Source organism: Enhydra lutris, unplaced genomic scaffold (genome assembly GCF_002288905.1).
Source record: "Enhydra lutris kenyoni isolate GAN:26980312 unplaced genomic scaffold, ASM228890v2 scaffoldscaffold58, whole genome shotgun sequence".
NCBI lineage: Eukaryota > Metazoa > Chordata > Mammalia > Carnivora > Mustelidae > Enhydra > Enhydra lutris.
Window position 1 is genome coordinate 3,786,114 of NW_019154142.1, and position 288,358 is coordinate 4,074,471.

The following is a 288,358-nucleotide window of genomic DNA, read 5'->3' on the forward strand; positions in this document are numbered from 1 at the left end:
TCTAACCCACTTCTTTCCCCATGTTAGCTCATTTCCCTTCTAACTTTTTCTCAGAAATGAAGGCCCTTGTCAGGTCTCTTGAATGGCTCAGTTGGTTAAGTGTCTGCCTTTGCCTCAGGTCATGACCCCTGGGTCCTGGGGGAACCCGGCTTCTCCCTCTCCCAATGTCACCCCCTGCTCATGCTCTCTCTTTTACTCTCTCTCTCTGTGTCAAAAAATCTTTTAAAAAAAAGAAGAAGAAGAAGAATGAAGGCCCTTATTAAACTGATCCATCCAATCATAGATATTGGCTGGACTGCCATTACTAAGAGGCAGAGTCATTCTGTATTAACAGGCTCTCCATCACACCATCTCTTATGGCCCTTGTAAGGACCTGACCAATTGTATTTGCTCTCTGATATCTTTTGTCCATGCATCTATTAAGAGGGTGTATGTAAAGTCTTCTGGCTGGGTGCTACATATACTACACTACTAGATTTTATCATTAAACCTTCACAGTAAGCCATGGGGTATATACTATTATTATTTTCCTTTTATATATGGGAAAATTGAGTCTTGCAGAAAGTCAGTAGCATGCACAAGGTAAGCAGAGGGCCAGCATGTAAAAGAATGTGCTCTGCCTCCAGCCCTTGCTCTTGACTTCTGAATTATACAGCATTTCATCTCAGCCCTGACTGTCAGACATTCCATAATAGCACTGATTATCCTGCCAAGGGTCTGATGCCCAGCACTCTCAAAGTGAAGAGTCCTTCTCTAGGCCACAGAGAGCTGTTTTCTGAGCAGAAGCAGGAAGATAGCCACTATCACCCACTCGGTTTCATACCTCGCCATGGATGCCAAAGCAGTCATACTCGGGTATTTATTTTTGTTGTTATTGTTGTTGTTGTTTTTAATTTCCTCATGAAAATCATCTTCAGTTCTGCAATAACCATTCCTCCTAAGGTCAAGATACACACCTGTGAAGCGAAGGAAGGGACCCACGTCTGAGAAAGGCTCCATGCCCTTCCCTTGCCTTTGTCTCCATCAAGGCCCCCTTGCAAATCCACCTTCATGGAAGCAAGGAGCATGCAGGGGTGGTGGTAGCTAAAAAAAGAGATCTCTTCCAGATCGACTCCTGGAGACCTCACCTGCTAATGTACCAGTTTCTTCTCGGACCTTCCACTGGCCCTCAATTACAAAGAGTTAGATGCATTGTAGTCCAGTTTCATGACATACTTTCATACTTGATAAGTGCATGTCCTAATTTTATTTACTGAATTAGCTATTTAATTGAATATTTGAAATAATTTAATGAGCTCCTATGAAACTACCCCCTCAAAAAAGTTAGATCTTTGGAAATATCTGCATATATCCCTATGGTTCCTCCTCATCCCCTTAGCCATCTCCCTTAAAGTAGCATCATCTGGAATCCAGTGTTGATCATTCCTTTGCTTTCCTTTTTAAGCAGTTTTATTATGTCTATATACATTTTTAAATTTACATTTTAATTTTACTTGTTATTAACTTTAGAAAAAGAGTATCATACTATAGATAATCTTTCAGGACTTAATGTTTTTAACTTAACATCATATTGTTAAGATCAACCCATTCATTTATATCATAGTCTTCATTTGTATAAATAGACCACAGTTCATCCTCCCAGTCTCCCATTGGCAGGCACCTGGACTGCTTTCTGTTTTCCTTGTGGTTAACAGCACCACTAAGAACATTCTGAAGTGCATGGCCTTTGGTACATGTGTGGGGGATTTCTCCTGTGAAGGCTTGTAAGAGAAGATTCATTGGGAAAAAAAAATTCTGTAGCTATGTATGGTGATGGATGCTAATTGGACTTATTGTGGTGATCATTTCACAATATATATAAATATCAAATCATTATGCTTTACACCTGAAACTAATATAGGGTTATGTCAATTACATCTCAATTAAACTTGCTGCTGACACACATACACAGAAAAGAAAAAAATAAATATTTATTTTCCATAATTCCACATATTTTGATCTTGCTAGATTCTGGAAATATCCTTTAATGTGAAAAAAATAAACAATGTGATAAAAGCAGTGAATATAGGTTCTGGGACATAATTTCAGAGCTATACACAGGCTAAAATAGAGTAGATATAAGCAAAGTCAGTTTCAGGACCTAAAGGAAAGTGTAATGTATTTGTTCATCTGAATCAATCAGCATATTACAAAGGCTGAGTTTATCAGTTTATTTGAATAATCTTGGAGCATTGTGGTGCTATCCTTTGGTGATGCATAGAAATAATAACTTTTAGTGGAAATTAATAGATACCACTTAAAAGACAATGCTTTCATAAACCCAAGCAGGATGAGCTGTGAAACAGAGTAAGATGTCTGATGATCACTTAAAAGAACGTTGAGCCAGGATGCCTGGGAGGCTCAGTCAGTTAAGGACTGATTCTTGGTTTCATTCAGCTCAGTTCATGATCTTAGTGCCTGAGATCGAGCCCCACTTAGGGCTCCACGCTCAGTGTGGGTCTGTCTGGGACTGTCTCCCTTACTTCTGCTCCTCCTTCCTGCTCACATGAGTTCTCTCTCTCTCTCTCTTTCTCTAAAATAAGCAAATACATAAAATCTTTTTTTAAAAAAAGATTTTATTTATTTGTCGAAGAGAGAGAGAGAGTGCTTGCACAAGCAGGGGGAGTGGCAGGCAGAGGGAGAAGCAGACTCCCTGCTGAGCAAGGACCATGATGCCAGACTCTATCCCAGGACCCCGAGATCATGACCTGAGCCAAACAAAGGCAGATGCTCAAACAACTGAGCCACCCAGGCATCTCACAAATAAATAAAATATTTAAAAAAAAAAAAAAAGAAGAATTTTGAGCCAAGGTAATACTAAGTATGGAATTGTTTTTACCCATTTTTTTAAAAATGCCTGTGCTTCTGTGATTACTGTCACACTGATTATGGAACTTGCCAGCAGTAAACCACACAAATGTTTAGTTTCAGGAATCAGGGACAATGTCAGGCAAGAAGCCCACCACCCATTCTGTATGGATCTCACCAAACGTGGCCTTCTCATACTGCTCACTTCTGAATGAATTCAGTGAAATGACACATCAAAATATGTTCAGTAGAAAATGACATTTTTTCCATACATGCATTTAGCAAAATATATTCCTTTACTTCCAAAGAGACCTCAAGAGGTTTCTTCTGGAAAGAAGTGTTGGGGCATGTGGGTGGCTCAGTCAGTTAAAAGTCTGCCTTCGGCTCAGATCATAATCCTGGAGTTCATGGATCAAGCCCCTCCTTGGCATGAGGCTCCCCGCTCTGTGGGGAGTCTGCTTCTGCCTCCCCTCCCCACCCCCTGCTCCTACTCTTTAGCTCACTTTCTCTCTCTCTACCAAATAAATAAATAAAATCTTCAGAAAAGAAACAGGGAAGTGTTCTTCGGTCTCATAAGCGGAGAATTGCAGAGGAGCTAGAATTCACAATGTAAGATTTTGAGGAATATTTTTTTTTAACCTTTGTTTAATTCTGTACATTTTGGTTTGTGAAATCCTGCTTTAGTAGATTCTACTGATTTGACGATGGATGGGAAATGAGATTCAAGAAAAAAAAGTATGCCATTATTTGAGCCTCAGTGACTGGTAGAATGGCAATTCTTAAAAGAAAGAAAACACGCAGAAAGTTGTGGGTTAGGAGAGACGATGCATTCCATTCTGAGTACTGAGTTTGATATCAAGATCCCTTTTGGGGTATCACTCTCCGTCAGTTGGAAATTCAGGACTAGAGCTTACCAGAATGGTCCTTACCACAGATGAAGATTTCACAGGCATATAAAGAAGCAACAATTAAAGCCAGGGCAGTAGATTAGGTTGGGAAGGAAATGATGAGGAAAGAAGAAAAATGTGAAAAAGAGAACATGTCCCTGTATTTAAGGAGTCGTCAGAAAGCTGAGATGAGAACCAGAGATGCACGTTCCTCTTGAAGCCAAAAGAGGAAAGAGTCTCAACAAGGAAGCAAATTTCCAAAGAGCGTGATAGAGTCTCTGGTTGCTATTGCTAGAAGATAAATTGATACATTCTTTTTAGAGAGCAATGTGACAATGTATCAGAATTTTAAAATCTATATACCATTGGCAGCAATTTCATAGTACAATTCTGTCCACAGAAAAGCTAATGCAAGTGTACAAGGATATTCTTTATAATATTAGTTGTAATCGCAAAACATTGGAGAAGTTAAATGTTTTCTGATGAAGGAATGTTTAAATAAATCAAGTTAGACCTCTTCTACAAACAATACAGCTATTAGAAATAACGAACAAAATATTTATAAGCTGAAATGAAATGAAGCTCAAAACATCTTTCCAATGAACTGTTCAGTTTTACTGGGCCAAGAACCGTGTCTCTTTTCCCACCCTTGTATACCTATGTCCTAGAACAGAGCTTGACCCATAGTAGGTGCTCAGTATCTCAATAAATACTTGTTGAATGGAATGTTAAGTTTTGTTTGTTTGTTTAAGTAGGCTCCATGCCCAGCATGGGCCCTGAACTCACCAGATCAAGACTTGAGCTGAGATCAAGGGTCAGATGCTTGACTGACTAAGGCCCTCAAACCGCCTCGAATGTTAAGTTTTTAAAACATATTGCAAAATAACATGTACATTGATTATGAAAAGATTCACATTTATTTTATATATACATTTATATTTACATTTGTATATGCATAGAAAAAAATTCTGAAAGAATATTCAGCAAATTAAAGTAGTTATCTTTGGATGGGAAGAAGAGGAAGAGACGTAAGTACACTTTTATTTTAAATAACTCTATCTTTTTAAATGTTTACTTCATGAATTTGTTTTATAATTTCCATATGTCAATAAAAGATACAAAATCACTAGAGAAAAATGAAGAAGAGTGCAGTAGGGTGGGTTAGTCTTGGTAAGGGTCAAACCCCATCTTCCTGAAAGACAGTAGTGGATGATGGTGAAGTTACAGAAAGGGGGGAAAACTAGGGAACCCAGCCATGCATCTCAGTAAAGTAGAAGTCAGTGTCATCCATGAGAGGGAAGTTAGTGGTGACAGACTGGCATCTGAGGGAGGTTGAGAAGTTTCAAACATGAACTCAGTGTTATCACTGGGGAAACCTTGGAGACCATTCAATATAACCACCCACTTTACACTTTCCACAAAGCCTTGCCAAAGAACCACATGGTTTGGTGCTAGTTCAATACAACGGCTTCTAAAAATATACAAAAAGCCTTCAAAGCATATGAATAAATGGGTTGTGAGGCATTTGTGAGGACCTTGATAGGGTGAAGAGAAGCCTTCACTGTACTGTGGCATTGTGTGTCAATGATAGGCAGCCTGTGAGCTGAGCAGAGATGAGAAGGGGGTGGAGTATGAGAGTGTGGGAGGTAGAGATGAATCCCAGGAGACTCATCGATGATTGAGGGACAGGCCTTTAGAACTGATTGATTCAAATGAGCAATAGTCTACTGGATTGCTCCACTTTCATCCAAGGAATCTTAGCTATGCTGGTGTCCAATTAGGTAAATTGGGTAAAGGTGTTGCCCCAATTGTAAAGGCAGCACCCACTGACTTAATAAAACATGAAGTCTTATCACTGATTCAAAATGTCTGGCAATTCCCAGAATTCTTGGGGTGAATCCTGACCTACCACTTTGAGCAGGTTTAGCTAGCAGCTCAGGCTTTCGTTAAGGCATTGGCTGGTTAAGGCTAAGCATCCTGTCAGTTATTTCTGGAATAGAGGCTCAGCCATTTAGCCAGCCTGCTGGACACTGGACACAAGCTAGTTGCTTGCTATACTACCATGATGTCCAACCATGATACGATAAAGGAATTGCCAGATTGGAGGGTAGACCACAGCATATGGAACTGTCTACCATTCCAAGGAGGGGTCAGGGGCAACCATGTAAGTTATTAAGAGGGGTGGGTATGAAGAGAAAGAGAGGCACAATGTTCTTCTGATCTCTCTATGATTGCTTTGTGTTTTAACTAAAAGTTCCTGGATTTTTGCTTTTTGTTTATTTCTAAATTTATTTCTTTTTATGATTTATCTTTATATCTATGTCATGCATAGACCAGAAGGATTGAGTTTGCCTGTGTCCTACCTTGGCCATATGTACTACTGAAAGTTATGTAATGGTCTCAAATTCCCTGCTGTTTTATTGGGCTAAATAAGAACATTTTCCGTGAAAGACTGAGTTCTATTTAGTCTAAGTAGTAGATTGCGTAAAATCTGTGAGTAAATAAGGAATCTACACACTAAATTACGTCATACCAATTCCCCATGTTCTTCATCATCCAACACACAAGCAGATGCTCCTTGTTCTTTTATACAGTTCAGTCAAGCCTGTGTCTACACTTGACCTCGGGCTTATGAATTTCATAAACATTTTGTTCACAGCTTACCCTTTCACTTTTTACTAATTGTGATCATACATTTAACATATTCATGCAGGGCAAGGATGAAATGATTCACAGCTAAGAAAAAACATGGACTAAAGGAAAGGAATGGAATTCTACTTCATTATAACTCAATAAATGTTTTTTGAATGGCCCCGCAGGTGACCTAATGGCTGAGAGCATCCACCCTATTCTTCCAGTATAGTCACAATTTCCTGTTGCAGTATCCTGTGTAGTTTGCCTGGTCTTTTTCCAACTCTAGCACTACTGATTTGATAGCCTATTGTTCTAGGAAGTACATACCATAGGGCCAGTGAAGGGCTGTATAACAGAGGGGTGACTTGAGGACAGAAGGCATATTTCTAAATTCTTTTCCTTTTGTGGTCTCCAGCAGCATTATTTCTTTTCTGATCTGTAGTTCTGAGTCTGGCAGAGTTTAAAATAATAACTCATATTTCTCTCCCCTTTGTTGCATTTGATTTGTTACATTAACTGTCCACAGGCTTTCCTGAGGCACCTAAAATATGGCTTCAGGCACAAATCACCAGACCCTGTGTTTAATTATTTCAGCAGAGAAGGCCACAGGGTAGTCCTATCAGTGTTACTTTCTAAGCCATTGATCTGCAACTGGCCATGACCAGAACAATGTCTGGGGATAGGTGCCTTCCTAGAACATAAGAACCTTGAGGCTGAGTGGGACCTCAGGTGCATCTTGTCTCACTTTTCAATTTACAGAGGAAAGGAGTGAAGGCAAGGGAGCTTAGAAGACTAGCTTGAGGTTGAGACTAGTGAGGTGCAGCCCTGGAATGGAAATACCAGGTCTCCAGCCCACAGTATAGAGCCCTTTCTCTTCCCTGTGCTTTCTCCTAGGCCCTCCAGGGAGCTGCTGGTCATCACTCATCATAAAACCAAGTTAAAAACCACTGTGGACTGTTCCCAAAGGCCATCTAGTTGAAATAAGCACAGAAATGTTATGGGCCCATCTCCAGTAGCTAGCTGGAAGAAATAGCTTTTTCAAGGTCTTTAGTACATAATCATATTCACCCAGAAGAAGAATACAAGCATGACCTATGGCAAACCCAATCCTTAAGTTTTGCTCAGGTAAACCACTTAATAAAGAAAGAGAGAGAATAAGCTTTAACTTTAATTCAGTCATTTAATGATTAAATGTATCTCCTCCTAAATATGGGCTCTTTCTCTCCTCTTACCTCATAATCAATTATTTTGTCCTTGGTATTTTCATTTTTAAATAAATGTTAATTTAAAAATGATAACAAGGGAATTGTTTTTCAAAATATAAGGGACAGCAATCTTGAACACTTCTCTTTTTGTATGCTTGCTGCTCAGCTATGACTTATTTTGAGCTGTCCAAGTCACAAATGTCAAAGACTGATGACTTTGGGAGTCAGAGGGGATGGGAAGAAATCATGCCAGGCTGAGAAGCTTGAAGATCAGCCTTGGAGTCATGGTCTGCTCTCACTGATGTTTCCATCTCTCCCAGCTTCAAGTTGGATGATGGTGTTTACCCCACGGAATTGTTGGGGGAATTGCTTTGGACAGCGTAGGTGACAGCATTCTGAATGCTCTAAAAGATGGAAAACGAAAACCAATGTAAAAATGCCATAATTCTGAAAACATTTAGTAATTATAGAGTCTGAATTTGAATGCCTGAGAATACCAGACAGGAAATTGGCCCCTAAATTATGGTCTAGTTCCCTAGAAAAGCCTGTTCATTTCTAGTTACTTATTCCTAGAGAATAAGTTTGAGTCCACAAATGAAAATTCAAATAGAGAACTGAATCAATTAAGGACATGATTCATACTGAAATCACTTTAGACTAAAAGGATGAAGTAATTAAGGATGGCATAGTTGGGGCCATGAATTATCTAGATGGGACTAAGGATTAAGATGGGATATGTAATGAAGGGCTAGATGCTGTGTTAGTTGATAATGAGACCAGAACCATGTATTAGCCTAAGTAGCAGCCTCTATGAGAAAGGTTAGTAAATATTAAATACTATGTTGATAATAAGGCATCTGCAATCAAGTTATTGTTTCCAGATATTAAAACTACTGAAAGAAAAGTGAAAAATACTTATTGAATTATGTTATAGATAACAAAGAATTCTATTAACTTTATAATTATCAGCCTTTTTTTCTAGTTTTCTCTAGAACACATTAGTCATATAACAAAAGTAATAATATTAGTGTTATTAGTAATAATAATAGCAGCTAAAGTGTATTGAGTGGTCACTATGTTTCAAGCATTATTCCGGGAAATTTATGTGCATTATCTTACTTTACCTTCACAAAAAGCCTATGAGACAAATACACTTCCCACTTTATAGATGTGGCTGCTGAGACTTTGAGAATGAAATCACTTCCCAAGTTCACACAGTTAGTAAGTAGGAAAATTGAGGGATACAAACAGACAATCTAAGTCTGTAGATTGGCTTTTTAAAAACTACATCTAATTTCTCTTTTAATGAAGACCTACAGATTGACAAAGTTATGGAAAAACAATGTATTTCATATATAAATTTTGCTTTTATGATGACTTCCTCCAGAAGACTAACATGGCTGCTTTGCAAACCAGCATCTTCTATTTCTCCTGATACACTCATCACAGTCTCTTTCAAACATCACATGTTTCTCAAATTCCTACTGTTCTTGTATCAGAATCCCTTTGGTTGTCAGTAAAGGAAAAACTAACTCAAATTGGCAATAAAAGGTATATCTTGGCCCATGAAAATGAAAGTTCGGAGGTAAATTTGATTTCAGGGCAAAATAACATCTTTCAGGACCCATTTTATCCCACTTTTACTCTGTCTTCTGTGGGGTAATTTTCTCTTAAAAACGGCTTCCCTTGGGATTGCTAATGACTCCAGGGGAAACAAAGTCTCTCTTTTATATACAAAAGAGAAAAGCTGCCCACCTCTAGAAGCTCTCTCCAAAAAAACCTGAGAAACCCCTTTCCAGACGACCCCAGCAAACCTCTCCTTCCATCTGATTGACCTGTTGGTCATATGACCATCTCTGACCCTATAATTATCTTCCACTATAGGATGGGATTCCAGTGATTCATCTAGATCTGAAACAAATGCCCCACACCAGAAAATGAGACACAGGTCCTGCGAGTAGGAGGTATGAATTTTCCATGGAAAGTAAGAGTTGTTACTGAAGCTCTTTTAATGTCTGCTAGAGTTCCCATCATCATCTCTAGAGTCCCAATAATGTCAGGGTAAGAACTAGTCTAGAAATCCCAATAGAGAAATTTGGCTGTATTTAAAGGCAATAACCTATGTTTATGGATTATTTTATTAGTAAGAAACTACATGGACTATGATCACAAATATCATAATTGTCTGTTTTTACATATGTATGTATTATTTATTATACACAGACACACACACACACACACACACACATATATATATATATATATTTCTCTTTAATCATTAAAAAGGAAAAAAGTCCTTGGGAATTGATTTAATAAGACATATTATCTTTTCCTAATGTTTATTTTTTCTGATAATCTCTACACCCAATGTGGGGCTTGAACTCATGACCTGGAGATCAAAAATCCCATACTCTTCCCACTGAACCAGCCAGGCACACTAGAAATATTATCTTTTCATTAAATAAAGAAAATAAGTTAAGCACTTAGCTTCAGATAAATGTAATTAAAATCAGCATGGGCCTTTTGAGAAAATAAATGAGGGAGGACAAATGAAGAAGAAGAAAAAGAAAAGAAAGCAAGACTAAGAGAGAAAGAAAGGGGAAAACCACTAATGGGTTATTTGGAAGTAATCAAAATAGTCAAAGTAGACCCAGGGCAGGTAATTAATAAACTTTACTAGTAGATGTGGTATGTGATGGATAGAAGCTATCTCATAGGAATTACTATCAGGCAACACCTTCCACTGACAGAAGAGTCAACATATTGTGGCCTGGTAAACTCGTGATGGTGTGTGCTGACTTGGAAACAATGTAAAACACCGCATTCTTTCCCTCCAATAGGAGGGGCTGACTCCATTCAAGCTAAAATTCATCTCAGCTTTAAGGATATATTGGTTTTACAAGTTGAGATGTGTGGATTGCCCCAGGAATGAGGAGTTGTGTTTAGGGGACACAGTGACAGATCATAAGATCTATTCTGTTTGTCCCCTGAGGCCTAAATTGTTATTGCAACAACCTCCCATTGGTCCTCTGGGCTCCTGTCTCTCCAATCCAGAGCACCTTCCTCCTCGTTATCTGATTAACCCTTCTTAACTCCCCTGTGATCATCTCTCTCTCTTCTAGTAGTAAACCAGTGATCAGATCCATATCTATCTTTTCCATATTATCTCTCATTATCCACCCAAACAAACTTTGCACAATGCTCAGGTAATCTGCCCTTGCTCTTACTTGAATATGCATGTGATTTCCCATTCTATTCCTGTGTCTCTGCTGTTCCATTTGCCTGAAATTCCCTTCTCCATGCCCTACCCCCACCCATCTTCCAATACCTAATTCCTGTGCCTGTTTGGAGATCCAGCTCCAATCTATAGTGCTTTCTCTTCTCATTGAGCTCAAAGTATCCCTCCCTGCTTTAACCCCCAAGAGCAATGGATTTGTGCCCATCTGGAACACCTACTGACTTGAATTATAGTACCTGAATGCTATAAATCTCCCTTATTAGAGTATAAGATAAAGTTATTACACAGCATTATCCACAGTGCCTTTCACTAAGTAGATCCCTGTGAAAAGGCAGTGTGTGTTTTATGTGTTATGTGTTATGAATATGTAATGTTTTCAAAACAAGTATTTAAGTAAAGAAATAGAGTGTAAGAATGAGATCTAAGGAGCATCTCAAAAAAATCTTCCCACACTAAGCTTTTCATCATTTCCATTCCTCTAACTGTCTCTTCCTTTCCATCTAGTAGTGACAAATCAATCATTCAAGTCTGCTCAGGCCAAAAAGATGAAGTCCTTTCTTATTCTCATTCCCCATATCCAGAAAATCTTACTGGTTCTACATTCAAAATAGATCCAGAATTTGATGACCTCTCAGCTCTAATGTTAACGTTGTGGACCAAGCCCCTATCGTCTCTCACCTGAATTGTTGCCATAGCTTCTAAGTGGTCTCCCTGGCTCCTCTCTCATCTCTTTCCCTCTACCCCTGTTTCCACATGAAAGACAAAATAAGTCCAGTCATGTTACTTCCATGCACAGAACCCTCTAATATTTCCCATCTCCCTCAGGGCCAAAGTTTTTATAATTATCTTGATGTTCCCACATAATCCATCCCCCACAGCCCCTTACCTTTGAGACTATTTCCAACTACTCTGCCTCCATCATTTTATTCTTGCCTCTTCTTCAACAAGGCAAGCAAGTTTTCCATCCTCCACAACCTTTTTCCCCACAGCACTTTCCATTTGACACACTGTATTCCATGAATACATATTCCTCTTGCTTGACTGTTTATTCTCTCTCTCTCTCCTACGCTTGCCTCAATTAGAATGTAAACTTCATGAAGGCAGAAATTTTTGTCTGATTTCTACTCTGCCCTCTCCTCAGGGCTGAGAAAAGTGCCAATTACCAAGTAGACATTGCAAAATATTTGTTGAGTGAATGGATGATGAATAAAATCTTAGAATGCTAAATATTCAGGAGCTATAGACTGACCACCTAACAGATATGGTGGACAATGACTTGAGACTCTTTCTCCTAAAGGTCTGAATCTGTACATTTGAACTTTTAGAGCCAGATCAATTTCTCACTTGTTAGAGAAGCAATAACTGTACTTTAATTCCAAACTGTAAAGCACAGTGCAAATTTGAGACATTTATTATGGTTATGCTCAGTTCTGACATTTTTTTCCAAAACCAGTTGATTTCCCAAGGTGAACACATCCAGCATGCATTTTCTAGAAGATAACGCAAGGAATACAGAGCTAGATTGCAGAGAGCTTTTGAGTTAGACTCTTAAAGACCCATTTTTGCCACTGCTTATACAAAGTAGGTTAGAACACATTTTAACTCCCCGCCCTGCTTATATACCCACCATGGTGACAGCAATCCTTCTCTTAAGGAAACTTCTCTTCCTTTTGTGGTGCTTGGGTTGGAATGGGTGCAAGGATATAAGAATCCAGTGTCTTGGGTCTCTTCTATTGAATGTTGCCCAATTCTCCTTAATTGTATCATTCTATTATCCAGTCCAGGAGCTCCTATTTTATATTGATCTTATCACTGATATAATGGATGTTGACACCCCTGTTCTCAGTTGATTACTTTACCACCAAACAATGATCACTTCCCCTTAGCCTGATAAAGTAATTATCCTGGTGGACCTAAGCAATGGCCACAGTCAAGGTGGTCGATAATCCTTGTTAGGACCATTCTCTCTCCATCTGCTGGTTTCCCCTGTTTCTCCATCAGGCTACACCACTAGGATCAGGATGTTCTCATCGCTATTATCATTCCCCAGTGCAATCCAGGCCCTCCTCTTCACTGTAGGATCCCTGTCCTAAGGGCTTACAGAGCCAGTGTGAGAAGAAAGGGTTTCCCAGCCTCCTATTGGTCTCCTAGTGAGGCTCTCTAGTCAAGGTCCCATCTGTCCCTGAGAATCCTCCCCACATGCAAATCTGAACACCATGAGTTTCTCACAGTAACATACTGAGGTTACAGTGACCTCAGTGGAGGAAAAGCTTAAAAATACTATGCACATTGTGATTCTTTTTTGTTTTTGTTCTTTTTTTTCCCTAAGATTTATTTATTTATTGCAGAGAGAGAGAGAGAGACAGTGCATGAATGAGGGGAGGGGTAAAGGGAGAGGGAGAGAGAGAATCTCAAGCAGATTCCCTGCTGAGCATGGAGCCCAGTGCAAGGCTAGATTTCACCACCCTAAGATCATGACCTGAGCCAAAATCAAGAGTCAGAGGCTCAACTGACTGAGACACCCAGATGCCCCATTTTGATTTGGTTTTGTATGAAAAAGTAGGATATATAAAATGGATATATAAAATATATTTCATGCACGTACAAAATATATATCAAATAGAATGCATAAAATATTTAAAAACATGGTACAGATGCAAAAAAAAAAAATTGATATGGATGCAATAGAAGTCTGAAGGTATTTACTCCCAAACATTTCCAGTGTTTTAAATCTTTACCCTAGAAAGTTATGATTCCTGGTGACCACTATTTCCTCTTTTTTTGCTATCTGTAATTTTCAATTTGACTACAATTACAACTGCTACATTTTAAATTTTTCAAATGCGACCATGATTATGTCATTCTTGGGCTTCAATTTCTTCACTTAAAATTTAAAAGGTGATGACAGTTTTGTGCTGAGGTTGATCAGAGAAGTAAGGGCGAGCTATCACCTGCCCTGAGGTCTCTGACAGTCAAGTAGCAAGAAGAAAAGGCGGAGAATGGTGTCTCTTTTCTGCTGACACCCCCTCCTCTCAGGCTACGCTTCTCCTCTGTGGATGACTCTGGTGGGAGTCCAGCCATGTGAGGAGGAGCAAAAGCAAGAGAGCCAGGCGAGCATGGGGACTTCTAAATGTTGTTCTTCCCGCCATGGATCATTGTACCTATACATAACAATATTGTTATTGTACATTTCAAAACCAGTGAAGAGGGTCTACCTCCTGTTAAGTTCTCACCACAATGGAATGTAAACATTTTGTTAGCTTAAAAGAAGTTGTTCTTCCTCCCATGGGTTTCCTCAGGTTTTTGTTCAGGACCTCCATGGGACTGTGACAAGCTCTTCAGTGTTCAGATTGGCAGGAGAGAAGACCCCCGTGTAGCCTGGGGCTTGGACAGAGGAAAAGCTGAGATACCAGAGCAGGCTGGGAAGCTTTCTTCTCCCTCAGGCTGTCCCAGGCCCTGAAGGCAAAGACTATGTGCCCTGAACAGGCATGCAAGGAGCCTTCAGAATCCCATGACTCTCTCACCCATCCTGTGGCTGCAAGTCTTTGATGTGATTCCTCCTCTGCAAATGGCAGATTTCCTTCCTCTCATCACGGAGGACTCAGCAAGGTTGCCCCCTTCTTCCAGCCAGTAGAGTCCCCAGAAAGGCCTTGCTTTGTTTAGTTTATTAGCAGCTCATCTGGACTTTGCCTTTGAATTCCTGTTAACCGCTTTGCATTCCTTATAGGGTTAACTTACAGTGCACCTCAGTGGACTCTTAATTCCTTCAGAGTTAGAATATTTTTTTTTTTATCATCCTTCCTTCAGCATGTAACCTGCCATTCTGAAGTGTTCAACAAATGCAGAGTAAATAAGTGAATACAAGAGTTCATGAGTAACTAAATAAAGGATGGATGGATGGACGGATGGATGGATGGATGGATAGATGGATGGATGGAAAGAATGTAGAAAGCACATGCTAAAAGCCAAATGAGGCTGTGATAAGTGTCATAGCCCAGAGAGGAAGCATAGCTAGCACAGGCTGTCCACATCCTGAACAAAAGTCTGACAAAACAAATGGGAGGAGGAATGGCTTTTAGAAGTCCCCACAGTCTCCTAGCTTTCTTGTTCTCGCTCCTCCTCATATGGCTGGACTCCCACCAGAGTCATCCACAGAGGAGAAGCACAGCCTGAGAGGAGAGGGGTATCAGCAGAAAAGAGACACCACTCTCCACCTTTCCTTCCTGCCACTTGACTGTCAGAGACCTCATGGCAGGTGATAGCTCGCCCTTGCTTCTCTGACCAACCTCATCACAAAATTGTCACTAGTACACAGTCCCACAACAATCCTGTCTAATTATGTCCAAGATTAGTGCCTAAAAATCCGAAATAGCATCTGACGTGACTTTCTATTTACAGAAGGGCACATGGGATGCATTAACAACACCCTTGCTGGATCCTCGGATGCTGTGGACAGGCCCAACAAGTGCTGAAAGGAGGGGGCAGCCCTGATACTCATCTGCTGATAAGTGCACCCACTGGGGGACTCAGAAGGGAATTCCAGAACATTCTTTTGATAAATCCTCCAAGCCACCAGATCTGCTGCTGCCAGCACTAAAAATAGTTGGGTGTAGTTGAGAAAGCATTGGTCTGGAAGTGGGAAGGTGTGGGGCCCTCATCCTGTTCATGTACTGGCTTTATGTCCTTGCCATTTAACCTGTTCGCCTCCCAAAGTGCTCTCTTCTGAGCATCAGGGATTACGGAGCAGCACTCCTTTGATCACGGGACAGGTGGGGTTCCCAAGGGAGATAATGAACCTGAAAGTATTTGGCCAATGGCAACTCCAGTCTCAGGAGACAAGAGCAAGGAAGGGTCATGATAAGAAAGCCACCACACTGAGGACACTCGGTCTGTTGTCAATCTGTCATTGTAGCAGGAGTAAAATCCTCCCACACTCCGGATTTTGATGGTCTGTAGGTGGCCCTTCAGTGAGGAGATGATTCCCTCTGTTCTACTCCCTCCTAACTTTCTGTGCAACAGTCAGCCATGCTCTCGTCTTGCCTGCCCTGCCCTATCACTCCCTCATCCATGACCGCCGCATACACGTTTAATATGGGGAAGGCCTACATAGCAGCCAGAAATGTGAATGGCTATTCTCAGCAAATGTGAGGTTACCCAAGCCGCAGGATAAATAAACATGGTTATTTTTCCTCTTTAAAAATAGTTATTCTGTTCTTTTTTAAGACTTTGAAATACAGTATAGTTAAATAGTCTATATTGAGCACTGACTATACGCCAGGCTGTATTAATACTTTACCAACATTATTTCACTTACTATTCATAATAATTCAGTGAAAGACGTATCATTGACCCCTTTTGCTTTACAGATGAGGAAACTAACATCCAGAGAGACTATGTGTGTGCCAAGCTCCCAGAGCTGTAAACAGAGCCGTGATTTAAATCTTATTTTTTTCGTACAAAATCCATACTCTGGTGTATTATGCTTTTAGCCTCAAAAATAACAGTATCCACAAAAAGAAGTTGAGGAGGAAAAATTGGAAGTACATATTTAATCAGTAATCAAAAGTTCATGGGTCTTGGACAAATACACTCTCACCCCTACTATTCAGGCCTTTCCCAGAACCTGAACATGGCGTTGTGTGTAAAGAGAAGAGCCCCAAGTCAAATACAAAGTGTGTGACTGATTGACAGTTAGTGAAGAACAGGACATAATCCTTCAGAAAACAAATGTGAACAATTTTTGTGTACTGAAGAGGTCTTTCTCTGAAGTCAGAATGTGATATTACTGCTATTATTATTATTTTATTATTACTTAAAGTTTTTTCAAGAGAGAATGGGAGAAGATAATTGAACATCATTTTTTCCTCTTAGACCCTAGCCATCTTGCCTCCCAACATCGCTCCCTTCAAGGACCAACCAAACATATTTTTAGGTACTTTCCCTTAATTTAGTGCGTAATCCAGTGTATGTTGCTGATGATCATAGTTTAGCTTACTGGTTTATCCCAATACTATCTGTATATCTTAAAATGAAAACGTTACAAATACTTGAGAATATATGAGAACTTTGTGTTTCTACCAGGTTAGGCACTTTTGTCTCATATCATTTTATTGTTCAAAATCAATGACTTTGGGGCATCTGGGTGGCTCAGTAGGTTAAGCGTCTGCCTTTGGCTCAGGTCATGATCCCAAGGTCCCACATCAGGCTCCCTGTTCAGCGGCAGGGAGGGGAGGGTCAACTTCTCACTCTTCCTCTGCCCCTCTTCCCAGTTTGTGTTCTCTCTCTCTCAAATAAAGAAAAATATCTTTGAAAAGAATCGGTGATCTTAGCATCAAATAGTAGCACTTTCACCACTTTCCCATTACCAAATGTATGTAATGATACCTATCTTGTGGGATTATAGCAATGATGACATTAAATGAGATAATTTATGCAAACGTTTTGGCAGATAGAAAGTACTTAAAAATGGGAATATCTCTCCTACTCTGAATTTGTGTCCTTTATTTTGTGAGTTTAGTGTGGTGTAGATATAAAAGACAGTTTTGTTATCTGTGATGTCCCCATACAAACCTTAGCTTAGCTTTCTACCAGTTGTGTAAGGTTGGGCAAATGTCTTAGTCTCTCAGAACCTCCTCCTCCTTTTTTTTTTTTTTTTTTTGGTTAAAAGGAAATAATTGTCCTCTTTTCCAGGAATGCTGTGAGTCTGCAAAATAACATATATAAAGTATCTGACATATATTTGGTACAAAACAAATGAGTGAGTTTTTTTCTTAGATAAAGTAACTTCTGTCCTATAAAACAGAGCTAATGATTAGGTTTTATGAAGATGCTTTATTGCATGATTATGGATAATTTCAAACATCTAGAGACTTGGGTATCATTTTATGGTTGCTTCATCTAATCCTTTGTAAGCCATGTTTGGGTCTTCTGGGAAGGTTTTAAGCTCCATTACGAAGCCAAAGTAAGCCAAGGTACCTATCAGCCGCAGCGACCACTGACCCAGCCACAGGGGCACCCCCAGCACAACTGTAGCCAACTTGGCCCAAAGTCTAAGAAAGGTTGCATGACTCACACAGATGTAGTAAGCATGAGATTACAGGCCTAGAGGAAGAGGCCGGGGCTGTGGGCAGTATATTTGACAGGCTCATACACTGCAAGCCTTGTTCCGGAGCCCTCACAAAGCACCTCTTTAGGATGAAAACAAGATGTTCTTTGTAAATAAAAGTTCATGCATTTGCGTAATGAAGTCATTTTCCAGCGCTGCAGTAAAAGATACTCTTCTCCCAAGCCCCCTGGGTGAGGACTGTCAGGAGGAAGACGGTGGCCAGCCAGTCTCAATGAAGACAGCTCAAAGAGTGAAGCATTCCATCTTTAGAAAATGAAAATCCTTGCTCAAGAAAGTGGGTGCCCTCCCCCTCTGCCATCCCAGTGAGATGGCCTCCTTCTGGCTCCAGCCCCTGGAATCCCTTTCCCACTCACTTCCTTGTAAACTAGGGGGCCACGTAAGAGATCTAGATAAATACAGATAAGACATGGGGCACCGTGACTAAAGAAATAAGAGATGTGAGGAAGCAATCACAAAAGCTGAATATTCCCGGGGTCCCTTGGAGAGGCTCCAAACTGGGAGAGGAGGGGGAGGGCAGGCCAGGGAAAGGCCCAGAGCTCGGTGTGTGAAATGCCAGTTGGAGTGGGAGGGCCTAGAAGTGGAAGGTGAAAAGGGAGTGGTGCGAATGGATGTGAGGAGGAAGGCAGGACAGCGCAGCCCTCAGTCCCCACCCGCCCGGGACAGGAGGTGGCCGGCGGGGCTCGCCCCAACCCCGTCTGCCTTTTGATGCTCAGCCTTAAGCTTCGTCCATCTATACGCCCTTCAGCCGGGGCCTCTGGGGAGAGAGAAAGCGAGAGAGAAAGCGAGAGAGGCAAACGGAGGGGGAAGAAGGAAAAGAGGAGGGAGAAGTGGGGAAGAGGGACTCCGGCTGCGCGCTCCCTCTCCGTTCTTGACAAAGTTGCTCCCCGGGCCTCCTTGACTTCCCGCATCTGGACACGGCGGAGGCCGGGAAGGAAGGGCAAGCGAGGCACCGCCGCCCCACGGTGCGGGGGGGACCGACGAGGACGAGCCGCCGCCGAGTCCCAGGCAGGTCCTGCTGGATGTCAGCGGAGAGATGGCTGTGAGCTCAGCCCGGTGCTCAGTCCTGCCTCTGTGGCTCCTCTGGGGCGCTGCCTGCGCCGCCGCCGCGGCCGGGAACGACCACGCTTTTCCTTTTGACATTGAAGGGAGCTCAGCGGTCGGCAGACAAGACCCGCCCGAGGCCAGCGAGCCCCGCGTGGCTCCCGGAAGCCTGCCGCCTGCTGCCAAGGTACAGTGTCCCTGCCCTTGTCACCCTGCCGCGGCACCTGCGCGCCGCGGTGTGCGGGCGCCACTCTCCCGTCCCTGTCTCTCCCCCACTCTTTCCCTCCCCCATCCGCCTTAAGAGCTTCACCTGCACCAGGTCGGTTGCGAAACTTGAAGAGTTTTACTTGGTTCAGTTGGATTTGGACGTCATGCATTGCGAGTTGAGGCCTTGGAACATGTCACTGTTGAAACTAGCAGAAGTGCATGTGTCCTGTGTCCTCGGAGTGGGGCTGCTTAGACTCTCACCTGAGGCGGCAGTGGCACTTCTGTGACTTTCTGCCACTCGCATGTGCCAGGAGAGTCATTTTTGTCAAGCCACAGCTCCTAATGCATGTGCTCTGTCCCTGGCTTCCTGCTCCTCTGTGATGTTGGGACAATAGAAACAATACTGCGGACCAATCCTTTTGGCATAAATCAAACAGGAGGTTCTCTGCCACGGGGGAGAGTGAGCGAGTGGCTGAGGGTGTTGGGATACTACAAAATCTGTTGGGAAGCTGCAGAGCTGATACTTGAAATAGACGGGAGCCATTATATTCCAGAAGCGAGAAGTTGTGATGAAAATCAAGCCCCATGCCAAAAGTTAAAATGATCAGGATATAATACCGATGATATGGTTATGCAAAGAGCTGCTGTTTGAATACCTTGTAATAGCTTTTATGTTGAAAGCACAACCAAAATATAGAAATTGGGTAAAGGAGAATGAATCCAGACTAAGTGATTTAAGAGTCCCCTGAGCCAAAATGGACAAGAGCGTGTCCAGTGCGTGGGAGATGCTAAGTAGGAGGAAAATGAAGTCACCTAAGTTCATGGGAAAGGAAGGAGCAGTGGACCTAACATCACACACACACACACACACGCACGCACGCACGCACACACACACTATAGCTATGGTTCTAGCAGCTATAGAACCAAAGCAGTCATGTTGATTGACATCATTTCTAACAAGAACTGAAGTCTAGATTATTGCTATTAATCCTACTAATGGTTAGTTGAACGGTAGTTCTTAATTATTATTACCAAAAGAAGGTGCATGAAGATGGTCCTCCTCCAGGAGTAAGCCACACCCATACCCCCCAAAAAAGAGGGAGGGGAGGTAGGGCCAGAGCTTACCAACCTCCCACTGCAGTGCTAAAAGTAACCTCTATGTGAAAGAGGGGGACAGGCTTCTGCTCAGCTTTGTACTCCCAGGAGTGGGGAGAAGCCAGACCAGGAGAGTCACCATTCGGACGGCAGTGCTTCTCCACAGGCTGGGGATTAACCCTCCCAGGGAAGCATTATTTCCACCTGTTGCTTTGAGCATGGAGAGTCTCAGAATGAAATGCCCGAGAGTAGGGTTGCCCTTTTATTAAGATAAAATACAAGACATCTAATTAAATTTGAATTTCAGATAGCAACAAATAGATTTTTTGTATATGTCTCAAATATTGTGCAGGATATATTTACAGTAAAAAAATTACTATTTATCTGAAATTCAAACTTACCTAGGCATTCTGCATTTTTACCTGCTAATTTTAAAGAGATGGACACATATAACTTTTTGCAACACTCAAACCACAAAAAGTAAGAAAATAATTATTTGATTTTCAAGGAAACTTAAATTATTGTGGAGACCCTGAGTGATTTCTTATGTACTTATATGCTCAGTGAAATAATAGGAAGGCCGCACAGCAGAGTGTTTTGGGTGGCAGGCTTTGCACTCTGATGGTCCCAAGTTCAAGTTCCAAATTACCTGCTCCTTAGCTGAGGCAAAGTACAGATGCCAAAATAACAGAGAAAGAAGCTGAGGCTTAGAGAAAGTATTCATGCCTACTTCACACTTCCTAAGGTTACTGTAGAAATTAGCTAAAATATATACAGAAAGAATGCTTAATACAGTACTTGGTATAGCATAAATGCTTTATACGTTCTGAGTGTTACTATTAGTATAAACTACGCAGATGATTAAAAGAAACCCTTATTTGGGAATATTTCTCAGAACATTATTTTTATGGCACTATTTTACTTAATATTACTTTGTCTCTGCTTGTCTATATCTTTCCAACCAGAAAGAATGTCCTATAGTGGGTTAAATTTGTAATACTGTCAGAGTCTAATAGGTCCAGAATGCCAGTTGAGGCTTTTGGTTTAGGAAAACAGAAAGAAGCCATTAGTCATTCCAGAAGGGTCAAAGTATATGAAGTATAAAGGGTGGGATTGGAGTAATTATGTTCCCACTGCATAGTTTCACATAATACCTCCAGTTAGCCTGCAGTCCCATGGCGATGCCAGTGCCCCAGCATTTAGATTTCCCATGCTCTTTATAGCCAATAAGGAGACCATAAACCACATACATTCTGGAATGTAATAACTTAGTAGAGCCAGTTTACTGAATTGGTTCAGGAGACTGTATTTACATCTATAGACAGGGAGAGAATGGGACCATGGACACATATGACACAATATTCGTGGGAGGTTCGAGATGTGGATGGAGGGACATTCTAAAAATACATTTATGTTATTTGACTTGGATTTATATGAATGGTTATTCTTCAATTTCCCTTCAAAGTGAAGGAAGAAAAATACTAAGGCAAGCATGGGGCAGTGGGAGGTGCTTGGCTGATGGCCCTCCAAAGGCTCTCCCAAGCTCCTCAACAGCAAGGTTTGTACCCTCCCCACCCCTGGTTACTCAGCTCTGAACACGGACCCCGGTTTCCTGCACTGCGGTGCCCACTGTGAGTTAGGGAATCAAAGACTTCAAATGCACACTGAATAAAAGAATGAGGAACACTGGCCGACCAAGAAAGAAGGTCCCTCCTTTCCTTCTCAAGCCCAAACATCCCCCAGGATGCAAAGAGTTTGAAGAGAGTAGCACCCACCAGTAACTTTGTGCTAATGGGTAGGATTTTCCCACCTTCTGATTTTTTATAAACAATTTCCTGAGTCCATTATTGCTGAGTTTATGGCAAAAACAATGATTCTCAGTAGGTGGGGGGTGGGCAAAGGGGAAACTGGGTACTTTCAAAAAAGCATATTCACTATTCTAATATTTTACATTTAAGAAAAGAAAATTTTGATTTTATCATACCCACTCTAGCAAGTAAAACTAGGCAAAAGTCCTCTTAACCAATAGGGATATGCAAAAGAACTGGAGGGGGTACAGGGATGGAGACAGAACAGTCCCCAAGGAGAGGGTGTCAGAAAGTCCTTGGCAGGAAGGACAGTCTTGTCTGTCAAAAAGAAGCAGGCATTATATAAGGTCAAGAACACGAGGTTAGAGGTTGCCACTGCGTGGCTGGGAAGAAGTCCCACACAGAGACTCAGCAGAGTTGGGGTGGGGGGGCTCCGCTGGTGGGGCAGAGGGGGGGTGAGGGGGTCAAGTGTTGTTACTGCCTTTGGGAGATAATTGAGAAATTAAGGCAAATAAATGACAATATTGAGCGAACTTCTCTCAGAGAGGAAAACGGGAATTTACCTCCTGGTAACCTGACTGGGATTTGTTGTTGTTAGCTGCGCTAGGAGAAAATCAATGCCTCATGCACCGCATGTGCAAAGGTACCCTGCCCTGGACACACTTACTTGCTGGCTTTTAAAAAGCACTATGAACTAGACTCATTCTGAGTAACTTGTCTTCTAGACTTTTATTGCTGGTACATTTTCCTGTGCTCCAATATAATGAGTGCCTTGCCACGAAAGGATTGCTGTATGTTTATTAAAAGGCAGCTTAGATCTCTTTGACTATCTTCATTCCTTTTCCTTATCTTGGGCTCTTACATTGAAAAATGGCCCCATTGGGCACCTGGGTGGCTCAGTGGGTTAAGCCTCTGCCTTTGGCTCAGGTCATGATCTCAGGGTCCTGGGATCGAGCCCCACATCGGGCTCTCTGCTCGGTAGGAAGCCTGCTTCCCCCTCCCTCTCTGCCTGCCTCTCTGCCTACTTGTGATCTCTCTCTCTGTCAAATAAATAAATAAAATCTAAAAAAAAAAAAAAAGAAAGTAAGGAAGGAAGAAAGAAAGAAAAGTAAAGAAAAATGGCCCCATTGAATCACATTAAGTCACTGGCCTGGGTCATCATTCTATACTGGGGTTCAACGGTGCATTTAGGCAACGTGAATCCCCACATGCAGCCATTAATCCCTTCACTCAGTATCATCCAACAAACAGGTTTGGAGCCCTACCCCGTACAGAGCAAAAAGTAGGCACTGGGAAGGGCAGAAAGAAGGCAGAGTCATCTCCCTACCATCAGGGAGGAAGCAATCATAGAAAGAAAAATATGTACACAGCCACTCTATAAAGCAGAAGGAGTTAATAATCTGTAAGATTGGCTAGAAATGGAAGGCCATGGGGGTAATGGGGAAAAAGATTACTCTTGAGTCAGATCAGTAGGACATAGTCGCCTACTCACCAAATACCAAAGAAGGTTCCTGGGAAACATTATTTTAGAAGGACTAAATATAGTAGTGGCAGTAGTAATAATAATAGCATGGCTTGTGGCACACGCTCATTGAGTATTTCCCAAGTGCCATACACCAGTCTAAGCTTTCTCCATGAGTTATGTTGTTTTAAAACCTGCTAACAACTCAACGGGACTTGTATAGTTACTGTTTTATTTTGCAAACATGGAAACTGAGGCACAGAGCATTTGCCCAGGTACGCTACCTGGTAAGTGCCGCAGCTAGTAAGGAGTTTATAAAAGTAATTCATCTGTACAAGAGTATCTAGGAAAAAAGTGGTTAGGTAACTAGAACTATCTGTAGGCATAATTTCAGTAAACATTTTGGGAATTTCTTAAAATAAAGATATATAAAATGCCATTCAAAGACTATTTGTGCAATGCTTGCTAGATGAGTAGTGTATGTTGCATAAAATTTTAGGATTACCAAAGAACTGAGATAACTTCCTTTTCTGGAGCAGTCTGATAGCTACTTTTTAAACTACTCATATAGGAAAGACAAAAAAATGTTCCTGATTTCTACAATGTCCCATAAAACTACATGTATTATCTTTTGTAATACTCATTAGTGAAATTTATACCCATTTTATAGATGACCAAATTAAGATTTGGAGATGGTTTAGTACCTTGTCCAAGGTTTCTAAATCCCATTCTCTTTTTCCAGCATATCCCTGAGTCTCCCTTCTAGATTTTTTTTTAACTCTAGAGTTTTCTTGTATTCCATTTTCCTTTTATAAGTATATTCTAGTGTGTTTCCTCTACATGATGCTCGTTTACGTTAGAAGCTCCTGATTTAGATTAATAGGGAGAGAATTCAGAACAGCACCACCTACAGGAATATATATGGCCTATCTTACAGAATTTTTATTAAAAAGCTGGAAAATAAATTCCATTTGCTGTAGTTCCAGAGTTCTTGGATTTAACCATAAGTTTTGCTTGTTTGTTTGTTTGTTTTATTGTGGTAAAATATCTATAACATAAACTTTTCATTTTAACCATTTTTAAGCAGCGTTAGGTACTTTCACACTGTTATGCAATCATTACCACCATACATCTCCAAAACTTTTTCATCTTCCTAAACTGAAACTCAATACCCATTAAACAATAACTCCCCATACCCTCTTCCCCAGACCCTGGCAACCATCATGGCACTTTCTGTTTCTATGAATATTACAATAATAGATACTTTGTGTAGGTGGAACCTACAATATTTGTTCTTTTGTGCCTGGCTTATTTCACTTACCATCATGTCTTTAAGGTTCATCCGTGTTGTAGTGTGTGTCCTAAATTTCATCACTTTTTAAGGCTGAAGAATACTCTACCTTATGTACAGATCATACTTTGCTCACCCATTTATCTGTTGAGGGACATTTGGGTTGCTTCTAGCTTTCAGCTTCTGTGAATAGTGTCGCTCTATCCATTGGCGTACACATACTTGTTTTGGGTTTCTGCTTTCCGTTTTTTGGGGCATATACCCAGAAGTGGAAACACTGATCGTATGGTTCAGGAAAAAAACTAAAACTTGGATTCTTATAGAGGCCAGGAAAAACATTATTGGGCAGTGAAAGGAACACACCCTGGGATTGACTAAGGCCAAAGGAACAGGAGAAGGGTTGTCTCATCCAGAAAGACAGCCACCTCTATGTTGCCAGGTCTTCTGTTATTTTGTTTGTTTTTGTTTTTTGTTTTTTTTTTCCCCAAGAGAAAACAGAATCTGGATTCTTAGGTAAAACTGCTGACTCAATTTTTTTTTAAATACCTTGTGGGGGGGTGCCTGGGTGGCTCAGTGGATTAAGCCTCTGCCTCCAGCTCAGGTCATGATCTCAGGGTCTTGGGATCGAGCCCCGTGTCGGCTCTCCGCTCGGCGGGGAGCCTGCTTCCCCCTTTCTCTCTGCCTGCTGCTCTGCCTGGTCGTGATCTCTCTCTCTCTCTGCATCAAATAAATAAAATCTTTAAAAATAAATAAATAAATAAATACCTTGTGGGATGTACATCTGATGGCCCCATTCAGCCCAAGGGCTGTTTATTTGCAGTCTCTGCTTAACAACATTTGAAATTCACCTTTCATCAAAGGTACAATGTGGGCGTCTAGCCAGACAGATGTGCTATGAATTCAACTCCACTACCTCTAGCTGTTTGACTGAACAAATTAGTCCATCCTTCAGAGGCTCAGCTTGTTTGATTGTCGAATGAACAGAAATGTATTTGCCTTGCAAGTCTGTTAAAGTAAAATGTGTGAGCTGTCTCCCAAAGTCTGCCTTTGTTCCCTGTCTCTTCGGCACCTCTGTCCTCACTTCTTTTCTTCCACTATTTTTACCTATCTGCAAGTTAAGATTTGTTTTATCAGTTTGTTTTTATCTAAATTTGTGCTTCTTTATCTAAATTTGATTACTTCTAGCTTTTCCTTACAAACGTGCTGATTATCCAACACTGGAGAAGAAGGAGACTGTAGTTTAACTTTTATAATTTTTGTATCCCTAATGATTCTGTAAACATACCCTTTCATATGGTGACTAACATAGCATAATAAAAAAAAAATTTTTTAAGAAAAAAAAATTAAATAAATAATTTAAATAAAATTAACATAGCCTTTCATCAGTGATAGGATGATCTGAGCAGTAAAGAGAAATGAATGAGTTTTTCTAAAGCCCCCTCAAAGCTAAACAAAAACCCCATCATTGCTATGACAAGGTCTTTTTTTTTTTCTTTCACCATTAAATTCTCAAATCTGATTTGTCATAGGTTTTTGAAATATGTAATGCTAAAAACACTTCTCTCCTTTTGGGTTTTTCCTTTCTCCAAGTAACCATATAAATACAATGATGACCAGACATAATTTTGAGGCATTTGATTGATTAGAAACCATTAAAATCAGACTACCAGTACATTATTGAGTTCCAAAAGTTGGCATTTCCAAACAATGACTTATTTGTTTTCTGGAACCAGTAAATCTGCTGGTTCATTGAGATGTAGTGACCACAGAGAAGTGTATTTAAATATCTACTCCAGCATTTGCTGAAGAGAAGCATTCTTTTTTCAACTGTTTTCTTTTTTGCTCCTAATGTGGTAAAGTTAAATTCTGGGAAATGGTTTACTAAGGGGAAGCTTAGCCACAGATGTTTGTAATTCCAACTTAAGTTTCCCATCAAAGTCTTAATGAAATTCAGCTGCCAGCAGCTCAGCTCTGAATCTGAGTCTTTTTATCATGAGAAATTTGGGGAAAATAGCATTCCAAGGTTGAATGGTAGTGGGAAAACGTCCATATTCAAGCCCAAATCCCCTGCATAAAGAAAAAAAAAAATACGTAAGGAAACAAATTCTGTTTTCCAAAAAGAGGAGAGAGGAGTGGTCAGACATAATTTGAGTAATATGCAATTTGACCCTCTCTTCACTTCCAGGACTTTCTTAGTTTGTGTGTTGTGTTTTGGAAGAAGCTAAAGATTCAGTGTTTACCTAAGTGGAGTGGAGTACCTACATTAATGGCTCCATGAGAACTGATGCGCTGGAGAGATCTCATACCACCAACAGCTGCATGAGCACAGATCTCTCGCAGACCAGACCAGTAATTCACGTCGTATACTCCAGCTAAAAGGACCCTTGTGTGCAGTGTAGGCTTTGTGCATGTGTGTTTATTTTGAAATCATGCCCTCCATTAGTTGAAGTGGTATGATTACTTTAAAGGAAATTAGGGAGTCTAGAGATCAGAAATGTCTTCAGTAAAACTGGCCTCAGAGGTGACTGGGTACATGCAGTCATGTTGTCTGTTTACACAGTGAATTGCAACGTGTCCTTCTGCACTACACACAGCTCTGTAAAGCCAAAGGAATGTGTACTAGAGACTCCGGCAGAAGGCAAGAGAAACGCCTGATGAGCCTCAGACCGTGGGACACTAGGGCTATGAAACCCTCTAGAATGACAGCAAGAGCCAGAACACACATTGGGGATCCGTGGCTTAAGACTGTGGCTGGACTCTCTTCCACAGTAGTTATTCCGCGATGCCTTTCAAGCTTCAAGGCCACACAGGGTATGTTTCCCCCTTAAGGAACAGTGATACGATTTGACAAGCTAAGAGTGCCCTAAATGTAACCTCTCTTCCTGCTGAAATGCCATGAGTCCTGGGAGCGGCAGAGTGATTCTGTCATCTGTGATTCTGTCAATTCCCGGGCACAGGTGAGGTGCCAAACGCGTGTTATTTGGAGACTGAACAGAGTCTGAATGCCTGGAGATGAGCCAGTGTTTGCGGTGCATGAATAATTGCCTCATTCTGTATTGTTCCCTTGGAACTGTTGTCTGTCATGATCAATGCCAGGAGACACCGTGCAATTCCAGCTATAAGAGTCAAGCCCGAAAGCCCCTACTGCAGCCCAGAATTCAGCATAAAGGAGGCCTGTGTGAATGCAGAGCCAGTGGTGTTTATTATTGGATGGATAACTCTCTTCTACCTTGCGGTGCAAACCGTAAATATCAAAGAGATCATAGAACGTTAGAGCTACAAAGAGAGTTTAGAGATTCGGCCTTCTCATTTTGGAGATAAGGAAACGGAGTCTTGGGTGAGAGGCAGTTGAGGATAAAATGCTCATTCATTAGCAGCAGTGGCAGGAGCTCTGTCTCTGACTTCCAGCCTTATACTCTTTGAAATTGTTTCAATAGACTTGATATATATATGTATATCATATATATCTATATATATCTTAAAGATATGCATATCTTTAAGAGAAAAATTGTTTGCTTCTAATATACTATTATTCACTTTACTCTTTATGGTTTCTATTTATAAGAGAAATGGTCTGTAGGAGAGTCTCATGGAATTCAGTGTAGTGGGATAAGTCCTGGAATGTAAGTCTGGAACCAACTATTCTGCTTCTTGGCTGTGCCACCAACAACCAGATCACCTCACCTTTACCAGTTAGAGGAACCTGGACAAGTCCCTTCACCTCCTGGGTCCTCAATGTCTACAGTTAAAAAAAAGTAAATCAAAATAAGCAAACAAAAACAAGGTCATTTCTAACAACAAAATTCTAGAATTATCTCATAAATAGATCAGAACTTATGCTAGTTGAGAGGAAGCTGGCTTAAGCAAAGAATCACTCAGAGTCACAATGGCTGTCCTAGTTAGAACCCCAAGTCTGAGGAGCCTAGAGCCTGAGGGAAACACAGGGTCCTGATCTGGGGGTGGGGGTAGGGAGGCTTTGGTGGGTCTTTCTCCTGCTTCCTAACAACTCCATGTGTGGGTCTAAGAGTGGCCGCAGGACAGAGCACCAGCCCAGCCGCAGTCAGTCATGAGACTTTCCAAGGTGACATACCGAGGTCCGATGAATGCCAGTGGTCCCCCACACCTAGGTTCCTGCGTGTTGCCACCTGCCCCATCCAGACCCTTCAGGATGACCCTAAACTGAAACTCTACACAGAGACACAGGAAGGATGACATTGGAAGAAACAAGGGACATGGAGAAGGGTGGGGGAGGCCTATGTCCTCGCATCTCGTAACAGTTAAGGGACACGTGACTAAGTCCAGAGAGGAGAATGTATTTTCACTCAGTGCCAAAGGAAAGGAAAGTTGACGATGGACTCTTGATTCGTTGTAAACATCAGCTGAAATCACTGGGTCACTGGTGCATAGCACAGCTGTCGACCCAGTCTTCACCATCAGGTCAAGAGGAAGCCTGACTTGATAACCTGCTCTAGGCCGGGCAGAACGTGACCTTTGGAAGCAAATATTTTCAGGGACCTTTCTGAAAGTCAGAATCACCAGGGTGTGAGGGACCGTGGTGGGTAAACGCCCTCGTGGTGGCTGGCTTCGGGGAACAGGGGTCTTGGGGGGTGGGGGAACAGGCATCCAGATCACTGTAACCCAAAGTGCGGCCCGAGGAAGGCGGCATCAGGCCATGGAGCCTGGCCTTGGGGCTGCTGACTCTCAGTTGCACCCCAGAATCCTAACCGCATTTTCACCAGACCCCCAGGTTGTTCCTGCGCACATGAAGGTAGGAGATGTGGAGCCTCTCAAAGGCAGCTGGGCTTGAATTTTAATGGACTTAGAGGAAATTGAGAATCCAGAAAAGGGAAGGTTTTTTCATGTAACTACGGGGAGGCCTAAAATAGAAACCCAGATCAGGGCTGCGTGAGGCTAGGAAGAGGGCTCACAGCCCACACAGGTAGCCCCTGCCCTGAAACGCTGCCCTATAGAATAAAAAACAAGTTCAAAGCCAAGGGCTGTTTCTGGGAATGCGGAGAAGCTGAAACCGTGGCCCACACACCATTAGGTGCTCAGGAAAGGGTTTTATGAACTGATAGGGAAGGTTGCCTACTTCCCGACACCCTTAGCCTAGAAACGGGACCCTGGAGACTCTTTATCCTTGAGGGAAAGGGAGGGGAGGCAGGGGAAGAATTTACTTGTTGTGTCATCTGTTTCAAAATAGGGTGTTGCTCAGACTCTTCAGGAAATAGTGGAATTGTAATGTTCCCCTTGCTGATAAAGGAAGCTTTCTAATTCAGGATAATGTGTCTTCAGGGAGTGAGAAGTGTGGTCTTTGTCGTAGGCTAGAAAGATGCTGTTCAGAGACACGGTAGAGCTAGTTCCACTAAATGAAAATTGTCAAGACTAATGCTCCAGCAGATCCTTTCCTACAGGGACTAAGATCTGCAGGGAAGGGCTCTTGAGAAGGGCTCTGTGTCTCTCCTGTATCAGACGGGGCATCTGCCTCCTCCTAGAAGAATCCTGATCTCCTCAATGCAGCTTCAGCCCCGAGGGGGGATGTTTTATAAAAGCCATGAGCCCCTTCATGACAGCTAGCTGGCTGATTTCAAAGATTCTTTTAGCTTAACTCTTAAGCATTTGATTAGCACTTACTGTGTCCTAGGCATTGTTTGAGGCATTTTATGTGTATTATTAATTCATTTATTCCTCATAACGTAAGGAAGAAGACACTACCATTAGTACCATTTGACACACAGGGAAACTGAGTCACCTAGAAGTTGATTAACTTGTTCCAGATCACAGCTTAGAATCTGACTCCAACTTCACCATCTTTATCCTATACCGACCTTCTGACATCAGTGTTTCTAAATCTCAGAGTACCGACAGCAACTCAATTAAGAAGGGTCCCAGCATCATCCAGGAATGCCAGAGAGGTCTTAGTAGTTGTCAGGTCTATAAAGAATACGTAAATTACTGGTATGTGTATATTTTGGATTTTTTTTTTTTTTTTTTTTTTTTTAGTTAGAAAGTAAACTGACATCATCACTTCAGTAACAATGACAGGTTCTTCTTTGGACATAATAGAAATAAAAATTGACATAATTTCTGAATATGTACGTTTTCATGTTTCACCAGCTATGCGAAGCATTGATCATTTCAGTGGGATCCTGAGTTTACCTTGCGGATCTACAACAGAAAAGAACTTGGTAGAAGGATAAGGCAAGAAACCGAAATGTGGTAAAAGCAGGACCTGGGAGGAAATGACTAGAAGAACTAGGTCAGTCATAGAAAACCAAGTGAAGGTTTAGAAACAGTTTACCTTTTAAAATTTTTCATTATAAATGGCAATATTAAAAAGGAGTTTAGCAACAGAAAGGATTCAAATCAGACCTAAAAGAAACATGGGCTATTAACTCCTTTCCTAGAAAACAACATGTCTGAAAAAAGGGAGTTATTCATTCAGCACGAAAGGTTTAAGAACCAAGTGCTGAGAACACTATCAAGCCACGGACGGGTCCATCTGGAACAGACCCTGGTGGTCTCTGCCTTCCTGGACTAGGAGAAGAGCTGTATTAGTAGTCACGGGAAATGCGTTGTTACCCTGGGAGAACGGAAGGTACAACATTAGTGTCCCCCCAGATTTTCATACTCAAGAATGTCTACTCTTTCTCCTATTCCTCTGGCCTCATGTTTTGAAATAGGTTGCCTGTTGTATTCGTTTTCTAGAGCTGCCATAACAAAATACCATGGACTGGAAGGCTTACATAATAGAAACTTATTTTCTCACAGCTCTGGAGGCCAGAAGTCCAAGATCAAGCGGCCATCAGGGTTAGTTTATGGTAAATCCTCTCTTCCTAGTTCACAAGTGGCCACCTTCTCTCTGGCGCCTCGCCTGCCCTTTATTCTGTGGATGTGCAGAGAGGGAGAGAGCTCTCTAGGGTGTCTTCCTCTTGCATAAAGGCACCAGTCTGTCAGGCCTTACCCTTAAGACCTTAGATAACCTTTATTACCTTCCAATGGGCCCTATCTCTACACAGAGTCACATTGGGCATTAGAGCATCAACATAGGACTTCGCAGGAGACATAATTGAGTCCACAACACCTACCAAGTGAAGTGTGCTAAGCAATAACTAATTGTTAATGGGACAAATTACTTAATAACTTCAAAAGAGAGCTTCTGATAAAAGAAGATAATCAGTATTACATTCAGCCAAAAGCATAAACACACACAAAAATTTCCCATTTCGTATTAGTTGTACATGTCTTATGAGTGTGTCATAATTAATGTTAAGTAGATATTTTGAAATAAGGAAATAGTATGTCAGGCTCTATATTGCCATCTTGCATGCCTTAGGTGTCCAAGGACTTTTGATTGATCAGCCTCAATATCTTGGCTCTCTTATTTTTAGAAAAGTTCCTGCTACTTCAGTGAGTACCATGTATGTCACCAAGACAAATAAAACACAGTCGAGGAGATGAAACAAGTACACCAGTAGTATAATACAGCAAAATTGATATGTTACAAAAACTCTTCAAGGGTATAAAAGAAAGAATCATTCCTGGTGGGAAGCTCACAGGTGACATCATGGGAGAGCTGGCCTTTGAGTTAAATCTTTTTTTTTTTTTTTTTTAAAGATTTTATTTATTTGTCAGAGAGAGAGAGTACACACAAGCAGGCAGAGAGGCAGGCAGAGAGAGAGGAGGAAGCAGGCTCCCCGCCGAGCAAGGAGCCCGATGCGGGACTCGATCCCAGGACCCCAGGATCATGACCTGAGCCGAAGGCAGTGGCTTAACCCACTGAGCCACCCAGGCGTCCCCTTTGAGTTAAATCTTAAAACTGAGGGAAATTCAAGGGGAGGGCACAGGATGAGTAAAGACAAAAGACGTGGGTTTCTTCTAGAAAAGACATAGAGTCTCAGCTGGTAGGACTACACAACAGGGAGCCATTGAAGATTGAAGAGTAGAAAAGAAAATCCATGAGAGTTGTGCTTCCAGATCAACATTAATCTGGAAATAGGCTATTGGATACATTGGACAGGATACATTCTGACTCCGAGAGTCTGGAGTCAGAATCGCCTTTGTTGTGCATTGGTAATGATCCAGGAGAGAGCGAGAAGGGCCTGGATTTGAATGGCGGCTGTAGTCCGAAAAGGACAGAATAGATGCTGCGGTCATTGCAGAGATTCTATGATGATGAATGTTTGCTGTATGTTTGGAGAGCAAGAGTGAGAGGGAAGTCAGAGGTGCTGCTCATGTTTGTAGAGATGCATTACATCAGGGGAAGAAAATCTCTGTGAAGACGTTTTAACATAAGACCTACTACAACAGTGACTTTCAAGCTGAGACTTTACCAAAATGCCCTGGGTATAATTTGGGGGGAGGGAAGTTGGGGCTTTGATTCCTTCGGCCGGAGCATCTTCTTTTTTTTTTTTTTTAAATCTGTTTTATAGGTGAATTCCACACGATATTTCACAGGGAACAAAAAAGGAGACTGCTACTCTAACATGTTTGAGAATCACTTGGCTGAGGGCTCCCACGCTGATATTCCAAAGCATGACAGTTCTCCAAAATGTTATCCCAAATCTTGTTCCCATCCATGTCTCCTATGCCGCTGCCCAATGGTGCACACACCTGCCTCGGGGCCGGCCAGCCTGCTGCTTGTGCAGAACCCCTGACCTGCTGGCTCCTCCAGAAGCAGCCTGCTGAACGATCAGGAGCTCGAAATCTCCAAACAATTGATACTCCTCTGAGGGTTATTTTTATGCTTCCTGTTCCTTGTCTGAATATATTTTTGGCCCCTTCTTAGGAAATAAGGAAATTCCTCTGTTGTCTCGGTTATTACCTGGGGCTGCTGAGGAAAACAAACAAAGGAGTTTTGGAAAGAGGATACGGTGGTAGTGAGGAGACCAGCGAACTGGTATCTTTTGATCCTCACAGGAATGGTCAGATGTTTGCTCGGCTGCTTTTTTTTTTTTAATCCAATTATTCCATTGCCATAAACATCATCTTTTTCCAAACTACAGTTTCTAACCTACACTCTGAGCTTAAAAAAAGATGGTTCTTACTTAGTCTTATTATTCCCTCCCTCCACACACTATTGGACCCATCTGTGCTCCTTTGTCTCCAAAGGTCAAAATGCCTCCACATGAATGTTATGTTTATGAAAAGGGAGAAAAACAAATGTTAAAAACGTACTTTATCTACACTTTATCACTTGATTAAAAATAGTGATACCTTAAGAATTTCACAGTGTCATGAAGGCAAACTTCAGCCTGTTTTGTTTAGGACGTATATGCAGAACATGGAGGGAGAATTGATCTTCCAATGAGTTAGGAAAGCTCTCTGTATCTCTCATCCCATAACTTCAAGAGTTCGGCTTTTAAAAAGCTATTGATAGGGGCGCCTGGGTGGTTCAGTCGGTTAGGCCACTGCCTTCGGCTCAGGTCATGATCCTAGGGTCCTGGGATCGAGCCCCACATCAGGTTCCTTGCTGAGCAGGGAGACTGCTTCTTCCCTTCCTGCCATTCCCCTGCTTGTGTTTGCTCTCTCGCTCTCTCGCTCTCTCGTCCTCTCTCTCTCTGTCAAATAAATAAATAAGCTTAAAAAATAAATAAAAATAAAAACTTATTGATATTAGGGGCATCTGGCTGGCTCAGTCAGAGGAATGTGAGACTCTTGATCTTGGGGTCATGAGTTCAAGCCTCACATTGGGTGTAGAGATTACAAAGAAAAATAAATAAGCTTAAAAAAAAGGCTATTGATAGAGGACAGATGTTATTCACAACTGCCATGTATTGGATTTCCAATGACTACTAAGTCAAATAAAAAATAATGTTAACACTGACAAAGCTTCCATGGTTTACTAGGCTTATCCCTACATATTTCCACCTTTATTCCTTGCAGCCATGTTACAAACCAGGCAGGCCAGGCATTACTGATCTAATTTACAGAAACATGGAGATGTCAAATGATTTTTCCAAAGCGTCATAGCAATGAACCTTACTGAGGCCAAAGAAAATTTTATACAATTATAGACTGTGGAGATGGAAGAGCCTAGGAATCATTAAACCGCTAATGTCATTGAAAGAGAAGGAAACCAGAGCCAAAACTTGAGTCACTTCCTCAAGGTCCCACACCAGGTTTCTAGACCTGGGGCCAGAACTAAGTTTTCTGACCCTTGGAACAGTCCTCTTGTCCTGCACCAAAGCATGGATGCCATCACCAGAACCAAGACGAGGGATGAGGAACACCTGGTGACCCGTGAGTCGGGACATGAAAGTTGCTGGATCAGACAAAAGCATATCCGTGTTTACTTTCTTATTATGTCTTATGCCACCACATATGCCTTAGTCCTGAGTAATTTAAGTACTATAATATTAGAAGTTCTCTTGGGCTTTTGATCATGGTACTTATCCCAATTTTGAATTTAATTTATAACCATATCATTCATACCTTTTCTTTCATTTCAGAGATTTTTGCCTCATTGGGCTTTTGGCCCCTTAAATTATCACCTGTGCTTAGAAAGAAGTCTTTCAAGTGCAAGATTTCAGAATTTCTGGCTAGCGTTTTCTGATGGTCATAAAAAATAAACAGCACATCCTGGATCTTAAAAGGAAGAAAGAAAGAAAGAAAAAAAAGATCTATTTCAAAAATGAACAATGACCCTTTTGTTTCAAAACAATTGAAGAGCTAATTTTTAAAATTCCCCGACCACATCGTGTCTGCCATTCCCCCTGCAACAAGATCATCATTCAGGTTTCCACATGACTTTAAGAAATTCCCCTGTCATGAAATAAAACAATAGTAACATGAGAAATTAACAAGGAAAATGAAATGTGGGAGAGCACCGAAGTGCTCTCCTCTGGCAGTCACACCCCCAGAACCTGCCCAGTCCGCTTTGGAACAGTTGAGAGTTTCAGCCTCCCCACTTCATTAATACCCGTTTTTCAAATAAAGTCTGCCAATGTCCAGCAGAACTGCAGTTGGTGAAATCCAGGGACTGTCCTATGTGTGGTATCTGCTCTGATGTGCCCTGACTCTAATAACGAGTGTTTCAGGGGTTGGAGCAGCACCTGTGGTCAGCAAAATAGGAGTGTGTACGGGAGGCAGGACAGTTCGTAACTGCTGCCCACTCTGTGGTCCGTTTTCCAAATGGCGGGTGCTGTCATCCCACGTCTTCTCCCCTGGTCTTTGATGTGAGGAGGAGCCTCAGTATGGTGAGAGTGATACTGTATTTAAGGTGATACAAATATTTTTGTAGGGTTAGAGTAATAATCTTTATGGGGGAAGTATAATGCTCTTTGTAGGGTGTTAAAAATCTCTTGGTTTTATTGAAGGGGTGGATTCTTCTTACTCTCAAAGAGTATTTGTGATGATTTTGTCAGGTGAAGCATATTTTTCCTGTGACCTGTGACCTGTGTCAAATGTTCAGTGAAAATAACCATTTAGGGGTTTGGGGTTGTTTTTTGTTTGTTTGTTTTTTTCCTGTAGAACATCTTTTCGTCTGCTCTTCCATTTTAATTATTCTGAAAGCTAACAAGTCTGGGACTCTTTTTTTAGTTTTAGGACATTATATCTTCATCTCAGATAATCTAAACTGTGTTTTGATTTTCCTTTGATTACAATCTCTCTCCTTTTTTTTAATCTGCTAACATAAGCTCATATTTGACTAGAAGATTTGCTTTCTCCTCAAGTTCATGAGTCAGCATAGATTTCCTTCAAGCATAGTTCAAATCATCTAAGAAATTCACAGACTTCAAAAAGGAAAAAAAAAAACTGAAATAGTAGTTGAGGCCTTAAATGAGGATAGTTTTCTGCTCTATTTCAACTGCTCAGAGACCAGGCTATTAACAACAGAGTATTGAAAAAGAAGTTCACCAGGTTCTTGCTTTAATTTTTGATAGGTTCTAAGTAAATTAAATCAACCTTATAGCTACTCAGAGGGCCAGAAAATCAGGTGTGCAAAGCCACCAAGCCTCAGGTCATTTGGTCAGGCCACCCTCTAGGTTCCTGTTCTTTCTTTCCTCATTGTGGGTATAGGTGGTTTCTAGGGATTGAAGGGTGTGTCTAAGCCATATGCTCCCATGTCAAGAGCACAATTTCTGTGGAGAGACAATGAAGCCCAGAGATCTGAGAATTCACTTTACCTCTGTCTTGCCATGCAAGCCCCAAATCTACCACCATTTTTCTGCTCATCTCACTATGGGGAAATTTCCCTAGATAACAGAATGAAAAAGGATAAAATAAAAAGACTCTTTTTAGAGTTGAATGGCATTCTCCCTATGCATAAATTATAACTAGGAAATTATTGTCAATTCCAAACTTCCTAAGTTTAAAACCACATGAGAGTTAGTCTTGGAGTTCTGGTGAGCACTAAGAATTATTGAGGCTTTTAGTCATACTTAACACTTACTTCAGAGTTTAGGGGATGGCTCCAATATTATCTACAATGTTTGGAGAGAGAAGTGTCTCTGTGGGAGTATAGTGTAAGCAAGAAGGTTGCTGAAGATGTCACTTGAGTTTAATCGTGATATGAAACTAATCTTTCCAAAGAAGGTCCCAGAAAGTAGAAAAATAGAAGGTCTATCTGGTGCCTTCTCTGAGGTAGATTACCGGGAATGAAAGCTGTCTGCTTTGAGCAATAAAGGAAGGCACAAAAGGTTGAGCCTCTGCATCTTATGGGGAATGACTAAAAAATGCCGAATGCTTTTCCAGGATTTCAGCTTTAGCTTTTCTCCTCCTTCAAAACAAAACAAAACCCACTTCTACGTAATAGTCACCACCTCTGAAGAACGACTCTTGATGTACATTCACCCACTCCCATGTTAAAAGTAATCACTCCTTCACGCTCTCAGCATCTCTCTGTACCTCTCCTCTTATATTATGATTCTTAGTACGTTCTTCCCTACCTTATGGTAAGATACATATGCCCCCATTAAGCCCGTGGAAGCCAGCAGTGTCTGTGATTCATTTTCTGATTCCCCAAATTGCCCAGCCAAGTGCCTTCAGTATGAAGGGCTTAAAAAAAAAAAAAAAAAAAAAAAGTTTATGCATGCATCACTTAACTCTTAAAAGCATGCTCTGTGCCACACCCTAAACTGGGCCCCAGGTGAAGAGTGGTACATGAAACAAGACAGAATGAATAAATGACCATACCAAATGCTGAAAGCCAAAACAGTGCTGAGATTTTCGTTTGTGGCATGTGGCATGTGTACGTTCTGACATAATTCAGTCTATAATCCTGACGGCCAAATCGACATTCAACTTGACATCAATAGTGAACCATGACGTCCCCAGGCTCTTCATTCCAGGAGCTCTGCGCTGCGGGTGAGAATGCCTTTTAAGCTAAAAGCTTTGTCTTTCCCACTGTATATGGAAAAATTGACTATGTGGTTTCATAGAGAAGGTCTAGCGAAGAAATGTTTATATTGGAACAAGCCCCATCTCTAAATCTGGGCTTGTTGCTCAATGGTATTTTGTTTCCTTGGATCAGGGAAGGGGTCTGGAAACATCTGTAACTAAAGTATTGTTTTAAAATCAGCACAATTTTTCCCCCTCAAATGATAGATAACAGAATTACTTTAAATCAAACATGCTCAGCCTCCCCCCTCTATTTCCTTTCATAAGTGTGTATTATTTTGTTGTCATGAGCGTGGCTGCACACAGAATAGATTGGTAGCATTTGAGGCATTGTCTGCTCCTTTGCAGTCATTTTCTTTTCATGTTACTTCATATACTTTACCTTCACTTTTATAACTACGCTCAAACAGAGTAGCTATCAGGATTATCGTTGTTATTTGGGGCCAAATTTTAAATGCTACAAAAAATATCAGTTTGTAAAGTGATTCTGAAACTATCCTCAAAACTTTTACTGAAAAAAAACCATGCAGATTATTTGTGCCAATTATAAATATAAACGAATGAAGTTAAGTTTTAAATTGGGCAGTATTTTACCAAATTACAAAATAAAATGTTTAGGGCTGGGAAGTTGGGAACAAATCCCCAAATAACAAGAAACAATCCCAAATAACATGAAAAGAGTGGAAATTTTGTGCCAATTTTGAATATCATTCATGTTCTAGAAAGAATTAAAGTGGTTTATGGAAAGTTCATGATCTTAAAATTAAAGTTTTGTTAGTATAGATTTACCATTTGTTGGAAAATTTTTTGTTTTGTTTTGTTTTGTTTCCTTTTAAATTAACTCCCCACATTATGGAACTAAATGTTCAGTATGTTCTAAATATTCCTTTCCCATGCTTTCTATAAGTACTTGGTGTTTGATATATTTGTTTATTTATGAACTGTTTGAAAATGGCCCTGTCATCAGAGTCCCTGAACAGAATTTGATCTGGCCCTGAAGATTCATTCTTCTGAGATTTTTAGGTGCTTGACATGTTTGTTTCACAAATTCTACCTCTCAAGTTTTACAAATTTACAAATAAGAACACTTGGAGGGAGAGTTCCATTGTCCTTTGTCTCATAAAATTTGTTTTATAAAATATATCAGTGACAATGTGTAGTTTTTTTGAGCCTGTCCCAAGCCCTCTGTGGGATTTAGCCTCCTTCAGTGCTGAAGGACAAAGGTGTTGGTTTCGTGGCTCCATCAAAATTACAGAGATGGTATTTTATTAGAATAATTTATGGGTCATAGTCTTCCTGTTGGTTGGGGCAACATGTCAAGCTGCCATACATTCTTCCTAATCAGACATCTGCTTCTGATTCATAAGGGGAAACACCTGCACACATTGCTGATGTATATTACACAAAGGGGCATCCTTTCCCAAGGCCCATTGTCAGATACCTCAAATGGAACAAGGGAGTGTCAAGGACACAGCTGTATGTCATACAGTCCGCTTCTAACAAGGGTTGTCATCTACACTATTTGCTTCACAGTCCATTTCTTTCTGCACTACATAGAAACTGTTAAAAATTGAAACACCAGCTACAAATTACTATATTTAAATTAATAATAATTACCATATGCCAAATCAGGTCATTACAAAGGGCTGACGGGCAATGTTTCCTATCCCGATTGAGCGCCACCAGCAAAGCAAACCTGAAAAAGGCTTAAAAGCGTCCTCTCCCATCACCTACTCCCACTTCTCCATCCCACCCCACACCTACCCCTTCACCCACCCTACCTGGGGAGTGGTATTCAGACATTTTGGTGATGTCACCAGTCACCTGCAAAACAAGAAGCTGGTACTAGTGGGATAATTTCAGTGAGATTCTTGACAAATTGGATAACCATGAGCAGAGTCTATTTTTATCCCAAGATCGACCTGTGAAAGGCAGAGGAGAACAGTGTGGGCCTGTCAGTAGCCCCAGAAGAGATGCAAGCTTCCACGATACCCCTGCAATTCTCAACATCATTTTCTTCATCATCATCAAGAAGTGTGGTTTAGTGGAAGGAGCACTGAAGGTTGCATTGACACACTCTAGGCACACAACTTCTGATAAGTCCCTTACTTCTCTAGGTCTCAGTTCTCCCTCATTTAAAAGGAGGGGCGAAACAAGGGAATCAGTAAGATCCTCACCAGCCCTTAAGTCCTGTGATTCTGTACACCAGCCTACGTCCAGTGCATCTATGTCAAGCACCTGCTGTGCAAGGGGCTAAGAATACAGTGACAAATCAGACGAATCCAGTTTCTGTTCTTGGAGGGTTCAGTCTTCTGGGGAGGAAAGACAGTGAACCGGTAACTTCAGGTGTCATTGCTGAGCTGCATGCCGTAGAGAAAGAGTGACGGCCCCCAGCGGGGCCCCCAGTTAAAACAGACCATTGTGATACAGACATATCTAAAAGGAAAGGAGGAAACTACTTGCTGTTGAACCCCTTGCATGCCCCTCCACTGGACTTTAAATGCACAATAGTAGTTACTCCTCACAGCTACTCTAGGAGATAATACTGTGCCTTTTTCAGGAAGGGAAACTGAGACCTCACATTAAATAGCCTGGGTGGTAGAACCAGAACTGGAATCCAGATGTTCTCATGCTTTCCGCTCCTCCAAGTTGTCTCCGAAGGCCGTGGCTATAGGGAATTACGGCTGCTGTAAGGAAGAGATGGTAGCGTATCACATCACTGCACATGGGAGACCGATCAGCAAGGTCTAGAAGCGGGGGGTATCCTACCTGCAAGCATCTTTGGAGGAGAAATTGATGCACTCACTCAACAAATACTTCCTGAGTGGCTGCCAGAGGCAGAGTTAACAAATGGATACAGGTGTGTACTTCTAAAAATGCCAAAGAGTAGATTTTCTTCATGTTCTGACAACTGGGGGGTGCAAAATCTAAAGAAAAATTACCTAAAAGTACATATTTGTATGTAGACAGAGAAAGAGAATTTCTAAGCTGTTAAAAGAATAAGAAAGAAAAGAGAACACATTTGAGAGAACGTCCCCCTGCCTATGGGATGCTCTTCATTTCCTCATTGAATGATTGATTCACTGCAATTGTATTGAGAAACCTATCAAAATCGACTACTTGAAAAATATCCTACTTTTGAATATAAATTCTTATCTATTTGGATTTCCTGGAAATGTGCTCCATCAACTGAACTGGGGGGGGGAATATCACTTTTTCCAGATTGTTATAAATTACAATAGAAGGGGTCCGAATATGTGAAGTGCCATCTATCTTTAGATAGTGTACTTTCAATCCCCAGATGGATAGAATTCAATTTGTTAGCTCTTTCCAGTCTGTTACTAGCTATTCCAAAAATATATCTTGTAAAAGGCCTTTGTATCCATGCTTTTTCCTGACATAGCCCCTAGTGGGACTACTTAAAAATCTGTTGTCACTGCCACATTAGTGTTTAGAATAATTATAACTAAAAAGAACTTTCCCCTTCAACAAAGAATAGTTCTCTCCTAAGAGCTGATTAAATTTTTATGAAATGGAAAGTTGAGCTCAGGATGTTGGAGGAGATAATCGGTGTTGTCATAGTTTTGCCTGTTTTCAGAGGTGATGGCTAAGGAAGGCTGAGGAACAGGGCTATCTAGGAAGGAGACACACGGCTCCCCACCAACAAAGACAGTGAGGAGGGGGCCATGAGCCAGGTGTGATTAAAAAGCAACTGGATATAAATAATCCTAAATTTATGGCCTAATTTTAGCTCAGTCCACACAGCCACAGTAATTTCTGGTATCACATTTAATAATTTTCTATCAAAAGCTGAGTTTCCTTCTGTTTCAGGGTTTTAAACCACCACAATTGGTCAGTTAACATTTTTTTTAATGAGCCTTCAAAGATTCGGTAAAAACAACTTGGATATTTGAAAGAGGCCTTGGCCTAGAACGGGCAGAAAAAGAAAGTCAACCAGATGTCACTTCACACATCTGTTGGACCGTTAAATGGTCCCCAGATAAAGAGCAGGTCAATTCTTTCCTACTGCTGCTTGAGTACCTCCTCCTGCCATACTCCTGGGGGTGATGGTGGGCTGACTACTCTGCACCTGCTCTTCTCCACTCGCCCCAGATCCTAGCCTGGCCCCTGCCTGCCTGCCTCATGCAGTGGCTGAGGCTCGCAGAGCCTTCTAGACTGCAGTACTCGTGTTCCCTTGCTGAACCAGAACACAGGAGAAGGGACAGGTGAGGTAGTTTTGCCCTGTTCCCTCTCTGCCTTAGGCACTGCTTCCCAGGCAGAAGATGTGGGCCCCACAAGACAAGACGTTGGTTTTCATGGTGGCCACAGCTCTGGCCTCCACCTAGGTTAGTGTAACAACTATTTTTGACTCCTTGGCCCTAGAGGGGGTAGATTTGAGTTCCCATTGCTTCTCCATTCCTTGTGCCTTAACTTCCCCACACTTCATTTGAACCCCTAAAGTGAATTCTGTTTCCTGTTGGGCCCCTGACTGACTGACTATATCAATGGATAGGCTCTCTTTTGAAATTTATGGCTTTTTCTACTTCCTTTCTGGTGCGGGAACACTTTCCAAAAGCATCGGTTGCAATTAGCTGTTTTAATTCACAAACTATTTGACTTTCATGCAAGGGAATGATGAAGAAGAGATTATACCAAAAAAATTTAGCAAACTCTGAGAACGTGATCTTAGATTTCACAATTCCAGTTCATTTGGTTTGAGTCATTGCTCAATCTTTCCCTAGTCCCCTTTTCAATTCCAAGCCAGCTGGAGAGGCCAACCACAACCTCAGCTTATGGGTCACTCTGCCATGTTCTGCCAATCTAAATTCAGAGGTGTGGGACACCCACATATTTGCTGTCTTGGTCTCTGAGAAAATGGTTCTCTGAATTTGGACCCCAGTTCCCCCTTTTAGAACAGAAAACTAGCCTATAAATTCTCTTACTTGAATTTTAAAATTTTGTTTCTCAGTATTGGAAAATGGAAGTATTGTGCACTATTCTGAGAATTTACCTCTGCCTTAAATTAGTCCATCCCAACCAAAATAAATAAGCCCTCAAAAAGTACTCCAGATTGCACAGGTAGCAGCATAGGACATGTAACTTTACTGCTGAAATAAATTAGTTAGTGGAAATCAAATTAAGTAGCCTTTTAAACATTTTAGAAAAATCTAAAGGCTGAAACATGCTTTAACTAAGACAGACATATAGACATGGGAAGGGCTTTCCCATGAGATGATGTAGCTGCTAGCTGTAAGATGAAAAACAAAGGAAGAACAAATTAGGAAAGGAATGTTCTTATGCTTATTTTTTTTAACTCTGTATAATGACCACAGTACATAGTGAATAACAAGGAAGTTAGGGAAATTATACACAAGCATCTGAATCTATTGTCAAGACATTAGTCACTTCCCACAGATGATGTTTTAGAGACCTCACCAGGTCTAGACATGGAAATCCAATATCCAGTCAACCTAAGTGAGATCTTTTGTTTTTCTTTCTTTTTTTTTCTTCCTTTTATTCTTTCATGAGCATTTGTGTGCCCTCCATAGAATTTAAGAAATTAAAAAAAAAAAATATATATATATATATATATATATATATATCTTTCCTCAATCCCATTCCCCTCTTTTGCCCTTAAACAACCCGATTTCTTAGATTCCCATTGATATCTTATACTTTTCTTTATATGTGAGTGTCCCTATATAACATACAGTATAATATTATTTTGTATGTTTCTAAATGCAATATTAATGTAGTGTTTCTGTTCTGCAGCTGGCTCTTTTCCCTCAATATTATATTTACAAGATTCATTCATGATTGAAGATCTTTACTTGTGAGATTTGTCCAAATGCTCTCCAAACTTTCTACACCATTTACCCTCATTTAGTTCATTCTAAAATGAACTAAATTCTAAAATGAATTTTAGAATAAAATTCTAAAAGTTTTGGATCTACTTTTTTCAAGTAACATATTTTCAAAATCTACCTGCTATTTGCTAATGATGATGATAGGTGATAAAGATCCAAAGATGAACATGCCACTATTCCTCTTCTCAAAGATCTCACAGTGATTTCAGAGAGGCAGGAGTGCAAATTAAAAACTATAATAGCGTGTTCCGTGTGCTCTAGTGAGATATGTGTTGAGTGGCATGGGAACACAGAGGAAAAATGACTGAGTCTAAGACTAAGGAAAGGATTCATAAGTGATGGAAAGGAGAAAGACCCCAAGCCTCTTGTGCAAAGTCAAGGTGGTCAAAAGAATGGTATATTTGGGAGAAGAAGGAAATCCATAGTTTAAATAGAGCAGAGGGAGCAGAGTTTAAGTTCACCCTAAAGGACAGGTTGGGGTTGGATTATGAAAAAGGAACATTGTACATCATGCTAAATAATTTTATGTACTCATGTAAGCAATGAATGAAGAGTCACTGGGAATCTTAAAGCAGACAAGTAGTATAAGTTTTCTTAAAATTTCTTAAAATTTCTTAAATTTCTTAAAATTAATTCTGGTAATAAAGAATGAACTGGAAAGGAGAAAGTCTGGTGACCAAGAGAGTGGGGTGGAGATAATTGTAATAATTATCCTGATCCTGAACTAAATAGTGGTAGTGGGAACAAGGGGAAGACCCATCTCGATAAACATCTCAGAGGTAGAATATAAACTCTATGAGGTATATTGTACAAAGGGTGGCTGGACATGGGAACAGTCTAGCCCAGGTGGAGGCAATGAGAGGCACTTTGTGTAGAGAGGATTTTAAAACAATAATAAAACTTGCTGAACTACAGTCTGCTTTTTATTATCCTCATGTGCCAGCATTTCCAAACAATGTCAATGAGAAAATTCTCCTCCCTTAAAAAAATCTTTTGTTGTCTAAGTTCTACACAGTTGCTATGGTTACTGTTGAGTTTAAATAATATAACAAATATGTCAGCTTCAAATTAGCACATTCCAGTTACTTAACCTTTAATAAACATTGCATTCTACACAGAAATGAATTCGGAGAACTTCCAGTCCTACAGTCCCCCTAGTACAGATGGAGGTATTAATTTAGAGAGTAAATTTATAACAGTTCAGAATTGTGCAAGGCCCTTTCTGAGGCTAATGCCCCATCTGAGCTCTGGGGCACTCCATCTGTCTCTATTTAAGCCACAGATTTGAGATAAACAATGATAGCATAGTGGTTGTGAAAAGGAAGAGACAGAATTTGGGTACTTAAACCATTTTCTGATCTTTGCAGAGTTCATTCTTTTGGAAGCATCTCCAAAAATTATATTACTGCCAAATGTATTGATAAAATTGAAAAGTCTCACTCCATTACTTTTTTCCTTTTATGTTCTATCATCTCTATCTGAGATATGATATAAGAAGAAAAAGAGATAAGGAGAGTATATAATAAGGTTACTGTGGGACACAGTCAACTCCATGTGCCTACCGAACTGGAGATGGGCCTCTCCCACAGGCACTTGGAAACAAGAGCATGGCATAAAAGAGGGAGATCAGGGATGTGTAGAGGGACTTGGGAGCCACGAGAATATAGACAGAGGATGAAACTGTGGGTGAGGTTGACATCACAGAGTGCGTCGATAGAAAGAGCTAGAAGGAGGTGATCCTAGAGAACATCAGTAGTGTGGAGGCAGCAGAGGAAGAGGAAGAGCCCTCCCTTCCTGCCACTTACTCCACCCTACCCCCAACCCCCAAAATACTGAGAAAGATAAGCAAGAGAAAAACCTGAAGACAGGTTGTCCTGGAAACCAAGAGAAGAGAGAATTTCAAGGAGGGAATTTGAACCATGTTAAGTACTAGAATGAGAACAAGTAAGTCTGGAAAAGCAAAAGCCACAAAGACATCACCTGACAGCTTTATCAGTTCTTCCCTGGGTCCTCTGACAGCTTTCCAGTGGCACAGTGGAGACAGAAGCCAGGCGACGGATAGAGGCATGGGTTGGCATGAAGAAAGCATAGCCAGAGTGATTGAATTCTCTCTCACTCATGAAGTTTGGCTGAGCAAAAGAAGAGGAGAATGGAAGGGAGGTAGAGCTGAGAGAAGGTATTCTTAGAATCTGAGCCCCAGGGAAGAAGTCACAGCTCATCCAACACAGGACCCAAGACCTAATTATAATCTGGCTTTCCTCACCCCTGTGGGTGCAAATTGCTGGATGGTGTGTGAGAGAAGGAAGCCAGGTGATGGTAGGGTCCAATGTATGGGTTCCAGAGCACAGAGAGAGGGCTAATCTCTTCTAATATGAGGAATGCTATCTCATCTGAGATGAGCAGAGGAAGTCAGAATGAGTTAAAATTAAGATGCAAGGGCACATGGGTGGCTCAATTGGTTAAGGGTCTGCCTATAGCTCAAGTCATGACCTCAGGGTCCTGAGATTGAGCTCTGCGTCAAGCTCCCTGCTTGGCAGAGAGTCTGCTTCTCCCTCTGCCCCTCCCCCCATGCTCGCGCTCTCTCTCTCTCAAATAAATAAATAAAATCATAAAAAAAAGATTAAGATGAATTTTGAGGAGAAGAAAAACAGACAGTATGAGATTTTCCACTGAATGACCTCTATTTTCTCATTGAAAGAGGAGGCAAGATTATCTCCTGAGAATAAATGGGTACAGTTGAGGTTTGGGATGTATTTCTCCTTTCCTACTAATTCACAATAGCATTTCTTCAGTGAAGCATAAACCCGTGAGGAAGAGTGTAAGGAAAGAAAAACAGGACTGCCATCTTGAGCAATCCAGGGTAAGGGTAGCACTGAAGGACTGGGAGGATTGCATGACAGAAGCGCACATTTATTAGCAAAGGAAACTGATGGGACATCCCAACCAGTCAACCTGCCCAAGGAAGCACCACTGCCTTCCCTATAGGGGAAAGGAAGCCACTATAAGTTTATAGACAATTAAGCCTCCCCATTCCTTGTGAAAAGAAAAGGCAATTTAGTCAGACGATTGCAAGACTGTGGGGCCATTAAAGTGGTGACGACCAAATTGGAATGTCTATAAAAAGCACTTAATTCCATGCCTGGTGTCTGTCCGTCAATAGCTGTTATTATTCATTAAAACCCAGTGGAAGATGACAGAAATGCCTGCCATCTCGCAACACTGATTCCTGCCAAGTGGTGAAGGAGTCATGTAAAAATCCCCCAAATGCCTGTAACTCTGAAGTCATTTCTCTCTGCTTGTTCATCTAGCCCTTCTACACCGTATCTCTTCCTTTCTTGGAAATGTGTCCAAGGCATTTGCCGCAGTAAATTAAATAAAACTGAGTCAGCTTCGAGATATATTAAAGAAAAAAAAAAGAAAAAAAGAAAGAAAAAGGAAATCTGGCCAAGGCTGTGTTGTGTAACTGTAGCTTGGAGGGCGGGGAATGAAAAGAACAAGTTACATGAGATGATGTGACGAGGAACCAGGGCAGAAAGCCAGGTGTTAGCAGATTTTTTTCAAGAAAATGAAAGGAAAAAAGGCAGCGCTAATGCCCGACTATGTTATAGAAGTGCAATCACTACTACAAATGAGCAACTTACAAAGTATTTAAAGGAACTTTTCAAGGAGACAAAGAAATTTTCATCAGTATTAATGAACATAATCATCCCCAAATCCTACATTTCAAAAAGAAAATCTTTATGGCCGTAGGGCTCTAAACTTTCTCGTTTGATCCTTTCAGTTACTAAAGAGAGCCAAGGGTGGTAAGTACATCATCACAGCCCGAGTCTGCTGGTACCTCCATTCCAAGTAACATTTGATTGAGTACGGGCTTTCAAGAGTTATTTGAAATCTTTGGGTGGAGCACAGATTTCCCTGCCCAAGAGAAGACTCCAAAGGCTCATAAAAAGTGTTGAGGAATAGCCATATTAACGTGACATCATTGCTGTGATACATACCTCTCCACCTTACAGAATTAAAGAACCTGGCTTAACTCTGATCAGTGCAGCTCTGTGCTTCTCAGAATTCCTCAGAACCTAAATCCTTGTCTCTATGTCACTGGGGATTACATTGAGAGCTGGAGTGTTTGGCATGCAGGCCAAGCCATGGCAGACTCAGGTCCTAAGCCATAAGCACAAACGAAGCTCCAAGAGCCAACGAGGAGAGACAAGCTCCACAGTCTGTGTTTAGCGACGCCCTAGCTTGATGGTGCTAGTTATAAGAAGAAATACCTTTCAACCGGATAAACCTCTGAAGAATGTTGAAACCACTTTCCTAATCGAGCTATGGTGAAATCACTGTCAAAATCTAAAACTTAACTTCACCTATTGAAATGTAGAGAATGTCAATGACGCAAACAAGAGGTTAAAGAGACCCAAGGGAGGATATGGGGGTAATTCTGTCCACATTCAAGTAAAATCAATCAAGAAGTCAACTTCTTGCTAACTGTCACACATTACCGACTGCCTTTAACTTATTTGAGCACTCTGACACAGCTTTGTATACGAACAGACAGGATGTGTTAAGCCCTCCCTGAAAAAGTAGAGTCAAATGTTACCAACAGCTTAATTCAGGACTGCTTTCCATCCGAGATAGTCTGTCTTTTATTTCTACAGACACAGAAAAATGGCCTGTGAGATGCCTACCCATGGCATAAACTCATACATTCTCAGAAGTCATTCCTTCCCACAAAGGCTAACTTGATATTTCTGAATACATTAAATTAAACCATTGATTCCTCCAAATAAAAGGCCTCTGAATACTGATTCTTAGGTCTGCCCAAGTTTTAAGCAGATGGAAGTCAGGATTGCACAAGACCCACAGACTCAGAGTAGAGGCACAAAGTTTTAGTTTTTACGTGAGGATAATATTCAATCTTAAGGTGACTTTTATTATTCGATTTTTAAAAAGTGGAATTCTCTAAAACCTAAACTACAGCTAAAATCATTGTTGCCTGGAAACAAGGAGAAAAGTGGATTCATTATATACATACAAAAACCTAAGCAAAAGGAGAATTGGATGTGCGTAGTTAAATTTGAAGAATACTAATTTCGGATGTAGCAATGACTCTGGACACAAGCAAATGAATTCAGAGAGATTTGGGTTTGGGTTTTGTTTTTTGTTTTTGTTTTTGTTTTTGTTTTTGTTTTTGTTTAATGCTTTCCACATCGGTCCTCAGTAAATTAAAGCAAAAGCTGATGAATCAAAATTCTAGAAGTCTAATTTAGAAAGCAAGATGACTGAATATTTGTAAAATGTTGGCAAATCCTTGGTTGAAGACACAAAGAAAATTTCTACAGTGATTGCCCCTCCCTCACCCTGTGCAGTGTTTTGTTTTCTGTGGTTACAGCTACTTGAAGTCAACCTCCATTCAGAAGCAAATGCTAAGGTCAATAGTAGCCTAACACTGGGTCCCAATGTCTATGTCATTAACCTCATTGCATCTCATCAAGCAGGCATCTTTCCATCTCACTTCATCCAAAAGAAAACAGGTGAATACAGTACAATATTTTGAGAGAGAGAGAGATATCACATTCACAGAACTTTTATTACAGTATGTTGGTATAATTGTTCTATTTTATTATTAGTTATTGTGGTTAATCTCTTGCTGTGCTTAGTTTATAAATTAAACTATCATGGGTATGTATGTATGGGAAAAACATAGTATGTATAGGGTTAGTACTATCTGCAATTTCAGGCATCCACTGGGGGTCTTGGAATGTACCATCCACAGATAAGGCGGGAGAACTATTGTATTATAGGTCAGATATTATTAGAATAGGCACAGAGCTATAGAATATGCTGTTTGTGATGGAATTTTATTATGATTGATTCACGGTCATTTGTTGGAGCTGAAGATTAAGGTCTGAGTCTCTCCAAGAGAGACCTCAAGATGGGTCTCACATGACAACTTCAGACTCCTTGTAAATTTGGTCCATCTTTGCCGTTGCTTCTTTCAGTGGGTAGTTGGGGAGCTCAGACTCCTAGAGAATGCTATTTGAGCATTTAAATTGTTTAGTCTATCAGGCTTTTCAACAGAAATTCTGAAGGTTCTAGAGATATAATATCTATGCAAAAGTAGTGACTTTGGGCCAATTTATGAGCTCCTCTGTGACAATATTTGGAAAACCCAGGGAGATTTTTGTGAACATTTTTAACCTAAAATGGTATTACTTAGCTTGAGTTTACTACACTCAAGAGATGCAGACTGGACTAGACCTCAAAAAATCATGACTTCAGAATCTTAAGAAAATTCAAAAAATGTTCTGTATGATGACAATATTATTAGTTTCAGTTACTGTTCTCAAGGGACTTCTTCATATGAAGACAAAACTATCAATCGGCTGGATAAATGTTATCCTCTTTGTTAAGAAACAGTCTCAGTATGTTATATTATCTTAGGAAATAATTAATATTGTGATTATATGATGGGCCTCTGGAAATAATGCCTTCTGCAATGATATCAACATATACTGTCACTCCCAGGTCCTTTAAATGTAAGTGGCACATGGGTATACCATACCAATATCTTCCTAAAGTTCCATCTAATTCTGATTTCTATGAATGTAAAATTAATCAAGCACAGACACATTGATTTTTACTCAAAGCCACATATCACACTGATGACAACAAAGTAAGCAAATGACAATCTATTCTATTCTTTGAAGGCAGAACTAAATGTTATTGATTCATCCAGTCAGTGTTCAAGCAAGAGACAAGCTGTAATAATATAGTAGCTGATGACAGAGAGCTGTAAAAAGTCTACAAATGATTTAGTGGAAAGTAATTAGTCAAAATGACAATCGGGCTGAAATAAATTGTTTAAAGAATAGATAGTCCCAGTCAATGTTTTTCATATATTAATAACTTTATATATTTTAAGCATGTATCCGTATCTTAATAATATTTTTTTCTGGAGTTTAAAGGAAAGATTTTACATTTTTATCCATTTCAGCCTGCTTTGGACTATTTGTAGTAGCAAAAATTTAGAAATAAACTAAATGTCCAAAAAAAGTTGTTGGGTTAATATATATTAACCATACACCAGATGGTTAAGAGCTCAAACCCAGGAGTCAAACAAAGGATCTAAATCCATCCATCCTTCCTTCCCTCCTTCCTTCCTTCCCTTTCTCTTTTTTGTTTTTATGAGAAGTAGCATGTTGTAGTGGAGAAAGAACAAAATTTAGGTTTGTCTGAACTCCTTATACAGCTGTGTATACATTTTTCATCTTCTCTGACCAGCACTTTGTTCATTTCCAAAATGCAGATACTCATACCTAATGCACAGAATTGTTACAAAGAGCAGATACCATAATGTGGATGAAGCACTTACAATGCTTGGTACATAGGCCCTCAATAAATAATAACTGTGTTATCATTATCTTCATTATTATCATCATTATCCTTGTTATTACCATTAATGTAAAGCCTAGGAACCATCCCAGACAGTACAAGCCCTCTGAATATTCTCAGTTTAGCCACATGTGTTTCTACAGTTGTATGCTATAGGTCAGGTCTTCTCATACGGGCCAGAGTGTTCAGTGTGGCATCTAACAATTGTTTGTAACACTTCTCTTGCTCACGCACACATCTATAAACAAACTCCATCTTCGTTTAAGAACTTATGAAGGATATTCCGAAAGAAATCAGGCAGACATTCATTTTCTCTGTGGGAAGACCACTCAGCTTTCAAAGTCTCTAAATAACATAGGTCTTGGAATCAGTAACAAAACTAAAATTAACTCTGCTTTCATTCTTAAAATTATCTGCCTTTTAATATTATAACAAAGGTCAGTTTTGCCAGTTCCTATAGAATTTCAAGAAGATATTTAGTACAAACCGAACTTTCTGGAGCCTTGACCAAACATTTCTACATAAAAGGAACAACATTAGATAGCTTTTCCTTGAGGATGTTCAAACTTTTCTCAAACCACTTAATTATTTGCCATTCTGAGAAATTCTCTAAGGTTCTACAACACAAAGGATCCAAGATATTCAGTGCATGTACTAGTGGCATGGGAAGCTCCCATGCCCAGGGCTTTCATTAGCCTAAATGGTGCTTTTATACAAATTTAAAAATGGCACCTCCTCTCTAGATAGATGAATTAGAAAATATAATCCTTCCCGTGTACAAAGCCCAGCAGAAAAGAAGTTGGTTGGGTTTCCACCCTACTGCACTCTCTCCACAGGGGGCTCCGTGTGACCCTATCCCTGCCTCCCTTTTTCTTCCCATCTCTTACAGTTTACGAGACTGGAGCCAAGTCCATTTCACACAAGGTCAGACTTAGCCTGGGGAATGTGTAAGTAGATAATGACAGACGCTCTGGGTGAAGTCCGCTCCTAAACTAGGCATAACAAAGATTTCATTGAGCACAGTCCGGTCTAGGCAATAGCTGCCTAGACTGTGTTGAAAAAGATTGGAGACCAAATCCAGCCCCAGTAGGGAGCAGTGAGTGTATTAGCAGCATAAACCATTGGTTTCCAACAGCACATATGCTTCAGATTTGCTATCCTGGTCCAAACTGTTTAAATCACAAGCATTCGTGGAGCAATTAACATGAATAATGCACCGTGAGATGCTTTAGAGCAGTCCTTAATCACACATTGGAATCTTCGGGGGACTTTAAAAATAAATAAATAAGGGCGCCTGGGTGGCTCAGTGGATTAAAGCGTCTGCCTTTGGCTTGGGGCATGATCCCAGGGTCATGGGATCGAGCCCCGCATCTGGCTCTCTGCTCGGCGGCAAGCCTGCTTCCCCACTCTCACTCTGCCTGCCTCTCTGCCTACTTGTGATCTCTCTCTGTCAAATAAATAAATTAAATCTTTAAAAATAAATAAATAAATAAATAACAAAAACAGGTCCTTCTAATTTTTCTGTAAATCGGAAGCTTTTCTAAAATACAAATTTACCAAAAAAAAAATTTTTGTTATTATTATTTGGGATTGTTTTCTGTGCTGTGCAATTTTATTTTTGTTCTTTGAGTATGAATCTCTTGATTTAGCTAAGTCCTCAAGGACTTAAGGATTACCTACTGTCATATTCAAAATGATGCATTTATTCAGGGCAAATCTTAATATTCTTTGTCTTCTTTAGATAAAAGAGGAGCAAAAATGCCAAAAAGACTTGAACTAATATCAGTTTAGAGTGCTTTTACTGGAACGTGATACCTTCGGCCAGAGGAGGGTTCTTACCATAGTTGATGATTCAAGTAGATCTTCACATGTTCTGTTTCCAGGCATCACTACCAGACTCCCAGCTGACACCAGCATGCTTTTCCCCTCCTAACACACCTCCAGTCTCTGTCCCATTCATTGGGACCCATAGAAACAGAGACCAGAATGGTGGTCACAGGGGCTGGGGAGCAGGGAAAATGGGAAGATGTTGATCATAGGGTACAAACTTCCAGTTCCGAGATTAACACATTCTGAACATCTAATGTATAGACCAATGGTCATAGTTAATAATATTGTGTTATATACTTGAAAGTTGCTGAGAGAGAGTACATCTTAAATGTCTTCACCACAAAAAAAGAAATGGTAATTATGTGACATGACAGAAGTGTTAGCTAAAGCTATTATGCTGGTAATCATTTTGCAATATATACACACATCAAATCAACACATTGTACACTGTAAACTTATGCAATGTTAAATGTCAATTATTATTTCAATAAAGCCAGGGGGGAAGGATTAATTAATTTAAGTAAATAATTTTTTTAAATACAGTATTTATTTTATAAAAAATACAGATTTTTTTACTTCTTTGTCAGAACTCCTGAATGAGAGACTCCCCACATGTCCATGCATTGGTCTGTTAGAGAGCTCAGAAACTGCTGTTTTGGAAGCTACTGAGATAACTAATACTAGGCCCCTCACTATTCTTATCCATTCCTCTGATAATTAAAACCCTCTTCATGTCAAACTGCAGGATGTAACACATTCATGGGTCATCAATCATATGTCTTATAACAAGGATGTATTTTTGTTTAAAGATTTTATTTATTTATTTGACAGACAGAGATCACAAGTAGGCAGAAAAGCAGGCAGAGAGAGAGGAGGAAGTAGGCTCCCCGCTGAGCAGAGAGCCCAATGCGGGGCTGGATCCCAGGACCCTGGGATCATGACCTGAGCCGAAGGCAGAGGCTTTAACCCACTGAGCCACCCAGGCGCCCCACAAGGATGTATTTTTAAATAAAGTAAAGAAGCTTAAGGTACATGGCACATAGGTTAACTAGTGTTTTGCGAATCTTTTTCTGATACATATATATATCTTTATATATTTACATACATATATGTATGTCTGTGTACTGCATCGCAGTTAAAACATGTATTTTTTTAAGATATTATTTTTAAGTAATCTCTACACCCAATGTGGGGCTCGAATTTACAACCCCGAGATCAAGAGTAGTAGGGTCAACTAACTGAGCCAGCCAGGTGTGCCGCAAACATGTATTTTTTATATTTTGAAACAAAATTCAAAAATACTTGAACTTAGATGGTCTAAATTAAATGCTTCCTGCTGTAGTTCTAGCACTTTCCCTCTCTATTGTTCCCTAGTGGAAATTGAGGAAAAGTTTTCCTATCAACCACAAACTGTCCATTATAAATTATAAATCAGTCCCCTCTCACCCTTACTTTCTTTCTCTCACTTAGAAAGACGAAATTTCTTCGCCTTGTCTTTATGGACAAATGTCATTATTCTTTGTTAAACTTCCTCCCAATTGAATATATCAGATTTTAGTTTTCAGGTCCAAAATGGTGGTGTTTTGTTTTGTTTTGTTTTTTTGTGGTGGTGTTTTTATACTGTGAATAGTGTCCAGTGGTTCTTTCTTATAGAGAAAAAAGCAAGAGGAAATGGGTTTGCATAGCAGTCAAAGGGACTTTCAGCCAGATATAATGAAAAATTTCCTGGTGGCTAAGAGAGTACAAAGTACAATGAGTCAATGAAAGGGGGGGCGGGAGGTGATGTGAAATCTCCAACTCTGTAAGTTTGTGGAAACAGCCCAGATTCTTATCTGTCTGGAATTCTTTAGAAGTGAATCTGTCTGATGGGGGGAGTGGACTTCCAGGTCTATAATGCCCTTGCTGCCTTGTATCACTAAGACATTCTGAAGAAAAATAAAATACATGTTCACAACTCCCATCATGTAAATTAGGAACAATGTCACAAAGTTTCTCAAGTAGGGCATGAGTGACATTGGCAAGGGCGAGGGGCAATTCATCGTTGTGTAGGTTGACTGGTGTATTGAAAGATGGTTTAACATCGCCACAGCCCACTTAGCACCTCTGTGTCTAATGATTTCATCACTAGAATCGGGAAAATAATGTGTTCTTCACAGAACTATAAGAAAAAATGAAATATATGAATGACACCCACATAAGACCTGACAAGTATAAGAACTCATTAACTTCTCAACCCCTCTGTTTAAAATGTTAGGATCTGAAGAGAAAAAAAATTTAAGCATGAAAGACACGTCTCTGAGTTGTTATGCTATAGCCAGTAATTTCTGAAACCGTAAGTCTTTATTTTTAGGGAGCATGAGGCAATTCCTCACCCTCACCAGTTGTCCTGGTTTGGTTTGGTTTCGTTAAGAAAACATCAGAAAATTTCTTTCTTCTTTACTGTTACCCAAAATCTTCTTATTCTTCTTTACAATATTAGGACAGTGTTAAAGATATTCATATTCCCCTGAAAAGTTAAAAAAATATAAAAAGGGGGAGAATATAACAAAAAAAATTAGATATACACCACTGAATCGCAATATAAATAGTTCATTCTAGTACATTCTGTAAAGAATTATTTAGATAGTTTAGTAAACATCTCCTCTTATTCTTCTCAAAAAATATTAACCAAAAGAGGTCTTTTCAATAAAGAATATATTTTTGTTCTGTCTGTTTCAGAAATGTGGTGATGGATTCTTTCTCACCCAGTCAGGAGAGTGTCTGCCCTGTGGCTGCAACGGTAACTCTGACGAGTGCTTGGATGGTTCTGGATTCTGTATGGTAGGTCGGGGCATCTGTCACTGTTCATGTACTTCCTTGGGCTTCTGCGTCTTCAGAGGGGATCAAATATTCTTCCTGCACGTTTGCACTCTCTAGGAAAGAGCTAATCAGTTTCCCTTTTTACCCTGTACCTTTTCCTGTAAGACACCTTCTAGAAACTGCTGGTGATTTTACCTGGCCCTCCAGGCATAGGTATGACACAGCATGTGCTCCTGGAGGGAACTGACCTAGCATCCCCGGCAGCTGGTGTCTACCATAGGGCCAAGGATGAAGGGATTGAAAAGGGTACACAGAAGAAGAGATCATCCATCCAAATTCCTCTGTAATAGTATAGTTTGCCATATGTTTGGCTTCATTCCACATAAACCAGAAGAATAAAACTGTTGTTACATTGCCTATTTTACAACTTCAGATAGGTCTATAGATCAAAATTTGTTTAGGAAAAAAAAGGTTTGAACCAAATAGCTAATAAAAATGAAAATTTTGGCCTCGTGGTCTTTGTAAGTCTGTGTTTCAGCCCCTCCTAAAGACCCTTTTTTTTCCCCTCCCTTAACTGGAATGAATTATTCTTCTGTTCAAGTATTATAGAGACTTGTGGAGGATACTGGGGAGCTTTCTAGCAAAAAGGGCTTTGCCACAACTTTTCTGCATTCACTGAGTGGACTGACAGCTTTGTGAAAATGGCTATTGAAATATTTACCAGAAATGGCTTTAGTAGAAGTCCTAGGAGGCATTTTTAAAGACTTATGCCCTATGATCATGTTTTCCTTCAGGAGCTGTACCACACGGCGGGAAAATTAGATTCTTCAAGATCCTCTGAGGCAGAAGAGGCTTTCCAAAAACTGCAAGAGTATTTTTGCATAAACTACAAGAATTCTTAATTAAGTACACCCTATTTACCTCAAAATTAGTATAATTATCTCCATTAAGCCTATCATTTTGATTATAAGTGGTCTCTGAGGTGTGCACACGGAGGTGCTCTTTTACCCATTGTAAATGCATTATATTAAGATGCAAATTAGAACATTTCATCGACTTTGAACCCAGCAGTTGCCACTTTTCTAGAGACAGAGAGAATGTAGTGGCAAACACTGGACAAGGCCATCTCTTTGTAGTGTTTGTTTAGTCCTGGTGTTTCTGTCCTCCCCCTCCCCCATCTTCTTAAATAACCCTTACATCCAGGATGTCCTCTGTAGTCAGTCGTGTAGGCACACGCAGCTGCCAAAGCCTGCCCCTTTCTAATGCTTCCCTCTCCGGTTTCCTGTTATTTTAATCCCCGTGACATTTGAAAAGAAAATCCCATGGATGCACTTGAACTAATAATGTACATCTCCGATAATTTGACCAATTAAAGCCTCTTTGTTATCTGGGGTTTTTTTGTTTTGTTTTGTTTTTTTAGCTAGAAGACAATAGGGACTGGCAGGCCCATCAGCTGCCATCAGGATGCCAGTAAGATGGAAGACTGAAATAGAAGGGTGAAAGTCCCTCCTGGGGCACATGCGGTGATGAGCACTGGGTGTTACACACAACTAATCAATTTTTGAACACTGCATCAAAAACTAATGATGTACTATGCGTTGGTTAATTGAACCTAATAAAAAAATTAAATTAAATTAAATTTTTAAAAAGTCCTTCCTGCCAGTGCCTGTGAGAAAGCCACTCTTCTTAAGGTGACTTTGTCAGAATCGGAATTGTCGTGGTTTTCTCTCTGACTTAGATGGGAATTCTGAGGGAGAAGGTCCTCCCATGATTCCTTCACAGCTCCTGGGCATACAAAGTTCTAATAAAAGTTTGGGAATGGACTGGGGTGTAAACTCTTATGCCCACTCAAGGAAACTGGCCATCTTCCTCCAGTTACTTTGTTCCAAGACAGTATTTTAAATGTTCCAAGACAGAATATTTTAAAAAAGAAAGAACAGCCGTCCTACTCATCCTAATAGTGAGCCCTCCACCCCAACTCTACTTAGATGGAAATAGCTTTTTTTCCTGATTGAAGTAATATATGCTCAATGTAAAAAACAAACAAAACAACAATACAGCTATGTACTGTACATGAAATTCAGAGTGAAAATCACCCACAATCTTATCCTTTAGAGCTAAATATGAATATACATATATTCTTAGAAATTTAATTTAGAAAGACAAAAAAAGGGTGTAACTTTGTTGAATTAAATGTAAGTAGCGAACAGAGGCTTGCCAGCATAGAGTACTTTGTCACTTAGGTGGTAAATATATTGCCAATGGTGACCTACTGGAATCAAACTCAGGTTTTCCCATTTCCTTTGGCCTCCCCGCTCTGGCCTCCTGGTGGAGCGGGGCCGTTATCAGCTCCTGCCCTGCAGCTCCTCCATCCAGCTCATCTGGTTCTCAGGGCACCAGAGAAGAAGCAATTTCTTCTTCTTCAAGCCCTTCCTTGCATCCTTCCTTGTGGGCCTGAGTTTTCATCAGTTCTCATCTTTTGCTTGCCTAACTCATTTCTCCCGTCTTCCATACACAGCCAAATATAAAAGGCCTTCTTTTTTATTTCATTTTAGTTTTGTTTTTATTTTTAAGGCTTATAATGCTTCCTTCCGCCTTGCCTTCACCCTGGTGTTTCTAATTCTTCCTCCATTCCAATGTCCAATTTCTAAAACTGACCTTGTGTTTTACTGACTGATTTTAAGGAACTAAGCCATTTGGCAATAAAATATAGTGTAGACAAAGTTAGGCTACCATTTTAGACATAGCAAAGAAGCTTAGAGATGTCTTCACAAGAAGGATGCTAACTCTTCAAATGCAGAAAAGTGGCTAACTGAAAAGTGCCTTCATGAATGAAATCCTTTTTGTTTCCAAAAAGCTACCTTGCATCTTATCAGAACTAGAATGTACTGGGAAGGATTCTCATCTGAGTCAGCCAGACAGGGCCCCAAAGATCAGGTGTCCCCAGTGGATGGACATGGCAGACTCTCTAGGAAAGCTCCAGAAGGAGGTATGAGAAAGGAATTAGGGGAAGAAACAGGTAGAAGCAGACAAATGGCTGGTGGTAGAAATGCCTGGTCCCTAATAACCCATACTTTACCCCAAGTCTATAGGCTACGTACAGAGAATTAAGAATAGGACATGACTGGGGCACCTGGGTGGCTCAGTGGGGTAAGCCTCTGCCTTCGGCTCAGGTCATGATCTCAGGGTCCTGGGATGGAGCCCCGCATTGGGCTCTCTGCCCAGTGGGGAGCCTGCTTCCCTCTCTCCCTCTGCCTGCTGCTCTGCTTACTTGTGATCTCTCTCTCTCTCTCTCTCTCTTTCTGTCAAATAAATAAATAAAATCTTTGGGGGGGAAAAAAAAAAAAAGAAGAAGAAGAAGAAGTGGACATGACCAAGGCCAGTTCCCATCTAAAGAAAAGCCAGGAGCCCACTGACCAGAACTAGAGTGGAGAAAATCTGACTTGAAGTTTACCACAGAAACAAGGCTTCTCGGGTTCCTTTTGATTAAGGATTGGTTGGTCTATTGATCTCATCTAACCATTTAACAAAGAAGCTTTTTTTTTTTTTTTTTTTGAGCTCCACCTATGTGCCAGACATTATCCTAGGATCTGGGTTAAGTGGTTTTTCCACTGTATTGGGTTGAAGAGCTATAGGAACAGAAACACCTACTTGAAAGTGCTTCTGGACATGACCAACATAGTAAAGGTCAAGGTATGAGGAAAATGGGAGCCTGAGAAGCACATGTAGATATCCCTATCTGCTCAGTGAAAATCAAATGAAAAATTAAAAAGATTTCAGCGTCTGTCCCCGCATTGCAGGAATTTTTTTTTCTAAATCTGAATGAGAATATTCAGATTTAAAACTATTAAAAGAACAGCAAAAATATCATTGAAATCTAAAGAGATGCCCATCAAGCTGTTATCTGGCTGGTGGAAACATGGATGGATTTTTATTTTCTTTTTACTTCACAGTGAGCCTCCCTAAATTCTGTACAACTGCCTGTAGTAATTTTGTAGTTAAAAAGATATTGATATTCAAATGGACTTCTACCCCACCCTAAACGTAATAGAGAAAGGGAAGTAATCCAGTATATTGAAAGCTAATGAATTTTTTATTACTTCAAAGCCTAATTAAAACTTCATTCAGGAAAGCAAAGATATTACATCTCTAAATTCTGCAGACATTAACATTTTTCTCATGCTTTTCCAGCTCTCCTTTATTATGTGTATAGGACAGAAATCAACCAATACAAGTTCCTGTAAGACTAAATATGTTGATTAATAAACCAGCACATTCATTAGACACCCCAGAGCAAGAAAAAAATGAGTTGTAGACACTTCTTTTTCCTGTTTTACTTGCAACTATACAGTTGGTATCTAGATCAAATGCATAATTCTTACATCAAAATTCTGACAATTTTCCAATATGGTGCAACTTGGAAAACCCCAAAATTTTGCAAATAGGGATGGATTTGGTTCCATGCTAACTGAAGTTTTGAAATAAAGTCAGAAAATTGTATGTCCAAACATTTTAGAGTCCTCTGTTGCTTTGTGCCCAGTCACGTGAGAATATAATAGGAACTGAATGCAAGTAAGTTCCCTATATGTAGGTCATGTTTCTTCTTCCAACCCTGAATATGTTCTTCTTCTTATGTTCTTCATCTCAGTTAATTAATCATTCTGCCAAACCCTCATACTAAGATGACCCAGATGCTTCATGAACTTCCTTTTCGTCTTCCCCAACATTCAACCGCAGAGAGAGCCTCTTCTCTTCTCTTGATTCCCATCCACAGCATCTCTCCCAGACCACAGCTATGACTTCCCAATGACTCATCATGCCCTGATCCAGACTTTCCTTCCCCTACTCTGTCTTCCTTACCAGCAATGGAGACATCTTTCAACCTAATCAGATATTCTCCTTTCTAAAATCTTTGAAGGCTTTCTACTCCAGCCCCACTGAGTTGCTCACTGCCACCAAAACTAATTCTGTATGGGCAGAGTCTGTGTCTGAATTTGTGCTCCCTTGCTCTCTACCTGGGATTTCTTGCTTCTCCTTCAAGGCCTCATTCAAATGTCATCAGCTCCATTAGGTCTTCTCCAACTTTCTTAGGAAAAGCCAGAACCTCTTCTTCCTCTTTGCCCCATCATAGGTATATCCTTTATACATACCTCAGTCACAGCACCTAGCACACAATTGTTTGTTGGCCTCTCTTCTTCTTTCATAAGGCTGTGAGTTACTCAAAGGCAGGAACCAGGTCTTTTTCATTAAATGACACATAAATGAATGTGGTCTTCTTCATCTGAATAAGTCACAGCTCATTGTCTGTCATGATATCAGCTGAATCCAAGCTTATTAAATGAATGAATGAATGAATTAGTAAAATAACAAACTGATATATGCAAAAACCTTTAATTTTACAATTTATGAGACACTTGGGTCACTCTTCATTGCAGTGAAATGTACTGTGATTTTTTTTTTTATTTGACAGAGAGAGATCACAAGTAGGCAGAGAGGCAGGCAGAGAAAGAGAGAGAGAAGCAGGCTCCCCGCTGAGCAGAGAGCCCGATGTGGGGCTCGATCCCAGGACCCTGGGATCATGACCCAAGCCGAAGGCAGAGGCTTTAACCCACTGAGCCACCCAGGTGCCCCTGTACTGTGTTTTTATGCTAGATACTCAGGCTCAGGCCAAATGCTGAGCAATTAACAAATAACGTTACTTAGTCTAGGTGTTTCTAGACCCCTACTTCTCAAAGTACAGTCTAGACCAGCAGCCCTGGTGATACTTGGGAGCTTGTTAGAATGGCAGATATCCAGGCCCCACCCCAGACATCCTGGATCTGAATCTGCAACTTCACAACATCTCCAGGGCATTGGTGTGCACAGTAAAGTTTAAGAAGCACTGATCTAGACAGAGCAGAAGTTCTCAAACTTTTGGTCTCCTGAGCCCTTTGCACTCATCAGAGTTATTCAAGTTGCCAAAGAGTTTTGTTTGTGGGGGTTATCCATGTTTACTGCATTTGAAATAAAACTGTAAATAGATCTTTTAAAAAGCTGGTGGGGGTGGGCACCTGGATAGTACAGTTAGTGGAGCAACCTAATCTTGGTTTCAGCTCAGGTTATGATCTCAGGGTCATGAGACTGAGCCCCCACATCGGGCTCTGTGTTCAGCACAGAGTCTGCTTGAGTACCTTTCTTCCTCTCCCTGTGCCTCTCCCCACTCCACAACCCCCCTCACTCTCACACTCTCTAAAATAAATAAATCTTTAAAAAAAAATTTAGGGGCATCCAGTGGCTCAGTTGTTAAGTGTCTGCCTTCAGCTCAGGTCCTGATCCAGGATCAAGTCTCACAAGAGGCTGGGAAGCCTGCTTCTCCCTCTCCCATTCCTCCTGCTTGTGCTCCCTCTCTTCCTGTCTCTCTCTGTGTCAAATAAATAAATAAAATAGAAATCTTAAAAAAAAAATAAAAAGAAATAAAAAAGAAAAAAAGAATTTAAAACTGAAAATTATTCTAGTATTTTCTTCTTAATTTATTTGAAAATATCAATAAACCCATTGCATATTAGCATAAGTAATATGCTTTTATAAAATATAAACATATTTTACAAATTAAAAATATAGTTCATGCTTGGCTTAAGAGAAGGGAGCTGGATCTCATATCTGTGGTGGTATCTCCATGTCATGGAGCCCCAGAAGCCCCAGCTTCTACCTTACACACTTGAGAAAATGAGAGTCCAAAAGATAAATAAAATCTTAGTATTATTAGGAGAATGGTTTTGACCTCCCTAGACATAGTGTGAGAACCATAGATCTAGGTAGACTCTAGTCTTGCATAATCATGTGACAAACCACATGAAGGCCAATGTGATCCTCTTAGGCTTTCTTGCTATATTAAACTGATTCTGTGGCCAAGTTATTGAGATGGCATTTCTCATGTGGAGAAGCTCTGCCCTTTTGATCTGAAGTCCATACTGTTAGCAAAATAGTATGGCACCTTCTAATGTAGTCATTTTATGACTCTTTTGGGAAAGGAGCCTTTTGTCTAACACACTGGAGAAGTGGTATAATATGAGCATTAACAGCCTGGCTGCTGGAGCCAGATTGCCTGAGTCTGAATCTCACTTTTACCTCCTTCCATCTGTGTGACAATTTATTGGGCAATGTGTTTAACCTCTCTGTGTTTCCATCTCTTCACATGTAAAATGGCGTTAAAAAATAGTCACCTACTTTAGAATTATAAAAATTAAACTAGCTAACCCATGTCAAATGTTTGGAGGCTTTATTCTGTTTTGTTAGTCTATTTTGAACTTCACCATAGAACACAAAGACAAAAATCAAGAGCACAGATTTCACCTTACTACTGCTCCATCTTGCCTTTCCTCAGGTTCTTCCACAGAGAGTTGTTTGAAAACAGTTGTGTCTGTTGAAGCTCTTGTGCATAGATGTTACTGAGGGAATGGATCAAACAGGAGGCTGACTTTGATAATGTTCTAATTCTAATGGCATAATTTTTCACTGAAAACCCTATTCAACTGTTATATACTCTGTTGAACACAGAGATGAAAATACCACAGTGCTAATGGCATTGGCTTGTGCGATCCAGTTCAGTCCTGTTGGAGAAAACTATCAGACTAGCATCACTGCCTCTTTAGAGTACTGGGCAGAAATTAATCCATGAACTTGTCACTGCCGAGTTGACTCTATTCTACTGAGTACCTGCTCCATTTGAGTTGGTGGCAGTACATATGAGAGGCGCAATGTGGCAGAAGGGCTGCTGAGGTTGGGAGCAGATAGTACCATATAGGTAGTAGAATGGGGGAAAGATCAGGGAAGGGGCATCAGAAGGAATTTCTGGAGGTTTCAAGGTCTAGTACAGATCTTAAAAGATGACCAGGCATTCTAAGCAGAAAAATCAGCTTGTTGATGAATTATCCCCTCTGCATGAAAACTCTAAACTTCTCAGGCTGCTCATGAACACACGGAAGCTCAGGATGAAGTCGGCCACCATTGTCCACCCTTTCTAGTATTGACTGGCCAGCAAGGCCCCTTTGCGTTGACCAGTTCTGACCACACAATCAATTCCATGAGCCTCACATCCTCTTTACTTGGAGTAGTATTTGGTTCCCAGATATATTGTGTATAGCATTTCTTTTGTGGTTTTGTCAAATTTTCCTATCTTTTGCCTCACAGAACTGCCAGCGGAACACGACAGGAGAGCACTGTGAGAAATGTCTAGATGGTTATATTGGAGATTCCATCAGAGGACCACCCCGGTTTTGCCAGCCATGCCCCTGTCCCCTACCCCATGTGGCTAAGTAAGTTCTGAGAGAAGATGTTCTCTTCTGCTGCTTATCCCCTTAATTATGTACTTTTTAGTTTTGTTCTCTCCAGAGTTCTCAGGTTTTCCCACCTTAGTGGAAAGACTGAGTACCTCATATTGAGATGAGACTAGAAAAGATACAGAAAAGTTCTTTAGCCTAAACGCACTTTCAGGGAAACTTGTAGTATGGGTGATGACTCTGTTCCCCAAATATTGGGTAGCATCATAAGGCCAAATGAGTCTCCTAGATTTAATAAGCAAGGTTAATTTCTTGGCTATCCCTCGACCTAGGGAGATCACAACTGGTAATGCAAACGAACTCACAATCCAGTACTTCCAGTAGTTGTGTTTCCTCTTACTTTCACAGAGAAGAGGATTCCTACATGTGGTGGCAAACTGTTCAATCAGAATTAGAACACAGATAAAAAGAATGCAAGCTTTAGGCCAATCAGCTCATAAAAGATTTTGCAGAAAACAAATGTTCGCTTCTGGCTATGTTTTGACCTGAGTGAGAAGTTAAAGAGAATAGGCGTACATCTAAATGGAAATAGTGGAATTCTTTTCAGGTCCATAACATGTATAAATCCAACAGTCAAGTCATGACTGGCTGCTTTATTATCTTAAAAATGACAGAACACAGAATTAAATTGGTATAGTGCTGGTTGGTTTTCCAAATATCAACCATTTCTCTGATTCTCTGAAGCCAAGTGAGTGTCCTACAATCAGTTCATTTCTGACATTAACTAACTACCCAGAGTTAGTTAGCCCATACATTAAGTCCCACTTCAGAAACCAGCCACAAATGGGATCCCTAGGCCACTCACATATCTGCTCAGCTAACTACAAATTCAGGGGTTGCCTTAAGTTCAATAGTTCTCTACAATGACTCACAGAACTCAGGAAAGTGCTGTACTTACAACAGTTTTATTCTAAAGGATATAATTCAAGTCAAATCGAAGAAGATATATAGGGCAGGGTGTAGAGGGGGAGATGGGAGGGAGTAGAATTTCTATGCATTTCAGGGTTGTTCACCAACCCCAAAGCTCCAGAAAACCTTCTTTGTTGTTTAAGAACTTTATGTATGTTTCATTACCTAGTCGTGATTGATTAAACCATTGGTGATTGGAACTCAATCTCCATCCCCTCTCCCCTCCCCTGAGGTTGGTGTTGAAGGGGATGGGGTTCAAAGTTCCAACCCTGGAACCAAGTAGTTTTCACCTCTGACAACCAGCCCCTAACCTGAAAATACTTAGGGGCCCATCAAGAGTCACCTCATTAACACAAGCTCAAGTAGGCCTGAGAGGGGCTCATTCTGAATCACAAAAGACAGTCTTATCACTCAGGGAATTCCAGGAGCTTTAGGAGCTCTGTGCCAGGAACCAGGACAAAAATCAAATATGTATTTTTTCTTATACCACACGTAGAAAGAATAATGAACCTAGGTTCATATCTGTGGTTTGGCACAAAATAGCTGTGTGATCTCAAGCAAGATAACTTTCTTTCCATATCTCACTTTCCATGGGATTTGGGGTCAAGGAGACTAGATTCAGATCTTGGCTCCATTCATTGATTCATTTATCTGCTCTGGGTCTCGGGTTTTTTGTTTTGTTTTGTTTTGTTTTTTTCTGAGTTGGTGTAAGGATCTGCCTCATAGAGTTGGGCTAGGACAATATGTGTGGAGCATTTGAGTTGGTTCCTTAGAGACAGAAAGCTGTATGCTAGTTACTGACTTTGTTAAACACATACTTTGTATTTTTTCTAACACTAGTATTTTGCTTGCTCTGTGTCAGTCAATGTTCTAAGTGTTTGGGTGTAATATTTAGTTGATAGCTATTATAAAGATTAAGTTAACTAATGCTTATAAAATAACTTTTTAAAGGCCTGAAGATCACCCCCTACCCCCCCCACACACTTTCTTAAAAAGAGAACAAAGATGACAATAAATTCTCCCCCTATTTTTTTTCTTAGTTGAACACCAACTCAACTAATATTTCACCTAAAAGCTTGTGATTGTTCAAATCCTCTGATGAGTCTGTCAGTGAAGAAGTCAAATATTTTATAGCCCTCATTTTTCTTTAGAAACCACTAAACTGCTTCAGTTCTTGCTTTGTGATTTTTCATGTCCTATGGTATCAACAATATGTGCAAAATGGATGGTATTGAGAGGGAGAATAGAAACCTCAAACATTAAATGATCTGTTATATTCATCCAAGTGTATCCTGATTTATGAGCTCCCTTTGTCTCATCTAGATATATTCTTTAATCGTTCATTAATATTCTGCTCTCAAACATTAGTCTTAACCATATCTGATGAGATGTTCAGCATTCTGCTTTCTTGCTATGCTATTGTTATTTTGTTAAATATACCTACCTCCAACTTTCCAGTAACAGGTTCTCCATATAATTTCCCATACAAATGAAGATGCTATGTAGCATCATTTGCTCAAAATAGGTTTATAAGCTCTGAGCTACAGTTTCTTTGGAAACTAAAGATGAATTGTGAAGGCAATCCTCTAAATTGTATTGTCTGACTTCTGCACTTTTTGCCCCATGCATGTCAATGTGGGAAACAAAGGCAAAGGAAAAAATTAAATTTCCTTACTACTTACAGCCCATTGACAAGTCCTTGAAACCAGAGTAACCTTCCTCTGGGGGCTCAGCTGCCTGATGTTGACACTTTTCTAAAGGCAAATGAAAGTCAATCTTAGCTTAACATTATCCTGACCTACCCCCCCACACCTCCCCCACCAGGATCCTGTGAGTCTACCTTAAACATATAGAAGTTCCTTTTGAAACGTCCTTTATCTCTACCCTCAAGATACATGTTGGCAATCATCCTCTAAGCATATGGCCCACTGATAAACATCTGAAGGGTCTCATGACTGAGGGTTTACTAAACAATAATAAATGACCTTTTCCTAACAATAGCTACCCCCTCAGCTTGTTTTCAAAATTCCTTGGAGGTTTGTGCTGTCCCTAACCCCCTCCCAGCTTGAAAGTATATAATCAGTCAACCATCACAACCCCAGTGGACCTCCTTTCTGCCCACCAGTCTGTCCCTGTGCTTTAACAAAGAAACCAATTTGCACCGAAGACGTCTCAAGAATTCTTCCTTGACCGTTTGCTCCAAACCCCAATATTTCCACAACAATATGACAGGACTTTCTTACCTAAATTATGACCTTAATGTCTTAAGATAAGAAACTTTTGGAATCTAATTCCTGTAGGACTGAGAAGTTTTGTCTACATGCAATCAACAAATATTTATCAAGCACTTATTATGTGACAGTCATATAGTACTAGTCGCCAGTCACAGTAGTAAACAAAACTATCAAAATGCCCTGACTTCATTGAAGTAGGTCAAAATAAAGCAGCATTTTGAAGTTCCTAAAACAAAGTACTGTTTTACCTTTTCAGCTAGGTTATGTGGTATTTCAGTTGATCAAGAACGTCTTCTAAAGGCTCTTTCAAAAAAATAAATAAGGGAGAAATTGCCAGTTGGGTGATGAGCTTCCTGTCTTGGAGGAGGAAACAGTTTCTATTGGATCACCATTCCTACTCATGCTCTTTGGGTGTGTGAGCAGATCTGGGTTCAAAGGGCAGTTGAAGGTCTCCGGGAATGTACTCTGCAGTTAGGCACATATTCACAGATATGGAAACTGAGGCTTCTAACAGCGTCCATTTAAAGTTGAAAAGTCTGCTGCAAATGGACAGAAAAGCAAAAATACCCCCACGTGTAAGTAAAAAAACATTATGTGGGAGTGTGGAGGAATTGGGAGAGACCTTCTTTCTTTGAGGTGGCAACAGTCCTACTTGGGTAAAGAAACCGGCTACAAATAGGGAGGGTGGGATGGGGGGATGTGGGCAGATGTAATCTGTGGTCACTGAACAGGACAAATTTGCCTGAATCCTATAAGGTTCTAGCCTTTGATATGGTCTTATTATTGACTTAGTTGACTATTTTCAAATATCTTATCAAAAATCAAATACCCATTGCCCCTTTCGGCTTTTTAGAAATTCATATTGTTACTTCCTACAAAAATTAAAGTGCCAGGACTTTTATTTGAGCTCAGAAAGTCACCTAATATGAAATCCGCATCACACTTTGAGATATCCTTCAGTAGAGTCTCCAGACCAGGATTTGGATTTCCAGTTCCGATAGCCACATCAGAAAGCAACAAAATTGTGCTTGAGGGAGGTAAGCAAGCAAACAGTGTTAAATCTATTTTTCCTTAGGTTCCATAAAGGTTTCCAAGAACAAAAGGCTCCCGTCCACTTGGAGAGGGCACCATGGTTGTTAATGTGGGCTGAGAAAGTCTCAGTGTTTTCATTTCCTTAGCCAAAAACAGACTTTACCTTAAGCAAAATATAAACAATTAATGCTGGTTAAATTAAAAAAAAAAAAAAAGGAATCTCAATGGTTGGCACTGCCTTTGAGTCTCACTCCACTGAGACCAATAGTCACACAGCTATTCCCAGGGACCATTTGCACAGAGTTCATTTATTTATTTTGGAGTTGGCCAGACATCCTCCCCGTCTACTAGAAGCTGCAGTAATCATTCCAATTAAGGAAAATGTCATCTGTTTGAAGCAGCAGGACATTAGCTAAAGGCAGATGACTCCAGACACAGGCAGATGCTTCAGTCCTTCAAGCTGTGGGCAGGCTGCTGGGAGAAACATCTTCAAAGAAACATGCATGAGGGTTTGTCCACATTCTGGATTCTTAACTGTTTTTTGAAGTAAGCTAAAAAAAATAAGAACAAGCAAAATAGAGAATAAAGGCCAAAGAAGTATAATTTTGCTGAAATGTTTTTAGCCAAACACAGAAAGAATAAATTGTGGACATTGCCTTTCAGGGCAAAGTATATATTATCTTCTGACTGATTGTATAAATCTCTTTAAACAAAGCAAACACATCCATTTGCTTCCTTCCAAAGACCATTAGGGTAAAATTGCTAATACAAGCAGGAATGTGAAAGCAGCAGGTCACACGCCATTGATGGTACAATACCTAAGCCAATTAATTTGTAAGTCTTTAAAATTTTTCACACCCCCCTGATACGGTTGGATTTATGTGTCAATGTAGAATTTTCCAAACATGTGAAGAGTTATATTCCGTTTCCCCTTCCTTAATAGTTGAACAATATTTTTATTGCTTTTCTGTCCTTTGTCCAAATTTTTATTATCTAAAAAAAAAAAAACCCAACCAAAACAAACAAACAAACAAAAAAAAACCCACACAGTAATCAAGAGAAGGGTTTCTATGGATGAGAATCCCTTTCCTGTGGGTCCTATTTATTGCTTGTGTACTTGTTTTGTGACTTTGGTTAAAAGAGCCAGTCCTTGTACCCCCTATTCCCAACCTTTGGGATATACAACAAAGAAATTAGGGTTCAGTGGGGATTATAGTGTACAGTTTAGAAGTGGTCCGTGACCTTGAAGAGTGGAAGAGATCTAGTGCAAAAAAAAAAAAAAAAAAAAAAAGGGGGAGAAACTTTCCAATGTATATACAGAAAATGGTGAGAATACAGAAATTCTCATTTCATCAAAAATCACAGGTAACAAAAAAAAATCACAGGTAACATATAAAAGAACTTGATTATTTTATTTCTGGCTTCGGAGAATGTGATTTAGACTTGCGTTAAATATTCCAGAAATTCCCACTGCTTCAAGTAAAAATAATTAAGTGCCTCTATGGCAAAATAAGTAAGTGGACCTGGAAAATTGTCTCACCAGTGGATGAACTTTTGGGCATTTTCTATCTGAGCCTGCTAGTCTAAACTTTCCTGAAAGAAGAAGATTTGATTTAAGTAAAGCAAATGATGAGACTCATTCGAACTTGACTGGGACCAAGGTAAAGATGATGGAATCAAAAGTTAAGACAATCTTTTCAGTGATGTATGGAATTGACTTCTAATATTCTCTTATAATTCTAGTTTTGCAGAATCCTGCTATAGAAAAAATGGAGCCGTTCGGTGTATTTGTAAAGAAAACTATGCTGGACCTAACTGTGAAAGGTAGGCTAATAAAATTCACTATTTTCTGTGTGGGAAGAAACTTTCTGTTTCTTGCACTCATCGGCTCTGTTATACTCCCATTCAGTGGGTCTTAAGAGGACAGCAGAACATTTTGGAGAAGTTTTCTTAAATCCCATGCCCCAGAAAGAGCTGTAAAAATATGCTCCCATGGGTCCAGGTCAGGCTAAATGGTCAGGTGAAGAGGAAAATGAATATGTATATTTTGAAAAGATTCTCTAGATGGTTTTGGTAACACTACTATCTCTCTCTCCATCCCTGAGAACCAGTAGCATAACTGATAGAGAGGCTTCCTTAGTAGAAAAAAGAGGTGGGGGAGGGAAGGAATCCTCTACCGGTCAGTAAAGCAATACACTGACAAAGGCACAAACCCATTATTAATCCATTCTTTATACCATCTCCTCCCCTGAAAAGTAAATAATTTCACGGGAGTTTGGATTTTCTGAATCCCTGTCAGTATTTAACACCTTTTTTTTTTTTTTTAAAGTTTTTTAAAGTTGCTTTGGGCTTTGCTCAAGTAAGAAAGACTTTGGCAACTAAAGATGTGAGCTTTCCACTGCATGATTTCCTGGTGAGACATTTCCCATCCTCCCCACCTGTCAGTCACTCAATTTTCTCAAATCAAATGGCTTTTGCTAAAAGAGTCTCACAGAAGAGTCTTCTTATTTTTAACATCAGCCTCTCTATGTGGTTGGGTAGCAAGATGATGTGGGTGCTGTAATGATAGGGGGAAAGGACTTCCCAAGCTTCTGGTCCAGCATCTGCCCATGCCCACCTCCCAACAACATACTCCCACTGCCCCAGATGTGCCGCACAAAGGCCTGGGACTCCAAATGTCAACCTTAAATGATAGGCTATCTCACTTCCTCAGAAAACACCCTCTACCTCTCAGAGAGTAGCTCCTGAACCCTTTTTAAAAAGCCACGGTGTCTGTGATGTGGAGAAAATCTCTGTACTCGGAGGGCATAGCTATTATGATGACTAAATATACAAATCATAAGTAATTCCTTCACTGAAGATTTTTTTAAGGGGTTTTTCTCTCTTTTTTGCTATGAGGGAAGAGGGAAAGTAAAAGCCCATGGCACGTATGAATTTCATCCTTTGAGACAGACAAACAGATTTTGTTAATTAATGTTTGTGACACACTCATTCCGTATTTCCTTACTTCAGAACTCAGGAATATGAGATCCCTGACTTGCTCACTTTCTGGCTCTGTGTGAGTCAGGGAGGTCTGTTCGTCAGCCAGGGATGGAGGGTTTTCTCCTCAGTGTCTGAGGTTGAAGTCCGTTTAGTGTGACAGAGATTCAGCAGTTCATCACTTAATGGGTGTTCAACGGCCCCGGGGATGGCCTGTTGGCCACAAGCAAGGCCTCCCAGAAGAGAAGTCATCTCTGTCCCTCAGGGTTCAGGCCTGCAGAGTTGCACAGAGATGCAGACCTGGGTCCTGTCAGTGAGAGCAGGGGGCCCGGCACAGGACAGCTTGCCTCCCTCACATGTGGGATTGTAGATGATCAGCCTCCCGGTGCACCTTGGAGGCCCCTGGCCCTGCCGTTGCCCTGTAAGGTTTGGTCAGATCTGGTGGGCGGGTAAGGTCAAGGGAGGAGTACTAGTTGTCAAATATGGAGGAAGTGTCTTTTCAGCCTGGCCGAGTTTGTATCTCAGCTCCAATCCTTGCGAATCCTCCTGAGTGAGTTATGTGAGCTCTACGTGCCAATTTCCACATCTCCAGCATGGAGAAAATGAGAATGCTCACCTCCTAGCGCTGTCATGAGGTGATACGGTGGGGGTTTTAGTATGGCACATGGCACTTCAGAAATGCTCGATAAAAATTGCCTGGTGGCAGTAGGAGTCCCTGGTGGCCATTGTCCAAGTTCCCAACCCCTGGCATAACTGTGCCTGGGAGAGGTTGGCTCATTTCCCTGAAACGCAGTTTCTTCAGCCAGAAATGATAGCTTTGAACTAGATAGTGCCCCTTGTTGCTTGTCTCCCGTGTCCTCCCTGCTTTGCATTCCTCATCTCAGCCTTGCCACCGCCCTGAGAGGAGGTGGTTTTTGTCATATTGCAGATAAGGAAACAGGCAAAGGGAGGAGATGGGGCTGGTCCACAGTCACAGCACTGCTGAGTGGGGGACCAGGATTCTCACGGTTTGGCTTAAAAATCTGGATTTTTTCCCAAGTGTTCCAAAGGACTTCTATTTTAAATTTTGACAACCAATGAAGTAGATGAGTCTCTGATATTCAGAAGTGCAGTGACCCTGTTCCTAGATTCCCCTTGACTAGAGGCTGCATCAAGAAATGTGCGGGAAATGAGCACCCTTCAAAGGCCTGCCATCAACATTGAGGGGGGATCGCTCTGAGCAACTCCCTCCACTTTGTCTCCTCTCTCCTGTCCACCCTTCCTCACACCGTACTGTCTTTGAGAGAATGATCTGAGGCCTTTTACTCCAAAAATTGACTTTACCATCCAGAGGACTCTTCCTCAAAATGGAAATGACCACACAGCAGATTGGTGGAGGGGATAGGGATGTGATACGATAAGACATGGTCTTTGCTCTCGGTGAAAGTCAAGGCTAGAGCAGGAGACAAACCAAAATACCATTCATCACAAGGGAGAAAAGGAAAGCCAAATACAAGGATAAGCAAAGCCCCTTCAGGTGTGTAGTGGAAGGAGTGATCGCTTTCCCACAGAGAGGGCTGGGTCACTGGGAAGGGGGTAGCCTTCACTGCTTTTACTTCGTGTTTGACCTTGGGACTGATGGGGGAAGGGGTTAGTTTTGTTTCAAGTTTAACAGCCAGGTGGTTAAATTGTCGCAGTTAAGCTTCATCTAATCTCTATTTTCAATGTATTTGTGACCTTGGAGCTCTCCACAAGGTATTTTCAAAATATGTTGCCGACTTGTATAGATGTCCATCTATTTCAAACAAAACTACAATTGATCCAAACCGAGAACACACTAGGTGTTTCTGTACTTAGAGATCTTGTAGCCAAGCGATGGTTTTCAAATCTGACTACATGTATCTCCTGGAAACCTTCGGATTCCTGAGCCTTCCCCAAATCCCCTCCATGCCCCACTGAAAAAGAACCTCTAGGAGTGAGGCCTAGGGACCTGTGTTTTGACTCCCTGTTGGGTTCTCATGCCAGTCCTCTCACTGCCTGGGAACCACTGCTCAACCTTTAATGCCACACTTGCATGATATAAAACACTGTCTCCAAACAGTAGCTCAAGAGCCGCTGGCATCCTCAGAAATAGTCATAGAGGGTCATGAGTTCCCAGTGAATATTTTCTTAATTTTGTGTTTAATTTCAACAATAATCTTGAGGGGAAAGTTACTTGAAACATGTTGTGGACTTTCTGTAGAACCACTTAATGATAAAGGGAGATCTGCCTCAGAGCAGAGGAGAAAGTAACAGCCAGGGGTGTGTCAGTGGCACATTACAGACAATTGGAGGTCAAATGGCATGACATCAAAGCAAACTGAGTCATCACCCAGCACATGGCCGGACATAGATGCTCAACTCACACAATCCTCTCCCATGTCATGTTGCAAGTAGCCCTTCAGTTGCAACAAGACAACATCATACACTGTCTTGAATTGATGCTATTAATATGAATTCATTACTTTCACAGTTTCGTTTGTGTTTTATTTGTAAAATTTATTTTGGTTTTCAAGATGTATAAAACCCATAGGTATAAAGAGTTTCTACCTAGTTTAATGTTCAAACTCTTCAAAGATTTAAAGATAATTTAAATGAACACTAGGAGAGGTATTCTCTGAAAATGTTTTTTGCTTTACACACAAGTTCGAGAAACATCGGTCTAAAGCATAAAATATGAACCTCTTACTGTACCATGTAAAACAGCTCAACACCCTTGTTTTTACAGTGAGGTTTTTGTGTTTTAGCCTGCCCTGGCCCCTGGCTGGCTCTTTCCCAAAGTCCTTTTCCCCATCTCACACTTTAACTTCAGCATGTGGGAGCTGTGGCTCCCCAAATCCACAAGATCAACTCTAGACCTCACCACATTGTGTTGCATTTAGATGATGACCATGGCGATGATGACAGAAATAGTAACATTTGTGGAGTGCTTACTGTGTGCCAGATAGCTGTTGTAAGCACTTTACATACAATGACACATTTAAACCTAAAAAAAAAAAAAAAAATCCTATGAGATACCATTCTCATCCTTATTTATAGAGGAGGAAAGTGAGAGACAGAGAGATTCAACCACATGCTCAAAATCACACATTTGGTTTTTTGTTGTTTTTTTTTTTTTTTACCCCCCAGTCTCTACTATTAAAGTAGGAGCTCTTCAGGAGAAGTAGCATCTCTTTCATTTCTCTGCAGCTCTTCCCCCATCACAGTATCTGGAACATGGTAGACACGCAGTTAAAGTAACAAAGTAACAACATTACTTTGTTTAAGTAATACCTTTTTTTTTTTTTAAATAAAAGACAATAACAGTACTGTTAATGTTCCTTGAAAAAGATACCTGTAGTGATGAGAGTCAGTCATTGTTTGCCCTATTTGATCCCCCATTCCACTTCTCCTCATGCCAAGTAAATGGAAGAGGGTGACACAGAATTGAGTGAGTCAAAACAGTGTCTTCTGAATAGGGTTGCAAATGGAAGTTATCATCTGATGCAAATAATTATAAAATGTACAGACTTTATAGAAAGGAATTTTGCAATTCTCATTCTCATCTCAGTGTGACTTTCCCTCTGCTCTAAGTCGTATATATATATATATATATATATATATATATATATATATATATTTTTTTTTTTTTTTTACCTTATTTTTTGTAAGAAAGAGAGAGCATGTTCATGAGCTGGGGCAGGGGGAGGGATAAAGGGAGAGGAAGAAAGAATCTTAAGCAGGCTCCATGCTCAGCACAGAGCTTGATTCCAGGCTCAATCTCATGACCCTGAGATGATGACCTGGGTGGAAATCAAGAGTCAGAAGCTCAACTGACTGAGCCACCCAGGGACTCCTAAGTTATACCTTTTAAAGATGAGAAGCCTGAGACACAGAGCCATTAGACTTAATCTGAGTCACAGTTAGTTAGTGGTAAACCCAAAACCAAAACCCAGGAGCCTCAATGTCCAATCCAGAGTTTTTAGTTCATACATGTATATGTTCTCAATACCTCAGTACTCCACATTCGTTCCCATGGCAGCTCCCATCCATTCAGTTTTGCCATGGAATGAGAGACATGCTAAGACAGTAAGAAAATTTATCATGTGGGTCTTTTTGCTTAAAGATTAAGAGGGAAGAAGGGGACAAATTAAAGAAAATCCAAGGAACCTTAAAACCCTAACAGGAAAGGCTGAATATAGTATCATCAGAGATAATGATGGTGATGGTGATAATGGTGTTGATGATGACCTTGGTGATAGAAAAGAATAATAAAGAAGAGGAGGAATAGGAAGAGAAAGTTAACATTTATGAAGTTTTGTGATTCCAGGGTTTAGTCTGATTCTTCTGAAGGTACCACGTTTTTACAAACTTATGCTATCAACTCTGTTATCTGTAAAAAATTCTTCTAGGACTCCCTACTCTCTACCATATCCCCCTTGTGGATTCTTACCCTGACTTTGAATGGGTGCATTTTCCTAGCCTTATTTATCAGTCGTTCATAGAGAAGTAGAAAGCATTTATATGGCACCTACTATGTAACAGGTGCTTTTTTTTTTTTTTTCAGAGTTTAATTTAACCCCAATGATGGCTATAGAATGGCATCCCTCCCAGAAAGACTTCTGTGCCACCTGGGAGTTTTGGCACCCTTAGTAAAAGTGTTCAGTGACAGCTGTGTGACCCTAGGAGGTAAAGCAAAGGAGAAAGAACAGAGGAGGGGAAAAGAGCTGCAAAAATTCCCAGAACAGTAGTTTAGGGTCAACATCTTTTTCCCCCCCAAAACATATTTCTTTGTTTTCTATTTTGCCCAAATAATATGATCACTAACTGAAATGACAGTATTCATATACCACAGTTTTTTTGTTTACACTGCAAATTTATCAGCTCTATTTTCCATGAGTGAATCAAGTCATTAGTAAAGCTAGAAATGAGATTATGGGGGAGGAAAATAGATAGGATCAGACTACTGGGTACCAAGGCTCCAGTTCTGACTCTAATTCCAACTGCTGGTCCCTTTGAACCTTTGTTATTTGTTATTTGAGGGTAGGAATTGGGTGCATTGATAGCATTTGATTATTCAATTGTTATAATCACTAATTGATTAATTAGCTAATTCATTTAATGCCAGACTTGTGGGACACAAAGAGCATTAAACTTGGAATCCCATGATAGGGTTGAGCCCTGAAGTAATGAATAAATTATTTAGCTTCACCACACTCTAGTTTTCTTGTCTATAGAAGTAAGAGATTATAGGGTGTTATGGGAAGAAACCTTTGCATGCTTATTCAATAAAATTTGTAGGGTTGAAGTTTAGGCTATGACTTCAGAAATGCCTCTGAAACTACCACCAAAAGATGTTCTTGAAACTCAAAGTAGGTTGCTCCTGTGATTAAGATTCTGATTTGCAGGGGTGCCTGGGTGGCTCAGTGGGTTAAACCTCTGCCTTCGGCTCAGGTCATGATCCCAGGGTTCTGGGATTGAGCCCTGAATCGGGTTTTCTGCTCAGCAGGGAGCCTGCTTCCCCCTCTCTGCCTGCCTCTCTGCCTACTTGTGATCTCTGTCTGTCAAATAAATAAACAAAATATTTGGGGGGAAAAAAAGATTCTGATTTGCAGAATAGAGAATTTGATTTTTCTCTTGTGGAAGACCAAGAGACAACCTATGGAGATCAGATTCAGTGGGATTCAACAGAGTGAAGAAAGTAAGTGTCATCTGACTTCTGTGAGCTTGGGCAAGGTCCTTCACTCCCAGACCTCAGGATTCCCAACTCTACTTTGAGGAGTCCCATTTCAGTGGGACCGAGAGTCTCATATTCTCTGGTGAACTGCGCGGCAAAGGACAGAAATTCAATCCAGAGCCATGCGTTCCATAGAGTAATGATTTGTGCTGGCTTGGGAACCAGAGAACCTGTAAATCAGAGGTGCAAAGACATGAGTATGAATAATGAAACTCACTGAACATTTCCTCCAGGGGGGTGTCTCTCCATGAGTTTTGTGGCACTTATATTCATTCTTATCTTTTTCATGGACTTCAATTTCTAGAGTTCATGATTTTACATATAAGTGTGCTAGATTCGCTTCCTGTTCTTTCAGGGCATGTGCTGTGTGTTCTTCCTCTTCCTGCCTCTCCCCACCTTACATAAAATAGACATGAATTGTCCCTCTGTTGGATGAATTCATTCATTCATTTATAGCAGCAGCAGTGTGGTCCAGGGTGGAGTGAAGGAAAGAACATCAGGGTCAGAAGGTCTGGGTCTCACACTGTGAATTCCTTGCCATATGAGCCTGGAAGACCAAAGTAGCCTCTCAGCCTCAGCATGCCAGGCCTGCCTGCATAGCCTACCTCCCAGGTGTCTGTGGTAACTAAATAAACCCACCTCAGCAAAGCTAAGGGATATAATGCAAGTAAAGGGTGTAAAGATTGAACGTCTACCATTATTACAACTACACCAAACAAAACTGAGACATAGGAGTAAAGCCTGGAAGAACATATGCAGAATGCCGGACTGTGATTTTGTTAGGATCTTGGGATTATAGGTGATTTTCTTTTTTCATTTCTCTATTTTTTCAAATATTTTGAGTCATGAAATCCTTTAAAAAAAAAAAAAAAAGAAAGAAAGAAAAAGCAATGTCTTGTTATTATTGGCCAGGTCTTCCTGATTTCCTTGGAAAGTCCTCTCCTGCTTTCCTGTCCAAGGCCAATGCCCCAGCCCAGGGCCTCCACACCCCAGCCTGATCTCCCCATTACAGCCCACATTCCACCCAGCATCTGAAGCCATCACTGGCTTCCCCCACCTCTGCTATCATCACAAAAACCTCTGTGGGCTCCCTTTCTTTTTCTCTTTCACATGAGAACCTACTCCTGTGCCTGACCTTCCACTCCATGAAGGGGTGACTACACATTCTTTCCAGCCACTCCCAAAGCCTCTTCCACTCCAGTTAGCCAGTCTTGACACTAGTTTAGGGTCACAGCAAAGAGGAGGCTGTAGCCTGCCAGAAAACATCTATAGCTTGGCTCATATAGTATTCTTATAAAGTTTGAGCCAACCTTTAAAAACTGCAGTTTCACATAAAAATCCAAACTTCAACTTTCTTGTTTTAAAAATAGGAAGGTCTGGCAACACAGATACTTCATTCCTTCAAGGCCACAGTGTGGGAACAGTTGACAGGAGCTGAGTAGCAGCTACCACCTTGGACGGGGCCTGTGGTCCCACCACTCCCAATAGGGCCTCCCCTGGCCCACAAGACTCCTTTGGGAAAAGTAGAGAAAAGCATTTCTTCCTCTGAGCAGGAGCAACCCCCCACCCCCCACCCAGCACCAAAGGCACAGCTTAGCAAGTCCAGCAAAGGCTAGATGGATTCTGGCCTCTACTCTCCAACCAATCATTAACGACCCAGCTGCCATGACCATAGGCACCATCTCTGCCCCCACAACAAAGGCAGTTTGGTGCCTGCCCTCTGTAGGCTCATATATTAAAATGTCCACCATAATGGCCATCCAGGCTCCAATTTAATTTATCTGTGGTACTTTAAGCCATGCCATGTGCTTTGTCTCCACACTGCCTTCCCTCCATCACAAGATGGCTGCCAGAGCTGAGTGCTACCTGCCTCTTCATTCCCCTACGGATGGAGAGAATGCCTTCCCACACCCCTCAAGCAAGAGCCCTGAGCTACACTCTGAATGAGTCACTCCTCAGCCAAACATATTAGCCAGGACAATGCCAGGCACTAAGTAGCTCAGTTTACGTTCTCCGAACAATTCAGTAGAGCAAGGCAGTTGGTGATTTATACCAGTGTTTCTCAATACAGATAATAACATTTTGGCCAGGACAATTCTTAGCTGTGCCCTAGTACTGCCACCCTACAGTACAGTTAGCATATCCAACACCTCTCGATCATATGCCAGCCACATACCATAGTGGTTGAGGTGACCAAAAATGCTCACAAGCTAGTTATGTCTAGACGTTCGTGCATCTGGAGGTCTGACAAAACTGGATGGACTTCAACACAATAGGGAAGAGTGAGTGGTTCTTTAAAAACAAAGTCTGTCCCTATTAGAAAGATGGAAAAGTAGAAATGAATTCGGGGAGGGCAATCTACATATATTCACTATACATTCTTTTAGGTGGGAGAGAAGATAAAAGAGAAGAAAAACTATGGTTGCTAAATTTTTACCTGTGATTTTGCCTCAGATGTGCCCCAGGTTACTATGGAAACCCCTTGCTGATTGGAAGCACTTGTAAGAAATGTGACTGCAGTGGAAATTCAGATCCCAACCTGATCTTTGAAGATTGTGATGAGGTCACCGGCCAGTGTAGGAATTGCCTACGCAACACCACGGGTTTCAAGTGTGAACGCTGTGCCCCTGGCTACTATGGGGATGCCAGGATAGCCAAGAACTGTGCAGGTACGGTACTGCAGATCGTGGCCAGCACATACACTGAATTTAGATGGATCGATGTTGGGGAAATACTGCAAGTACCCCCTTGTTACTTTTCCAGGGCAACGCACATTCTTAGGAATGTGCACCCTATACTTAGGAATGTGCACCTTATACTCACCAGGGTTAGATATTATTATCAAAACTACTAGTACAACTTAGCTCATGGGTAGAATAAACCATGAGACCATCACACAAATGAACTTTCACCTTACCGTCTAGCCTTCCAATTTTTTAAAATTTTTTAATTTTTTATTTATTTATTTGACAGAGATCACAAGTAGGCAGAGAGGCAGGCAGAGAGAGACTAGAGGCAGCAGGCACACTGCTGAGCAGAGAGCCCAATGTGGGGCTTGATCCCAGGACCCTGAGATCATGACCTGAGCCGAAGGCAGAGGCTTAACCCACTGAGCCACCCAGGTGCCCCTAGTCTTCCAACTTTGATCAAAGAAGTGAATCAGTCTTCCATGGATTACCTATCATTGACCAGAATTCTGAATGAAAACTTGAAAGATTTACCTCTGTTTTCTTATTCTGGAAGCTATGTCCCTTTTACCAGTTGTGTCTACTAAAACTGACTTCTTAGTGAAATAGATTAGCAAGCCAATGGTACAGTTTAGTCATCCCCCAATGTCCTCAAATTGTCAATGTAAATAGTGCAGGGTCAGTATAAGAAATCTTCCTGGTTAAACTTCAGTTGGACCAAAATGTACAAATTTTATTCATGATTTCTCTAATCCATTTGCTGCATAGAGGGAACATCTTCAGAAATAAAGTTAAATTGCCTTTTTCTAGGAGCAAAAGAAGGTTGAGACTGAATATTTCTTACTCTTTTGTGACTAAGAGGAAGCAGGGTGAAGAGGCACTGTGCCCTTGGGGCATGCTTCTACTGGAATTCCCCTCCCAGAAGCTGATTCCCACCTGAAAAGATTTTAAGAAGTGAAGAGTTTAAAGTTGAGGAGAAGGCGCTTATGATCTGCAGAAGTCACAATAAAAGTAAATATACTTGCCTATAAGAAAGCCAGGTGCCCTGAGGCATAAAACCAGAGGCAAGAAAGGAGTTCTGGGTTCGGTCAGACCTGTGTCTGAAAGGGTATTGGCAAAATCAAAGCCTTAGACATTGATACTCCAGTTCTCAAAACATTTGCTAAACTTATGTTATACCACATAAATGCAGGTCACCATTAGAAATGATGCTAATGGGGGCGCCTGGGTGGCTCAGTGGGTTAAAGCCTCTGCCTTCGGCTCAGGTCATGGTCTCAGGGTCCTGGGATCAAGCCCCGCGTCGGGCTCTCTGCTTGGCGGAGAGCCTGCTTCCTCCTCTCTCTCTCTCTGCCTACTTGTGATCTCTCTCTCTCTGTCAAATGGATAGATAGAATCTTGGAAAGAAAAAAAAAAAAAGAAATGATGCTAATGTTAGAAGCAATTAAGTATAACCTTGCTGAATTGTTTAATAAATCTAGATTTTGTGGAACATCACACAGCTGAAATGTAATAAATGTACATTCCTCTTGAAGCTGATTTTTTTATGATTGTTCTGTAAAGACAGTTAAGAGGTCGGCTCCCCTCTTAGTATTCATAATACTATCCCAGTTGATGGCTAGCATAGATAGCTTAGGAAATCTTTAAATATTACAAATGAATTGCTACTGAGAAATTCAATGGAAAATGAGCAGTGTGATGAGATCGGGGTTTTGTTTTTGGGTTTTTTTTTTTTTTCCAAAAGACATTCTTGGTAATCATCAGTAGATTCATAATGGGCTCTCAGGTCTTCTAAATTCACATAAATATGTTCCCGATTCTTTCCACGACATTATTCCTAGTCATCCCACTGATAGCTATCGTTTGGAGGTTTGGAGTCAGCTTTGCCAAGGGTCAAGCACTGTGGGAGCCAAAAATCCTTCTTGCGCCTCTTCCCTCCCTCCCCCAGTACTGCTCCTCCCTTACACCTGGCAATGATCAACCCTGGAGTTGGATTAAACTGGAGAATCAGTCCGTGATGAAAGGAGAGCTCTCAAATTCCGGTTGAATGATGGGTTCCGGGATCATTTTGTACTTTGTGAAACTTCCCAGGATCTTTTTGGACTGAAGCAATTGCACAGTCATGCCAGAATCCCAAAAAGTTGGGAGAGGAGTCCTAGAAAATGTAGATTTACTTTTGCCCCAGGACTGCCTTGAATATCTTCCTGGGCTGGGCTAAATTGGGGGAGGGGCATAATCTCTACATCTCGCACTCTACAGGATAAATAAGGAAGAGTATAATTAATCCCCGTTGGAAGAACTATATACTGATAGCCAGTATTTCTAGAAACCAGGAAAACTCTGCCATATCTAAAGTATTAAGAAACAAATCCCTAACCTCTTGTTTTTGTTTCCCACAGTGTGCAGTTGTGGGGGAGGCCCCTGTGACAGCGTAACCGGAGAATGCTTGGAAGAAGGTTTTGAACCCCCTACAGGCATGGACTGCCCAACCATAAGTAAAAATAACAGTACATGATTGACTAACCCCACTTTCTCTAATGTGCTGCAGGTGTAGGATTAAGAAGAGCTAAGCAATTCCCTCTCTACAAACTGCTTAAGTCCCCCTCCTGGCTTTAACCCTGTCTTTGCCTCCACCAAGTGGACCCTAAGCGGAAGCTACTTGATTTCAATTGGCAAAATGGGTGATTTACATTGAAGCAACTCTATTTTAGAAAACTTATTTTATGAAGCCTTTAAATTCAGCATCTTACCTCGTGGGCAAAGGCAGAGTCAGAGGCACAATTCCTAGTAACCGAGTTCATTTTAGCTCCTTTTTCTTTGTCATCTCTTCAAGTCCTCAGATTATGTGATACACAGACAATGCTTTACAACACTAGGGAAACCAAGACAATAAACAACTTAAGTGGCTTTTCCCACATCACTCCAAAATGGAAATGACAGCAGAAAAAAAATGTTCAGGCCTTATGGGATGGAGCTGAAGTCTTACTTTCCTGGATTTCTCTGTCATTCCAATCAATCAAACCATGAGCAGTCCTGATGGTGCAGGAACCTGTTGAAACACTTCCAAAAAAAGCCCCGAGCTGGTCTTAATGACTTCTCGGGCATCCTTCAAACCCTTCGTCTAGAAAAGGTTATGGTTGATTCTTATAGTATATACGTAAGACCATGTTAAACTTCAAATAACAAATTAACATATTAACAACTATTAACACTCAGTCTTCATTTTTTGGTTCTCTAGAAAAGAGCATAGTCTGAGAAATAGAGATTGGAAACAGAAAAATTTCAGAGACTGGGTCAAACAGGTTTCAAAGCACAGTCTCTTGTCCTCCTTAGTGCGCACAAGTGGGCACTGGGCCCCCCAGGAGCAGCAGGGGGTGGGGGATGAAGGTGATGACAGCGGTAAGCGGAACTCAAATGTGAAATGCGAGCAGTGGGGAGAAACTACGACCTACTTCACCACATGCCCAGGCTGAGCAGATATTCACAAACAGTGACATTCTACAGACCCCCTTCTGGCTGAAGTGTTTGTCCAGACATGAGGTCAGGCCATGCAGAGGCGCTGAGCCACCCCTGGGATAGGAATAGGAAAGAGGGGGTGCCTACCGAAGAGCCAACTTCACCAGCGGGCACCAAGCAAAAGCCTGGCATGAAGAGAGCCATCCCAGAGGGCTGTCCCACCACTAAGGAAAAGTGGAGAGTGTGCTTCTCCTCCCCCACCCACCTTGCAAATGGCTTGCCCTTTTATGCTTCCTTTCTTTCTCAATTCAGCTACTGGTGTCCGCGACAGCCTACTTGCCCAGTTGCACACACTGTTCATTTTGTTAGGTTTTCAGTGAGGATAGTGCCCGATGTATAGTTTGAGTCATCTTGGACTCCAGTGTGCTTTGAGGGTAAGGATTGGTTCTGTGACCCAGAAAAGCTCTTCAGGAAACAAACATAAAAATAATATTAAACAAAGAAGTAGACGTAATGATCTACTAGAGCACATACTTCCCGGATGACTTTTCAGTTTTAAAGAAATAACGCATCCGTTTTACCTCTAGGCTGTGATAAGTGCATCTGGGATCTGATAGATGACCTTCGATTAGCAGCACTCTCCATTGAAGAAAGCAAATCCGGTCTGTTGAGTGTCTCATCCGGTGCGGCTGCTCATAGGCACGTGAATGAACTCAACTCTACCATCTACCTCCTCAAGGTAGGCGGCCACGTTGTACCTTCAGCTGTATCTCCTGCTGGTCTTACAGGATTGCTCCTATAAATCCTACCCCTTCTGTCATCTGAGTCCCATGGCTGTATTACAGATAGGTTGTTAGACTAGGAAATGAGAAAAAGTTTATTGTAACCATGAGCTTCAATCTAAAGCAAGAGCTGCCATGTATAAAAGAAGTCAATGTGGAGAAGGCAACAACTAAAACAAGCAATTTCTATGTACCAATCTATTGAGTGAAGGAAAACACTCTTCTTCCTGGGTAGAAATGTACATTGGTTATTCAGGTCCTTACCACAAACTTACCATTACCTTTACCTCAATTTCCAGTGCTTTGAGGAGTTTCTCTAGAAACCTCTCTCCTGCTCTCTCCCTCTCTCTCTCCCACCCTTCTCATCTTCCCATCCACACACACACTGAAGCACACAGACATCCTTGCTCAGTGTCTCCTCACAGGTCTGGTGGTTAATACCTTATACACAGACAACAGTCAAAAACAGTAGACTATAACGGTGCTTCTATACCTAAACTTTAAGAGGTGTTTTATTCCTCCTCTAAATTATGGGCTCTGTCACAACCAACAGTTATTTTTTAAAACAGTAATAATTAACTGAAAGCATAATGGAATTAATACTGGCACAGATTTTTACTCTGTCAATTTCACATACTGGTTGAGAGCGTTAACTTTGAAACCAGATGGATTGCATTCAGATCCCGGCTCTGATACTTACTAGTTATGCGACCTTGTGTCAGTTATTTAACATGTTCATTCTTCAGTTTTCTCCGTCGGCACCGAGGGTCATTATTGTACCAGCCTCCTGGGCTGTAGAGAGAATTCACCAAGCAATATGTGTAGAGAAGTTGCAAAAGTACCTACCTTAGAAGGCGCTCATTACTCTACTTTTTAGAGGGGCAAATAAATGATATCGACAGCAATTGGCCAAATATGCAAAATGTAAAGAAAAGCAGAAATCATGAAATCATAGAGCTGGATGGACTTCTGTGAGCATTCTATTCTAAACTTAGGAATCATTCTTATCCACACTCATCTGTTTGGACACATGGAGGCACTAGTTCTCAGAGGAGTTGCCCAGACTCAGGCCTCTTGATACCACTTCAACTCTCTTTCCTCAACAACACAACTTCAAGATAAGTGTAATTAGAGCCGACAGGAAGTCAGTGCCAGGATTGAAAGACTTAGTCCAAAGTAATCCAGGTAAAGCTACATTAGACCAAACTCCTCAAAAATGGAAAAGAAAGGGCAAATGATCTGAAATAAAGAGCATTGCTCTTCTTCTCCAAAAAAATAAAAAATAAAAAATGAATTTCCAAACTCCATTTCCCATTACACGGATCCCTGTGGGTTGATCATTCCCTCCAGGGCCTGCCAAAATAGAAATTGTAAAGGTCAGACACCCTGGGCCTCCACCAGTCTACAGGGTGCCTTTGTGAAATTAGAAAAATGAGCCCTTCCTCCATGGTGAGCACAACCTGGGTCAGGGTCTCTGGCCTAGGGAGCAGAGCTTGCAGAATTTCAGCCCTGAAGGCCGTTGGAACCCTTGTGCAGACCCCAACTTTCATACCAGCTTACAACAGCCTTCAGACTGGTAACAGAACTCACATTCTACTCTGGTTCCTCTTGTACTGAAAGTGGGGTGTGTGTATGTGTGTGTGTTTAAGATTTGTTTATTTGCGAGAAGAGAGAGGGAGCAGTGGGAGGGGCAGAGGGGAAGTCTTAAGCAGACTCTGCACTAAATGCAGAGCCCAACGCAAGGCTCGATCTCAGGATCTTGAGATCACTACCTGAGCCACAAACCAAGAGTTGACACTTAACCGACTGAGTCACCCAAGCCCCCTTTTTTGGATAGTTTTCAAAACTTGGCGTGCACATCTACTGATTATTTTCAAAACTTTTTTTTTTTCACAGACGAAATTGTCAGAAAGAGAAAACCAGTATGTCCTAAGAAAGATACAAATCAACAATGCTGAGAACACAATGAAAAGCTTTCTGTCTGACATGGAAGAATTAGCGGAAAGGGTACGTATTCAGTTTCTGGGATTGCCTTCAGAGAAGGGATTTAGTTGGAGTGAGCCTGGCTAGTCACAGATGATCAAGGCTTAACACAGTGCAGGAAAAATGCAGTGACCCACATGCCTTAAAATAAATCAAGGCAAGATCTGTGGAGAAAGTTAATGTACTTGGTCTCTACAGTCTCTTCCCGTTTTGATTGCTTTCCTTGGGAAACTATATTTATGGGGAACTTTCATTGTATCTGCTGCTGCTTAATATGGTTGATATATGTTTCAATTAGGATAGTTGGTCAGCTGTTTGCCATAACATTTATGGCTAAGAGCTGTAGAGAGCCCAGAAATAAACTTTATTATACAGAAGATAAAATTTAAATATTTGCTAAAGGATGCCTTAAGTAATAAAAGGAAAGAAGAACCATGCTGAGAAAACAGTTTTGCAGGTTGACAGGGGAAAAAAAAAATCACTTTCAAGTTTCACTTTATACCATATACTGAAATAAATTCCAGACAGATTAAGACTTGAGTTTAAATCTCAAGCCCATAAGAAAGCAGAATTAAATAATTGTTAAACCTTGAAAGGAAATAACAGTGTGCTTAAATATAGCATGAAAAGTTATAATAAAAAGAGGTAATAGATTTGATAAGATAAAGAGGTAATAGATTTGATAAGATAAAATTTCAAATACCCAGTAAAACAACTAAATAAATGAAAAAGTCACCTAGACCAAGAAAAATATTGAGGGAAATATGGCTTGTAAAAGCTCTCACAAATTAACAAGAAAAACACTAAAACAGGAGCAGAGTGAACATGAAAGACTATTAAATACACTCCTAGGGAACCTAATGGAAAAATATCCATCATCTGTACTAATAAAGAAAAATATAACTAAGCCTCAAGGTGCCATATTTTACATATTAAAATGTTTGACACATTTTTCCCCCTAATTATGCTCTACCAGTACTGCCCAGAGTACTCTGGAATTTCTACTTTCAGACGCTAGTGTTTGATATTATAAAACACTGAAGTTCTTTTCAAAAACAGTTCTTATTTTCTGCAAAAATAATGGTTAAAATAACTCTGATAATCTCTTTTGAACTTGTACATCTTAAACTTTTAAAAGATTATGTTCTAAAAACATGGATTATTCTAATTGGATCTTTGGAAGATTCAACTACTTCGAAATGTGTATGAAAATTGTGTCCTTTGTTCCTACGCAGTGGTGCATTTTAATCCAACCATAAACATATGTAGAAAGCGGTGAGATCTCTTAAGTTTCAAAGGAAATACCAGGAAAGAAATCTCTGTGAAAAACTCATTGTTTTTTCATTTCGGTATCATGGTTGGAATTTGCCCAACGTGTCTCAATTCTTGAGAAAATATTTTCACCGAGATTAGTTCCTTTTACCGCTCAGACACAGAGTTACCGATCCTTTTATTGTACAATTTTTCCACTTCTGGTGTAACTTAAATGCAGACGTTCACAGGGAGAAAATAGCATGAGCTTAAAAGTGACATCACAACAGAAAAGGCTCCTGGGCTCCAAGAACAGACCACCAAAGCAGGAGGTTGATGATAAAGCACTTGAAGCTTTCAGCTGTTTCCACAGACTCTTACTGAAAATAAGGTCTTTCTAACAACAGTCCAGATGGTGTAAGAACCTGCTAAAACATTTTGAAACAAATGCCCAGAGCTGGTCTTAATGAGTTCTCAAGCATCCTAAAATCCTTTAGTCTAGAAAAGTCTGTGATTGATTCTCAGAAAGATTTAAGAACAGAGTTGCCTTACAAAGTCTTCTACCACATAATTGACTAATATTTGCCTTTAAATAGACTGCAGGATTTCACTGTACATTCCCACAGTGATTTTTTTTTCAAATGACAGTAATGTTTCCTCTTGAAACTTGAAAATACCTTCGTGCAAATTGTCACATAAATCTCATGAGACCCAAATCTCACAATTCACATTAATCTAAAGTGACTGGTTTTGTCCCAACCTTCATAACTAAGTCCTCTAGCCCCCTTTTGGAAAATTCTACAGCCCTTTCCTACCCTCTTACTTCTGGGAACCTCCTAAAGGGTGTCCATGCATTTGTATTCACAAATAGCCCCCGCTCGAAAGGACGTCACTTCCACCACTGCTGATCATGTCTGTAGGAAAGCACCAAACACAATGTCAAGATTCCACTTTCCCACGTTCCCAAGCCACCATGCTCAAAGTCGGAGTGGCACTAGGCTGTAAGCAAAAGTGGAGGTAGTGGCCCTCTCTCAGTCTCAGCGCTGCTGCCTCTTGCCAACTGGACCTTGATGTTAAAATGCAGAGCCCCAAGTCACAGAGCCCAGTCTCCAAGGGCTGGCTCAGGAGGTGCCGCCCCATCACCTCCACTCCTCTCTTTCCTCCACCTCCACCCTACCCCTTTAGCCACAACAAAAGCTCCCTGCTTATCAACGCATCCAAGAGATGTTTAGGACTAGAAGGAAAGTAGGTCCCCTGTGTACATCAAAAGCACCTGAGCCTCATCTCTGATCCTGACAAAAATGTAAGACAAAAAATAAGAATATGTTTCAATTCCCAAAGCATGACTTAATACCTGGTGTCTAAGTGATCGTGCTAGCTGCTAGGGATACTGAAACAAACATAGTAATATAGCATAAACCCTTTTCTCAAGCAGCTCACAATCTGGCAGGGAAAACAGATACATAAAACAAAAGAATTAGCACAAGCATTCAATAAGAGAGGCATGGTACGGGCTAAAGAGAGCACTCTAAGGAAAAAATAATGAACTTGCTCACTAGGGGTACAGGAGGGAATGATTCTCAGAGAAGTTGAGTATTGACCTACGTATTTAGAAAATGACCAGGAGTTTATGAAGTACTTCCAAGCAAGTGAAAATACCACAAGAGCAAGGAGATAGATATTCACAGTGTGTTCTTAGAACTAGAAAAGCTTTATCTATGGCCTAGTAAAGATTAGCTGTGGGGCGCCTGGGTGGCTCAGTGGGTTAAGCCTCTGCCTTTGGCTCAGGTCATGATCTCAGGGTCCTGGGTCAAGTCCCACATTGGGCTCTCTGCTCAGGCGGAAGTCTGCTTCCCCCGTCTCTCTGCCTGCCTCTCAGCCTACTTGTGATCTCTCTCTCTCTGTCAAATCAATAAATAAAATCTTTAAAAAAAAAAAAAAAGATTAGCTGCAAGGCAAGGAGCAGGAGATACTGCTGAAGAAGTTCTCAGAGGCCAGATCATGAGGAACCTTGACCACCACACTCAGGAACATGTGGACTTCATCCTGTGGACTTTGGAGAACACTGAAGTATTTACATAGAACCATGAACTGATCAGATTTGAAATTTCGAAAACATTCCTTTTGGTAGGGAATGATGGATTAGCAAGTGAAGAACTCTGAAGATACGGATAACACTAGTCTGGAAAACTGCCTCTGGAGTCTAGACAAGCATGGTTGATGGCTACCTTGCCTTCATTTGAGAAGAATTTATAGTGATCAGGTATCAGTCAAGACTGTGATCGTATGGAACAGGAAGAGAGGCAAGAATGGCAGGCAGAGTAAGAACAACTGGGTGACCAATGGACATGAGGAGTAACAAGGAGAAAGCTCTGGCTTGAAGAAATGACTATTCTAAGATTACAGAATGGGGGATCCTGGCTGGCTTAGTCAGTAGAGCATGCAATTCTTGATTTCAACGTCATGAGTTCAAGCCCCATATTGGAGGTAGTGATTACATTTAAATAAATAAATAAACAAATAAATAAATATCAAAAAATAAAATTACAGAATAGATTAATCTGGATGTTTCTACTAACTAACCAGAGGGTAGTTAGAGAAAGATTTGAGTCTGTAGCTCAGAGGAAAGATCAGTCTGGAAAAGTTGTTAGAAACCATCTGTGTTCTGGAGGTAGGGAAACCCAGAGTAGGTATCCCTATACACATACTGAAATGGCACACCAGTATTCCCACTACTGTTTCATCCGGTGCTGTCCTTATTTATGCTTGCCTCCCAGAATGATTCCTAGAAGTTTCCCCTTTCACTTTGAAAACTGTCATAGCATAAGCAATAACATATGTGATCATCCTACATGTTGATTATCATCCTCACTTAGTCTGGTTGATTTTTTAAATTTTTTTAAGATTTTATTTATTTGACAGAGAGAGACACAGCAAGAGAGATAACACAAGTAAGGGAAGTGAGAGCGGGAGAAGCAGCCTTCCTGCTGAACAGATGCAGGGCTTGATTCCAGGACCCTGGGATCTTGACCTGAGCCAAAGGCAGACACTTAATAACTGAGCCACCCAGGCACCCTGGTTGTTTTGTTGTTGTTGTTGTTGTTGTTTAATCAGCAATCTAGATACACTCCCCTCCATGCTTTGTATTACCAAAAAGTTCTTGTCCCTTTTATGTCAAACATGTACAAGGAGACTTTGCTGTTGAGGGGAGTAAATGCTTCATCTATTTGTAATGTGAACCATTCATCAGTTTATAGCTGTCAGTTAATTTTTTAATTTCAGCTCTTCTTAAAGCAAGGTGCATCTGTTTGACCAGGGGGCTATACTGTTATTTTTCTTCCATAAGCAAAGCTACAGAAAAAAATAAAACTTTCAAATAAGGCATCACTATCTACGAAGGCCAGTAAGTTTGCAATTTAAAGTGATAGGCAGTCCTCTTTACCTCTGAGTCCTTGGTCAAATATATAGTGTATGTCTCAGCGCCCTCTGGTGTTTGTCGGAAAGAAGTGTTCTTAGACGCCGTCCAGCCTCCCCAGCCCTTCATTGCTTCAATTCAAAGTTTCCTTAAAAGAAATAAGTTAAACGACTACAGTAATCACAAAAGGCCTTTTTCTTTGAAGGATAAAGCCAAAGTTAAATATATAAATATATAATATATATAAATATAAATATATATAATATAATATATAATATTATAATATTATATAATATATAATATAAAAACATATATATATATGTTGTGCTTTGCAAATACAATTTAAACAGATCAAAAATCAACTTGTTGAAAATTTCTAGATGTTTTAAATATTTTTGTCCATAATTTTTAGAAGCAGGGAGGGGTGACGTCAGAATAAGATTCATCTTAGTTTCTGCATCATATGATTTTAAAATGGGCACAGACTTTGTATCTCTGGAAAGCTTGAGAACAAGGCAAGAGGAAGACGGGCATTGGAGGAAGGAACGCCAATGACGCAGAATGCAGGTGTCCCTTAGTCCAGAGAACCCACTGTTTCGGGAAGCGTCTGATGGTCGCATTACTGCTGCCCAGCGAGCTTTATATGGAAGGCATCTGGAACTGGCTTGATAAAAATCCTCTGGGGCATGTGTTTGCTCTGATACCATTTCTGCTTTGTCTTCCTTGACTAAGGGCCCCTTCTGTGGCTTATGCCTGGGAAGCTTAAGAGCTTTTCCAGGTAAAGTCATGGCATAATCCTCTGGCTGGAACACAGGAGGACAGAGCCACTCCCCTCTCCCGGTGAAACTGTGCAGCGGGTCTACAAGCACGCTGGGGGGCAGGCCACCCTGCATTCCGCTCAGATGCCGCAGCGCTTTGGTAGAGAACTAAGCCTGAAAAGCACCAGATGAGGCTAACGGACATCTACCAAGTTCAGACAAAAAAACTCCTTCTCCACTTATATATAGCCCATGAGCCAACCTTTCTAATGCTGAAAGGAAGTACACAGGACACGTCCCCAACGCCATGCATACAGGCCAATGTCCTGGCCTTGAGCCGTTTCTTAGATGAGCTTCCGTCCTTACACACGCAGAAATATGCACGTCCACATACAAACCCACCCGTGCTTCCAGAAGCTGCATTTGAGTCGGGATTTCATCTTGACAAATACTATGTGGGAGCTCGGAAACAGAAACTCCTCAGTGAAGAGAGCAGAGTCCACTTCTCAGAGAAGAGTCTCATTCACTCCAAGCCAAGTCTGCCTGAGTGGTCATTTGTACCCGAGCGCCATCAGTGTTGATGGGAATTTGGAACACAGCACCAAAAACAGCATTGAGCCCAGTCAGCATAATCCTTTAAATCTCTGTGGTCATTCAGTGTCAGCGCTGGCTGGACCACCCAGGAGCCACTGGACGCAGAGATCATTTCAAGGTCTGCCTGCTTTCTCAACAATTGCCCCTGTGAAATTCTAAGCTCTTCTGCCAGCACAAAGTCAGATTGGTCAGCAGACCTGGGTCATTTCCTAGTCTGGAACTGTGAGCTACAGTAAAAATTCCAAGGGTAAATTGCGTATGAAAGGCGGTTGGTTTGGACCGAACTGTGACTGATGGCATAGGAACACAGCTGATTTTATAGCATCCTGCGATTCTAAAGGGTCATCCCATCAGCCTTCACGTGTGATTTCTGGGGCCATTTTATATATTATATAACTTCCACATGCCAAGGAAATTTATGTTTATGGAATACATTACGCCCACCCACCATCGCACACAAAGGTAGAACATTCCCTTCTCGTAAATTTAAGCTGCTGTTTATATGAATTATTTGCAGGAAAGTCAAGTCTCAAGAAGGGGCAAACTGGCTCAGAAGGAAAGCATGGATACCATTAACCACGCAACATATCTTGTGGAGCAAGCTAATGATATGAGGGATAAAATTCAAGGTAAATATATTCTCTTCTCATGCCGCTTAATGTCAAGGAATCATTTGTGTTTTAACAACAAAAATATGGCTACTGTTAGTGTTCGCTATGTGCCAGGAACTACTGTTACAGTGTTATATATAAGGTAATATATATATGCATTTATGATAGTTTATATGTATTACATATAAGGTCTTCCAGTTTGGCCATCTAGGATTTCTGAGCACTCATCCCTACTTACTATCTGTTGGTTGTCAAGAATAAATGTATGGAATCATTCCCTTTCCAGGCATTTCAAGGAAGTGGAATGCCAGAATACCCTTCCAGCAAGGAAATGGAATGCTATGGTGTCTCTAAAATGCAAGAGTTGAGTAGGGGTCATGTTTTTCTGGACTGTTTGCAGCAAAAACCCCACCTTTAGAGTGGCAGGGAACTGTCCACTAACCCAGACTGTCCTAAGTTCTCTCTACGATGCAACTTCCCGAAGACCAGACAGGCAACGTGCTCCAGTCCCCAAGCCAGAAGAAAAGCCTGGAGGCCGCGTGTTAGATTTCTTTGCCCTAAACCATTGTGGCAGATTTTACCTTCTTCCTTCTTAGAGGAGTACTTATTTGTGCTCTAACTTCTGATAAGTGTTGGCTGTATTTGAAGACTATCTTAATAGCCCTGAAAGCCAGAAACAGAAAACAGGCACTTTCACTTGTTCTAAAATAAAGAGAATTTCTTTGACTCACAGTCTGCAAAGATACAGTATTTGTGTGTTTCCATAGCTTTTATCCTATATATTAAGAGCTGGGTGATAACATCAAGTGCATCTCAGGGCACAATGGCAGTAAAGGAGCCCACAGTGAGAAAGTCACATCTTTATCCTGAGGTATAGGAAACATATTTCAGGCAGAAGAATGAATGGAACCAAGATTAGACATTTGCTGTATTTCCTTTGGTGGCTATAATACATGATAAAAATAAACAGCATGCATTTCAAACACCCCCCCAATCCCATCTTCACTGTTTCATGCTTTTGCATCTACCAATAATTTTTTTTTCATTTTAGAGTTATTATTGATTTTTTTTTTTTTTCAAAAAGTAAGATTGAACCTAGATGAGCTGACCTCATCTAATTAAGAAATAAATGCCCCTCTAGGCAGCAAATCAAGCCAGGGTCCTAGTAAACCATTCAGAGAAAGTAATTCACCTTTGCTGTTGTAAATTTTTTATTCTACCGTGTTTCACTGGGGAGGGATCTAAGCCCTCTATGTGACCCTTCCAGCATAGGAAAGATGAAAGAAATACAAAAGAAATGTAAATGGGAAACAATAATTTCAATCAGTTTACCTCTTAAAAATAATGCATGAATAGTCTCCAAGACTAAGGCAAATATGTTATTGTCTACATTTCCTTTTTCTAATCTACACCGGACATGGCTAAAATAAAACAGGCCAGAATCAAAAATGTAATATTTGGATCAAAATGCCAAAGAAGTCAGTGATGTGAGTGATATATCTAAGAGGGGACGCGGGAAATCTATGTTTCATTTATTTCCGGAGCTAAGATTACAGATTTCACTCGAAAAGTGAATGCTTAATCCCTTCATAGTTTTGTTTCTAGCCTATCTTGGTATCCCTGTAACTTTCTCAGTAATATTTACAGTGTTCAAAAACCTCCTTCCCCGTTTATCTCCTTTCCTTCAGAAGTCAGGGATGCTACGCAGGACCAACAGTGTGTCATTCCTTTTTCCCAACCATCTGTAAAATAACTCCTGGTGACCTTCAAGCCATTATCCACATGAAATACGAACCCTTATCTGGTATGACTGATGTGACACCAGTGATTGTTTACCTATCTCGTCTGGCCAACCGCATAGATCATAGTAAACCACAGACACACAATTTCATTTATGCCAGGAAGATAAAATACTTCCTCCCAGAGCTGTCAGAGGACAAGGTGGCAATTACATAACTTTCATCTGATCATATTTAGTAGGAAGAGAAAGTCAGAGAACGACTCAGCTCTGCGGGTATTTAGACAATGCATTTAATCCCTCTCAACATCAGTAGTCCCTTTGGTTCTAAAATTCTCCAGAAGTGGGGTGAAAATGACCCAGAATCAAAATGGCCCAGTCTTAACAGTCATACTACAGAAGGCAAATAACAATTGCAAAGTATGCGTGTGTGTATACACTATATATATATAATATATATTTATATATATATGACATATATATAATATATATTTTTATATTATATATATATATAAATGAACAAAAACTCACATCACAATATAACAAACCTCTATTTTTATATCTGGTCTATAGAATAATCTGAAAGATCCACTTGAACAACTACCAATATACTCTCATTTTGGTTTAGAGCTTTGGTCAGAACCTTGGCTAAAATATAATTAGTATCTCTAACACATCCTACAAAGGACAAGAGATGCCTCAGAGGATTTTTTCCAAGTTATATATTTTATATAAAATGTTGATCAAAAACCCCAGATTTGTGTGCCTTCAATGTTAATGCTCAGGAATTACTATGGAAACCAGACACAGCTGAAGTCAGGACAGGCTTTATATTAATCCCATTCCCATTCTGAAGACACCAAATGGGAAGCAGAGTTGTTTCCTCATGTTTTACTTCTCCTTGGAATATATGATGAATTCCAATGCTGACACCAGTATTTACAGATGAACCTTAGTACACTGTCCTTGAATGAAACCCTCTTTCCATTTCAGGATCAGCCCTGCCCTTTGCCCTCACTGTCCGTGTTCTCAGTGGCATCCCCCATAAAATGCCCAGACACCCCACCCTGCTTTCTTCTCTCACTGTGCCCTTCCTTTCAGAGATCAACAACAAGATGCTCTATTATGGGGAGGAGCAGGAACTTACCTCTGAAGAAATCTCTGAGAAGCTGGTGTTGGCCCAGAAGATGCTTGAGGAGGTCAGACGCCGTCAACCATTTCTCACGCAAAGGGAGCTGGTGGATGAAGAGGCAGATGAAGCCCATGAACGTAGGTGTTTTCAACTCCTAAGGCGCAGCATGTGTCCGCTTCCTTTGTGGGTCCAAGAGAGGATGCTGAGCTACAGGGGAACGTTTGGTCAAAGCAAGCAATCTCCAATATTTGCAGTTATTTTTTTATAAAGATTTTATTTATGGGGCGCCTGGGTGGCTCAGTGGGTTAAGCCTCTGCCTTTGGCTCGGGTCATGATCCCAGAGTCCTGGGATCGAGCCCCACATCGGGCTCTCTGCTCAGCAGGGAATCTCCTTCCCTTCTCTCTGCCTACTTGCGATCTCTCTCTGTCAAATAAATAAATAAAATCTTAAAAAAAAAAAGATTTTATTTATTTATTTGAGGGTGGACATGAATATTCACACACACATGAATTGGGGGAGGAGCAAAGGGAGAAGGAGAAGCAGACTCCCCGCTGAGCAGGGAGCCCAACACAGGACTAGATCCCAGAACCCTGGGATCATGACCTGAGCTGAACGCAGACACTTAACTGACTGAGCCACCCAGGTGCCTCTAGATGCAGCTATTTAGAACTTATACATGGCCTCAAGGAATCAGGACAGCCTATACGGTCAAAATTTTTAGATCCAGGCCCAACCTTGACCTTTTGAAAAGGTACTGAGATTCCACATAAAATCTGTAGACTTTAAACTCCTGAGGAGAAGAAATAGGGACTTCATAGTTGGTGAAAACGTATAAAACAAGAGAAGAAAAACTAAAGGGAACCACTTTTCAGAACTCCAATAAAAGGAATATATGGCAAAGGCGAAGCCCAGCAACATTCCTGTTGTGAGGTCCATGAAAGGACTTTTAATGAATTTTAACCTCCAGCGCAAATTTAACATTTCCTTCAATGATGAATGTAGGCAAGAAACCACAGTAGTATCAGCAAACCTATGACTTGGCCACTCTATCAGTTGTCAATGACTATCTAGCAACTCACTCCAAATATATTCATTTTTTTAAAGATTTTATGTATTTGACAGAGAGAGAGAGTGCGCACAAACAGGGGGAGCAGCAGAGGAAGAAGCAGGCTCCCACTAAGCGGGGAGCCCAATATGGCACTCTGTCCCAGGACCCTCGGGTTATGACCTGAGCTGAAGGCAGACGCTTAAAGACTGAGCACCCAGGCACCCCAAACATATTCATTTAAAATTACCATTTATTTGTTCATGATTTCACTGGCAATTTGGGCTCCACTCCACCTGGACAGCTTATCTCTGCTCCATGTAGGAGGGGCTGGGCTCCCTCGGAAGTCTGGGGCCTTAACCAGGATTGTAAGACTCCCTGGAGTCTTACCCTCAAGAAGTCTCGCCCAGGGCAGCAGCTTTCCAGGAAGACAAGAATGGAACTCAGTTGTGTCTTATCTATCTTACTGGCCCAGACCCGCCCAGATTAACTCTCCTCTTGATAGGAAGAGTTACAAAGAATTTATATCCATTTTAATCCACACAATCAACAAGAGAAGCCATGGATCTGGGTATTGGATTTTAGCTGTAGTCTGATCTCACAACATTCAGTTCATCAGTAATTCAAAATTGTGTAGTTATTAGTCCCACCTCTAGATCTTGTTATTTCAGACTTAATAAATAAGCACATGTGTTGTTGTATCACCAATTTGTTTTTTAATATCTTGGTCTTCGCTTTAAGTCCATGTATTTTATTTTACTTTTTTTTTTTAAGATTTTACTTATTTATTTGACAGAGAGAGAGAGACAGAGAGAGAGTGAACACAAGCAGGGGGAGTGGGAGAGGGAGAAGCAGGCTTCCCACGGAGCAGGTTGCCCAAAGCGGGGCTCGATCCCAGGACCCTGGGATGATGACCTGAGCTGAAGGCAGCCGCTTAACGACTGAGCCACCCAGGCACCCCTTTACATATTTTAAAATACATGGTAAGAAGGGGCCTGAAGGCTTCACTAGATTACAAATGGTCCCATGGTACAAAAAGGGTTAAGAACACCTGTACTACATTATTTCCCTAGGATCATTACTATCAACTTCTGCTAAAAATTATTGTGACTATTCTAGAAGAGGAACATTCTTCACCTAAAGGCATGTTATCATAACAAATGTATAAAGTCTTAGAAACAGTAAGAATTCAAGAAGAGTCTCGGGCCCCATTTCTGGGTCAGGATGAAGCCAGTGCTCGGGAAGGCTAGAGCTCTGATGTCACAGACAAACGCTTCCACACTTTTTGCCTGTTTTAGAATGGAACGAGTCTGCCCTGGGGAAGTGAAACCAATCACATCTCCCACATAGCCACCTTCCGCCTGGTCAATGCATTTTTAACCACTTTCTTTACTCAGTCATGAGCGTGTGTCTTCTGCTCACACTAATGAAGGAAAAATACAAAACCTTGAAAAGTCAGACAGATATTCCCTGGAGGAAAAAGAGAATTAAGGCATGTAATCAATGCATGTTACTTTTATCAGAGGATTAAGACATATACAGAATTTAAGAATATATCATTGCCATTGACTCTTCCTACCACCTTAAACAAAGGTTTAGGTTTGACCTAAAGAAGCTACCTATAGACAATTGCCTGAAGAGAATAGAGAAAATGTCAGTAGCAGATAAGAAAACTTTGGTTATTTTTTTTTAAGATTTTATTTATTTATTTGACAGAGATCACAAGCAGGCAGAGAGGCAGGCAGAGAGAGAGGTAGAAGCAGGCTTCCTGCTAAGCAGAGAGCCCGATGCGGGGCTCAATCCAACGACCCTGGGATCATGACCTGAGCTGAAGGCAGAGGCTTTAACATACTGAGCCACCCAGGCACTCCTATTTTTTAATAGTAAAACTATAATATATCCAAACCCCTTTGTCTGATAAAATTATGAATAATCTGGGTAGTAATAAACACAGCATAATGACATGGTTTTCTCAAAAAACATAATCTCGTCGGAAAACCTAATCAGATTTTTTTTTTTTTTTTTTTTTTTTGGCTGACTGTCATCCTGGGACTCTCAGACTCTACAACCTCGTATTTCTTTCTCCAAGTATAAAACGCAGGACTATTTTTATGAACAACTTCAGTCTCTATTGCTAGGGAAGGCATGGCCTGACAAATTTGTGGTTTTGCTAACTGCTGGGTGGAGGGAGAGAAGGCAGGAGAAGCCCAGGCTGAGGTTCTGTGTCCATTTCTTCCCAGTGTTGAACCAGGCTGAGAGTTGGCAGCGGCTCTACAATGACACTCGCTCCCTGTTTCCTGTCGTCCTGGAGCAACTGGACGACTACGGTGCTAAGTTGTCAGACCTCCAGGAATCCCTGGACCAGGCTCTTGACCACGTCAGGGATGCCGAAGACATGAACAGAGCCACGGCAGCCAAGCAGCGGGACCACGAGGTACACTGGACACGTTCCCTGTAAATGCATTTCAGACATATACCACACAAAGTTCTAACAGGAAGGGATGGTTGGCATACAATTTCTTAAAATGCTGACATATTCAAGTATTCGTATATTTAAAATATTTATGCATTTTTGCCACCGTAATTTGCTAATGTCACTGTGTGCACCTAAAATTGAGTTGAAAGCATTATAATTGTTGAGCTTCTGCATGGGTAAGAATGTAATTGTTCTCGGGGCTTGTGTCTGTGCGTATGGATAGGATGTTCTTGCAAGTGAGTTAGCAATGTGCTATTCTTATGTTTACCTTTTTTTTTTTTTAAACTGAGAGCACTAGAACACCAAAGCAACCCAGAACCATGTTTTAGAAGGGTATGTGTAATTTTTGGAAAGGTATGATAAGCAAATCTCACAGCCGGGCTGGTTGGCAGCCGCAGGGATAGGGAGTCTAATTCAAGCCAAAGGTCATGAAAATACAAAGAGATGAGAGAAATTCCCAGACGTAGCCATAGCTTGCAAAGGCAGGCATACTGATGGGGGCAGGATCTGTGCATGCCCACCTTGGGGAGCTTAGATCTGGTGGTGGTCATGGCTGTTCCAAGCTATGCATGAACCCACAACCACCACCATGCAGAGGAGCAATCTTCTGAGAGGAAGACACGTGCATCTTGGACGTACTTATAAAGATCAGAGTGAAATAGCATTGTCAAAAACTAGGAAGCAACTATGAGCAAGTTCATTAATTCAGTTATGTTTGCTTTTATTGTCTGCCAAAACCAACTTAAGTGAGACTCTCCACCCTGATTATCAGTCATCACCATCTCTCAGTAAGTCACTGGAAATTTTCCTAAACAAAAGTGAATTGCCCTTAGCACCACCATTTTCTAATAGGAGCAGTCCCTCAGCCAGCATTTTTTAAGAATAGCGATGGCCAAGATAGCGACCAAAATAGCCCCCCTTTTTTCTACCCTCCATTCCTGCTCCCTTGCCACCTCCCAGTCCCACCCAGCCTGAGCAGCTGCTCCCATCATGGTTCTGACAGCGCTACTCACTCTGGTAAAACCCTTCGTCTTTTCCTTCTGACCCTATAGCAGTGCCTCTGACTCTGAAGCTTGTGAACCACCGAGTGATCATAAAATAAGTATGGGAGGGTTGTAACCAGCCTTTTTTTTTTTTAAATTGAAGTTTAGTTGAATAACCAGCATCTTCTAAAAAGAAAAGAAAGAATAGAACAGAAAGTATCAAAGCACATCATCTATAAGAAGGTATGGTTTCATCGCATTTCTGCTTCAGCATTGCAATATAAATCTCATTTTTTACTGTGGCTCCCAGTTAAGAACATTCGAGACCCTGTCCGATAGGATAGCTTATGCCCCTGCACGTGCCATGAGGGACACTCTCTGATCCACCCTTCGCCAGCCTCCTTGGCCTTGCCTGTTGTGGAGTCCCTGCCTCCCATGTTCAGTTCAGGCAATATCATGCTTCCAGTAACCTCATGGGCCTGGAACACAGACTTCCTTTTCCTTTCTCCTTTGCAGGGATAGCCCCAGGCATCACCTCCTCTGGGAGGCCTCCCCATCCCTTCACCCTCCCCAGGCCCAGATTAACAGGTGCTCTCCTCAGCAACCCCATAATGCACCTTGTGCCGTTCCCGTTTCAGTATCGCGATCATCCCTTAACAGACCTGCCTTCCCTACCCCTCCTAAGTGTTGTATTTCACATTTCACTGTTAGACCTACAGCAAAAGAATAACGGCAAATTTCCAATCTTTTTACAAAACCAAAAATAACCACACAGTTTAATCATTTTGATATGTGCAGACGGTAGCCACACAACTAATAATTACATGATTTATTTCGCCACCCACTCTCACCCCAAAGGGTAATAGGATGATAAAAATCTTTGTCAGATGAATGAAAGATTCTGTGTTTTGGAAAGCACTCTTTAGAGAGTCTGTTAAAGCAAAGCTCTGCCTTCCCAGAACTGATTCTCTCATTTTTTGTAAGGCTCGGGAAATTTATTATTCTTTGCATCTGTGAGATGGAAACTGAACAGGCCTGATAGTGTTAATTGTGTGTCATTTTCATAATTATTGTGTTCGTATTGACCTTCATTCTGTGGGAGTATATTTGTTTCAAAGCTAATTTTATTCATTTCTGTCTAATGTTATCTGTGATGAGTCCGGCATATGATAAGGGATAAGCCCCTAAGCTTGAAGCATATCACTTCCCAGCTCCTGCAAATGAACTTCTCACTCAGTGCTGTTAGCACAGGGCTTTGGAATTTGGCTCTAACTTTCAGGTTTTAGCTATATTCCCTTAAGGCGATCAGATACAAGAGCCTTCCCGCAGGGGTCATATCTCAGATTCTGTAAAAGGAAAACTGCTCTGAAGGAGCTAAATAACACCAACCTTTTTTTCACCTCCTTTCCTTACATATAGTTCAATACCCATGCTTTAAAATACTGCTTTTGTGTAGCACTGTATAACTACCTCTCCTTGAAGAGACAAGAATAATTAACCTAAGATAGTCACACTGTATTAAGCCTGATGGATTTTGAAGGGAAATTGATTTTGTAATGTTCTTGCATTAAGAAGATGTTCGAATGGGATTCTTTCCTGTCCTTGGACCTGTATCTTCCCCTCTAGCAATGCGTTTGGAGAAGATGGCTTCTGTCTTCCTTCCCACTAAATTAGAAAAGACCACAGGCAGCACAAAAGACACTAAGATGAACTTCAGAAGTTTTAAAGTATGTCCCTCTATATCTGGGCTTCTGTAATTATTCCCATGATATCTTAGATTATACCGTAAGTCATGTATTTCAACTCCCATTCAAATGACCGTTTCTAAAGTAACTTCAACTCGTTTTTTACCCAGACTGTAAAATGAGTCTTACTTTTCCCTCTTGAAGTATCATTCTGGCTGCTTTCAAACTCGAAACTCATTTGAAGTTTTCTAATATTTCTTCAGAATCACAACGTGCCTGCTTCTAGAACCTAACAGTGAAGGTAGAAATTAAACCATTCATCAAAAAATCCCTTGGGCCACTTCCGTCCTCAAAAAGTCTGAGCATCTAACATGAAGAGCTCCAAGTGCTAGGATGGGAGATCACAATTTCATGATTTAATAGTAGGGCCATTTACATTTTTTAAAGAGCATTAAGATTTTTTTATATGCTTTATTCCTACCCAAATGATATATTTGTGCCTGGCCCAAAGTCACCACATGATAAATGGTTTTTTGAATTACTTCATTTTCCATTTACTCAAAAATAGAGCCTCTGTGAAATCCTGTGTCCAGCGTCCCACTTTACATTTATGGAGAAAAAGTCAACGCCTCTCTCTGAAGTGGTCAGTCTCTTTGAGATGATGGTGTTATAAGTAAAAATCATAACTAAGTGCTTCAAAGCTCCCGAAGTGCTCACTTTTGTTATCTCCATAGTATAAATGAGAAAACTGCATGTGGCATGGGTAGAATTCCCCAAAGTCACACAGCAATTAGGTGGTGGGGCTGGGAGAGGAACCCAGATTTATCTGAGCACAAAGACAGGAGGTGACATTGACCACACTCCCTGATGCATTCTCTAAAGTGACCTTCTCTTCCACTCTCGCTTACTCTTCGTTCCCATAGAAACAACACGAGAGAGTGAGGGAACAAATGGAAGGGGTGAACGCTTCTCTGAAGACGTCTTTGGATTCTCTGACAACACCTCGTCTGACCCTTTCAGAACTTGATGAGACAATAAAGGTAGGGATGCATGTGACTTGTAGGTTTGTATTTATAGCAGATTAGAACAGTGGCTCAGTGTCACAGAACAATAATGGAATCCAATTCAAATCTGTCACGTTAACCAGCACTATAGAAGCAAGACTGGGTGACTGAGCTTTTCAGTTTCCTTTGTGGTATGGTGGCACAACTCACATATGGCTATTTAAATTTAGATTTAAATTTAATAACTTAAAATGAAATAAATTAAAGTTTAATTCCTCAGTTGAATTAACCATATTTCAAGGTCTCCATAACATCACGTGTGGCTAATGGCTACTAAATTGGACAGCATAGATCTCCTGGCAGAAAGTGCAACTTAGAGCCATCCTAATCACTCTTTATTGTAAGTTGTGTATCTAATAAAGCTAGCATTCAAATCAATAAGAGACATATTTTTAACGTAAAAAATTTCCAGTGAACCAGACAATCCCAAAATTACTCTTAACTCATTTGTATTACCTTTGAAAGGATACCATTTTAAAGTCATCTGATCACCATCTCCTCCTTTGACAATTTCAGCAGCAAGCTCTCTGTCTTCCTTTCCATCCCTAATCCCATCACTATCTTGGAGACATCAAAATCCAGATGGATGAGCCCACTAGCTTTCAGACTTCTGGCTCCTATAACTTCTGTCCAACAAGATTTTCCTCCAGCCCACCCTGTTATCTCTGCTATGGCCATACCCAGGTCTTGTCATCAATAACAGTACCTCCTTCCAAATCCCAGTGTTAAGCCCCTCCCTCTCTTATCTCACTTACTCTGGAATACCCACTCCAGCAATTCTCTGACCACATGGAGACCTCCTCCAGCTCATTATCCTGCTCCTCTCATATCCTCTTCTCCCTCCTTAAGTAACTAAAATGATCAGTACAGTAGTTCCTCTTATCCATGGTTTTGCTTTCCATGGTTTCAGTTACCCACAGTCAACCTTTGTCTAGGAGCAGATGATCCTGCTTCTCACATATCCTCACAAGGTCACTTGTAGTTTAATGCTACAGAATAATGCCTACATCAGTCACCTCACTTCATCTCCTCACATAGGCATTTGATCATCTCGCATCATCACAAGAGGGGTTGAGTATGGTTAATAAGATATTTTGAGTGGGGCGGGGGGAGGAGGAAGATGGTAGAAGAGTAGGAGACCTAAATATCCTTGGGTCCCAGGAGTTCAGCTAGTTATCAAATCATTCTGAACACCTACAAACTCAACAGGAGAGAGAAGAGAAGAAGAGCAGCAATTCTAGGAACAGAAAAGCAACCACTTTCTGGAAGGTAGGATGTGTGGAGAAGGGAATCTGAGGCAATACAATAGAAGATAGACTGCAGGGGGAGGGTCCAGCTCCTGGCAAGCAGTAGAGAAGTGGAGCACAAAATCAGAACTTTTAGAAAGTCCACTCCACTGAGGGACATCACTCCAGAGGCTACACAGGGGTGGAACCCTCACAGAGACAGTGTGGTCTCAGAACCCACAAGATCCTGAGGGGTGCCTGAGTGTGGCAGAGCTCCCAAGTATCAGAGTGGGGAAACCAGCTGCAGAGATGGAGCCAAAGAGTGGGCTCTCAGCTCAGGGTTACCTTAAACCGTGACTGAGGCACAGTTGGTCTACTCCTCTTCGAGCAGGGACCCCACAAGTTGCAGATCCAGAGAGACCCCTTCCTTCCTCCTCTGGGAGGAGTGGCACAGGAGCATGCTGCAGTAATCTGCTGGGTTTGGAGACTCCGAACGGGGCTGGGCACGGTTTCTATCTCTCTGCACCAGAGATAGAGACTCTCGGTCACAGGCTGGATGAACACAGAGCGTGGCCAGAGACCAGGGAGACAAGAGTGACGGACTGCTTTTCTCTGAGGGCACACTGAGGAGGAGGGGCCCTGAGCTCTCAGCTCCTACAGGGCCAGAGATTGGGGGGCCGCCATCCTCCAAAGCTGTACAGAAAGTGTTCAAGGAACAAAAGCTACCAAAAGCAAAACTGAGCAGATTACTTAGCCTGGCTGCTGGCAAGGGCAGTGCAATTCCACCTTGGGCAAAGACAATTGGGAATCACTGCAACAGGCCCCTCCCCGAAAATATTAGCAAGAACATCCAGCCAAGAACGAGTTGACCAATCAATGAGAACTGCAGAACTCCAGAGCTAGGGGAATGCAACACATAGAATTCATGGCGTTTTCCCCACAATTCTTTAGTTTTTCAAGTTAAATTTTTTTAACTTGAAAAAAATTTTTTCTTATTCTGTTTTTTAAATTTTTCCTCTTTCCTATCTTAACCTTTCTTTTAACTATTTTATCTTAATATCTTTTTTAAAAAATCTTTTTAAATTTTCATTGTTATAATCATATTCTATCCCTTCATTGTATTTAACCTTATTTTTTATATACATATAGGTTTTTCCTTCTTTAAAATTTTGGGATACAGTTTCTTCTAACAGATCAAAATATACCCTAAATCTAACACATGGCTTTGTTCTAGTCTCCAGCCTGATCACATTCTTTACTCTTTTTTTTTCTTTTGTTTTTCTTTCTTCAACCAACTTCTTGTCTTATCAATTCCTTTTTTAAACTCTTTTTAAATTTTCATCTTTGCAGTCATATTCCATCCCTTCATCATGTTTACCCTCATTTTTGTATATATATATATAAGTTTTTTGTTTCTTTAAAATTTTGGGAGACAGCTTCTTCTAACAGACCAAAATACACCCAAAATCAAGTGTGTGGCTCTGCTCTATTCTATTCAACAGTCTAATATATATAGTATATGTATAATTCTTTTTTTCTTTCTTCTTTCTTCTCCCCCAGGTTTTGGGTCTCTTCCAATTTGGTTTGTGTATATTTTTCTGGGGTCGTTGCTACCCTTTTAGTATTTTGTTCTCTCATTAATCTATTCTTATCTATATAAAATGGCAAGGCAAAAAAAAAAACTCACCTCAGAAAAAAAAGAACAAGAGGCAGTACCGATGGCTCGGAAGCTAATCATTATGGACATTAGTAAGATGTCTGAACTCAAGTTCAGAATGCCAATTATCAAGGTACTAGCTGGGCTCGAAAAAAGCATGGAAGATACTAGAGAATTGCTTTCTGGAGAAATAAAATCCCTTTCTGGAGAAATAAAAGAACTAAAATCTAACCAAGTTGAAATAAAAAAAGGTATTAATGAGGTGCAATCAAAAATGGAGGCTCTTACTGCTAGGATAAATGAGGCAGAAGAGAGAATTAGTGATATAGAAGACCAAATGAGAATAAAGAAGCTGAGAAAAAGTTCTCACGGACCACGAGGGGAGAATTTGAGAGATAAGTGCTACCATAATATGAAACAGTATTAGAATAATTGGGATCCCAGAAAAAGAAGAAAGAGAGAGGGGGGCAGAAGGTATATTGGAGCAAATTATAGCAGAGAATTTCCCTAATTTGGCAAAGGGAACAAGCATCAAAATCCAGGAGGCACAGAAAACTCTCCCCAAACCCTTCAATACCCCATCATCTTATAGTAAAACTTACAAGTCTTAGTGAGAAAGAGAAAATCCTGAAAGCAGCTCGGAACAAGAGGTCTTTAACATACAATGGTAGAAATATTAGATTGGCAGCAGACTTATCCACAGAGACCTGGAAGGCCAGAAAGGACTGGCATGATATATTCAGAGCACAAAATGAGAAAAATATGCAGCCAAAATTACTATATCCAGCTAGACTGTCATTGAAAATAGAAGGAGAGATTAAAAAAGCTTGCAGGAAAAATAAAAACTAAAAGAATTTGCAAATATCAAATCAACCCTTCAGGAAATATTGAAAGGGTCTTCTAAGCAAAGAGAGAGCCCAAAAGTAACAGACGAGAAAGGAACAGAGACAATATACAGTAACACTCACCTTACAGGCAACACAACAGCACTATATTCATGTCTCTCAATAGTTACCCTGAATGTAAATGGACTAAATGCCCCAACTAAAAGACACAGGGTATCAGAATGGATAAAAAAAAAAAAAAAGACCCATTGATATGCTGTCTGCAAGAAACTTATTTCAGACCCAAAGACACCTCCAGATTTAAAGTGAGGGAGTGGAAAACAATTTACCATGCTAATGAACATCAAAAGAAAGCTGGAGTGGCAATCCTTATATGAGGTAAGTTAGATTTTAAGCCAAAAACTATAATAAGAGATGAGAAAGGGCACTATATCATTCTTAAACAGTCTGTGCAACAAGAAGATCTAACAGTTTTAAATATCTATGCCCTAACATGGGAGCAGCCAATTAAACAAACCAATTAAACACAAAATCAAAGAAACACATTGAAAATAATACCATAATAGTAGGGGACTTTAACACCCACCTTCACTGAAATGGACAGATCATCTAAACAAAAGATCAACAAGGAAATAAAGACTTTAAATCACATGCTGGACTAGATGAACATCAAAGATATATTGGGAACATTCCATCCTAAAGCAACAGAGTACACATTCTTCTCTAGTGCACATGGAATATTCTCCAGAATAGATCACATCCTGGGTCACAAATCAGGTCTCAACCGGTACCAAAAGACTGGGATCATTCCCTGCATATTTTCAGACCACAGTGCTTTGAAACTAGAACTCAAACCCAAGAGGAAAGTTGGAAAGAACTCAAATACATGGCTGCTAAAGAGCATCCTACTAAAGAATGAATGGGTCAACCAGGAAATTAAAGGAGAAATTTAAAAATTCATGGAAACAAATGAAAATGAAAATACAATTGTTCAAAATCTTTGGGACACAGCAAAGGTGGTCCTGAGAGGAAAGTACATAGCAATGCAAGCCTTTCTCAGGAAACAAGAACGGTCTCAAGTACACAACCTAACCCTAAACCTAAAGGAACTGGAGAAAGAACAACAAATAAAGCCTAAACCCAGCAGGAGAAGAGAAACAATAAATATCAGAGCGAAAACCAGTGACATAGAAACCAAAAGAACAATAGAACAAATCAACAAAACTTGGAGCTGATTCTTTGAAAGAATAAGATTAATTAATTAATTAATTAATAAACTCCTGGCCAGACTTATCAAAAAGAAAAGAGAAAAGATCCAAATTAATAAAATCATGAATGAAAGAGGAGAGATCACAACCAACACCAAAGAAGTACAAACAATTATAAGAACATATTATAAGCAACTATACACCAGCAAATTTGACAATCTGGAAGAAATGGGTGCATATAAACTACCAAAACTGAACCAGGAAGAAATAGAAAATCTGAACAGACCCATAACCAGTAAGGAGATTGAAGCGGTCATCAAAAATTTCCCAACAAATAAGAGTACAGGGTCAGATGATTTCCCAGGGGAATTCTACCAAACATTTAAAGAAGAATTAATACCTATTCTCCTGAAACTGTTCCAAAAAAATGGAAATGGAAGGAAAGCTTCCAAACTCATTTTATGAGGCCAGCATTACCTTGATTCCAAAACCAGACAAGCATCCCATCAAAAAGGAGAATTACAGACCAATATCCTTGATGAACATGGATGTAAAAATTCTCACCAAAATACTAGCCAATAGGATCCTACAGTACATTAAAAGGATTATTCACCAGGACCAAGTAGGATTTACTCCTGCAGCTGCAAGTTTGGTTCAACATCTGCAAGTCAATCAATGTAATACAATACATTAACAAAACAAAGAACAAGAACCATATGATACTCTCAATAGATGCTGAAAAAGCATTTGACAAACTACAGCATCCTTTCTTGATCAAAACTCTTCACATTGTAGGGATAGAGGGGACATATCTCAATATCATAAAAGCCATCTGTGAAAAACCCATAGTGAATATCATTCTGAATGGGGAAAAACTGAGAGCTTTTCCCCTAAGGTCAGGAACACGGCAGGGCTGTCCACTATCACCACTGCTATTCAACATAGTACTAGAAGTCCTAGCCTCAGCAATCAGGCAACAAACAGAAATAAAAGACATCTGAATGAGCAAAGAAGAAGTCAAACTCTCACTCTTTGCAGATGATATGATACTTTATGTGGAAAACCCAAAGACTCCACTCCAAAACTGTTAGGACAGAATAGAGAGCCCAGAAATGGACCCTCAACTCTATGGTCAACTAATCTTCAACAAAGCAGGAAAGGATGTCCAATGGAAAAAAGACAGCCTCTTCAACAAATGGTGTTAGGAAAATTGGACAGCCACATGCAGAAGAATGAAATGGGAACATTTCCTTATACCACACACAAAATGGATGAAAGACCTCAACATGACACAGGAATCCATCAAAATCCTTGAGGAGAACACAAGCAGCATCCTCTTAGACCTCAGCCACAGCAACTTCTTCCTAGAAACATCACCAAAAGCAAGGGAAGCAAGGGCAAAAATGAACTGTTGGGACTTCATCAAGATCAAAAGCTTTTGCACAGCAAAAGGAAACAGTCAACAAAACCAAAAGACAGCCGACAGAATGGGAGAAGATATTTGCAAATGACATATCAGATAAAGGGCTAGTATCCAAAATCTATAAAGAACTTATCAAACTTAACACCCAAAGAACAAATAATCCAATCATGAAATGAGCAGAAGACATGAACAGACATTTCTCCAAAGGAGACATTCAAATGGCCAACAGACACCAAAAAGTGCTCAATATCACTGGGCATCAGGGAAATATAAATCAAAACCACAGTGAGATATCACTTCACACCAGTCAGAATGGCTAAAATTAACAAGTCAGGAGATGACAGATTTTGCAGAGAAAGGGGGACCCTCCTATACTGTTGGAAGGAATGGAAGATGGTGTAGCCACTCTGGAAAATAGTATGGCCGTTCCTCAAAAAGTTGAAAATAGAACTACCCTGTGACCCAGCGATTGCACCACTGGGTATTTACCCCAAAGATAAAAAGGTAATGATCCAAAAGGGCACGTGCACCCGAATGTTTATAGCAGCTATGTCCACAATAGCCAAACAATGGAAAGAACCTATATGTCCATCAACAGATGAATGGAGATATATATATATATATATATATATATATATATATATAATATATTTTACTATTCAGCCATCAAAAAACCCCACAAAATCTTGCCATTTGCAATGACATGGTTGGAACTAGAGGGTATTATGCTAAGTGAAATAAGTCAATCAGAGAAAGACTGTTATCATATGATCTCTCTGATATGAGGAATTTGAGAGGTAGGGAAGTCATGGAGAGAAGGGAGGGGAAAAAAATGAAACAAGATGGGATTGAAGAGGGAAACAAACCATAAGAGATTCTTTTTTTTTTTTTTTTTTTAAGTTTTATTTTTTTAAAACATATAATATCTTTTTATCCCCAGGGGTACAGGTCTGTGAATCGCCAGGTTTACACACTTCACAGCACTCACCATAGCACATACCCTCCCCAATGTCCATAATCCCACCCCCCCAACCCCCCTCCCCCCATTAACCCTCAAACCATAAGAGATTCTTAATCTCAGGAAACAAACTGAGGGCCACTGGCAGGTGGAGGGTAGGGATAAGATGACTGGGTTATGGACATTGGGGAGGGTATGTGTTACGGTGAGTGCTGTGAATTGTGTAAGACTAATGATTCACAGACCGGTACCCCTGAAGCAAATAATACATTATATGTTAATTAAAAGAAGATATTTTGAAAGAGAGACCTCATTCTCATAACTTTTACTACAGTATATTATTATAACTATTCTATTTCATTATTAGTTATTGTGGTTAAGCTCTTACTGAGCCTAATTCATAAATTAAACTTTATCATAGGTTTGCATGCACAGGAAAACTGTAGTATATATAGTTTGGTACCATCCACAGTTTCAGGTACCCATTAAAGGTTTTGTAATGTCTCCCCCATAGATAAGAGGGCCAATTGTATAATCATTATTTTCAAACACCCTTAACTTGTATACCCACCTCTGCCCCTACTGTACTCACATGAGAATTCTATTCCCATATCTTAGTAAACCCAAGTATCCCCAGCATCATGGCTATACCAAAGAAGTCAACATAATGAACAGCCTACCTCCTCTTCTGTCAGTCTATCTGGTGAACTTGCTTCATGCTGCACTGAAATATAAGAGCAAAGAGAAGAGAACTTCCCTAATCTTTCCTCCCTAGTTCTACCAGTCCACCTACATCTTTACTTGTACCTCCCTTCCTCATATAATTAATGGAGTGTCCCTTGTTCTGTCAAAGTCCCATCTCCCACCTATGCTCTGAATCCAATCCTTTCTCAGCTCAATACTCCCCAAAGTATTCCCTCTTTCTTCTGTGTTATCCTATTCTTATTCTCTATTGGACCATTACTACCAAAATGTTAACATGCTGTAACTTATTTCCTGTCCTTTAAAAAAGGAAAGAGCTTGCCTACATCCCCTCTAATCTCTGCCCCATTACTCGACTCTGCTCAGCTTCACAGCAAAACACCTCGAGAATCATTTACCATTGTCATTTCCACCCTCCAGCCCACTGGTGTCTATTGTACTCAACCACTCCAAATGGGATTTCATGCCCCTCCACTGAGACTGTTATCCAGTTCACCAATGAACTCAACATAACTGAAACTGTGGTTGCCTCTCTCTCTCCCTGCTGATTAAAGTTTCCTCCTTATATAAACACTCAGAGCTTTCATCCTGGCTCCTCCAGTACCCCACTCACCTGGTCCTCCTCCCACTTCATTGGCCATGTTTTCACCTCTACACATCCTCTATGTAGTATATATTGTAGTAAATATTTTAGGTTCTGTGGCCACATATAACCACTCTCTCATTTTCTTTTTTGTTTTTTGTTTGTTTGTTTGTTTGTTTGTTTTTATACAAAAAAGTAATACTCTTTTAAAATGTAAATGTAAAATGTAAATAATATTCTTAGCTAGAAGCTATATAAAAATAGGCTTCAAGCTATTTTTGGCCTAGAACTCTGTCCATCCTTATGCTGGTATAATGACTGGCTCAGTTCTCAGTCCTAGGCCCTCTTTGGTACTTACACTTTCTCCATAGTTGATCCCATTGAATCTCATGCCTTTAAAGAACAATCGTATGCATGATCCCACAATTCATACCTCCAAATTTCATACTTCCAGTATAATCATTTTACCTGGTTATTCCACCCCCAAGACTACATGATTGTAGAAAGCAAGAACTGTGTCTATTTTTTTAACTTTATTTTATTTTTTCAGTGTTCCAAGATTCATTGTTAATGCATCACACCCAGTGCTCTATGCAATACGTGCCCTCTTTAATACCCACCACCAGGCTCACACAACCCCCACTTCCCTACCCTCCAAAACCCTTGCTTTGTTTCTCAGAGTCCACAGTCTCTCATGGTTCATCTCCCTGTCTGATTTCCCACAACTCCCTTCTCCTCTCCTCCCAGTGTCCTCCATGTTATTCCTTATGCTCCACAAGCAAGTGAAACCATATGATAATTGTATTCCCAGAATGTAGCATAGTTCCTAGCACAGAGGGTTTATTTCTATGGAGATAGTATTAAGTCTCTAGCCATTTGGTAGGTCATTTGGGGAACAATACTTTGAAAAATATTATATTTAGTTGGTGAAGCCACCTGAGTAATCAGATTTGTTCCTGTATAGCAATTGGTTGATTTTGAGAGGGAAAATAACATGATCAGATTTGTTTAAAAGAAAGATCACCACTCCTGTAGGAGGGTTGAGAGTGGGCTGAAAGATTTAAAGTCTGGGCTGGGAGAGAGGAGTTAAATTATTCAGAAAGGGAAGCGCTAAGTCAAGTCTGAGCAACACCAACTTTTACAGTCTCCTTCCTGGACAGTGAAACAGGAGACCCAGGAGAGAACAATGTCACAGAAGCCAGGGAAAGAGATTTTTAAGACAAAGGCAGTGACCAACACTGTCACAAACCAGATAAATCCAGTAACTAAAGACAGGAAAGTGGGTCAGATGGATCTGGCAACACGGTGTCTGACACTGGGGACCTTGGCAAGAACCATTTTTGTGGAATGCACGGCATCAACAAAGAAAAGAAGCTAGAGGGGAAGCTAGAGTCAAGGAATAGGTTTTATTTGTTTGTTTTTAATGGGAGAGGTTAACTGGGCATATTTACATCTGAGAGGGGAGCCAGTAGCTAGGGAGCAAGAAGAACAGAAAACAGGGCAGCATGCCTTATTCCTTAAAGTATGAGGAAGATGTACATAAAGTTGTAGCTATAAATAAGTGTATAGGGGTTTTTTGGTGGAGGGAAGAAACTGGAGGATGGTGGCAAAGAGTTGTTTGCAACTCTTCTTTGTTAGTATTGGAGTCTGTGAGGAGAATAGTACCCCCTTTCAGCTCCCAAGTTCTAAACAAGTTGAAAAATAAATAAAATAGTAAATATAAAGTCCAAGAATATAACCTTCATTTCTGATGCAGTTAAGATGAGGGCATGGCTTTAGATCTCTTAGCCAAGTGGGGTTGCTAATATTCAATCCCAGAATTAGGCACAGCTGCCCACTCAGGTAGACAACATTGCAAGGTTCCTATAGGGTTTCTGCCTAGAACAGCTTTCATTAGAGACAAACACAGGAAAACTCAGGCTTTCTGCTGGCAGCTTGCTACCAAGAGGCAGAAGGTAGAATTGAATAGAGCCTACATAGTTATTCCCCCCAAATTTACCAATCAGATGAACCAGTCCCTCTCTCAGGAGCAGAGTGAAGAAAGGGGTGGAGAGGTCTGAGGTTTCATCAATTGAGATCCCTTTATATGGAGGAAACTTCAGGAGTATGGAAAAAATGATTCCTGCTACAGTTAGTTGATGTCTCCTAAATAAAAAAAAAAAAAAAGAAAGAAAGAAAGAAAGAAAAGAAAAGAAAAATACAGTGATCTATTTAGAATCAGACAGTGATGGAGGAAGGAAATATGATTGGCTTAAGAATGGTGACAATGTTTAGAATCACTACTTGAGTGACTGGGGAAAATGAATGATGCTCATTAGATTCAGTAACTGAGATATTATTAGTTTGAATTTCTGTTTTGTTGGAGTAGTAAAATAAAAAATAGACTGGAGTGGGTCAAAGAGTGAATTAAAAAGCAAGAGAATAGACAGCTAACATAAACACTTTTTTGGCTATATATTGCTATGGAGGGAAAGAAAAGTAAGGTAATAACACTGGGGAGATGTGTGGGTAAAGGAGGTTTTTTGTTTAGCTTTGTTTTGTTTTGTATTCAGGTGGGAGAAGGCAGAGCATGTCTGAAAGCTAGGGAAGCAATCAGTAGGAAAGGAGCTGTTGAGGATGCAAGAGAAATAGATAAAAGTCTACTTAAAGCACTTCAGACTGCTGTATACCTGGTCTAAAATTTACTGAACCTCATAATAAGGAAGACTAGAGATTATCTTCTGGTGCTCCCTGGGGGGAAGATTTTAAGTTATTCTATATTCAATTCACTTTTTAAAATATTTTCTTTAGAATGCTTCAGGGATTTATGCGGAAATAGATGGAGCCAAAAATGAACTACAAGGAAAACTGTCCAACCTAAGTAATCTTAGTCATGATTTAGTCCAAGAGGCTGTTGACCATGCACAGAACCTTCAACAAGAGGCTGATGAATTGAGCAGGTAATATCCTGGTTTTAGAAATGCAAATATCTATGTAAGCTGAATAACTCATTTTTATTTAATTCCATGTACCCGAGTTACAGGTTAGCAGGTTGGGTTTTGGGTTGTGTTTGTTTGTTCATTTGTACGTTGCTTGGTTGGTCAGTCTGAGAGCCAGCCAGTCATTGTTTATTGCCATTGTTTTGGGGAGAGTTTTTTGGTTTAAAAAATATATATATCTGTCAGATTAGAGACCTGTGTTGCAGAGGGGGTGGTTCTGCTCCATAATTATTAATAGGGTGACCTAAGACATTTTGGTTAGGGGTCTAATGCTGCACAAAATATTATCAAGTAAGGGCACCTGGGTGGCTCTGTCAGTTAAGCAACTGAGTCTTGATTTTGGCTCAGGTCATGATCTCAGGGTCATGAGACTGAGCCTCGTGTCTGGTTCTGTGCTCAGTGTAGAGTCTGCTTGAGATTCTTGACATTCTCTCTCACCCTCTCCTCCTGTCCCTCCGCTCTCTTTCTCTTTCTCAAATAATAAATAAGTAAATCTTTTTAAAAATGATTAAGTAAATAAGATCCCTTTACAAGGTCTAATTCTACCACCATCACATATTTATTTCACATACAGCATTAGCTTTTTACACCCAAGGGTCTCAAGTAAAGTTGGTTGGAAGTTGGCAATACAATTGACTTCTGGTAAATTCTCATAGACACTCTATAGTGCTCAGCAGGAAATGTTTGATTTCAACACCTGATTAAGAGAAAATCAATTGACAATTTTCCTCACAGCGTCTAGAAGAGAGTCACATACCCTTTGGGCACTCAATTAATGTTAATTGAAATGTACTGAAAGATTGGAATTGAATTCATGACCTTGAAATGATAGGTAAATGATGAGATAATTATAGAGAAAGACTACAAACCTGGCAATTAGGAAAAAGGATCAGTAAAGCATGAATAAAATAAGAACCAATAATAACTCTTGTTCAGACTTAAACTACCTTTTTATTCCTGGTTGTCAAAATTCTCAAATATCCCTCCAAATTTTCTGAGAATTGAAAGGAAGAGAGGAGACAGACAGAGAAAAATAGATGTTATGTAAAATCTTGGTGTCCAAGATGGCATTATATCCATCTAGTGTCATGCTTCCAGGAAATTTGCTTTTGATCAAACCAATAAAATGAAGCTTAGATAAAATATGATTCAGACAATATACTGTATTGAAATAATATTGTTTCTGAGATCCCTCTTGTGTCTCTCTTCACTGGTTTTTTGTCCTCTTAGTGAATCTTCCTGTTGGTTGGGATCCCAACACATACCTTCACTAAATGCACAGTGTTCTAGCATAATTCTAAGAAAGTTACCCATGCTATATATAAAAAATTGTTCAGAAATATCAATCACCCTGAAGTCCCTTTTGCATGTAGAATATTTCAGACTGGGTATATTCAAGGAAGCATTGAAATTTATAGATGTCTTTCCCTCAAAATCTGAGCATTCTTCATCATCTATCTGGTAACCCAGTGATTTGCTTCTTGTGCATAAAACAGAGATAAACATAATTCATCAAGAAACTTCCATTTCAAAAACACATTTTTATTTTATGTATTGATGCAGTACCTCTTTTGTGCCTCGTAATGAAAACAGCATTAAAGACTCTCTTAACCATTTTCTTGCATCTTACCATTAGCAAACAAATTTTAAAATATTAATGAATACTTGTAACATTTTATTCTTTGTATCCCTTTTAAAATTTCCTCAGATTTTCCTCTCTGTGTCATTTCTGAAAACAAGGGGTTGTGGGTAGGAAGAAGTAGCAAGTATGTGAATTAGAATTACCTCTGTAGAGCAGAGTTGCATTATGGCTTTCCTTGACCCTAGGTACTTTTGCCTCTGTGGGCCCTTTCCTCCATAAAAAAATTTAAAATTACATGTCATGATAGCATTGCTATAAAGACTAATGTAATCGTTATTAGTATCCTCATTGTTTTTCTGATTTTAAAAAAAATGAAAATGAAAAAATTCTTTATGGGGCCCTCTTATGCCTAAGGGATAAGTCAGCTCTCCCACAAAGGAGCCCAATGATTGTGAACTAGAACCAAAGAGAAGAAAGTAGCCAGGGAAATACAGAGAAGTTGTTCTGAGCCTAAGAGAGCACACTGAAACTGAAACTAGATGGAGGAAATTGAGAATCAATAGAGTTCAATAGGTCAGGGGAGTTGGAAGAAATGAACCAGTGTGGGATCCTCAATGTCACATACTGTGTCACAGAGAATCTTCTGAAAGTTACTGACGAATCAAGTGATAGTAGTCATCAGTGTTTGGGACTGAGAAGAAAATATGCAACTGGTGTATTTAAAACTGAGTAAAATTGAGGCACAGGATTCAGGATGAGATGCAACAGTGACAGGATGTTTATGTTAGAGAGGAAGAAGTATGTGTCAAAAAAGTGAATTATTTTATGAATACACTTAGAATTTGAAGTTCCAATTCAGGAAATAGTTTAGGCACAATAATAAATCCTGATGTTTATTGGATGACAGGCGTGGGACCAAGCATGTCACCTAGTTTATCCCTATTGTACCTCACATCATTCCTCTGAGGCATATACGTTATCAAGCACTATGTGAGAATGCTCAGTGCATGATGGGTACCCAGTAAATAGTGGATGAACCTTACAGAGGCCAGAATGGGGTAAAGGCAGAGAACATGGTATATAGGGCAAAGGTGGAAATGGGAGTGAGTAGGGCTTTACACTTTAAGGAAGCCGCTTGACCCCACGAGTGAGACAAACCATAACAACATGTGCCCTCGTTCCCTCTATGAAAAGGGAATAAAAATGGCTACTTTATGGGTGTGGTAAGAATTAAAGACATATCATACACCACAAGGCTAGCCCAGAATCGGCACATAGATACCCAATATGTATCATTCCCCTTCTTAAGGGAAAATACAATGTTTTATAAAGTGAACAAAAGGTTGAATAAATAGAGTGAAACCTACTTCATACCTAACACCATGCTGAGCCTCGCACCTTCTCTGAAGACCTTGGTTTCTTTGATGGAAAGAAAATAACAATGATGATCTGGGTGAGTAGGTGGGGAAGGACTGTGTGTTCATTCCTGGGCCTGACCCCCACCACATAAACTCTTGCTTGAAGAGGTGCAGAGGCCTGTTTTTATTTTTTTTTTTATTTTTTTTTTTTTATTTATTTGACAGAGATCACAAGTAGGCAGAGAGGCAGGCAGAGAGAGAGGGGAGGAAGCAGGCTCCCTGCTGAGCAGAGAGCCCGATGCGGGGCTTGATCCCAGGACTCTGGGATCATGACCTGAGCGGAAGGCAGAGGCTTTAACCCACTGAGCCACCCAGGCGCCCCTAGAGGCCTGTTTTTAAATCAGTCCCTTTTCCTGTAGCCACTGCCCGGCAAACAGCTTCTGTGAGCCAAAATGGGGTAAAGTCCTGGGGGCACCAAAGGCAGAGGAGAGCAAAGAACATGTGCTCCCAGGAGAAGCAGCTTGGGAAAACTTTGCCAAGCCAGGTGGCTTTGAAGAACGGGAGGGAGGTCCCTGGGGTCCCAGAAGTACTCAAATCAAGCCATAAAAATGGCCTCATTTCCCACAAAAGTGAGAGAGAGGAATAATGACACATGTTTTCTTTAACAGGAATTTGCACAGTTCCGATATGAATGGGCTGGTACAGAAAGCTTTGGATGCTTCAAATGTCTACGAGAATATTGCCAATTATGTTAGCGAAGCCAATGAAACGGCAGAATTGGCTCTGAACATCACCGACCGAGTTCATGACGTGAGTATTCCCTTGTTTTTGTTTTTGTTTTTTAAGTTTTTCTTTTTACGTAATCTCTACACCCAATGTGGGGCTCGAACTCACAACCCCAGATCAAGAGTCACATGCTCCACTGACTAAATCAGCCAGGTGCACTCCCCCACCCCAAGTATTCCCTTATTTTCAAGTTCATTTATATGTTGCCTTCTTCCAGCTTAGGACTTTTCTGTTTTCTAATGCCCTCGCTTGAGCTTCCACTGTAATGCAAATGGCAGAAAGTGCAGGAGAACTAACAAAAGACCATTTTCTTGATGTTATGAAGGTTTCAGTAACACTTCTTCAAAATGTGCTATACTCTTGTCAGCAAATGTCAGTTCCTTTGACAGCTTTTTTAAACCACGGTCCCTGAATAAAACATATTTAAGATGAGCCCGTACTGATAGAGAAGATGTTTTATGCACACATTCACATTTTTTTCAAATCAAAAATTGTTTATTGAGTGACTTCTATTTGACAAGCACTTTGGTGGGGCCTTGGCTGGTTGATGGTCTAGATTGACTGAATTTTCCATGAAAAACATTTGTCTTGAAATGGATTTTATGAAATGGATTTTATTTCCTCGTGTTCCCATTTGACCTTGATTTTGAGCTATGGAAATTAAGTTGTATGAATTTTGCTTGGTGTTTAGTAAATAAATGGTGTCGTTTATATCCTCAATCCATGAAAAGTTGGTTTCTTCTGTCATTCTTACTCTTTCCACACAATTCCTTTGCAGGCTGTTAATGGGATTGATACTCAAATCATTTACCATAAGGATGAGAGTGAGAACCTCCTCAATCAAGCCAGAGAACTGCAAGCCAAGACAGATCCTAGTAAGCATCTCCCCTTTCTTACCTTCCTTCTGATTTACAGCTGCTTCTCTCCTTTCATACAATACTTTTTTGCATAGGGATAGAGATTTTAAAAGTCTAGGATTAAAGAACAAATGATCTTTTAACTGAATAGTATATGAATAGTTCCTGTTGAGATCCAAGGTATAAAAAAAGTGAAGATTGAATTTTTTTTAAGATATTATTTATCTATTTGAGAGACAGAGAGAGAGTGGGGGAGGCAGGAAAAGAAGGTAAGGGACCAGCAGACTCCACGTAGAGCACAAAGCCGACCCCAGAGCTTAATCTTAAGACCCCAAGATCATGACCAAGCAGAAACTAAGAGTTAGATGCTCAACCAACTAAGCCACCCAAGTGGATATTATAAATAAAATTGGATATTATAAAATAAATTGTGATTAAAGAAAAAAAGAACTTCCATGTAGTAAAATGTGGTGTATATTCTTGTTAATCAAATAAACTAATTGTGGCACCCGGGTGGCTCAGTTGGTTAAGCGTCTGCCTTCGGCTCAGGTCATTATCCCGGGGTCCTGGGATCAAGTCCGTATCAGGCTCCTTGCTTGGTGGGGAATCTCCTTCTCCTTCAACCCTTCCCTCCTGCTTGTGATCTCTCTCTCACTCTCTCTCTTTCCCAAATAAATAAATAAAATCTTTAAAAAATTTGTCAAATTAATAGAAATTTACCATGATTACCAATTTTCAAGGAAATAATGCCATAAAATACACTTAACACTAAAACTGTATTGTACATAATTTAGTCTTTCTTGGACAATTCAGAAGGCCCTTTAAAATTTTACATGAAGTAATGAGTCAGTACTGGGAGAATCAGGAGGATAGGAAACCACAGAGCCATGTAGTTATCAGCACTTTCCTGTAGTTTGTGTTCTGTAAGTTTACTGTATCCAGGACAAGCCAGTGACCATATGGAAAGAAACATTTCCAAAGGTTAGTGTTTGCATCTGTGACAGCAAGCACATCCAAGTGCGAGAGGGAAGGAAAAGTAAAAGCAAAATCACGTTAGTCAATTTTGAATCTTGTGAGCTACTCTTAAAAACAATTGCATTGGCTAAGAATTTCACTAAACGATATTCATCTCTGAGTTAATGAACTCATACCTAAAGAGGGTTGTGCGTTGACTGATGAGGTTGGAAATCCATTATCTAGCTAACTTCTAACTACCACCTAAAAACAAAAACCAAGTTTGAAACAGAAAATGTCATGTAATTTTATCAAAGCAATTATTCTTGATTCTAATCATGCATTTTCTTTTTTTTAAAAAGAACACTATATATATAAAAAAAAATGTATTTGTTTTTCCTATGCAGAATATTTGACTAGCTGTGGTATAAAGCAACTATTATTTTATGTTTGCTGGGTACACAAAGGCAATAAAAATGTTCTCTTCTAATTCATTCATTATATAAGTCTAGTCTTGAACATACTCTTACAAAAGAATTAGAATATTGACAGCAACAATTTAGAATATTGGAAGTAAAATATATTTTATTGAATTATATTAACACACAGTGTTATAAAAGTTTCACGTGTACAGTATAATGATTCAACAGTGCTACACATTACTCAGTGCTCATCACAATAAGCGTACTCTTAAAAGTAAAATATTTTTTAAGTAAATGTTGCCATATCAATGTATTTCTTTGTTTCTTGTGATGTGAAGACCAGAGTATGTGGATCTTCAGGACACAATGACTTCGATATTTTGTTCTCTGATAATTTACAATGCAGTCTTGTCTTTCTTGTGAAAACAATTTTTCTTTCCTGGTAATAATGTCTCTTCAAAGTTCTATAATTTAAGTACAGATAAAATCTCTGCATTGGTCTCTGAATATTTTGCAAATCTGGTTTCCTCTTTCATGATCTTGTTTGGTTAAATTTCTTCACATATTTAATTTCAAAGGGACATCCTTGGGGAATTAGGACTGTGTGGGTCAGAACTTCCCTCCCTTTAGACAATAACGTTTGTGATATAAATTCAGATTTTCAGATTAAACTATATTTATCTACTGAGTTACATTACAATTTCAAATTACTGTTAATTCATTTCCAAATGACATTCAATGATCAGTAATCTTTTTAACCCAGATTTCCTTTCTTTATTATCTATATCAAATAGTTAGCAATCTATAATAAACTCAGGAAGCTGCTATTTAAAGGAATCTTCTATTGAATTCATTTCTAAAATGAAAACTGTTTATGTAAAACAATAAGTTTCAAATAGGAAAGAATTTTTATGAAACATTTTTTTCTTATAAACATCCAGCCCCAAATATCATTTTTTTCACCTATTTTTATCAGGGGCTCCAATGTAGAGTTAAATATATTCTTTCTCAGTATATTAGTCAGCATCTTTTGCGGCTACAAACCCCAAAAAGAAGAGCTGAAAATTATTCAAAAAAGATTATAAAATATTCAAAAATTGAAAGTAAAAGAGGGAGAAGGGATTGCAATACAAGTACAAAGTATGTTTAAGTCCCTCCTTGAATTCTGGGAAATTTTTAGCACTCACCAGAGGAATTAAGAAAGAAGTGCTTGTACTTTGTTTACATTGTACTTGGTGACAGAATCAACTCAGCACCACTCATTTTATACCCACCATACACAAGTGCAGAAAGACTGAACAAGAAAGCAAGCACGGAAAGACTGTATAACGGAAATGAGAAAGTATACCATGGGAGAGAAAAAGAAAAGTATAATAGGAAGGGAAGAAATGATTTGTCCGTTTGTCAAAAAGCATAAATTTCCTGATGCTTTGGGAGTAAACGACGCACAAACCAAGAATCTTTGGGAAAGTTCATCCTTCAGTTCAGACAAGATATTACATCATGATTTGTTTGGACTTGCTCCAAAATAACCCATTTTGGGACTATGTTACAAGTGCACTTTCAAGAATAGTTCTGTAAGAAAAAGACTATCAAACCTGATACAAGAACAAATAGAAAATCTGATAGACCTATATATACATATATAAATTTAATCAGTAATTAAACTCTTCCCACAAAGAAATCTCAAGGCTCGGATGGCTTCCCCAGTGAATTCTTCCAACCATCTAAACAAATGACACCACTTGTATATAAATTCTTCCAGAAAATAAAAAAAGATGAAATATTGTCTAATGTATTCTATGAGGCTTACAAAACTAAGATACAAAACCTGATAAGGACATTGTAAAAAAAAAAAAAGGAAGATTATAAGCCAAATTCTCTCCCAAATTAGATGTGAAAAACCTAAACAAGACATTAGCAAATCAAATCTAACACACATAGAAATGGTAATACATGACCAAGTTAACTTTGTTCTGGGATTTCAGGGACAGTGTAACATTTCAAACATCAATAGTAGTTTACCACATTTAAAGAATGTATCAGAAAATTCATATGGTTATCTCACCACATGCAGGAAAATCGTTTAACAAAACTCAGTGTCCATTCATGTTTTAAAAAAAAAAACTCATAGCAACTTCTGTAATCTAAGAAAGAAAAATAAAATAAAAATAAGGAAGCATATTAATACTGAAATATTTAAAGTTTGCCCACTAAGACTGGAAACAAGACAAATATATCCCACATTACCAATTCAATGTGTAAAAATCCGGTTTAATTCTATGTAGAAAATAATTAGAAATTTACTTTTTAACACCATTTGCAATAACATAAAATACCTAGGAATAAAGCTGATGAAAGATAGATCTCTACACATAAAACTATACTACGCTACTGAAAGAAATTAAAGATAATCTAAGTAAATGGAGATCAAAATGAGAATTTAGATCTAAAGAAGAGTAAGCAAAAACAATTAACTGGAAGACTCAAATTTGTAAAAATGACAATTCTGCCAAATTTATATATAGACTAAATATAACACCAACCAAAGTACCAGAACTATATGTAAATAGAGAAGACGGTCCTAGAATTTCCATGGAAATGGGTGTGGGAGGAGCCAAGAAGCCAGTGTAATCCTTGAAAAATAAAGTCAAAGCTGGAAGACTTAAAACACCAGATATCAAGACTTAACCACTCTACAGAAATTAAAACAGAGATATGAAAGCTATAAAAAATTATACTACTGTATCATTTCTTTTTAATAAAGTTTAAGAATAAACACAACTAAAAAAAAAAAAAAGAATAGATACAACTAACAGATGGAGATAGAATTCAGAACAGTGGTCATCCTTGGGGAATTACAGAGGGCCCAGAAAATTGAATAGCAATAGTGTTCTACTTTCTTGATTTAGCACAGCATATATGCCGTGCTCAGTTTGCGAAAATTTGTTTATAATGTGTACCCTTTTCTTTCTTTTTTTTTTTTAAGATTTTATTTATTTATTTGACAGACAGAGATCACAAGTAGGCAGAGAGGCAGGCAGAGAGAGAGGAAGGGAAGCAGGCTCCCTGCTGAGCAGCGAGCCGGACGTGGGACTCGATCCCAGGACCCTGGGATCATGACCTGAGCCAAGGCAGCGGCTTAACCCACTGAGCCACCCAGGCCCCGATGTGTACCCTTTTCTAGATGTATGTTGTATATCCATTAAAGTTTTATTTAAAAATTAAGAAAAAAGAATTATTCTTATATAACAAGTCATCGCCATAAATAGAGATAGACCTTTCCTTTCAGCTCTTTATCAACTGTGCTGCTAGTTGTAAGTCACAGCAGTGCTATATTTTTCAAAGAAGTTAGCCATTATCCTTGCACCTTTTATGAGTCACTTTATGGCATCCTAAATCACTCCCAAACAGTGTGACTAGTCTTCTATAGTCCTGTACCTCTTAATTGGAATGCCACTTTCCAGAGCTGGTGTTCTATGTTCACACCATATTCAGAATATTACAGATGACCCCACAGCACGGATCAGAATTGTCCTTGTTGAAATGGAGATTTTTTTTTATCCCCCTAGCATCTTGGCTCCACTGGTACTTTTTTTGGCTTCTTCTTCGTAGGCAATGATGAGGCTGTAGCTGACACCAACAGGCGTGTGGACGGAGCCGTAGCAAGGAAGAGTGCTCTCAGAAACAGATTGAGTGATGCCATTAAGCGACTACAAGCCACAGAGAGAGGTAAGGGTCACAGACAAGAACATAGTAAGCCTCAACTGTTTCTTTGCTGGGATTAAAATAAACGCTTGAGGAAGCCGTACATGATTCCTTACTTGTCAATACTTCTATAAATAAATATTGTTTTCTGGTGACAAAAGGAACTATGTTCATCACACACACACACACACACACACACACACACACACACACACACACACCGGAAAATAATTGTAAAATCTATAATCATACCTCCTAGGGGTGACCATTACATTTGAGAGCATTTTCCTCCAATCATGTATGTATGTGTGTGTGTGTACTTGTGTGCGTCCACGTGTGCAGGTGCTTTAATGCAATCAGGCTGCTTATACTATTTTGTAACCCACTTCCTTGTGAACATTCCTTCTTCTCTAATAAATATGCCCTATTTGGGTCTGGGTCTCTCTGGCCCCTAATGTGAGTAGCAGCCTCTGTTACCTGCTATGTCATTCTGATAGTACAAGCAGGGAGACCGCCAAGCCAAATGGAGACACAAGAGCACTCATTTTGCCTAATCTGGTACTACAGTGGTATCTTAAAAAGATGGGCTGGGAACCAGATGGGCTGGAAACCAGACTGCTGGATGTGCGTTTTCTCCTACACGGAGCAAATCCAGCTACTGCCTCCTAGTTTTCCAAAGCCCCAGCCATGATGGTGTCATCCAACGAGAATCCCTGCCATCTGCACCATCAGAGCTGCCACATGCTGGAGCACTGGGCTGTGGTTTATATACTTCATGTCATGAGGGAAAGTACCACCATTGCCTTTAGATTGTGATGAACCCTGAGGCTTGTCAAGGTTAGGAACTTGCTCCAAAATGCACAGCTCCAAAAAAGAAGCAGACCCAGGATTCAAAGCTGCATCCATCAGAGTTCAGATTGTGTGAGGTTGAATTAAATGTTTCTCCACTCAAGAAAAAGAAAAGCTACAACCTCACCTGTGACTTTTATTACCAAAGTAATACATGATTATAATAGAAAGAGTAGAAAATACAGATAAGAAAAAGAACAAAAGAAGAGAAATCTTTTTTAATCTTATTACCCAAGAAAAAACATTTTGTTGTAAACTGGCTTTTTTTTATTTTAAATACATAACTTTTTAATAAAAATAGAATGTCACTATACATGCTATTTTGCAACTTGGTTTTACTATTTAAAAATAATTTTCCATACGGATTTAATAAGCAGCCTTATTCCATACTGATTTACTTTTGCATTTTTACAGCAAAATGCGTCCCACATAGAAGAAAGTGATATTTACAATGATATCAGACATGAACATCTTATGACTTAAAATCTCATATATGTTTTTGGTGGCTTTCTCACCAGGTCTCTAACCTGTAGAAATACGAATTACTTTTTATAAAAATTCACCTCTAATTTGAAAATGTTTTAAGTGGGCTGCCTGGTTTTAATGAGACTCTAGAGTCTTTCAAGCTCACTTTGTAATGCTACCTTAACATTTCTAACTTATGCCATCATTAACATCTATTTAAAGATCTTTGTTCAGCTTAAAAACCCAAAACTTGAGGGCTGCCTTATCCCAATGATTAAATGGACGTTGATGCTCCCAACAAATGTCCTGCTTCTCTGCAAAGTGAGTGTCCCTGTGCTCTGTGTGAAGGTGACGCCCAGCAGCGCCTGGGTCAATCGAAGCTGATCACGGAGGAGGCGAACAAGACCACAGTGGAAGTCCAGCAGGCAGCTGCCCCCATGGCTAACAACCTAACCAACTGGTCACAAAACCTTCAGAGTTTTGACTCTTCTGCTTACAACACAGCGGTGGACTCTGCGCGAGATGCAGGTATCACGGTTTGCATCCAGATGAATTGGCCATTCGGCTCAACACGTCTTTCATTAAGATGCAGTGGTTTTCCTCGGGGTGTGAGATTAGAATATTGTAGAAATCTGCTTAGGAAAAAAAAAAATTTTGCTCAGGTCATCTATGACACACACGTATATATATATATACACATATATATGTGTATGCATATAAAATATATATATTTCACAAAAATATACTAGAGAGATTGGTTAAGCATCATTTTTTTTCTATATGAAATAATGGCAACACTGATGTTCGTCAATGTTAAGTCTGTTCCTTGGGGAAGAAGGTCAATCACAAAATATTAGTTTACTTTGGGGAAAAATATTTACTAAACTGAATTGCTTTGTCCTTACCTGAGAAATGCAGGTTATTACCAACAGGTACTGACTATGTCCAATCAAAACTGAAGGTTCCGGGGCACCTGGGTGGCTCAATCGTTATGTGTCTGTGTTCCGCTAAGGTCATGATCCTAGGGTCCTGGGATCGAGCCCCGCATCGGGCTCCCTCCTTGGCAGGAAGCCTGCTTCTCCCTCTCCCACTCCCCCTGCTTGTGTTCCCTCTCTCTCTCTCTGTCAAATAAATAAGTAAAATCTTAAACAAAACTGAAGGTTCCCATGAAAAACAGTTTGAGAGCACCTGAGTGGCGTAATCAGGTAAGCTTTGGGCTCTTGGTTTCTGCTCTCAGGTCATGATCCTGGGTCATGATCCCGGGTCATGATCCCGGGTCATGATCCCGAGCCCCACATCAGGCTCCCCGCTCAGCATGGAATCTACTTGAGATTCTCTTTCCCGCTCCCTCTGCCCCCCTGCTCTGGCGTGCTCTCTCTCTCTGTTGCTCTCAAATAAATAAATAAACCCTAAAAAAAATAATAATTGGAGAAGAGTTTGTTGCCCAGCTTGAATGCAAATTTACAGCAATGATAATTAAATACTCTGTTATATACCTAATTTATTTAGTTACACACAGATATTTAAATCACATATTACCATGTTTATTTGATCTCTTCTACCTCTTAAATATCAATGACTCTGTGATGACTAGAACTGCCTCTTCTCCAGCATGGTTTTGCAGAACATATTACGTTCACTTTCATCCGAGTTAAGGAAGAACTTTATTAATCTACATTTGATCTGTCACTAGAAATTTTATCCCAGGTCACAAATATTCATTCCCGTAACAAGAAGATAACTGTTAGGGCGCCTGGGTGGCTCAGTGGGTTAAGCCGCTGCCTTCGGCTCAGGTCATGATCTCAGGGTCCTGGGATCGGAATCCTGCATCTGGCTCTCTGCTCAGCAGGGAGCCTGCTTCCCTTCCTCTCTCTCTGCCTGCCTCTCTGCCTACTTGTGATCTCTGTCTGTCAAATAAATAAATAAAATCTTTAAAAAAAAAAAAAAAGAAGATAACTGTTATGTTCATCTCTTAAGTATATATTCATGACTTTTACCATGTAACCACTCACCTAATTGCATTTAGAACTTAATTTCTAAAAGATTTGCCTACATGACATCTAACATTTACATTTATAAAGACAGAGCCTCAGGAATGTTTACTAAATCTGTGTTAAATTTTTTTCTTCCTTTTTCAGTCCAATCCACAATTCCAATAAGCGTCCAGAACTACCATTAATTGAAACTGTTTTAGGCCTCTGTGTTTTCCTCAGATAGCATTTTGTGGTTCAAATCAAAGTAAATGAAAGAGCATACCACAACATAAGAAACTTTATAAAGACTCTAATAAAAGTGGTTCCCTTTCTTGGAGAATTGAGGACAGGGAAACCCTGTTTTATATACATTTCCATAATCAAAATTTAATGTAACACATGAAATATACTTTATTACCTATAATTTTTAAAGACTATTATACTATAAAATGGCTATTGTGGTTAGTTATCCAAACAACAAATATTTACCTCTATTAATTAACATGATAAAATGATAATTGCTATTACTTTCCTTCATTCCATTCCTTAAGATAGAGAAACACCCTACTTCCTAAATACAGAAAAGAGTTTTATCCTTGGTCCTCACTGACATATTCTCCTGAATCTGAGTTTAGGTTGGCTCTGGTAAGAGCCTTCCTATTTTCCAGCTGCTACTGCTTAGTGACCATAGCTCTACCCTTCTCCGGGGGAATATGCAAAAAGTATTCATTCTCTAGTCCCGGTTCGTAAACCTTCATGTGCTTTAGAATCACCTGGGCCTCACTCCCAGAGTTTCTAATTCAGCAGGTTGGGGTTGGAGCCACAGATTTTGCATTTCTGACAAGTTCCCTGATGATGCCGATGCAGCCGGTCTGTGGACCACACATTGAGAACCACTGGTCCGGTTCATGAAACCTTACAGAAAGTTACGCCATTCTCCCTGTTTTGGACTTCTCTCATCTAGCTGTGTAAATATGATTTATTCTCTCTTTATTTAAGATTTTATTTATTTATTTTAGAAAGAGAGCATGTGAGCAGGAGGAGGAGCAGAAGAAGAGGGACAGGGGCGCCTGGGTGGCTCAGTGGGTTAAGCCTCTGCCTTCAGCTCAGGTCATGATCTCAGGGTCTTGGGATCGAGCCCCGCATTGGGCTCCCTGCTCAGCAGGGAGACTGCTTCCTCCTCTCTCTGCCTGCTTGTGATCTCTGTCTGTCAAATAAATAAATAAAATTAAAAAAAAAAGAAGAAGAAGAAGAAGGAGAGGGACAAGCAGACTCCCCACTAAGCACGGAGCGGGCGTGAGGGTCCATCTCAGGTCTCTGAGATCATGACCCGAGCCGAAATCAAGGGTCAGATGCATAACCAATGGAGCCACCCAGACACCCCTATTCTCTTTTCTATGTGTACCTCTTACCTTAAAAAAAAAAAAAAAAAAAAACATAACCTACAAAGTCAGTATGATGTGTTTGTATCATCACTCTTATTGGGCCCATAGACCATGGCACCCACCCTCTCCTTGGCACCAACTGCCACTCTTCTGGGCGCTCGGTTGTTTTCTCCATGTAGCTCTGCCTCTGCATGGACCATTGCAGCAGCAGTGGGATGTGGGAATAGGCAACCTGGGAAAAAACCTTCCCACCTCCTTTTGCCCAGCCTTCCTTTAGACTTGTTCTATCAGTTCCATTAGAAATGCAAGTAGACCTTATGCTATATGGGGACAGGAACATCTGTACATTTTTCGTGGGGCCGGCCCTTAAGAAATGTACATTGTAAGCCAGCTCACTCTACATACATGTAGACCAATAGACATTACAAATGCCACAAAATAGGAATCACTTATATAGCGGGCTTAACTCTTCCTTTGGCAGGATTACACGTAATTATAGATCTCACAGAAGTAGCCCTGTGTTTGTTGTCTCTTCACCTGATTCCTTAAATACAGCTAATATTAGTTACTATCATTGAGATATTTACTCAAGTGATTACTTTTTATTAACTGCAGTACGAAATCTGACAGAGGTTGTCCCTCAGCTCCTGGATCAGCTCCGCACCGTAGAACAGAAGCGGCCTGCGAGCAACGTCTCTGCCAGCATCCAGAGGATCCGGGAGCTTATCGCTCAGACCAGAAGTGTCGCCAGCAAGGTAAGCATGAAAAGAGACTTCTCAGTCCTCACTGATCAGGAAACTGAATCGCAGCTCTTAAGGCAGCAGCCAGAGCCCAGAATCTTTCTACTTCAGTAGTTCTTTTTTTTTTTTTTTTAATTCATTTGAGAGAGAGAGAGAGAGAGAGAGAGAGCAAGTGCACAAGCAGGGGGGGGGGGCAGAGACAAAGAGAGAGAAGCAGACTCCCCGCTGAGTAGGGACTCCACCCACCCACCCCCACCCACGACTCTGGGATCGTGACCTGAGCCAAAGGTAGAGGCTTAACCCACTGAGCCACCCAGGTGAATACTCAGAAAATCACTCTGAACCAGACCAGAGAATCAGCTTATCATATTGGACCTCTCAGAAATGCATCTACTGAATTGTGCTTTGTTTTGAGGTTTTTCTAAGAATTATTATAAGAAACATCTTAATGAACTCATTACAGTTATAATAATGATAGAGCCAGGAACTGGAAAGTACTTTATAGTTATTATCTCATTTCATTCAGCAAAATTTTCGTCCACACTTTACATTTGAAGAAACTGCAGGTTAAGTGACTTGCCTACGGTTACACAGTAAGAAGCAGAGCCAGGTTTCAAGACCCTGTCGAAGACTCCAAAGCTGGGTCTAGACCCCTCCCAACAATCCTGGTGTGCTCAAGGATGTTACTCACAGCCTTATTTCTTGTTCCTCTTTTTAAAACCCTGAGGAGAAAGTTCTAGCCATATTAGTTCCCCAGATGTGTTATACTTTTCCTGATCAATTAGTCATTGTTAATTTTATGGGCCTCATAAACTGTGTAACTGACCAGGAATCCCTTCAAGCTATTTAGTTCACCCCAACCAAGTGTGTAATTCATTGTGGGATTCTTAGTTATCCTCATCGTAGATCTGCTTTGTCACCATTTTTTGGCTTCCTTTCACCCCATTTTAAATGTAAATGACTATATTATGATCTGCCTTCACCCCTTTCTCCCACAAGGTGAGGACATCAGGAAAGAAGGACAAGGAAGGGAGTAGGACTCAGAGAGTCCTTAAGGATGGAGGGAATCCCTTTGGGAACCATGGGAGAGAGCTGTGCCCATTTCTGCAGGGTGCTTTTAACAGAAAAATTCTCTAACTCCAGATCCAAGTATCCATGATGTTTGATGGCCAGTCAGCAGTCGAGGTGCACCCCAAAACCAGTATGGATGACTTAAAGACCTTCACATCCCTGAGCCTGTACATGAAACCTCCCCCCGTGAAGAAGCCAGAGCTGGCTGGAGCTATGGACCAGTTCATCCTGTACCTTGGAAGCAAAACCGTAAGTGTGTGACATGTTTGGTTTTTTTTTTCCTAGTAAATTTATTTTTATTTAATTTTTTTCCTTTTTTTAAATTTAAATTCAATTCGCCAACAGAGAGTACATCATTAGTTTCAGGTGTAGAGTTCAATAATTCATCAGTTGCATATAACACCCAGGAAAACACGACATTTGAAAAGAGAGAATAATAGTCAAAGGAAAGACAGGGGCTTTCCTCTTCCCTTAAAACAAAACCACCTATGCAAACAAACAACATTCCCATTCTGGTTACCCAAACAACATTCCCATTCTGGTACAGACCACTTTAATCCCGAGACTCAAGTGGTCATAAAGGTAAGTGATTCCTTCTCTACGTAGGATATTTTTCTGGGGCTGCTTCGTGATCAGTCTCACACGGCTCATTGAATGCAGCATTTCAAGGACTTCCGGAACCCAGAGGCCTGTTAACGGTTGTTGCTCACCCTGTTTGGACAGGCACGGCAGTCCATCTCAGCAGGCTGCATTATGTCCCTGGGTTAACCAGACGGGTTCAGGCCACTCCTGGACGCCATCAAATGTCCACAAGCCTGCCGTTGCCTGCCTCCCTGTCCAGGATGCACTTGGACAAACACAGGGGAGCAGCACACCCATGTAGCCACAGGGAGGCTGGAAAGGAAAAGGCACTGCCCAATCCAACAGGAACTTTGTAATAATTCAGGCAAGATGTGCCTTGTAGACAGCCAAGCACTTGGATTGATGATTGTCCCTTAAAGAAAGGAAAACAAAATATGATGTTCATTCATATGGATTTTCTTTAAGTGGCTTCTTGACATTTCAGGCCAAAAAAGAATACTTGGGTCTTGCAATCAAAAATGATAACCTGGTGTACATTTATAATCTGGGAGCTAAGGATGTAGAGATTCCCCTGAACTCCAAGCCCGTCAGCTCCTGGCCTGCCTACTTCAGCATTGTCAAGATTGAAAGGTAACGTAAATTCACAATACAGGGCTTCCATGCACATTTCATAAAAAATCTGTGGAATGCATGGGTGCATGTGCTCGCGTGCACACTCTTACACACACACACACATACAGTTTTCCTGTGGGTGTTTAAATAACATTTTCTTCCCTTTATTGTTGCTCCTTTTTCCCCCCAGTATGCCTATGTTTCTTCCCAAATACCTAAGTCGGGGGAAAAAAGATTAGAAAAAAATACTCATCATTTCTAAATAGCAGTCAGATTATTAGATCTTTTTATCTGCCCAATCCATGCCTTAATTCCAAGATGGAATATCTTTTTTTTCTTTCTGCTGATTGTTGACATCCTATAAAAGCTTTCACATGACGACCTTTAAAAAAACATATTTTCTACAAATTATCTGGCTAATAAGGACTGAAAATTCTTAACAGGGTAGGAAAACACGGAAAGGTGTTTTTGACAGTCCCAAGTCTGAGTAGCACTGCAGAGGAAAAGTTTATTAAAAAGGGAGAATTTACGGGAGATGACGCCTTGTTGGATCTGGACCCTGAGGACACCGTGTTTTATGTTGGTGGCGTGCCTTCAAACTTCAAGGTAAGCGATCCAGCCAGATTTGGACTCACTGAAAATCTACACTGACTGTTTTTTAAAAATCCATAAGTCCTACAATGATTTGGGGGTGTATCGAAGTCTTGGTATTTCAAGAAAGAAGTTAGCTCCATGGTGTTAAAATTCTGATCTATAAATCTGGCATATAAATCCGATTTCTGCCACCCATAGTTTCATGGTGTCAGATGCTTTCGGGCTCTAGCTACCACTTGTATATCAATTCATTTCATTCCGATACATGCATACGTAATTGATATTACCCCCACCCACTACTGCAGGAGTGCGTGGACCTTGTGGGTTTGCTAGGTTCACAATGACAGTTTCAAAAACTCAGTTATTTAACTAATATAGACATGAAATAAAATACTTGGGATGAAGAAAGGGGTGAATCTAAGGGGGGAGTATGAGACCTGGTGAAAGGCAAATAAATGAAAGGCCCAGATAAGGAGATAGGGAGTTGATGTAGGATTTCAATCCCAAGGCTATTATTACTTACTAGTTATAGACATATTATTGAACCTCTCTGAGAATTACTTTCCTTCTATTGATATGAAAACAGGAATATCTACCTCAAAGAGCTGCTGAAAGAATTGATTTTGCTCCTGAATTCGGTATTTGGTGTGTGACTGATACATAGTATGTATTCAACGAATCCCATCCTCTCTGCTAGATAGGCACAGCTGAAAAATCATTGTTTATCTAAATTATCCGGCCCAGAGGAGACATAGGTCTAGAAAGATATTTATCTATATAGGCAGTTCCCCCTGACCTGTTGTCTATTTCATTGTCTGTTCTGTATCATCTGGGTGAAGCACAATCATGGGGTAATTGACTTTGTCTGTTACATAGCTCCCCGCAAGCTTAAACTTGCCTGGCTTCGTGGGCTGCCTGGAATTGGCCACTTTGAATAATGATGTGATCAGCTTGTACAACTTCAAGCACATCTATAACATGGATCCCTCCAAGTCAGTACCCTGTGCCAGGTGAGAAAGTGTTAAGAGTACTAAAGACTTTGATAGCCATGTGAAAGCAGCAGATTGACAACCATGGATCAATATTCAGGTTCCCTTTTTTGGGGGGGGTGGGGACCCAGTCTTGGAACTGCATAAGAGTCATGTCTGCAAAAATCATTTCAGTTTTCTGCCACAGACGAGCATGTACAAGTATGAAGTGTTAAACATCTTGTTTGCGCTTTTTTTTTTTTTAAGATTTTATTTATTTATTTGACAGGGAGAGACAAAGTGAGAGAGGGAACACAAGAGGGGGAGTGAGAGAAGGAGAAGCAGGCTTCCCGGTGAGCAGGGAGCCCGATGAGGGGCTCGATCCCAGCGCCATGGGACCATGACCTAAGCCGAAGGCAGACGCTTAATGACTGAGCCACCCAAGCGCCCTTGTTTGCAGCTTTAATTTAGGATTCCAGAGACTTGGGTTTCACCAGAAACTTCTGTTGTCTTCACACAAAGGGTAGAAAAGAAATCCATTCAAAATCACTCATTAGGATATGGAAGATGATACACACACACACACACACACACAATGGAATACAATGAAGTCTTGCCATTTGCAATGACGTGAACAGAGCTGGAAAGTATGATGCTAAGCAAAATTAGTCAAAAGGAAGACAAATACCATATGTTTCACTCACATGGGGAATTTAAGAAATAAAAGAGATGAACATGTGCAAGGGGGGTGGGAAGAGAGAGGCGAACCAGAAAACAGACTCTTACGTACGGAAAACAAACTGAAGGTTGCTGAGGGGAGGTGGACAGAGGGATGACCTAGATGGGTGATAAGCATTAGGAGGGCACTTGCCGTGATGAGCACTGAGTGTTGTATGTAAGTGATGAATCACTCAATTCTAAATCTGAAACTAAAAAAAAAAAAATTTTTAAATAAAAAATAAACCATTCATTTAACTTACCTATAAATACTTCTCTGTCTCCCATGTAGACATCAGGACTTCACTTATTTTTTTTTCAAGTTTTTATTTAAATTCCAATTAGTTAGCATACAATGTAATATTAGTTTCAGGTGCAGAATTTAGTGCTTCCTCACTTACAGACAACACCCAGTGCTCATCACAAGTGCCGTCCTTAATGCCCATCATCCATCCAGCCCATCTCTCCTCACAGCTCCCCTCCAGCAACTCTCCGTTTGCTCTCTATAGTTAAGAGTCTGTTTTGTGGGGGCGCCTGGGTGGCTCAGTGGGTTAAGGCCTCTGCCTTCGGCTCAGGTCATGGTCCTGGCGCCTGCATCGGACTCTGCTCAGCAGGGAGCCTGCTTCCTCCTCTCTCTCTTTGCCTGCCTCTCTGCCTGCTTGTAGTCTCTGTCTGTCAAATAAAATAGATAAAATCTTAAAAAAAAAAAAAAGAGTCTGTTTTGTGGTTTGACTCTCTTTCTGCCTCGCCGCCCCCCATAATGTTCATCTGTTTTGTTTCTTAAGTTCCACATATTTAATGCTGTAAGTTCCATGGAAGATGTCATGACAGTGGGTTGAAAGTTCCTCACATGGAAAGCATAATGCAAACCGTCATGCTCATATGATCCTTGTGTTTTTATTCCAGAGACAAACTGGCCTTCACTCAGAGCCGAGCTGCCAGCTATTTCTTCGATGGCTCTAGTTATGCTGTGGTAAGGGATATCACAAGGAGAGGGAAATTCGGTCAGGTGACTCGCTTTGACATAGAAGTTCGAACACCAGCTGACAATGGCCTCGTGCTCCTGATGGTCAATGGAGTGAGTAAATATAAAAGTCCTTTATCCTCTCCGTTATTCCCTTTACTTTCCAATATGCATATTCCTAGGAACCTTCCCAGGTTGAGTGTGTCGTGTCACCAAACCGAAGTTTTAGTTTAGAAAGAAAAATTGGATTTCTTTTTCTTTAGGGAAGTTGTGCCAGCAATAAGTAATTACTGCAACTCTGAAACGCATTTTTGGATGTATATTAAATATAACCCCCTTTAATAAGCTAGAGAATTTTGCAGAAAATCAGCACCAAGATCTAGGTGGGTAGTGTCTCTGCAGAAATGTAACACTGACTTTTTTACATCATATGCCTTTATCAGTTAAAAAAAAAATGCATGCTTACCATAAATATATGCATTTCTTAATAATATATGTAAAAGCATATATATAAACACACTTATAATGTATACTTTATAATATAATTATAAAGAACTTTATTGATGATTATTAATAGTAATAATCCATATTTTATTATAGAGATAATATTCAAAACTAGGAATAAAAGACAATTTGTATAAAGATAAAATATTGAATAAAAATAAATACAATTTTAAAATAAAGATGAAATGAAAAAAATTGTTTTCTATTTGTTCATGGTACAAATATTAATAGCAGTGTTAGTAAGAACAATGTAATTAAATACGCATATGTATTTTTGGACATCTCATTAACTTTTTGAGAAACAGTGACTCAAAAGTCCAATTGCTTTCAATACTAAGTTTTATTGGCTGTCAAAACTAAACAAAGTACCTCAAAAGTAAAAGTGTCAGATGTGTATCATTGGCTATGCTTACTAAATTATGATACCATTTTTCAGTCTCTTCCACTAATTGGCAAAAGTTGTCTTTGAATTTGGCTGGTACATTTCCATCTTTTATGATGTCCGTTCTTGCTAGCTAATCATATATTGCATCATTTTGTAAACTTTAACAAAAGAACTCAAGACCATTGAAATCTTTATTTGACAGAGTTTTAAAGTGGTTAGAAATTTTTTTTAATTATTTTTAATAGTGCAGATATGATAGTTTTTACAGGTAGTACACATTGTTTTCATCAACAAATTTATTTAACATTAGAAAATTTTACAAATATATTTTTTAAAAACCATCTCTCCAGAGTACAACTTTCTTCAAAAAAGTTACTTTCTCTTCAGAAATCTGTTGCATTTCTATAACCAATAGTGAAGCAGCAGAAAGAAAAATAAGAAAAAAATCTCATTTACAATTGTGCCAAAAATAACAAAATATCTAGAAATAAACTTAACCAAAGAGGCAAAAGATCTATACTCTGAAAATTATAAAACATTGATGAAAGAAATTGAAGACAAAACAAAGAAATAGGAAGATATTCCATGCTCATGGATTAAAAGAACACATATTATTAAAATGTCTATACTACTCAAAGGAGTCTACAGATTTAATGCAATTGTTATCAAAATATGCCAACAGCATTTTTCACAAAACTAGAAAAAACAATCCTAAAATTTGTATGGAACCAGAAAAGACCCAAATAGCCAAAGCAATCTTGAAAAAGTAGAACAAAACTTTTGAGGTCTCATAATTCCAGCACAATAGTATTATAAAGCTGTAGTAATAAAAAGTGTATGGTGCTGGCACAAAAATAGACACATAGATCAATGGAACAGAATAGAAAATCCAGAAATAAACTTACAACTATATGGTCAATTAATCTTCAACAAAGGGGAAATGAGTATATAATAAGGAAAAAACAGTCTCTTCAACAAATGGTGGTGGAAAAACTGGACAGCTACAGGCAAAAGAATGAAACTGGACCACATTCTTACACCAAACACAAAAATAAACTCAAAATGGTTTTAAAGACCTAAATATGATATCTGAAACCATAAAAATGCTAGAAGAGAGCACAGGCAGTAATATCTCTGACATTGGCCATAGCAACATTTTTCTAGATGTGTCTCCTGAGACAAGAGAAAAAACAAAAATAAACTATTAGAACTACACCAAAATAAAAAGCTTCCACACAATGAAGGAAGCAAGCAACAAAACTAAAAGGCAGCCTACAGAATGGGAGAAAATAGTTGCAAATGAAACATCTGATAAAGGGTTAGTATCCAAATACATAAAGAACTGATACAACTCAACACCCAAAAAAACAAATAATCCGATTAAAAAATGGGCAGAAGACATGAAACGACATTTCTCCCAAGAGGACATCCAGATGACCAACAGACACATGACAAGATGCTCAATCTCACTCATCATCAGGTAAATGTAGATCAAAACTACAATGAGAAGAAAGAAAAACTGCAATGAGGCATCACCTCACACTTGCTAAAATGGCTAAAGTCAAAAACAAGAAACAGGTGTCGGCAAAGAAGTGGAAATAAAGGGACCCTCTTGCTATGTTGGTGGAAATGCAAACTAGTGCAGCCACTGTGGAAAACAGTATAGAGTTTCTGGGGCGCCTGGGAGGCTCAGTGGGTTAAAGCCTCTGCTTTCGGCTCAGGTCATGATCTCAGGGTCCTGGGTTCGAGCCCCGCATTGGGCTCTCAGCTCAGCAGGGAGCCTGCTTCCCCTCCTCTCTCTCTGCCTGCCTCTCTGCCTACTTGTGATCTCTGTCTGTCAAATAAATACATAAAATCCTTAAAAAAAAACAAGTTGAAATATTTTCTTTCTTTCCCCTAATGGATTATTTTCCATATCTCTGGAGTATACAGACTCCACTTGAGAGATCACTTTCTGATCAATAGGTACTATGATAATACCTCATTTTTCAAATCCATTCAGTTCTTCTATTGCAAACTATCTTCCAAAACAAGCAAGTCGGACTAGTAAATTATGTGAGTGCTACAGAATTACTTTCGTTCTCAAACACCATATGGCCCAAGTGCATAATCATTTCATGTTTATTTACATAAATCCAGTGTTTCCAAATAATTACAGAAATGTTCTTTTCCTTATCTCCGTGCTTGCTAATAATTTTTTCAGATTCTTCTCAGCAAACCTTGGAATTATTTTTCAGTATTGCCAATTTTCCTCATAAAATGAAATGCACTCATGCCTGTAAGCCCATTACAATTTTCAAATGTTCTCAAGATTTTTAAAAGGTCAATAAGGTAAACTTAAAATTTTATTAATTCATCAAGTAAATAAGAAACAGAAGATGGCTGCTTTAAATTGAGTATAAATATTAACATTTTGATATATTAACCTGAGACCTAACTGCTGATATGGATGGAGTTGCAATTTTAATTTTATAATAAGAATTTCATGAGACTTCTTTAGTCTTCAGTTTCAATAATAAAAACTACAGTGTAAGCTCTCAAATTCAGATAAATCTACACTTTCCTAATAGCAGATGTTTACATCTTATAACTTCTTCTTTCTTGTCCACAGAGTATGTTTTTCAGCTTGGAAATGCGCAATGGTTACCTACATGTGTTCTATGACTTTGGATTTAGCAATGGCCCTGTGCATCTTGAGGACACATCGAAGAAAGCTCAGATTAATGATGCAAAATACCATGAGGTATAAATCATTGCGATTTGTGCGGTGTGTTTTGTTTTGTTTCACTTGTACTTAGAACTATTGATCGAATCAGATGGTCAAATGACGTAGGTGGGAAAATAATTAAACTGAGCACCTTCACTTCTAAAAACCAACAGCAGGACCCCATTGACTCAACTCCAGGATGACATTTGCTTTAAAAAAATGAATGTTTTTGTCATATTGATGTTTTCTAATAAAAGAGTCACTGAAAGATTCATTTTAATTGCTTCATTACAATGGCACTCCATAGAATACTTTTATACATCTGTTGAAAATGCTAGTGTGAATACACAGCCATTTTTAAAAGTATCCTTTGAGCACTACTAAATGTAAAAAGAGTAGGTAAGCAAATAGAGAATTGCCCTGTAAAGCATTTATCCAGAACTTAGAAAATACTAACACAGATTTCCTTATAAAGCGAGCCCCCAGGGAATGCTCTTTAACTTTGAAACAGTTGTGTAGTACACTGATAATATATTTCATCTATTTTCAGTAACAACTAATTTGAATCTACAATTGCATAAAATGTATAAAAGGTTTATCTTTTAAGTTGAACCAAAATGCAGGAGAGTAGGAGGCTCTATTTCTCTTTTCAGTTCAAAGTCCGTGACCTCCATGAGGATGGTATACGATAGGAGAATATTTTAACTATATCACTGACTAGAATTTTGGCAGAATCATTAAAGCTTTTCACTGTGTCACTAAAACAGTGACACCTGGTAACATGCAGTCTGGGTCCAAAAGGCCCCTGTTTACAGTCTTTTATCCTGAATCTCCCCAAAGGGGCAAAAGAAAACAATTGATGTCATGACAAAAATATTTTTTGGTCTAGCTCCTTCTCCATGTGGAAATTCTTCTCCAGAAAATGTGATCTTCTGGTTATTTAAGTGTGAGTGTCCTCATCTGTAAGAAAGGAAAATCTGTTCCCCATTTTGTGAACAAACAAATACAGGAACATGGGGGTCCAGCTGTTATAACCAGAATAATTAAAATATATAGTCATCTTTAAAAAGTTGATTATTAAACAATGATCAAGACTTGGCTATATATTATGTCTCCCAGATCTCAATCATTTACCACAACGATAAGAAAATGATTTTGGTGGTTGACAGACGACATGTCAAGAGCATGGACAATGAAAAGATGAAGATACCTTTTACAGACATATACATTGGAGGGGCCCCCCCAGAAATTTTACAATCCAGGTAAGCTCTTTTTGTTAAGTAGCTGTTGTTCCTGATGACGTCCTGGGCTGAGTATTCAACATCCAAGAGAGGTCTAGTAAAGGTTTGAAGGCACTTCCACTTGCTGCTAGGTACCTGCACAGACACATGAACACACACTCAAGCACCCTCATGACCTCCTTAAATTAGCATCTTCTAGATGAGATCTACAGGTTTCTTTAATTATTGTATTAATCTCTGAACACAGTCTCCTGTGATATTTCTTACCTGCAAGAGCAAAAGATGGAGCCTGTGTATTGTATGAACATGAAGCACTGTGTCCCTTTACTTTTATTTCAGACTTACTTTGAACTTCTTTGAACTCTCAAATAGCATCTGAGGGTATAAAATAATTTTAAGCTTATCCAAGGGGATGTGAATTATGTATCATTATAATTTTATTCTCAAGTATTTAAAAATTTAACTATCTCTTATTACAATCAAGTCATAGCATCAGACACCCTTGAAACTGAGAGGCAACTTGAGGATAGTCCAGCCTGGTCGTCCTCAACCCTGGTTCTCACCTGAATAACCTGGAGGAATTTTATAAACACCATTGCCCATAACCACTCTCCAGAAATTCTAACTGGTCTGGGATGAGACCCCCAACTTCAAACTTTTTTTCAAATTAGATACCCTCTTAGCTTCTTCAGCAACTCCACATTGGACTTTCAACCATTATGGTTGTCATTATCTACCCCCAAACCTTTAGTTAGCATGGTCCTCTAGGTATGATCTTGATGGAACAGAATATAGTGGGACTGTTACTCCTTAGTTTGGCCAGTGCTCATTTAAAATACACTGAAGACATTATAATTTGATCAAAACTAACTTCATAGTCATTCAATATTTGATAATATGCTCTTGGGCACCTCCTATATCCTAGGCATAATGATAGGTACTAGGATTATAGTATCAATCAAATTATCATCCCTGATCTCAAAGATAAAAGATTTCTTACTTTCTTACTACTCCAAAAGCTCAACATTCCACTAGGAGATTTCTCTAGCCTTAGTTGATCATAAGTGTGTTGCAAAAATAGCCAAGAAGATGAGTTCATGACTTTAATACAATCCACTTGGGAATGGATTAGTGGAAGACTGAAGACCTGGGTTTAAATCTTAACTTGCCACTTGTGACATTAAAAAAAACAAAAACAAAAACAAAAAGATCTTGATGTTTCTTAGTTTCATTTTGAAATTGCCAACAATTGACTGTTTTTGACCTAAAATACATCAGTTCTGTGTGGTTCAACCTATTAATCATCTGTAAAAGGGAAATAATAGCCTTTCATTTAAAAAAAAAAAAAAAAAAGAAGAAGAAGAAGATTTTATTAGACAGAGAGGGACATGGCACGAGAGAGAACACAAGCAGAGGGAGTGGGAGAGGGAGAAGCAGGCTCCTCGCTGAGCAGGGAACTCTATGCGGGACTGGCTCAGTCCCAGGACTCCGGGATCTTGACCCCAGCCGAAGGAAGACACTTAACCACTGAGCCACCCAGACACCCCTAGCCTTTCCTTTTATATCACAGAATTTTTATAAACATAAAATGAGCTAATGTAAGTTAAAGTATCTTCAAAACTATAAAGAAGTAAACAAATTGGCTTGATGCAGAATAAAGCTGTTCTACAGGCAAAGATTAGACATTACTCTATGCTTATGAGAGAAAGCATGAGAATATGAATAGTTTCAAATCTACTAAAAATGACTATAAATAAAATCAAATTTCATATCCCACATATGCAGTAGGTAACATCACCATCAGCATCATCATCATCATGATGTTATCTGTGAAGACTTCATTTTCTTTTTCAGGACCCTCAGAGCGCACCTTCCCCTAGATGTCAACTTCAGAGGCTGCATGAAGGGTTTCCAGTTCCAAAAGAAAGATTTCAATTTATTAGAGCAGACAGAAACCCTGGGAGTTGGTTATGGATGCCCCGAAGACTCTCTTGTAAGTACCAGTCAGTCAAAATCTTTTAAATAAATAAATACACACACACACACAACACACAAATAGACATAAAATGTATCATTCTCAAAAGCTGGAAAAGGTTTTTTCAGCTTCTCTGTGAGCCTAAGTACACCTTGGGCTCCTTTCTGCTACCAGCAAAAAGGAGAAACATTAAGCTAAAAAGTCGTGTGGAGGTTCCTCTGGGACTTGTCCGTTTGCTTCACTTTTCATTGGTGGAAGGAGGGGCTTCCAAAGCCCAGAGAGGCTGTGCGGGCATCTTTACTCACTCAGGGTGGAAGAACTGGAGAAGATAAAATCCCATCGGCCAGGGACACACAGAAGAACAGTCAACATGCCTCAATGCCTGTATAGACCGGAAGTTAAAACATAAACTATTAATACAGAAACCAGTAGGCAAGGGCTTTGGCGTGTGAGAAATTGACATTTTCAGCATTTGATAATTTTCATAAACACTATACTATATTCACTTTATTTTATTTATTTATTTTATTTTTTTGCCACACAGATATCTCGCAGAGCATATTTCAATGGGCAGAGTTTCATTGCTTCAGTTCAGAAAATATCTTTCTTCGATGGCTTTGAAGGAGGTTTTAATTTCCGAACATTACAGCCAAATGGGTTACTGTTCTATTATGCTTCAGGAGTAAGTATTTCTTTTTCCCTATGGGAAATTTTTTTGTGATAACTGTTTCGTCTATTGAAAATACTGTTTAAGCACGTTAAAAGTGATTTTCAATTCGGATTAATTTGGACTCACATGAACACACACAGAATGCCTCATTTCAGATACTTTGTAATTATGTCTATCACATATAAGTTCTAAACCTGGGATTCATAGACCCACCTCTCAGGAGTTCATGGAGAAAATTCAGTGTGTCTGTGGACCTAGCTCAGAAAAAAATAAGATTTTTAAAAAATTTTATTTTCTCAAACTAAAATTTAGCATTTTCTTCAGTTACAAATGTCAGCAACAAACCACAGTAATATTTGCAGAACCTGTTACTTTATTGTTAATAGAAATCACAGTCATTTTTCATCTCATATAATAGTTGCCACAGATACCTCAAAATATCATTTTTGCTCATTGCTACTTTTAAATTACAGTAGTTATTAGATCTGCTGAGAGATTTTATAATTTAATGTTTTAATAAAGAACTACATATGTTACTATATCACAGATTTATTGCTTAATATTTTGAAACCGTATCTCAATATAATTGGTTTCCTTTTTATTCTAGATATTTGTTTGATGCATTTTAAAATGTTACTTTTGAAGGGGCCCGTGTGTATCACCAAAATGCCAAAGGAGTGCATAGCACAAAAAATGTTAAGAACCTCTGTGTATATATACAAATACATATGTGATTTTTTTGGTAAAATAATAAAAGGAACATACTTTTCTGTTCTTGGACTGGCTACAGAACACTTGAACTCACCTTCTAAAGATATATTATTCCAAAAATAAAATAAGATATCCAGAGGTTTGGTGACCCCAAGACCCAACTGATTTATCTCTGAAAAGGTCATCATCAACATATACACTGATAGAGCAGGTCAATATGTAAAAGCCGCTCTTACTTTTCGTACTTATTACCTTGAATCTGTCACATTTATACTGAATTTAATTTAAATCAGTAGCAACGGTGAGAATTTACCCAAAGCACTCTGTAGGATCTCTTCCACCAAACCTGCCTCAGATTACCATGGTTAGTTAAATAACAGTTTTTGTCAAAAAAAAAAAAAAAAAGTAGTTATGTTGAGGGTTGTGCCCTCCCCCCCATAGAGGTCAGTGCCCCTCTAAGGGAAGAGAAGCAAGATTATCCATTTGCCAATATTTTAAATAATCAATAATACAATAATTAGTAAAAAGAACTGTTAACTTCAGCCCTTTTTCTATTTGTCTTCCACCTCTATAGATAAAAAGTAAAACACTTCAAAAAACACTTAAAAAGCCAAACTGGCAAGTTTGGCTGGTCAAGCCAAACCCTTGCCTGGTCATCTAGCTACCTCTCCAAGGAGACAGAAGTATTGCCTTTCCCAGCCGGGAGACCAAAGACAGAATAGCGATGCCCCGGTTAGGGAAGGCACTAACCCTGGGACAACTCTCAGCAGGACAAAAGCACTAGAAATCTTCAATGCAGGAGAGAGGAGGCTCCTTTCTCGGTTGAAAACGTGCCTCATTTTGTCGGCGACACCAATATAAGCAATATGCTGTCACTGTTGTTTTCATAGAAATTATTTCACAAGCAACCTTCCGCACATCGGGTGTTCCTTTAAGCAATGTCATTAAGTGAACGTTGAACACGTGTCCATCTTTTGGATCCCGGGCCTCCCTACTTTAAACCCTGTGCTTGAATTTCAGTCAGATGTGTTCTCCATTTCGTTGGCTAACGGCACGGTGGTTATGGATGTCAAGGGAATCAAGGTGCAGTCGGCCGAGAAGCAGTACAATGATGGGCTGTCCCACTTCGTCATTACCTCGGTCTCACCTGCAAGGTACGGGTCCTGACTTCATGTTCTTCCCCCAAGATACCTTATTTGTAGGGTATGATTCTGCTCAAGGACCACTATGGATAATAGACCATTCTATTGCTTTTCCAGTGCTTTAAAAAAAAAAATGGTAGGGCGAACAACTTACATTCTTTTAAAAAGAAGTTGCTATTAATTTCCAAGAGATGCCAAATAAATCACTATTTAAATACTTAGCAGGAAGATAAAGGGTTTTTTCCAGTCAAACCACAGGCTACCAACCTTCTTGAGGGAAGTGCCTACACATAGCGCTTACTGAATGGAGGGCACTGTTTTGCACATAGAAGGAGATCCACAAACATTGGTTTCATTTAGGTTTTTTGTTTTTTTTTAAAGAATCCACTTATTCATTTGACAGAGAGAGAGATCACAAGCAGGCGAAGAGGCAGGCAGAGAGAGAGGGGGAAGCAGGCTCCCCATTGAGCAGAGAGCCCGACACGGGGCTCAATCCCAGGACCCCGAGATCACAACCCGAGCCAAAGGCAGCAGCCCAACCCACTGAGCCACCCAGGCGCCCCTCATTTAGATTTTTAATTAAGCAATTGAGAATTCTATATTTATGACCGCATATTGAAAGCTCTAGCTTTATTTTTCAAATATGTAATACTAATTTTTTTTTTTCCTTAGGAAGAAAGCTTTCTGGAGTAAGAAATACATTTCCGTTGTAGACGGCTGCTTTTCTATGCCCACTTCTATGGAGCCCTCCCATTACAAAAAAAAGACATTAATTGGCCTTTATAGGCTCCATTTCCAATTATACTCAAAACCAGTCAATGTGCCTTACAATGAAAACAGGCTCCCCAAGTGTGATTAAATAATCACCATGAGTTACGTTCTGCTTTTTCCACCAGCCCCCCCAAAAATGCTGGTAACTAATCACCTGAGCTTCTTGTTTTTAGGGGTTTGGAGAGTCTTTTCTGCATGTAAAAATATTCAACTATTTTATCCCAGACCTCATGAAGAGTCTGGCAAGTTGTTATCTTCTCACTAGCCAGAATGTTCTATGTTAATTCCATGAGAAAACCTGCAACCTAGAATGAAACTCCAGGTAAAAGGGTACCAGTGTGGTGCGTAAAGAAACTTTTTCCTTTGCAGATATGAACTGATAGTAGATAAAAGCAGACTTGGGAGTAAGAACCCTACCAAAGGGAAAGTGGAACAGAAGCAGGCAGGTGAAAAGAAGTTTTACTTCGGTGGCTCACCCATCAGTCCCCAGTACGCTAATTTCACTGGCTGTATAAGTAACGCCTACTTTACCAGGTAGGATATTTTTATTATTCATAATTCTGCATGATTCATAAAAAAAATCAGGTCGATAATAAAAATGTTTACATTATTAAAACTGAGAACTATAAAATTTATGAGAAGCAACAGAGGAGAGTAATTAAAAGCTTGAATGTGCTCGAGCAACTGACATACTTAGGTTTGTGTGTAGGTTTCTTCCCTTTAAATTCCTGCATGCCCGTGGCTAAGTCAGCCTTCACTTCTTTTCTGCCAAAATGCAGATAATAATAATGTCTGCCTCCTTGTTAGAACAATTAAATGAGATAAAGTGCAGAAAGCACCTGGCATACAGCAAGCCATAAATATTAGATGTAATTATATCTGTGCTTATTATTAATGGTGTAGCACAGAGTAACATACCCAAATTCTTGTTAGAGGTTTAAGAAAGTCTTCTTAATGCATCACTTTAAACAAAGCCATTAATCGAGGTCCTTGACAAAGACAGGAAGTGCTCCCTGAGTACTAGAGCAAGCAAGGGAGAAAATTAATACACACGGAGTAACACAGAGGCGGTACCACCGTCCAGAACGTGGTGACGGAAAAGATGTCCATCTGTCAGAATGTGCCAGTGCCAGGCAAAGTTATCCATGAATTGCTAAATGGTTGTGTAAAGGGTTCTTATTAAGACAGTGGTTGACACAGACCCATCACGCGCACACACACACGAACACACACAAATTTTAAATACCAAATTCTTTCACTTCTGTAGTTTTCATCTTGTAAGTCTGAACCACATTTTAAGGGTTTCCCCCACCTCTGCTACACAGGTTGGATCAAGACGTGGAGGTCGAAGACTTCCAGCGATACGTGGAAAAGGTCCACACTTCTCTTTCTGAGTGTCCTATTGAGTCTTCACCGTTGCACTTTCTCTACAAAAAAGGGAAGAATTCCTCAAAGCCTAAAACAAGCCAGAATAAAAAGGTAAAAGAGAATGCTTTGTCAGATTCTCAACCGTCCTCGCATTCCACACACACAGTTCTAGACACTGATGCTGTGTAAAATTCACTCCAGTTTGCAACTGTATGTACATACGAAAGTTGGGATTCTTCTAGTACCTGATACCGTTGTTTCCCAGCTTTGGTGTATCAACCTTTGTTCCCAGAGAAACACTTTGAATCAGATTTATTCCATATGGCTCAATGCTTTTTCATTATAATGATTAAAATTGCCCCATACTTAACCATTCGTGTGTATAATGTGTATTTAGTACTGTCATTCTTAGTACCATTTGCTTTTGAGTCACGATCTCGGGCTTCTGTCACAGCCATGAAAATTCTTAAAGTTTCTGATCTCCCTGTTCTCCCCTCCTTCCCTGACCTTCACATCAACCACTCACAGGCACGGCTGATCCGTGATATCAACTAGAACCACTCCATTAACAAAATCTTGAGTTCTTAAACTGCATCCCCTGAGGACAGTTTTTTTCCTCATTCATTTACATCCAGCGTGTACATTAGCGGCCTTCATGACAGATGAGGCTTCCAATTCCTTCCCACTCTTTCAGGCTGATCTCCCCACCCACCTCCCTGACCCAACCTTAACAAGTCCCTCGGGTGCCACCCCTCCCACCCTGGTCCAAGCCACTGTTCTCTCCCACCTGAGCCCTGGCAGGAGCTTCCACCAGCTTCTCTGACACTCTGTCCTCCACGTAACAACCACATGCTTATACACATGTCACATCGTGTTACTCCTCTGCTCAAAGTGCCCCCGACGCCCACTACACTCAGAATAAAAACTCCGGTTCCTACAATGTCTTAAGACGCTCTATGTTATCCAGGCTCCTTTCCCTCACTCACTCTTCTGCCCACACTACCATGAGCCATGTGCATTCCTGCCCTAAGGTCTTTCTTTCTGCCTGGACCACTCTCCCTGCAAACATCTGCACGAACGGCTCCTCCTTCCGGCCCAGCCTTCAAGCGTTCAGTAAGGCCTCCCTTAACCTGCTAATTAATACCATAGCTGTCTCCTGACTTTCCCCGTTACTACCCATCTTCTTTGCCTTTCCTAGTTGTTCTTTTTTTCCATAGCACTTTTCACATTTTATTATAGCCTGTTTTTATTGTGTTTGGTATTTACTCTCTGTTTCTTCTGCTAGAATTTGAGCTCCTTTTTTTTAATCTGCTCAATGATGTGTCCTAAGAACCTAGAACAATGCACATAATAGGTGTTCAATACATACTTAGCTATCTGCATCACAGGGTTGTTACAAAGATTAAGTGAGTTGATGCATGGAATACCTTAGCACAATGCCTGGCATAGAGCAAAACATTCAATGAATATGAGCTGTTAGATCTCTTTATAGAGGCTTGTGAATGTTTCTGGAGGATCAATTCCTTAAAGTAGAATTGCTTGGCTTAAGGGAATATGCATTGTCAACATTGAGATAATACTTGTTTATACTCCTACGAACAGCATTTGAAAAAACCTATTGTCCCTCCCAACTGCTGAACTAGATATGATCACATTTTTATAATTTTGCCCATCTAATGGACAGATAGGGCATCTCATTGTGATTTTGATTTGCATTTCCTTGAATGCTAATGTGGCTGAGCATCTTTTAAAGAACTGATTTCCCTCCAAGGCTGGCTTCTGAACCATCAGCAAGAGGAAAGCATCCCCACCAGCTTCTCCCTTCTGATAGTTTTTCACCTGCCATTATATCTTGATCGCTTCCCTATGTATTTCAGCTTATGGAGACCACTTTTGAGAACCCCCTTGCAACTCCTCCTTTGTTCACACACGATTTGTCAATGTTAATAGGTTAATTTTATTTATGTACAACTCAAAATTAGTAGTTTTTCAGGTTCCTCTCCTGAATTTCACATGGGAGAAAGATAATTTCATATGACTTTTATGAAGGCTTTCACTAGAGGATAATTTAAAGGATTTTTCAGAGGAGACTATGAAATTCTGATGAGATCTTACCTCCCCCTTCTCATACTGATGCTAAAAGGTTTATCCTGGAATTTTTCAGCTGGGACTTGAGCACGGGCCAGTGGATCAGACACAGCAGGTTAATACCATGGGCTGATGAGGAAGATCAGCCTACGGCACGCACTTTACCTCTTTAAATGAATACAGTTTTCTCTTTGAAGCTGTCTATCAAGTGCAGTTTCCTAACAAATATTCATACTCTCAAGTTTGCAATCAACAGACCTTGGAACTATTAACATACACTTTTCAGTATTATAGGAAACCTCTTAGCCTTTCTTGTAAAAAGCCTTAGAAACTCAACTTCATAATAACAGATACAGGATGACTATAGATTTCCCTTCTAGTTCTTGGTAATCAGAATGTCAAATGTTTGCTAGTCTTCTCTCATATTTACCCTTGTATCAATAGCTTCTTAAGTAGCTATCCAGAAAAACATGTGGCTGCTGTTTTAAATTTTTATCAAGGCCGATTCATAGCAATTTGGGCTATAATAATTTATTTTCACAGTAACGTTCTAATATTGTATCTTATGTGTATATTTTATTTAACCATCAATAGACTTTCAGTGCTTTCCAATTTTCTCCCTTTACAGGTGAAGGTCACTGTGTATTAGTCTTTGATTACACTGCTGAATATATCTTTACAAAATATTCTTAGAGGTAGACTTACTGGGTCAGGGAAAATTACTTTCCAAAAAAGGAACACTGATTTCTATTCCTCCATGAGTACCTAAGAATACCTATCTTACCACCTGTGTTCCAGCATGAAAATTTCTTATAATTTTTGTTTTTAAATTTAAGTGGAGACATAGTTTCTCATGTGGTATTTCGTGTGATAATGAAGATTTTATATATTTTAAGAGGCATCATTCTAAGGTATCCAGCCAACCATTCCCTTTTCTGAGAATTGATTCCCTACACACAGGGCAAGCCCAGTATTTTAGGTACGTGAGTTTATCTACCTGGATACAGATGTTTGGATTGGGGTAGGTCATCTGAACTAAGCTGGGCTCTCAGATCCCCTTCCTTATAAACTTAGAACCCAGAGACACTAGCCTAGGCAGGTCATTGAATGGAAAACATGTAAACCTAAGAGCTCTATGTTAATCATGCACGTAGAAAGAAAGCTGCTTTGTAGAAATTTAAAAGGCAGCTGTCCTGAAGAGAAAGAAAAATGAAAGCAGGCTGAGAAAAACAAAGCCAAGATACCAGAAACATTTGGAAAAGGAATTCCTTGAATGCCATTCCTGATTCTTGACTTTGGTAGTGTACTATCTTGTGTACCAGATAGTGTACTATCTTGCCCCTGATACCGTATTATCTCCCCTTGGATTGTGTAAGATACTCCCGTATCCTTATAACACATTGCCCTCTTTTGCTTAAGTAGCTGAACTAGTTTGACTATTAAGTGACACAAAAGAATCTTACCGCATCAAAGCAGACCCTCCGAGAGCACCTGGGTGGCTTAGTCAGTTAAGCACCTGCCTTCGGCTCGGGTCATGATCCCACGGTCATGCAATCAAGTTCGATGTTGGGCTCCCTGCTCAGTGGGGAGTCTGCTTCTCTCTCTCTCCCTCTACTCCTCACCCCTTCTCCTGCCGTGTCTTTCATGCTCTCTCTCAAATAAATAAATAAATAAAATCTTAAAAAAAAAAAAAGACCCTCAGAGAAAAAAATTACACTGATAAAATCAAAGTCTAGTGGGGTTCAAAATCCACATATACAGCTATTCTAGGATAGTAAACAGAGTCTCTGTGTTATATGGTTGGAAGTAATTAAATTATAACCTTTTTATTATCATTATTATGATTCAGAGCATATATCCACAGAGAATTTAGAGTGTTTGGTTGCCACATATAAATATCCCAACGTCTATTCCTTTCCTCAGCAGACAAGAGACTAGTCCTCCTCTATGGATTCCCACATGGAAGCAGAGAAAGGCAGGGCTGGTCATGGAGACCTTGTAGTCTGGTAGCCCCCCCTTTGCTGACCCCTGCCGTTGATTCACACGTGCCCTCTTCCCATTGCGAAGTGGATGCACTGACTGAGAAGGAGGAGGAGCCACCAGGGTTGGGGATAGTCCCCAACTCCTGACCAATCTCTCACCCGCACCCTCCTGGAAAACAAAACCCCGTCCTCCAGCAAGTCATCGAAGGTCCTTTCTATCTGGCAACAGCCTGTCTTCCAGTTTGCTATTTAACTGCCTGTCTTTCCAAACCAGTTTTCAGTTCCTTTAAAAAAAAGAAACTGTTTCTCACTCACCTTTCTCTTCCCCACCACACGGTGCCTGCGGAGGGCACGCACAAATACCCCTTTCCTTCCACGTCATTTCTACCTCGTAGGTATTCAATAAACATTGCTTGGATACATGAATAAATGACGGGATGATCAGGTTTATTTGCAATAACTTTAATTTTGCCCCCCAAATTAAGACTAGATAACCATGAAATATTAGCCTATAGTCTCACAGCTCTAAATTTTAAAATCAGCAGTGCAATTTTAGGAGCACAAGGTAATTGTTCTATATCCTGTCACATGAATGTTTACTACTTATCACCAAAACTATTCTTAAATATTTTGAAGGTGTTACAAAGTATGTTGGTAACAGCCTGTATAAATAATAATTTGTGTGTTAAAGAAATGTTGTTGTCTATGATATGAGGATTTTATTGACTGATTCCCCAGGGTTATTTTATTGTCAATATTTCCATTTTTCACCATTGGCTAAGATGTGCATTTAATTTAAATGATAGAGCAGTTATCTCTGAGGCTTTGGGTTAGCTCTGCTTTATTATCACAGACTAGAATTTTGGATTTAACATACTGTGTTGTCATCTCCTCAAGGAGAGGGGCCTAATATTTCATGAATGGAAAATGCACAAATAATATATACTTTCATTGTTACTTTATTTTATTTTTATTTTTATTAATGATAAAGAAATCACAAATGACCTTTTGCTGCTAACACATCAGTTTCATCCCTTAATATGACTTATTTCCTATTCTTACAGGGAGAGAAAAGTAAAGATGCACCTTCAGGGGATCCTGCCGGCCTGAAGTTCCCGGAGGGGAATGTTCCAAGGGATTCTTACTGTCACCTTTCCACCAGTCCTAGAGCAATAGAGCACGCCTATCAGTATGGAGGAACGGCCAACAGCCGCCAAGAGTTTGAACACTTAAAAGGAGATTTTGGTGAAAAGTAAAGTAACACACTATCCTTCCAGAAACTTTATGCCATGGCTGGACTTCATACTTATTTGCCACATGCCGTCTTTTTCCTATGATCTTTCCTTTCTGTGGCACTTAATCCTATTATTTTTGTCATCAAAATAAATGCTAAGTAGTACACAATTCTTACTTTCCAATAAATGAACATTCTCTGAGACTTTCTTCCCAAAAGTAAGATGCATAATACAGGATTCTCCTAGGAGTTTGTAGCATTTTTATCAAAAAGAAAAGGCAATCAAAGAAAGGAACATGTGGCACATTTTCAATGACTCATCATCTAACCTTGATACTACCTTCCTTCCGCTATATAAATTGCTTTCAGATAGAAAATGGGGGTGACTCTGAACCACTGGAAGGTTGATAAGGAAAGACACCAAAGACACAAAAACCACTTGTATCTCGGCCAGCCCTCAAGCTATCTGTAAAGCCCAGCCCCTCTTCCCAGTATTCTGCAAATCTCCAGGTTACTTAGCACTTTTGAAGATCTCTTTTTATAGAGTCAGCACCAGATATTCTTACATAGGTCTTTTATCTCTTTCAAATGTCCATAGAGGCGGTGCATTCAATAAGTAACCTCTAATGCCTTCTTATTTGCTATTTGCCTTATTGGGCAAATATTAGGCAGTATCAGTACTTTGTATTCATTGGGAAGAATTTAGAGTTAAATCAAACTAGAAATTAGCCTAATAAATGTATCTTATCTATACGGGCTAGAGCTAAAAGTCTAGAGGTTTTCATTTAATTCCTACACCTTCTGGTGGCTGTTTTTGGCCCGTGATATCTACTGATTAATTTTTCTTGGGAAAGACAAATCAATCTTGTATTTTAGATAGCACACAAATCGTATTGTTTCTAGGCAAACTTCTATATGCACATTAATTACGGACTAGTATTTTGTCCACATGAACAAACCAAATGCGACCATATTTTCAGAGCAAGACGCATTATGATCCTTACGTGAAACAATGCTTCCAAATGTGGAATGTAGCCCTGCTGTATAAATAAGTAGGAAAAGATTTACATTTTTGAGTTAGTCGTGCTTTCCCAATATTCATGAATAATGCTAAGACAGAATTAGAAGTAATGCTGCTTGGGATTCGATAGAATGGCTACTCATTCTTCCTTACATTGTGTTGCTGTTGGAAACTAGAGATCCCCCTCAGTCTGATTTTACAGATAGTAAGCTTTTTCTTTTCATTTACCAGATCTCAGTTCTCCATTCGTCTGAAGACTCGTTCCTCCCATGGGATGATTTTCTATGTCTCAGATCAAGAAGAGAATGACTTCATGACTCTATTCTTAGCCCATGGCCGCTTGGTTTTCATGTTTAATGTTGGCCATAAGAAACTGAAGATTAGAAGCCAAGAGAAATACAATGATGGATTGTGGCATGATGTGAGTTGAAAGCAGAGAATATTATTACCAGCAAATAGATGGTGACATTAATGCCCACTATTGGTCTTTCTAGAAACACCCATTTTAAAATTCTGTTGCCATATGCTCAGAGTTCAATTTTGAGAAATTTTTTTAATTCCTTATTAAAATCTTGAAGCATATTATTTAAAAAGAGATACAGGTTGCATGTAATTTTTAGAGTAATTATTTTCACCAAAGGACCAATAGCAAATATAACCTGAAGTTTAATTTCTAATGATTTTTCACTTGTTTTCCCACTGCCTGTAAGTTTCTAAATTTCAGCAGCAAATGCTGAGTGTTTTATAGGCTAAGCCATAGAAGATACAATGTGAAAAGAAAATCTGTTAGGATGCTAGGATACCACAGGGAGACTATTTAAATATTGAAACAAATCAGTGTTACATAATGGAAAGAGTAAGAAATGTAAGATGTATTAATCACCATAAATTTAGGAGAGGAAGAAACCAAGTGGGCTGACCAGCTGTGAAGAGTTTCATTGAGAACCTGCTAAATACATATAAGCTGAATTCAGAAATTAAGCCTGTAACTTTAAATCAAGCTTTAAAGGAAAAAACAAACTCTTGATCTTCAGAGAGAGGGTCAGCTTTTTAAAGAACTTCTGCAGATCTCCCACAGTACCGCAATAGCAAAGTCTGGAGAAGAGGCAACAGAGCCTTCTGCCAAAGCTTGGGATGCACTTGACATGTGCTATCGTCCTTCTCTCCATCCAGGTGATATTTATTCGGGAAAAGAGCAGTGGCCGACTGATCATTGATGGCCTTCGAGTCCTAGAAGAGAGTCTTCCTCCTACAGGAGCTGCCTGGAACATCAAGGGTCCTATTTATTTGGGAGGTGTGGCTCCTGGAAGGGCTGTGAAAAATGTTCAGGTAAGCCAGACATGACCAGGACAAGCCCTGACTTTTAGAGCCAACAGATTATTTAATCCAGGACCTCATTTTACCACCAGCAAACTGGCAAGAGGAGAACTGTAGTTTCACTGGATATAGGCTACCAAAGTGAGTTTTGTCCCTGGACATGTCTGTCCGCCCTCTGGCATTACAAAGTCAAGAGTGGTCTTTTGACTCTGACGGAGAAGTGAGATGAAACAATTTCAGAGGTTTAAACTGTCATGAGAAGTTATGTCTCAAGTAGATGCTTAATTGTTCAGCAAGTACACATGTATTAGTGTAAAAAATTTAAAAAGAAAAGAAGTAAAAAATGTCATTCCATTATGTATCATTGAGTGACAAAAAACTTTGGGGCCATCCTGTAGACTATGATTTCATATTTGTTTCCTAGACACACACACACACACAAACACACACACACACATGTGTAAATGGGCAAAGAAGTATGGTTATTCCTGGGCGGGGGGGGTGGTTATAGTAAAAAGCATGTAATTTCTGTACTTTAAAAGTTAATAATATTGCATCTTTACAAAAATAGTTAGCAATAAAGGGAATGTATCTTTCTTAATATATAGATTTGACTTCAGCACGAAAAAATAGATGCATTTCTAAGATTCACTAATATATGTAGATAAAGGAATAAAGGGGGGGCTCATGTTATATTGAGATTTTAGGCAAGTAGCCCCAATTTCATGACAGCTCCTTTAAAAGAAAGGTTTCCAAAGCAGTGTGAAATCAGTTGTCCAAAGAGGCCCAAGTTTCATGTCTTGAGATATGATAAATTCTCGACCACAAGATCAGGTAATGCAGCTAGAAATGCAAACTTTCTGCTGTTTAGTTAACTATGGTAGATTTAACAATTAAGAACTTTGCTAGCCCTCATCAACATTAGCTGATTTGGGGCCACCTGTCATTCTTGAAGGAAAACAGAGGAGGATAGTTCTAATATTTAATTTCAGAACCATAGCTGCAACTTATTTGTCACAGTGTATGTAGAAATGTTCATAGCTAATGACTGCAGGCTGACACTATCAAATACAAAATCCCAACTTCAAAGAACTCATCATTAAAGAAGCAACTACCTGGAAAATGACTGACCCTTCAGGCAGCTAAGATAAATAAGACAGCGGGCTGCTTCTTTTCTCCCAGGACGTAATCCCTTCATTTTGTTTCCCTTTGGTGCACACCTGCGCATGTTAAGAAAATGACTTTTAAGAAATGTCTTCTTCCCTCAGATCAACTCGGTCTACAGTTTCAGTGGCTGCCTCGGCAACCTTCAGCTCAATGGGGCCTCCATCGCCTCTGCTTCTCAGACGTTCAGCGTGACCCCTTGTTTTGAAGGTCCTATGGAAACAGGGACCTACTTTTCAACAGAAGGAGGATACGTAGTTCTAGGTAACATGACTTCTGCACAAAACATGAATCACGAAATACTTCTTTCCTGGAGTGTGGCTGGGGAAATTTGGCTCAGGGTTAAAACTTCAGAATACCAAATTCACTCAGCCCTAGGAAACGGCTTCTTTCCTCCAGGATCCCCTTTGTTGCCTCCTGCCACACCCAGGGAGACAGGCTCCCCTGTCCCTGTTCGCTTTCCCTGTCCAGAGCTTCTCCACAGCCGCCACACCTCTGACGTAGATGTAGCCCATCTTGACCCTTTTAGGATTTCCCGTGCTGCTCTGTGCTCTAATCTGTGTCAGGGAGGCTCTAATCAGAGCAGGGTGGCTCTCGTCTTTCTCTGCCCCCTCTTAGCGTGACCCATTGTCCCTACCAAAGCAAGTCCCACTTCCTCCCTTTGCTCTGCAACCCCATCCTTCAGAAATTTTATTTCTGGATTTGTATTCTCCGTAGCTATTATTCTCTCATCCAATCAACCAAATTTTTATGGTATATCTCTGGCATGTGAGCCCCTATGCCAAGTGATGGAACATAGTAGCTCTAAATATAAGTACATAAAGTCCTATCAGTCTATAATCAATCACCATCCAAGCCGTTCCAACACATACTCTACAGAGCAATTATTAGGTATGAGGAGGTCACTGGGATCGGTACCCCGAACATTCCCTGAATAAAGACATGACGATGCAGCCACGTGTAGCTTCCTAAACGTCCCCACGTCCAAGAGAATACCAGAGGTCATCTTTCCTCTCTCTGTCTTGCTCATGATTGTACTTTCCTTTCTCCTCCTTGATCCACAATAAAGCACCAACACTCATATTTCTCAGCCTTTCATTGGATCTCAGTGATAAGAACTCAAAGGCTTGGACAGCTTGAAATGCATAGCAACCTGCCCAATTGACGTTCTCCCTTACCATTAACTAATAACAGGAAAAATTAAAAAGTGATTTATAAGGAGACATGTCGAGTGAATATTATTAAGATGCCCAGGTTTACAACACGTCTCCTGGAGTGAGCACCACTATCCTTAATAAGAATTCATTTTCTCACATCACGGCACTAGCAGCTCCTAACTGCTTCTGCTACCCTCACTTTTTCTTTCCTCTGAAATGCTCTGCAGTGCTGGCACCAGTGATCTTTATTATTAAGACTTATTTTAAAATACAGGTCTTATTTGAAAATAAGGCTTATCTTAAAATACAGCTCCCTTGCTCAGTGACTGCAAAATAAAGTCTACCTTCCATACTTGAGGACGAGTGCCCTTCCCCTGTGGCCTTCCTCCCTCGCCTGGTCTCCCTTTACCCTGGCAGGGGACACTGGCATCCATGGTGCTCTCCAAATGTCCTGACCTCTGCACTAGTGTTCATACTATTTCCTGTGCCCAGGCTGCTCTTTTCTCCTCCTTACTTGTGAAAGATTAAATCGTCCTGCTGGTTGGAATCAGTTTCTCCTCGCCTGAGAAGAGACACCATGGTGTCTTTTCCCCATGCTGTCCCCACGCCACGGAGTGGCATACTAGTTATCTCTGGCCCCCTCAGAGCTTTCCACAGTGTGTTTGACACGGGAAATGCCACTTGCTACTTATCTATTGAAAAAGGTGTCAAACTTTCAAAAAACATATAAAAATGTATAATTACAAAATCACACCATGGTTACAAAATTGAGGCTGCTGCTCTTAAGAGCTAACATTTCTCTCCCCAGATGAGTCTTTCAATATTGGACTGAAGTTTGAGATTGCCTTTGAAGTCCGTCCCAGAAGCAGTTCTGGAACCCTTGTTCATGGCCACAGTGTCAATGGAGAGTACCTAAATGTTCACATGAAGAAGGGGCAGGTAATGGGTTAAAAACTGTTTTAACAGTCTGTCTTCTCTGACCTTGAATTCTAAGTCTGAAGCATTTTTATTTCACAGAATTAGTCCATCAGTCTTTCCTAACCGGTGGGGGGCGAGGTGGGGGTAGAATCACGAGGAAGCTACACATGAAATTTAAATGCAGACAGTACTTAGATTCAGATTCATATGCTGGGAATTGATTTGATTAGAGCAAAGGGCAGTGAAAATGTGGCAAAACCTAAAAAAAAAAAAAATCAATAACAATGGAATTAAAAGGTTTTAATAAAAGAATTGGGAGAAAACATTTTTACAACAAATGAAAGCAGCAAACATATCCAGCTATCAGAATGAACAAACACTAAAGTATCTGCCTTTCTATCTATAATATATTTGCATACCAGGTATATATATGTGTATGCATATATGTGTATATATGTACATAAGTGCATATATACATATATATTACTTTCAATTGCTAGAAATCAAAAAATTGTTATAATTAAGCAGCACTTTCATCCTGAAAAAGTATGACCAAGGAATAGTCATGAAAATGTTCAACTAAATATTAAGGAGAAAACAGCATATTTTCATTATTGTCCCTAACTGATTTTTATTTGAGTTCTGATACTCTTAAACTATATAACGATATCGTGCTTACTGTGTGTCAAGTACTATTCTAATTATGGATGAGCTCCATTAGCCCCCCAGCGACTGTGACCCCAGGTAGGTGTCACAAGTGAGAAAACAGGCAGTGAGGTGATGGGGCACTGGGACGGGAACCCAGGCAGTCTGGCCGCACGGTCCGCACCCTCCACCGCTACCTTAACCAGCTTTGTAGAACACATTCAATCTGTAAAAATTGAAGGAAAGCCTTTTATTATCTTGTTGTTCCTCTCCCCCAGCTTTTCTCCTGTTACTCTTCTGTCCTCTCGCCTAGGAACCATTTACTGTCTATAGCCTACCAAAGAGTGACCCCTTGCGTTCACATTGCAAAGCTAATCATTTGCAGATGTTAAAGCATTGCTCCTCTGGGGTGAATTTAAGAAATCCAGTTTTATCTCTATGAGGAAAAGTGAAACTATATAACGTATCCTGTCTCTTGCAGGTCATAGTGAAAGTCAACAATGGCATCAGGGACTTTTCCACCTCAGTGACACCCAAGCAGAGTCTCTGTGATGGCAGATGGCACAGAATTACAGGTGAGAAAAAAGAGTGTCCTGGGCTCCTTTTATAGAGTGAGCCTCCATTCCAAATGTGGAATGATGGCTCGGAAGAACTCAGACTCTAACTGACACGATAAAATAGGGGATGGACGACAGTCTACAAGTGGCCAAGAAAAGAGAATCAAATATTACTGTATATATCGAATCCACATGTGATTTGAAAATTGTCTTTGGGGGCTTTCTTAATAATGTATAATTTATGAAGAAAAAAATAGAGTATCCTAAACATTCTCCCTTCCAAAGGAAACTATTACAGGGATTGCTTGACTGGACATTGACATTTTCAATGATACAGAACTGTGAGGTTTATTCTGGAATAAATAAAAGCCATCACTGTTATAAATTAGTCTCTTTCATGTGAAAATTAATCACTCCAGTGTCATTATGACCAGTCTTTTCCTGGTATTTCAGTTATTAGAGATTCCAATGTGGTTCAGTTGGATGTAGACTCTGAAGTGAACCATGTGGTTGGACCCCTGAATCCGAAACCAGTAGATCACAGGGAGCCTGTATTCGTTGGAGGAGTTCCAGGTAAGAGTTCTTTAAAAGGGACATGATTCCAATTCCAAAAAAGAGTAAGTTCTTATCATTGTTATTATAGTACTAAGAATGGAGCCGTGTGTCTTCATAATTCACCTAATAACTCAAAGGATTTTATATACAACGTCCTTTCATAAGAAAAAAGTATACTGGTGGTTATGACTCCTTATCCAAGGATCAAAACAAAGTAACACATCGCTACACTTCAGTCTCCTCCCTGGTAGATACTACTCTCCCTTTGCCAAATATGCTTATTTTTTTTCTCTCTTCCTTTTGTATGTCCTCACGTTCACATAATGAACATACACACTCTATTTTTTTCTCTTACACAAAGAAAACTCAGTTGCTAATACTGCTCTCAGATCTGAGAATCTTGGAGGACTAAAAGTTTGCTGATAATTACTCCCCTTCCTTACTAAGACAGAAGAGAATCCACAGTTCTCCCTGTCCAGGATTAGTCTGAATTGTGAAAACAGCTGCAGACCGTAAGTTGTTTTGTTCCGAAGTAGTGACCATCCCCAAGAGAGGTTCCCATCTGCCATCCTGCAAACGTCATCAGTAACATTCCCGCTGTCATCTGCCAAGAATGGTGTGTAATCCAGGGTGGTGACAGAAGGACTCTTATGGACCCCCGCAATTGTTTTAACCCTCTGGAGCAGGAACCATGACCTATGCTGAAAGTGTTTGTTGCACACATTTCACTAACTTGGAAAAATGGAATGTTAAAGCTAGAGAGAGAGAGATAAGAAGGAGAAAACCAAGCTTTTACATCTGGAATTTGACAGTGATTTTAAGGAAAAACCTTGCATGATTTTTCCATGTCCTAACTAGATTATTTTAAACTGAGCCATGTAAACGCAAGCAATAAATTAATTAAGAGAGTAAGAAGAAAGAGAGAGAGAGAAAGAACAGATCAAATTAAGCACCTGACCTTGGGTATGCACAAAATCGTAGGAATTGAGCATTCCTCTTAACATGAATTTTTCAAATACTAGTATTGACAATAATAGTAACTCCCTGATGAAATACTTGAGACCATCCTCTTCTTTACTTCTGCTGTCCACACCCATCTCCACCCCCCAGTCCTCTCCTCCCACTCCTGGCCTCAGTTCTGAAAGGGATTCTGGTGAAAGCCACCACTGTACTTTCCGCAGTGGGGGAGAGGAGTCAGTTCTTATATTTCTGTACACTGCTTTCTTCCTGGAAACCACAACATGATTTAAAGTATTCCACGGGTTCCCAAGAGCACACAAGATCAAATTCAGCAAGGTCCTTGATCATCTGGCCCTTCCTCACCCCTGCCTCTGGGGTCTCCCCACACTTTCTGGGACTTACAGTTCTCTTAATGTTCGATGCCCTCCTTGCTCGAGGGCTTTAAATCGCATGTGGAGCCTCAATTTCTGGGAAAATGTTCTTGATTTCCTCCCCTTGTATACATTTTGAGGAATAGCTTCTTCCACTCTTCTCCCAGTTCAACTCCTTACTGATCTTTAGGACACAGCTCAGACCTCTACTGACCCACACATGCCCATTTCTCCCTAGAATGTGCTACGTTTGCCTAGCCCTCTTGTGACACTTACCACAGGATTTCATGGAAGTTAAATAGTCCACTCCTTGCTCCCCTGTAACATGACTTCATTCAACACAAAACAAACATTTATGGTCTATTGCGTACTGTGCTAGGCTCTGAGAGAGGGACAAACCAAGCATGGCCCTCCTTCATGGAACTTAAACGTCTTTCTTCTTTACTTTGCACGAAAGCACTATATCATTCAAACAAATATTTGTCTCCAATTTTTGTTTTTAGAGTCCTGTCCCAGCATTACTCACTGCCATCATCTCCCACTGTAAGAGTTGCTAAGTGCCACAGACTAGGTGGGCAAGGTGTACCTTAAGCCGAGTTTAGCCTGCCTGAGACATATAATGAACAGCAAATTGTAGCTAATGAGCCAGCCCACAGGAACTAGTGGGCTGGGGGAGCTAACCACTGCACCATTACAGCTTTTTTTTTTTTTCTTTTTATTATTTGTCAGAGAGAGAGAGGGAGAGAGAGCAAGCACAGGCAGACAGAATGGCAGGCAGAGGCAGAGGGAGAAGCAGGCTCCCTGATGAGCAAGGAGCCCGATGTGGGACTCGATCCCAGGACGCTGGGATCATGACCTGAGCCGAAGGCAGCTGCTTAACCAACTGAGCCACCCAGGCGTCCCACCATTACAGCTTTTAATTCCATCTAGGAACCATGCCAGTGAGCCTAGAACAAAAGCAATTATAATGTAAGCTGAATGTCATTAATTACATCATTTTGAGCTGTTCAACATTAATTCCACTAAAATCACATCAGAAACTGAGGCATGAAAAAGAATAACTAAAGGAAATTAGTCATAAATAAGCCTCACTGAATTCCCTCAGAATCTCAATCAGTTCTCTTATATCACACAGGACCCTCATGATACTATCCTGATACTATTTCTATCAATAAAAACTGAATGCATTTAATGAACTATATTCCCCAAAAGTCAATATTACTGTGTAATTTAGAAATCAAAAAATAATTTAAGATAATGTAGTTCACACATACATACAGATCTGATCATTCCTCTACTGAAAACCTTGGATTATTCTGTATATAGTCAAGCTTTCGACCTGAGGAATGTTTGCTCTTAAAATCATCTGTTGATTTTATTAATCAGTTACTTAGGGTTCCGGGACACTTTATTGTCAGTACCTACAATAAATTGTGTGGTGAATTATGAAGACCATAATTTCTATATGAATTATTTCCTCTAGATGATGTTCCCCGTGAACCACAGGGTAGTAAGCTTGAACAGAATCAAAATCCATGTTCTAAAACTAGTTTCCAAAATGGGCGAAAGAAATAAATATTTCTGCCCCTTATACTCTTTCCCGTTCACGCATTTTTATTCTGATGATGAAATACACTGAGCAGCTCGAAGAATATATATAGTCTAATCTAGAGACAAAGGGAAGTGATCTCTCAGCCCCTTCCAAATCTAAAACTTTCTAATTATCATTCTCCATATGAAATGCGATTTCCATGATTTATTTTCAGTACAAGCTTCTGCATAGTCTTAATCTACGCTGCTTAGGAAACTTATTACAGCTGCTTAATGATATTTAATTTGCTGTCCTGTTTTATGTTCCTTCCTGAGTTAGTGATTTCTAAGTGTTTTCCATCTTTTATCTGCTACTGCTCACATAGCTGTTTGTACATAATAATAAGCTTTGACTAAGTGGATTTTAATTCCATGATATTTCTAAGCTCTCTAAATTGCTTTAAATTATATTGCTTCTATCATCCAACACATTTAATTGTATCTGTACAATTAATAAGCGTAAGGTTTCTTCTAGATCTCTAAGATAAGGGGAGAAAGTTCCCCTGGCATACTACAGGACACCCCTGCCCATGAAAAGACTAGACCAGTTATCATTATCCTATTTATAGATCTTTTCTTAAGATTTTACTTATTTATTTGACTCAGGGAGAGAGATCACAAGTAGACAGAGAGGTAGGCAGCAGAGCGGGGAAGCAGGCTCCTTGCTGAGCAGAGAGCCCGATGTGGGGTTCAATCCCAGGACCCTGAGACCATGTTCTGAGCTGAAAGTAGAGGCTTAACCCCTCTGAGCCACCCAAGCACCTCCTATTTATAGTTCTTAAATCCTGAGCTCAGAAAAATTAAAATTTAGCTTATGTGAATTCATTATTTTCTCATTATATTTCATGAGCTTGGCAAAAGTGTGGAGGCTTAAGGGTGAAGGGTAATGATACAAATTAAACAGAAACATTAACCAAGTCTAAAAATAGTGTAGAAGCCTAAATCCCTTCCCCTTTTCTCAGTAAATCACCCAAAATAAGTGAGAACCAGGCAAAGTTAACTCTAAAAAGCATCAGCATAGGTAGGTCCTGAAATTACTTCAGAAGCAGATAAAGTTCCTGAGAAAATGTTCCATTTTGACATGTAAATCATCTTGATGATGTGAGCGTTGTTACGCATATATTTGCCAGAGTAATATTTGGGCTTGGAAGGGCTCACCTGCAATCTTTGTTTTCATTTCTTCCCTTTTCCAGAGTCTCTACTGACACCACGCCTGGCCCCTGGCAGACCCTTCACAGGATGCATCCGTCACTTCGTGATTGACGGGCGCCCCGTGAGCTTCAGCAAAGCAGCCCTGGTCAGCGGCGCTGTGAGCATCAACTCCTGTCCCACGGCCTGACACAGCAGAGCAAAGCTGCCCCGTACAAAGTTCTTTAGAGCACTGAAAGAAACGCAAAGCCAGCCAGGAGGAACAGCAACTCTTCCTCCCAGTGGGAGCCTTCATCTAGTTGAGCAGGACTTAATAAATGAATCACCAGGGAATGGAGGTTTATTATTTCTCATTTGGATTCTTACCTTGGATCCAAGGTGTCTGCCGTGAACAACAATCAAAGGAGTGTCACACTTACTTGCATTGTATTATTTCCTGCTGGTGAAATTACTGTTCCCGTTTCTAATAAAATAGAAGGGATTCTAAATAAACACTGGCACACATTTGCAAGTATGGCTAGATTCTCAGATTCATCTTTCTTTCAGGGATGATACTTTGAACTGAATTACACCAAAATATCTGAGGTGTATTTTCTTAATCCTGAAAACATTTACTAATTTACATAAAATCTGGAATTAGATGGTAGCTTTGCTTTTAGTACTTTGGTTTGATCTAACAGCGTAACAAGAATATTTTAGGTTTATAGCAGTTACAAGGTTTAATAAAGTAAATTTCTAACACATCATTAGAAAAATGGAAGCATAACTTAACTGTTTCTAGAGGAGAAAAAAGGACACTTTTTTCCCCCTTCTTTCTTTAAAAGAAAAAGAAAACGGCATGAGGGGAAGTTCCTGTAAGATATTATTACTGTGTGTTCTATAAGAAACATTGAGGACATTATAGCAAAGAAAGTAGGACATAATCATAAAATTCTATTTAAAAGTATAAAAGTCCTTCTATTAAAAGTTTTTCCCCCACATATCTACAACACAACTAGTATTTTCTAATTTTATGATTTTTTTAGGTGTCTATATTCATAAAGTCTGGAAAAAAATAAGCTTGAATAGCTGGTGTGATATTTAAACACAGAAACTGAAATAAAAGAATTCTACATGAAAAGATAATCAATATTGAAGACAGAAGGAGATAAAATAGGCCCTCACAGCAATAGGATTAAGGATATGTAAAAGGAATAAATTTGGGGGCAAGGGAAGGGGGCATAAAATATTTTGAAGAATTACTAAGGGAATAAAATAATCTTTGACCTTGGGGAAAAACATATATGTAAGTTACTGTATAAGATAGATGATAGATACACATCTATTCCCCTGCTACCCTCCTGTCTCAAGTACATTAATAATAAAGTTGAAGATATCAATGAAAATAGCTAATATCAATTCATAGAGGAGTTACTGCATTCTAAACTCCATGATAAGTTCATGTTGATTTGATCGTTACATTAATCCTATGAGGTGGCATTTGCAGATGAGAAACCTGAAACTTAGAAAAGTTAGGGATATATTGTCGGCTGTCATTCAGCTAGGCTGAAGAGCCAGGTTTCAAAACAAAGGGCAGCGTGATTATCCCCTTGCTTCCTGCCTCCAGAGAACTATCTGCCAGCTACCAGCTGTTCTCTAAGTCTGGAGTCACAAACCCCAGTGCCTACAGAGCTGGTGAGTTACCATAAAGGAGTAAAGTGGTAGGGTTTGACTGACAAAATTAAGAGGGCACCTGCCAGACCTACCTAAAAAGCCTGCAGTTGTTCAACTGAACTGACTCTCAACCATGAAAGAACACGAGTCTTAAAGGGCCAGAATTCCAACAGAAGCTGGAAATGTGAAATTTGGGGAGTTTGGAATAGCCTGAGTTTTCCATTGGTAACTAATTAAATTAAAGCAACAGCAACCACAATACCAGGCTGACCAAACAAAACCTTCTAAGAGCCGTATGTGACATCGAAACTAACAACTCTGAATCCCAAAAGTCTAGAGCTTTAGCAAGTGTAGACTGACCCAGTGATCAAAACACACTGCACCCTCATAATATTCCCTCTGTCAGACCCAAACAGGAAGAAGTGGTTCTGAAACACCCTACCATTTTCTTTTCCAAAAGATTTTCCAGAAGCATCCTAGAGGGCCACCTAGTTCCTCATTCTCCGCAATAGCACGAAGTAAACAAAAACAGCCCAGCTGCTGACCCTGTCTGGACCGACTCAGTGGTTCCAGCAGGCGTGCACAGGGGCTCACATACACAGACTGAAAACACAAAAATTCTTCTACCTTCTCCACAATTTACAAAGCCACTTTGCAGAGTTCATATTTCACACTCCTGTACTTGGCAAATGAGAACCTACAGAACCACCGACTCATATACCTACAAACCACCACACAATGACCTGAAACTTCGAATTTGCCATTCTTAAGAGCCTGACTCAGCTCTCAGATGGGACTCCATCTTCTTCCAGCTTCAGTCTAGGGAGAGGAAAGTCATATTTTTTTTTCTATTAGTTAAACACAGTGTATCAGGATTTCATATAGAGAAATACGGGTTGGGAGCTCATAGTAATTTTGACCAATTTTGTTTTGTTCCCTGCTAGTTCGGAGCCTTTCAAAATGAAGAGGTTTCCCATGGCCCTAGTTTGAAGGAGGAGCCCTATTTAGGCCCGTATCCTACCTCTTCCTGTCATGACTACAGCTGACTGGACAAGAGGACTGTACTACAGCAACATCCCATTATCTAGTGGTGTGTAAAGATGAATTCAAACAATCAGATTATTTTCTCTTAAAATTCTGAATTGGAAAACATGAAAAGAATCAAGCACTTAGCAGCATCTCCCATTCTGTAGATGGAGGATAATACATCTACCTGCCCGTTGTCTGGTACACACGCCCTCAATTTTCAGCCCAGAGTTTGTGGGGGGGGAATGCATTTCAGAAGATACTAGGATCCATTTGTTCTCTGGGCCCCTACATCCTTGTCTGTAACAGGGTAGTATAGGGTGTCAAGTAGAGTCTTTTCTATTTCCTTAAATCTGTGACTACGCCCCATAGCTGGGGCCATAAAACAGTAAATACATCATATTTGAAGTGTGGAGTCAATCCCTTCTCCTCTAGGACTGACTCAGAGAAACCATTTCAGCATAATCAACAATGTAACATGACAATCCCCCAGTTTGATCCCCCCACACACAGTCTAAAGAGACTAGAAGGACAAAAAATGAGGCACACCCAGAATGTAAACTCCATGAAATTGTGTGGGTTATTCACTGATGTGTTGTAAGAGCAATGGAGTAGCACTTGATACCTAGGTTTATGCTCACTACGTATTCGTTGAGTGAATTTCAGGAAAGCAGAATTTCCACAGAAGTTACCCCTCACCTTATCTCCCAGTGCAATCCCTTGTAAAGTACCAAAGACTCTTGAGGGAAAAAAAAATCTGGTATTCACCCTCCACTAGGGATCCTCTAAGCCCCAGGGATCTCTGATTGCTGAGGATGTAGGGAGGGAAAAAAATGATACAACCCACCAGAGAGACAAGAAGCACTCCCTCAGATCTTTGGTAACCTTCCAAGTCCTGAAAAGTAGAGAAGAAGGTTAGCTACATGGAAAAGGCCACTCAGTTTTTAAACTTCACAACACCAGAGGACATCAACCCCGGAAGACACTGCTAGGGGGCAGAATGGCCCAGGTGGCAGGTTGGGAGGGGTGGTGGTTAGATGAGATTGAGAAATGAAAGCCCGTTATCACCTGCCAAAGCACGGGACAGAAAAGCACACACAAGAGGAAGATAGCATGATGTGACCAGCCGGAAGCAGCGACTGAATCCCTCAAGGAGGTGCTGAGGTGTAGTAATGGCGGCTTCCCAGCACTGAGTGCTTCACCAACCTTGCCAGACCCGTAGTGCCTCTACAGTGAGCCAAATGGGCCACCTCAACAAAATATGCTTTAAAGTGATCACGTCTAAAGATGAATGAGCTGATGTCAACCTGGAAGAAGGTTATGAAGGCATGATGCCCCCAAACCTGCTTATATCCCCTTACAGAAAGCCCAGATCTAGCTCTGTAAGCAGTGTAGGAAGGATTTACTCAAGGCAGAGGCCTTAGAAGAGTAAAGAATTCATATGGTAAGAAACGTACTGGTTTATCCTTTTAATATGTCTTTATGATCTACAGTAATGTCTCTACTTTCATTCCTGATGTCAGTAGTTTGTGTCTTTTTTTCTCGTTTAGAGGAAATTAATTCTGCTTAGAGGCTTATCGATTTTATTGATCTTTTCAAAGTACCAGCTTTTGGTTTCATTAATTTTTCTCTATTATTTATTTTTATTTTATTGATCTATGGTCTTTATTCTTTCTTTCTTACTGCTGGTTTGGGTTTCCTTTGCCCATCTTTTCTGCTTTCTTAGGGTGAAAGTTTAGATCATTCACTTGAGATGTTTCCTCTTTTCTAATGCAAAAATGTAATGTTTTCTAAGCACTATTCATCTCTATGCCATCCATTTTGATGTGTTTCCATTTTCATTCAGCTCAAAATACTCTTCAAAGTTCTCCTGTCATTTCCTCTTTATTCATGGGTTATTTGAAAACGTGTCATTTAGTATTCCAATATTTGGAGATTCTCTGGATCCTTTTCTTAATCCTCCTGTGGAATATATTTGCATACTCTGTATATTTTGCCTATTTTTCAGTTTATTGAGACTTGCTGGCTACAATGTGGTCTATTCTTGGAGTTTTCCATGTGTACTTGAAAAGATGTACCATTTCTGCCATACTATCATTCTTCTACCAGTTGCTGAAAGATGTTGAAATCTCCAACTATAAAATGTGGAGTTGTTTCTTTTCAATTTCATCAGTTTTGATTCATATATTTTGAAGCTCTGCATAAACACTTAAAATTGTTACAACAATGTTAACATTATGAAATGCCTCTCTTTATCCCTGGTAGTAGTCTTTGTTCTAAAATTGCCTTGTCTATTATTAATATAGGCTATTCCAACTTTCTTTTGATTAATGTTTACATGGTATATCTATTTTTACCTTTCATATTTTTAATTTATGTGTTAGTATTTTTCTTTAAATGTTTTTTTTTTAAGACTTTATTTATTTATTTGACAGACAGAGATCACAAGTAGGCAGAGAGGCAGGCAGAGAGAGAGGAGGAAGCAGGCTCCCTGTGGAGCAAAGAGTCTGATGTGGGGCTCAATCCCAGGACCCTGGGATCATAACCCCGAGCCGAAGGCAAAGGCTTTAACCCACTGAGCCACCCAGGCGCCCCTGTGTCTTAGTATTTAAAGTAAGTCCAAGTAGATAGCATCTTCTTTTCTAGCCAATCTGAGAATCTCTCTGCCTACTCATTGAAATATTTAGACCTTTTGTAATTAATGTAAATATCAATATAATTTAGCTTAATTCATTATCTTTGTTCCCTTTTTCCCCTTTTCCTGCCTTCTTTAGGATTGAGTGATATTTATTCCATTTTATCTCCACTATTTGGTATTAGCTCTCTGTTATCGTTTGTTTTTAGAGATAACTCTAAAGTTTACAATTTATTGGGATTCAGGTCAGTTAAGCATCTGCCTTTGGCTCAGGTCATGATCCCAGAGTTCTGGGATCGAGCCCCACATTAGGCTCCTTGCACTTTGAGAAGCCAGATTCTCCTTGTCCCTCTCCCTCTGCCTGCTGCTCTCCCTGCTTGTGCTCTCTCACATATGTGTTCCCGCTCTCTCTCTCTCTTTCTCTCTGTCAAATAAATAAATAAAATCTTCAAAAAAAAAAAAAAAAAAGATATCAAGCCAGAAATTGGCTTAGGGTATCCTAATGAAAGGGTTCAGCTAAGTGGCAACCCAAATATAAACAAAGGAAACCAGCCTAAAACACATTAAGTATGTAGAACAGGCCCTTCATGATGGATAATCAAGGTGGATTAACCTTCATCTTGAATTACTGATATTAATGATCCACTGTGAGCCAAAGGATCTCTAAAATACTTTCTAATTGTGAAATATTATTCTGTCTTATCTATCAAATGTAACTGATGGCTTATCACTACGTATTTTACAGACGGCCTTGTGTGTTTTCCCACGGAAAGAAACTATTTCCACCACTGTCATCATCCAAAGGTGCCACCACTTTTATTTGTTTATCAGATCATAAGATGATACTGGCCCATTACCCTTGACCTAGTCAAACCTCTACAAAAGGCTTAATGATGCTATTTAGGGTGCATTTCCTTGCTGCTCTGTGCAGGTGGCTTTCGCATTGTCGCGTAGACAGTGATAGGAACATCAGTTACTGTCAGGCAATGACTTCCAGGGCATCTTCGGAGTTGCCTGAATAAAAGAGCAAATGACATGTGGTTAGATACTAAAAAGGAAATTTTTTCAGAGCAGCAGAGCTTGCGTATCAACGGTTTTAAATCATTTTGAAAGCTTTGAATGTCCCGATATAATTATAACAGAGTGGCATTGATGAGCCAAACATTTTAGACTTATGCTGCAAAGAAGTTCTGGTTGTTGCCATACATTTAGGCGCAGAAAATTCATAAATATAAAATAACCCTCTGTATGATCATTTTGAACGGTATGCAGTGATTGCTCAATGGCAAAAAGAGGAGTGGGGGGGAGTGCATAGTTGTAAACATAGTGATGATTCTACGGCACTTTATGCATACATGCACCTTAAAATCACTTCAAGTGACCTAAAAACTAGAATATTTGTGGAAAAATACAAAACTGAACATACTATTCCATATACTATTCAAATGCTGATTGAATCTCAGGTTTAGTATATGTGCTGCCGAAGCGAGCACTGAATCTCAGGTTTAAAAGAATCTCTAAACGACTTCTAGTCCCAAAATACATCTAGTGCTTGGATTTCTGTTCCAACATTCCCGCCAGATAATCACCTAACCTAAGACGTTTCTAAAGACAAGTGTTTAGTACTTCCCAAAATAGTACTGCATTCTTGAATAACTCTGATTTTTAAAGTACCTGACTTATTAAGCTCAAATCTGTGTTCTAAAAATTTCCAAGCCGTGAGAATGGAGTCTAACAATGTAGTATTTGATGGTTTGCTCTGGTAAGCAGCAGAAAAGTGGAACAAATCCTCTTTGTTATACTTTTCTCCAGTTTGCAGAAAATAATTTTGCTTTATAAAACATTCATACTCTGTATTACTGTCTTTCTGCTGAAAGTCAGATCAAAGCCAAAGTGACACTAAATCTGAGGTTGGGGACTTCTTAATATTTGTAGCCTTATGCTTGGCATACAGTAGCCTTAAAGATTTGCTTGTTCAAATGAATGCCATCTTTCTTGTAACTATCAAAAACAACAATAACAACAATCTAACTAAAAATGTACCCCCCTTCCCAAAAAAAGAACTGCTCTATCACTGAGACTTACAGAGGTACCAAAGACAGACTAGTGCTTAGAAAACCTGGAATCTGTTAATACTAATTTCATAACAGCAATGTTTGTTAATATTAATTTAATGGCCCTGGACTTTGTTCTTGCCAATATTGAACATCATCAACTCAAGCTTACATTGATAATAGCCATTACACATTTCCTCAGTCATCAGGACAAGCAGACCTTACCTAGTTGGTGACATCTCTTTCCCATTACAGGCAGCGCTGGAGCTCAGCCCAGATTCCAGCCCAACTGAAGAATCTCCACCTTCTACCGGAAACCTCCTTTGCTGGGTCCCAAACCGAAAAGGCATAATTCACTGAAAACCTAGATCAGAAAGTTAAAATAATGGCATGGGGCTGAGTTGTCTTCAAAAAGTTCTTTGGAGTCTTTAATGTTATTACTTTGTCACAGGTATATAAAAACATTCTGAAACTGACATTTTAAACTATCTATAAAAGTATATGAATGTTATATTATATAACTCCCCCTCACACACAATTTGAATGCTAGCAACAAATATAAAACAGCCATTAGATGGTAGAAGTAAATTGTGTCCTGTGGTTAACATTAGTGAAATCTCTTTCTGCTCTATTGGGAAAAAAACTAGCTTGCTTGAAGTGGGTGTTACAATCAACAAGCCTGAGCCCCTACTTCCAATCCCCAACTCTCTGCCAAGCCCTTCTCTTCCTTATAAGTAGAGCCGAGCCCCACATCCTCCATGATAGCTTCCCTTAACCCTGTCCTTGATGATCATTCGTCGGCACCTCCTCTCTATAATTACAGCATATTAGTTAAGAAAGTGGGAGAGTTCAACTATGTAATCCTAAGCAAGGTACTTAACCAAGTATGTTTCCCAAGGATAAATCTGGAATAACAGTAACTCCTTCCAGGATAATAGTGAGGATTAAAAAAGGTAATACCTATAAAATGCAGTGCCTAACACATAGTTCGTGCTCAATAAATGTTAACTATTAGTACCCAGCAGATGCTGCTGGGCATTATTAAATCTATGTACACATACACATACAATGTAACATATATATGAGATATAAGTATAATACACACACACACACAACTATATAAAATAAGCTCTTTACTGCCTACTATAGTGTCTACTTAGAACTCTTCCCTCACCCTACTGCTCCCCACTCCTTACTTGCTAAGACCAACTTATTCATTAAGTCTGAATTTACATTTTACTTGGTCAGAGAAGCCTTCCATAACCATTCCACTATAGATGTTTTCCTAGCACTCTCTGTTTTGGCTTTGGAACAGTTACCACTCTAATTCAGGATTTCTCTACTGTGACACGATGCACAGCTGGGGCCACATAGCTTTTTGTTGGGGATAGAAGAAGCTGGCCTGTGCTCTGTATGATGTTTTATACCATGAAGTCCTCACTACACACCAATAGCCCCCCACTCCCAAAGTTGTAACAAACAAAAATGTCTCCAGACATTCCCAAAATGTTCCCTGGTGGAGAGGGGAAGAAATCATCCCCTGTTGAGAACTAGTGACCTATTTTTTGTAAATGTTTTTGCTTAATCATTGCACCCCCTCCCCATTTCATGCCTATCTTTGTCACTACTGACTGAATCCTTAATATCTAGAACAGTGGCTGGCACACGGTAATTAATAACTATTTTATATAAATGTATATGTGTTCAACAAGACAGGAAAAATGAAATATGTCTTATAACTGTTTTTTATGCCTAGAACAGTATTCTATGCCTAATAAGTGTTTGTTGTGATAATAATAAAACTAAATTATTAAAGTTTAGGGATTTGAATATAATATATATTGGTTTTTATAGACTATGTGTTTCCTTTATCAAGGAAAAAAAGTGAAAGGCTCATTGATAAGTTAGTAAAACTACAGTAAAATCTATGGTTTAGTGTAACTATCTTATTTATGTAGGTATTAAGTTTTAGCTAATTCAATCAAGGATACATAGACTTACCAAAATAGGCTGAGTCTGATTCCCGTAGAGGTGAATAAATCAACTGCTTCTACTGACTTTCCATAGAAGGCTGGAATTGCCAAAGGAATGATGATCAAATGTTCCAGTGACACCCAGAAATTATTACATCAGAAGATTCTTTCACATAGTTTCCTACCTGCTAAAGAATAAAATGTCACAATTCATAGCTCCAGCACCAAGCTGAAACTCAACAAAAAATCTGTCTCTGAAGTTTGACAGTCTTATTCTTGTCACTGCCTTATTCTCCAACAATATGAAATATTTTAATCTATGAATGAATTTATTTTTATTCTAAACCTACAGTCTGTACAAAATCATGAGATTCTTCTCACTTTATATCCCAATTTCCTCACTATCTTCAGCTTCCAGTTTTTCCCTTAACTATTAATACAAACTAATCTAATGTAACTATATCCTCATCCCATACCAAAGGTCTCAAACTGTACCTTATAAATTTCTCTATGGCTCTTCCTATAAGGGATTCTTTACATCTTCTCCCTAATGTCTGGACTAACTCTTCTTTTCTATTCCCTCAAGAACCTTGAAATTCCCCAACGACAGAAATAAGGACAACTGAAAAATAAGAATACACCTTGTACTGTCCTCTGTTCTGTTCCCTGGACCCTGAGGCTCTCCTCTGTTTGTACCATCTTTGCCAAAGGAATGATGATCAAATGTCACGGAGACACCCAAAAATTATGACATCAGAATTCTTTCACATAGGCTCCTATCTGCTAAAGAATAAAATGTCTCAATTCACAGCCCCAGCAACAAGATGAAACTTATCTTCTGGACTGCCCTCCCTCTCCCAACTTATGTAGCAATAGCGTACCTCACTGAATAGAATACTAAGGTATAACCCTTAAGCCAGAACATTTCTCTTCAGCTAATCTTTTTCTTTCTTCAGTTTTCATAGTGGATGACAAACTTTTAAATGATACTAAGCATTTTTTTCATTTAATGAAAATCTTTTTTACTACCCACATTTTCTAAGTTCCCACTGTTCTGTTTTCATATGATTTACATTATGGGAAGTTGGCATTTTACATATATAAGTTGATGTTAGACAAAATCTTACCTCTACCTTCTTTTTCTTACTAGGGTGCCATGTGTGAATAGTTGATCACAATTTTAGCTTGGAGAAACCATTTAACTGACTGTGTCATAGTTAGACAAACTGAAATAATTGCTAGCCATTGTTAGCTAATGTAGCATTAGGACCTAAACATTTGATCCTTAGGGTGGCAAAAAATTTTAATAGTTTACATTTTCTAGTGGAGGTGATGTGGGAAAATGTTAGGTTTTGACAGGAAAATTAGGTTTGAATTTTAACACAATGTTAAGTCTGAGACTTTGAGCAAATCACTAAAAGTTTTCCTGAAAAAAATGGTGTGAATTTCTACATCATAGAGTTGTTTTGAGGAGTAAAAAAAATCTAATATGGAATAAAGCCAATGTCTGAGATACAAAAATTTCACCAGCACACATTTATCTTCATGCACAATTCTTGAAATCAGAGTGTTGAAGCATTTATTTCACTTTCTAGTCATTGATATATTTTTAAACTACAAAGTGAAGTATCTGCATGTGAAATATTCATAAATTCCTCTCTAATTTACTATGATTTTTAACTATTTATTTGGCACAAGTTGTACCAAGTTTCTTTTTTTGGTATGGGTGACACAATGAAATAAACCAAACAGTAGCCTTAATGATGAAACTTTCTAGCACTACAGTAATAATACATCACCAAAAAGAACCTGACTCTCCAGCAGATCTTCACAGAGAAATGGATGACTATATGAAGTATAGATATTTAGGCGGGAGCGGTGTTGAAGATGGTAAAATTTCTAAATACTCTCTTAATCCTCATAAACCTGACAGTAATAATAATCTTTCAACCCTCAGAATATTGATTCATGAAATGCAGGAAAGGAGTAATGCTTGAATTTGTCATATCCTAAAACAGCAGGTCTACCATGAGGAATTCATGTGTATAGCAAATATTTGCTGAGAATCCACCATGAGCCAGGCATACGTTAAGTGCTGAAGATAAAATATTGAGCAAGACACAGTGTCTATCCTAGTAGAGTTTACAGGTTAGGGTAGTGTATGCCCTAGACTAGGATATCAAACCTAAGTCTAAAGAATGAGTAGACATTAACTAGATGAAAATGGGTGGGAATTAGAAACACTGAGACAGCTGAGGATGGGACAAACAGAGGAAGCAGCATGTGCAAAGATCATGTGCCAGAGAGAAAACAACAGAAAATATGAAAGGCCAGCATAACCATAATAGAGAAAATAAAAAAGAAATAAGTTCAGAGAAGTAAGTAGAGGCTAAACCAAGCAGGAACAGGAACCCAAGTCGAAGACTTCATGAGCAAGGGAGCTCACAAAAGGATTTTAATCTTTCAGGAAATGTATTAGGTTTTCGTTGATTTTTTCTGTTAATTTTGTTTTCTACTTGATTTCTTCTCCAATCTTTAGTATTTCCTTTTTTTCTCTTTACTTTGGGCTTAATCTGTTTCTCTTTTTCTAGTATGTTAAAGCAGAAGCCTAGATCTTTGAGACCTACCTTCTTGATATAAGCGTTTAATTCTATAAATTTCTATCAAAGCACTACTTGAGATTCATTCCACAAATTTTGAAATGTTGTATTTTCATTACCTTCAGTTAAAAATTTTCCTCTTGGCTTCTTCTTTGACCTATGAGTTATTTAGAACTGTGTTATTTTGTTTTCAAATATATGGAAATATTGTAGCTAGTTCTTTTACTGATTTCTTAGAATCCATTGTTGGCAGAGAACATTCTTTGTATGATTATAATTATTTTACATTTATTGAGACTTGCTTATGGTCAGAATATGGACTATCCTGGTAAGTGTTCCACCTACCTTTGAAAAAAAAATGTGTTCTGCTGTCATGGAGTGAAGTGTTTGTACTACCATTGTAATTACTTGTTTGACAGAGTTGTTCAAGTCTTCTGAATTCTTACTGATTTCCTGTATTCTTCCTCATCAATTACTGAAATAAGGATGTTGAAATCTCCAAATATAATTATGAATGCATTGGTCTCTCCTTTCTATACTGCCGTTTTTGCTTCGTATTATTTTGAAGCTCTGATAATAGGTATATAAGTAGTTAGTAGTGCTATGTCCTCCTGATGAACTGACAACTATTATTAAAAACTATCCTTCTTTGTCTATAGTAATATTAGGTGCCCTGAAATCTACTTTTTCTGAAATTTATATAGATACTTTCTATTCATTAATGTTAGTGTAATTTATCTTTGCCTATTTTTTAAATTTTAACCTATTTGGTCTTTATATTCAATGTGGTTTTCTTATAAACCGTTTATAGTCGAGTCTTGCTTTTTCTGATCTACTCTGATGATCTCTAACTTTTAATTAGCATGTTTCAATTATCTATACTTGATGTGATAGATATAACTGAATTTGTATGCCCCCTTGCTATTTGTAGTCTATTTGTGCTGTTCTTTTTTCCCTTTTTTCTTATTCTGTTCTTTTGAAACAACTGAGTATATTTTATGAATCTATTCTGTCTTCATTACTGGCTTATTATTTTACAACTTTTTGTTTTCTTTTTGGTTACTTTAGGGTTTATATTACACATGTTTAACTTTTCTGTTTGCCTTAAATAACATTATGCCACCTCACATACACTAAAAGAACCTTACACTCAAAGAAACTCATACTAAAAGAACCATTTCCTGTCCCATCTTGTATTGTTTTATCATAAATTTTACTTCTACATGTATTGAAAATCCCACAACACATTATAAGTTTCTCTTTAAGCAACTATTTTTAAAGAAAATTTTTAAAATGATTGGTCTTTTATTTACCCACATATTTGTCATTTTCAGTGTTCTTGAACTCCTCCAGTAGGTCCAGATTTCCCTCCAACATCATTTTCCTTTTATCTGAATGAAGATTTTCATTTAACAGTTCTACTCTACTAGCAATTAATTTATTCCATTTTTGTATGTTTTTACTTCATCTCCACTTCTTTCATCTCCATATTTGAACAATATTTTTGCTGAGTATATAATCCTGTCAACAGTTTTGTTTTGTGGGCTTTTTTTTTTTTTTTTTTTTTTTAATTTGAGAGAGAGACAGTGAGAGAGAGCATGAGCGAGGAGAAGGTCAGAGGGAGAAGCAGACTCCCCATGGAGCTGGGAGCCCGATGTGGGACTCGATCCCAGGACTCCAGGATCATGACCTGAGCTGAAGGCAGTTGTCCAACCAACTGAGCCACCCAGGCGTCCCTTGCGGGCCTTTTTTTAAGTACTTAAAGATTTTGCTCCAGTTTTCTGACTTGAATTGTTTCTAAGTCTTCTTTTATTCTTAACTTTGTTTTTTTACATGTAGTGTATCTTTTGTTTTTTTCCTCTGAGTGCTTTTAAGATTTTCTTTAGTCACTGGTATTAATTTGATTAGAAGGTGCTTGGTATAGTTTTATTCCTGTTTCCTGTGTCTAAAGTTTCATTGAGCTTCTTAGGTCTGTGGGGTCATAGTTTTTATCACATGTGAAAACTTTTCAGACATCATCTCTTCAAGTATGTTTTTGTTTCCTCCTTCTGGAACTCCAATTATGATATATAAAGCTGTCTGAAGTTGTCCCATAGCTCACTGATCCTTTTTTGTTCTCATTTGGTTCTATTTTGGGTAGTTCCTACTGTTGAAATCTTTAAGTTCACTACTCTCTTCATTTGCAATGTCTAATCTGTTCTTAATTCCATCCAGTGTACTTTTCATCTTAGACATTGAATTCTTTTTTATCTCTAGATGTCTGACTTGGGTCTTTTATAATTTGTCTCTTCTTAATCTTTCCAAGCTATGCTTCCTTCTGCCTTCTTGAACATATGAAGTATAATTATGTTATTTTAATGTCCTCGTCTACTAATTCTTTCATTTGTGCCATCTCTTGGTTTGCTTTTACTGATTTCTTTTTAACCTCACTTGGAGTGTTTTCTACATCTTCACCTATCCTGCAATTTTTCATCTGATGGCAGACATTGGAAACTTTATGATGTTTAATGCTGGGTTTTATTTTAGTCCTCTAAGCACTTTCAAGTTTTGATCTGGGACACAGCTACTTGGATATAGCGTGGCCCTTTGGAGGCTTGATTTTGTGCTTTCCTAGTCTAGATCAGAAAAGCCATTCATCTATGGCTAATGTCTCTCCACTACTGAGGCAATATCCTTACTGTACTCAACACCCCCAGATATTAAAGGGCTCTTCCACTAAAAATACTGGGAATGTAAACTAGTTCCAGCCTTGTGTGAACCCCCAAAATTGTTCTGCCTCCTTCTTCCCAGTGGTTCATTCCTTAGTCTTGGGTAATTTCCCCACATGCATATACTGATCGGTACTCAGTTTAAGGCTCAGAGAAATTCCCTGAAGATCTCCAGAGCTTTCTCTATATACTCACCCTCTGGCACTCTGCTCTGAAAATTCTAGCTGCCTTGGTCCCACAGAATTTTCAGTTCTGTCTCCCCAACTCAGATTGGCTGTTGTGTTGTTTGAGCTCTATTCATCAGAAAGAAGTTAATAGGTCTAGTCCATACTCAAGGAGAGGGAATACTGTATTCTGATATCATGTATGAGAGTGCTTGTTATGTTATAAATGTTGTTCATCAAATATTTCTGGCTTTCTGCCTTCTGGAAATTGCAATTCCTGCCCCCCTATGATTACTCAGAGCTCATGTGACTAGGTTTGGCCAGTGCGTTAACAACAGCCATTAAATGCAGTGCAAGATCCTCCTGAGTTGTCTTTCCTTCTGCCAGAAAGACAAGAATGTACCAAACAGTGGTAGTTTAGCAATCTGGGTGCCCGAGTGAGGTAAACATAAAGCAACCACAGCAACCTCCCAAAAGACATGGATCTTGTGCAAAAATATAAACCTTTATTGTTTTACACCACTGACATTTAGGGGCTCGTTGTTACCACAACTTAGCAAAATTTATCATGACTTATAAAGACTTAGGTCCAGATTTAATAACTGCCATAACAAAAATCTAAAATATAAGTCACTAGCATAGTGGTCAGGCAGTTGAGGATGGGGCAAATAGTTAAACTGTTGCTGGAAGCTGAAAGGATAGTTATTTATGTTATTAATGGCAAATGTATTGGGAAAAACCTTTGCAAAACTCTTGTGATAACCTAGAAGATGGATTACTTACTAATGAACTTGAATTCAAGGGGAAGAAGTTAGAAGACAATGCTGGTAAAACATTGGTTGCTATGGTTATGTTTGTCAAGTTTTATTAAAGAGAGATGGGCTCAGAAATGCAGTGTGCCAACAGGAATAAAAATGGATAGAGCCCCCTCAAATTCTAATTATATTCAAGTGACAACCTGGAAAGTCAAAGGAGTATAACTTTCCTGGAACACATTTTATTCCCCCTCAGAACTTTGTAATATATTTTCAGTGTCTTCCAGTACTGAATGCGCTATAGGTGAGTCTAAGAAACCCTTATTGTTTTTTCTCCAAAATTCCCCCCACCCCACGCTGTTGCATTTGTTTCTTGCCTGGGTACCCACAGAATTCTTTAATTCTGAAAATTGAGTAACTTAACCAGGATATATCTTAGTGTTGACTGTTCTATAGAAACTTTTCTATGGAACATGATATATGCTTTTTAAATTGAAGTATAATTAACATACAGTGTTATATTAGCTTCAGATGTATAATACATTCAACATTTCTATACATTACTCAGTATTCATCATGATAAGCATACTCTTAATACTCTTCCTATAATTCTTAATCCTGTATCCTTTTAATCTATAGATTTTCTTTATCAGTAAGGACATTTCTTTTTCCATTTGCTGTGTTCTCTATTTTAGGGGCACTTATTAATCTCATGTCAAACCATCTTTGTTTCTTTCACATATATTCTAAGAGTTTTAATATCTTTGTCCTTTGCCTCAATATTCTCTGTGATTATCTCAAGCCTCTCATCAACATCAGTTATTTGATTTTTGGCTCTCTAATCTACCTCTTTGTGCTTCTAATTCTGTATTTCTAAAACCAATTCTCCTACTTACAGCTATAATTTGAAAGGTAAGTTATATTTTTTTCACTGTATCAAAGGAGGTATATTATAACTCCATTAGAGCTGTGTATAACCCTCCAGGATGGCCTAGGTTCTTCCTGCTGAGTTTGCTGAATATCTTAAATGGGGTATCGACTCATCTAATGAGGAGTGTATTCGACACCAGGCTATGCTCAAATATATGACTTCAGTGTGAGTTCTTGTAAAATATAAACTCTAAAAAGTTTTTCTGCTTCTACTGAGGTCCTGCAATGGCCAGTATACAAGGCTCTGCCTTGATTTTGAATCAGAATTGCCTCTCATTCTGATGCTCCCCAAACTGAAGTTATTAACGAGGCCTGTTAGGACTTTCTTAATTTAACTTGTTCCCATGTATGACCTGCATGGACTAACGACTTGGATCTCACCACTGTATGAAAGACTGAGCTTGCAGAAGCCAGACCACCAGATGAGCTGACACCATAACTCACTGGCACAGACCTACTAACACCACTGCCTACAAACTGGACCAAACTTTGCAAATTTGGGAAGCCCCAAGCTTTGGGACTTCAACATCAAGACGTGAAGTGAGGTATTGGTGGTTCCAAACTACACCTCTACCACTGACTCCACGCTCACTAATAAGCAGTTAAGAGTAAAATCTAGCAATTTCAAAACATTCTGGATTAAAAGTTACCTGTTAATCACAAGGGATATAAATACTAAAATTAAAAACATCCAAATGGAAATGTGGGAAAGCCTAAGCACTATAAACCAACCATCACAACTTCAAACTTACCAGCTATCAGAGAATGTAGAAATTATTTGTCTTGGTGGAGGAATAAGGTGTTCTAGTCAATCAAATATTATGGTTACTATCACCCCACACTAATTGCACATACACTTTATTTTTTTTTTTAATGGAGTTGGCTTCCTACAAAATCCTAAGATTTTGTAGTTCCTCACAATTTTGTGGAAATTATTAATTTCAGTGAAGAAGTTCTGGAGTTCTTAATTGAAGCCTGGTCTAACTTGATCAATAACAGTTTAGAGTGTTTTTCAATGCTTGACAAATTTTTGGTACTTGGTAATTTCCGGGAATGTCTTAGTCTTAGTCTTCTTCCTTCCATCTAATTGACATAAATCAAATGCCTAGTTTTAATGTCATCTCTTTCACTAGACTTGTTTACTGATCTACATCCTCATCCACTGAATCCTACAGAACTTACAATCAGCACCAAACAATAGAGTAAGACAAAAATTGTTTTAGTATTTCCTGTGTATCTAAGATTATAGGCTTCTTGGGGCTGGATGCATGTCTTGACTTCTTTTGAATACTCTGGAAGGCCTAAAAGTTCATGTCGGGAGTATATAGCTTCCACGAACACTGATTGTGTCTCTGAAGCGCTTTTATGTCGAAGTTTATCAACTGCCTAGTTTCGGTTGTAGCTTGACACCCCTATTTGTCTGGGATTACTGTGTGCTCGTTGACATTGTTTTCTGTTAGAAGAAAGGGCTTGCTGGAAAGACGCTCGAAAGCTGAGCGTCCCAAGGACTCTGATTAAACAGAATTTGACCCAACTCACAGGGTGTCGAGACTGAACAAAAACTAGGGCTCTCATAGGCCATAAACACTTTTAAAGACACACATTTAAAAATCCCACTCCACGGCCTAATTACCCGCCAGTTACCCCAGCTTCCGGAGCTGCCGAAGCTCAAAGATGTTGGCAAGCAGCAGGATCTACCGTCCGGAGGCCCATTCGCTATGGTAACAGTGGGACGCAAGTACCCCTGCGCGGCCTTCTGACGGAAAAACTTAGCTTGATTCTAGAGAAGAGCGTTGCGACGGCAGTGACTTGCGGCAGCAGCGTGACTTACGGCTGCCGGGCGCCTGTAGGCGTGCCGCTGGTAGGCGGAGCTCGCAAGGGAGTTCGAAAGTGGGCGCGGGCTCCCTGGTGCCTTCGTCTGGACGCGGCGGAGTATGACCCAGTCGGTGGTCGTACAGGGTAAGCTGTGGGGGGGGGCGCGGGCAGTCGGTCACCGCGCAACCGAGTGGCCTTGTTTGCCACCTAATGGCTACTCTCTTTCGCTCTTCTCGCTTATCGCAGTGGGCCAGTGCGGAAACCAGATCGGCTGCTGCTTCTGGGATCTGGCGCTGAGGGAGCATGCCGCGGTCAACCAGGTACCGGCCCCGCCGCCCGGAGACCGTCCCTCGCCTTTTATCGAGGCTCGTCCAACAAATAAGCAAGAATCAGTCCATTTGATCTTTTCTCTGACCAGTATAAGGCGAATGGGATCTCCTCAGGAAAAAACAACCTGGTTTTTAAACGTTTTTTGGGCGTTAGACACAGAACAAACGATGGCCAAAGATCTTAGTCTTAAGGCTCCCTGATTGTCAGGGTCTCACTTTTAACAGGATTCTTGTGAAGAGCGATGAGAGAGTATTGGGGAAGTACTCGTAAACTAGGTAACATGCGTAGTGTTATATTGTATATGTTATATATATGTTATATTCCTGAATTTAATCAGCTTGAAAATGATCACCGGGAATCCAGACAAAGCTTTCGTTTGACACGCCTGTTCTACAGTCCTGTGGGGACTCCTTTCTTCAGCACCCTCAGCTAAACTTAATCCATAGATTTTATGGCATTATTCTTTAGGTAGGAAGAATCAGTCTAAACACTTTATGATAACTTGCATTTTTGCTGTTGTTCTCATAGCCAAATGCCAACCATTACAGTATTGTGAGATTATTAAATCGAAAGGATTTCATTTGGGAAAGAGGTAAAACTAATCAAATATTATAAATATACTTTTTTCTTTTTAGAAAGGAATTTATGATGAGGCATTAAGCAGCTTCTTTAGAAATGTGGATACCAGGTAAGATGGCATTAAAGTCTATCACATAGCATAATGATTCTTTTCATGCCATCAGGTTGGGTGAAAGTTCTTCAAGGGACAATGAAACAGTTGATAGCTATAAAGAAGTTGTCTGGCTTTTTTGTTTTTCTCATTATAAAAAGCATTTTTTTTTCTCATTCCCATATCATTCATATTTCTCATATTATTCCGCAGAGCAGGACAGCAAGTTTCCCTTTAAGGCCATTTGAAGGAACAAAAAGAAACTTCAGTGTGCCTTCTCTTTATTTTTTAAAGATTTTATTTATTGGAGAGAGAGTGCACACTAGCACAAGCGGGAGCAGAGGGAAAGGAAGAAGCAGACTCCCTGATGAGCAGGGAGCCTCATGTGGGGCTCCATCCCAGGACCCCAGGATCATGACCTGAGCAGAAAGCAGACACTTAACCAGCTGAGCCACCCAGGCGCCCCTCCTGTGCCTTCTTTTAACATGACCTTGAAATAAAGTTTTACTGAAAGACTGATGAAAGTTTCCTTCAGGGTATGTTGTTAATGCGTTCAAGAATGATCAACCTTTGAAAGAAAAATACATTTTTTACACTTCTGTGACACTATTTGTAGTCAGGAATATTTGTTGTAGGAATAGAATGTGCTAAAAGAGAAAAAAGGTTGTCAGATTACTTTTGTTTATATAATAAAGAGCATATGTATCTTTTATCTGAAAGTAATTTTAACATTCAAGATATGTCCGTAAGCTTTTAATATTTAATCGTTAAGTTTGTGTATTTTCAAAATAATTAATAAAACTAAACTGTAGTGAACTTGAACTAAAAAATATATCATGAAGATCCACCTTTGTATAATTAAAATTCTAGTTCTAAAGGCACCTGGGTGGCTCAGTGGGTTAAGCCTCTGCCTTCAGCTCAGGTCGTGATCTCAGGGTCCTGGGATTGAGCCCTGCATGGGGCTCTCTGCCCAGCAGGGAGCCTGCTTCCCCGTCTCTCTCTGCCTGCCTCTCTGCCTACTTGTGATTTCTCTGTCAAATAAATAAATAAATAATTCTTTTTTAAAAAAAAAATTCTAGTTCTAGTTTGAATTAGTTGGTTGGGTATTTAAGGTAAGTTATCTCCTAGGGAAGGCTAATTAGAGGCTCTACTTCCTTGGTAAATCCCAGAGTTTCACCCTCAGATTTGCAAACTCTAAAAACTTGTTAACATCTTAAGGAGTCCATTGCTTTCCAGTACAGGCAGATAAACCAAACTCAAAGAGAATGGGAAATTAAAAAGCAGAAAGTCAGTGTAGTTATTGATAGTAGGAACCATAACTCAGGAGCATCAGATCTTCCTTTCCCTTCGAAAACACTCTCTTCTCTAAGGAATCTACCTGAAAAGTAATAATAGAAGGTTGCTTGGTGATCATGGAATCAGACCAAGGGGAGTTAGATGTATTACCTTAATGATTGGTGTCATTTATCTTTATTATATGGAGATACTTGTTATGTAGGATTCCCTCTCGTTTGTGAACTAAATACTGTTTCTCCCCTAAATACTGTTAAAGAGATGCAAATTTGCCTTTGTCATACTTCCTTTTCTGTGCTTCCCTTCTAACTAAATTCCCACTCTCATCCCCTCTACCCTTGATGGCCAGTCCTTTCATTAAGTAGTTCTTAGTTGAGACTCAGCCAGGGAGCTATTCTTTCTTAATAAGGTGACTGTCCCTATACTCTCCTGTACTCTGTTTTATAATTTAACGTGAGGGCATTCTTATTTCCCCAATTCCAAGTTTATCCAGAAAAATGGATAGAAATGAGATGAGTCTTGGCATTTTACTCTTCTTTCTATGTACTAGCAACACCTGCAACAACTGTTAGTACAAAAAAAAAAAAAACTTTTCAAAAACATGAGCACATTTTTTGTACACTTCTATGTCTGTTTGAGGAAATGACATACCTTTTTAATAGTGTACTAAGAATTTAAAAACTAGGGGTTAACAAACCTTTCCTACAAAGGACCAGGTGGTAGCTATTTTAGGTTTTGAAGACCATAAGGTCTATGTCACATCTGTTTGATTCTGCTGTTGTAATGGGAATGCAGGTATAGCTTACTGTACCTAAGCAAGTGGGCATGGCTGTGTTTGAATTAAACTTTAGGAAAATAAGCAGCTGGTGAGAGTCAGCCCAAGGACCATAGTTTACTAACCCAACCTATAGCATCATCTCTGTTTAATTCAACCTCCTTTCTTATATTGTCTTCTTGTGAACTGTATTGACTCATACTCTGTGTTTGGTCATAGGTGTAATTACTTTAATTCAACATGGCATTCTAGGAACAGGCTTAGATATTCGGTGATACATAACCGTTATATCAGTTGATGTGTGTTCAGCTACAGTAGGAAACCTCAGTAATGGTGGCTTATCCAATAAAAGTATCCAGTTATTCCAAAAAAAGAAATCTGGAAATGGTGATCTAGGCTTGGAGAAGTTCCTTAAAAGACCAAGGTACTTTCATTTCATTATTCCTATTGTGTTGGCTTCTTGTCCTCATGTTTGTTTTTTCATAACTATAAAGTGGCAGCCTCCATTCCATGCATCACATCTTTATTCATGTTCAAGGTAGGAAAAGGGAAGAGTTGGTACTGACTACATCTGGTCCTCTTTATCAGAAAAGCTTCCCAGGATATCTCCCTTTTATCTCATTAGTAAGAACTAGATTACATGGCCAGCCCTAACTACAAAGAAAGCCAGGGAAAAAAGTATTCACTTTTCAGTCTAAGGGGAGGGTAAACAAGGGAGAAAAATAGGAAAGGCACCTTCTATATGTTGCCTTTTGTGTCTGCCTCACCAGGCCTGTAAGTAGCTTTATATAAACAGGAGTTAATTACCTAACAGCAGTATTAGCCTTTGGGAGATCTGATGACCTTTTCTCATTTTTTATCTTTCAGAGTGGTTGGTGATGGTGGCAGTATTTCCAAGGGGAAAATTTGTACTTTGAAAGCGCGAGTAAGATCTGTATACTTGGATTCTTATATTTTGTGTCTTTTATTTATTTATTTATTTTTTAATTTATTTGACAGAGAGAGAGATCACAAGTAGGCAGAGAGGCAGGCAGAGAGAGGGGGAAGCAGGCTCACTGCCGAGCAGAGAGCCCGATGCGGGGCTTGATCCCAGGACCCTGAGACCATGACCTGAGCTGAAGGCAGAGGCTTAACCCACTGAGCCACCCAGGCGCCCCTATTATGTGTCTTTTAAAAATAACTATATTTCTGTAACTATCAGAATTAAATTTTAATTTAACTTCTCAAATATAAAAAAAGTATTTACTAAGCCACATTTTAATATAAATATAATTAAGCAGACATTTATATCTGCCTGGAACTTTAGGGGGAAAATTTTGTGCTTAAAGGAAAAACACTATCTTAGCATTTTTTTAATGTTTCAGGGGAAATATACATCTGGGTAAATGATAACAAAAGGAGCTTTCTTAATTCTAGCCTCAGACACATGCTAATGAAGGTTAATTTTTCATTTGAAGGTAATGGAACATTTCTTTGCATCAGTTACTATTCCCAGTCCAAAGCACTGATCGGATCCAGCCACATTATAGTGAATACCATAACTCTGTGAAGACCTCTTGAACAAAAATGATTTGAGTCAGTCGCCCATATTTAGTCTTAATTTCATTCCAACAACAACACTTCTGCCATTGTTTCTCTACAACAACCTGCTTTTTCTAGTTGTTGATCAATAATCTTTGTAACAAAAAAGAAAAGCAGTTTGGATGGAAGGAATTGAGACAGTAAGGATCAGACCTGGAGTCGTGGCTGGAAAAGCAAAAAGCAATTGTGCTGTGGTACCTGGGAACTGTCTCCTTGTATCTGTAATCTCAGATGTCCTTGGAAAACAAAATTTAGTGGCAGAGACCATGTGCTTATAGGCTGTTCAGATGATTAAAACTTGGTATCCTACATGCTATGGAGAACACTAAAATCCCAATCCAAATCTTACAGAAAAAGTAACATTGACATTTCCTAGAGCACTCCCAGATTGAGCTCTTTCCCAGTACCCTATCAGTGAGCAAGTAGGAGGTGGAGAAAACACTATTTCTCTGTCACCTTTGACTTGTCCTAGAAGGTACTCTTCCATTTCTCCTTAGGAGTCTTGGTATTAAGTGACTGTGATCACTGAAGTCTTTGCAAGATAACTTGGTGGTCAGGTCCCTCCACTGTATCCAGTATCATAGGCTAATGGGTAAATACTCAGAGTTTTATAAATCCTATATTACAATTAAGGGAATGCTCAAAGACCAGAAAGCTATCACCTCGTTGCTCTTGTGGTAGAAAACAATAAACATCAAATCCTGAAACAGCTGTGATTCTAGACCTTGGATGGCTATGTGAGGAACCCAGAATAATCCCTCCTCATTTAATTAATTTCCAAGGGAAAAACAAATCGAAGGCTTGGTATGACTAGAATTGAAAAAGTTCTATACCATGTCAGCGTTTTCATGTTCAGTGAAGATGACAGTATGATTCTATCAAACCTGACTTCAAGAGGGGCTTGAATGTCAGTGTGTATTCTTCCTGTTGCTTCCTTTGCCAGATTGCAAGGTAATTGAGGGAAGTCTTCCACAAATGATCTTAAATAAATCTGTTTTGGAACAAGGCCGTTATAAGCTAATTTTTTTTTTCTTTTTGTAATCTTACACACGTATACTATACTACTGTTTGCCCATACAGTGAAGTCTCTCTTATGGTTGATTAGGTGTTAAAAGTCAACATCTAGGTAAAACTTGCATATTATCAAAATATCCTAGAAAAACCTTAAATTGTCAGTAACTAACCCTATGTAGTCCAGTATACATAAAGTATATGTATATTGCTTGCTGTATATAAAAGAGCACATTTATAATACATAATTTTATAGTCTTCCTAGTATACTACTGTGATATACTATTGTACAATTAGAAATATATTTCTGACATACTGGGTAAGACAATCTCAGTTGCTTGCTTACAGTAGCATAGTTAATTCCACAGACAATTTAATTCACAGAATTTAAATGGGCATAAGTTGCAACCCCATGGTAGTCAGTACTCCATAAATGTCACACTTGACTATCTCAATAGATAGGCGAGCCTGGCGTTTGATGGTGAAGACTGAAGATTCTGCAGCCAGGCTAACCAAGTGTGAATTTCTACTCCTTCACGTAGCCAGGGGATCACAGCTAAGTAATTTAGCTTTCCTAGGCCTCAGTTTTCTCAAGGGTAAGGCAGGGGTAATTATAGTACCTATGCATAGGCTTCTGAGGATCAAATGGGGTAATACGAACAAAGCACATAGAGACACTGTAAGTGCTTAAAGTCACGGGGTCACAAGAACTAAAAAAGCCCGTAAACCAAGCACTTTCTCTGACACTGAATCAAAGAGTTAATAGCTTTGTAGTGTATTCTAAAGTTATTTCAGAATTTTTTCAGCTTTTTTATTTAACTATTTATTTTACTTTTTCACTCGTCTTCCTCGGTGTAGAAAACATGGAAGTACAAAACAGTGAGGGTAGAGGGTATATAATATATAATCCTATTGCCAAGCTATTCCTGCCTACATTTTGCTGTGTTTCCCTCCAATCTTTTCTATTTTTCTTTCCATACTTAATTTTATGTTTTATATTCTCATTTTCTTCTAAGTAGTAAAGGTTATTGCCCATGTCAATAGTGTTTGTGGTAATGAATTAGGTTTTCTTGGGAGTAGGGACCTCGTTGTCACCTTTGACTTCTATCCAGGGCCTTGGTTTGCATCTGATAGTAAGTTTACTGATCTGAATTGAACCGTTTTGGGCTGTGATTCATGAAGAGCAGCATGGTTGTTCCTGCTGAGCAAGTGCATTAACATACCGTATATTTATTGAGAATTTTTTTCTGGTTAGGGCACCTTCTAAATTTCTAAGATCTTGTTCTCAAGACATTTACAATCACATAGGCACAGGAGTAAAAGAATTGTTAGAAAATCAGTTGAGGGGATTAGTCATTTCTTCCCCCTACCCCACGTGGTATTTTGGAGTAGACTGAGAGTTTAGAACCCACCTTTTTTTTTTTTTTTAAAGATTTAATTTATTTATTTAACAGAGAGAGAGAGAGATTACAAGTAGGCAGAGCAGCAGGCAGAGAGGGGAGGAAGCAGGCTCCCTGCCTAGCAGAGAGCCCAATGCGGGGCTCGATCCCAGAACCCTGAGATCATGACCTGAGCCAAAGGCAGAGGCTTAACCCACTGAGCCACCCAGGTGCCCCATAGAACCCACCTTTTAATTGTATTCCACCTCCTGAGCAGAGTGAAATTACTTTTTCATTCTTACAACAGATTCTACATAAAGATTCAAATAAAGATTTGACTAAGCTTAAACTATAAAAAGAACAATGCAACTTTTAGTTCATAAATTCATTTACAGAGTTACTAGCTCTAAAGACAAATAAGCTAATTCGGTTTTATTTCTCTTTCTCAGGCTGTCTTGATTGACATGGAGGAAGGGGTAGTAAATGAAATTCTGCAGGGACCATTGAGAGATGTGTTTGATAGCAAGCAGCTCATCACTGATATTTCTGGCTCGGGGAATAACTGGTGAGAACATGCTGTATGTAAAAAATTGAATGTCATCTCAAAAAAAATGATCTTTCCTTCTTTCTAATAGGTCCTGCTGACAGGAAAGCAAGATCTACCTGCCAGACCTGCCTCTAGGCTTTTCGGCCCTTCATCTTTCCCTGGATAAATGATGGGGTTTCTCAGTGCTGAAAAGTCACCCTATTACAGTTTTTTCTCACCATTTTTTAGGAAAAAATCCTGAAAAATGGATTTACTAAATTCCTTGTAATTGATTCTTACATAATACCAGTGACAAAAGTTTTAATTATTTTTATAAACTGTTCTCTTACCTACACTATTTGACTCTATCAAGTTCTCCAGTTGGTCAGACTTGACTGCTAAGAAGTGGAAGCTAGACCAGTGTCCCAGCATTAAAGCTCAGCCAAAGGCTGTGTTTCTCATAAATATATAACTGTCTGTTCTCTTTAATGGGGTAAAAAGCTTCAACGATGATCATTGAAAATTTACATTGAGACTGTTTTTGCTGTTTTTTAAAAATTAAGTAACTCCTTGTTATTTGCAAATCTAATGTTTACTATTTTCTCTATTTGCAGTCTGTCTCTCAGGTTCCTAATGTGTAGTGATATCATTTCACTAAAGCGTGAATTTGCTGGGTGCCTGGCTGGCTCAGAAGAGCATGCAGCTCTTGATCTTGGGGTCATTAGTTTGAGCCCCATGTTGGGGGTAGAGATGACTCTAATAAATAAAACTTTAAAACATGAGTTTACATTTTGCCTTCTTAGAAACTTCATATGGGGAGAACCAGCCACTAAATGAATTCACCTGCCCACTTAACTGGCTTTTCACTAATTATGTAACTTTTTCTGTAATTTTTGAGTTACACAACCTGTGTCATGGGGAAGCCATTCATTTTTTTTTAATCATTTTTTAATGCATCAAAGTGCTCCTTGCAAATTTGATTATCAGAAAGGCTTGCAGAGCCTTATGAATATCAGTTTTCTATTGTGTATCATTTCAACTAATGATAACATGATGTGACCAGTGTTTTCTCCTATATTAAACCAATATGTTAGTTCAAATTTTTTTCTTTTTAATGTCTTTCTAGTTGACCAAATTCTGCTCTTCAATGTGTAAAACTTACTGCAATCAGAGTTTATGTTAAATGGAAATGAGAAAAAACTATGTAATTAAAGTCTTATGTTTATACCTTAAAAAAAGGAGAAAGAAGATAAATTTAGAAAACCATAGTTTAATATCCATTGATAATGAGCTATTTTATCAGGATATTTGAGGATTATAGACCTTTATATTTGTTACATTTTCTATCTAGTATCTTTGAAATATCACAGTATGATTTATTCATATGAAACAAGAATTAGTAAAAATGCTTCTTTAAGTTTTTCTGTAATCTTTTCATTTAGTTCAGAAGTAATCAAATCTTGAAATAATAAATGTCAGAGTATTTTTGTAATTTATATTCTTTTTTTTTTTTCAGGGCTGTGGGGCACAAAGTTTTTGGCAGTCTTTATCAAGAAAAGATTTTAGAGAAACTCAGAAAGTCGGCAGAGCACTGTGATTGTTTGCAGTGTTTTTTTATAATACATTCCATGGGAGGAGGTAAAGTTACTCACTCATTTCCCTATAGCAATGTGAAAGTGTAAGTGGGAATTCATTTTGCAAACAGTAGCCTGTTTTCAGACCTATGCTTAATAAAGGTACAACTCTTAACACTGTATGTATTTGACTATATACATAACTGCTTCTTATTTTAAATTTTTGTCAAATTTTGTTGCTATTACCATTGTTTATAAATTGAAGCCCTTTTAAGAGTCAGGACAACTGAATCTGAAGTTTTTTCTTCTTCTACTTTTAGTTCTTTCATAAAATTTCCAGCTACATTTCAGTGTATGTGAGCTTTCTGGGAATCCTGCCTTTGTCCTAGGAGTTTGCTTGCGTAGACTCATAATACCGCCTAGAAACTAAGCATTTCTGGCTTGTTCATTGGTATCCTTGCTAAGAAATATCAATACTCTTTAATTGCTTCCCAACCTTTCTTGTGTCCAATAAGAGACATAGATAAATCCTTTTAGTCAGCTCCTTTAAACTATTCCTCACATAGTAATTGCCTTGACCTAGATTAAAGGTCTGCATTGTTTTCTTTCCCCAGGAAAGCCTGTACCTTGCAAATGAAGTATTTTGCTCCTGTTTTATGAACTAGACACATACCGTATTTTGCTAATTTCCAAAAGGATTAGTGAGTTTTAAAAGAAAAGTTTTAAAAGAATTCCCAGAAGTATACATACTATTTTTCTCCAAGCTCAGATTAAGATTTTATATTCAGCAGATTATATAAATTGATTTTTGTTAAAAGATTTTATTTATTTAGAGAGAGAGAGATCACAAGTAGACAGAGAGGCAAGCAGAGAGAGAGGGGAAAGTAGGCTCCCTGCCAAGCAGGGAGCCCGATGCAGGGCTGGATCCCAGGACCCTGAGACCATAACCCCAGCCAAAGGCAGAGGCTCAACCCACTGAACCACCCAGGCGCCCCTATAAATTGATTTTTATACATATTATTCAGTATGATAACATTTTAAAATTAAAGTGATAATTTCTATGTAACCATGCCTTTAGAGGACCATCACAATCATTAAGAAACAAATTCTTTATCTACTAGTGTAATTAACCTGCAAGTTTGGGTAAGTTTTCAAAACAATTTGATTTATAGTTAATTATAGTGCCTTTTTTAATCCCTGTGTTGTTCAAAATCTCAGAAGACTATACTTTATTCATAATTTACTGACAAAAATAAATAATAGTGAAGGTTAAAAATGGTCTCCTTTCTGACATCTAAATCCTAAACTGTCTTCTCACAGGTAATCAAGTTTGTCTATGTCTATCCTTCCAGATATTTTCTATGCCTTTAAAAGTGCGTGTGTGTATTTTAACATAAGATCATGCAGTGCATATTATTCCAACATTTTTTCACTTTATGTCTTCCCTGAATGTCTTTCATTATTTTCTCTGTCTCCTAGAATTCAATTGTGTTAATATATACTTTTTGAAGTCCATTTCCCACTAGTGGATGTTCAGTTGTTCATGATATTTAGTTTAATTACAAACAAGCCCCGCTTGAATATCTGGTACATACATTTCTGCCTGTTTATGCCCCTACAGCTGTAGGTAATATTCCCAAAAGGAAAGTGGGAGCAAGAAATACATTTTAAATTTTGATTGATATTAATAAGTACTTTCTTACTTTCACCAATCCATATTAGAAACAATCTATATGGATTTATTTCCCCACACTGTCACTAACACTGAGTATTATAAAACATTAATATATTCAAAATTAGATTGTTTTAACTTGGATTTCTTTGATTAGAAGAAGGGTTGACCATCCTCACATCTAGTCACCACCTGATTTATTATGAATGACATATTTACATACTTTACCCATTTTTCTGTTGTATTATTCATGTTTTTTTCGTTGTTGATTTGTGAGACCTCTTTATTGAAGAAATTTAGCCCTTCATATGTGTTGGAGATTTTTTTCCTTAGTTTGCCTTTTTCATTTTGTTTATAGGTTTTATATATGTATGTATTTTTTTTTTTAATTTTTAATGGAATCAAAACTCTCTTCTATATAATGCTCTGGTTTTTAAAATATGTTCCTATCAAAAGAAGCCATAAAATTCCAAGTTCCTCACAATTTTATTTTGAATAGTTTATGCTGGGTTTTTTTTGTTTTTGTTTTTGCAATTTTAATTCTCAGGCACAGGATCTGGACTTGGCACATTTCTTTTAAAGATGCTCGAGGATGAATTCCCAGAAGTATACAGATTCGTGACTTCAGTTTATCCTTCTGGTGAGGATGATGTCATAACCTCGCCTTACAATAGCATCTTGGCAATGAAGGAACTCAACGAGCATGCAGACTGTGTGTTGCCCATTGACAACCAAGTAAGAAATGACACTGTAATTTATGGATATATATACGTTCAATCTTGTGTTACACTTATATGTGCATAGGAAACATTCTCATCATTTTTCAGCCTTCCCATCTAAGAGGAAAAATAAGTTTAAATTGTTTTTCTTTCTCTTCTTTCCTTCCTGGTAAAATGTCATCTATGTCCACTCTCGTTAATAGCTTCTCTCCCAATATTTTCCCTTTAAAAGTCTTTATTTGACATCATTAGCAAAATTGACCTGATGGTGAATTCTGGAAAGTTGGGCACAACTATAAAGCCAAAGAGTCTGATTACTTCAAGTGCTGGGGCTGTTAAGAAACGGCACCAGAAGCCCTTTGATGCGATGAACAACATTGTAGCCAATTTGCTGCTGAACCTAACAAGGTAATCCTATTAATGGCAAAACTTAAGACAGTTTGAAAACTTCACTTGTCCTATGATGATGCTTGTAGTAGCATTTTTGTAATAGCATCTTTCAGGTTTTCTAAGTCACAGGAGGTTTTTTTAAATTTTATTTTATTCTGTCTAGTGTTTTCAGATCTTGGAGTGATAGACTAGAACTTTAATTTCTGTTACTCCAAAGCATTATTTTCCCAGGTATATTCCGGAGAATATTAATAGGTATTAAGTGAAAAAAGTTTGCCACAAATAAACACATGAGACCTTGGTTAGATAACAGTAAGCACATTTTTTTGCTATAGATTGCCTCATCTTCTAAAGCAGCTAATGTTTATCTCCTTATTGTTAGTTGGTCCAAAATATTTCCTTGACTTTGATCTGGAAGGCTGCTTTGGCATTATTATATTCCAAATTGTACAGCATATCAGGCAGACCCATGAAGAATTTAATGAAGTTTATAATTAAATAATAATATCATAATATTATTATAACTAAATAATAATTGAATAATATTTAATAATAAATAATTGCTGACCTGTATGTGTTTAATTCAAAGTCTGTTTTAAGTAAGATATTTTTGTATGAGTAATGTGCAATATAATAGTGTCTTGGTTACACGTCATATAATCCACAAATAAGAATTGATATAGATGTTGTGTGTTATACTTTAATTATCTTTATACATGTTATTCATGATACAAAGTTTCACTAATACAAAAAAAGGAGCATATATTCTCTACTGAAGAATGGTGTGCAAAAGGATTTAAGAATGCTGGCTGAATAGTAAAGCTACATTCAAAGTATAAAATTTTAACATTAAATTTTTTTCTCTTGCTTTAATGTTAATTTTTTAGCTCTGCAAGGTTTGAAGGGTCCCTTAATATGGACCTTAATGAAATCAGCATGAATTTAGTTCCTTTTCCGCAACTGCATTATCTTGTGTCAAGCCTTACACCTCTCTATACACTGGCAGATGTTAACATTCCTACCCGAAGGTAAGATACAGTAACTTTATGCCAATGACTTGATTATTTGAATTACCTTTTTTCAAAAGTTTTTTTTAAACTTTTAACTCTGGGTGTTTTTCTCATGTCATTTTCTTTGTGTCATTTTCATTACTTGAATGCTTTATTTACAAGTCATTGTTTAAAAAGTCAATATTAAACTATTTGACATTAAATCTTAATTTTTGAGCTAATGAAATTCCTAAAGATTTGGTTTTTATTGAAAAAGATTTCAGGGCTTTGCAATCTGACATACGTAAGTCTGAATGCCAATTCGTCACTAGCTATAGGACCTTGGGCAGGTGCACATACCTCATATGCTTATTGGGTATCTTAAATAAGAATATCTTTTAAAACTGTTACCACAGTCCAGCACCATAGAAGGCTTTCCAGTGTTACTGTTTATGGTAGCTGCTATATATCATTTCCAGAACACCTTGTTTTGTAACTGCGTGTCATTTATAAGCATAAAACTTCATCAGTCTACTTAACAAAAAAATGTAGTTGAAAAATATTCTGAGCACATACAGTGATGATAAGCTTGAAAAGGTCCCACTGGCATCCACAGTTGACTGAAAGAAAAGGTCCTGTCAAACTCTAAGAGGAAAGTATGTAAATGATAAAAACCAGATGAAAGGTCTTCTTTGTAGTTTAAATTTTGACAAAGTAATAATTCTATACTATAAATATCACAGTGCTACTGAATAACTTTTATTTAAGCTGTTAACAAATAACCCAGTTATGCCAACTAGTAGACCCAGTTATGCCAACTAGTAGATAGGACTCTTTCTGCATGGGACGCCGATGACCTTAAGTGACTTGCATTGTATATGGAACATGGTAATCATTCACTAAATGATCATGTTATTATCAGCCCCACATATTAAAAATGAGTGTATTTAAATGTGCATCCTCTGTATGGACACATAGAATGTAAATTGGTGCTAAACTATTTACTGTACAATAATGATAGTCCAGACATTTTTACATTTAAAGTTAATTCTTAAAAAATAAAGACGGGAAATTTCTAATTAAGTCCAGCATAAAGAAAAAAATGCTTGACTTGGTCCTTCAACCTGAATATTTCAAAGCCAATTAAACTTCTTTTAACCCTGCTTTTTGGCGTATTTTAATAAAAATTATACTGTTGCAGCATTTTGTATTCATATAATCCTAGTCTGTGACAAAGGTTTATTTTTAAAATGTGTTTGTGATAATGTATAAGGGACTTTAAAGATTTTATACGCTTAGGGAACTTGTCACAGTATTCTTTCTGTCTTTGTGTCTTTTTACCCCTTTCTGCTGTAGTATAGATTATTTCAGAGGCTGGCATATCGGCACATGAGCACATTTATCCTTGAGTAAAATAATAAATTGTTCTAAAATTATACTATTAGAAGTCAGTTTTAAAGCTCTTCAATTTCTTGTAGTGAGAAAGATTTTTGTTGGGCCTTTTATTAATGTTAGTCCTGTACCTTATCTCATTTTTTTCACACAAAAATAAAATAAGCACATATAAGGAGTGTTTTAGATTTCTTGAAATTCCATATTTCTAATATAAATAAAGGTAAGTATCCCAAAATTTCAAATAGCTCCTTACTACTTTTTATATTTTGCAGCAGAGGTTAAATCAAGAATGAATTTGCCCACTTGTTGGATAGTGGTTCTTATCCTTTTCTGGGTTTCCTTAACTCCATAAAAATGCCCAAAAGCACATACACACCAAACTTTCGAACACAGTAGCAGAGGATTTACTAACCTCCCACAGCTCTTCATTCCCTAATGGAGTCTTCTGTTCTTGCTATCACATAACCAAGATCGAATGTAAGCCCCAGTAGAGTAGAAATTTTTGTTGCTCACTTCTGGGTCTCTTGCACTTAGAATAGTGCCTGGCACATAGTAGGCATTCAGTAAATATGTGTTGAATAAGTAGGTAACACAGTGTGATTTCTGCAGCTCTTCCCAAACACTTCGCAGGTTCAGCACACAGAATCTAGAGTTATCTAGGGAACCTGATAGCTGTATTGAGTTAAGTGAGATATAAGAACCAGGCTGGGTGGGGCTCTAGGATCCTGTCTATTATTACATATAATATGTTAGCACTTTGTTCTTCTTCTCTTTAAATAAAGGATAAAAGGTGTCCTCCTCTTTCTTTAAATAAAGGATAAAAGGTGTCCTGTTCTTTCTTATCAAGATTGTTTTGAGAAAATGATCACTGAAATGTAGAAGGTGTTTGTATGTGAAGTTTGTTTACATATAAGTGACTATCTTTGCACTTTGTAGTTCTACACGGAAGAAATAATATTTTGTATAAACAGTGATTCTTTCATTGTTCTAGGTTGGATCAGATGTTTTCAGATGCCTTTAGTAAAGATCACCAGCTAATTCGGGCTGACCCCAAACATAGTCTGTACCTCGCCTGTGCCCTTATGGTTAGAGGAAATGTACAGGTTTCAGATCTTCGCAGAAATATTGAAAGGTTTGATTTTATATTTTCATAATTTATGTGTACCACCTGTGACAGGGTAGCATAGTAGTTCAAATGGCCTCTCTTCAGATTCTACTGCTGCCATTTAACTGAAGGGTGACCTTGAGCAAATTACTTAGCCTCTCTTAGCCTTATTTTTCTCAAACGTAAAATAAGAATACTACTGGTACAAAGCTGTTATTTATGGATGGCACCTGGGTGGCTCAGTGGGTTAAGCCTCTGCCTTTGGCTCAGGTCATGATCTCAAGGTCCTGAGATCGAGCCCCACATCGGGCTCTCTGCTCAGCTTAGAACCTGCTTCCCCCTCTCTCTTTGCCTGCCTCACTGCCTACTTGTGATCTCTCTCTCTCTGTCAAATAAATAAATAAAATCTTCAAAGTTGTTATTTATGAATAGTGAATGATATAGGAGATACTTTATTTTCTGAAAGTATTCAGAAAATTTAACTACTGTTGTATTACTACCACTACACTGCTTCTAAGTGTATGTTTTACTATTTTTTGACAGTCTATTTTTAGGAAAACTCTATTGAATTACAAAGTAAGGAAATTGCAATATTTTCATCTCTTTTTCATCCCAGATTTAATGTCCCCCTAACTAAATATCCCTTTAGCTCACTGTCAGATTGTACCACAAGACCACTAATAGTAAAAAATAGGTAACTTACATTATATACTGAGCAATTAGAACGGTACCATCAGTAATGTCCGCTGCCATATATGGCAGATACTTTCAGTACCTTCATTCTCACCTTTTGGTTTTTGTATCTCAGATTAAAACCTTCTCTACAGTTTGTCTCCTGGAATCAAGAAGGCTGGAAGACCAGCCTGTGTTCAGTACCTCCTGTGGGTCATTCCCATTCATTATTAGCTCTAGCAAATAACACATGTGTGAAGCCTACCTTCATGGAACTGAGAGAGAGATTCATGAGGCTGTACAAGAAAAAGGTAATTATCAGTACACCTTCGTAACTACATGTGTTTATTTTGGCTATTTGAGATGTCTTCTCACGAGTTACACTATCAAATCAGGGGCAATCCTGACGGCTCTATTCACTCTACTGATTATAACTGAAGAGGAGAGGTTTACTCAGACTATGTAAAGGAGAAATCTTGTGAGTTTACAGGATTTGAGTTGCCCTTTCTCTTGTAAAGCTGAGTGAACTATCATTTTAATAAAGAATTATTTATGTTTTAGGATAATTACATATGTATTAAATTTTCTGAAAATGGTCAGCATTATCCAGTTTTTTATTTTATATTTATATTTTATTTTATAATTCTAGGCTAAATAAATCCTTTTATTTATAGGCTCATCTTCATCACTATCTACAAATTGAAGGGATGGAAGAAAGCTGTTTCATGGAAGCTCTATCATCTTTATCGGGGCTCATAGAGGAATATAACCAACTGGATGCCACGAAAAGCATGCCTGTGGAAGATTTTCCCAGACTAAGCGTAGCTATGTGAAAAAGAAACCCCAAGATACAACTCTGATTTTGTCACCTTTTCTTTCTGTTTCAGAATTTTTGTGATTCAGAAGATCCAATTTGCACTTTTCCTATTAGAAAGCACTTTTGTCGTTAAAAAAAAAAAAAGTGATTTTCATTTCATCACAATTTGTGGATGATACCAGTCTGTGAAATTAGTGAAGTCCTACTACCTCAACTTCAAACATTTGTCTTCAGAAAATTCCCCTTTTCTAAAATGAGAAAACAGAATTCTTCAGTATTTTAATTTATATTCTCATAGTTAAGCACTTAAATACAGTGATAATCATGTCTTCAATAAAGATCTTACAAGGTATATTTTTATATTTATTTATAATTTATTTTTTCATATTCTGTTTAAATTCTCCTGATTTTTTAAAAGCAAGTACGAGGAGTAGTAGAACACGATATAAATACATTTATGTAATACCCACTAACTTTTCAGGGATACGTTTTATTACATCTCTAAAGGAGGTTTTGGTTTCTTCTTTGGGTAACCACATTTTGCACTCAAAGAATCCAAATTTACATTTATTTTAACATGTATATGTATTAAATTATCTTTAACTATAATGCTTTTTTATTAAAACAGTTGATTTCATAATAATAAATGTCTATTTTTTAAACAGTATTGCTTTTGTTATTATTGGATTTGCTTATTACCATTTATATAAGCAAATAAAACATTACTTAGCTAGACATCTTCTAAAGTTTACAGGAAAATGGCTATAATAGTCTAGGGAACGTGTTCCAGTTATAATCTCCAGTTATAGTTTTAACATTAAATTAACTTTAAATACAATTTATATTTTAAATCCATAGGTGGATTTATCATTTAAGAAAGTAATTTGAGGGAACAATTTATTTTCAAGCCATAATAATCTGTGCTTTCTTTAGTGTTAAGTCTTTAAGTTTCTTTTCTAAGTACGGATACTGTTTTGATCTTTATCTTGGAAATTTCTTTTTTTTTTTTTTTCTTTTTTTTTTTTTAAAGATTTTATTTATTTATTTGACAGACAAAGATCACAAGTAGGCAGAGCAGCAGACAGAGAGAGAGGAGGAAGCAGGCTCCCTGTTGAGCAGAGAGCCTGATGCGGGGCTCGATCCCAGGACCCTGGAATCATGACCTGAGCCGAAGGCAGAGGCTTTAACCCACTGAGCCACCCAGGCGCCCCTGGAAATTTCATTTTTTACAGTATTTCGTAAAGTTTCTATACTTTACAGTTGTCAATAATGGCCAAAGAAGTTCTATTTTCTTCTTTTAAAAGAAATCTTAATACACTGATACTCAGGATAGGGTAGTGGAAATTATATTTGCAGTTTAATCTTATTCCTATTTAAGACGTAAACCCAGAATCTTGCTCACTGTGTAATTATCATGTGATGGAATCCTAGGCTACACCGTCAAAGTACAGATAAAGTTTTAAAAAATAAAGTGTTAAAAAAGTTCTAAACTTTTTACACATCTTCAACAAAGTATTTTAGATTATTTTATAGAATAAAATGCTTTCTTGTAAATTGTATAATTTTTCCATTATGTATGGAATATGGAGATGGAAGCAACTATCTGTGTATTTCATAATTACACATTTTAAACAAGAGTTCACTTTTAAGAATTTTAAGCTATATATATACATACATATATACATATATAGATATTTTTGGTGCAAAAAAGCTTTTATTAAAGCAGAGGGACAAGACCTATGAGCAGAAAGAGCTAACCAAGTTTTACATATATTTTTAAGAGAACATTTTAAATAGCCTCTAATGCCTTAAATAGAGTCATCTGAGAATAGGTAAGTATTCTTCCCTTTTTTAAATCAGTAAGGTAGATGTGCCACCCTCTTAAAACCACTCTAATTTCCTTATGTAATGACATGATTACCTAAACTTAACTTTTCCCATATATAATAGGTTTTATAGGATCTTGAGCTCAGAAAATATATCTCCTGGCTCTCTGCAGTTCCTTTGACATACGCAAGATGTAATCCACAGCATCTTCCACTTAAATGACCCTTCGTTTGGGCAATCAAATTGAATGGTAATCATTTTAGACTTATTAGGGATACAGCATCTCTTATCCAAGCATACTCCACAGAAAGTGGGTTTATAACTCTGAGTGCTTGAGCATCCAGAAAAGACGAATTTTTCAGCTTTGAGCAGTTGGAAAGTAGGTTGGCACGTTTTTCCTTTGGGGATCTGAAAAGGTACATGACATTAAGAAGTCATTCTTTAATTTGGTTACAACAGTTTAGAAAAGTGATACTCTATGTAGAAACACAAAGAAAGAAATTATTTCCAGGGCATTAATATTTCCCATTTAGTGTCTCTTCTTTACCTTCAAAATTCCCTCACCAGAAGTCTGTCCTCCCTGTTCTTGTTCCATCATAGTATAGGACCCACTCCCCAGTCTTTTGGCTATCCACTCTACTTAGTTCCAGTTTCCAGAATGAAAATTTCTCTGTCTTATTTAATGTCAAGGGCCATGTCTTATTAAATGTTTATTTACCTAAGACTTAGCAAATTCCCTAACACAGGTCAGACAATTTTTTATGGATGAATAAATGAAGACATATCTAAATCCCTTTAAAATTAAGTTGTCAACTTCTTAACATGATAGGGAATAACTTGGAGATGAAAAGACTTTTAGTGTTCCTCAAACTTACTCTTGAGACGGTTATCTTGCCTTGTTCTAGAAGCAGGACCAGCACTAGTTATACCAAACAAATCTAGAGTAAATATTTTGTCACAGTCCTTTGGCAAGTCTACTATTTAAGCACAGAGTATTTTGGACATGATGGTTTCCCCCTCCAACCTGGTGATACATAACCAAGATTAGAACTTCTCTGATGTCCATAATGTTTTTATAATTATGATGTAGCAACCAAAATCTTTTATCCATTGCCTTGACTCCACTGCATAAAATTAATATATTTTTTAAAAGACTCTGAAAAGGATCTATTTTTAAAAAACAATACATGTTGGGTCTACCAGAAGAAATCAGGCTGATCAAGACCCACACTGTTAAGCTGTTAAAATAACGAGAATCAGTAGGGTAACATTACCTCTCCTCTAGTTAAGATTTTACCCCATGAAGTGCAGATAGATTAATCTTTGTTTTCCTCTGAGTAGTTTAAGAGTTACAATGAGGTGACCTTATTTTAATAAGAATTACACAACATCTATCTCTAAAATGCAAGAGTACTTTTCGGTCTCTTAATACTGAATTATAACAAAGTTAAATCTAATGTTACCTTTACTCTCTTTGATATATTACTGTCACAAGGTTGAATATAACACAGTCTTCTCTCTTTCCTCATTTCACAGTTGCTATTTTCATTGGTGACCCGATCGGATATTCCCATCCCACATGTTCTGGAGCAAGGGGTCCACTTTGTTGCTTGCACAAGACATTTTCTCTTCCAAACAAGTGGGAGATTCCTATAAGCTAAAATAAAGAGGGGAAAGTACATATGTATACATATATGTACTCATGTCAACAGACCACTTTTAATCATTATTTTTCAGCTAATTGTTAATACATCAGAACCCTTTATGTAATGAAACTCAGCATAAAATAAGCTTATGGTCTAATTCATCATTCTCTTTTTCCCCGCTTTCCAAATGTCCTTTCAATCAAATGCGACAGTCCAATTTCTTAGGAAGAATAAAAATAGTTTATTTTTGAAAATCTAAGTAAGATGCATCCATTTGCTTCTGCTCAACTCATCTAAGTAGTAAACTACTGTGCTTTCTCTGGTTCTTGCCTCTTGCTGGACATTATTTTCAACAATGAAATAGACATTTAAGATTAAGACAGCCAAGATAATATTAATCAGAACAATGTCTTTTTTTTTTCTTTTTTTTCAATTATTTATTTGACTGACAGAGATCACAAGTAGGAAGAGAGGCAGACAGAGAGAGAGGAAGGGAAACAGGCTCCCCGCTGAGCAGAGAGCCCGATGTGGGGCTCAATCCCAGGACCCTAGGATCACGACCCGAGCAGAAGGCAGAAGCCTTAACCCACTGAGCCACCCAGGCACCCCCAGAACAATGTCTTAATGTTAAATTTCCTATTATGTTAAAATCTAAAATACAAACGTTATATTTGAGGATAAACTATTGAGCCAGTTATTTTTCCTCCACTTGTTTTAATCTAGTCTTTTAGAAAACTCTCTACATTACATTGAACTAATCAAAATCATATACTACTAAGGCATGGCAAATATGTTATCTATTTTATCCATTCAGCTTAACTGCTACATTCCCTATGGAATTAGGCCCATAGTATTCATTCCATTGGCTAGCCATTTCAAATCACTTCTAGAAAAAGACATGGCAAAGGAAAAGATGGACAGATCTATGGGTGGGTGGATAAGTTGGTGGATAGATGGAGCCCCCTCCACTGATTCTACTGACACTGGAGCAAAAGGGAGGGGAAGGGGATAAATAATAAGAATACAATGAGTACATAATAAGTCTTCTATTATGAACCCACTGGGAGCTTCATTTTCTTCTCATGAATGAATCAGGCCATTGCTTCATTTTAAACAAACTACATACTGGTTTATTTTCTCAAAGCATTTCCTTAAGGTTAATGTGCATCCTAAAATTGATGCTTGGAATAAGGTTTTGATTTGAACCTACAACTGAGCATAGCAAAATTCTGGCTACATTACTTTAAAATGCCAATTTAAAACTCTGAAAATTCACTCCCCACCTGCCCCCGGCAAACTGCCTTCCTGATAGGAAATGGTAGGCACTTTGAAGTTTCTGCTGTCTTTAAATGAAATGACCCTTTAGGGTGCATGGGTGGCTCAGTTGGTTAAGTGTCTGCCTTCGGCTCAGGTCATGATCCCAGGGTCCTGGGATCGAGTCCCACATCAGGCTCCCTGCTCAGAGGGGAGCTTGCTTCTCCCTCTCTGCCTGCCACTCCCCCTGCTTGTGCTCTCTGTCAAATAAATAAATAAAATCTTTGAAAAAAATAAAATGATCTTTTACTGCTTTCAGCGTTACTACAGTAAGATCTCGCGATTGCACAAGGAACTGAGGGAGAGGAAGCAGAAACATGAAGATACCTGGAAGGTAGACAGCAGCTTAAAGACCTCTATGCCGGAAGCAGATTAAAAGCCCCGGCAGGCATCTGCAATAAATAAAGGCAGGTTAGATTACCGTATTACCAATAACCCCCTAAAGTTAAGCCAAGAGCTGCAGTTCAGAAATTTAACATTCATTAAAAAGCAAGAAAACTAGAAGAGCTTTTAGAGAATTTATTTAGTACTCGGGGAGCAGTGAGGAAAGCATGGGGGCGTTCACTGCATGCTTCATATGGAGCAAACAAAAGCTGGATCCCAACCATGAGCTGTCTGCATTAGTAAGTATATAAATTACTACCACAAATACACCTTAGAGTGTGTGTCATTGTGCTCAATTTTAAAAACCAAACTTCTGTTCAGGCCCATAAATACAGTTTCAAAGTTAAGCAGAGGAGAGACTTCAGACTGAACGTACACTTCCCTTGAAAACTGTCTAGGCCTGTGATCTCAGCTCCCAAGAGCACAGTGGCAGATTTTGGTTTTTTGTAGCAAAGCACGAACCACCAAGTATGACGGTCTAACATCCCCTCCAACCAGGTTCCAAATGAATCCTCTGGAACTGCTCTACTTCCACAAAGAAGACCGACTGAACTTGATCCAAAGGGCTTTACTTGTGGAAACTGCTGGGCTAAGGTATTTTCTCACCAGCGAGGTTCATGCATGGGTCCCAGGAACTCACACTGAGTCCCTCAGATCCAATGCAGAAAATCAACTGTTCCTGTACATTTTGAAGAAAGAACAGTTTGGCTTATAATTTTAGAGGTTTTAGAGCATTAGTAGTGTCTTGCTATTAGCTGAAAAACTAGGTATGGTAAATGCAAATTCACTACAACCTGTTAAATTATTTTCAAACCAGTTGGGATAATGGAAGTTTCTGAGAAAGTTCCTTTCATAGAGTTGGTTCTTAAATATCTAAAATATCCTTTCTCTGATGATAGTGGCTTTTATTAAATATCCACAAAATAGAAGTGAACTTAAGGAGTTTTTAGTGTAGTTGAATATCCCCTCTGTATCTCCATGGCACCTATCATTTCCCAAGCTCTAAATTTCGATAAAGAGGCATTCTTGATTTCTGGGTGAAAACACGGAGATGTGAATAATAACTAGGCATGAATACTGACCTTTTTGAGTCCTTCCTCATCTGTGCTTCATTGGTTGGTGTTTTTGAAACTCCTGTCCCCAAAATGCCCTGGCACTTAAGTAAGATATTAACTTAGAGCTGACCAGAATTGAGCCTTTGTGAACATATGGACACTCACTGCAAATGGCCAGGTGCTCAAGAGGAGTGATACGGAGCCTCATTATAGGTTTCTGACTACTCACATGCCTAGGGAACCTACTTTAAAGCCCTGTACGTGTGTCAGTGACTGGAGAGCATCATTTCCAGAGCGAATGAAAAGATAATCTTATGTCAGCTGTTTTCTGTTTTTAGAAACAATAATTACAAATTCTAAACATATTCTTAAATATTTTTAATCAGTAGGCTTCCATTTCTGCTTTCATCATATAGCAAAGTTACCTTTGAAAATTTGGGGGATGAGTTAGTTCGCACTTCTTGCCCGTAATATAACAATACAAGCAAAAATTTTTCTCAGGGTGCACGTGAACAATAGTTGGTCAGCTCTTCTGAGAAGAGGTTGAGTGGGAATGAGCAGAGACATAGAAGAGTATTTCTGACCCAGCAGAGCTTTTAAAAGCTGGAATGTTTTACTGGAAAAATCTAAAACATTATGAAGTTTCCTTTTGAGATTCTTAGAATATACCTCTCTGAGGCAGACTGAGTAAAGCCGCAGGCAAACTAAATCTCACACTGACCGCTATAAGGTCTGATCATTAGATGCTTACTGAGTACTTATGGTACATCAAAGGAACATGAAAGAAAACCACGAGAAGCCAATACATGAAAAATAAATATGCCTCTAAGCACCTGGCATTGCTTTGAAGCTTGCTGAAAGCTGCTTTTGGAAGGGTCCCAGGCCACAGTTGGACTGATCAGACTTCTTTCTACCTTTAGTGCCAGAGCAGCGACTGTCATCCAGCTTTGGTATGAACAAAGGTGTGCATCCAATGGCTCCACTCACACAGAGGCAGCTAAACAGGGGTCTGGGCTGAAAGACTTGGCCATTCTGATAATGCACCCTGTTGAACTCGCATCCCACAGCTATAAGGTCTGAAAGAGAGAAAAGCAAAATCACCAAAGAAGCCATAACTGATAAACCAGACCTCCCATGAGAAACCTCAGAGGTAACAGCCATCTCCTTCATGAGGTCACGTTCTCAATTTCTTAGGCCCTATCTGGACCTCCTTTCCAAAACATCTGTAAAAGGTGAAAATTAGACATTTTCATTTTATTGTAGACTATCAGCCCCAATTGGTCACTTTCAGAATTATGACCAAGCACAGGCCCTGTTCTTTCACTGTGAGGATGGCAGTGAGTTAATGATTCTGAGAGATGGATTGGTGGAAGGTAAAAGAGGTTTTGCTAGATGTCCAACAATAGGCAGGGATATATTCGTAAGAAATGAGGCTACATGAATGGCTGAAAAGAATTTGTTTATGTACATACATAATTTAAGTACAAACATAATTTGTTTAAGTACAGTGCCGCACAGTAACTAATTCTTTTTTCATTAAGAGAATTGGAGGAAACTTTCACTGCTCTGAGAGGCATTCTTGACCTGGATCAACAGTTCTCAAAAGTATGACCCCTCTGACCTCTTGGCAATACTGAAGCCCTTTCATGAGAATCTGTGAGGCCAAAACTCTTTTCCAGAATACCAAGAGGTGCCTGGCTGTTTTCACTGTGTGGATATTTGCACTAAGGTACAAAAGCTGGAACCTTAGCATGAAGCTGATTACACAGGTTAGTCACTGTAGTTACCTTGTCAATGCACTTATCCATAAATGTACTTTTGGGGAAAAAAAAAAAAAGCTAGTTTTACTTAATAATGTCCTGACAGCACAGTAAAAATTACTAACTTTATTAAATTTTAACCATCAAATATATGTCTTTTAAATATCCTGTGTGACAAAATAGAAGGTATCCACAGAGCATTTCTGTAGATATTCTTCTTGAGAAGCAACTAATCTATTGTCTGAGGTTGGGGCTGAAACAACCACATTTTCATTAGGAATTTCACCTAAAGAAATGACTGACAGAGAAACCAGGATTACTCAGGTATTTGGCAGACATTTCCTTGAAAATCAACAGTGAGCCTGTCACTTCAAGGAAAACAACTTTCTGGCCGATGACAGAATTCAGGCTTTCAAGCAAAAATTAGAATTTTGGAAAACATGTATCCACCACTGAGATCTTTATATCTACCCAGTATGCAGACTTTTCTGATAAGATTAGTATTCATTAATGTGATATTTTAAAATATTGTATAATTAAGTATATCAATATTTGGAATATCTATATAACCACTGTTCCAAACTAGCATTTTCCAAATAAACGATGCATGATATTACAAAATTAGATATAAGTAAAACACCCATTCCAAGTAGATCTTGGATAGACCAATACATTTTATTGTCACAGAGTTCGACAAATTCACTGATATGGTTTCAGATTCCATGATGCAGCTAATTTCCAAGAAACTACCACTCCTCAAGTTTATCAAAGAGAATATTCAAAAGAATATCAAAGAAAATATTCACAATTATCTGAAAATTCTGTTAAAATACCCCTGCCTTTTCCTGACCTATCTGTGTCAGGCTGGATTCCCTGAATTAGTAAGTATTTTTAAATCCCTAATCCATTTAAATACCAATACAGAAAACTCACATTAACAAAAGCTCTTGGGGTCTTTATTAATTTCTAAGACTAAAGGGGTCCTCAGACCAAAGTTTAAAAATCATCGTTCTATATCATGGATCAGCAAATGTTCTATAAAGAGCCAAACAGTAAATATCTTAGCATTTATAGACCACTGGGGTTTTGTCACAGCTACTGGGCTCTATACCATTAAGCTGCCATAGCCCATGTAATTGGATGGTGTGGCTCTCCTCCAATAAAATGCTACTTCCAAAAATGATTTGGCCCCTGGGCCATAGTTTGTGACCCCAGTTAGAGGTCATCCCCATCCCCATCCTCATGGCTATGCTCTGTTAAAATACTTACCACATTGTATGTGACATCACATATGGAAAGATCTGACACAATAAACTTTGACTCTGTGAGGGCAGGACATATATATATATATTTTTTTCTTTCTTTCTTTCTTGTGTCCCCAGCTGCTGGTCCCAATGCCTAGCATGGTAGTGGCTGCTCACTACGTGTTTGTTAGGTTAATGAAATAACTTGCCCAGCACCGTTTGGGAGAAAGGGGTATCATGATGCCAGAGTCTGATAGGATATGTTTTCCCTGTTAAATTTCCATAAATAATAGCTAACATTTTTAGGAGTCTACCGCCGACCAGATATTCTGCTAGGTGTTTGGGGTTTTGTATCTATTTCATTTGCTCCTCCTGGAATTTCTGTTCGGTAGGAAATATATATGACGAAGCTGAGGCACAGAGAGTTAAGCAACTTGACCTCAAGATCACTCAGCATATGAAGCCCAGAACTGGAACCCAGCGCCTACTTTCTTAATCAATATAGTTTAGTCAGCACTAAACAGGGGTGTCAGGCTATCAAACCTGAACAGCTCTACACATTCAGTCCAGGCTCACACCCAGACTTCGGGAGTAATCTGCCTGCCCATACAATGGGCAATCTTTCCTATGGACTGACTCAAATGCCCAGCTGACACGGGTGTTTCTCTTCTCTTGGAAATCTTAATTTTTAATCCCAGGTAAATCAGGATCCTGAATTATCCTCGAGGTGTCAATTTAGAGGGTCTCAATCAGTCTCCAGAGCTAATACCCCTCAAGCTGAGGGTCAGGCTGTGATTTGGGGTACCCGTACCTTCCTTTTTACACATCTGCTTCATCTGAAAAGAACAGTGACTTGCTGGTTATCTGGAGGTGAATTCAGTACGTCTGCACACTAGATGCACATCCTTACACTTGAAGCGAGATTCCTTTTTAGTTCCAGAGAAGGCTAAATTGACAGCATTCGACCGCAGGGACAAAAGCAGCCACTGTGTGGCGCCTGAAGAAGTCTGCTCCTCCTTACATCATCTTAGCTCTTTTTCTCACCGAAAGCAATCACCTGAAAATAACTAGAGATCACTAGGTGCAACAAAAACAGCAGGGGGTTCTGACCACGTGTAAACATCGCCGGTGTCACGTGTTGTCCACGACGTCAAAACCGGCCCCACCCGTGGCCGAACTCCGCGGATTATCCCACAAGAGCCATTAACTGGGGGAGACCTGGCGCCCAGACAGACGCGAGCGTCGCCCGAGGTCCCAGCGGGAGACACTTACGCGCGCACACGCCGGTCTCGAAGCGAGGCCTGTCGGCTGAGTAGTCACAGTAGAGCCCTTTGTGGGGGTCACAGAGGTCGGCTTCATTGCAGATGTCCCCCGGTTGCTTGGCACAAATCTTACAGCACCCGCAGCCGTCCCTCAGCAGGCTCACTCCCGGAGGGCAGCTGGGCTGCGCACGGGGGCATTTACAGGGCCAGTGACAGAACTGTCTGCGCGGCTGCACTTCCGGTTCTCCTAGTTCTCCTCCGGGACTGGCTTCCGGCGCCGCGGCCAATGGCGCGCGCCCCTGCGCCTGGCCGCAGAACTGCAGGGGGTAACACAGGAGCCGTTAGGTTCCTCACACTGCGTTCAGAGAGTTCTGGGAATAGAAGCCTTCCTCTAAACCCGTAGGATAGGGGGTGGTGAGCTGTGAGAATATCTATCTGATCCGACCCTCGTTCCTTGAACCTTTTTCTCCGCTGAGCTCCCAGCGCATCACTTCCTCCTCCCTCCTCACCGATGGCTCCTTCTCCGGGTGCTTTGCTGGGTTCTTCGCACCTTCTTCATCCCTAATTGGAGCCCTCTGTGGTGGAGGCCTCTCGAGGCTCTCCCCTCGCTCTATCTCCCGCCACACCTCCCTTCCAGAATCAGCCACAACCTGCCAGACCTCCCCGTGGAGATGGGATGGACTTAGCAAGCTCAACGGGACCAAAGCAAACTCCCGAGTTTCCCTGCCGATCTTCTGCACACCCTCGCTTGAGCACACGCCAATTTCATTTTTTCAGAATACCTTGGGGTCGGGTCCCTCTTGACTTCCCCTCTCACATCCCAGGTCCCATCCCTTCAGTAAATCCTGTTGGTGACATCTTCAATCACTGGTGACATCTAATCATTTCTGAATACCCCCACTGCTATCCTAGTGATCCAAGCCACAGTTATTTCTCACTTTAGATAATTATAATCGTCTCCTAAATGTTCTCCTCGCTTCCCCCTTTGTCCTCAATATCCTCCACTTGGTAGAATGGTTCAAATAAAATAAACTAGAGCGCCTATAGCTAACAGTACCCTGTTATATACTTAAATTTTGCTAAGAGAATAGATCTTATGTTAAATGTTCTTAGCACACACAAACAACAATAAAGGGGACAGGAGGAAACTTTGGGGGGGGGATAGATATGGTTATGGCTTTGAGAGTGATGATAGTTTTATGAGTATGTACTTATCCCAGAGCTTATCAAATGGTATACAATAAATATGTATATCCTTTTACAACCATACTTTAATTCATGTCACTCCTTGCTCAGAAGAGGTGGCTTCCTCATGGCTTCCCATTTCAACGTAAAAGCCAAACTACCAGGCGCAGTCAGTTAAGCGTCGGCCTTCAGCTCGGGTTATGATCCCAGGGTCCTAGGATCGAGTCCTGCATTGTGTTCCCTCTCCCTCTGCCCCACTCCCTGCTCATGCTTGTGCTCTTTCTCTGTCTCTCTCAAATACATAAAATCTTAAAAAAAAAAAAAAAAGCCAAACTACCCTCTAAGGCCCTGCAACATTGGGTCCCCATCTCCTACCTTCCTTTGCCCGCTGTCACTCACCACTGGCTTGCTCCATTCCACTCCACACCCACGTCATTCTTTGAACACTCCAAGCCTGCTCCTCCCCCAGGTAGCTTCATCTCTCACTCTTCCACTTGCTTGGATCTGTGCTTACATTTATCAGTAACCACCCTTTATAAAACACCACCCTGCACGGCCTTTTCGCCATAGACCTTCTTACCACCTATCTTATTCCTGCATGTTCTGTACATTTATTTTCTGAAGCATGCATCAAGAATGTGAGCTTTTTGAGGGGTAAACACTTTGCTGCTATCTGTGTTATTGTCTGTAATAAAATATATTGAATGAAAGAACATGGGACCTCCTGTATACCAGGTGCCTTATATGATTACATCACTGACCCCTCGTAAGAACAGTGGGGAGCAGTTATTATCCACCTAGGATGGGCATAGTAATTCTCCCTTCAAAGATATCTGTGTTCCATTCCCTGGAATCTATTAACATGTTACCTTACATAGCAAAGGGGATTTCGCAGAAGTAGTTAAGAATCTTCAGATGAGATTATCCTAGATTAACCAGGTAGGCCCAATGTAACCACAAGCATCCTTAAAAGGGAAACAGGCAGGGGGCGCCTGGGCGGCTCAGTCATTTGAGCATCTGACTTTTTTTTTTAAATTCAAGAAATTAACATATAGTGTATTATTAGTTTCAGAGGTAGAGTTCACTAATTCATCAGTTATATATAACACCCAGTTCATTACATCATGTGCCCTCCTTAATGCCCATCACCCCGTTACCCCCTCCTCTCTCACAATCCTCAGTTTGTTTCTGTGATTTAGAGTCTCTTATGGTTTTTCTCCCTCTCTGATTTCGTCATGTTTTATTTTTTCCCTCCCTTCCCCCATCCTCCTTTGTTTTGTTTCTTAAATCCCACATGTGAGTGAAGTCACTTAATTGTCATTCTCTGATTGACTTATCTCACTTAGCATAATACCCTCTAGTTCCATCCAGGTCATTGCAAATGGCAAGATTTCTTTTTTTTTTTTTTTTTTTTTTTTGATGGCTGAGTAATATTCCATTGTATATATGGACCACATCTTCTTTATCCACTCATCTATCGAGGGACATCTGTGCTCTTTCCACAGTTTGGCTATTGTGGACATTGCTGCTATAAACATTGGGGTGCACATGCCCCTTCAGATCACTATATTTGTGTCTTTGGGATAAATACCTAGTAGTGCAATTGCTAGGTCATAGGGTAGCTCTCTTTTTAACTTCTTGAGGAACCTCCATACTGTTTTCTTTTTTTTTTTTATTTTTTTAAAAATATGGAACGCTTCACGAATTTGCGTGTCATCCTTGCGCAGGGGCCATGCTAATCTTCTCTGTATCGTTCCGATTTTAGTATATGTGCTGCCGAAGCGAGCAATCCATACTGTTTTCCAAAGCAGCTGCACCAGCTTGCATTCCCACCAACAGTGTAAGAGGTTTCCCCTTTCTCCACATCCTTGCCAATATCTGTCATTTCCTGACTTATTAATTTTAGCCATTCTGACCGGCATGATGTGGTATCTCACTGTGGTTTTGATTTGTATTTCCCTGATATTGATATTGAGTGATATTGAGCATTTTTTCAAGCATCCAACTCTTGATTTCTGCTCAGGTCATGATCCTCCCTCCACTCCATCCTACTCTTGTGTGCTCTCTCTCTCTCTCTCTCATTCTCTCAAAAAAAAAAAAAAAAGAGAGAGGCAGGAATGCCAGAGAAGATAGGATGATAGAAGCAGAGACAGGAGTGACATCACAGCTGAAAAGTAGTCATAAGCCAGGAGTGAAGGCACCTTTAAAAGCTGCAAAAGGCAAAGAACAGATTCTCCCCTAGACCCTCCAGAAGGAACACAGACCTGCCCAATACTTGATTTAGCCCCCTAAGACCCATTTTCAGACTACAGATGTCCATAACTATAAGATAATAAATATGTGTTGTTTTCCGCCCCTGAGTTTGTGGTGGTTGGTTATAGTAGCCATTCTATAAATGAGACACTGAAACTCAGATTATGTAACCTGTCCTAGATCATACACATCAAGTGGTAGGAAAAGGATTTAAACAAGGCAGGCAGATTTCAGAGCCTGAGCTCTCAACCCTTACCTTCCTTCCTTCCCTAGTCCAGGTCCTGCCACAAACCAGCTTTGATCCTGAACAAGCCACCTAATCTCTGCATCTGTCTCCCCTCTCCAGCCTAGACCTCTCTCCCTAAGCTTGCAACTCGTGAATTTCCACTGGGTATATCCACTTCGATGCCAGTGAGCATCTCATTTTCTCCTTCCCCCCAACAGAACGCTCCTCAACTAGTAGTCCCCATTTTAGTGAATGGTGATGCCAGCCACTGGGTTCCCCAAGCCAGGAAGCTGAAAACCAACCTCACCTGCTCCTCTCCTTCATCCCTGACACCTGTAAGTCACCGACTTACAGCAAAGTCCAAACTCCTAAGCATAGCATTGAGGGCCCTCCTCATCTCTTGCCTGCCTCAGGTTCTAGCAAGTTCAAGGGTCTGCAGTTACCTGCATATCCGATGCTGTTCCTTTCGCCTTGAACATACTTCTCCTACTCCCACTCCTTCACCTGGTTCTGTTTAGGCATCATCTTTTCCAGAAAACTTTTTACAACCTCTCCTGCCTCCCTTTTACATGCCCTCGTACTGAAATTATCTGTGTAAGAGCTTGTCTTCTCTACGGGCTGACAGTTACCCAGCCAGAACTTGGGGCTCTTTTGTGGGTATACTATTGGCACCTAGCACAGTGCCTGGCAAGTAAGTTATATAATTAACTTTCAATTTTTATTTGATAGACTGGAGGCCGTTGCACTGATCCAGAGGTCTAAACCTCCTTCCAACTCAAAAATCCTACCTCTAAAAACATCAGTTTGCAATCCCACCATCCGCCCTCAGCCCTTTGCATTATCACTGGTAAAAACCCCGCAGAGAAACACTTTCAGCTACAATTCAAGTGGAAGATACAATGTGAGGTTGGAGTTTGAGGAAACAGTGCTGAGAGTCTGGAGAAGGAAGAGGGGGACGGAAATACAAGAGTGGAGAAGGGAGTAGAAATAGTGTCTACTTCTCAGTTTTTCCAGATTCAGCCATGGTTAGCAGGGCCTCCCTGCAAAGTTGAGTGGCCACTCAGCTAGGCTTGTGTTCATGGAGTCTCTAGGCTGCCCCTTGTCCCCTTCTCTGAGGCATTTGACTCTTAATCTCTTCTGCTCCCCTGGCTTTCATGATACCAGAGCATCCCAATTCTGCCCTTATTCTCAACATACGCTCTCAATCTCTTTTGCAGATTCCTCTTTCCCCAAATATTTCTTACATTTAGACTAATTGGTGTTTTGTGACCTCAATGTATTGCTTCTCTCACTCTGCCCACTGTCTCTTAGCAATCTTGTCCACCTCCCTTGCCTTCAATTTCCATCTCATGCAAGCTTCAAAACTAAATTTCCATCCAGGATTTTTCCACTGAGCTCTAGGGCCATATGGCTGGCTACCAACCGACGTTGTCACTAGAATGTCCCATGGGAAAAACTCATTTCCCCCAAACTCATCATCTCTCACAAACCTCTGCCTTTTAGACAGCTTCTCCAAAGTTTGGCGTTAGGAAGCCAGGAGTCATCCTGGTCATTTTCCTCTTCCTCACTTACCATAGACATTCAGTGACTGATGCTTGGTGTCCTCATATCCTGAGAACTAGTCACTCTTTCGCCATTGAGACTGCTACTGAGGATGACAGCAGTACACTCTTAATTGGTTTTGCTTCCTCAAGAATGACTTCCCTACTGGGTACACTATGTGGTCCGAAATTATAAGCATGCTGTCTAAAGCCTGTGCTGGTTTATGCCTTCCTCCCCAGCCTTCACTCTCAATTCACTCTCCTTTGCATCTTGCTACTTGCTAGACCCACCAGGTCCGTTTCCTCCCCCCATGCTTTTCCTCATATTGCTTCCTCTTAAGGAGAAGGCTACTCTCAAAACTGCCCACCTGGGGACACATGTTTTTCTTTCCAGTCTGGAAGTATTTCTATAGAATCTCTGAGGCCACAAGGTAACATTGCAGAAAACCAAAGGTAAAGAGAAAGTTTTGAAAACAGAACGAGAAAAGACGCCGAGATCATAACCTAAGCCGAAACCAAGAGTTGGAATCTTAACCAACTGCACCACCCAGGCGTCCCTCAAATTTGCCATGATCTTAAAGCTACTTAAAAAAAAAAAAAAGAAATAAGTCTTTTTTTTAAAAAGGAGGAGGAAGAGAACAAGACCCAGTGCTAAAAGGGGGATGGGGGTGGGGGGTTGTCAACCTGGAATTCTATCTCCAGTGAAACTATCTTTCAAAAGTGAAAGTGAAATTAAAGGCATTTCCAGTCAAACAAAAACTGAGAAAATTGTTGCTAGCATATACCTGCTTCACAAGAGAGGTGAAAGGAAGATCTGTCTCAAGGAAAACTGTAATAGATAGTAATTCAGAAATACAAAAATGAAGAGTCCCAGAAATGGCTAATAGTGGGAAAATTAAAAGTTACATGTTTTTTCAGACATTTTTGACTGTTTTCAAAATCAAAATCTCAAAACAACAAGAGTCGGTAAACTCCTTTGGTGGAATGGAAAAGAAATGAAACAGAATTCTTTTGGTACACCCAAAAGGGCTCTTTTGGCGTAACAGAAAGAAAGGGTTTTGACACCAAAGCTGAGCTTTGGTATAGTTCTCTCTATATATAGAGTGATCTTAGATGACTTTTTATCATATATTTGATCTTTGAGCCTCAATCCTCCTCTGTAAAATGGGATTAATAACATCCACCTTATACGGTTATTTTGAGGATTAAGATAACAACTAAAGTACCTAACACAGTGTTTGGCACGTGGCAGATGTTCAACAAATGGTAGGTATTCTTCCTTAAAACTTCATAATGGCAAAAGTAAGCAAAATAATACTATCTCATTTCTGCATTTTAACACCTTTTTATGTTTGGTTTTTTTTTAAATTTTGGACACATCTCTCTATAATGGAATATTTACTATTTAGGAATACCTTATAGGCTCTCCATTCACAACAATGATAGGATTTTTCTCAAGAAGGGTGGAGTGGGAGATAGGCTGCCCCACTGGGGAAATGCACGCTCCACCTAACACTGGAAATAAACTGTACCACCCGCATTCTTGCTAGGATTCTTTTATAATCTTAGATCTCTCCGTATAAAATATAACAAATTTCAACCTCTTATTTCCCAAAATACAATTTACTGCCCTAATCAACTATTAACTCAAAGACACGTCCCATGGTTTCCAAATCACCAGAAGGTTTCAAAAGCTCTATCCTCTATGCAAGCAATAACCTCTGCCGTGTACATAAATCCATAAATAAGTCACCCTGTTTTCATCTTCTTGGTAAAAAATACTAAGGCAATGAATTGCTCCTACTAAATTAACCTTCCTTTGGTCTGTGGCTTAAACTATTTCAAAGTCTTCATGGACTGGTTCCCTTTCATGAAAAGTGAGAAACACATGAGTTGGGAAAAGACGAAGTAACAAAATGTTTGAAAAATATAAACGTGTTTCCAGAGTGCTCCTCTCCAACAAGGACAGGCTTAATTGAAGAAAGTTGTCAGGATCATTTTTTCCAGTGGCTCTCTGCACGTTCTGCACACAGCCCTGGAAAGCTGAGCTCCAGCCTGGGGCCCAAATGAAGAGGCACCATTTTCCCCACTGCCCCCAGGCGGGGCTGCCTTCTCCCAGATCCGTGGTGTGTGTCCTACTCCACTTAAAATACACATTTATTGAAGTTTGGGAGCTGTTCAAATGTATCGAAAGTGGGATTTAGTGCCATTACCTGAGAGGGAGAAATGTTTTCCACTTCTTTCCTGAAGCTAATAACTAAAACCCAACTTTCCTTGGAGAGGAAAATGGCTCCCCGTTTGGCATGAAGTCTTTCCACAAGGAATTTATCCTGCACCACCTCCCCCCTCCCTCAATTCCTCCATCTTCTTCTCTTTTCATTTCTGACCTGAAGAAATAGGAACCGCTGCAGCCTCCCAAGGGGAAGCAGAAGGAGAGGGAGCTTACCTGCACCAGAGCAGCGCCCAGCAGCGTGGAAAGGAGGAGCCCCGGCATGTTCCCCAGGAGCCGACAGCACGGGGACATAGGAGGCAGCTCAGGCCCCGCACAAAGGGCCCCTGTGTCTCCTCAGCAGGACACACACACACACACACACACACACACACACACACACACGCCTCCACCTCCCAGGCCACTGACTTTGGGCTCACACTCTCAGCCTCTGCTTTGGCTCTCAGGGATCTGCTTTAATACCCTGTTTTCTTTCCTGCGACTCGCCTCATATTTACCTTCACAGGGGCGTGGACTGTGTCATGAGGGGGTGAGCACTCTCCTCCAGGACTAAGGAGGATAGGTCAGGTGGTAACTTTTCTTTGAGCAACTGTTCTGCCAGTTCCCAGAGATCAGAGTCTGCCCTTCGGTAAAAAATGGTGCCGCTGGCCCCATTAACCTTCTTCACCTGACTCAGCCTCCCCACTCACTCAAGGCTTGCCCTGCCCCAGGCCCTCCCAGCCCCACAGCACAGAATGCCGGCCTGCTCTCTGTCCCCAGCCCCAAAGTCTGGGGTTCTCCCTCCACAGCAATAATGGGGTTCCAAAGGCCTTCCCTGACTCCCTCCATCTCCAGATTCTCCCTCAGATGCCCCCACAGTGCCCTGCACTTAGCTCCCTCAAGTCACATCTCTCACATCAGCTGGCTTATGACTGGAAGAAATGGAGGCGGAATGGGGTGGATTCCTAGAGTATCTGGCCTGAGAGAAGTTCTTTCTGTGGCCACAGTCCCACCACAGCAGAAGTAAAGTTCACCCCAGTCTCTCTGAGCTAAGACAAAACAAGTGCTAGTGGCGGTCATTAACAAATTAAGATTGGGGGGAAGAAAACCATTTATTACAGGTCTGTACCCCTCCTCCTAAATCTCACCTCTCTGGCGTGTGTGGCCATAAGCCCATCTCCTCCGGGGTTCGCGTGTCTATGTGTGTGAACTTCCTTCTTCCCACTTTCTCAGCCTTGGTCTTTGCTTATGCATCTTGACATGCATCTGCACTGGGGCTTTGTCTCATTGTGGATCCTGTGTCTGGTCTACCTTCCTGCCCCCATCTTAGAGCCTATTTCTATTCTCTTTGCCCCTTTACGCATCCCATCTCTTCCTGTTACCTCACCTCTCCTGGGTTTCGTTGGAGCAGTCCCAGCTATATGAAGACACGGTAAGTAAAGCCTAGTACCAAGGGTCTGGGGAAAATCTAGGCTCTCTGCCAACATTGGGGAATCTGAGCTCCTCAGAGAGCCAGGGATTCCATAAGGTGCAAACAAACTCTATGCCGATTACTAAGTAGTCAATTAAACCATAATTATAATCACACCAAAACACCAAGGAATACCCAGTGCGGTTGTGAGGCCAATTTTTACCCCTTCCTAAGAAATAGGACAAAACCTCAGAACCACCCAGTAAAGGAAAACGTATTTGTCCTGGTCCACTCTGATCTATTTCTTTAACCTCTCCGGTGTAACACTGTTTGATCTTTGGGTTCCCAACCTCAGGGACTCATGTTGTGCACTGGCCATCAGGATAGATTGTTTCTCATCTCCTGGCTCGTCCATCCGAAGCAGAGGAACCCCAGCCAAGGACCAGAGTACTGGTCAACTCCATCCTTCCTGCGCCCCCTCGTTCTGAAAGTGATGCTGCCTACATCTGTGGAGGCTTTGAACTTAGGAGATTCAGGCTTCTCCCATTCACTCTGTGAAATGCTGGTGGCAGCCGCCATTTTTCTGGAAGTTCTTCGCTCTGTCTGTAATGTCTCTGCACTGGGGAGGGGAAGGTGTCATACTCAGCATCCTTGCCTCTTGGGAGGAAAGGAACATCTTGGTTGAGCACTAACTCGTGAGCCCCCTCCTCCACCGAAGTATACAGAATTGACTGGCTCTAGGTTACTCACTGTCACACGTGTTTACACGTCTCCAGCGCCGGGTGCACCCCTAGTTAACTATTTCATGCCCACTATGGATGGACTACATGAATACGATATTTTTAGAGGCTGGGGCTGCCATCTTTGACTTCTGACAATGAGAGGTATCACGGGGTACATCCTGTCCCAAGCACTTTCCTTTAGTATCTCATTTAACAAAATGCTCCCCTAGCTAGGAGCCCATTGCACCATTGCTCAGCTCGTGATGTGCATTCAAATACACATGGCATTGAATGTAGTTAATATATGCATCATGTTTTATGATTTACAAGGAAGTTTCACATTATTATCTTTATTAATTTCACAGCTCAGTGAGGTAGGCAAAAGCAGTATTAATATCCTCATTTAACACATTAAAAACTTGAACTTAAGTGATTGTACTTGGTCAATAAAACACACTTAATCCCTGCCCTCTAGAGCTTCATAGAATCTACTGGGAGAGAAGTCACTAACCAAACAACACAAAGTATCCATCACTAAAAACTGAATAAAGGCTAATAATGAAGAGCAAGAAAGTCTAAGACAGAATGACAGGGAGAAGCTAATGGAGCTCAGGGGCAGAAAGGACACCTCTGAGGAAATGGCACTTAACCAGTTGAGAGCAAAATCCAGCTGGAGAGTGGGGGGAAGACTGCTGCCCCCATGCTCTTTCCACTGGCAAAATGCACACCTTTGATGGTGACGAGCTCCATCTGCCAGGGGCACAGCCCACTGCCCTTCCCATAAGGTGGCTTTATTTCCTGCCATTGGGCACATCTTCACAGCTAGAATATTCCCTTTTCCCAGGAGGATCAGCCACCTAGACAGGCAAAGGTCCAAACCCACACCTTCTTTTCTCCTCTTTATTGGCTGTGGGAGGGAGACCTTGCTGGTGGAGAACACACTGAAAGTGTGCTTTGAGGGAGGGCCTGCACTTGCATCAGTGGAGCTAGAGATGTACTACCAACCACTAACCATGCATGCCCAGGGGGCTTTCCAGTGTGCCCAGTGCTGTGTAAATATTGACCGGGCGGATCCCCAAGGCCCCCCTGCAGACTGGGTGCTTCTTCACTTATGAGGAAACCACAAGACAGGGCCACAGAGGGAGCACAAAGCAGAACAGAGATTCCAGACATTTGCTCCCTCCGCTCGGCGACCTCTCTGCCTGGCCTATACGTTTTGATAATCTGGAGCAGGATGGTTTATTGAGATAGTACTTTGCATTGACTTCTCAACATTTTTCTTCTTCCTGCTCCTCCCTCTAACCTCAAGAAGTTAGTAAGGACTTTTATATTTCTCTCTGATCCATCTTCCAAGCAGAAAATAGAAGCCACTGGAACGCTTTATCTCTTCTTCTTTTTTTTTTTTTTTTAAGATTTTATTTAACAGAGTGAGAGAGCACAAGCCAGGGGAGTGGCAGAGGGAGGGGGAAAAGCAGACTCCCTAGCGTGACTGGAGGCACAGGGAGAGGGCGGGCACTCAATGCAAGGGCTGGATGCGGCTTGATCCTAGGACCCTGGGATCATGACCTTAGCTGAAGGCAGGTGCTTAACTGACTGAGTCACCCAGGCACACCTTTCTCTTGTCTTTTGGGGAGGCTTGATCTCACTGAAGAGAGGAGGCTGAGAGAGGAGAGAGGGGAGAGAACATGAGGCCGCTGAGAAGAAAAGGAAGCAAGTGAAGGCCATGGGCTGATTGAGGACTGGATCCTCGGACCATCCAATCACAGCCCAGAGGGACTTGGTGTTCCACGGTGCTTTCTGGAGACTGACCCTACCTATGTCAGGGCTCCACATGGGCAAGCTCCCTGCAGACTTCTGGGCACGTGCAAAGCCTCTATTACCCTCACAGGCAAGGAGCATCAGAGTGTGGGTGGAAAACTCAGAAAGTGAAGACCAAAAGCCCGGCCTCTTTTCTGAGCCCCAGCTCAGCCTTCTGGTGGTGGTGGTGGTGGTGGTGGTGGTGGTGTCCGGGCTAGTGTCAGAGGCAGGGAGGAACGCACTGGTGAGAGCTTAGAACAAATTTCTCTCCAGATGGGGATCGGAGAGGGGTTCAGAGCCAGGTTTAATTGTAATTTTAATTAAAGTTTAAACAGCTCATTAAATTCAATAAATTTTTAATTTGAATTTGAAGAAAATGAAAAAACCGCCAGTTCCTATACCCCACTGCTTGATTTGCAGAGTCACTCATACTTGCTACAAATACTCGAAGTCTCACAGAATTGCTTTTCTCCTTAGGGGTGTTCTCTTTCCTGAAGATTCACAGGCCCCAGAACTGAAACCAAAGCCAGGACCTCCGTAGGACCTCCCCTGGCTCTCTGCTCTCTCCCGGCAGGGCCAGCGGCTAGATCTCTAGTAACTCAGCGAGTTTTCCAGCCAGGTTGACCATGCAGGCATAACAGCGCCAAGGACACACATGTGACAGGTGTTCAGTAAAAACTTGTTGGTTATATAAAGGACTTCTTTTAAAAAAATCACACTCTACCATAGCTAAGCACGACTATCCTTTTGCATGCATTTATCCATTGCGTTTTTAATGTTCTTTTCTATTGCTAATTATTGCACTTCTCACCTTTTTCCTGTATGTCCTCACCTTAACCGCCACTCTTTTTGCAAAGCTCTTGCCTCAAGGTCCCACCTTGATTTTTGTGCTAGGGCCTGAAAGAGCAGGTGCATTCTCTCTGCTACCTCCGCTCACCCTCGTGAGCCCGGTCTGCCAACACCTGCATGCTCTCCGAGGGGCTAACCCCGTGCTAAGGCGCGGCCGATGGCTCCTCCCATCTGCTTTTCGTGAACCAGATCCAAGACCCAGCAGCCCCTGACAACTACAAAAGGCCCAGGCCCTGCCGTCTGCGTGGGCCTCGCAGCAGCGTCTTTTTGAAAGGCAGCAGGTGCCCTCGCCTCGCGTTCCCAGAGTATCAAAAAAGTCAGGCTGTGGCCTGTTAGTCTGGTTTGCGGGCGGTGGGGGAGTGGGGGTGGGCGTGGTGCTGTGTGGGAAAGAGAGCGGAGAGGCGCGCACTGAGAACGCCAGCCGCGGGAGAAGTAGGAAGGGAGGGAGGGCGGGGACGCGGGTTACTTTCTGCAGTTCCGAATGTGAGTGGAGCTCATCTTTCAGACAAGGAGCAGCATGCATAATGTGGTGTGTCATTCCTCAGCTGAAAAATGCCTCTGTGTGTGCGCTGTAATCCAATTAGAAGGGCAGGCCCCTTGGCAGGTTGATCGGCGGGTTGGACTTGGAGCAGGAAGACCCCAGTTCTCATCCAAGCTCTGCTGCTTAGGAGCTCCCTGACCTCCGACAGTGTTCCCCCAGCCCTACCTTCGGCCTTCTTAGCCCCTCCCATCCGCCCTCCACGTTGCTGCCAGATTTACCTCCTTAAACACAAACGTGACCACGTTACACTTCTACTCAAAACCTTTCTTTGGGAGTGCCTGGCTGGCTCAGTCCGTGGGGCATGGGACTCTTGATCTCAGGGTTTAGGCCCTGCAATGGGCGTGGAGGTTACTTAAGAATAAAATATTTAGAAGCAACAACAACCCCTTTCTTTCACTCCCCATGCATACATGGGTAACACGGTAGGGGCCCTCTGTGACCGGCAAGCTCCCAAAGGGGCTCTCCCCTCCTCACCCCTGTGCTGCAGCAGCATAGAACTGCTGCGCTGTGGGTCCCCCCGCCACCCCCCCAGCCTCCTGCCTTCGCTTGTCCTGCCAGATCCATATGGATTTCCCCTCCTAGGCTATGTCAGGTGACACTGGAGACTGATGAGACTCAGCGGCATAGCCCTGGTACTCACAAACTGACCTGCAGATGCTTGGTAATCGTTATTTAGTTTACGCGATTGGCACTTGGCATTTTTAGCCTTAAAATGGTTCTTCTTACAAGCAAATGAATAAGCACCACACTTATTTTTCCTTTGCCTTTTACAATTAGATCCACTGGGGCGCCTGGGTGGCTCAGTCGGGAGGCGGCTGCCTTTGGCTCAGGTCATCATCCCAGGGTCCTAGGATCGAGCCCCACACCGGGCTGCCTGCTCAGCGGAGAACCTGCTTTTCCCCTCCTGCTCCCTCCCGCTTGTGCCCTGCTCCCACTGCTTGTGTCCTGCTCCCCCTGCTTGTGTACCCTCTCTCACTGTGTCTCTCTCTGTCAAATAAATAAATAATCTTTAAAAAATAAAATAAGATAATAAAATTAGGTCCACTCTTGGAGGCTAAGGGCGTCTCCATGCACCGTCTAGAGAGGGCAGTTTCTGCTTCTCCGGGGCCAGCCTGAGATGAGCACGGACGGCCTCTAGATGGCGCAGTGGGCTAACGTAGCAGCCTCCCGCGCGCACTGCGGGCTCCGGGGATAAAGAAGGCGCGGCTCTGCCGCAGAGCCCTGCATTATTGATGGTGACGCTGCTGCAGAGGTGGGAGGAGCCCGCCGCCATCTCGCCAGGGCTGCGGCATCGCCGACTTCCCTTCGAGAAGGTCTTCCTTCCTGCAGAAAGTCCTATGTTGTGTGAGGAGGGAGTTCTCGAGTGCACACGTTATTGTTTCCATCCATTGGACGATCGGACCTTTCTTTGGTCAAAATCATTTCTATTTCGCAATGTCATTGTGCATAGCGGCACCAAAGAACACAGTTGTACCTTGCTGAGAGCCACTGCTTCTGAAATCAATATCTATTTTAAAATATTACCGAGTGTAATTAAAAGGCAATAAAATTGCGTGGGGGTGGGGTGAAGGGGTTCATCACCCAGTTACAAACGTTCTTATATAAATAGGTGAAAATACTTTCGATGTAAAACAATAGCATTATACTGATGTAACCACGACTACATTGTCAGCCGGCATTTTAACCGGAAACCTGCACTTCTATATGAAAATAGATGCTCCAAAACTAGACAGTGGGTGGGGCTTCCACGCAATCCATGGGCGGCATCCCTCCCTTCTGACCGGTAGAGGGCGGTAATGCATTCGCACAAAAAATAGGGATCACACACCCAAATGACACATATATACAGCAAACACTGTGTTCCAACAGGAATCTTAAAATGTGTATTCACTCACCAATCCTTTTGTTTGGCCAACGCCTGCCTTTGAATATGGATTTGCTGGTAAGAGTGCTGTCTTGTCCCCTTTCTTTGTGAACCACACATATAATGGATCCTTTATGTTCTATCATTTGGGGTACCTTAGCGAAATGAGAGTCCAAAGACAGTTCAAAGCATCTTGATTCAAGAATCCTTCTATAGATACTGTACTGAGAGCCATCAAATATAATTCAACAACACTTTTTAAACAACTTCCCTTCATTGAATCTTTCCAGAGCAGTAGCTTAATTTTCATCGGTAACACATCCCTCTCTTGAGGTACTCTTGTATTACAGGCTTTAATAATACATAGTCAAAGTGTGTAATTATTGGAATACAGTCAAATGGTTAGGAAAGAAGCAAACACACACAGCGAACCTACAAAAGAGCATCCTTTTATCCCAGTAGCCTCTAGCCCTCCGTGGGCTACAGGCAGTAGTAGTGTCTTAGCTCAGGCTGCTATCACAGAATACCAAGCTGAATGGCTACTAAGCCACAGAAATTTCTTTGTCACAGTTGTGGAGGCTGGGAGCCCCCATATTGGGGTGGCAGCATGGTTGTGTTTGGTGAGGACACTTTCCTGGTTCATAGACGGCTGCCTTCTCACTGCGTACTCGCATGGTGGAGGGCAGCACTCTCTGGGGTCTCTTTTATCAAGGGAGTCATCCTATTCATGAGGGCTCATGACCTAGTTAACTTCCCAAAGACTCACTTCCTATACCCTCGCATTGGGGGTTAGGATTTCAACATATGAATTTCGAGGGGATACAAACATTGGTTCCATTACCTTCAGTTTGTTTCACAAAGGAAACGGGGAGTTAGTTAATCTGGCCAATCAGTTACATGGAGGTCAGTTATGAGAGCTTCCACTTGAACTCAGAAAAATAATAATCATTTTTCCAAAGACCAATAAATATACATAGCAACCTATCACTTAGCCAAATCCACATGTAATATGATTGCATCAATTGCTAAATCACATGCTGTCCTAACTTAAGATCTGGCAGAACAAAACTGAGCTCACTCTTAGCCCCGGCAAGGTTGTTAGCGGATGAAACTCAGCCACAAAACACTGAGACTCATGTCAGTATTTCAGAGTATGGAAAGCAACTCTTCAGTCCTGGCTGCTGGTTGCTAGAAAGCCAACTGGGTCCTGTGTCAGTTGCACATACACTGCCCTTACCGGACCCTCGGTAAACTCAGTAGATTCAACTACTGCAAACAAGAGTTTGGGTTCTGAAATTCAGGTGCACAATCAGTAGCATATATTTTCAGCCTCCTGTAACTCAAGTTGAATATGACTCCAAGTCCCCTTTCCACAGAGATGATGGGCAACTGAATCACAATCATTATCAGGTGCCCGCTCTGTCCTGATTTTTGTAAGGGTACTTCTTGCAACCCACAGACCACACTGTTCCAGCCCCCGTGTTCCTTCGGATCTGGAGTCCGATGTTACTGTCCCACTCTCAGGATATGAGAATCATCAGTCACCTGGAAGGTCCTGCATCTGGGGTCCACTCTCTCTGGCTCGGGTCATCCCTAGGGATGTCCTTCCTACCATCTCCGCAGCACACAGACAAGGAGTGGAAAGGAGCCCCCACTCTCACAAGACCTCTGACTCATCTTGGAGGGGTGTCTCTCCCTCAATGGCCAGTTGCCTCCAAAGCCATGCCTCTTTCCCTTCCCACTCTAGGGCAGAATTTACTGTAAAGAGTAACAGCTGTAAACCTTTTCAGACAGGATCTAAAGGAACCAATAGGTGGTAGAAATAGAGTTTGTGGATGGGCACTGTATGGAAATAAATTTTGTTCTAATGGGGACAAAGTAATGTTAAAGATTGAGAGCCGTTTCAACCAAGAATAATTTATCTTTTCTGGACAGTTCTAAAAAGAGGATGGAAACTTCCTCACCACGCAGAACATGGGGACTCTGTTGTTGGGCTCTTGAAGAATTTCCACGTCTAAACATTTCATTTTGTTAACCAGCATTTCCAGCTCCTACATTCCTTCAGTCCCAACTGTAATTAAGCAAGTGCATTAAATTTTCAGTATCAGCAACAAATATCCCTCCAGCCCAAGAACTTTCTATTACAGTTGCACACCTTTTCTACTAAAGAAAAGAAATAACTCAAGTTTATGTGATGCAAATGCCAGCTCTGAGAAAATGAATATGGAAGCAAATCAGGAATTAATCAAGAGGAAGCATAGCAGTGGGAAAGAGAACTGGAACTCACAGCTCCTGGGAATTGGGGTGGGGGGGCTCACCCCAGGTTAGCAAGCGCCTTTCATTAGGGAGCTCATTATTTCAAAAGACCATCCATGCCATTGTTGGAAACCTCTGCAGCAACACTGTCCACTAGAACGTTCTGCAATAAGGGAATATTCTATACCATAGAGCTATATTGTGCTTGCTATGAGCATTTAAAATATGACTCATGCGACGGAGAAAAATATTTAATATTTTATTTAATTTTAATTAGTTTAACTTAAATTTGAAGAGTCAGATGTGGCTAGAGGCTACCCTGTTGGACAGCACAACCAGATAGTCTTTTTCTCTTTTAATGTATGATTTATGCCTCACCCACTTCCATAAGGGTTCTAAGATAACTTACCAAAAAATCAAGCACAGCATGAAATAAGAAAACTTGGGTTTTGTAATGAAAACAATAAAAGAGGAAAGTAGTTCTGTAAAAGCAAGCAGAGACATAGATGTTCCCAGATACATGGAAGGAGTTAGTCACTGCTTTTGAAAATGAAATTTATGTCTAGAGACTATGGCAAAATGAAAAGTCCCACAAAAGGCAACATTGAAATTTGTAATTAACAATTGTTTGGCTGCCAACAACCCCTATTTTCTGGGGGGCATTTGGCTTCCCCCTAAAGCCCCACACCCTCACCTCGCACACCCCACTTACTTAGTTATGGCAAAGCCCCTTAGGGCAACACTAAGCCAAGCTGGCCAATCACAGTTGTTTTCTTGGGAGACTGGCCATAGGACATAGGAAGGTGTGATCTCTCTGGGGCTGATGGACAGCAGGTGTGCAACCTGGGGTCTGCAGAGCACAGGGCAGAAGACTCCTGTTGGTTCTGAGGCCAGAGAATGCAGCATGGTGAGGACCGCAGACACAGCTCTGCACCTGTTCTCACACTTAAAACTACATGGCATTGGTCACATGCCCTAACTTCTCCAGGCTTCCTTCTCTGTAAAATGTGAGTCATTTTCATTCAGATCTCATAGAGTTGTTATAAAAAATAACTGCGAGCCCATGATAAGTGCTTCACAAATATTACTATTAATTATAATAATATTAGCTGCAGAATCCCGCCAGCATTCAAGTTGCCAAATCTGTGGCATTTGCCAAAATCTTAGCAATTGTCACCCCTGCACTCCATGAGACACACTCCTCCCTCATATTCTTAAAAGAGTGTTTCTGTTTGGTTTCAGCTAATTTGGGTTGGGTTTCTGGTACCTGTATCCAGCGGAGATGTGACTTGTCTGCCATTTGTTTGGAATTCCAACTTGTTTTCTTCCCTCTGAAGGAAGCCAGGGGCATCTAACCTCCCGCACACTCTGACCACAGGTGAGGGGCATGGAATAGGAGAGCTCAGATGGACACAACCTTTAATCGACATACGCCGTATTTTTGGTGGCCCAAAACCTACACACCTTTCTTATTTGGGAATAGACCTTCCAGAATATGCCTCTCAGTGGGAGACAGGGGCCCCACTTCTTACTACAGGTGCCCAGAAGTTGCCAAACAATGTTTTTCTTCATCCTTTGGCAGCTACCATGTGGATGTGTGACCTGGGCTGGGTTGATTGAAGGCTCCCGATTGGGACTTTGGAAAGAGCACAGGCACGACTGCTGGTTGTCATGGTGATGGCTGTGATGATGTCCAGAGCTCTTCTGTGGAGAGGGCAGCACCAATGTCAATGGGCTGACCAGGTTGCTCCTGCCATGTGACCCTCACAGACAGGCTCCCCCTGCCCAGACTCCCATTTTCCGTGACTAGTTCTGCAGCCTTCCTGGGGATTCTGTGAGCTACCCACTATGTTGCCACTGAATTCTTTCTCTGCACAAACTAGCTGGTGGGGGTGGGCAGTGGCTTTGATGTGTAATCAGGAACCCTGTCCTTCCCTTTACCCCCTTGAATAATTAGTTGAGCAAAAATGAACACAGCCTTGCTGTGTCACCACTGACATTACTATTCCAGTCCCCAAGGTGGTCACATTTCTAGTGATTCTTGTGCAATACTGTGGTGCTCAGACTGCCACTTGGCCACATCTGGCCTGATCATTATGCCATAGCTCAGACCGTGATGGAAGAAGGCAGAAGAACCATGCAGGTACCAGGCATGCCACACTGCTTTCAAAGTTACCAGTATCAGATTTGGGGCTGGTGTCTTATTCTGAAGAGAAGAAAATAAGTTGTCTTCAGAAGGACTGAATTTATACAAATATCTAATTTTCATCTTCTATTTCAAGCGATGTGCCAGCACATCACTAACAGCAATCTTATCATTTATATTAACAAATTAGTATTCTCTATTGGTAATGCAGCATAGTTTCACCTTCCATATAATGTTCTTTCAGAAAAAATCTAGTTTGACAATTTCTCCAAAATGTGTTCTTCTCCAACCTTTAGGTAGACAGGGGCATGTATCCCCACTCCCCAGCACGGTTCCTAGAGAAAAGCAGCCAATAAATGTTTGTTGAACAGATGAATAAGGGAGCTAATGAACTCGCACACAAGCAGTCTACCAGAGGAAAGTGAATAGTCAGCTACTTGCGTTTGCTCTAGAATGACAGACCTTCCATGAGCTTGGTAATAGAGAGAGAAAGAACAGGGCTGATAATCCAGAACATCTACTCATTGCAAAAATATGAGGCTGTTTTGGTCTGTTTGTTTTTCATTGTGAGGAAAATTTACAATTAAGTCCTTCTGTTAAGGTTACGAGCACACCCAGTGGGAGGCTTCGACTCAAGCTGTAAGGCACTCAGTGATGGGCCAAGTCGCGGTCGTACATGGCAGTGGCTGTGCTGACACGCCCCTGTAGGAAGAAGAGTTCATCACTGGCATTCGAGGGTTCTATTTCATTCCTCTCTCTTCCTTCATCCAGCTTAGTTCTCCAGGAACACCTGGAGTAAGTCTGTTCTGTAGCCCGCTCACATCCATTTGGATGATTTGGCTAATCTCTTGGGGACTACATTTCTGATTTTCCCTCATTCTTTATTTCATCCAAAACAAAGGACGAAAAGAACTGTTACTGACATAATTTGTTATCTATATAAATAAAAATACATTTCTGTTTTCCATCTGCTTTGACCACATCAGGGGAACACAGCTAGACAGGTTTTCATGAATTCCAGATTGCCTAATTTAAAACTTGGACCAACTGGTCTTTGAAAGATTCAGTCTGGGGACCCAAGGCTTTCCCTCAAGAGATAGCAGCCGTCCACCAGGATCGCAGAAGTGAGGTATAGGAGGCCATGGTGACTGCTGACCAGGAGAGATGTGCTCTGACCTGAAGATTAATCTAGACATAGCCACAGGTTGACAGTCTGGGTCATAGAGTTTGTTCGCTTGCTTGCTTGGTTGGTTGGTTTGGATCACAGGTGTGAAGCTGCTTTTCGAGGGACAACTCTATCTAGTCTAGTGCTTCTCAAACAAATACAAGTAGTGTGGGGATCATGACTCAGAATTGGGATGGAGCCTGAAATACTGCTTTTCTTACCAGCTCTGGGGTGGCGTCAGTGCTGGTGGTCCTTAGACCCCACTGGGAGTAGGAGGCTTGGGTTCCAAAGCAAGCCACACAGACAGTAGTTTACAGAGCAGTGGCTGACAGTTTCCCAGAGCAATTTCAGGTACAGCAGATATACTCAATAAAGGAAACCTGGAGCATAGAAGAAAAAAGTATTTTAAACGTTCTCATTCCCATTTCCCTAAAGCCGTGGTTTTGGAGAAATCTCAACTTTGGCTGCAATTAGAATCACTCTAAGTTAATCAGAGAAAGACAATTATTATGTGATCTCACCGATATGAGGAATTTGAGAAATAAGACAGGATTATAGGGGAATGGAGGGAACAATGAAACAAGATGAAACCAAAGAGGGAGACAAACCATAAGAGACTCTTAATCCCGGGAAACAAAGTGAGGGTTGCTGGAGGAGTGGAGGGGTGGGAGGTGATGAACATTGGGAGGGTATGTGCTATGGTGAGTGCTGTGAATTGTGTTAAGACTGATGAATCACAGACCTGTACCCCTGAAGCAAATAACACATTATATGTTCATTTAAAAAAAAAAGGATGTGGATATATCTTTTTGATATGGGTATATCTACTACATTTGGTAATTTTTAAAAAAAAGAAAATTGGCAATTTTTTTAGAATAAATTCTTTTTTAAAAGGCCAAAAAAAAATTACTGGGAGAACTTTTGAATATCATAGGACCCACCTCAGACCAATGCCATTAGCATCTACAAGGTGAGATCCAGATGCCAAGATTTTAAAGCTTCCCCAGGTGATTCTAACATGTAAGTGGAGTTGAGACTGGCTGCCCAAAGCAAACCTTTACCCATGAGTCATTGGGATTAACTGCGGCTCTCCCTCTCCCTGCTCCTTCTCCTGGTATCCTGTGCTTGCAATGACATTCTACTCCACCTGCCAGGGAGGCCATGTTCCCCACCTTGGATTTGGGAATAGCTGTTATCAGCTCATCTCCCAGGAGAGTCCATCACCATGACATCAAGGCATAGCTGCACTCTCAGATCTGACACCAACTCTACTATCTGTCAGGGCATGGCTCCCAGAGTATGTTTCTACACAATACGAATCCTAAAGGGATGCTAACAGATGCCATTTGAAAAGGTAACCACCATATGTGCTGTGCAATATCAGGTACTGGGAGGTATAAATTTAGTATCTAATTCACAGGAACAATTAGAGAATAGCTGTACTTAACTGAGTCATATTCTTAACACACAATAGAATCTAATTTAAGGGGCGCCTGGGTGGCTCAGTGGGTTAAAGCCTCTGCCTTCAGCTCAGGTCATGATCTCAGAGTCCTGGGATCGAGCCCCGCATCGGGCTCTCTGCTCAGCAGGGAGCCTGCTTCCTCCTCTCTCTCTACCTGCCTCTCTGCCTACTTGTAATCTCTGTCTGTCAAATAAATAAATAAAATCTTAAAAAAAAAAATCTAATTTAATTAAAAAATAAAAGAATAGTAAGAGAGGGCTACTAAGGCAAGGAGATCTTCATGGACGATACAATCCCTTTCTTTAAGACCTTAAAGAATGAGTAGGATTTGGATGTGCAAGAGAGTGGAAGAAAGAGCATTTGCAGTGGCGAGAACAGCATGAGGCAGAAGCTCAGAGCAGGGATGAGTGCAGTGGGGTGGGATACAGGGGGTGGGGCATGGAATGTGAGGACAGGGAGTGGAGTGGCCTGAATACGGTGGTGATGGAAATACTGAGTATATGCAAATCAAATAGCTTGCTCATAAGGTGATACCCCATCTTCCCAATAACATGATTTTTTAAAAAATTATGATCAACATCCTGAATGTATAAATTTGTAAGCATACAGACAAACTAATCAACATCTTAGTGCAATATTTATTAATGTCACAGGGCAAGTTCTCTAGAAGCAGATGCTGAGAGGGAGCTTGGGGTGCAAAATGTTTATTAACACCCATGGAAGGAAGGTGGGGGAAGCAGAATTGGGCAGGAAGATGTTAAGTTGTGAGATAGGCTTGACAAAGATGCTGCCAACCTACAGGGAGTTGGGGGGTGGGGGTGGGAGGATGTTGCCTATCAGTTACCCCAAGTAAAGCCAAGTGGCCAGGTCTTTGTCTTTCCAGGTTGTTCAGTCCCAGGCTGTGGGCTTCCCTGACAGTGAGCTCTTGGGTGGGAAGCGGTCTTCACAGAGAGGCCCAATGGCCCTGATAGCTTGGATACAACTCACTCCCTAAAGGCAACCTGGGCAACCCATCTGTGTCTGATGTGTGTGCTGTTCTAGAACCTTGTCTCACACAGTGTGCAAATGCTTGTCTCCATTTTCACTTTTTATAACCCAGGTTTTGAAACACTTCTTATGTATCTTTGTATATGCCGTTGTCATCACTTAACAATTCTATTTCAAGTTGTGCATTGCAATTTACAGAGCACATCATCTTTACTGTCATGGAAAGTGCTGGACATAAAGGTTTGACATAAGCCCTTGTGCTAAGTGGTTACCGAATATCTTAGCCAAGCTGTGATTTACCAGTTCCATCTCTTTAGGTCAGTTGTTGTTTTTAACCTTCTTTCTATAGTTGCACACTTGTGATCACCACAGAGTAACTTCTTCCTGTCTGCTGTATTTTTCTAAATAATCTTTAAAAAATAATCACTTTAAAAATCTTAAGAGTGAGGTCATACTCTCAGATGTGGTTACTAAACCATGCTAAATTTTTTTGCTTGCATTTTTTAAATGATTCTAACAGGTAACCTCAATAAGCCTCCCAAACTAGCACTGACATTAGTCTAATACATGTCCTCCAGTGAGTGATTTTAGTTGCAAATAAAGTAGTTGAGAAAACACCCACATTACAGATGCTCTTTACAAACTTCATGAAGACTTCAATATAAAGTGACTTTTCTCTTTTCTGAGAGAATGCTACTGGGAAGGGAATTTTAATTCATATTTTGACCATAAATGGTAAGTTTGCCCAGGTGACATGAGGTCAAGTCACAGAAACTTTGTGAGAATTTAGGGGGAGGAAAATTTAGATGGAATATCAATGTGGTTATGGAGTAGGGAAGTGACCTGATAAACATCAACTTAAGAAACTCTGTGCAGCTAAAGAAATTTTCAGGATGTACTTGGGGAAATATTTCAGAAGCAAGAAAGTCATCTAATAACTGTTACAAACAGAAGCTAGAATAGCTTGGACTACAGTGATAGCACAGGAAGGGGTGGGGTGTGAGATGGGGGAAGAAGTGAATTGAAAAGCATTAAAAAATAATGAAGAATGAATAACCTTGCAGGCAAGCTGGATATTGCAGGAAGTGAAGGGTCAAACATGGCTTTAAGAGCTTGAAAAGAAGGCTTTAAATATGTAATGGATATATCCCTGAGAAATGAACATGATAGTGATTTTATGTTTTTAGTGTCTTTTTAAGAAAAGCAGAATGTCATGGGCACCATCTAACAATGAGTTGGGTCTGGAGTCTTGGAAGTTTGACTACCCTACATTCTTCTACAGATGGACCTTGGGAGCTTGTTTGAGGGTTCTAGAAGCACATCTTCTTGCTACACCCTGACTAAAGAACGGTCCTCTTCTATGAGGGAACTTCATCCCCTTCAATCAAGAGAGCTTGCAGCTTCAAGAGGGACACATGTACCTGGAGCAGTGAAAGGGAGAAACACCTAACCAGCCAGATGAGCTGGCTCAGCTCTGGCTATCAGTGGGGTGACCTATGCTGCAGCCAGATCACCCTTATATCCAACCATTGTAGAACTACAAACTTCTAGCTGATGGATTTCTTGAAGAAGTTTTAAGCTGCAACAGGACACAGTGCCTACCTTTGTGACTGCTCAGCTGCCCTGACAATTGCTTCTTTGTCAAACACCAAAACCAGATATTTTCCCTACTGTCAGCACGAACGGCCCAGAATGAAGTCATCACAATAGTAACTGCAGGAACCTAAGCTGTGTTCCAACTTCTGCATTCATGGGGACCACAGAATTGCTGGATGCCTCTCACGTTACTACTTTCCAGGGCTAAGTTGCTGTCCTTAACCCTATAACCATGATGAGGGAGAATTCCTTGGGAAACCCAAGGACAGCACTTTGTTATTACTCTGCTTTCTGCACTGCTAATCACGTACCTTGGTTATCATGGTAAATATGGCAGGTGTTCCACAGAAATGGAGGTGTTGACTAGTTGGTTAGTTGGTTGGTGGATTGAGACTTAGAAAAGAAATCAGCACTGCCCTCTGAGCTGCTCTCAAGAGTCTACCATGGGTCTTCTCTTAGTTACTGTGCCTGTGAATCAGGAGGGGGATCTTGTTAAAGTGCAGACTCTGATCCAGTGGGGTACGGGTGGGGCCTGAGAGTGTGCATTTTCAGCAAGCTTCCATGACGACCACGTTTGTGCAGAGAGCTTTTCCCTCTGAAGGTAGCCACGAGACACTGCAGACTGACCTTGCCTTGGAGTGCGCGTGCGTGGGCGCATGTGCGTACTGGTGAGGAGTCCACAGCGAGTTCAGAACAGCCCGCAAGCTAATGGCAGCAGGCAGACACATCCATAAAGCTCACCTGAGAAGCTCTAATGACCAGGGTGTGGCTGTGACACTGACTGTGAAATTCTAGACCTTGGAGAAGTCTGAAAAGCAACTGTCAGTCAGTTGCCTCTCGAAGGAGGGCGCAGAGGAGGGGTATTGATTTTGGCAAGAATGAGGACTATTTTATTATGGAGAACTCCCTAATGATGCCGTTAGAGAGCCGTGTGCGGCACATTCCGGAGCCTGCACTGCTCTCATAAGGATTCCACTGTTAATTTTAAGAAGAGAAATAGCAGTGCAACTTTCTCAACTCCCACACCATTCACACATTGAATTTGTGTGCCAACTCAAAGCATACCCACTGGAAATGAAAACAGAGTTAAAGCCAACCCTTAAACTGAAGCTTGTCAGGCTACAGAGACACACAGGGAAAGGACTTTGTTTTCTTTCTCCCATTTCAAAACAAAATTTTCTCTCTGCCATTTTGAAATTTACATCAGGCATACTTCTGTTAAATCAAAAAGACCAGAACCCAAGAAGCCTAGCACAAAGACTTTCACACAAGAGGTGCTCAGTCCATGTCTCTTTATCGCCTGAGTGGTCTTTCATGCACTTCACCGTGGGCCTAAGGAAGCAGCCTGCCATAGGAGCCCCTAGTGAACCAAAGCCAGCTGGTCTGATATAGTTCCTCCTTTTGGAAATAGGAGCAGGCAATGAGGATCGAGTTGTTAGATCACAGAGTCTACAGGGCAGTGAGACAGAGGGGGGGAAAAAAAAAAAAATATATATATATATATATATATATATAGTCACATCCCAACACACACACAACCACACGCAAAATAAGATTTATGAAATCATAGTCTTCCCTGCTATATAAGATGTACCCTATTTTCAAATGATGGTCTCTCCTAGTACATCATTCAGATAATTCCCCAAGCCACAACTTTTTTCATGGATTTTTTTCACAGCAGCTCTTTCGTGATCTCATGATTGTTAAAGTACCATTTCAATATTTCTTTTTCTTTCATTATTCCCGCTCAATGCCTTGCTGCTATTGTTTTCCCTTACCTATGAGTTGTACTCTCCTCTCTTAAAATGTGGGGAAGCAATTAGCACAGTAATGAGTGCCCTGGAGTCTGGAACCAGACTCACCTCCACTGCTGTGTGACCTTGAGTAGGTTAACTTCTCTGGGTCTCAGTGCCACCATCTGTAAAAGGGTGACAATAGCAAGGCTGACTTAGAGAACTGTTGCAAGAATTTCATGTATTAATACAGACAAAGTCAGAACATGGCAGAGCACAGAGTAAGTCACCTGTTGAAACAACCGTTAGTGATCCAACCTCTCCTCCGAGAAGAGACAGCCACTGTGACTGGCCTCTGCTTGAAGCTTCTGCTTCTTAGCACTTAGGCACCCAATCTAGACAGTGTCCTTCCACAGCCCCGACTTGGTCATGCCATACTCACCCTGCCTCTTTCTGACTACTGCAGTTAATGATGTAAGTATGTAAACTTCCTTTCTTTTTTAACATTTCCAAAATGTACTATTTAACTTAAAGGATTGCAGAAGATACTAAATCTACTGTAGATTTTACTTCATCACAAATGGTCATCCTTAAACACATCAATAATGACACAAGGCTATATTACAGTGATACCTCTGGGACGCACAATAAAGTCCCTTTATTTTTTTTTAAGATTTTATTTATTTATTTGACAGGCAGAGATCACAAGTAAGCAGATAGGCAGGCAGAGAGAGAGAGAGAGGAGGAAGCAGGCTCCCTGCAGAGCACAGAGCCCAATGTGGAGCTCCATCCCAGGACCCTGGGATCATGACCTGAGCCGAAGGCAGAGGCTTTAACCCACTGAGCCACCCAGGCGCCCCAATAAAGTCCCTTTAGCAGGAGGTTTCCACATTCCAGTTGCTCCAAAATGTTGCCAGGAGTTTAGGAGCCTAGGGAAACATGTTTGTTAGAAGAAGGAACAAAATCATAAAAGTAAATAGATTGCGTTGGAAGACCTCCTCAATGAATAAAGTGCATGTACTTTGGTGTATCTGTTTAAGGACATTGATTCTGGCTGACCTGGGATGTTGGCTTCAACTACATTCCAGATAATTGCTGCTACCCCAGAAGAGGCATCTCAGTGGGTGAGATATCGTTACATAGTGTTCTCGTGGTACTTCATGTGTGTACAACTTCTTCCCCTCCTGATTTCTGGACAGAGTGCAGAGACTATGTTTTTTTGTTTGTTTGTTTGTTTGTTTGTTTTAAAGATTTATTTATTTATTTACTTGTCATAGAGAGAGAAGCGAGAGCGAGCACAGGCAGACAGAGTGGCAGGCAGAGGCAGAGGGAGAAGCAGGCTCCCTACCAAGCAAGGAGCCCAATGTGGGACTCGATCCCAGGACGCTGGGATCATGACCTGAGCCGAAGGCAGCTGCTTAACCAACTGAGCCACCCAGGCGTCCCCAGAGACTATGTTTTTAATTCCACTCATTCATTCACTGATTCTTTCAACAAAAAAATGACCAAACACCAAGACGCCAGGCATTATACAGGACGCTGGAAATAGTGACAAACATGTACATGGGACTTTATAGTTGTCAAAGCACTTTCAGGTAAATTATTTTATTTGTTCCTCTAAATAGCTCTAACAGACAAGTGATCCTATTCCTATTTTACAGACAAAAAAGGGGGGAGGGGAAAATAATGCACAAGAAAGAGTAAAGGGAAAAGAAAGTATTAACTGAACAAAAGTCTTTTTTTTTTTAAGATTTTATTTTTAAATAATCTCTATATCCAACATGGGACTCGAACTCAAAAGTCCGAGATCAAGAGTCGCACGCTCCACTGAGCCAGCCAGCTCCCCTAAACCAAAAGTCTTGAGCATTCTATCCATGTTGTTGTTTACAGAAGGGCAACACCCCGAGGAGCATGGACCTTGCTCCCTGAACTGACTTGGTGCTTTGCCCAGCTCAGCATGGCATGTAAAGAGTCATTTAATAAGCACTTTGGAAGAAGATCATTTTGATGCTGGTGAGTCTTCAGGTCAGCTCTGGGGAAGGGGGAAAGGCTGGTAATGAATTCCAGGAGCCAGAATGAAGGAGACGATTGACAACACTGTTCCAGATACTGGGGGATGGCGTGGTGGGATAACAGGCAAGACTTGAAGGAAGGTAATGAGGTTGAGGTTAACTTCAATCTGGGGGAGAAGACAGCCCGACAAAGAGGACATGGCCCCAATGAAGACATCAGCGCACAGAGAGCAGAGACTTTGGGATCCAAGGGCCGTTTCCAGGATGTTACAAACTGGCCTCGAGAAAAAGGAAACACTCTTTTCTGCACTTTCACCAACAATTTCCAGCCAGCAAAGTGGTTCCAGATTTCTGGCAGCCTTTAAAATCAGCTTCAGGCCCAAATTCAAAGCAGAAACTGCCCCAGATTCCTGTTTCTCAACATTTCCCTTTTCTGTTGCACGAGGCAGCTGCAGATACTCCCCCCTGACGATCTCGTGGGTGCTCAGAGACTGTGGCTGCGCAGACTGATTCATCTGTGGATGACTGAGGCTGTGCTGCGCACTCACCGAGGCGAGGTGCGGCGGTGTGGTGAGCACCAACAACGTCACGGACAGCAGGTGTGGCCAAGGCTGGTTTCCAGCAGCATGCTTGTGATAATCTCCTTGTGTGTCCATGGTGACGGAGTTTATACCTGAGTGGGAAGAAAGATCAGATTGGTAGGGCAGGGTCACATCACAAGAAGCCTAGAGAGGGAGGAGTTTAAGTCAGAAGATTTCATTAAAGTCTGGTGGAACGGTAGGTGTCCAAATCCATGGAATGCATGCGTGCAGAAATGATCTTAAATGAGCAAACTGATATCCTCGCAGAATTATTCTGAAATTAGAGAAGGGTAAGAGTCTACTCTTTTCCTGAACACAGTAACTTTTGACTCCCTGAACAGATCTGATGACTTGGAAATAGAAGAGGAGAAGCTGAAAGATAGCGGTGCTTGGTGCGGGATGGGCGCACCCTACTTACAGCAGAATAGCCGAGAAATGAGTGAGAGAGGAAAGAAGTCCATGGCCAGACTCTCCTGCCACCTTAGCAGGGCCCCAGGAAGAGCAAGGACAGAGAATGGAAAGACTGGGGGAGCAGGTTCAGTCACACACGCTGCACCCTGCACTGGCACTCCACAGAAGGTAATCAGTACTGATCACAGAGTCTTACATGCTCTGCTCCCTGTGGCCTCCTAACCCTAAAACCCTATCTTGTGTCCCTTTTTTAAGTATTTATTTGACAGAGAGAGAGAGAGAGAGTACAGCGGGGGCAGAGGCAGAGGCAGAGGGAGAACCAGGCTCCCCACTGAGCAGGGAGCCCCATGTGGGTCTCGACCCCAGGACTCTGAGATCATGACCTAAGCCAAAGACTTAACAGACTGAGCCACCCAGGCGCCCAAGGGTATCTTGTGTGTCTTGACAGTGTCAGAGACATAGAATGTGTAGCAATCTGCACAGTGAGGAGTAAATTGGATGGTTTCTGAATCTTGAGCTGGGAAGTCTTCCAGAGGAAGAGTGTGCCAGTTCACAGAGGATGCTTCCAAACAGCCTTCAGCAGAGATCCCGTTGGAATGCTTCTGGGATGGAATAACTGTGGGCATCTTATAGTCCTCCCCTATCCCTCCTCCTGTGCTCTCTCTGTACACAAACCATGGGCCCACACGTATCCCACCCTCATACCAATCCTAAGGCAACTGCCACTTTGGTACTGGCCCAATCTTTCATATTTGGAACATATAACAAAAGAAAACCTATTGGGCCAAGGTCATCATCTTCATGAACAAGCAATCTGCCATAAGTACTGCAGGGGTTCGTCCCTGAGGGACATGGGGAGTCAGAGCAGCCAAATAGCAAGGCATCTCTTCAGTAGTCCTTCTTTATCTCACAACGAGAGATTCAAGCTGGGCCTTTCCATGAAAACCCTACACTTTTGTGTATTCTTCATGCTTCCTGATCAAACCATCATTTAACTCTGGCTAAGCCTGTGGCTTCTGTGGAGCACACACTTAGCTGTATCAGTTGGGTTGTAATTCCTTTGGCCAATATAAAGGAAGGAGTTTCCAGTAGAGACTCTTAGATCTATTTGCTGAGTTCAAACTCCAAACCCATTACTCTGTCCAAGTTTTATTGACTTGAGTACCTAGGTAGACATCCCAGAGTCATCGACCTCACAAGCCCACACTTTGTTAATGTGAGTTCTGAGAGCTGAGTGGAATGGAGGAGGGAAGGAGCAGCAAAGGCAGACTGAAGCCAGGCTCTTCTGACTTTGCCTCTTGGAGGACAATAATCACCCTACCTCCCAGCAATTCACAACCCAGACTCACGATGCTAAAACCTCCCACGAGGAGGAGAGCAGTCCTCTGACCTCTACATGAAGAATTAAAATCCACACCTTGACCAATGGCTATGTCCTTTAACTGAGGTTATGTACTCTTGGTATCAAATATCTTGCCTCTCAAGGCAAGAGAACTGTTCAAAGACCTGTTGGAAAGTAGAGATTTTTCCATGAGAGGCTCTTTTGGAATCTGCCCTCTTCCACATTCAGCAGGAACCATCTCAGCTCACTCCCGACAAACCAACAGTAACAGCCGTGCTCCTGCTATTCTGGAGGCAATCATCCAACATCATCGGGGGTAATCTTTCATCACTGGAGAATTTGGTAGAGTCAGCTGCTTTACAAGCACACTAGTGGCCAAGTATGTATGCACAACAGGATTAGAGGTTCAAATCTTCATAGGTCTCAGTGACCCAGTGAAAGCTAGATGGAACAGGGTGTCTGACAACCCCTGCCTAAAATGTTCAGGATTTACTGATAATGTCAGAATGTGTAGTAGAATTCAATATATATCTTTTATATATTTGTATTTATTTAATGCCTACCATGCACAATATTTGGCACTGTGGGAAGTAAAAATCAAGACACAGTCCCTGCTGTGTAATCAGGGTGTAAGGTTTAACAGACTCAGACTGAAATGAGCCTTGTTTAAGCTCCATTCTGGAGGGAATGTAGCTTTTTGAGTTTTCCTGCTCTGGCCATAGAATAGATTTGATTTATTAAGTGGGGTCTACTCTCTCCAGACAACCCTCAAAAGTGATCCCCAAGAGGGCCCTTTAATCAAGGATTTTAGGAACATACCAAAAGTGTTTGCTGAGAAAAGACTGACCAATACACTGGAATGGGAACTAGATGCACACGGCCACACAGTTCACTTAGAAATCACTAAATACACAACTCCAGATGATGACATGCCTTGGGACCTGAGACACAACTCCACCTCTTTCTCATTCAAGAACTAGTGAAAACCAGTGTGTTGATTTGTGTTCTGACATGATCAGATTTCTCTCCTTCTAGTGTCACCCTGTCCAGACTACGCCTCCTCTGAGGGCTGTGCCTGATTTGGCTTCTTGCCAGGCCAAGTTGCTGCTGCTTCTGTCCCACACACTCTGCACTAGGCTGGCTGCCAGCTGGGTCTTCCCCTGTCCCTTGGGGACTGGCTTCACACACATGCGTGCGCACGTACACACACACACACACACACACACACACACACACACACACACACACTGCCCTGAGAGCTGTCCTCGGTGTGTCCTCTAGGGCCACCAGGGCTCTGCACCATTGCACCCTTTAGTAAAATGGAGGAAGAGAAGAGTATGTTAGAAAGAGCCATTTCTGGTGTTTGGGGACTGAGATAAAAATGGATCCTACCTTGAGCAGAAATGAGACTCCTGACACTACCCATGTTGCTATTAACTGTCCAGTGGCTTGTTTTCCACCTTGTTCTTGACACCAGCGATCATGTAGGTCAGGTAGGGGTAGGGGAGTGAAAGGCATGACATCAAAAATCACAGTGAAGGGGCACAGAAAAGCTGCTATTTGGATTTCTCCTTGCTCCAGCCCCTCTCAGTTCTCCTCATCACTGGTTAATAGGAAAACAATCTAAATCCTATACATGTGTCTCCACAGTATTGTTTTTTGTTTTACATATGAAAATATATTCAGAACTTTCCATACTTGTATTTGGTGTTCATCAATATAAAAGTTGCCTCTTCACCACTACCTTCCTCGCATAGTTTTTGATCTTGGACCTCCATGGCCTGCAGCACCCCTCTTCACAGCGCCCATCATAACTGCCCACCTGCTACAAGACTGTGAGCTCTGAGAGGATGGGCCTTATGTCTGACACGGTCACAGGTTATTCCGGTGCCCAGCACACGGACCCACAAATTCAGAGAGTTCAGTAATTATTTACTGATTAATTAATGCAAAAATAAATCATTAGCTTTCAGGCTAGTCCCAGGGTAAGGGGAATCAGCCCACCCACCCCCAACCTTTACTCAATGTCATCCCATTCTCACATTCTAAAATCCCAGAGGAGAACCACCAAAACGGTAAAAAATGCAATAGAACAGTTGGTAGCACATAAAATCCATTAAAATTATGAAACGTCTGGTCCAGTCCTATTCTTTTTCCCACAAAGGCAGAAAATGAGAGCAGATACCCTGAGCACATTGTGATGGCAATAAATGCAAGAACCAGAGTCAAATATCTGGTGGCCCACCATGTTTATTCTACTCCATCCATGCATAGGGCATAGCTCATTGTGCTGCCAACAGCACAAAACAGGGTTCAAGTCCCAGCTCTGCCACTTACTAACTGGTGGATGATCGTTATGATGTCCTTCCAAGATTTCTGTGTTGGAGTCCTAATTCCCTTATACTTCAGAATGGGACCTTATTCGGAAAAAAGGCTGTTGGCAGATGCAATTAGTTAAGTTACAATAAGGTCTCACTGTGTAGGGTGGGCTCATTACCTAGTATGACTGGTGTCCTTATAAAAAGGGGAAATTTGTACACAGACGTGTACACACAGGGAGACTTCCTTGTGAAGAACGGTGTTCTGCTGCTATAAGCCAAGCCACTGCCAGAAGCTGGGAGACAGTTCTGGAATGGACCCTTCCATAGTGCCTTGAGAGTGAGCATGGCCCTGATGACACCTTGCACTCAGACTTCTTGTCTCCGGAACTAGGAGACAATATGTTTCTGTTAGGTGAGCCGCCAGTTTCTAGTACTTTGTCATAGTAGCCCTGGGAAACTTAATACAGCGACCTTCACAAATCAATTATTGTGCCTCGGTTCCATTTTTTTTTTTTTTTTTAATGAGGTTAGTCATGGTCCCTATCTCATGGAGTTGTGATGAGGATTAAATTAGTTGATATTTGGAGGGGTGCTTGGAGGTGATACCTGGCACAGAAGACCAACGAGGTTCTTCTAATGGTCAAAACTCTCGCCTTTTCCATGCAGCAGTGACAGGAGTAATTGTCAAAAATTCTGGCATAGCAAGTCCTAATTTACAACTTATTGCTGGGTTGTGACATTTCATACTTTCGCTTCTGTGTACAGCATGGATACATAAAAGGACTCGAGAGTTCACTGAGAGAGAGCAATGGGTGCTGGGTGCTCTTATATCCACTAGAGACGTAACTGAGCACCTTCCCCATACAAGGCACAGAGCTAAGGATCTCACATGGCCACATGTGACCTTGCATGGAAGAATGTTTTATAGCATTTTATTGTTTCTAATACTGAGCCATTAAAGCAAAATGATCCTAGATTTTCATCAGTTTCTGCTGGATATTTCTAGCTTTCTCATAAGTGATGAAACCCTAGAAGTTCAGGAGAGTAGGAGAACTTTAAGAGAAATAAAGCATCTGTGAATGAAGACAGAAACAGCAAATGCAAGAGAGGCTGGGGCCAAAGAAAATTCAGGAATTATCACTCTCTTCACTGTAAACAAAGGACTCTTTGCTTACCAAAAGTCTTCTGAGCTGTAGGTCATTGGAGGACGTCCATAAAAGCCTGTGTGCATTCCACAGGTTCTTCTGGAAAGGACTGTGAATCTCTCTATTCTCCTGGCCAAAATGACCACCAGGTAATTCATTCAATCAGTCATTCCACAGGTATTTATTGAGCACTTACTATGGGTCAGGTGCAGTTTTAGGCATGGGGATAATGCAAAGGATAAAACTGAAAAAAAAAATCCATTTCTTTGTGGAATTCCTATTCTGGTGAGGGAGAAAGACAATTGACCAAATAAACAAGAGTACATCAGAGAGTTATAAATGTTAAAGAGGAAATGAAAACAGGGGTGTGGGGCGCCTGGGTGGCTCAGTGGGTTAGGCCGCTGCCTTCGGCTCGGGTCATGATCTCAGGGTCCTGGGATCGGGTCCCGCATTGGGCTCTCTGCTCAGCAGGGAGCCTGCTTCCCTCTCTCTCTGCCTGCCTCTCTACTTGTGATCTCTGTCTGTCAAATAAATAAATAAAATCTTAAAAAAAAAAAAAAAAAAGAAAACAGGGGTGTGTAGGGAAGAGGATTTACACTGGGGGAACAACTTTACACTGGATGAGCAGGGAGGCCTCACTGAGAATGTGACATCTGAAAGAGCTGACAGAGGTGAAGGAGTGAGCTATCTAGCTGGGAGAAGAACATTCCAGGCAGAAGGAACAGCACGTGCAAAGGCCCAAGGCAGGAATATTACAGATCAGAAAGAAATCAGAATGGCTGGAATGATACGAGAGGAGCAGAGGAGAATGGGATGAAAAAGAAGGTGACAGGGGCCTGGAAGTCATAGGAACATTGACTTCTGCTTTCCGTGCAGAAAGGAAGCCACTGGAAGGATCTCTGGCTGCTGCTCGGTTTTCTTGACTGCGTCAGGGGCAAGGGGAGGACACAGGGAGACAAGGTAGTGGCTTTTGCAATGATTCTAATTGGAGATGATGACTCAGGATGGCAGTGACAGTGATGGTGACTCTGGATAGATTTGTAAGATCAAGCAAGCAAGACTCGTAGGTGGGATGTGAACTATGAAATAAAGAGAGAAGTTATGGATGATTCCAGGGTTTCTGGCCTGAGAAACTAGAAGTACACTTCTCAGACAAGGAGAGCAGCTTTGTGGGGAATCCCAGGAGTGTGATCCTGAGGTACAGGTTTCCAGACGTCCCCTAGATACAGTGTTAGTTTCTATGGCAGCCGTAACAAACTGCCAGAAATTAGGCGACTTAAAAGAACTAAAACGTACTTTCTCATAGTTCAAGAGGCCAGAGTCAGTTTTACTTGGCCAAGATCAAGGTGTCAGTAGGGCCATATCGTCTCCAGGGCCTTTAGGTGAGAACCCGTTCCCTGCCTCTGCCAGCTCCTGGAGGCTGCTGGCATTCCTCGGTTTGTGGCTGCATCACTTTCATCTCTGCCTCCGTGGTCACATTGCCATGTCCTCTTCTGCGTGTCAAATCTCCCTGTGCATCCATCTTGTAAGGTTACATGTGATTGCATGTAGGGCCCACCTAGATAACCAGGATCATCTTCCTATCTCATTATCATTTCCCCATCCTTAACATAATCACATCTGCAAAGTCCTCTTTACCACTGAAGATAACAGAACAGGCAGCAGGGAATAACGAGGACATGGATACATTCTGGAGAGCCATCATCCAGCCTATCACAGATATCCTGGGGAGATGCTGTACAAGCAATTCCTGATACAATCTGGACCTCAGGGAAGAAGCACACTCTGGAGGTAGGAGTCAACGAGTCATCAGCATATCCTGGGGTTATTATTGTCATGAGACTGGACCACCCAGAGAGGGTAAGCACATAACATTGATGTCAAAAACCTGGGCCTGTGCTCGGAAGTCTGGGATATTGGGAGAAATCAGCAAAGGAAACTGAGGAGCCCCTGGACAGGCCAGAGGACAACTAGGAGGCTTCTGAGAAGCAGGCAAAGAACGTTTCTGAAACAGCAGAGAATGACTGACCGTGTCAAATGCACCGATGGGTCCAGTAAAAAGAGATCTTAGAGCACTGGGCTTGGCAGCATGGACATCACCATTGGTCTCAACAAGAACAATCTGATGTAGAGACTGGGGCCAAATCGGATGCGAGAGGTCCTGCAGAAGAATGGGAAGAAGGAATTGGAGATAGCCTGCGCTGACAACCTTACAGGGTGCTTTGTCCTAAAAGGCAGTCCTGAAAAGAATCCTCCCTCCTACCCCTACCCCCCAAAAATATCTTTACATGCCCCGACTTTAAGAACAGCAGAGAAACTGGCCGCCGGAAGTGTCTTACCTGGGATTCTAGAACCCAAAGAGGATGGATGTGAAAGATTCTACCTGACTGTTTTGTCCAAGAGAGTCCTATACTTGTTATCGCTAAGGCTAACTGCATTTAGAAAGCGCCCCATAGAAGGCATGACCCTGAATTTGAAACCCTGGATCACTGTGGACAGATGGCCCACACTCTCCCCCAACACAAGCAGGGATACCTTAACCCTTAGAGATGGGCTATGCGGCCCCCTCCCGAAAACGGAAAGATTTATCAATCACAAGGTTTCTAAGTTGGTAGGAGCAACGCACCGCTATCCACACACTCTGCAGATGTGGAGCTAATTAACCTTGAACTAGGCAAGTTTCTAAGTCTCTCAGAGAAGTTTATTTATGCCTCCTAAAACTGAGGGCAATAGCTGCAGCCTGATTTTAATTCTAGGTTGGAGAAAGTGTGAGGCATTGCTGTAAAGCTAATGAAAAGAGGCCTAAGCAAATTAGCACCAGCCTGCAAGAAGTCAGATAAAGAAAATCATAAGGTTCTCTTGTGAGTCTCTGGAAGATACTGTAATATACTTACCTTTTTATAACTGTGACGCTTAAGAGGACACACAACCAGGATCCAACAAGACTGGAGGGAGAATACTAGCTGTTGTTCACTGAGTGCTCCTCTGGGACGGATGCGCCTCCCGGATGAGATGCTCCTCTGGGACGGATGCTCTTCCCGGATGAGATGCTCCTAAGGGATGAGATGCTCCTCTGGGACAGATGTTCCTCTGGGATGAGATGTTCCTCCTGGATGAGATGCTCTGTGCTTTATTATTTAATCCTCATGGAAGGTCTGTGCACTGGTTACTTCTGTTGGACTCAGTTTACAGTTGGGGAAAATGAGACTCAGCTTCATGCCATGCTCACAGGAATAGCAGATAAATGTAGAAGCATGACAGTTGGAGCCTCTTCTGTGGAGGTAACATGACTGGAGGGCACCAAGGAAGATGGGGCCAAGACCTTGAACACAAGTCTGGTGTCCAGAAAACCAATCTGCTTCATTGCTGGGCATCTGAAAATGCTTGGGCAATAGCCAGTATCCTTTGCCATTGTCTATTAGAAAAAGAGAATGCAATGTTTCCTTTGTGAATTGAGACTGACCTACAAATGGCATAAAAGGTGAGGGGTAGAGGATGGCTGCCTATAAATACGGAGATACTCATTTCTAGACGGAGCAGTCCACTGAGTTTATTGAGAGGCTGGGGTTTGGTTATCTGTTAGCCAGAATATGCATGCTAAAGAGGGAAAGAACAAAGGGCAGCTTCAGTTTCCAGACAGCCCAACTGCCCAGCAGGATTTTTTTAAATTAGTACAGTAGTTATTTTAACAGGGTGAAATTTAACACAACAACAGTACCAAATACCCCCAAAGAATAGATGGTACATGCGAGGCTGAGATTTGGTCCATGAGGACAAGAGACATTGGCTCCCAGAACTTTCCTGGGGTACCCAATGCCAGAACTAAGCAAAGCTATAAAACAAAAGTGATTCTCAATGGTTCTGTTGCCTGACATCTTCTTCATGCAGGAGCTCCCAGACAATCTCAGGTGTCTGCCACCTTCAAGTACTCCCACCTGCCCAGGCTCTCCCCTGTGGAGAGCCCCATTCCTGCCCCTTCTCGCTTTCATCAGAATTTGTGTTCTGGACTCATTTACTTTTGGTGTCCTCCCAGGTGACCACCAAAATGAGTTTACTAGAATGGAGGGCTGGATTTTCAGGGAGGAAAAGGACCCTTTCAAGACACTACCAACTCGTCTTCCTTAATGTGGCTTTGGATCCATCTCTGAAATTAGCCAAGCTTTCCCCAGGCTGGGAACCTGAGAGGTGTGAGCACACCAAGACATTCATGGGGAGGACCCACTTACAGTCACTAAGTGTATGTGCCTCAGTACCACACAGAACCAGGTGAATACCTTGTTTCTGCTACTAGTTCACCGACGGACATCAGATAATGAGTTTCTTTTTCTGCAAGACCACAGTAGTAAGAGTACGTACCCCTCGGGGCTTTGTGTGGATTAGATGTGAAAATTCCTATGAAACCCTTACTTAGCACAATCCTTGGTTCCTAATAAACATTTAAAAGATGTTAGCCACCGTACTAACCCTCTCTAATAATAGCTCCCCCTAATGTGTAGTTTACCCAGTGCCAAGCACTGTTCTGGATTCTTGATGTAAGTCAATGCAGAATTTTCACAATGACCCTATGGTGTACGTTGTCCCTGTTTCAAAGAGGAGCAAATGAAGGCACAGAGAGGATTGATTTGCCAAAGTACCACCATGTGTCCATGGCAGAGCTATAGCTTGAACCCTGGTAACCCGGACACTCTGTCTACACTCTTGACCACAACCACCCAACTCTATGGCACCTGATGAGGGCTCTAGAAGGCACAGCCCATCTTACATCCAAGAAATTTGTGTTCGTGCAACAAAGAAAAGGCTGTCTGTGAACCTGTCCCCCGAAGGAGAAAAGATAACAAGCACTCCCAGCACTGAAAGGGGGCTCCCATCAGGAACATACTCCACACCCTGAGCCGGAAGTGAGTCGTTCTGAAATCTGCAACATTTCTCTGTGGTGAAATGTAAGGGGAGGATGTTCTTCATCAAGAATGAACATAAGTCACCATGAAGTGAGGGACAAAAGATAGTCTCTAAAAAGTGCAAAAGGAAGACAGGAAAGGCAGGAGGAAGAATGGAAACAAAGGGGCTAAGGAAAGGCAGTCCTATTCGTGGGGTCATCATTCACATACAACACAGGTTCTGGGAGTATTTATAGGGACAGTCTGTCCAATAACACACACAATGCACAATACTCTACAGACTTGTTTGATGCGGAAATGCGTTCTTGAATGAGAGTCACAAAGGGAATTCTTGTTGTTTGACATTCCTTCCAGTTTATTAGGCCACGATGCCCGGTATGAATTGTTGTGTGTGCCGCCAGACTGTGGGGAGCACGCCGGCCACGCCTTCACGTGTTGTCGCTATTCATGCCCAACCCTGGTCTCTCCAGTTTGGTGGCAGCTCTGCTTGTATTTCATTCACTCCCTTTATATTTGGGGAAGGGAAGAAGGAGGGGAAAGTAACCGAACCCCCTTTGTGGAGTTTTGCCTAAAAATTTCATTTCAACAAGACTAAAGGAAAATGTCCAACTTGTGATTCTTTTAAAAAAGCATCTGGCCTTTTAGTAAAATTGCTTCAAAGGTGCATCCAAAGAGGAGGTCTGCACTCAGGGATTTATCAAGGTAAAGTCTGGGCTCCTCTGCATTTAGCCTGCAGTGCCAAGGGCATGGGCTGTTAACGGCTGCCCCTACGGATGGTTTCCAGCCAGGACAAATAAAACCAAACCCAGGGTCCACAGAGTGAGCAAAAGGTCTCTGAGGTGCTTGTCACTCCAGCTTCTATCCCTGAGTTTGCCTGTTGCCAGGCAATGAGGGTCAGGAGAATATTATTTTCAGAAGCTGGCTACTTGCTGTCAAGCTTTTTTTTTTTTCTTTTTTTTTTTTAATTTATTTTTTGTGCAAACAGTGTCTCCAATTCCTACCAACAAACTACAAAAACTCATAACCACTTAAAAGTAGAAGAGAATTAGTGAATTATGTTTCAGTTCCTTCTCCTTACAGTTGTTCCTTTTGGAGAAATTATAAACCATGAAGCAAGAGAATGGACAGTGAGTTCTCATCAGTTGTGAGATGCAAGCTAACCAACCACTCTCCATCATCGCCGTCATGTAATCGAGAAACCCTTCATCGTGCTGAACTGAGGCTGTGTTTGATCTATAAAATGTCTTCTCTGCTTCTAGATCCCCACTGCCTGCTGATCTTAGAGCTGAGACGTGCTCCCTGCCCCCTGGAGATCCAACAGACCCAGCACAAGGCCACCTGCTGCCTTCCCAGCCTCTTCTGGGAGATGATTTCCTAAACGATTTCTTTGACCACACAGATAAATTCTCATTTAAATTCAGGCACATACACCCACAGGCTGATCGACAAAGACACACCATGAATTGAATGATAAATAATACATGCAGACAAAGACAATATCAGCTCTTATTTGCAGATGAAAGAACACTAGAAATTATTTCTGATGGAAATATAAAAGATTAAATTCAAGTGGGGAGTGGAGGAGGAAGTATTTTTTTTAAGCTCCTTAAGAAACAACCTCATTGTTTCACTTTCAAAAGGCACTTTCTGTCTTGAGTTGGGAATTCAGTGGGCACTTGGTAACCCAGGCACCAGTGGGAGATGCTTGTCCACTCCTGAGAGAGCTCAAGGGAGCAGAAAGGGAAGTGAAATCTTAGAGAGGACACCTGCTGAGAGGCAATCTGGCATCCATCTCCCTTCTTCTGGTAATTTTCTAGCAGAAAACTATCCCTTTCCACTCCCATTCTATAGAGCCAAAGGGTATTGGAGTTGGGAGCAGAGTTAGGAAAATGAACCAAGTCATCTCAGTGAGACCCTACCACCCATTTTGGCTCTGTTTTCACCAAAGTTTCCAGCCAGCGGGATGTAAGCCTGGGGCTGCTGGGGCTTGCTAGGTCAGGAAAGCCTGCCTGAGAGCACAGAGGAAAACAGCCGAGCTACAGATTCCTAGTTAAGTATCGTAAGTGCCTGGATTCAGCCATTCCTGAAGCTAAGGCTGCCCTTGATGTTTCAGTTACAGAAGCCCAGGAATTCATGTTTGTGCTTATGTCAGTTTCAGCTAGGTTTCCCCTCACTCTGCCAAGCAGTGAGATGGACTGGTGGGTCCCATTCAAATATGTGTAATATACAAGAACTTACACAGATACATGAGTATATATGTATATCTATCTATCTAATTACTAACATGAAGGCAATCCTCTTGTGAGTATTAGTAAGAAGCTTTATCCTACTAATAGGGCTAAACCTCCATAAGAAAATCCGGGTTTATCAATTGATAAATTAGGGAGTAGAGGGGAATGTGGGTGGCTCAGTTGGTTATGCATCAGACTTGGGTTCAGGTCCTAATCTTAGGGTCCTGGGATCAAACCCCACTTCAGGCTCCATGATGATCAGCAGGGAGTCTGCTTGTCCCTCTATCCCTCCGCCAACCCATTTGTTTTCTCTCTCTCTCTCTCCACTAAATAATAAAATATTTTTAAAAATTAATGAGTACTTTTTTTGTTAAGGATTACATGGGAAGTCTATAAAGAATTACATGGCAAACAATGCTCTCACTTGAGATTAGGGGAAACAACTCTCAGAAGAAGGGGATCATGGCCTAGGAGGCTACCTCAAAAGACGCTTAATACAATATGGAAAATACAACTTAAAACAGGAAAATTAAAACAAAAGAAATAAAAACTGTGGACATTATGAGAATATGCAATGCTGGAAACAGGTGAACAAGAAAGCCAAGAAGAAAACACCATGACTAGATTGAACCATTAAAAACTTGCTGTAGGAAAATTCCAGCAGAGTACAGATGAAGGTTTCCAGAAGTTCCAGTCTGTGGAGAGGAGCTGGCACAGACTGCTCTTCTTCCCATGTGGCTGGTCCAGAAACCATACTCAGAGAATGAGCTGCCTTCCCTTTCCTGTCCACAGAGAGAACCTCTAATCAAGCTATCTTTGACTCCTTCTCCAATAGCCAACACACCTAATCCTTTTCATTTTATCTTCAATATACATATTTTGAAGTTCATCTTCAGTTGATTCTCTAGTTCATTCTCACACTTTGGTCCTAGACACCATCAGCCCTCATGTACTGTGAGTGTCTCCTAAGTGTCCTGCTTCCCTGTTTTCATCTGTGTCCTCCTATAATCTCTTCTGTAGACCACAGAGGAAGCCTTTTAAAATACAGCTCAACCCATGTCATTCCTCAGTTCAAAACCTCTCTATCTCCCCTAAAAAGTGCCAAAATTTGATTTTGGTCAGAATAAAGAAGATGAAATGAATAGGACACATTTCAACCAGTTAAGGAAATGAAGGCAAAGGGTAACATTTTGCCTCTTTTCTTTCTTACTGAAAAGCAAGTGCAAAAGCCAGCAGAGAATATAAGTACATCAATATTCAAAGTTCCATGAAGGTAAAAGTAATCCACTCACTTTAAAAACAAAAGTGAGTAGGGGCTCCTGGATGGCTCAGTGGGTTGAGTCTCTGCCTTCAGCTCTAGTCATGATCACAGGGTTCTGGGATCAAGCCCCACATCGGGCTCTCTACTCAGCAGGGAGGCTGCTTCCTCCTCTCTCTCTGCCTGCCTCTCTGCCTACTTGTGATCTCTGTCTGTCAAACAAATGAATAAAATCTTAAAAAAATAAAATAAAATAAAATAAAATAAAATAAAATAAAAAATAAAAGTAAGTAGACTCCAACCAAGCATTATGGGGAAAAAGTAAGACTCAGACTGTATGCATTCACAACCCAGCTCCACCATATAACAAGCTGTGAGATGCTGGGCAAATTACTTCACTTCCCTGGGTCTCGATTTTCTCATCTGTGAAATGGGGATGCTAACAGTATCTACTATATCAGGTTGTTATGAAAACAAAGTAACACATGTAATGTCCTTAGACCTTGCCTAACATGTTGTAGGACTCCAATAAATGTTAATTATTAATGTTTATTTTTACTTATGTTAAAGAAAATTTTCAGATAATTTAGTTATGAAGAGGTGTGAAAATATTGCTAACATCATGTTTGCAAGGAGGAAAGGCCTATAGTAGACCATGTCAGGAATGTTTTACAGGAAAAGAGAATAATGAAAATATCACTGTTAGACACAAAGTAAAAAGAATGCCTGATTAAAGATCCCTGAACTCCTTTCTGACAATCGGCTGAGAGTCACCTGGGTGGGTAGGTAACTGATTTCCTAGACCAAATCTTCATTCCATTAAAATTCAGCAGAAAATTGCATAAGCACTTTTTTTTTTTCCCAGAAAGAAGCTATAGATTTTTATCACATAAAAAAGTTTTGCCCCAGACCAGATTTGAGACACATTTTCTATTATAGAAGAGAAGTATGCTGACACACTGTGTACTCTCTCACCATTTCCTTGGAAGTATTCTGCAAGGGGAGAGTGATGATGAGTCATATTATCATTCTACAGTCATGAACATGAGGTCTCCCTCCCAAAGTCAACCACATTTACATGCTTAGGTCATATGACATGACAACAGAAGAGTGTACAAGGGAATGCCATTCATAACAACAATCCAATGATATCATGGAAAACCTGTAAGCTTTGAGTCAAGCACACTTATAATCAAATCCTGGTTTTTAACCTCTCTTCGTTTCCCTTTACTTATCTGAAAATAAGGATGACGATATCTATTGTGTGAATAAGGTAAGACAAAATATGTTAAGTACCCAATATGCTGGTACATAATGTAAACTGAAGATAATAATTGGTTTTTCCTTTTTCCTACTCCCCACTCCTCCCTGTCTTGTCCAAAACACAACCCAGTAAGTCTCTAAGCTAGTTGCCGCACCCCCATTTCCTACATGTGTTATGAATTCTCAGGAGGAGAGCAAAGTGATCAATAATTAACCTGTCCCATACACTACAAATGGCCATACTTAACCTCAAGCCCCATGTCAAGGGCACTATCTCCTAATGGTCCCAAGTCCAGTCTTCAGAGCTCCAGGACAACGTGAGATTCCTGATGTGGCCAAGAGAGCATCCCTCCCCTGGGCCACTTGGGACCATCCTTTGTAACCTGTGCTTCTGTTCATAGTCTGAATGATTCTACCAGCTCCTGACACGTATCCTCCCACCCCAACCAGAGAACTCACTGGCTCCTTAGGTCGGGTGGAGACAGAGTGTCCTCTGTCTATCTTACCTTCTTTTCCCATGCATTAGATTCGAGACAAACATGCTGGTAATGTGTGTTTGGGGAAGAATATGAAAGGGTATAGTTTATTGGAAGTACTTATCCACTATTCTCAGTTACAGAATAACCCTTTATTGAATACTATGAATCTGAATTATGTCTAAGGAGAAAAGAGAATATAGAGTCAGTCCCTGTTACCATTCACAGCCAGTTGAAAACAGGAGGCTGCTCCTTAAGGCTGAAGTAGTCATGTCTCATCTCCCCGATGTCCTCCACGTCCTTGCTCATAATGGAATCTCAATAATTACCAAAAGTATGAATAAATTAGTGAAAATTTCCCTTCACCCAACTGAGTACATACTCTAAAAGATGTGATTTGGGAGGGGGGCATTAAAATACAAGCTAATATTTATTTAATGAAACAAATGCTTCCTTTCATAAAATAGATATGGCTAGGGGATTGAAACACCATTGGTACACTTATTTTGTAGTTTGGAATTCTATTATATGAATTTTCAAAAGATGTGACTCTTGTCAGGCCAAAACATTTACGATAAAGAATCAAGGCACTGAAAATAATGGCCTATTGTGTGAGAAAGGATAATAAAACATGTACATTGTCAAAATTAGAGATTGGGCTCAGATCAGTGAAATGAGACTCAATTTTTTAAAACAGCAAAGTGATTCCCATATGAAAAAGTATGGAGCAAGTTGAGAATTGGGACTGTTGGTCTAGCTGAGCATGAGTGATAAATAGTTTGCGGGTCCACAGAGGGTCCCACTGCAACAAGAGACCATGGCGTGTCGGGCTGGATGCAGGGATTCAATCCAAGGTCAAATAGGCGTGTGTTTATAACTCTTGATTTGGCCTCCGTAAGAACAAACCCAGTGGGGATACGAACTACAATCTTCTTCAAGTTCCAAATTTCAAAATCAATGTAGACCAAAGAAGTTTCGGAGGAAAATGAGAACAAGAAATATTTTTTTAAAAATAAGTCTTGCAAGAAAACACAAATAAGAAGGACTATGTTTGGTATGTAAGGAAAGAGATTAAGGAAAGGCACGAATCTTTAAGTGTATAAAGTTAGGGTACAGAGAGGACAAAAATGATTTATTCCGTCCACACACAGTGGATAGTTGAAATAATAAAGGCATGGTGCCAGCATTGTTCCATGAGCACTGATAAATCTAGAAAACAGGCGATGAGGACAATTATTGGCATGGTCTGTTCCACCTTGGGCAAAGGCTCGCCTTTATTCAACCCATTACTTAAAAACTCTGCTTTTCCTCCACGAGCACAAACAAAACTCTCCTCACAGAAACCTCAGAAGGAGGAAAGAATTCCCTGTCCTCTCACATAGAAGATATCAAAATAAGAATATTGTATTCTAGGACAAAAACAGTATGATGGGGTGGTGGAGGGAGAGGCCATATGCTGTTACCACCAACACCAGTTCCCTGTTAATCCTGCATGTATGAATTGGTGAGTTCTCTGTGTGCTGGGTTAAGTGGGGATATCTATCCTCTAGGAAATTTGTACAATTTTTTTTAATCTTTTTTTTTTAGATTTTTTTTAAATTTATTTGACAGACAGAGATCACAAGTAGGCAAAGAGACAGGCAGAGAGAGAGAGAGAGGAGGAAGCAGGGTCCCCGCTGAGCAGAGAGCCTGATGTGGGGCTCCATCCCAGGACCCTGGGATCATGACCTGAGCCGAAGGCAGAGGCTTTAATCCACTGAGCCACCCAGGTGCCCCCTTTGTACACTTTTATTTGGTTTGTGACTCCCAAATATAGACCTACCACCTATGTAAGTTATACTGAGAAGCAAAGAGGAGAATCTTTGCTCCTCCTTCCTGAATGCAGGGTGATATGGCTCTCTCCTGAACCTTTAACAGCTCCCATCCATCCCAGGGACAAAGCCATAGGTACTCGACAAATGACCTGATGGCTTTTTTCCAGCTCAGACCAGCTCTCCCGCCCTCCTCCCCGACCCTGAGCATATCCATTCTAACCTGTATCTCCAACCATGTGCTGTCTCATTTCCCAAGACTCTTCCTTCCTCTTCAGATGAACTCCATGTGCAGCCTCTGCGTGGCCCTCATTTCAGACATGGCCTCAGAAATTTCCTTTGGCTCTCTCTTGATTCCATGTTCTGCCTCCTGAGAGCCAGCCCCATTACTCCCCACACCAGCTCAGGCTCCTAAATCCCACACCTGGTCAGAGAAGTCCCGGAACTGCCAGTCCAAGAAGCATAAACTTGACCATGCTACCCAAGGCTGCTCTGAATATAAATGAATCCTAAGTATCTAAAAGGGTTATTTGGGATGAAATGTATAGATACTTGGCCAAGATTCAGAATCTCTCAAACAGCCACTCTATAAGATTGTGAAAGAAGCAGAGGGAGGTCTCTTCCCCTCAACCAGGAAAAAAAATATTCTCTCTGTTCCCGTGAGGGCTGGATCAAAAATAACATACCTTCAGAGGTCAGAGAAGTGATAGGAATGGTTAAAGTGGGCCAAGCAGGGGAGTGGTGGGAAGTGTGGCCCACAGGAGAACATCCCCATCTGTCTTCGTTACTAGGGCCGCCATAACAAAGTACCATGGACCCAGGGGGCTTAAACAACAGAAATGTATCTTCTCATAGTTCTGGACGCTAGAATTACAAGGTCAAGAGGTTGGCCTGTTTGGTTTCTTCTGATGCTTCCCTCTTTGCCATGTGGATGGCCACCTTTTCACTATCCTCACATCAGCTTTCTTCTGTGTCTGTCTGTATGCTCATCTCCTCTTTCTATAAGGATCTATAAGGATTTCTATAAGCTCATATTGGATCAGTATCCATCCTATGACCTCGTTTAATTTGATTACCTCTTAGAAACCCCTATCTACAAGAGTGATTCCCAAGAAAACACTCTGAGTCAATCTGACCTAGCTCTGCCCCAAAGATAACCCTATAAACAGGCACAGAAAAGAAACTGGTACATTTCAGAAAAGATCTGTGACTTCTCTGGGCTTCCTTCAAACCTCAGGCAGAGAAGCTGCTTCTAGGTACAGTACAGTAATGGTGGTGGTAAAGGGATTGTAGGTCAAGAGTCATAACTGACCCAAAATAGGCATAACTGTGGCAGATTCTATAAAGACCTGGTAGCTAAAGTCCGACAGGCCCCAGCGCTGTGCAGCTGGGGCCAGGAGCTAAGGAAGAATGGTAGGCAAGTTTCATCTGTCCAATGGGCAGGAGAAAAGTCAAGTGCAGAGAAGCAGAGGGGAAAGGGTAAAGTGAATTTACATGGACGAGGACCATCATTGAATTCAGTGTTGGCAAGCAGGATGACACTCCTGGGCCAACTCTGATGGGTGGTGGCTGCGGGGAGGATCAGTTTGTATAAACTCTGCAACCTCATCGGGACACTGAAGGGAAGAGTTCTGTGATTGATTAGCCCTGTCTGTTCTGGGCTCAGAATGGTTGTGACTGTGTCATCCTGCTCCAGGAGGGGTGATCAGGCAGTACCAATCAAATACCCAGCCTCGGGGATGGGAACCTGTCAAGGGTGTTTCAGCTACAAGAGGCCAGAAGCTAGGTGAAAGTCTCAGGACAAGAAGTCAGAACAGAAGCAAGGGATTTGCTTGTACCACCTGGAGAGCAAACCAGAAACTTCAGAACCATGGAGGTCAAAGCAGAGATGTGCAGATCTGAGGTGTTGATTTTTAAAAGCTAACTAATAATCTGAAAGCCAGAAAAGTGGTAAGAATGAGTAGTGCACAAAAGCTCAAACAAGCAAGAGGCACCCCACGGGCATGGAGGAGAAATGGACAAGAGCAGCGATGATCATGACACAGGAGCAGCCAGAGGACGACTGGTTTGCTGGAGGAACTGGGCAGCGGAGGGTCACCAAGGGATCAAGGTGTGCACATCAGATGGAGAACCCAGCCATAGCTGGTGAAGAAAAGGTCAGGTGCTAAAACCACTTCCGGGGCCAGCCAAGGGTAGGCCAGGAACCTGGCCCGCAAGCTCATTTCTTCATTCTTAAGGACAGCTAGGGAACCACTGTGCTATGTCGGGAGGAGGCAGGTAACAAAGCACGCCTGTGCCCTTGAAGAGCTCAGAATAAGGCAGGAAATGCACACAGGCAAAATCCCCACAAAGAATGTGCTAAGTGTGGTGATGAAGGTAAATGCAGCACACCGTAGGGGCACAGAGGCAGATGAAGTCAATGCCCATCTCTGAAAATGAGTGTGAGCTTGTTGAATGAAGGAACCAGGATGACAAATACTTAGAGAAAAGCACCTAACACGTGCCATGCATTATTATAAATGCTTTACACATATTAACTTATGTCATCCTTTGGGGGGAGGTATTCTGTTGTTACCATTTCACAGATAAAGAAACTGAGGCTCAGATAGTAATTAAGCTGTTCAAGGTCCACAGCTAGGAAGTGGCAGAGCTTCATGGTCTGTCACAAATCTTCATGGTCTTCCCTCACGGCCTGTGCATAGCTGCCCCTTACTGGAAGGGAAGGTATGGGTAGAAAGGTCACTCTTGAAGATATTTCAAGATCAAAATGGACCTTGGAGTCCATCTAGTCCAAGTGATACATGGGAGGGGGATATTTGGACTAATGTCCTCAACCATCTTTCATTTCCAGATTGTTCTGAATCCTCAGACTTCAGAAGCACCCGTTGTTCTCTATTAAGGATTTACATCCCTAGGACAAAATTAACGGGCACCCGGCAAGGATGCTACACAATCTGAAATTAAAAGTAATCAAGGATGAATGGTCAGGATGCTGAGGGCTGTCATCCCAATCAAAAGCTACAATCCCTTGCCCAGTTTCCAGATAATGAACAAGTTTTGTGAATGTGGAACCTATTAAGGAGAGGCTGGATCCTGGGAGGAAGGACTCCAAAACATCACGGCAAGTGTATCCAGTAACAATTCCTCCTGTCCTTCCCCAAAGAGATTATGTGGCCATTTGCCATGGGTACACCAAGGAAGGGGAGACACCAAACATTTTGAGGTCTACTGACTACAAGAGCTGACTTGACATTGATAACTGGAGACTCAAGCATCAATCCGGGCCTTCTTTGAAAATGAGGACACGTGGGTCCCAGGAATAAATGAAGGTAGCCAGGTCGGGTCCAGTTTACACTGGGCTCACTGAATCCAAGGACCCATCAATTGTCATTTCCATAGCCCCCAAATGAAAAATTGGATGCACACAAACCCGCATTGGTCTGGTGGGAAGTCAAGTGGGAACTACACTCTTCTAAAACCCAGTTCAAAACAGTAAATCAAAAAAAGCAAGATAGCTTTCTGAAGGAATGGCAGAAAAAAAAACACTTAAAGGGCATAGGGTTGGTGAACCCCATCTTACCTCCATTTAAGTCACCAGTCTGACCCCTGCAAAAGGCAGACAGATCCTGAGGGATGGCAGTTTAGATGGCTACCATTCCATCAAGCCCAAATGCAGCTGCTCTACCAGATGTGACATTTTTGCTAGAGCAGATGAACATAGCCTTGGGTATGTGGAATGAAGCCACTGATCTGGCAAATGTATTATTTTCCATCCCTATCAAAAGAGAGAATCAGAAGCCATAACACAGTATATTTACAGTCTGGTTTGAGGGCAATATTATCTCTCTTTCCTTCTGTCATAACACAGTCCAAAATAAAAACCTAGACTGGTTAAACATCCCACAGAATATCACACTGGTCCATTATGCTAATGACATTATGCTAATTGGATTGGGTGAGCAGGAAGTGGCTAGGACATTGTAAGCCTAACTAAGCCATGTGCACTCAGGAGGCTAGGAAGTAAACAGTATGCAGGTTGAGAAACACACTGCATCAGTAAAAAAAAAAAAAATAGGTCTCCAGTGATCTGAGCAATACCAGCCCTCCATTCCAAAATAAAGGATAAATTATTGCATCTTGCACATCTCTCCATGAAGAATGAAGGCCGATGATGGCTGTTTCCAGTAACAGGTTCTTGAGACACAGGACTACCTCCCACCAGGCATGGGGGTCAGGGCACTTAGGCAATAAGAGCATTTCCTGGAAGCCACTGCTACTCAGAAATGACTAGCAATAATTTAAATCTAAGCAGAAGTGATTACACACCACTTAATCCAAAGGCATTCCTAACTCACTTCTCCTTACCAGAATCCCAAAAGGCTATTCCAATACCACTCAACCCAAGAGGAAGTTAGAGTGTAGATGTTTTCAAAAGTCTGTCCAGGGGATTGCTAGGGCACCTCCAAAAGCCTTGGCAGGGGTCTGTACAAGTGAAGGGCCCAGGAGTTGACATGCCATTAGCTTCCAGGTAAATTCAACAATGGTTAGGAACCAAAACAATGAGCAACAAGTTCTGTTCACCTTCAATCAGGCCAAGGTGGAGCTAGATGCAGGTGCTGAAGTTCTGGTGCACTTTTCCAAAACTTCTTCTCTATTCCTGTGTCTGTAAATATTTTCACCACTGTGACAATTACCAAGGGCTTTTTGTTTGTTTATCAAACTAGGTTCCATCAAATATTCTCATAATTAGGAACAGCTGGTGAGTACAGGGGCTGGGAGGGGAGCCGACACTCCATCCTCATCCAAAAAGAGTCATGAAGACCAAGCTTATGGCTCCTTAGCTGCTACGTCTGGATGGGAATTACAAATATCTGGACATTCTTGCCACGGTCTCAAATTCCAGTGCCTGAGACAAGGCACGAGAGCTCGGGGCTCCAGCTTCCCCCATCTGCACATCAACGATATTTACTAGTTGGTGACTGCTGGATGAATGGCACTACCGAACTGCAAAATCATATATTATTGTATTTCCTCTTTCATCTCATGGGGCAAGATGAATTTATGATATCGTAATTGTTTCCATGACAGCAAATCATATTATCCCAAACAGGGGATTTTATGACTTCATGGCTGGATTAAGAAAAGGGAGAAATCAGATTGAGAGTGAGAAATTTGCCCAAGCATAAATATCTTCGATGATTGCAAGGGGAATACAGCAAATTACAGATAGGCAAAATTGCCTTTGGTTTAAATGTTCTTTTTAGAAGTTCATCCCGGTGCAGAAGCCCCTTCTCCAGGCATATAATTTGTATAATGATGCCTCTTTCCTTGAATTCACAGAAGGCTAATGGTGAAGCTCATCTATTTCGGGAATGCTTCAGCAATGCTATTACTAATTGTTTTACAACAAATATCTGGATTTCTGTTGTAAGCAGTTTTGTTTGGCTTTTCTACTTGTTTGGGTTTGGGTTGCTTTTTTTTTTTTTTAACTCCCTCAAGATTTTATCTACAGAAATTCATTTGAAATAAACCTTTACAGATAAAAATTGGCTTTATGTCATCTGAAAATCTGTCAAGAACTCTCCTCACTAGAGGCATCTGTTTTGCCTTCCGTAGGTTCCCATTGGCTTCATTCTCATATTTCCAATCTTCCATTAGTTTTTGTCTATTACCTGAGAAGAAAGCCAACTTTCTTCCTAATTTTGAAGCTACTTAAATTTACCTCAGTTTCATTTAACCATATACAACAAACAAAGACTTGGGATTTTAAATTTCTGGGTCTCTCTCTCATTTGATCAGTCTTTTCTTTCTCTCTCTCTCTCTCCATACTTCCCTAATTTCTCTTCCTTTCTTGCCCTCCTCCTTCCCTCTCTTCATATCTCACCCCAACCCCACACCACTCTTTTTTTCTGCATAGACATATTTCCAGTACCTTCTAAGAGCAGTGTCCCTCTCTCATTCTTTTAACCCTCACATATCCAGAATCTGCAGCTTCCTGCTAATTCACAAACTTCTTGCCAACCAGCTCACCCAGGAACACCACAGGGCTTCCATTCTCTGAATACCCTGGAGACTCACTGCTTCCCAATAACGTGTCCCAGTGATCCTTCTCCATTCTTATTCTGAAGATTCAACCTTGCTGAATCCTGTACAATGAATTACTCCTCAATATGATTCCATCAGCAAGTGTTCTGTGATGGTTAGTTTTATGTCAGGTTGGGGGGACTATAGTACCCAGTTATTTAATCAAACACTAATCTAGGCATTTCTCTGAAGACATCAATAGATGTGTTTAACAACTGCAATAGATGACTTAAAGTAAAGGAGATGACTTTCAATATTGTGGGTGGGCCTCATCCAATCAGTTGAAGGCCTTAAAGCTAATCAGTCGAAGTTAAAACAGGTTGCTTAAAGAAGAAATATTGCCTCAAGATTGTAACATGAACTTCTGTCTGAGTTTCTAGGCTGAGGCCTGCCCTATAGATTTAGAACTTTCCATAACCTCACAGTCACATTCACCAATCCTTAAAATAAGTCTCTGTGTGTGTGTGTGTGTGTGTGTGTGTGTGTGTGTTACACTTCTTGTAAGAACCCTGACTGACACATGTACATAAAGAACACACTATGTGTTCAGTGACATGCTGAGAAATATACCGTAAGAAATACAAAGGACCCAAAAGGCGTGGTCCATTTCTCCCAAGAGCTTATAGCTCATGGGAGAACCAGGACTAACAATGCCTAAAACAATGATAAATTTTTAAATAATAATAATGGGATTTAGATGTTCTGTGTAGATGCCCAGGAGTTCAGCGGAAAGAAGCATTGGTTGGAACTCGGGGAATCAGGGAACATTTCATGGAAGAAGCAAGCATTGAGCTGGTCCAGGGAGGACTGGAGGACTGGTACAGGCATGGAGAGAGCAGAAGGAACTCAGGCAAGAAAAGCCAAGTAGAAGGCCCTGAGGCAGGCATCTGTACAGTCTGCTTACAGAACCAGAAGGAGACCAGCCTGAGCAGAGCGTGATGCATTTAGAGAACCTGGAAAGCAAGGTTGGAGAGGACGACTGGGACAGAATTGGGGGAGACCTCATTAAGGTCTTGTTTAGGCCTTGATATTATAGAAAGAGATCCCAGAGTTTCAAAAGAAAGAGAAGTTATAGGTTGACAAATTCAAGGACCATGCCCAAGCACCCATGGCTAGTTAGTGGCAGCACCAGAGAACCAGGTTTCTTGACACTTTGTCTATCCTTCCCACCACACCTCTCTGCCTCCATATAGAATAGAGAAATGATATCATGGAAATAGTTTAGAGAGAGACTGTCTAGTTGGTGGATGAGACCTTAGAAGGGAGGCTCCCAAGTGTGGCAGGTGAGGGTCTCCACCAGGGGAGCATGGGTGAGAGGAGGATGACGGAAGGACATGTTGTCATATCAATCCAACAGCTCTTTCTCAACCTTCACCTTTCCCACTTAGTAGCATTTTATGTCTGTGACTCCTTCCTGAAACTGCCACCTCATCTTCTTTGACACTTTCTCTCCTCCTTCCTCTCTCTACACTCCTACTCTGGATCCTTCCTCCTCCTAGCTCATCAATGTAGGTGGCCATCTTGTCCTCTCTTTTTAACAAGACCTTGACAATTGTGATCAATCTCTGGACCTAAGCTCTCACCTTGATCTCCTTACTGCCATTTCTAGATCTGTCCATTGTCGTGTGTTTCAGGCTCACAGGTTTAATTACCTATTAGAAAGCTCCACTTGGATGTCCCCCAGCACCTCCCACTCACTGTGACAGCAATTAAACTCACCACTTGCCTCCTCACACTTGATCCTCTAGTCTTCCCTGTTTCCGACTTAAGGATCAGATACTTGGACTCAACATCTCGGCATCGTTTTTGCTACTGTTCCCTGTTGGTTGTTCTCCACTGGATGCAAAGTTCTGTTCATTCTACCTCACCAGCATCTCCACCATCCTCCTGTGCCTGAATTTCCAACTCTGCTCCTACTTCTACCAGCCACATTGGAGCTGCTGTAACCTCCAGCCTAGATGATTATGCCCCCTCTTGCAATTTTCATCACCAAACCATTTTTGAGGCTGTGCCTCGATTAACTTTCCTGAAACACAGCTCCAGTGTATTATTTGCTTGTGCATTATTTTTAAATCTTTTGCCAAGGCCTTCAAACAGAAGTCAGCTCCCTGCCGGTCTTCACCTTCCTTCCCACTCTTCCCCTCCCCCCACTCTAGGCTCTAGCCCAGCTCAGTGATCATCTTCCCTCCTCACTCACAGCTGTCTTGCTTCTGGGGTTCTGTTCATGCTGTTCCCTCTGGCTGAAAGGCCAACCCCAGCGTTGTCATGTCCAAACATGACCTAATTTTCACAGCCCATCTCAAATGTCCCTCTTTCTCCAAGCCTTCCTAAACTCAAGTGGAAGTAATTTTCCCCTTTTCTGCATCCTCATAACTTGAATCTGTAACTCATTATTTTCCTCCTTAAATTACTCTTCCTGAACATGTTTTACCTCTAAGCTTTGGCTACAAACTCTCTGAGGCTAGAAAATGAATCTTTATAGCACCAACCCCAAAGTATTTACACAGTGTTTTGCATATACTAGGCAATAAATAAGTACTTCCTTAATAAATTCTGAAAGAAGACACTATGGGACTTGGTGTGGATTGGAAAAAATGTTTAACGATAGGAATAAAAAGAAATGGAAAAGTTTCAGGTTTAGCTGCATGGAAGGAAAGTAGTGACATTGGGAGGGGAGAGTAATTCTGACAGTGGAAAGGGATTTGGGAGCTTTAAGTGACAATAAGATTTCTAAATGGAAATGGCCACCAGGAAGCTGGAAATATGGGTCTGGAACTCAGATGATGCCAAGTTAGGAGCATGGACATGAGAGAGAAAGCCCTGAGAGTACATGCGGTTCCCAGTGAATAACGTAGAAGAAGAGAAATAAATAGGTGAAGAAACAAAGCCTTGAAAAATAGGAGAATAGAAAACAAAGAAGTTGCAGTCAAAGAATAAGGAACAAGAACTAACATCATGAAGAGGACAGCATGTCCAGAAAGAAAGAGATGCCAACAATGTTACATATAGAGTATCTATAAGTCACTCACTGAATGAATGTTTATTGAACATCTTCTATGTGCCTGGACTGCTGGATGTGCTAGAGATTCAGTGTTAAATATAATAGAGCCCCTGAAGAGTTACAGTCCAGTGGAGAAGAAAAAGCACAGATAAATATATAGCAGGTGGCAATGAAGTGCCATAAAGAAAAGATAAAGTGGGGTAAAGAGATAGAGAAAAGCAGGGGTGTTATGTTAGATAGGAAGGGTCTAGGAAACGTCTCACCGTGGAGGTGACATTTGAACAGAAAGCTGAATGAAGCCAAGGAACAAGCCTTGTAAATATCTGGGCAAGTGTCTGGAACAATGAGACAGCAGGGGGCATGGTAGCTTCCTTCTGGGTGTCTCAGCTTGCTCTGGCTGGTAAGAAGTAAGAGCATGAGATGAGGAAGAGGCAGACACTGGCATGTCCTGCGGGGTGGGGGCAGTGGGGGTGTGTGTGTGCTGTGAGTGCCGGATGAATGGAAATGAGGGAAATGGTGCCAAGCAGAGGCAGAGGTACCGTAGAAGCGGGACAGCGAGAATCAAGAGTGAGCTTGGGCTTCCTCCAGCAGGGACTCTGTTTCCAGGACATATTCCTCACCTGGTTCACCCTCTACCTCTGGAAAAAGCTGGCCCTTCCGGAGCACCCAATTGCTCAATGCCACCACTTCGCCAACTCCCTGACAGAGAACTTCTGAGAGATCTTCATTTCCCTTTGGGTCTTTCCAAATCCTTCCTAACCAGTTTCGAACCCAGTTTGTTAGCAAATCCTGCTGTCCTTTGCTCTCTAGATACTCAACATTCCTACTTGTCTTTCTGTTTGCATTGTCACAGCCTGAAAACAGATACTGATCCTTTCCCAGGGAAACTGTCTTCCTCCTCAGATCTCTTCCCTCTGAACCTACCTGCTGTTCCCCACTGAGCCTCACCACTTCAGCCATAATCACCTTCTTCTATTGGTATTGCTTTTATCTAACCATCATTTTTTTAATCTTGTTGATTTTTTTATTGTGTTATGTTAGTCACCATACAGTACATCATTAGTTTTTGATGCAGTGTTCCAAGATTCATTGTTTGCATTTAACACCCAGTGCTCCATGCAATCCTTGCCCTCCTTAATACCCATCATCGGGCTCACACATCCCCCCCCCCCCCCCCCCCCCTCTTAAAACCCCCGTTTGTTTCCCAGAGTCTATAGTCTCTCATGGTTCGTCCCCCACTCCAATTCCCACCCCTTCATTTTTCCCTTCCTTCTCCTAATGTCATCCATGCTATTCCTTATGTTCCACAAATAAGTGAAACCATATGATAATTGACTTTCTCTGCTTGACTTATTCCACTCAGAATAATCTCTTCCAGTCCCATCCTTGTTGATGCAAAAGCTGGGTATTCATCCTTCCTGATGGAGGCATAATATTCCATTGTGCATATGGACCATATCTTCTTTATCCATTCATCTGTTGAAGGGCATCTTGGCTCTTTCCACAGTTTGGCAACCGTGGCCATTGCTGCTATAAACATTGGGGTACAGATGGCCCTTCTTTTCACTACATCTGTATCTTTGGGGTAAATACCCAGTAGTGCAACTGCAGAGTCATAGGGTAGCTCTGTTTTTAATTTCTTAAGGAATCTCCACACTGTTTTCCAAAGTAGCTGCACCAACTCGCATTCTTACCAACCGTGTAAGAGGGTTGCCCTTTCTCCACATCCTCTCCAACACTTGTTGTTTACTGTCTTGTTGATTTTGGCCATTCTAACTGGTGTAAGGTGGTATCTCAATGTGGTTTTGATTTGAGTCTCCCTGATGGTGAATGATAATAAACATTTTTTCATGGGTCTGTTAGCCATTTGTATGTCTTCTTTGGAGAAGTGTCTGTTCATGTCTTCTGCCCATTTTTTGACATTATTATCTGTTTTGGGTGTGTTGAGTTTGAGGAGTTCTTTATCGATCTTGGGATATCAGCCCTTTGTCTGTAGTGTCATTTGCGAATATCTTCTCCCATTCCGTGGGTTGCCTCTTTGTTTTGTTGACTGCTTCCTTTGCTGTGCAGAAGCTTTTTCTCTTGATGAAGACCCCAAAGTTCATTTTTGCTTTTCCAACCATCATTTTTATTTTACTTTTCTTCCTTCTTGGGCTGGGATTCTAACATCCCTGAAGATTGAACCCAGGCTGTTGAACCCTTGTATCAGGAACCAGGGAGCTCTGCCTATCTTAGTCTCTTCACAGTGGTCCTCCCCTTGGCCTGAACTTGTCCCTCCCCTTATCCCAAATCTGTTCCCAAGCTGGACCACAGGCTTGGCCATGCCATCTGGGCAAACTTGCTGGCCGATCTAGTACCGACCGGCCACAGGCTTCCCTGGCTCTAGCTGGTCACATAATGGCCACGGCCCCTTCATCTCATCCCTGGGACTCTGTGCCCATCCTCACCAGTCACTCCCCGCTCCTGGCACATAAATGTGACACTAGGGGAACATGTGGCCAAGGGCAGTGTAAATCTCTGGCTTCAGTTTGTCAACTCGGAGGATGGCTCCTGCTTTAAGCGACTGCTTAGATCCTTGATCTAAAAATGCAGAGAGGAGGGAGCATTCATGAAACTGGGACAGCCCAAGCACAGTGATGTGCTTGCCGCTTAAAAACCACCACAAAATACATACATAGATACATACATGCAGCATTTCGACTCTGAAGCTTTGTTAATAGGCAGCAGCAGGGTAAACCCCATTATTCGGCAAATATGTTCTTGAATCTATCAACCTTTGATAGGTTGAAGTTACAGGAAAATGTATTCCCTCCCCAACCCCCAAGTCCCTATGCCCCTGACGAAACAACAATGTCATGGGCCAGGAACTGTGATTTTAGTCTTTCTCCGAACAATCTCTTCCTGGCTGCTAACAGAGCTGGGAGGTCTCCCTCTGGCCCCGTTATTCAGGGGGAACAACACCATCAGCCTGTGAGCTAGCCTGACCTAAACTTGGCCCTTGAGACTCAGAACCTGGCTTCAGAAGAGTGGGAGGGGCAGAATACAAGGGAAGAACAGAGGGGAAGAACCTTCTCGGCGGCTTACTGCCTTTGGAAGCCCCAGGGTGGGGGTTAAGAAGGCTTTCCGACAGCCTGCCCTGCCGTCTTAAGTAGGAATGGAGAGCCCAGGGCCTCTCAGACCTGCTGTCGTTGAGGGAGGGTGAGCAGGAGCCCCTGACCTTCCCCACAGCTCCTGGAGGACATGGCCTGGGGCGCCTCCTGAGGGCCCCTTCCCGCTGCCCTTGGCCTCAGCCCTCTCTCCAGCGCACACCCTGTCCTGGGTGAACTCTCTGGGTGAAGCCCTAAGGGCAACTGAGAAGCCTTTAAAAAACAAATCCTGGTGATCTCTGTGGAGGAAATCTGCTGGACGGAAAAACAAAACAACAAAAAACAAAATCAAACCCAGCAACCTTTGAGTAGCATCGCAGGCATTGCTGGTAATGCGCGGCGGAAACGAACGAAATCTTCAGCCGGTCCGTCCCAAGCGTCTCCACCAGGAAAACAATGAGGAAATGTCTTACCTCGCCTTTGTTTGTGGGGAATTTCCTAAGAATTCCCATCTCTGCGGCGATTTTCATTCTGGCCGCTTAACCGCATGCAAATCCCAAGCCCCGCGCTAGAGGTCGCTGTTCATCACCATCCAACCTCGCCTCCGGTGGGGTCCGCCCGCCCGCCCGCCCGCCCGCCTCGAGGCTTCACCGCAGAGGGAGCAACCTGCGGGCTCTGGGCAGCAGGAAAATCTGCTCGCTCACGCCCGGGCCAGGTATGTCAGGACGCATCCGACTGCAGGGACGTTTGCCCTTCATTACACAGACAGAAATATAAAAGGGGGAGGAGAGAGCTATCGCCAAAGGTGCTTCCAATTCATTAGAATTTTTCACAAGTGCTGCCCGATTGGTGACCTTGTAAACACTTCCTCCTGTTCCTCTGCCTTCCCCTCCTCAACACCCGGTGACCCCACAAGCAATTTGAAGAAGGGATGATACGAACGACTTGCATAAAAGCCAGGGTTTCAATACAGGCCATACCTGCAGCGAGCCACTACCATGGACACCGCTGGGTTCGTATCCCTCCGGGCTGGTTCTGTGCCCAGAATATAAAACAGCTCAGAAGTAAAATGACGAGACAACAGAGCTGATAACACTGTAAGCCATGACAGCCTGGCCCAATGCGGAGATTTCTAAAGCGACGACTGAAAAGAGCAGGGTCCGCATAGAAGACCATTATTAATGAACCGGAGCTCGGCCTGGCCGACTCCTGCTATTCCTTTCCTGCGTCTCCTAAGGACATTCACCTGTTCCTTCTTTAGTCCTAACTTTGGAAATTGCGATTCTTCCCACCCAGGCCAACGCAAAGGCGAGACAGAGGCCAGAGTTGCCGTAAAAGTCAGCAGTACTTCTGTCTGGAGGCAAGTCAGGAAGCCCCTACTTATCATTTGCTGCATTTTCGCCTGTGTCCTTTACTCTGGATCCAAAGTAGATTCTAGATGGTGACGCAGAGTCATTACACATGCAGACGCTGGTACAAGACAATGCAATGTATAAGGCAGCGTTAAGATCACGGCACAGACTCCAAGTCTTAAGGAAATTCCTAAAAGAGCCCAGAGCACTAGTGTAGACAAGCAAGGGCTTCTTGGTGAAGACCAGGGCTTAGCCTCTCTTCTTGGGGGTGGGGGGTGGTGAACTGGGGCTGGGAGCATCTGGGGTAGGGAAGCAGACAGGAGCCTGGCTCTGGTGAGGGGACCGCCCACCTGCCGCCAGGTGCGGTTGCTGAGTTGGAGGGGAAGATGGGAAGAACCAACCACCCACGGTGCGGGAGCAGGGGAACATGACGGGTATGCTGCGGGGCGAATCTGCACACTTTCACTGTGGTGGTAAAATATACATAACATCATAGCTACCACTGTAGTCCTTTTTAAGTATGCTATTTGGTGCCATTGAGTAGATCCACATTCTCGGGCAACTGTCCCCACTCTCCATCTCCAGGACCTCTTCCTCATCTCAAAAAGAAACTCTGCACCTATTAAGTAATGGCCCATTCCCCTCTCCTCCCAGCCCCTGGTAACCTTTGTTTTATTTTCTGTTGCTATGAATTTGCCTATTTTATGTACCCCCATGTAAATGAAATCATGCAGTAGGTGTCCTTTTGTGACTGGTTTGTTTTATGTAGCATAATGTCCTCAAGGTTCATCCATGTCATCGTATGAGTCAGAACTCCATTCCTTTCTAAGGCTGAATAATATTCCATTGTGTGGCTATCTGACATTTTGCTTATTCATTCATCCTGTAGACGGACTTTTGGGTTGTCTCTACTTTCTGGCTATTGTGAATAAAGCTGCTATGAACATTGGTGTATAAATATCTTTTTTGATTCTTACTTTCAGTTCTCTTGGGTATATATCTAGGAGTGGAGTTACTGGATCAATATGGTAATTCTATATTTAAGTTCTTGAAGAACAAATTATTTCCCACAGCAGCTGCACCATTTTACATTTCCGCAAGAGAAGCAAAGATACCAATTTTTCCACATCCTCACCAACACTTGTAATTTTCCGGATTTTTGTTTTTTTTTAAATAATAGCCATCCTATGGGTAAAGTGGTATGTCATTATGGTTTTGATTTGCATTTCCCTAATGATTAGTTATTATTGGACATCTTTTTTGTGTTTATTGGCCATTTGTATTTTCTTCAGATAAATGTCTATTCAAGTCTTTCACCCACTTTTGAATGACCCTACACTTTTGAGGCAGTATGATGCTTCCATCCTGGCTTGGGCACTTCCTAGCTGCGTGACCCAGAGCTAGTTAATTTCTCTCAGTTCCTTCATCGGTAAGACAAAAACAATAGTATTTACCCACACAGGATTGTAGGAGGATGAAGTGAGTTTGTATCTATAAAGCACTTTGAGTAGTGGCATAGCAGACGCTTAGTACGTGCTAGATTCATTACTACATGAGGTGGCTTGGAGAGGGGAAGGATGGAGTTCGGGTGGTGGAAATGAGGGACTGGGGAGCTAACATCCTACTACTGGTGCTGGTGGGAGTAGCCTCAGAGATCACCCAGTCTAGCCTCTGTATATAACAGAAAGGAAAGAGGCAAAGTTAGATCCAAGAGCCCAGGGGCAAGAGGGGTCCTTGGAGCCACTGCTCCAGAGTCCAAGTCCACGCTCTGTCTACCGCACTTTCTACTGACTTCCATTCCAACCTGCAGTGTTCTATTAGCAACCTCATGGGATAGGACTTGAACATCTTCAAAACCACCTTGATATCCTCTTATTGGCATCATACTGATGGACCTGCCATGGTTGTTAGTTCTGAGGCTCAGGGTGGGAGCTGGTGTGAGCAGGAGGTGGTGTTACCTCCAAAATTCCCCTTTGGGGAAAGGGAGCCCCCGGTTCTCTCAGCGCTTGGGGCTGGTCAGCTTTCCGTCAGCATCACAGTTCTCAGTGGCCTGCTCCCACTTTTCCCTCTCACTTCCTACTCCTGTGGGACAGACCAACTAGAGTAGAAGACCAGCGACTAGAAGACCCTCTCCTAGAGAGACAACCCTTGGGACCTCCCACCAAAGGGCCTGAGAATGCAGGCAGCCTCTACTTCAGGTCGAGTTCTTACTGAATGGAACCCTGCTTGTCCGTGTGGAACTCCCCATTTTTCTGTGCCTACCAGCACGTGTGATGATGCCAACTGCCTCCCAGCCCCCATGGTGGCAGGTGACCCAGAAATAGGTGGGCAAATGGACACAAGATGAGCTGAGGCAGCCTGGTCTGCTGAAGGTTTTTATGGCACCTCAGAAACAACTGATGGCATCACTGGTAAAATCAATATGGCCTCTTTTCGCAGTGCCTAGAGCTGAAGTTCATGTCCAATTTCCTAAATAGTCCTGCCTCCAACAGCAGAATCCATTCATATCAGCTTGACATAAACCCAGACGCTCTGCATCTCTATCTCAGATTTGGCTAATGTGATTTCTCCCATTCACCGCCCTGAGACAACGCGACACGCATTTTATCTCTCACGGAGCCGCATGCCCCCTCTCGTACAGTCTGCTCGCTGATGATTCACATCAAATTTCCTGTTGGGCTTCCTTTATAGATGCATGGCTCCCGGTGTTTTTACCCATCTTCTCGTGGTGCATCCGGCCCAAGAATTCTTATCTCACTTGTCAGCTTAGCAGCCGTCCCTCTCCACCGATGTTCCCCCAGGCAGCAGAAGGAAGTTTCACATTTTAAAAATGTTTTGATTATTTCTTCTTCCTCCAACTTTCCCCCCTTTTCTTCTAGGATGAATAAATGTCGGGGTCCTAGGGACATCTTTGGTCCTTGAATGTCCTGCAATCAAGAAGGCAAGAAGCACCCACGGGCCCATCACCAAGGCCTTCCCTAGGCAGGAGAATGAGGGCTAGGAACCCAAAACAGGAAGGGTGGCTCCTGAGGCCTACGCAGCCATTTGGAGGAAGAAGTCAGAGCTTTGGGGGTCGCCCGGTACCCTAAGGATGATTAACCCCACACATGTGTCTTCCACACCAGGAGTTTTTTAATTGTTCCCCCAAAGTGCAAGAAGAGAGAGAGAATGTGTGGAGAATGAGGGACAGCCAGGTTCTGGGCCTCCTCCCTTGATTCAAGGTGATCAGCTCTGAGTTTGTATGTTTTATACAAGATGGTCTTTGGAAGAAGCCCCTCTGTGGCCCCAGACAGACAAACCCACAAACGTGCTTAAAAGATCACCATCCTTCCAGGGAGGAAGGACCTCGGTCCCAACCTAGCCCCACGGTCCTTGGCAAAGCATTGGAGGTCTCACTGCTGTCTGCGAAATTAAAAGACTCGGGCTAGGAGATGGCTAAGGCCCTTCCAGTTGCCTGATCTCCTCTTAAATGTGATTTGTGTCCTTTGGAGGACCATGTCAGCTCCCAGGCAGAAGGACTTGGAGTTCAGTTCCAGGTATGCCGCTCACAGCTCTGTTATCTGGGCGGGAAGTTGCTTCTCCCCTGGAATCACGGATAACCTTAATGGTCTTGCAAGGTCGTTGTACGGGTTAAAAATAATATACATAACTCTTGGGGCACCTGTGGGCCCAGCTGGTTAAGCGTCTGACTCTTGATTTTGGCTCAGGTCATGATCTCAATGTTGTGAGATCAAGCCCCAGGTCAGGCTCCATGCTGGGCGTGGAGCCTGCTTAAGATTCTCTCTCCCTCTCCCTCTGCCTCTTCTCCTGCCCATCCTCATACTCCCTGCCCCTGCTCCTGTAAGTGTGCTTCTCTCTCTCAACAACAACAACAACAATAACATCAATGAAACCAAACCTATATATAGAACTCTTCTCAGCCCATAGCAGTTGCTCAGTGAAAGGTAGCTATGAATTACCATGATCTTTAAGCAGATGTCTTTAATTCAGCTGATCTAGTGCTAGACATTTAGCTTATAGGTATTTGAGTGAACGTTCACCAACATGTTCATAAAAAAATATTCATAGCCCCAAATCTGTAATAAAAAAAAAAAAAAAAAGAGGAGGAGGAAAACAAATAGAATGTGTCCATCAATCAATGAATAAATAAATCACGGATTATGCGTCTCTCTATATTTGTATTTCATGACCGTGGATAGGTTTGTTTATTGATCTATTTTGTCAAAAAGAAGATTATAACTTATCCTTTTGTTTGTTTACCTCTTCATACTTCTCTATATTAAAGGTAAGTTCAACAAATGTTATTTTTAATGCAGCGTTCTACATTCTATGTATATACTTGTTAAGTAAATAAATATTGACTATGATGAGGCTGATGGTGCAGGAGATGATGGGTCACTTTCAGAGGGTGTGGGACTCTTCAGACGTTTTTCGGGTCAATTCCCAACAAGGACCAGGCTCTTCAGATGGATGTTCTCTTGCCAGTCTTCTTCTTGGACCCCCTCTGTTCCACTTAATGAATTATTTGGGTCTTCCTGGGGCCTTCTCCAAGTGAAATAACTCTCTGGTCCTGGTTTTTATTTATTTTTTTCTGTTTTATAGCCAGAAAACTAGGAGAAAGGAAAGTCAACAATTCTTACCAGGTCTCAAAACCTAGAGTTGAACGCTCAGCTGAACACCACAGGGTTCTCTAAGGACACAAACCCAATTTCCGGGTCCTCGGTGCTGGTTTCTCGGCACTTGGTCTGAGAGTGAAGAGGCTTGACCTCCTCCAGCAGATGATCTGTTCCACTTGCAGAAAACGGGGCTCCTGTCTTTATACATAAAGCTCGGATCTTTGAGCTTTCAGTTTTACTCTTAAGATCTTTTCATAACTACCTTTACAGGCACGTAGACCGGTGCTAACAAAATATTTCCATCACACAGATGAAAAACTCTAGCCAATACTGGTCTAAGGGTGCAGAATTTCTGGCCTAGGAAATAAATGTGTAAGTGAGATCACTTGGCCTTCTCCCCTGTGAACATCCCACACACACACACACACACGTTGAATGTCACACAACTTCCTCTGGCTTCAGGGCCCCATCACAACATCCTGTCATATCTGATTTCTTCTGAAATGTTCTAGCTCTGCATGACTTTTCCCTCTCCTTCCCCCGAGACCCCTCTACCCCTCCAGCTCCCCTACTCGCACACAAACTCAGATTTTCTACCTTCTTGGGTAACGATCAGGAGGAAAGTCAGCTGATTTCATTGATTGAATTTATGGTGTGAATGACTGATGACCTTGTAATTTTCTCTGGGAAAGTGAAGGATTTATCAAAGGCATTTAATGCCAATATTTACCTGAAGAGATTATAAATTCTTCTTTACTCCATCCCTAACCCAGCCCTGGATTAGATGCTGGTCCACAGTCCTATTGTCCTCAGGGCTAAGGAGATCTCTGTTCTTCAGGAAGAAGACAGCTTCTTCTTCCCTAGTAGAATGTTCCCCTGTGATCCTGACTCTTTCCTACTATAGATATCACGTATTCTTCACTTCCCTTTCTCCTTTCCTTCCTCCAGAGCCCAGAGCCCATAAGCCTTTACTCTGTGTGTGTATATGTGTGTGTGTGTGTGTGTGTGTGTGTGTTTCATTTTGGGGGGGCAGCTCACAGGCATTCTTCTGCTCTTCCCATCATTTTTCTTTCTAATGGCTGCTCAGGTATCTGGAAAGAGATCACAGACCACTTTTATGACCACAGGGCTCCCAAATACCCATCGGCGTGCATAACCACACATCCCTTGGCTTGGGGAGCACAGTGTAGAGAGGAGTAGCTAGGATCTGGGCTAAGAGCCTTATCCATGAAATCATGATCACTGCTTATTCAAGGGCCCCTCAGGTGTCTCAAGTATGGTCTTGGGCAACATTTATTTTTCTCCTTCCTTCTGCCACTCTCCACCTCAGGATCTCCCTACAAGGACTGTTGCCTCGGGCTGTCCCACAACAACTCTAGCTGCTCTGTTGTATCTCCCTGAATCACAGTCAAGAGGGGGCTCCCTCTCTTACACTGTAAGCCCAAGTATAAGACAACTGGGCCCACTCAGCGGCGTGGATCTGCCAAGGGGACTATTTTTTCATTTAAGTACTATTTTCATGTTATCACAGTTTCCCTTCCCTTGAAAGTTGGCACAAATCCTCTGGACCAGAAAACACCGTGGAATGCTGGGTGTGCAAAATATCACCCAAACAACTAGTTGATAAGGCAAAGCTGAGCTTATTGCCTATGGCGGCGAAAGAGAGTACTTGTCCTCAGAGTCTCACAGCTTCTCAGAGCGAGAAGAGCTAAGGAGATACATTTAGTGAGATTTCGAAGTCTGACTTAAGACAGGTGTTTCAGTGTGGGGGCACGTTAAGGACGGAGGGAGGATCATGGTGTCATAATCTAGCATTGGCGGACAAAACAAAGGAAGGATTTTGGAAGCAAAATGTTTCAACGAGTCTTAGGTTATAAGCTGTCATTTAATGCTTTCGAAAATTAAAGATTTGAGGAGCACATGGATGGCTCAATCAGTTGAGCGTCAGACTCCTGATTTCAGCTCAGGTCATGATCTCAGGGTTGTGGGATCAAGTGTACAAGCAGCTTCTTCCCTTCCCTTCTGTCTCTCCCCCTACTCATGTGCGTGTTTTCTCTCCCTCTGTCTTTCTCTCTAGTGCACGCGTTCGCACACACGCGTACTCTCTCACTCTCAAATTTTTTAAAAAAATCTTTTTAAAAATTAAAAAAAAATTAAAGACTTGATACGTCTATCAGGAGGTTCTTGCAACGATCAATAAAATTATCTGCCACTTTTATCTCCCTGGAAAAGAGGTTTCTGTAATTATTAAGTATGTGATGAAGACAGTGGAAGAGAAAAGTTGTGTGTAAACTGTAAGCTGCGTAGGAGGTTTGAGTCTTAATAGTAACAAGTCCCAAAAGTACCCATTGGGCTACCCTTAATCATCTCCCTGTACCGCCAGCCCCACCCACCTTGTGCCGAATCTGTAGACCTAGAAATTTCAGACTATTTCCTTTTCTTGTAGTGCTTCCTTCCTCATCCAGGTCACCGTCTGCAGGCGAAAGGATTCCTGTTTCCATGCCCAGCTCAGCTACACACTGTCTCTCTTCGAGCTCCTCCAACTCTCCTGCAGACAGGGCTCCTTCCAGCCTTCTGGACAGGCCCCAAGAGGCCTGAATTCACACACACTAGGTAGGCCACAGGAGCCCTTGTCCATGACTTTGGTGGACACTTGAAGGTTTGGTAGAAGAGGCAGAATGTACACATTGGGCCTGTTGTAAAATGGTACCACTGTGGAACGGGCCACAGAAAGTAGTGCCATGAATTACTGTCATTACTCAAGGAAATGAGGCAGAGCTGGCTGGATGTCCATCAACAGTTTTACTCCCTTTCACCTGGGACAGAGTTAGCACTGATCTTGGGCAAGATATCAGGCAGGACAGAAGCAGCCTGGGTCCCAGGATTGTCAAATGGAGAAAAGCCTGCCAGGCAGGAAATGAAGGAGAAGTAAACTCCTATTATGTTAACCATGAAAAAATGTTCGGTCTATCTGTTACAGCAGCTCATACAGGAAGCAAGATGATGATATTCCCATCGGGAGTCGCGAGAAAATGATCTCTGTCATTGTTTGGAACTGAAAAACTGCACCAGAGTGAAGAACACCGAGTTCAAGCTTTGGTGACCTTGATGGAAAACCAGAACAAATGAACTTGGCTTTGGCATATTAATCAAGTGGCAGGTATTTATAGAATGTGTTATTAGCTGATCATCCTTTGAAAGCCAGTTTGCTTCTTGGGGAAGGTTCCTCTTTTTTTTTTTTTTTTTTTTAAGATTTATTTATTTACTTGAGAAAGAGAGAGACAAAGAACATGTGAGCGGGAGACGGGGGCAGGCAGAGGGAGAGGGAGAAGGAGAGAAGCAGGCTCCCCGCTGAGTGCAGAGCCTGATGCATCCTGCAAACTTGAGATCATGACCTGAGCCCAAATCAAGTCAAATGCTTAGCTGACTGAGCCACCAAGGCATCCCCAAACTGAGATGATTCTCATTTATGTATTTCAGATGGGAAGAAACATAGGACTAAAGTCATATTTGATCAGAATCTCCTCAATACCTAGGTCATTCTCCCTGGAGTTCAGTTTGCTGCAGAATCCAGAGAAAAACCTCTCCCAGCACCTTTTGCAATAACTTCACTGGCTGGAAGAACTAATATCCTCATGACAAGGGAGTCCTCACTCTCAGGAACACTCCTGCAGTTTTGCTGCCCCTGAGTGTAGGTGTTCAGGCTGAGTCACAAATTAATTAATTAAAAATTAAAAAATAAAAAAATCACATACCCACAAGATAGACAGGAGCCCCCCTTTCCCCATGTTTCTATCATGTTATAGAGAAGGACACAGTGTTGATCAGTGTACAATTCCGCATGAGTTTGCCTGGGATAACAAACCGTAAGAGGGTTTGGCCATGCTGGTTTGAGGTGGGCCCCCGTTGAAGATCATTGCTGGTCTGTGTGCACTGAGCAGCGTGCGTTCTGAACGCCGAGCAGCATGCGTTCTGCCCATGTCCCTGCAACCGTATGATCCTGGGAGTGATTCGCCCACCTTCTCCACCTACCCCACAACTTTCTGTAAAATAAAATTAATGAAATCGGCCAATTTCATGCGAGAAAGGTAGTAACAGGTAGTAAAAGATTATGGACTCTCATAGGAGGGAAATACAGAATAATACTATATATAAACACTAGGTACATCCCAATTAACCCCAATACTGGGACACTTCCTCCTATCGCAAGGTAAAGAGTCCAGTGGATTCAAAAAAATCTCTTTTTTTTTTTTCAATTTTCTTTTGTCGGTAAAACTTTCACAATGGGAAAAAAACATAGCATTTGGCTCATACATTCTGAGTCCAAAAGGATTCCACAGGCAAACCACGTTATTAGAAGAAGCCATCCAGCTCATACTTGTTCATTCATTCGAGAGAGCATGAGAGCCGTCAAGCAAACTGGTTTTGTGACATTCTCATTTGAGGAGGTCATATGGGCCCCTTCAGCCCATTTCCATATGTGAGTCCTGGCTTTGCTGGAGTTATTTGTGGGCAAGGCTTACATGAAAGCTTTGGAAGGGTTGGCTTTTCAGGTTTAGTTTGGAGTGAGAAGAGAAGTTGACTTCGAGAACTGGAAGGCTTAGAGACCTGACAGACTCAGCACTATGTACTATTTTTAGTAGTTCTTCAACCTTATTGACATGAAAAATGCCAAGTAGAATAAGACCATAAAGGAGGGCACCTGATTTAACCACCAAATGAGATAGAAATAATCATTAAAAGCTCTTGTCCTTAACGGCCACCTTTACTCAGTTAGTTACAGCTCCTAACTTCTGGATGGTGGTTCACACTTCAGTGCTTGAGGAGAATAGGGAATGCCTTTGGATTTTATTATTTCTGATAACATGGATTTAAAAATAAATAAATGCATCTAAATTCATTTTTGGTTTAAGTGTACTTTTGGTTTTAAGCTTCTAAGTAAAAATACCATAGAAATTTAGACTGCTTGAGAGCTTATGAAATCAGAGGAAGTGTCACCTCAAACAGATTTTGTGGTATTGTTCCCTCACCTCCTCAGCTGTGGTATTATTCCCTCACCCTTCTGGGCTATAGCGTGTCTCCTCACCTCCTTGGCTGTAGTGTGTCTCCCCCTGCTCCTCCCCTCCTGGGCGATGTTCTCTCACCTCCTGGGCTGTGATGTCGTCTCCTCACCTCCTGGGCTGTGGTGTTGTTTTCGCACCTCCTGAGCTACGGTATTAACCCCTCATCTCCTGAGTGGTGGTATTGTCCCCTTACTCCTCAGCTGTGGTGTTGGCCTCTCACCTCTTGAGCTGGGGTGTGAAGAACAGCCTAGGTGCTCCTGCAGCATGCCTTGCTGCTCTCCAAAAGTGGCAGCCATACCATGAGAAAGAGTGGCCGTCCTTGTGATTTGTTTCAATTTGAGAAATAGAAACCCACTGAAGCCAAGTCAAATAAGCAAGATTTATTAAGGGAACACATTGGAATTAAAGAAGAAATCGAGTTCCAAGGACATCCAATCACAGAAGCTATAATTGAGCTAGGTCCTGGCTTCAAGGACACTCAGTCAATCCCAGAGCTAGCAATTAATAGATCTTCACTCCCAAACCTCCAAAATCTGCCAAAACTTGTGTCAACTCATGTCACTGCTCCGCTCAAAATGCTCCCGTGGCTCCCATCTCACTCAGAGTCAAAGACTAAATTCTTACCACGACCCACAGATCCTGTATGATGTTCTTCGCCTCCCCCGATTACACTGGGCCTCCCCCTCAGTCATGCTGCCGTTACTGGTCATGTTGTCTACCCTGTGGTCCTTCAGCACTGCAGGAACCTTCCTGGCTCCAGGATGTTGTACCTGCTGTTCCCCCCTGCCTGGAATGCTCATCCCCAACTATGTATGTGCTTATCACTTCTTTTAGGTCTTTGCTCAAATGTCGTCTCAGTGAAGCCGTCCTTCTGTCTAAAATTACAAGCCCACCCCACCCCAAGACTTCCTATCTAACTTAACCTGAATTCTTTTCAAATTTTTGTGTTATGAAAATTTTTAAACAGTCAAAGTGGTAAGATGAACCCCCCTTCTAGTCATCATTGATCAGATGTCTAAATTTCATTGATCTTTTTTCATCTATGTCCCCTCCATTTTTTTCCCGTGCATTATAGCTAAACCTCCCAGCATTGATCACTCTCTAATGTATCTTTTCTTATTTTTCTTGGTCATTTCATGTCTCCCCACAAAAACATCGGCTCCATGAGGACTGGATTTTTCTGGCTTTGTTCACAGCCGATCACGGGCACCTCCAAGAGTGCCTGATGCCGAGTAGGTACTCATTATTCATGGCTGAATGAAGCAATGAAGCAGTTACCACAATATTGCCTGCTTTCTTCTCCCACAGCCTCCCCCACCATCTGACCTGCGCAGCCACGAATGCTGCAAGCACCCCTCCTCGGACCCCACCCAGTGATCGTCAGCCACAGCACCCACTTAGTCCCATCCCAGACTCTCAGCAAGAGTCCCTGGCTCACAGTCACAAGAGGCAAAACCAGATTGGCCCAGTTCTCTGTTTGTGGGCCACGTCATGTATTCTGGCGGGACTGAATTAATCTCCCTGGTGTCCTCTTGTCACCACGTGGTACAAAAGTGGGTACCCAACAGGGGCCGTCGGTAGGATCTTTCCCTGGAAAGGGGGTGAGTGATTGGCATCCCTCTTTCAACCACACAAATGATTTTCAACAAATTTGATGAGATTGGGCCATGTCCCTTTATAGGTGGGTTGGTAACTCTCTCAGGCAGCCTGTATCATTCTAGCCATCTTGGAGTTATTGTGCATCCCCTAGAGATATTTGGGGGGATGGGGGGCCAGGCTCCACCTGTGGGGCAGAAAAGAATGCACAAGGAATACCTCTGCTCAGTTCAATATCTCTCTTTCACCACTGTCAAGTTGTCAACCAGCAAAGCCCTTTGGGCATCAGACACTCTCCAATTAGGCTTCCAATAAAAGCCAGGAGGTGTTGTCAGGCCATGATGACAAGCTAGGAACCTGAAGGACCAGTAATATTGTGGCAGCCCGGCAACCACAACTGGGATTGCTTGGCGAATGCTCCTTGCCAACAGGGTTTCCAGTCTATCTGCCAAAGGGTGTGGCTTCGTCTTCAGCCAGCTCCTATGCCAACCAAGCATGGACCAGGCAAGGGTAGGTCCAGAAGAAAACATTACCTCCTCAGAGCATGTCCCACGGCTGTTGCATTCTTTTCAGGAAAGACTGTTTATTTTCACTAGGGGCTGGGTATCCCTGACAGCTCTTCACCCCACCCCCATGCCCAGCTGCCACTCACGATGATTTTTAAGGCCACCTGGTTTTCAAAGTCATCTTATATAAGGTTGTGGAACCTCAGTCCCAACTCAGATTCAAATTTTTAAAAATTAACAGTATTTCCTTCATTAGCTGTTAGATATTGACTGAGACCTCACAGGGGGTATATCCTTTTTCTAGAGTCTTTCAAGAGTAGGATTGATACTCACAGAGTATTGGAACACTTCCATACCACTTGGTAAATAGACAATGCCCCAGTCACCCCCACTCTGAAGTCTCCCACCATCTCACCTACCTCAGCTCTTCCTCTGAGTCCTCTGGACCTTGGCATGACCCAGGAGGTAAAGGGCTAATGCTGGCCTGGGAGGGACCACAGTATCCATTGTGATGGGTCGGCACTTGTGCCAAACTATTTGTTAGATATTTTTAATATCACCCCCACTTCTAAGTTAAAAGCAACAACTACCACCACCCCTCATCTTTGACATTTTCATTCTTGCTAATTTCTAGAGAAGGCTGCACTGGGACTGGGGTTGAACCAAGGTCCTAATCCTGCACAGAGAGAGGACAGCCAGAAAGAGAAGTAATGGTACAAGCAGAAATGCTGCAAGTACTTTCCTCCACTATGGGCATCTCTGCCCCAGAATGATAGCCACATAGGACACAAATGTCTGCAGTCTGTGACTTGCTGTATACCCCAGCATCCCGAACAGTGCTCGGTGCACAGAAAGTGCTCAATAAATCAATGCAAACCTTGAATGAAGACCAAATTCCCTGATCTGATGACCCTGTTGTTGCCTAACTCGACAAACTTAGGTGAATCTGAGCCTTTTCAGGACTTCACACTTTTGACTTTTTTTCTGAATTATTTAATCTCTTCCCACATCAAGGCACAGAGGAGACAAGCATATCCATGGCGCATGTCACTGCCTGCTCTCCACATTTGCAGTGATGTGATGTCTGGAGGATTCCCCTGAGGTCTTTAGGGTGCCCTAGTTTCTCCAAGATACTTCAATTTTCACTTCTGGAAAATAAGCCTCACACATGACATCTGTTTGACCAACTTGGCAGAAGCCATTCCAGGATCTCAGGCAGCACAGGTGATGCGAGAGAGCAGGGTAGCCCTTTGCCATCTCAGCTCCACCACGAGCCACATCGTGGGACACAAGCCACATGCAGACAAGAAGCCCCCAGGGGCTCCAGGGTAGTAGAATGGGGTGAGGGACCAGGAGGAAGTGGGGTAGGCAGTAGGCCTTGGAGAACTGGAGTAAACAAGTTCCCCTTTTCGAGCTGCTGACCAAAGGCCACGCTGGAAGCAGGGAAAGGCTGGGTTTCATCCATCGAGGTGTCCCCTACCTTCTCCGCACTGTCCAGCTGTGCTCACCCAGGACATGTTTTCTGTCAGCAAGATCTCTGTGGGATTTGAAGGGTGAAGGAGCAGAGTCTCTGAAGGAAAACTTGAAATACGTGACACTTAAGAATCAGCCCTCTTCCCTGTTTATGAAACTACAGGGAAGAGTGTTAGCCTCTGAACACACATCCCACGTGCAAATCCACATTTTCCTCTTGACTGTGGTTTGGGGACCAACGTGATTCCAATACACCACTGAGATGGCTTGTTTCCCTACAAGTGACACGAATTGTGCGTCACAGTTACACTTTGTTTTTAACCCCTTTCATCCCAGCATTGCCACGCAGGGCGCAAACTTTAATTAATACCCCTCACAAAGTAGCGAGGATCATTATCCCCATGTCAAGTTTGAGAAACTGAGTCATCGTAGGCTGTGACCCACAGGCCATAGGCTGAGTCAGTGTGAGAGCAAGAGACCAAATTCCTGATTCCCAACTGCCCAGCCACTGGCCTGGCCTCACACCCACTGCCGGCCTCTCTTCTGTGAAGCTGCTGGCTTTCACCTGGAGCCGGCCAGACGCCTCCCCTGAAGCCTTCTTCTCATCCACGGCTAACAAGGATGCTGCGACCCAGGAGAGGTGGAGACATATCAGAGCATCTGAGGAGCTTCAACACAGTCAAGAATCTGGGCCTGACCTGGGAGTTTTCTCCCAGGACTGTGACACCACGAAGCCCCAAACTTTCCAGACGCCCCTCTCCCTTCTCAGAGCACACTTAGTCCGTACCACCCTTTTATAGTTCATGGTTCTTAGTGACTACATGAATGATTTTTGCCTTCGTCCTTTTCTTCCTACCTCTCTGCTTGCAATCAGTCCCCTGTCTTTCCTCTCTTCCTTTCACAACACATGCATTTCCTCCTCTGCAAACAATCCGCAGGCCCACACACTTTGCCCTAGAAGTCATGACCGTCCACTTCTGGCACGCTCTAGCAAAGGAAGCCAGGAACCGACTTCACTAGAAATCAGCTTTCGGGGCATAGGAGATTACGTCATGTAAAGGAGAGACACAGGTAGCTGGGAAAGTTCCTGTGGGGAGCAGGGTTCCCACTAGGTGTTGAACATAAGGGCTGTTTTTGTTTTGTTTTGTTTTTTCCTGAAGGAGGACAAATACAAGGAAGTAGAGACCTGACAAGTTTTCACTTAAGAGGTGGTGTGGTGCAGGGGCTTAGAGAATGGGCGACACAGAGCCCAAACACAGCAAATCCTGACTCCACACTTACCAGCCGTATGATTTAGGCCTCTTTCTTCAATGCTTGATACTTCCGTATTCTGTCTTCTGTAAATTGGTCAAGTTGTCCCTCTCCTCATGATCATTTTGAGAAATAAATGACTTAAGGTATCAAAAGTTCCTAGAATGGTGTCTAGTCCTTAACAACTGTTAGAATCCAACAAATAATGCTCTCCACAGTTACTCATGCCAAACATTGTACAAGGTACAGGAGCTGGCCCTCCAGGGCTCCAGTGGAGAGAAGAGAAGGTAGATAGGTAGTCATAGTACACTGTAGTTGGTCATGACAGTGATGGGGGTAGGCACAGGGCACTACGAGTCTGTCTTTGTGTGAATGAGGAAGTAATTCCAGCCCTAATGGAACATGCAAGGGGGACTTGGGCTGGAAATCAGGAATTTGTTTCCTCAGCTGGGCCCCATTATGCCATAGTGTACATGATATACTGTGTAACCTCGGCATGCAGAATTGATCTAACCCAGCCTGAGAAGGAAGGGGAATGGGTCAGAGATGGGTTTGGAGAAGCGATGACTGGATTTCTCTTGAATCTCGAATTTTGATGAATTCAAAATGAATTCATCAAAATTCATCAAAATGAACAGCGGAATCTGAGGTAGCATTCTAGGCAAAGAGAACACCATGAGCAAAAGCACAGAAGCAGTCAGGAGGACATTGTATGTAGGCAACTACAAATCATTCCGTACTTCCTAAAGTAGGAGACAGGGAATGGCAAGCAGCGTGCTAGGCAGGGGCCAAGCAATGTAGGGGCAGGTCCACGGTGTTCATAGCACCTGATATCTGAGTAAAGATGGCCAGAGATTCAATTCCTCACACTGACTCTGAGTTACTCACTTGGACATGGTTTCCTCTTTCCTTCTCTGTTCTACTCTGGGATTTCAGTGGGCGTTGCTAATAGCTGACATCCTGAGGATCAGTGAAACAACAACTTTGGGCTCCCATCCTGCCTGATCATCAAGATTAGACAGGGACCCTGTGTCAAAAGGGAGGCTTTCTATTTTGCCAAGGAACACAAAATGAAAGGTTGAATTCTTTGTACATCCTCTCATCTACAACTTCCTCTGAAATCTCATGGGAGTCTCACTCAAATTGCTTCAGCGAAAGAAGAAATGCACATACTCTGAATTTAGAAATGAGAGAAACATGATCTGAGTGTTTAATCTATTCGAGACGACCAATGTGTAAATGGATAAATTTAACTACCAGATGACCTGAAAAGTGCTAGACTAGAAATGTGGGCAAAGTGTATGGAAATCACTTGGACCAACTTGTCCAAGTTGGTATGGACCAACTTGGCAGGAAGAGTTTGGTGAGGCTTGATATAGGATGATGTTTTTAAGCTGACCATCAGAGGCTGAGTCAGAGTTTCTTAGAGAATGAGAAGAACAGTTCAGACAGAAGAAAGCACAGGGTTGTGAAAGAGTCTGATGTTTCAGGAAACAACAAGTCATTCCATCAGAACGACTGTGGTGAAGGGTTGGAGGGTCAGAATCACAGGAGCTGAACATAAGAACTGGATGGCAATGCATCTTGGGGTCACATGCTCAGGTTTGCTTTTTAGAAGATATTTTTGGTGGCAAGATACAAGATGAAGTGGAATGCAGTGCCAAGAGAAGCAGAAATTCCATAGATGAAGCCATTGCAATCACCAGGTAAACCATAGTAATGGCCTGATCTAAGATAATACAGTGGGGATCTTTATGAGATGGGATTCTCTGACTTTGTGACTGGCCACAGAAGTGCAAAAGGAGGAATATTTCAAAAATTACTGAAATTTCTGGGGCATCTGGGTGACTCCCTCGGTAGAACATCTGATTCTTGATCTCAGCTCAGATCTTGATCTCAAGATGGTAAGTTCAAGCCCTGCATTGGGCTCCATACTGAGTGTGGAGCTTACTTTAAAAAAAAAAAAAAAAGATTAAGAATACTTGAGGTACAGAAATTTCTGTCATTCATAAGTATTCCCTTTGAGATGTATTAATTTTGAGGTGACTTGAGGACAATCCAATCGGAAATGCCCGGTTGATCATTGGAAATATTTGTCTATGCTTAGGAGAAAGATCAGGACTGGAAATGGGAATATGGAAATTATTATGGGTTGACCCATATGAACTTGCTAATATGTGATCACATTTTCGCTACAAAAGTAGCAGTTTCATGTGGGAGAACATTTCATATGGGAAAATAGAGTGAGAGAGAAGAGATGAGTACCAAGGGTAGGGATATTATCTGGGAAACGATTTCTAACCATGGGCAGTGAAGGAGAAATGGTGAAGATATTGCACAGAAATGGTGGGAGATAGAGATGCGGGGGAAATTCAAGGGCATAATGGTATAGAAGCCGGAGGAGTGTTTATCAAAAAGGAAGGGGTGTTCGAGAGGAAAAGGAATGCTGCCAAGGATGCAAATAGAAGGACAGAAACAGGGCTCTGACTGCACCCCCAGCAAGAATTTCAGCAGAGATAGGACAAGAGCTCGACTGTAAGAGGTCAAAAAGAGAAGCCTTACCACAAGGTTTCATTTGCTTGTGTGTTTTCTTTTTTAAGGTTTGGGGAGTTTGGCACCTATTTATATATAAAAGGAAAAAGCCAAAGAAAAGAAAGTAATTGAAGATGCGAGACAAAAGTAATGAATAATTATGAGCACCATGTCCTGAAGGAGGCAGAAGGGTAGACTTGAATGCACAAGAGGAGAGGTGTGCCCCAGATGGAAGGACCAGGGGCTCACTAAAAGCAGTGTTAAGTCCCTAACCATCGTATGCATTTCCAGCCACACACTCTGACAGATCACATTTACTAGTGCTATTATGTTGTCATGGGACAGAAATCCTTCTCAAAGAGAAAGATGGCAAATATTTTAATTACTACTGCTTCTTTCCAGAGATCGGCACTAATGCCTTTGATGCATTCTTGGGCACGCCTACCTTGCAGCCAGCAACATCATAGCTAAGCCCTCTCCACTGTTTGCTGTGAGCCTGCCCTCACAAGAAGATCCATCCCTTTGAAAGACCTCCTAAACAATCCAAACAGGTGAGCCCAGAAAGAGGGGTCAGATTTCACTCTGACTGTCAGTATTGAAGGAGAGGTTTCTCTAAGGATGACATTTGTTCCAGCTCTGGATTTAATGATCCCAATGCCTATCACTGAGGAGAGTTGAGACAAATGGCTTCCCTTTGGTTCCAGTTTCTGACATAACCAAAAGGAGAAATTCATTGCCCAGAACAGCTAGTATTTGCTTAATGATGTGTCACAAACATAGATGCTGTCTTAAAATTTCTAGCTAATCCTGTCCTAGTTCTCATCACTTAGAGGCCAAAGTACTAGGATTACATTGGATCCAGCCAATCAGAATAGTAGAAAAAACAGGATTAAGGGCACAAGTCTCCTCATTCAGAGAAGTTAATAAATGAAAGACCCAATAGCCCAAACCTCTAACAAAAGAGCCCATTTGGTGAGGGACCCACATTGCCACCTGAGCTGCCCATAGACCTGGGAACTTGGGGAACGTGAGCTATTGATCACAGAGGAGACCAGGTAAGAGACCAGGAAGGTTCCCACTAAACCTTTCATACATTACCACATGGTACTTACTGGTAACCAAATTGTCGATGTACAGCTCGATGTCTGGTACAAGGGCTCTATCTGTCATAAGAGCTGCTCAGTAAGTATGTCTAACAAATGAACAAGTGAGTGAACAAATCATGCTGCCAAGTCAGTACACTACTTATCCAGCAGGGCTTTTGAGTGTCTTGGTGCTTGTATGTGTATAGAGAGAAAAATGAGGCAGGTCCTTGGTAAAGTTTTCTTACTACCAGTACCTAATCTAAAATGGTGAAATTAGTTTTTTTGAAGACCACAGATCTTCTGTGTGTGTGTGTGTGTGTGTGTGTACATAGATATACATAGATACACACACACACACACACACACACACAATGGGGAATATAAGCATCTATAAAACCATAGTTTGGAGTAAGATGATCTTGGATCCTGAAAGATGACAAGAAAACAGACACAATTTGTACCTCGTAGCATCAGGAGGATTTGTACTAGTCTTTTGAAATAAATAAAACAGTAATAAAACCAGCATCCCAAGAAATTCTGAATTTAGCTCCTGCCTTTTGTTCAATTCAGATTTCCTCTTTTTTTTTCCTATAATCTTCCACATGTTTCTTATACTCTGAAGTGATTTTGTTACTATGGAAACCACAGAGCCTGCCTAAAGCTCAAATATGATGTCAACTTATAAAATGATTTAAAATTTGTCCCATGGCTTGACAAAAAAATGCATTTGGAGGAATTACCACACCCAGTATAGTGATGTGCCTACTTAAAACACCTAACTGGAATATGCTTTAAAAAAATATAGATGGGCATTTGGGTGGGCAGATGTAATTAATGAAGAACGATCCCGCAGATGCTGCTCTGAATGAAAATAAAGAGCTTGGTTAGGAAATTCCAGGTTTATAATATCATGGTAATTATGAGTTATAGCATACAGAATTTATTCCTCACACACGAAGACTTGCCTTGTTGGTGAAACACTTAAGCCCTAGCTTTCTAAAAGGGCTCTCTCAGAAATATTCGAGAACAGCATATCAACCATTTAAGGGGGATTTTTTTTTTTAAGTGACTTCTTGCCTGGAGGCAAAAGATAAAGGAACTCACCTCTTGGGGTTCTTTTTAGGCCAATGAAAGCCTAGTTCTCCCACTGGAGCTCTTTCTCTGTTTCTTAGGCCAAGTGTTGCCTCCAGATGAACACATATGTTTCTGATGTCATCATCTGGCCTTGAATCTGTAGATGATTCAGTGATAGTGGAATCTGCCCTAATACTCTGAAATCACTTATTACGCTGATAACCTAATGGAGCCTGGGAACCCACACCAAAAGTCTACCTAGTTGATTTGAAGAAAAGCCACAGAGCTGCGAGAGCTGTTAGACAGGAAAGACAGAATAAGCAGAATGGAAGTCAAGCCACTCGGCTCCCTGGCCTCCCACCCTCCTCCTAAGCTATCCTCCCCTCTGCCAAGTACTTGCAAGTATATCATCACAACAACACTCCAGAGAACATTCTTGTTGGGTAATAAGAAAGCATAATTATATGCTTCAGAGCTGTTGAGGTTTTCTCCTATTTTCAAAACAATGACTATCCTGTGGAAAGAGAGCGCCACTCGTGAATAAGCTGAGATTCCTTCCCTGGAACACACAGACGGTGGTTTGGAGGAGAGACCAGAGGGCAGCATTACTGATGACTTTATTCCCTGGATAACCCAACCAGGCTGTCCGGTGGGGCTCCCGGGAACAAACCCTCTCTGTCAACATAATTCAAAGTGTAACATCTTCAAAACTGAAATTACACATTCTGTCTCTCCCTTTTCCTGCACAACCATAGGCTGTCCAGTGCTGAGAAAAAAATGGAATTGTTTCTAAGTCCACCCCATACAGAACTCAAGGCTGACTTCCACAACACATTACATTTATTCCTTCAGATATTCCTTTTTCTCACCTCAAACATGATCGGTGAAGAGGTGGGAACTGTCCCCTTGAGTCACACAGTTCCTTCTGGATGTGGAATCAGAGTTGAAGCTCCATGAATGT

General features: G+C 40.9%; 4 protein-coding genes across 8 annotated transcripts; 2 read left to right on the forward strand and 2 right to left on the reverse strand.

Annotated features, from left to right (window-relative positions):
• The first annotated feature begins 18,598 nt into the window (after positions 1–18,598).
• Positions 18,599–163,797, forward strand: LOC111158255 (laminin subunit alpha 4). Of its 2 annotated transcripts, none has more exons than XM_022520164.1 (38): positions 18,599–19,165; positions 55,990–56,091; positions 64,240–64,364; positions 70,307–70,387; positions 79,731–79,945; positions 82,360–82,455; positions 84,004–84,155; positions 86,095–86,205; positions 92,717–92,828; positions 95,650–95,817; positions 98,967–99,160; positions 102,794–102,910; positions 114,327–114,475; positions 118,123–118,264; positions 119,019–119,115; positions 124,089–124,205; positions 125,844–126,023; positions 129,469–129,608; positions 130,737–130,913; positions 131,731–131,876; positions 132,302–132,464; positions 133,329–133,462; positions 135,044–135,215; positions 138,602–138,733; positions 139,817–139,959; positions 141,793–141,931; positions 142,458–142,595; positions 144,315–144,448; positions 145,577–145,741; positions 146,533–146,686; positions 151,710–151,897; positions 153,132–153,321; positions 154,074–154,229; positions 155,486–155,645; positions 157,347–157,477; positions 158,583–158,676; positions 159,112–159,231; positions 163,328–163,797. In XM_022520164.1, the coding sequence occupies exons 1-38, from the start codon at positions 18,971–18,973 to the stop codon at positions 163,471–163,473; spliced, it is 5,475 nt and encodes a 1,824-aa protein (XP_022375872.1). In that variant the 5' UTR covers positions 18,599–18,970; the 3' UTR covers positions 163,474–163,797. The 2 variants fall into 2 exon arrangements, with proteins under 2 accessions (XP_022375872.1, XP_022375873.1); XM_022520165.1 differs by having other exon boundaries at positions 18,618–19,165; positions 82,360–82,434.
• A 5,603-nt stretch (positions 163,798–169,400) lies between these two features.
• Positions 169,401–181,563, reverse strand: LOC111158310 (family with sequence similarity 229 member B). Of its 4 annotated transcripts, none has more exons than XM_022520278.1 (4): positions 181,426–181,563; positions 172,653–172,809; positions 170,877–171,015; positions 169,401–169,611 (listed from the first exon to the last, which is right to left on the reverse strand). In XM_022520278.1, the coding sequence occupies exons 3-4, from the start codon at positions 170,999–171,001 to the stop codon at positions 169,494–169,496; spliced, it is 243 nt and encodes an 80-aa protein (XP_022375986.1). In that variant the 5' UTR covers positions 171,002–171,015; positions 172,653–172,809; positions 181,426–181,563; the 3' UTR covers positions 169,401–169,493. The 4 variants fall into 4 exon arrangements, with proteins under 4 accessions (XP_022375986.1, XP_022375985.1, XP_022375987.1 ...); XM_022520277.1 differs by having other exon boundaries at positions 172,653–172,812; positions 181,426–181,532; XM_022520279.1 differs by having other exon boundaries at positions 181,415–181,532.
• A 152-nt stretch (positions 181,564–181,715) lies between these two features.
• LOC111158316 (tubulin epsilon 1) lies at positions 181,716–199,062 on the forward strand. Its single transcript, XM_022520286.1, has 12 exons — positions 181,716–181,740; positions 181,843–181,916; positions 182,562–182,614; positions 185,532–185,589; positions 189,085–189,200; positions 190,678–190,799; positions 192,955–193,142; positions 193,359–193,534; positions 194,404–194,544; positions 196,892–197,032; positions 197,814–197,988; positions 198,352–199,062. Exons 1-12 carry the CDS (start codon positions 181,716–181,718, stop codon positions 198,508–198,510), a joined length of 1,428 nt encoding a protein of 475 aa, XP_022375994.1. The 3' UTR covers positions 198,511–199,062.
• Positions 199,063–200,008: 946 nt separating this feature from the next.
• On the reverse strand, positions 200,009–216,685 carry LOC111158317 (WNT1 inducible signaling pathway protein 3). The gene is made up of 5 exons (XM_022520287.1): positions 216,638–216,685; positions 208,997–209,303; positions 205,554–205,796; positions 201,785–201,978; positions 200,009–200,729 (listed from the first exon to the last, which is right to left on the reverse strand). The coding sequence occupies exons 1-5, from the start codon at positions 216,683–216,685 to the stop codon at positions 200,448–200,450; spliced, it is 1,074 nt and encodes a 357-aa protein (XP_022375995.1). The 3' UTR covers positions 200,009–200,447.
• Positions 216,686–288,358: the final 71,673 nt, after the last annotated feature.

Coding starts and splice junctions, on each gene's coding strand:
- LOC111158255 (XM_022520164.1), top strand. CDS start 18,971: ATGGCTGTGAGCTCAGCCCGGTGCTCAGTCCTGCCTCTGTGGCTCCTC. Junction 145,742..146,532: donor AGTAACGCCTACTTTACCAG/GTAGGATATTTT, acceptor TCTGCTACACAG/GTTGGATCAAGACGTGGAGG. Junction 153,322..154,073: donor ATGATGGATTGTGGCATGAT/GTGAGTTGAAAG, acceptor CTCTCCATCCAG/GTGATATTTATTCGGGAAAA.
- LOC111158316 (XM_022520286.1), top strand. CDS start 181,716: ATGACCCAGTCGGTGGTCGTACAGG. Junction 193,143..193,358: donor TGTTGCCCATTGACAACCAA/GTAAGAAATGAC, acceptor TCCCTTTAAAAG/TCTTTATTTGACATCATTAG. Junction 197,033..197,813: donor CTTCGCAGAAATATTGAAAG/GTTTGATTTTAT, acceptor TTTGTATCTCAG/ATTAAAACCTTCTCTACAGT.
- LOC111158317 (XM_022520287.1), bottom strand. CDS start 216,685: ATGCCGGGGCTCCTCCTTTCCACGCTGCTGGGCGCTGCTCTGGTGCAG. Junction 201,979..205,553: donor AAGCTTCAAAGCAATGCCAG/GTGCTTAGAGGC, acceptor TCTTTATTTTAG/CTTATAGGAATCTCCCACTT. Junction 200,730..201,784: donor ATATATCAAAGAGAGTAAAG/GTAACATTAGAT, acceptor GTACCTTTTCAG/ATCCCCAAAGGAAAAACGTG.
- LOC111158310 (XM_022520278.1), bottom strand. CDS start 171,001: ATGCCTTTTCGGTTTGGGACCCAGCAAAGGAGGTTTCCGGTAGAAGGT. Junction 169,612..170,876: donor AAAGAGATGTCACCAACTAG/GTAAGGTCTGCT, acceptor TCTTTTATTCAG/GCAACTCCGAAGATGCCCTG.